This window comes from Trachinotus anak, unplaced genomic scaffold (assembly GCF_046630095.1).
Source record: "Trachinotus anak isolate AG129_WGS33_773 ecotype Australia unplaced genomic scaffold, CSIRO_AGI_Tana_v1 ptg000019l, whole genome shotgun sequence".
Taxonomy (NCBI): Eukaryota; Metazoa; Chordata; class Actinopteri; order Carangiformes; family Carangidae; genus Trachinotus; species Trachinotus anak.
In genome coordinates, this window is record NW_027273870.1 from 7,060,648 (window position 1) to 7,349,005 (window position 288,358).

Below are 288,358 nucleotides of genomic sequence, written 5' to 3' on the forward strand. Positions count from 1 at the left end.
ACAGAAAGATTACCTACTGTTACTCCTGCTCTGGTACACTCACACTGGTTACCAGTGAAATAGAGTATTAATTAAAAAATCTTACTATTTGTTTATAAAGCCCGTAATGGTTTAGCTCCACATTACTGATTCCATATTTTACCCCCAGGTCATTTAGGTCATCCTCAAAACAACTATTTCAGTCCCCCATTCATACCTTAAAAGCAAATGTGACCATGCTATTTCTGTTCCTGCACAAGTCTCCCACCTCACTTCAAATCCCGTCCCACCACTGACAAACTTAAATCAAAATTAAAGACCTCCTCTTTAAAAAAAATCTTGCTTTAAGTTCTCATTTATCTTTGCATTAATTTTGTTAATGTCTTTGTACTATTTACTCTTTTATTCATGTATACTTGTAATACTAATCCATCTGCTGTGATTGTAGAGCCCTTTGGTTCACCTCCTTTTGTTTTTAAATATGCTACACAGAACAAAGTAACTTTATTTTCTAAACTTGGTTATTTCACTTGTATTACAGTTGTTGAGTATAAAGACTCCTGCTAACAGACATTTACAGTGTCCCCCCTCAAACTTTGCCTCTACTGACCAACAGAGTCACTAATGCAGAGACAATGACATGATCCCTCACCACCTTCCCAATCACAAACACACCAGTTGTGTTCAGTTGTGTTGGAGGTGCAGTTCCTGTCACAACTTACTGACTTTTGGCATTAATCTAATGTCTGGCTCTCACTGTGCCCCATGTTAGGTATTGTACTTAAATAAAAGGTTAGGGTACTTGTCCTGTAGTTGAGTGCTTACATTACACTTCTGAACCACATGGACATGAGGGACATTACTTTCACTGGATAGCAACGTACTTTTTACAATATAATCAATTTACAGATTCAGATTTTACAAAACATGTTTTGAGCTTACAAATACTGTACATACTATACTGTGAAATACTGTGCTTCATACAAGTACCAAATTATAACCATATATGAGACATCTTAAAATAGGCTTAATAATCAAAGGAAATTATTGATAAATAATAGTACTTTTTAAACATAATTATTTTATTATTATTTTTTTTTTTACCAAATGGTGACTAATGTTGCCTAAATCCAGAAGTGATGGAACATTTTCAGATCTATCATGCTTCAAGAACATTACCCAGTAAATTAATTACCAACCTACTATTAGACTTTGATCGCCTTGACATTTGGCTGTAAATGGTTATTGCTGAGTTTTGGCATGACACTCTATTGCAACTGATTTTAGTTTTTGATACTTGATAACAGGCTTGTACTGTAAATGCATTTGCAGGTCCAGTGGCTGTATGGTCCAAAGGTAGAGGGAGGTGTAAGGTAACTGACTCTTCAGTCAAAAAACTGATGGAGAAGGAGGACGATGCAAAGTAAGAGTTTATTATTTCCTCATGACATTTAAGCATCTCAGTACTATTCATAACTGATATATTTCTATTAATCTTTTCAATTGGTTACACACACCTTGTTCGTCTTTAAGTCAGCTGAATTTCGCTCAACAGATTACTCTGTACTTTGTGCATACAATGAGACTGACAACTGGATATCAGATGATAAATGCACTGTCAGATCAGCAAAGTAATTTCACTCCTTTAATATTTGTCAGGATGAATGTGAAGAATTCTGTGTCTAAACTCCATGACGAAAAGATATCAGGAATGCCTGCTCACTCAAAGGACAAGGGCAAAAGGTAGGAAGATATTTCAAACACTGAAAAGTTGATCATTTGTGACTTGAACTGAGGCATTTTTTTAAAGAAAGGGGGATTACATAAATCATTATATTAGAAATTAAAGTTGCTTTTCCTGGGGACTATTGTTTACCACAATGACATATGGGTGTACCACAAAAAAGGCTGATTCCCACCTTCCATTTTCTGCTCGTGGATATGATTCAGGTTGAATTAAAGTTTTTTTTTTTTTCTGAGGAATAGTTGAAGGAAGGAATAGTTTCACACTTTACCAAGAGTTAAATTAGAGGATTGATAGCAATTTTATATTTATTTGCTACATGTGAAGCTATCGTCAACAGCCAGTAATCAGAGCTTAGTGCAAAGACTGGATTTCTACTTGTCATTCTCTGCTTGTGGATATGATTCAAGTTGTATTTTTTTTTTTAATTTAGTAAGTTGTATTTGGATGGTTTAAAAGTCGTAAAATAAATGAATTTCAGATCGAAGCCACCATGGTCAACGTCCAGTGAATGTGTGAGCTTGAAGTCCGACCAGTCCATCGAACCTCCTCTTGTTTTCAAGGACAAACAGTAAGATGACACTGTGATCTGTAAACTTTCTGTCAAAGTTATTTAAAACTGAAAAGTTGTATTAACATTTATTTTTCTATTATTTATTTTTTTTAAAGATGGTTTAAAAGCTGTCACTGTGTAAATAAATATTCATATTAATTAGAAGGAAAAGTAGGCTACTTTTATTAAAACACGCCATAAATTGTAAAATGAATGAATTTCAGATCAAAGACCCCACAGTCAACGCCCAGTGAATGTGTGAGCTTGAAGTCCAACCAGTCCATCGAACGTCCTCTTGTTTTCAAGGACAAACAGTAAGATGACATCAGTATGGGACACACTGTGATCTGTAAACGTTCTGTCAAAGTTATTTAAAACTGAAATGATTTAGTTTTGCTTAAATGAGAGCATTGGTGGCAACTTTATGTCTGAATGCTAAATATGAAGCATACAACATCAATGGCCAGTCATCATAGCTTAGCACAAAGACTGGATTTCTATATGTCATTCTCTGCTTGTAGATATGATTCAAGTTGTATTTTGTTTTGTTTTTTCTTAATTTATTTAGTTATATTCAAGATGGTTTAAAAGTTTTCACTCTGTGACTAAATATTCATATCAATTATAAGGAAAATAATTGGTATTAAAACACTCCTTAAATTGTAAAATGAATGAATTTCAGATCGAAGACCCCACAGTCAACGCCCAGTGAATGTGTGAGCTTGAAGTCCGACCAGTCCATCGAACGTCCTCTTGTTTTCAAGGACAAACAGTAAGATGACACTGTGCTCTGTAAACTTTCTGTCAAAGTTATTTAAACTGAAAAGTTGTATTAACATTTATTTTTCTATTATTTTGTTTTTTTTAAGATGGTTTAAAAGCTGTCACTGTGTGAATAAATATTCATATCAATTAGAAGGAAAAGTACTTTTATTAAAACACTCCATAAATTGTAAAATGAATGAATTTCAGATCAAAGACCCCACAGTCAACGCCCAGTGAATGTGTGAGCTTGAAGTCCGACCAGTCCATCGAACGTCCTCTTGTTTTCAAGGACAAACAGTAAGATGACATCAGTATGGGACACACTGTGATCTGTAAACGTTCTGTCAAAGTTATTTAAAACTGAAATGATTTAGTTTTGCTTAAATGAGAGCATTGGTGGCAACTTTATGTCTGAATGCTAAATATGAAGCATACAACATCAACGGCCAGTCATCATAGCTTAGCACAAAGACTGGATTTCTATATGTCATTCTCTGCTTGTAAATATGATTCAAGTTGTATTTTGTTTTGTTTTTTCTTAATTTATTTAGTTATATTCAAGATGGTTTAAAAGTTTTCACTCTGTGACTAAATATTCATATCAATTATAAGGAAAATAATTGGTATTAAAACACTCCTTAAATTGTAAAATGAATGAATTTCAGATCAAAGACCCCACAGTCAACGCCCAGTGAATGTGTGAGCTTGAAGTCCGACCAGTCCATCGAACGTCCTCTTGTTTTCAAGGACAAACAGTAAGATGACACTGTGATCTATAAACTTTCTGTCAAAGTTACTTTAAACTAAAATGATTTACTTTTACTTACAGGATTGATTGCGGCTTCATGTCTGTATGCTTAATATGAAGCTATCTTCAGCAGCCAGTCATCTTATCTTAGCACAAAGACTGTAAACTGTCTGTCTGAAGGAAACAAAATGCACCAGCATATACCAGTAAATCTACAGCTCACAAATTCACAGCTGCATGGTTGATGTTGTCATTCTTTCAGATTGGAGACTGTCCTGCCTGTAAGATATACTCGTCTTCAATGGACAGCTCTCCTCATTTTGACAACAAAAAGTTACTAAAGAAGGAACCAATGTGTAGGATTTAGTGGTATCTAGTGGTAAAGTTGCTCACTGTAACTAACTGAATACTACCCCCTCACCCCTCCATTTCCAAGTGTGTAGGAGAACCTATATGGTAGCCTTTGGGTAATGTAAAACCATGAAAGGCCCTCTCTAGAGCCAATGTTTGGTTTGTCTATTCTGGGCTACTGTAGAAACATGGTGGTGCAACATAGTGGGCTCCATGGAAGATGACCTGCTCCCTGTATAGGCTTAAAAAAGTAAAAAGGAGCTGGTTAACTGGGAACTGGCCCATTGCAGGGTGTCCAGGAGGAAGTTAACCTCTGATGCCTGACTTTAACATCTGGGAGGCTTTATTCAGGTACCAGATACATGACAAGTGCAATATGAAGTTGTATGTGGTGCTTTGGGCTACACACATAACTTGGAGAAGTCCACAGTAAAAAGTCTGTTCACAGCTGTTCAGCTGCCTGAACACAAGTGAGCAAGAAGCCAAAGTGCCGTTCCTCGACACTGATTGGTCAGATAGTGTTGGCCTTTTCTTTATACACGAATGAAAACTGAAAGACTTTGTGTTTCCCAGTTAATTATATTCAAATGTATGAATGAAAATACATAATACACATAGCACTTTTGCATCTGAGGACGGAAGACTGTGTGATACTTTTAGAAACAGGTCCATCAGTGTCTGTTATGAGACAAATGAAATGTCTCTACTGTAACCTTAATCTCTAAAGTATAGATTCTATTCTGTACATTTGTCACCGCAGTGGACTTCTTGATGATAACTGATTGATGATGATGACTCAATATTCTTTTAGAAGTCTAGTGTCTCTATAAAATATTTAAGTGATTTTTTTTTTCTTTCAGAAAATTACCATATGGGATGCCCCACCATTGGGGTGGATATATGACCTATAAGGACCCATCCAGGTCTTGTTCCCTCCATATAAATATCTCTGATACCATGCTGCATCTGTCTAATTAACAAGATCATCTGAAAACTGTCTTATTTGTGTGCTGAATTTCAGGTCTGCTGTGTATCCAGTCCTAAGTACTGATCACAGAGTCCTCGGTGACATCACGCAGAGCAGGTAAAAATCCCACTTAAAATACTGCAGTGACACGTGTCACATCATTTCAGTAATTCATGTGCAGCTTTGTTGACATTTTCAAGTGCTCAGGAAGGATCAGATTTAAGTCATTATTGGATGTGTTTTCATATAGTTTATTCTCACACTTTGACAAAATCACTTTGATATACTGTCAGTCCTGGTGCTTTGGTAAACAGCAGGGATGTGAAAGAAAACATATACTGTTGTAGAGTATTACAGAGAAACTAGGAGGCACTGCAGAAACAATTTCAGTCATTTTGTAATTCATTTCATAATAAGAATTGCACCTTCAGTTTCAAAAGAATTAGCTGAGCTGAGAGCAAAGAACTGTATCAGTTCAGTGAAATATATGTAATTTTTAATATCATAAACTGTTCTTGTCTAATTATCAGGATGAAGCTCAAAGGAACAGATGTTTCAAAAGACGCTCATGACTTCAGACAAGACAAACAGTAAGAAGACAGACTATATGTCATTTTGTAATATTCAGCAAGCAAAATGTTTGTTCTACACTGTAACGATATGTAATGAATATTTCAGAAATGATCAATTATTTAATGAAAATGAATGATATAATACATGACTTTTAGGGCAAAAGCGAACTGTCCCACATCCAGTTTGCAGCCACAGAGAAATAATCAGGACATGGATTTACATCCACATCCAAAGTAAGACAAAAACATTTTGAATTTGGAAAAATACACAAGACACTGAAATCCTCTCCTTATAGTGACATTACAGTAACTTCTTATTGCTCCTAATCACATATTGTTGACATGGCTGGAATAAATGATCGCAAGTCCTTTTTCTCTGTCTCAGTTTGGACTATCTAGAGACAGAATCATCATCATTCTCATCTGACATCGGGACTTCGGAATCAAGCAGTTCTCAATTTGACGAGGAGACACTTACATCTGATGACATGTGAGACATTTTTTAAATTCACTTGAACAGGTACTTCAACAATTAAGTATGATATTTGCTTAAAAACTGATCAAAATGGATTCAGCAGAGGCAGAGCTGTCCTGATTCTTATGGGGCTTTCAGAACGTGGCAACAGCACCACTGTGCTCTGAAACCCAATATTTCCAATGGCTTGCTTGCTGTTCGGTGAGCTCAAGCAAGTGCAGTGGTCAAAGTTCAACCTCACTCCAGCCAGGCCCAGAGAGTAAAAAAAGTAGTAGACCTGAAACTGATCACTGTGGAAACAGAGGTCCTTCACAATGTCCCAAGCTGCTCTCTGTACCTGCAAAACACCCACAGTCTCTTCCTTGCTGCTTTCCATCTTCTTCTTATTAGCGGAGCTTGCGCTAATGGTTGTTTCCACTGGAAGCATACATCTTTGTTGCTAGCAACAATAGACTCCAAACACAGTGGGACATTCCTGCTTCATAGTGACATGTTCCACCTGTAGTTTGGAAAACTCTGTCCATGTTTGCTCTGTCCTCTGTGACCCCCCTAACAGCAAAATTCTACAAGATCCTAAGCTTCCTACAATTTGCCACAATGCAATTTGACATTTTTTTGATAGACCCTCCGCACTAATCATTCTTATCTTTTAAACTCCATGTTCTATGTAACACATACTTTTTGTATGCCATCTCTTACCCCTTATGATAACCCCATCACCCTTCTATGAATTTCCATGATATTTTACCAACTGGATCCAATCATGATGATCCAAAAAGTCATTTCTTTCATCTATAAACACCACCTGCTCATTCAATGGCACAGAAAATGTACATTTAGCACCTTTAACTAAGAGAAAAACTTGGCTATTCCTCTAGGCTAACATTATATATTAGAGTGCGGCTATGTGCCAGCACACATAGCATACATTCCTGTTACTACTTTAAGTGGCGATTAATGGGTGCATTTTCTTTCTAGTTTTGAAAACAGAGAAGGGGTGGTATTCTGTGACATTTGCCGCAAGAAAGCAGCTTTTAAGACCTGCCTGACCTGTAATGCTTCCTACTGTGAGTTTGATGTCCGGCAGCACTACACAGTGGACACCCTGCAGAGACACACACTTAAAAATGTGTGTGCTGAAGTCGAGAGGAAACGCTGTCTGCACTACCAAAAGCCTCTAGATTTCTTCTGCAGGACCGATCAAATGCCGATCTGCAGAATTTGCACACAGGAAAATCACAAAGGACATAACATCATCTTGCAAAGGCCACAGACAAGTCAGGTGAATATCTGAAAATGTTCAAATAATGGGGAAAATATCTTGTAATATACTAATATGCTGCACAGGTTAATGCTTATTAATGCTATTATACTACAGATACCTGGTGGTGAAGATTGCGAGGACCCTGATCAATTTGATACAGGTGAGTAAAAATATCAGATGTACACAGAAGTGGTCCCTAATTACAGGCACACTGATACATGTTAAATTTGTTAGACATCTGATAAGGTGGCTGTAAATGCAATACAGAAATTCTCCACATAGTAAATGATATACTGCAACTGAAAATCAACAGTACAATTTTGTGTAGAGGGTTGAAGAAAGTTTCAACTGTTAATGTAAAGCAAAATTGGTCATTTAGTCTGCTGTTGGAGCCAATGACATGCAAAAGACATCATCAAATGATCTTTACAATTTGGCATAACAAGGCAGAGCAATAAGGAAAGAACAAAGTCGTTCTTTGATGCAGCACATTTTTATGACAAGATGACTTTGTCCTTAAGTGAGTAAGCATTTTGTTGCAAAGCTGGGGAAAGGGAAAACTATAAAACGTGTTATGTAGTGTTGTGCGGTATCAATTAATCTTATTCTTACATATGCTTATTACTACACTACATATTGTTAGTTGTTGCATTAGTTGCATTTATTCAGAATGATTTTTTTTTTCTAATGACACAATTCTAAGAAGTTAACTGATCCCACTGAATTAACTGAATTCCTTTTTTGGAAGTTTGGATTTGCCAGGGAGAGTCAAGTGTGTAGAATGAGATATGATTAAAAAAACAAAAAAACATTTCAACATCATCATGTTTGGTTATTAGGTGTAAACTGACATAACAATTGGCAGTAATTTTTTGTACTGTCATATATTTGCCAGTGGTGCCCCCTCCTGGTAAGATTGAGTTCCTGTCAGTGAAGCCAAACTCTGTGGTTCTGAGCTGGGGTTGCCCAAGAGGACTAGATGGGCCTAAGTGCTTCCAAGTGAAGTGGACGTCCTCGATGAAGGAGGAAGGTTGCTTGGTCATCAATGATTTACATAAAATTGAAATAAACAACCTTCAACTTGGACAAAAGTATAACTTCAGTGTGGCCACCAAAGATGAGGATGGTAATTTAAGTGAATGGGTCACAGCGTCTGTTTTCACAGGTAATAAAATGACATTTCACATTCCTTTCACTACAGTGTGTTCACATTGTATTGAGCGAATGAAATAATTTTTCTTTCAAATGACTTCTGTCTTGCAGAGGTGTCTCCCCCTCGACACTTAATTAAAGGACATTCAGAGGCCACGGCTCTGTCCTTGAAATGGACCAAAGGAGACAACATGGAGGGAATTCCACATCATTTCCTTATAACTGTCACAAGTCCAGGGAAAGAGTTGTTAGCAATATACACTGAGGACAGCTACAAGATGATCTCAGATTTAGAGCCAGACAGAGACTACAGTATATCTGTCTCAACTGTGCTTAACGGCAGGAGCAGTAAGCCAGTCTCCACTACTATACACACAGGTGAGAAGATATATCAATATATATATTGGGAGACACAACTGGTAGCTTTTCATATTATATGTACAAACACTGTATATATTTATGTGAAACTATATGAGTGTCAAATATATCTTATATTGTATATAAAAGGAAACTTTATGTTATAAGAAAGTATCTACCACAAGTGAACCCAGGAGAAAGAGAGAGACAGAGGGAGAAAATGTGAATTAGTACTGAACTTGTGTCGAACTTGAAAAATGCAGGATCCTACCATAAACAAGTTGAGATAGGCCCCTGACCACAAACACCTGTAAGGACCACCTCCTACCTGCCAGAGCACTTCTTTTGCTGTGTCATTTTGCAGGGTAACTGTGAAATTCTGTTGATGGCTGACACTATTGTGTTCACACTGGAAACGGAAAGAGGTTGTCTACAGCCACGGAATGTGCAGCTATTTTAGGAAACAAGACTAAAAGTCTACAGCCATGCTAGGCAGCTATGCTTTGAGCTAAATGCTACATTCAGCATGCTAAAATGCTCACAACAATGATAACATACTGATGTTAAGCAGGTCTAAGGACTGAATTATGCTGAAAAAAGAACTAGTTCATGCATGGCAGACCATGGCAGAAGTGTTTATGAAAATGGACACACTCCAACGTGAGGTGTAACCCAGCTGTTACAAGAATAATCATTTCAGTATGGACGTGAGGGTGCACATTTTGAGACAGACTCTCCTGAAAGGCATTCATGGTGTTGCACGCTGTGAACATGAAAAGTGACAGAAATAGTTACGTAAACAACAAGTTCAAACCCTGCTTGCTTTGTCACCTCCACCTTGCTACTATTCAGTGTGTTGAACTGGTAGTAATGTCAGATTGTTAGTTTCACATAGTTACAGACACTGACAGACATTAGACAAACAATGTCACCTTTATACTAAAGCCTTAACGTTTACCATAATCACACTCTTAGTTTAGTGTGTTAGCATGCTAACATTAGCAGTCATTAAGATAATAGAGGAAGCATGAATAACAGTACAAATTTGCATTAGATGTTGTAGTTTTAGCCAAAGCATCTTGTATTTAGAGTAAAACTAAAATTTCATGGCAAACTATCCAATATTTAACATGCATTTCAGCCTGGACTAAAGTGGTGTATTGACTGACACGGAGATAGACCAGCAGAAACTATATTGCCATCCATGGAGCCATGCTGCTAGCATGGAGTAGAATTGCACTCAGAAGATGCTCAATATTCAAGAATCAGGTTAAGAAAAAAACCTAAACCAAGATTATTTGGTCAGAGGGTTATTCGCTCTGACTTGACAAAGCTCCTCGGACAAATAAAAAACATTATATATTAACATTATATACTACATTATAAGTTTTTACAGGCTGAGTACTACTTCCATTGATGAGTGAGTTGATCTAGCCGAATCAGGGCATAGATACCCTGATATAGAGCAAAATGTAACATCCTGTACATTCATTGGTCTCTTGCTGATTTTACAGAGCCATGTCTGAGGGAGGTGCTGTCAAAGATTGGACTTGAAGACCAGTACGACAACAAGCTCACACTTAGCACTGTCCTAGAGATCAATCAAAATGATACATCAGAGAACAAACTTGAAACTGCAAAGTCACTTCCTGAGGCTTTTTTGAGGAGACTTATGATGTTGAACACAAATGCTAGAAGTGTCAAATGTGTGTCCTGTGATGTGGATACAGACAAGAGCAATGCCATCAACCCACTGGACCTGATAACTGCATTGTTTCTCTGTTCAGACAGCATTCTTCAGCAATGTATAGTTCTGAAAATGGTGCTCTGCCAGTTTGCCGTCCCTCTCTTGCTGCCCAACAGTGAAACAAGAGAAATCACAATGATGCTGTGGTCCATGCGCGAAATTGTGCGAACCTTCAGACCCTCCCTGCAGGCATTCAGAAAGTTAAACTGTGAAGAAAGAATTGTGCACTCTGATATTCCTCTGGTGTCATTCGTCAGGCTGGGGAGAACAGTCCTTTCCAAGTCCTTGATCTTGAACAAACTCCTCAGTAACACTCAGCAGCACCAAGACACATTTTATCATTGTAACATGGTGGGTGGTGAAGTTCCCAGGAGGATTTCAGGGGGGCTAGTGGAGATCAGCTGGTATCTCCCGTGTGGGAACAGGAGCATTGACAAATTCACTGAACCACTGGCTGTTGCTAACCTCAGAGGAGACATCAGGGCTTCTGACAAGCAGTTTTCATTCCTCTGTCAGACATCTGCAGCTGTTTACATCTTCTGCAATGAATCAGAGATTGATTACTTCAAGCATCTGGAAGGAAAGGATGTGAGAGCAAATGTCATTTTGATTAGCAGCGTACCGGGGAAAAGCTTTACACTCAAAATGATGGCGAAGGAACCACATTTCAAGATAACTAATGTTAGCCAGAAGAAAAAGACTGATACAGAGCTGGTAAAAGCCCTCCAGGAATCGATCTCCAAGATGCTAGAAAACTACCAAAATGTAGTGTCTGTGGCAAATCAGGCTGACAGAGCTCGCTGCTGTGGGATCCTGGTTGATGAGGATAGCGAAGAATGCCAGAGTGCACGGAGCAATGTGGACAAAATCACCAAACACATCACCAACACCTCTGAATTCAAAGACAAACAACTACCTTTCCAAGGACACATCTGGAAAGCACTTTCATGGGTGGAAACAGAGCAATGGAGGATGCGGAAAGCTGGCAACCAGAAACCTGAAGTCTACCTCAAGTCTTTGACAAAAAAAAAAAAAGAGCTTAAATGGAAGCAGCAAAGACTTGAGATGACTGGAATTTTAAACTTCTGTCATGGGTTAGTTACCTCAGAAGTGCAGCGCTACTATTTCCTCAAATGGCTGGAAATGGAACTGGACGATCTGTCCCGGCACCAGCTGTCATCTCTGCAGGATTGATACAAAGAGCTACTCAAGAAATCTCCCCAAGACATGGAAAAAATTGAGGAGACTGACATGCAAATTTCTGTTTGTTCTTTACGCCTAGAGCACTTTTTTCGGGAGTGTGGGCAGCTGTATGAGTGTGCGAGTTATCTGCCAGAATACAGCAGTCAGAGAAAAACCAGTGAACAACAACCTGCACTGTTTGCTCAGATGCTGCTGGATGGTTTCCCTCTTGAGCTTGTTGATGGAGATGCAGCAAACATCCCGATGAAATGGATCACTGACATTCTCACTGAGCTTCACTACATCATGCAATCCAACAGCAAGCTCAAGGTCATTACAATCATCGGAGCTGAAAACTCAGGAAAATCGACTCTGCTCAACAACATGTTTGGAGTCAGGTTTTCTGTCAGCAAAGGAAGATGCACCAGGGGGGCGTTCATCCAGCTGATCAATGTCAACACAGACATGAGGGAGGAAATGGGCTGTGACTGCATCATGATCATTGACACCGAGGGACTGAAACCATATCAGTTGGTTCAAGACGATCACAGCCATGAACGGGACAAGGAAGTAGCAAGCCTCTGTGTGGCGCTCAGTAATGCCACGATTGTTACTGTTTCCAGGGACAACTCCAGAGAAAAAGACATCCTAGAGATGGTGCTTCATGCTTTCACAAGGGTGAAAGCTGCGGGCAAGAGGCCAGTGTGTCATTTTGTACATGCGAACATGTCTGACATGACTGTTGAAGAGAGGAGGAAGAGAGATAAAGAGTTGGTGGAGCAGCTCAATAAACTCATCAGCAGGGATGCCGGGATGAAGAAGGCCAACATCACTAAGATCTCAGATATAATGAAGTTTGACCCAAGCACTTGCAGCTGGTATGTTCCTCCTCTTTGGCATGGGACTCCACCGATGGCTCCTTTCAGTGTTGACTACAGTGAGACTGTGCATGCTTTGAAAAGGCGACTGATAGGGGACCTTGCAAGGTGCAAAGAAAGAGGTGATCTGATGCATTTTATCAGAAGGGTAGAAAACTTCTGGAAGGCTGTGTGAGAAATCTATTGTGAACTAATGTGAACACCAGAAAAAAGGAATCAGAATAATTTTATAGAAGCAGGTTTTCATCAATTTCATCAACATAATGGAATACAGTTGATGTGAAACAAAAGAAATAAATAAAGGAATCTGGACAATAAAAACTAGTTTACTGTCACTCTTATTCACCTTTTTTAATTTTATTTACAATGCTGAACTGTAGAACACTGTACAAATAAAACCTTAAATGTATATAGGTTTGCATAAAATAAACATTCACTGTGATACAGTCTGTCAATTAATTTCCACCTGAATAGGAAAAAAGAGGCATGGACATAAAAGTCTATGTATACAGATATGTAGCAGACACCAGAAATCATCCTCTTAATGTCATGAGATCTGTATCAAAAAGTATTTGCAAGTATTTGGTTGATTATTTATAAAATAATAAATAATATATCAGGATAGCACAGCTGAAGATAATGCTCAAAATAATTGACATATTTCTCAATTCAGATTTTATGTGGTAGTTCGTATAATAAAGATATACATATATAATCTCATGTATTTGCTGTATTATTAGCAAAGCACTCACTTTTGCTATCTATACTACAATAATATCACAGTCACAGTCATAAGAGTTAAATTCAAGTTTGAATCAAAGATTTCAGATTTGGTATTACTTAAAGTCTGATAATAAATCCTTATTTACATTGTACTTCAGACTCAAGTCTGGTAGTGTAGTAAACTGCATATTTATTGGGTCAGTTCACCCAAATTACAGAAAAATAACATTAAAAAAAATCTCGCAATACAGATAATTTGGGTTTTATTTGACCAGGTTTTTAAACATATATTTTTTATGCTATGCTATGACCACAACAAACCAAAGTCCATCTATCTCCAGAGTTTGAGGCAAAAATTTCAGACATGGCAACCAAACCCCAAGCTAGGTTTTGGCTGAGGGCTAACTGGGAGTTACTGGGGGTATGTAAGAAATTGTGTTTTTCTCTAATTTGTGTCAACCGACACATGCATATGTATTATTTATACTGTGTTGCTGGTATGTGATTCTCAGTTAAAAAATATTCAAATTTAAATTAACCACAATTTTGGTTAAACCATCACCTTGCTGAGTCAACACTATAATCTCTCATTACATATTAAACACATATTACATTCATACAATGGTAACACATTGAAGGGATTATCTTATATTTGAGAGAAAAAAAATACAGACACTAAGAAGTCTTTGTACATCAAGAACAATTACAAGAACATTAACAGTGTGCAGTCTGGTCCATGCTGAGTTTAGTGTGTAAAGAGTCAGCGTGACATCATTCGCACAAACTCTGTGGAAAGGACAAAATAAATGATAAGTAATTATTGTGGGTTAAGGAAAAGAATAGCATTTAACTGTATTCTTTCTTTCTACAGCCTCCTCTTCCTTCTTTACTTTGCCTAAACATCCACATATCTATTTTCTATCATTTTTGGATGCTGTGTGTATCCTCAAGGAACTTCTATGATGCCTGAAATAATCAATCATTTTATTTGCATTGTTTTTCAAGAAATATTTTACTCTACTACCACTTCAAAGTCATTTCTGGTGGCTGTGTTTACAGCCATTTTCCCTTGTTCCTTTTTTTAATTTCCTATTTTCAGTTCTCAGCTTCCTTACCTAAAGTATTAATAACTCACCTTCAAAGTCCACCTGTCCATCTCCATTGAGGTCTACATCTCGCAGGATCTCGTCGATCTCTCGGTGGTTGAGCTGCTCCCCCATCAGCTTCTTCATGGCTTCTCTAAGCTCCCCAAGGCTGATCTGTCCATCGCCATCAGAGTCGAACTGGGGAACAAAGTGGATGGGTTCAAAAAAATGACAAAGAAACGCATTAAAGGTGAATATGGAGGAAAAGGAGGATATAAAGGGGACCCCAGTGACAAAAAAAGACATTGTAATATTGCAAACCTCTCTGAAGGCATCCCTCAGCTCCTTAACTCCAATCATGTCTGCAGTTTCAGCGAGCATCTTTGGACCCATCAGTTCCACAAAATCCTCAAAGTCCACTCTGCCACCACCTGGAGGGCAAGAAAATAAGAGAAATAATAAAAGAAATAATTAAAAAAAAGACTGTGTCTATAACTGTATATATATATATACACATATGGATTTTTTTTTTCACAAGAATGTTTTAAACCATTTGCTGTCCACTTCAGGTCTTCTATGGTGCAGTTGTTGATTACTGAATTACTTTCCCTCAGAGACTACCACCAAAATGCCCTTAAGCAAGACACAATGTACGGCTCTCTTTCATGAATGTTAATGTTGTGGTGTTATGCAAAATGCAGAGTGTAACATTCCACCTTTTATGTGTGTGGTCAGCAGCAGTTTTGTGCAGTTGGTGGAGGAAGGGACAAACAGAAATTTTGGGCCTTGACACAATAAATATCTCTAATTCCGGCCCCCTCTACTGTGCCTCAGGGTTTTATACAATTCTAGTCGTGTTTTGAATCTCTCTGTCTCTCTCTCTCTCTCTCTCTCTTTCTCTCGCTGTCTTTGTGTGTGTGTATTTGCTGATGTAATGTGCTCCAGCAGGACTTACAGATCTGCTGGCTGAGTTCAATCAGTTCCATCTCTGTTGGCATGTATCCCATAGTCCTCATGCACTCCCCAAGGTCCTTACAGCTGATGAAGCCGTCCTTGTCTTTGTCAAACTCCTTGAAGGCCTCACGCAGCTCTGCAGTTAGAATAAGAGTGAATGCGTGAGAGATGAGAGAGAGAGGTATTGTTGTTTCAAGTACATAGTGACAAGAATCATGTTATTTTTTTCTGAAAAAAAATCTGGGGTGTGAATTTAAAAAGAAGTGCCATGTCACTCTCAATATATCACAGTATTCACTGATAAGTTTTAAAGTCCTTTTTTTGTGTTTTTAATTAATCCTGCTAATAGGGTTTTTGCCACCTGGCAACCCCAAATTTGCTTGTATTAATGGCTTATAAATGATCTAGAAAACGTCGGTAAACAATATAACCTTTCATAAAAAACAATTTGATACAACTTAAAAGCCCTTTACTGTTGGGGTGCCTTATTTTAAAGAGGTCCCTTAATATGACAACTATGTTTAGTGTTTAGTTTGTTTTTTAGTGATTCTTTATTTTTATTTATTTATTTATTTTTTAATTATTTTTGGGGGGATTTTTATGCCTTTATTATAGACAAGTGGAGACTGACAGGAAAGGGGGTAGAGAGAGGGGAATGACATGCAGGAAAGAGTCGGACCGGTCGGGAGTCGAACCAGCAACTGCCTGCCAAAAGCATCTTACGCTCAACATGGTACGCGCCCTAACCACTCGACTACCAGGCCACCGTGATTCTTTATTTTAACAAATGTACTGCATAAATAAAAAAAATCACAGTGATAATGTCTTCCATAATCAAATACATATTTTGTTCCTGGGAATGTGGAGTGCTAAAGTGTGAGCCAGACTTGAGCCTATGCCTGAATTGCGAAGAATAATCTTTTCTATTGAACAATAATCCTTCATTTTGATCTTACACAGCTCGAGTAAAAGAGAGAAAATTCTTGCTTCACATTGCTGACACTTAAGGCGGGGACAAGTCAGGAAAATCTAAATACTGCCATATGCAGAAGAGCACAATTTTCATTCAAACAGATGGTTTGAAAGGAAGGCAGTTCAGGGAGGAGATGGGGGTGCGACGATGGAGTGAGGATTTGGATTAAGCTTTTGATATTTCTGTACCTTCCATTTCCTCTGGTCGTAGATCTCTGTCCTGCCGCGGTGCAGAGAGAAGACAGGACATACATACAGAGAAATGGACAGCCAGTCAGACAGGTTACAGACACACACATGCTTTCAATCTCACACTGTGTATTTCGCACACACACACAGACACACAGTCACAATGACAAAGAAATGCTAGAAACATTTTTCAGTGGGTCCTTCTCTGCTTTTTTTCTGTGAAGCGTTTGTTCCATGCTCATCCGCCTGAGCAGAGATTCTGTTACAGGATTATTTGGTTTTTGATCTCACTGACCCTAATAGCCTTTATAGTAGATCTGCTACCCAATCTCATGTTCAGTCTCATTCTGCTCTTACTGATGGAGAAGCTTTGAATGTCTACTGGGCATATGCTCCACAACAAGCATTCAATGTGTATTACTAAAAAACTTGCAGATGCACGATGACAAAACACAAAGACTCCCTTTAGCCTCTGTCACCCTTTCCAAAATAAGGCACACACACACACGCACACACACACACACACACACACACACATGCACACACATGCACACACACGCACATAAACGAGACAAAGCTGATGAAATGGTTTGTGTGTTGATACATTCCTGAGAAACCAGAGAAAGCCACCACAGCTTAACTTGTGCTGAGTAAAGTGGTGAAAACTAAAATCCAATGGTGCAAAGGCGAGTTTACGCACTGACACGTTCAGCATCACACATGAAAACCTATTTATATTGATGCAGAATTGGCTTCAGAGTGTGTTGGCACTGACAAAAGGTGATGCCAGGATAAGTTTGTTTCATGGCATGTTATGCGAGGCTGTGACATCAGCAGCAGAAATAATACAGACCTGGATTAGAGAACGCAGGGGAGAGAACAGTGGCAGGGAGATTACAGCGGCAAATTGCATTACAAATCACAGAGGCTCATCGGTTTTTCATTTCTCTATCTGCTGCTGATTTTTTTCATCTGCATCTGCACTGCTGTCCAGCTGGCACTTGATTAAACAAATATGAACACACCTGCACAGGCTGCACATGCAACATTCAAGCACCATTTTTGCTGGTCCACACTTTTGCAAAAATGTTTTACTGTCAGGTTGAGACAAGTTTAAACACAGGGTCAGGAGAGTAGCTTTCTGCTTTCATTTCCAAATTATTAGTACCACTGATCGCTTCAGAAAATGCGACTTAGTGAAGGAAAAACATGTTGTAACATGATAGAATTACTTTTCTATCATGTTACAACATGTTTTTCCTTCACTAAGTCGCATTTTCTGTCAAAAGACAGATGCCACCAACACCAAAGGGACAAGGGTGTAAATGCAAACTAGAACTAGAACATATATGTGCTGTGTTCCTCAAGGAGCACTTATTCCATGGTTTATTTTTGGTTTGCCATTTTAAAGAAAAAAGAGGATTGTCAAAGAATTCAATCTCTTTCCTCGATCCATGGAAGTTGTTCTACAACTACGATTGCGGTGCCTCAGAAAGAGTGCTGCTGGATTACTGGATAGATGTTAGAAAAAGTTCTAGTTTCAAGCAAGAATGCAAACACTGCTCATAATAAACATGTTAACATGCTGATGTTCAGCTCGCAGGTTTTTATGACTAAAATGTTCCCCACTTGAGTTTACTGAATTAGCATGCTAACATGTGCTAATTAGCACTAAGCGCAAAGTACAGGTGAGGCTGATTGGAATTTCATCGGTGTTGCAGGATAAACCTGAGGGGATCTTAAATGCCTGTATCACATTTCATGGTAACTAATAGTTGTAGAGACATTTCACTCACAGAACAGCAGACTGACATTGTTATCCCTCAAACCCAGCAGTCAGACTATGTGTCACTCTATAGTCAAGAAAAGTAGCTAATGTCCAAAGCTTCTAGATTTGCCACTGGAGGTGTCACACAATTCACGGAGGTGCAGTGTCTCTTGCATGCCTCTTACTGTTTGAAATGGGAATCATCAGGAAACAAAACAAACTGTGTTACCCACATGCCATATCATAGTATTTGCATGAAGTTTCTCTTGTTATCTGTCGTCCTACCACTTGTTACTGCTTTGCACTTCCGATGTTAGTGCAAATGAATAAGTTTATTATTTATTTTTTCCAAAGTTACATGAGAAGGACGTTGGTACCTTAAGTACGAAGCTACCACTGGGAGATTTTTAGGTTAGCACTAAGACAGTGTATGGGGAACAGAGCTAGCCTGGAGCTGCCCGAAGATAATTAAATCCAGCTATAAGAACCTTTAAAGCTCTGTATTTAGCAAATTATATCTTGTTTGTTTGTCCTGAACAAAAGGGGGTTATGAACTGGACCACGGATGATTTCAGCAACTTCCTGGAGTCTTCTTATCACCATGAGGTTCCCATACAGCAGGAAGTGACTGTGCCCAGCCAGTTCAGCGTCATGACTCCAGTAAAGCCAGGCTAGTTTCCCCATGTCCAGTTTAAGATAAATTAAGATAATCTGCTTTTGGATGTAGCTTCATATTTAGAAATTTAAAAAAGCGTACTCTAGTGGTCCTTTTCAAGGCCATATGCAAAAATAGCATCACAACAAAACACTGTCCATGGACCAAGATCAGATCATTTGAATTGTATTTTTTCATTTACCTAAGGTTAATTACAAAATAAAGTAAATGAATATAGTGCCTATGTAAATGATAAATATATCAGAAATGAATTATGCTTAGAAGCTCTTACGGTAATTAACCGTTGTAATATTTCTCCTCTAGTTTCAGACCAAGGTCTTCGAAAACCTCAGGAGCCTATAGCTCAATAAAGCACAGTGACTACATCTCTGTCCTAATGACTCTATTCAATTAGCCCTGCTGGCTGCACTGTCAGGAAATTACTCTGTTATTGATCTGTGACATTTCTACCGTCTCTGCATAAAGCATTAATCTGAAATAGGACGTGCAAATGATATCTCCAATACTGTTAGGTTGAATTTATGGTCTATATTACAATCTGGACAAATTGTTGGGAGTGGGGGATGGTGGGGGTGGTGAAATTCTCATTGGTGGAGATGGGAGGGGAAGCTTGTGATGATGTCACACTGAAGTGATGGATGAGACAGTCAAGGCACAATTAAAATGGATGTATGAACAAATTTCTGAAAGATTTTGGCTATGATAACTCTGTACTGTTTGTGGGCATATGTTTGTGTGTGTGTGTGTGTGTGTTTGTGTGTGTGTGTGTGTGTGTGTACGTGTATGTGTGTACGTGTGTGCATGTGTGAATGCTATACATACAAGCTGGCTTTGTACGAAGCCCTGTCTGAGGAAGATACAAGCAGGCCCCACTATGTTGTGCAGCACGTTGCAGTTCTTAACCAGAGCGCACAGGGGCTCCTCAAATTCCTGCTCATTCCCTCCTTCATCCTCGTCCTCTGTGTCCACCTCACCTGCACCACCCAGTTCCCCCAACATGGCGGCTGCCAATGGGGCGCTGCTTTGCTCTACGGGTGACACCGCCTTAGAGGAGGAGAACCAGTCGGTGTGGGAAAGAGATAAAGTTACTACTGAAATTCCACTGACTGCAATGAAACCAGCAACTTAGCAACTTCACATCTTAGTTTTTTACTGTTATGGAAGTCACATTTTAAAATATACATTTATTTTTATTCTATATTGGAAACAAAGATCAAATAGATGACTAACTTTCACAAACTATTAAGTTTAGATACATTACATCCGTAAGGCATTGTCTTCAACATCTTAATCAGTTCAACACACTTTAACCATTTTTTTTCTCAGCTAAAAGCAGTTAAATTAATCCTTACCTCCTTCCTTTTACTGTTCTTTTTAGAAGCCTTGTTGATGTTTCCCATCACCCTGCCTCTCTGTCTTCCCCTCTCCCTCTCCGCCTGGTTTGTCACCACACTTCTCTTGTTTCCCCCCTCTCTGTTTAAATGTCATACAAAAGTCCAAAATCCATACTACATCCTGTACATCCCATGGGCTTTTCACACCCAGTGAGGCGAAGGCAAGTGACTCCACTGGCACCACTACTACTGACAGCAACTCCTCTCAGTGCACGTGCTATAATCCAAGATCCTATTGGTCCAGTGAGAGACAAGGTAGGCATATGATGTCGCATTAAATCCTAAACTCCTATAGGTTGCTGGAGGCTGTCATGATGAGCTTTGAGATGTGTAGTATGATATTAGGGAACAGCAACAGGGTGCTGGAGATTGTCAGGGTGGGGTGGGAGAGCCGGGTCATATCTGGGCTGAAGCAACCTGCTGCTGCCAGACTCTGGCTCTGATTGCATGACTCGACCATTTTCTGTCTTTCTTTCTATCTCTCCCTGCCTCTCTCTCTCAAACACACACACACACACACACACACACTTTTTCTGTTTATCTGTCACCCCCTCTTGCTACGAGTGATCCCTTGAATTTGGACCAACTTAATCTAATCCATCCCACCCACCTTCCCCTCTCTGCCACTCAAACATCATGCTTATGGCCTCCAAATGACTAGTCTGGCAGAACTCTAGGGGTGTGTGTGTGTGTGAGTGAGAGAGACAGAAAGAGAGAGAGAGAAAGAGAAAGGGGGAGGGCATGGCAGAATTATGGATGGAGAGCTGGCTGCCTGTTTAATCCCTGGCATTTCAGATTAGAGGGAAAGAGTCATGTTGACAGGCTATGGGAGTACGGGCTTGAAGTGGGAGGAATAGAAAAAGAATATTTATATTAGTCATCCCCTATTAATGTACAAATCAAGGGAGAAACAGTGGTATGGTAAAAATGAAAAGAGAAGGAAATGATATTGTGTAACCTCAACAAAATAACTGTGTGCATATTGGAAACAGGTTGCAAAGAGAGGAGGACACAAAACAAATTAAATTAAAGTGAAAAACAATACTGACGTCATGAATTCAGGTTCCCAGGCCAACCTTATCCACAAACTTTTCTGTAGCCCTCAACCAAACATTTTCTGATATTACAGATTTATATTTTATCATATCTCTACATAATGATCTGGAGCTGGTGTGCAGTTTGTATTTACTCCACATTCCTCTTGACACCTGTACTTTCAAGTTACTTTGCAGATTAAGATGTCACATTTAGAGTTTGGAGGTTTTGTGTCAAGTGGGTTTATTTGATTGTTGCAGCTTTTCAATTTTTGTTTGTTTCAAAATTTGTTTTAGATCATCACATTCGTAACTTAGTACACGGTTATTAGGGTTATTGTTTCTACAGTGTTTGTAGTAGTTTACAGTTTGCTGTTGTGAGATACTACATTTTGCACTATGAGTAAAGAATTCTGTGTGGTTAGTACTGTCTAACCAGTTGGCAGATGGAGGGACAGTACAAATGGAGGGAGCAAACTACAAAGAAAGACTATAACTATAAAGAAAAAAAAAACCTTCATTTAAAACAAATGTCCTGCAGTTTTACACTGCCCAACCTCTTTGATTAAGGTAAGAACCAACCTGCTGCACTCGTCTAGACTGAGGGTACTATCAATGCCTGAATTTTTTAATAATATTTTTGCATCTCAAATTGAAATGGCTACATACCTGATGTATTCATCAAATGTTTGTTTGATGACATTAGATAATTCCGGGGCTGCTCCCTTTGGAGGCAGTATTTGAAAACTGATTGCATCACAGTGGCGCGGCTAGACTATTGCATTTTGATGGCTCCTTCAAATGTGGCCGAGAAAATCCGTCGGTTTTTACTTGGCAACAAAGGCTCCAATGGATGGATCCTTCATTGTCCGGTACAAGGGCCTTAAAACCTAAAGTTTTTGTAAAAAAATAAACAAATAAAAAAAGGTAATGTGATATCAAGGTTTCTAGGTGACAGGAGCAGTGCTTTGTGAATGTGGCCCTTGAACTGCGACACAGCTGTGCTAAAGGAACGGGTCCTAAAGGATGGAAATGAGTTAGCAATTTCTCATCTCTTGTTCCCTTGTCCCAAAGTCAATGGGATTTTTGATTAGATGTCTGAAAAGGGGTCTATTGTTATCACAAGCTCACAAGCAAGACATTTTAATGTTTTATTCTATGACATAAAATGCACTAGTAAATTCCCCAGCCGTGATATTTTAAGCTTTTACATTTCTTGAAAAAGGCAGTTGCTAACAAGGGGCTAAATGAGACTGCAGATGTTGGGAACAATCATCACGCCAGTTCCCAACAACCCCAACAACCAGTCCGCTTTTACAGTCTAACGGTCTTGCAAACTATTACTAACTTCCTAAGAGGAAGGACTTTTGTATATGAGGTAAGTGAATCAACAAGTTTGTCACACAGTTTGTTTTCTGCAATAATCCAAAAGCTAATGGAAAATCCCACTGACTTTTTGTCAAGGGAATCTGGCTAATGCTAGCTTGTGGGCTGACCTAATAAAATAGATCATCCATGCAGCACTCTATAGAGCTCATTGTTAACATTAGTTTGGTTGTTGAAGTCACCTCAAATATCTCTCTTTGGTCGCATCAGATACAATGTTTTGTTTGTATTTTTATTTTTGTGCACTGAAAATACTTGACCAAAAAAATTGTCCAGAGAAACACATTCATCAAGACCCATGCTATTACATTTACTGGGAGAATTAAAAATTACAGCAGTGATATGATGATACAATATTGAAGTAGGCAGAGCTCAGATCCAGCAGGGTGCAATTTGGCCCAATCTAACTCCCTGACTGTATTTAGGGTTGCAGCCTATAACTTCTCTTTTCAAATTTAAAACCAGTTTTCCTGACTGAATCTCAGGGCTGTTGAAGGGTAATGCTTTCCACTTCTATACACATCATGAATGGAATGAATTACAGAGAATTTTAAAAACCTGTCTCATTCAACTTACAAATTTTAACCTTTAGACTTCAAAACCTATTTAGTGATTTCAGTCATAGTCTCTGGTGTTGTATGTGCTTTTATTTGCCTGTCCTTTCCTGAAACTGCTAAGAAAGCATGATAATACTAAAAAACTAAACTCTTCTTAACAATCACTACTTTTTGTTTTATATATATATATGTGTGTGTTTGTGTGTGTGTGTGTGTGTGTGTGTGTGTGTAAATATGATATATGTGTGTTGCTACCTGTTGTATGTTGCATTTAGTGTGTGTTTGTGTGAGATGTGTGAGTGCAACATGTGTCGATGCAATGTGTGTAAGGACAATGCTACTCTATGGTCAGATTATGGGGAACTAAAACATTTTTGGTGTCTCTCTACACTCTTCCTTTTTATTGCAGGTCTCGACTCATCGCTGCTCTTATTCTGATTCCTTTCGTCTGGCACAATAAAAAACTGGGCAGTTACACACTAACATGCTAATACATACAACATAAGATGCACCTCTATAAAACCAACAGAGTGGAGCTCAGATTGTTGCTAAGGAATTATGCTTAACAGTAATACTCATGCCCAACCACCAGGTGTCATCCTAATGCTTTACTACAGAACACACTAGCTCATCATTATAATTTTAAGATACATTTGAAATGTTTGTGTTTTTTTAGACCTCACTCAAAGCATAGACAGAGAGGCAAGGAGTAGCAGATGTAACAGTGAGTATGGAGATGGGGAGATAAGAGAAATCTTAAGGAGATATGAAAAGTAGGGGAGATGTTAAGTGGGAAAACCTGATTTCAAGCACTCATGGCCCAATTACAGAATCCAGCTCCACAGACATGGCTCTCCACCTGACCCTGCAGTCTGACCTCTCTATGGATGAAAAAATTAGAGTTCCATGGAGGATCTATTAAGTAGAGAGGATAGAGACTGATGAGATGACTTGCGACAAAGGATTTGTATCCACAGTGTCTCAGTTATATAATAGCATGTGCCTTAGCCCACTGATCCAGCTGGACACCCATCAGATTAGCAAATGGAAGCCTCAGTCCTGTAATGGGCTTTTTGCCTTCATTGCTTCCTATCATATAGTTCATAAACATTAACAGAATGCTTAACATTAAATGGAGCACTGATTTCAGGTGGTATTAAGTGGAGATGTCTTGCAAAATTGAGAGTTACACATAAACTGCATTTGCATAAAAGTATGTGCAACAGAAAGAGAAAGCAAAATGGTTTCTGTCTGGTTCAGCAAAAAAAGAAACCCACCTCAATCAACAGCCTGGTGTGAACACAAAGCTTTTCAGCTATAAAACCTAAAACAGAGTGTTTGGGTGAGAATCCGTGCTCCATCCCTCAACACCAACAAGCACACCAGATGCCTGAAAGACCAGCATAGGAGACATGCCAACGGGAAATCCTGTGCCGGGGCAGTAAACAACATGATGGACACATTCCAAAAGTCAGGATTTTTGCATGCAATTCTACACCAACAGTTTTGGTCAGGTCACATCAAACATTTTGGCTGAGATGGGATGCACCCATGCATGCACAGTGACATACAAACCAAATTTAGTGCAAAGGCTGTAAATGATTTCATATGAAGAAAATAGGGTGACCCATAAATGAAACTATGCAGATATTCAACTCAACCAACCAAAATCTAAAAAATGAAAGCAGTTTATGTTATATTATGATGATACACAGGTTTAAGCTGCATTGTGTCAGTGTCCATACCATGGCACCATAATCCCAGTGCATTAATAACACTATTATGTGTAGTATCTGAAGCCTATTTGACATCATACACAAATATAAAGTGCTCATCTCTCTGTTCAGTCTTTGTACCATCCATACACAGCAAACAATGACTTCTGACCTTGGATGTGAGCTGATCTCTCCGGCAAAAGAATTTATACTGTATATCCGATAAGACATCTGTAAGATAAATTGTAGGGAGGTGGATTGTGTTGTGGTGAATCAAACTGAACCCAGCTGAGTTAAGATGGGTTTGAGTTGGGTTGCTAACATGGCACACCACACACAAATTAAGGCTGAAATCACCTCCCAGATATTGTGAGAAAGCACTTTCAACAGATCACACAATGACTGAAAAAAAGATAACCCTCAGTTCTGAATATCAACTCTTTATCCATGAGAAGAAACACTTATTTGTTCAAAATATTACATTTAAAAATAGCATGGTAGGAAAAAATGATGATGTAATGATTAATCCTGTCATGAGTCCTGTGTGTAAGGTCCTAAAGAGATCACAATAATAAATACACTTTTTCTAAGAACTGCACTTATCTTTATACCAACAATAGAAAAAAAATGATTTTATTGAGTGCTTCTCAGCCAGTTGTTTTGGTTTTTCGGCCCACAACGTAATGTTACCACCCATACACCACCTGCCCAGCCCCAAACAGCAGACAGACACAGTTAACAACTAGTTAATCAACATAGTGGAGCATTTAGCCACTAAAGAGCTCCAAATCAGTTCTCATGTTGATTCATATCATGCATTATAAGTATCTGTGTGGTAATAAGTTTGTCTTTCCAACTTAAAAATGATGATCTGTAAGTGTTGTGTTCTCAGCTTGTTTCCACTGTCCCCAAATGACCAAAAATGAGTTACTGCAAATTTACAGCTGCACTACACTTTAGGTATTTGTTAAAGCGTCTGCTTTAACAAATAATGTAGATTCATATGAAAGGTGTTGCTCATTATGACAAAGTCAGACTTGCAGACCCTGCAGTTCCTCTCAGTTATATGGAACTCTTAAGCATCTTCCGGCTTTTATTTTATCAATCTGCAACTTTACTGTTTTGGTTTAGTCTCACAGCTCTTATCTTAGCCTGTTTCCTGCAAGCAGATGTTATGCGATAAGCTGGTAAGCATAGTAATGCATTTAGGGGGTAAAGAGCTACATATGCATTCAAAGACAATCCATCCATTGACAGATAGAAGCTGATCTTCATTCAACTTCAGAACTACTCAATTTAGAACAAAATCAAACATATTTTCTATTTGAGAGGTGGACACACTGATCAGCATCACCTCAACAAACAATATTAAAAGCATCAGACCCACAAAAATATTAAGAGACAACACAGAAATAAAGAACTATAAATTGAATACTTCTGGATACCCTGATCAGACCTTAAATCAAAGTGTTGATCAAGAGTTCATATTTGGAAAAACTGCTAGGGGAAGACTGCAGTTTAACCATGGCTGCCTGGATTGTCCCACATGTCCTGCTCTCATTTTTCCCCCTTACTCTTTCCCAAAAGGAGGATAATGCTTTTTGCACCTGTCCAAATTTTGTTATGCATTTTCATGTGACCTAAAAGTTAGTTTTGAGGCCCTATGAGGTCCCAGAGGCCCTATGGATTAGAGATTCTCTGTGATAAGTAGGATGAAGGGCTAAAAAATCAGAAAGGTTGGAACTGCGTGTTCTTTATCTCCATCCATGAGTATAGGACACAACTGTTGCTGCTCCCAGTGGTAATGGCACAGTCTGAGCAGACAATCTGTCTACTAAAGCTGCTCATGTCTTTATAACATTGTTCTCATTGCTTCATGTATTGTCTACAAATACAAGACAGTGAAAATTCTGCTCATTATCAAAGTGTAATTTCTGACGACTTCAATAGATATAGATAATTGCTTAAAAGTGAAATTAATATTTTTAGATTATTTTTAAACTGTAGAGGACAATTCTTCTTTTATGTTTATGTAAAGATAAAGGTTCAGAGGATGATATACTTCTGCTTCAATAAAACCTACATATACTGCATGAAAATGTTTGATGATAATAATATGTAATAAAATTTGATGTAATCAATGACTGAATCAGAGATAATGAGACATCTTTAAGTCTGTCAACAAAATATGCCACAGAAGCAATTTCATCTACTTCTGAAACCTGAAAATGAAAAAACTAAATGTTTTTCACTGCACTGCAAAATGCCACAGCCCTGTGTAAGACTTGCAAATTGACAAATGCTGATTTGCAAAAGCATTTGATTTTGTAAAGGCAATTATTTACACAAATACAACATGAATACGTTTTAAAGCCACAAAAGGGATTAAATCAAATACACAATCAGTGCCCATAAGTGAGCTGGCACAGTGCAGTATGCAGCATTCAGGTGAAAGCGACCTTACAGAATTTCCTCCACTGAAGAAACCACTCATTTGTTAAAGAAGGCTCTGACAAAGAGACCATGAGACCAGAGCACAGGTCACCTGGCCATGGGGTTTACTGGCTCATATCTTGTTGAAGTTTTGTCAGGTTTGTCCATGTCTTAATCTACTCTCAGTGTCAGTGTTTTTACTGTGTTATGTCAGCGTGTACACTGTCAGTGTAATTTGTGAGACCACGGATAAAGTCCAAAACTGAATTTCTTTCTCAGTTCGACTGTGGAGCCAGCTTTGGCTATACCCAAGAACCTGAGTTGCTAAAGGGCTCCAGCTTGACTAAGAACTGTTTTTCCTGTCCTCCACATATAAGCAACTTCATGCTACATAATGTTACATGTCTGTTTTTATTAGTGATGGCTACAGTAGCATGATAACATTAGCTGACTTACCTATATTATGAATTTGTTCAGCAAATGTTGCCATCGCTAGCCAGCTAGCGATGGCAACATTGGAGCATATTGAAGCATATCACAGCAATGGTAGCATGGGCTAATGGTTGTAGTTAGATTGTTTTTTGTTGGCTCTTGTGTACACAGGGTAACTCACTTGTGCCTCTTCATGTGTTTAGTGGCCAGTTTCACTCAATTGTAACATCTTGCTGACTGAAAATGTGAAGGGAGGAGGGAGGGAAAAGGTGGGGGTGGAGGTTGGTCAATCGGAAGCCACAGGTGTGGCTGACGAAGCATTTGTTACTTAGCCATGTGAATGCTATATCTCGAGAAGTCAAGGGAATCCCTTCATACTTGGCAAAAATGTTCACTTGGACTCAAGGACAAACTAATTAGACTTTGGTGGTCAAAGGTCAAAAGTCAAGGTCACGGTGACCTCACAAAATGGGGTTTCGGCCTTTTGAACTTAATGTCTTGAGGGAAATTCAAGGTCAGTGTGACCTAACAAAACATTTTTTAGCCATTACTCAAGACTTCACGCAGCTATTATGACAAAATTTTACACAGATGGTTATTTTTTATATGACTCTGGATAAACAGGGATGTAATGTGAAACTAGCATGTGTCACGGTGGCAAACAACCGCGAGGCAGTAATTTGAGTTCAGATTAAACTCATCTGCAGGCTGTGTGACAAACTCTTTATGTGACATGCATGTGCCTGAGCCTCAAAGAATATCAATGATGATTTATTATGTTCATGAATCTATTACATTTGTACTGATTACTTTACATGTACAAGGACAAAAATAATTTTGAACAAAACAGTCAGCTAGCCAAGACATTTCTATACAAATCTATTCAAGGTTCCCCACAGCCTTTGATTGCCACACCTTACCTTGGACCAAGAGTATTCAGGTATAAAATATTATTAAATCTGACTTAATTATCGGCAGGATTTTTTATACTATTTTTTCTTCATGTACCTCTTTGGTGCCAACAAATTACACAAAGAATAACTAATACTAATGACCAAAATTGTGTGGACAACTGAAATTATTTAATCTACACAATTGTCAGGCAGTTATGTTGTCAAGTCAGCCTGTCAATCATCAGACAGCAAGCACCCAAACTGTTAAGGCACAGACACTGGCTAATAGAATACTTAGACCACTAAAGGAGTTTAGATAATCTCACAAGGCAAGAAGAAAGAAATATAAGCAGCAGTTTAAAGACTAGGTATAGCCAGTGGGTATGGCCATATCACAGAACAACAGATTTTCTTTCAGTTTTTTGTCACTGTTAAAATAACAACTTAATAACATGGACCAGAGAATGTCACAATCCTCTCCTTGTTTGTTACCTGTTACTTTCCTTCACTGTCAACTCTCCAGTAAAGGCAAAAATGTCCAAAAAATGAGGCTGCCTTTGGACTGATAGACACTATTCATTTGAATTTAGCCAGCCTGGCAGCAGGAGTGCCAACACAAGGGGCCTGGCAAAAAAATGGATGAACCAGGTTCAAGTTTTGCTGCAATGTAATGAGACGTCATCTGGCAAGCTGCTGAATGCATAAGGTGACTGTTCACAGAAGTTGGAAACCTTTATGAAGCCATTTAGTGATCAGGTACTGCATGATGGGGTCTGAAATGACAAGCCAAGGTGGTTACACTACTACATATTACAGATGAGAAAGAGCGACTCACAGACAGAAAAGGAGAGAAAAGAAGATGGAACAGGTGACACCACGGTTAAGACATTGAGTGAACAATAACAGTATCCAGCATCATCCAACAATAAGAAGGTCCTGCCAATGTGAGCCACTGTCAAGTTTGCAATAAAAACAATAAAAAAAAGTTTTGTTCACAATGTTGAACATGAAGTTATAATGCACAATAATGTTTATAATTAACTTACAAGCAACTAACTTGTTTCTGTGAACAAACTGACTCATGAGCCCTGTTTTGTATGTGTCAGTAAGAAATAAAGCAGGGCAATTAAACACATATAAAGCATGGATTAGCATGCAGGTCACTGTGCGACACGAGTCTTAACTTTAAAGCTGGTAAATCTCACTGATACTGACTGACTCATTCATTTACTATTTGATGTTCTTAATTTGACAAATTGTCGCACTTAGGATTTGATTAAAAAGCAATGTGTTCTCCATCTTTTTTTCTGTAGGATGGGATGTGTTGTATATCTAACCGACTTGAATCTTGTCCTTTCACTTGTTCACTAATCTCTCTGTACATCGCAATCATTCTCTGTATTTCTTGATGACATTCAGCCATCCACCACTCTTCAGCCCTCCCAACCCTCCCCTCCTTCTTTTTCTCATCTTTCACTCCATCTGTTGCTTAGTATAAAGATGACTCATCTGGTCAATGACAACTGGAACAAAAAAAAACAACAGAGGGGAAAACACAGTAGGGCCTTTTCAGTGTATGTTCAGTGATGAATGTCTTGTGATTGTGAACAAATTGTGAGTTTTGAAAAATATGACGGGAAATTATGGCACATATTGCGGTTTATATTGATAATGATGTAATTCATTCATACATCAGTAATTTTGAAAACACTGGATTTTTGATATCAGAAAGAAGACAAAAGCAGGTTTCTCATTTCAAAAATGACAAGTGTTGCTGGCATATTTGATCACATGTAGCTAGCTAGCTAATGAAGCTAATGGTGGCTCCATGGGTTGGTTGAAAACCCCGGCCGAGGAGTAAATGTTGTCACCTACGTCTGTTTTTCAGCAGGATTTTTTTAAAAGGCACTGAACCGATTTGCGCTGAACTTGCTGGAGGGATCGGAGGGATTGGTGGAGTGCACATTTTTGGTGGCCTGTACCCGACTGGAAATGTACCTGTTTTTAACTGTAAATTAAAAAGAGACCTGAGAGAAAGATCGGGCAATGTGTTTGGTTTGGCAAACAGAGGGGAGTGGCTGCTAGCTATGGCAGCCCTGTCTGAGTGATCCTTGCCATTTCAGCCATTAATGGCTGATGATTCATTGTCAAGCTGGAAAAACGCTGTGGACAAGTGGAGTGATTCCACACCACTGTGTCCTGGCTGGTTGCATGAAACTGGACTTAAGAGTCATTCTTTTGAAGTTCCTCAGAGAATCATCAGATATCCTCCTTAAGGTCAGTGATCTTTTGTTTGCTTTGTACATAGTCCTCACAATTTGTAGTTGGCATACTAGCTCAGCTTATTTCTCTAATCAATATATAATCCAAATGTCCAGTGACTAAAGTCCAATGTCCGATGCTGGTGGAAAAACTGGGCCCACTGTAAAGATCAGGCTTCAGTAGGTTTCTTGTGTCTCTTTCACAGGGGTATGGTTTCTCTCAGCCACTGCCGCTGTCAGTGTGACAATAACTCAAAGAACTTAAAACTAGGTGTCCAATTATTAAAATCCTTAGCCTGGTTAAAAGATAGTTAAAAACAACCATGATCTCATTGTAATGTAAAATGTTGCTTAAAACCAGAAAAAGTCAATGTAAGACATTGACTGCCGAATTGGGAATGTCCCCGCTTTTCAATTCAGAAATCTGGTCAACTTATTGTAAAGGGTCCATAAAAATGCACTTGATGGATATATACACGATATCATGCTAAATGATATGAGGCTAAAGCTACATGTTCCAGGCAGAAAGTTAGTATCCACACCAACAGTCCACATGCATTGCAGTGTAGTAGTTAGTCCCAGTTAGTCCCGGAATTATAAGCATGATAAGAAAATAAACATATGAGTGTAATTAACAAGCAGACCAACATAATAAAATAGTAATGATATATGTGTGCTAGCTAGCTGGACATACAAACGATTGCAGCAAACATTAAATCAGATAAACCAGACTGTATATAAAGATGAACATAGCCTCCAAAACATTACCCATAGTTTTCTGGAGATCTCAAAGTAGGCTGTTTTACTGTAACTATCTCTGCAGTGCCTGATTCTACCTAAATTCAGGCTAATTCATACATATGCAAAGGGGTGTTGGGTGTGTGGAATTGAGACTTTGGTGCATGCCTGTTTAATAACTGTGGCAACCATATGCTCCTGTTTGCATCAAAGCCAGGTATGATGAGTGCAGACAATACCTGCTAATTAGTGCTATATAAATAAGATAATACTAGAATTGCACTCACTTCAAAATACCACCACAACTTGTTTTTTTTTTTTTTTTCAATCAGTCAAACTCAAAATGTTTATTGCTTTTTTTTGGCTACAGTAAAAACCACAAACCACATTTGTGATGAATTAAGGAAAATTGCTGTTGAGCCTTTACACAATATGACTATAATCCAGACCAAACCAATGAGACTAGTGTTACAGCAGTTTCCTTCAGGCTGCTGTATGCCAAGCTGTACAGCCGATCAAGTTCCGGAGTCCATCTGAATACACACATTCAGACATTTAATACAACTACATGCCTATACAGCTGTACACATACACGCAGCCAGCAGGTGGTCATCATAACAAAATGCAAGTGTTATAAGCTGATCCTCAACTGAAAACACTGACTCTGCATCCAAATGTATAGTCTTATAGTCCCCTCTGGTTATTCCATCTGTTTCTTGCTCTGATTTGCATTTTGAGCACACTCATTATGTTCCCACAGACAAGTACGCTTTCATGTCCTATGGAAGGCCAAAAGGTCAGGGTCTGAAATCAGTCTGAGAGCCTGAAGCTCTGATGATCTACTAAGAGAGTGATTATTCTGTGCTCGTGTCTCACTGACTCTCATTTAGAATTAACTTCCCCTTTCTGCTCTTTCACTCTCTGACTTGTACACTCTGTCTGTTTTGTTTTGCTTGAGTCTACAGTTTTCCTCTGGCCTGTGGCTTGTCTCTATCAGGTGATTGCCTATTTCTAATACTGAGACCTCGTCTTGAGAAATCTAATTACGTGTTAATCTCCTTGCTCTTCACATGATCTGATCCTTCCCGCTATTTGCTTTTCTACATGATCTATATGATCACACACAGGTTCAGAGGAATATTGTCAGGACACTATGGTTACCTGGTCTCTTCTTTACTGCTGTCTTAAAATATTTGTGGCATGCAATTTTTAGCTTATTGTGCTACATATTAAAAAAAAATGTTGATGTGTTTGAGAGTGTCATATTCTTACAGTCTCATATTTTGTGGTCTCATAGAAGCTAGTTTCTTATGAAGAAATAAGAGCTAAATAAAGGAAAATCCAAAATCATTACAGCCCATATTTTACAGCTCAAGTATTCTGTTTGAAGTTTTGGTGTCCATAAGAAGATATTTGTGGTTTTAAGTACCAACATCCATCTCAATATAGCTTTACATCTCCTCTCTCGCGCTTCTTTCTGAAGATATTTCAAGAAAAGGGTGTTTAGTGCTGGTCTCTGCACTAAATCTGCACTGATCTCCCCTGATTGGCTGACTGTTTTCTATTATAGCCTACTCTGTAGCTTGGTAAAACTCACAGGTAAATGCAAATGGTGATGGTCAGGTCTTTGTATATTCGAAATGAAATGAACATTTCAGTGGGTATTGGATTGTTTTGGTGAGTGTCTTTTAAAAGTGTCTAAAACATGTTTTTCTACTGGCCATGTGCACAGTAGCACATCAGCTTCTGTGCTGGTGCTCCTGGCTGCCTGTCTAAACTGTCAGCGTGCTGATCTGAATCTACTGCAGGTAATACACACAATAGCAAACACAGATAATGTGTTTCTGGTGCCTTATCTCTCTCTCTCTCACTCGCCCACTATGCACACAACTTATGTGCTGAGCTAATCCTGAAAGGAGTGGCGCTTACTTGTGTAACTATATTCTGTCTCAAGCTGCTCTTACTGCAGAGTTGCACAGAGATGATAAATCACAGTGTAACTTGCTCATTTAATTGGTACTGTTGCTTCTTAACACTGAGGAAGAAAAGATTGTGACATTAAGTTTGTAATGCATAAGTTTATTTTCCATAGATATCTGTGCACGCGTATACTGCGTGCAATATCAGAATGGTTGCTGAGTCGAGGACAGCTTTACAAGCACACTTTGGTTTTAGCTGGTCACCTGTCAAAGATTATCCCCAGTGCGTATGCGCAAACTTCCAAAAAGTTGTGCTTCCCAGCCTTTCTCAACGATCAAGCTAGTTACACTAGTTTCCAGGGACAATAGCCTACTGCTGCCACGAGAGGGCAGTAAAAGATGGACACACACAGATAATATCAGCTTGATAGGGCAGAACCCTGTTTTGGGTTTTGAGATCGGATCACCGCTTCCACTTTGTCATTGTTCTAATTGTTCTGTATTTTTTAGCTTTAACTGGGCATCACTGCTTGTCATGCTTACACTGATGGAACGCCACTGCCAAACTAAGTAGTTTTTATGTTTAAACCTTACCTAACTCTGAATGTTGTTTATTAATGTTACCATGATGATGAAGGTCAAGAATGCCTGCCACGGGTATGTTCCTATTGATCGTATTATCGTTTGACAATGAACGCCTGCCAATATCCATCATAACCTTCGAGCAGTTGCACAAAACTAGAAAAATATAGGAGGGGCGTAGAATAAGAACGGTCAAGCAGTGGAATGCCATGTAGCATACTGAGTGTATGCATGTGCAGTTTTTTGGGAGCTAACAGATACAGGCAAAGCATGGCCCACTCATCAAAACATGTACACAGTGCAACTTTAAATCAAGGAAGAGTTTGATATCTTGTCAAGTTTTGTTCACAGGCCAACAAACAGTCTCATTTTCTTAATTGTGCTCATATTTGTTTAAACTCACTTTAACAGTGTGACCCTCTCAGACTGCGACTCAGGATGGTCATTCACTCGTTCATTCATTTACAGAGTTTGCCTAGTTGAGTTGGTTATATGTATATTTTTCAGAAGGTATCCAAAAAGTTGTCTTTTTTCAGCATTATGTACAGTGTCTGTGTCAGTGAAGCACATACTAACAATGTCACATAGACACAGACATGCCATTTTAAGAGGCGTACTAAAGACACCTAGGCTGTATAGAGTATTTCACTATCCTACCTGCCCAAAGACTGAGTCAACGATGGGACGCAGCTTCCTCCTATCTCCTTCTTGCAACCAGAGGTCATCGGGGTCGCCCACTGGGGAGCACAGACTTAGGGTCTTGGCCTTTGGCTTTGGAGGCCTCTTCATACTAGCTGAACTCCATCGCCTGAGTGACTCGATCTTCTTCTTGATAGAACCCTGGAGAATGCAGGATGAACATGAAAAAAAGTTGTCGAACATAAAATAATGGAGGGATGGAAAAATAAAAGAACAGCAACAGGCAGAGAACTAAGTAACAGATGACTATTCTTCCAGCAGATTTTATGAATAAACTGATATCAATGGATGAATTAACTGAAACGTATTTAATTCATTGGATGCATCAAAATTCCTTGAAAGAAAGGTATTGGAAAAAGGCTGAGGGTCAAGAAGCTGCTGCAGCACAGGTAGGATTTAAAGCACAGACACTCACACACTTGCAGTAGGTGAAAAAACATTCACACAACTAGAACTTAGCTTTTAATAAAACCTTTATAAGTTACCAGCTCAGAGAGGTCCCTACATGGTATAAAGTGGAAAAGCTGACACCCTCAGAAAAGTGTTGTAATTGATGGAATACTTTCTGGCAGATAATAATATTCCTCTAAATTGGTAATGTTTAAAACATTTTTTCAATTAAACAGTAATTTAGTGTGACAGTATGTCCACACCAGCCAAGCCTGAGATGAACCGTGTTGCTATAGAATATCATGTTGAGTTTGTAAGTTGGACAGTGGCAGGGTTTAAGTCATATTTTGGTGGTACATCCACTGACCTTCTTCATTAACTTCCCTTCCGGCACCTCCACGGACGATACGCTTTTCACATCAGTCATCTTTGCAGCCCAACTTGCATGCACGTCCTCTTTCTCTGTCTCTCTCTCCTGTCACGCTCTTGTCCAGTCCTCCTCTTTATCTGTCTCTAGAGCATCTGACAGTGGATGATAATCTGAGGCATATCTCCGACCGTTGTTGCTCCTCCTTCTCTCATCCGACTCTCTCTACCTCTTTCATCCCTCCTCCTGTGCCTACATCCATCATTCACTTTTTCATCTGTGAGCTTGTAACCACCTCTTCTCTTGGTTTCTCATCATGTAAATATCTCTGCCACACAGATGCTAATTCACACAGACACACACATCTAGGGACATCAAGGAGATGTGTTTAGCTTCTGATTTTTTAAACTCTTGTATAAATTAATAGAGACATTCATTGTGTGTGTGTTTTTCCAGGGTTTCCTGTGGAAGAACATTTTTAATTGATAAATAATAAAGTTGAGTACAAGAAAATCTAATATTCTGTCAGTGTCACTGACATTTGTGCACAGACTTTTGAGTCTGACACTATTTTCTGTCCATGTATGTGACATCTCCAGTAATCCTGTATTTATTTCCTCTCTCTCTCTCTCTCTCTCTCTCTCTGATCTCGCCTGTTCAAATGCTGATGTAGGCTTATCCTCAATCCTCTGCACTTTCTAGTGCTTCCCATTGTTTATTACATTCACCATATGGCCCTGTACAGTGCATGTACAAACACACACATAAGACACTTCGAACAGTGTGATGACCAGTGGTATGTGATACTCCTACTCAGGGCCAAGAACGCCCCTCTGAGACATTTTTCCTAGATGAGATTTAGAGTAGATTTGATTCATTCTTTGTAAAATAACTGGGGCAGGAACTTTCTTCAGAAAGTTCTGAAGAATATGGATAAACTTTGTCTTTGTTAGATGTGGTGTGTATGCCAAAGTTCAGAATACTCTGGAATAGGATAAAACTATCTTCCTCCTACAACGATCCCTCTCTCACCTGAAAAGGCTGGGAGCACTGTGAGAATCATGTTCTTTGATTTCTTCAGTGCTTTCAACACCATCCAACCCACAATCCTGAGGGACAAGTTGGAGTGCACGGGAGTGGATCACCACCTCACCACTTGGATCCTCGACTACCTCACCAACCGGCCACAGTATGTGAGGATCCAGGACTGTGTGTCTGACAGGCTCGTCTGCAGTACAGGGGCCCCACAGGGAACGGTTCTGGCTCCGTTCCTCTTCACCCTCTACACTGCAGACTTCTCCTACAACTCCACCAACTGCTACCTGCAAAAGTTCTCTGATGACTCTGCAATTGTCGGATGACAGGGAGTACAGAGAACTGACCCAGGACTTTGTGAACTGCTGCCTGCAGAACCACCTCCAGATCAACGCGGGGAAAACCAAGGAACTCGTGGTGGGTTTCTGCAGGCACAAACACTCTCAAACCGCCCCAGTGAACATCCAGGGAATGGACATTGAGATTGTGGACTCATACAAGTACCTGGGTGTTCACCTGAACAATAAACTGGACTGGACTGACAACACACATGCTCTTTACAAAAAAGGACAGAGCAGGCTGTACCTGCTACGGAGACTGAGGTCTTTTGGGGTGCAGGGGGGCACTCCTGAAGACCTTTTACGACTCTGTGGTGGCATCAGCCATCTTTTAAGGTGTGGTCTGCTGGGCCAGCAGCATCTCCACTGCTGACAGGAGGAGACTGAACAGGCTGATCAGGAAGGCCAGCTCTGTCCTGGGATGCCCCTTGGACTCAGTGGAGGTAGTGGGCGACAGGAGAATGGTGGCGAAGCTATCATCCCTGTTGGAGAACACCTCCCACCCCATGCAGGACACTCTGACAGCACTGAGCAGCTCCTTCAGTGACAGGCTACTGCACCCATGGTGTGTGAAGGAGAGATACCACAAGTCTTTCCTTCCAGCTGCTGTCAGACTTTACAACAAACACTGTGCTCAGTAACCACACACACACCAGAAACGGACAACCTCATGCATTAGCTACTGTTGTTGTAAATATGTAACTTTTTGTATCTATATAATTAGTACATTATTATATTGTTATTATTTATTGTTCTAAATATTTGTAATTGCAGTTTCTGCAGCTTTCCTGTTCTCTGCACTGCCACTTTGCTGCTGTAACACTGTGAATTTCCCCACTGTGGGACTAATAAAGGCGATCTTATCTTATCTTTTATATCAATGCTGTGAAAGCAAAAGAATAGACTTATTAAAATATATAACTAGCAGGGATGTCTGATAACAATGCTATACACCAGTAAAGACAGTAAAATTCAAATAAAAATTAAAATTAAAAGACAGTAAAATTAAAAGAAGGTAAAAATCAAAAACAAAAAATAACAAATAAGTCTACCAGGGAAAATACATGACAACAATAAAAAATGTTAATGGGAAAATATTGACTGAAGACAATCAATAACCATTTCTGCAAGTCAGCCAAAGCTGTTCCTGCTTTGGCTGCATCAACCATATCATCAAGCATAAACTTAAAATGACACAAACCTGTCTAATTTAAATATGTCTTGTTCCATTTGTTTGGTGCAAAAAAACAAAAAAACAAACAAACAATAAAACCAAAACCCCGAAACTTAGAACTAATATTTGCCAAGTTTAGTATTTATCTGAGAAGTTTCAAGAGATTTTATGAACTTGTTTGATGACAATTGGTCTTTAAAAGAGAAGTGAACTTGCCCAAAAATGCTTTTAAAACAAAAAGCAGGCAGTGTCTTTCCCTTCTACCAGCAAGAGAAGACCACCTCAAATGCTGGTAGTTCACAAATTATAAAGAACTATGATAAACTGTATCTAGAATTTTAAATGTGGCTTGGGCTGCATATATCCTTCACAATATCACCATGATCTAAGACTGGCATAGCTGACTAGTTAACTGTCGTTCTGAAGCATGACTGGATCCTGAGTAGTGCACCCAGTTTAATTCTAATTTTCTTTGTGAGCTCAAGCACATGTGTTTTATATAAAAGCTTCTCATCCACCCATACACCCAGATATTTGTTATCTTTGCCCTGTTCAATGCAGGATGATCTCGAAATAAGCCATTGTTAATGTTATCAGTAACACCAGCTTTTTTATTATGAATTGTAAAATTTGTCCATTGTGAAAAGGCTCTGTTGCTAAAACAAACAGTAATAATGACAACCTGCAGTTTGGCAATACAAATGTTTTACACTTGCACTTCTCACCTTACATCTGTATTTATAAGTCATTTAGCTGCATCCTCTTCCAGTGTTTCCCCCATTCCAGTAAATTGTCTATAGTTTTTTAAAGGTTTGAATTAACTTGTTTGGTATTCAAACTTGGATTCAATGTGTTTACTTTTAAGATATTTTTTTTTGTGTGTGCAGGTAAAGTGTGGGGTGGGTAATTGCATAGTGAATGTTAGCAAACTTGAGAAATTGCTGTGTTAGGGACATTACATTACAGATATCAACATACACTATATTGCCAAAAGTATTCGCTCACCTGCCTTGACTTGCATATGAACTTAAGTGACATCCCAGTCTTAATCCATAGGGTTTATTATGATGTCGGTCCACCCTTTGCAGCTGTAACAGCTTCAATTCTTCTGGGAAAGCTGTCCACAAAGTTCAGGAGTGTGTTTATGGGAATTTTTGACCATTCTTCCATTTGTGAGGTCACACACTGATGTTGGACGAGAAGGCCTGGCTCTCAGTCTCCGCTCTAATTCATCCCAAAGGTGTTCCATCGGGTTGAGGTCAGGACTCTGTGCAGGCCAGTCAAGTTAATTCACACCAAACTCTCTCATCCATGTCTTTATCGACCTTGCTTTGTGCACACTGGTGCACAGTCATGTTGGAAGAGGAATAGTGTATATCTGTGTACTTTACCTGCATACTCTCCACTTTTATTAATCAGTATACATGTCATTAAATACGTTAGTCACTAAAAGGGGTGCATCATTCCATCCAACCTCTAGTTCACTGTATGTAAGTGTGGTTGTGTGCTGTCCCAGACATTGCCCTTTAAGATGCAGTCCTCAGTGTCCACACCAATATTCTGTAGATAAAGTTGTCAGAGGTCAGTTCTCAATGATCAGAAGGTGAAATCTACCCATCTACTGATTCTTGGGAAATTCACAAATAAATCTGTGGAACTCTACAATTGTACAACACTGTTGGAAGGTTTGCTAATATCCTCAACATTTATTTACCACACCCTGTTCTGTGGAAGTGTAGCACATGCCTTCCTGAGTTCCTGAGTTCAGAATACCCTGGAACAGGATAAAACAATGTTGTTATAATGTCAGACACACCAAGAGGAGGTTTCACAAACACAACATTTCTGTTGGCTCCAGAAATGGTTCACACAAGTTACACATTGTTTCACATTGTTTACTCCGGGAGGAACGACTGAATATAAAGCTCTTTTATATCAATGCTGTGAAAGCAGAAGAATAGACTACCGTAATTTCCGGACTACAAACCGCTACTTTTTTCACACGCTTTGAACCTTGCGGCGTAAACAACGATGCGGCCAATCTATAGATTTTTACGGGCTAACAGCCTCCAGGAGGCGAAAGTGACATTGAGAGTGACAACGAAAGAGAGACTGAGAAAGTGTGTGACGAAGTCATTCTGAGGCTGTTCAGTTCCGACACTGAAGACGACGACTTCGGTGGTTTTAGTGCGCAGGAGGAAGATGAAGATAGGGATCAGTGACTTTTCTGGTAGGCTAACGGCCTACGGCTGGTAGGCTGGTTATTTTTTTTTAACCAGTCGTGTTACTGCTGTGACTGCTTGTTACTGCCGTGTTACAGGCACTGTTCGGAAAAAAGCACTTATTAAAATAAAAATAAAAAAAATCTTTCTGTGTAAATAGGCTATCTGATGTTACAACGTGGACACCTGCGGCTTATAAAGAGGTGCAGCCTATATATGTACAAATTCTTTTTTCTTTTTCAATTTAGTTGTTGCGGCTTATATTCAGGTGCGCTCAATAGTCCGGAAATTACGGTAATTAAAATAAATAACTAGCAGGTGTAACCCACTTGAGAAATGGGTTAAGACAAATCTAAAAAAAAAGGAATTAATAAAGTTACAAATGTTTGAATTTGTGAGTGTGTGAATGAGAGAGGGGAGGGGTTGTGATGAGACGAGGGAGACAAATCACTCCGAGTCGTCTGAGTCACTCTAAGCACATCCGAGTACCTCTTCGAAGCTTCCCACTTTCTTCAAGTTGTCACGTTGAGCTGGACACTGCTCCGTGTCCCCACGTTGAAGTTTGAAACAAGTGAGAACTAAGTCGTAAGTGATACAAAAGTCGGTTACTATCAGAACACAGTTGAAGCGGTTGTACTGCGGGAGCCACGGACCACGAGGAGCATTTGTTCACATTCCTTGTGTCTCGGTCAGGTTTTTGTGTGTGGGTGAGGAACCACAGAGGAGAAGTCCAGCGGTTCAGTGGATGGTGAGCCACCAACGACACCAGACACCCAGATCATCACTTTCCACTGGATCAGCGGAGTTACCTTATTTTGGGCGGTAGGACTGTGTCAGTTCCTGAGACTGGCATAGCTCAATTCACACAAGACATAGAGTCCAATCTGACTTTAAAGACTCTGATAAATCAGACTTTTATCTGATTTAGACCATCACTTGACTCTGAGAAAACTGGCATTGACTGAGAGCTGATCTCACAGCAAGGACAATTTATTTTATTTTATTTCAAAAAAGAAAGAAGGGCCCAGTTTGTTATTTTTTAGTCCCTAAAAGGGGTGCATCATTCCATCCAACCTCTAGTTCACTGTATGTAAGTGTGATTGTGTGATTGTGTGTGCAGTCCTCAGTGTCCACACCAATATTCTGTAGATAAAGTTGTCAGAGGTCAGTCCTCAATGATCAGAAGGTGAAATCTACCCATCTACTGATTCTTGGGAAATTCACAAATAAATCTGTGGAACTCTACAATTTGTAAAACTCTACAATTTGTACAACACTGTTGGAAGGTTTGCTAATATCCTCAACATTTATTTATCACACCCTGTTCTGTGGGAGTGTTGCACATGTCTTCCTGAGTTCCGTGGAAGTAGAAATAGGAAATTTACCACCCACACTCCCCCTTCCTTTATAATCACCAGTAACAGCAGCAAACACGTTCACTAGGGGCTGAATGTGCTGTAATAAGGCAGTGTATCAATCTTCCCAGCACTAACAAATTTACAGCAGCAGAGTAAATCATGCCCTTGACTTGACATGAAAAGGAACAACAACATTTTATCCATCTGAATTTCTTGACCAATAGAAACCTGAACAAGTCCTGGTCCTACCTGGGAACTCTTAGGTAAGTATAATCCTGATATTTACAACAAGATGATTTATTTCTTCCTCCAGCCTTGAGTGATATTGTATCAGTGCAATTAATATGACACACACATTTGCCTCCATTTAACATATTCAGAAAATCATGTGAAAAAATGGTGTGATGGCAATTCTAAGTAACTTCATATGAAAAACCACAGTATCAACCTGTTTGTTAAAGATTTATATTTTGGGATCTATTAAACCCTTATTCACAGATAAAGTCCAAGGAAATAGTGACATTCACAAGTGAGAGAGCGAATTATCACAATAATAGATGGTCTAAACTTTATTAGACCCTGAAAGTGCCAATACAACAGTCTTAAAATACTCCATTACAGGTAAACGTTTTGTATATTAAAACAAAAATTCAGCCTCAGTAAAAGTACAGTATCAGGAAAAATATGAAGTACCAAAAATATAAGTACTGTCTCTGCAGTAAGATGGCCTTGTGACTGATATCTTATTATACTGGAGGCAAGTGTGGAGAGAATCAATGTATAAAGTGCCCTTTGGGTCTTGCAGCAGGGATGGTAAGGTTTCTCTTTTTCTTGCTTTAACTGCCAGATTCCCTGATTTGCCTTGAATTTCTTGTCTTACCCATTATAAATGTTTTGTGCAAAGGGCAAACGTTGAAGCAGCATTACATTGAAGCATAGAAGTATACATGTCAATTTATAAGGTAAAATGTAAATGAAAAATAAACCTCAGTCCTCAGTGTTGTTTAAAAGGTCTGATGAAGAAATGGGTTCTCTCAAAATTTTGTGTCCCTAGCTGCTTTCTGCACAGACAGATACACAGACACACATACAAACTGCTCTCCAATTATAGTAGTCGGACATAACATTATTAGATTATCAATACTGATGCATCAGTGTGGAGGCAGAATTTTACTGCTGTAGCTGCTCAAGGTGCTTAACATACTTTATACACGGTTCGGCAGAGGTGGAAGTAAGTTACACTGGCAAGTCTCAAACAAGTGCCAAGTTACTGTGGTGAGAATGAAGCAAGTTGATTCCTGCTGTAAGTCAAGCAACATATGTCAAGTCACTACTTAGATTAAACAAGTCACAAGTCAGGTTTTGCAAAATTCTGATGATCAACCCCTGTTTTCACATTTAAATCAGTTAAAAGACAGGAAAGTTATGCTTTCACCAGTGCTAATTGTTTTTCAGCAGGATTGCCCAAAAAGTACTGAACTGATCTGCACCAAATTTAGGGGACAGATGAGGCATGGGCAGGGAAGAACCCTGGTAAATCTTGGTGCAGACGTGGTAAAAGGGGCAGATTTATTATCACTTTCTTTAATGTGTGGGAACATTTGGCCCTGGTGAAGCCAAAGTATGCTCTCTACTGAGTGCCATTCTAGTTATTACTATCACTATAATACTCTGTGTGGAAGCTGCATTGCTATGTTCTCTTTTCTCCTGCAATACAAATTTTAGTATTTGTGGTCTGAGCCCCTCCCTATCACAGCTGCTTTGGTCTATGTTGGTCTACTGCATCCTAGTAGGTTGCCAGATTTGTGCATTGCACTAGAAATCATGCAATCATGTTTCAAAAAGAAAATGTAACTTCTCAGTATCTACGAAAATGCAGATATTTAGTAAAATAAAGATAAGTCATCTGTCCCAAGTCAAGTCTCAAGTCGTGAACAATAAGTCAAAGTCAAGTCGAGTCTTTGACTAAAGCTGATGTAAGTCATGTGACTTAAGTCCCCGACCTCTGCACTTAGGTTGCTTGTTCCAGTGGTTCTCAAGCTAGGGGCTGGGCCCCTCCTAAGGGTCACAACACAAATAAATTGGGTAAAAAATAAGACAACACATAGTTCTTTAACTGTGCTGTTCTCTGAGAAGTATTGGATACTTTAACTCCTGGGACCAATTACTGAAATGAAACCGTTAAATGATTAATCAGAACTAATAACAATTCATAGGAGGTTGACAACGGGATTCAACCGCACACTGCTTTTTTCAAGGGGTCACAGGCCCAAAAGGCAGGAAACTACAGTTTAAATCTTCGACAATTAAATTGTGATTACTTTATGTTTTTAAATGTAAAATGTAAAAAAATGGCAAAGTAGCAAATAACTGAATTTATCAATGAAATATAAGAATACAGAAGAATAAAGTAGCAGAAATGTAAACACTAAATTAAAGTAGAACTTTGCAGTAATGGAGTAAATGTACTGAATTGCTCTCCACCTCTCATATGCAGAATACAATATTTTTTGTTTATAACGAATGCATGTTCTTCTATGTATGTGTGTATGCATGAGTGTATATTTCAGTACATGATGGTCAAAAGAAAATCATTGACGTGTGGCTCGGCTTTAATTCTCTTGCTAACATCTGTCAGCTGTAAGTACTGTAGCAGTGCCTTAAATCCCTTTAAAGCAATACTTACCACCCCTCCCTCCACCTACTCTCTCTTTCATTCTTTCCTTATCTCTCATCTGTACCAGCTGTTTTTCACAGCGCTTCCTCTGGCCATATCATTTTCAATAACCTATGTTGTCTATACTCTCACTCTTCTCCTGCTTTGTGATTGTCTTTTATCTTATCCATGTGTTTCTGACTTTTCTGCCGTTAAGCATCAATAACCTATGATCTTTAAATCTACATTACATTATGTCTTCTTGAGAGATTTTCTGAATTACGCCATGTTGTTCAGTTAACTTGCATAGGTTTGTTGGCTTTGTCTCTTCTAACCTTCTCCATGCACACGCTGTACAGTGTTGAACCTTATCTTTCACTTTTCTAAAAAAGCAAGACCCTGTCCAGGGTTATAAGTGCTTTCTTTAGATCCTCCCCTTGATATAGAAAAAACTAAAAACTCCAACAAAAGGGGAGAGTAAGACAACCTACTGGAACTGAATGGTTGAAAGCAAAAGTGAAACTTTGTATGTCAGTCTGACCTGTTAGGTTTAATCCTGCACTGTCTGTATATTCTGGATCTTCACTATCTAATATTCTCTCCAAATTACAGCTACCTCCATAGTAATCCCACATTGCTGTGGCCTACATTACACCTCAGCCTGTGTGTGCGTGTGTGTGCGTGTCCAATTGAGTGGGATGAAACCAGGCGATTGCAGTGGTGGTGATGAGACAGTCAATCAAAATGGATATCAGATATGACCAAATTCAATCTCTCAGACATTCAGCAGTTCAGATTTAAACTGCTCCTGGATTACAGGACCTAAAAGGCACAATCCTACCATATAATTTCATGTCTGCTCATGCTATACTGCTCTCTGGTGGCCAGAATTTGCAATGCACAAACTTTCAATCTATGCAGCATGGCGCTTGCTGTTTCTAGCTTGTGATTCTTCAACAAAAGCAATGTGTGTTTGTGTCCCCTTGTCACAATTTGCATAGGACTTTCCTCTCTAATGTTTCATTTGAATACATTTTTTATGAAAAGGTCTTTAATGAAATGGATTAATCACTTGATTTCTTTTCTTCTGAATGTTACCTACTGACTGATATTCCTATGCTTAGAGCCATACTGCTAGCAAAGCATATACTACTGACTCCTCTGCCAAATACTTTTTGTGGTAGCCCCAGCTTTTATGCAATAAGTCCAAGGCCTTCAATTAAATTAAAGCTACATGTACACTAAGACATGTTGACACAATCGAAGACAAACCAAGCATTCCGCTAAGTCAAACATGAAGCTAAAAACTCAGTATTACCTGATTATTTGATTCATGTCCTGTATTCTCCATGTGACTGTCTTCAAGGCCTTCAGAGGCCAAAGGCAATGGGAATTGGGGCTGGCTGTCAAGTGATTTACTGGGTGGCAATGAACCCTTTGCTGAACCCAGTATTCCAGGGCTCACATCTTGACTGCTTTTCCGTCTAATATGACTTCTTACACTCTTTCCTGGGGCCATCAGCAACCCCCCATCCTCTTCTACCAGTGCGGCAAATACTGCTCCAAGACTCTGCCTTATTCTTACACAGAAGTGTGGGCAACTGAAGGCATACAGAATGGGGTTCAACACTGGATTCAAAAATGCAAAGGTTGTAGCTAAGGGCAGGCCCACCTCCACTGTTCTGAGGTCCTTCTCCCAGTACATGACTATCAGTTCAATCATGCAGAAGATGTGGTAGGGAGCCCAGCATAATGCAAATGCTGCAATCACAAATGTCACCATTTTGATGAAGCTCTGGGAGAGCTGGCCCTGATTGGTCTGATTCAAGGTGGTGAGGGCTGAAGTAGTAGGTGTCAAGGTTAAAGATGGACGGGAAGCCAGAGACTTGAGAGGGATATTAGTTATTTTGGTGGTATTTGTAGTTCCTGGTGCTTTGTCTTTGGGTGACACAATCAGTGCATCAGTTAGTCTGGTGGTGCTGTGCTTCCTCCTCTTACTCCTGTTCCTCAGGATGAGACCTATTTGGATATAGCTCCCAACAATCACCACCAAGGGAATGAGGAACGCTAGCAGGAACTTGGAGATGGCTGTTCCTGCATGCCTTACTTTGCAATCTCTCTCCAGAGTGGCTTTAGTGGATAAAATCAAGGCAAAATTATGATAACACAAATTCCCTCCATTTTCTTTCTTAGTAACTGAACGGAACAAGGTGTAAGGTAAGGTATTAATTGCTGCCCATAGCCAACCCAATGCACACACCTTCCATGCTCCTGCCACTGACCGATGATTCTGGCTCCACACTGGCTTGACCACCAAAAGTAAGCGGTCCAGTGAAATGGCTGCCAGCAGGAAAGCTGACACAAACATGTTTAAGAAGAAGATGGAAGCCTGTATTTTGCAGAGTGGGTTGCCAAGCTCCCAGCTATGGGAGTGGTGAAGGTATGTGGTGAAAAGGGGAAGTGTCAGGGTGGCTAGAAAGTCAGACATGGCTAGGTTGAGCACCCAGACAGCGGCAACGGTGCGCTGCTGCAGGCGAAAGCCAACCACCCAGAGGATCAGGGCGTTCTCAAATATCCCCAGACAGGAGAGCAGACCGTGGACGCAAACCACTGCCCAGTGGGTCTCGCTGATGTTATGGCTCTGCATGTCCTTCAGCAGGGGGCAGAGGAGCTCTCCCATGGTCGTGTTTGACATTGGTGCCCTGAAAAAAAAAACAAAAAAAAAAACAGTGACAGGACACCTCACAAGTTTCTTCTTGATTTAAAGCTAAATGCTTTATATGTTACCTACTGCAATAGCTGATGTTTTTTAATGCATGCTCATGGTTGTCTACAGAAGAAATAAATTACAAAAACAATATCTTACAATAATTTTGCTGATGACTGGTAGACATGCCCTTTCCTGTAGACAGCTGATAAATCCCCACTTCCTTTCCTCATATACTCATAGACAAAATGAAAGCACCATCATCTCTCATCATCTCTCTTGATAATCTTTGTTGATCAATTATAAAACTACTTTGCTGCCAAGGAGACCATAAAGAAAACCTTGTTACAGTCAATTATGAACTAAAACAACAGCATGACTGACATGATTAGAGACAATGAAACCTCTTGAACAGCATTATTCTTGGCAGTAGAAGCTTATTGTACTCTTGTTTTTAGCACAACATCCTCTGTTTAAATCTGGGGATTTTCAACCACACAGCCATTACCTGCTCTAAAGGAGGTTGCATAATTACACAATAACTCATGTAACAACTGTCCTTGGCTTATACATGCAGCAGATATTTATTTTATTAATTCTTATATATTGGTGCACAGTTTTCTTTTGCTCCTTATTCTCTAGAAAACCAAATGAAAAAAAAATCTTTTGACAGTCTTTTGATAAAAACATGTCAAAGCCTGTTGCTATGGTCTAACCACCAGCCCTCGAGCAACCACGTGTTTAGTTAAGCAATACTCTCTGGGAATGTATTACTTAGATGCAGGTATGTTGTTGTGAGGAGAAAAGTGTTTATCTATGTGTTTATCAATTTATCAATCTCAGAAATGAACTGATGAGAGTATTGGTTTTTAGCATTAGCTTTATATAAATTTGCTTCGGAGCTGGCAGCAATGGCTGGCTGGTAAGCCACCAGAATTATGAAGACTGACCTGCTGGGCTACATACTTGGGCGTGACAGCATTTGACACTTTTCAGCAAACCTCAGCACTCTTGTTCTGAGACACATTACAATAAGGAACAAAACAGGAATGATAATAATCTGTACTATGCTGGTATAATAATGCTTATCTTATCTTAGCTTACCAAGAGGATGCAGAGAACCAGGAACTTTTTGTTATATTCTGGTACCAGTGCTAGTGGAGTGCAACATGTGATATGATAGTGTAAAATAGTGTTTAGTTTGTCACTTATGGTTATATAAGGTATGCTTCAGAATTATTTGCAAGATATAGTGGACATATGGAATGTATAGTTATAACTAGATACTAAAGAATAAAGATTTGACTCCTAAAATGTACTCCTTACTTAAATTCAGCCATGGTCACTTAGTCACATCTCCTTACACTGACTGCCTAGATGAGGTAAATACAGCACAGTGACTTCATATGAATACAGAGTATATATATCCATGACACAATGCTGAGAGGACTGCTTCCACCTCAGGTGTAAACATTATTTATTATGATTAATTGTATTTTTTTTGCTTAAAAGAAATAGTTGTGAATGTCTTGGTACGACAGTTGCCTTTAAAATTAGACACTGAGAACTTGAATAACCAAATATGGGAAACATGGTTGTGGGAAACAGTGACCATAGAGTACAGAGGAATAAAGGTCAAAGTGGCAAGGCAAAGGCACTTAGCACTTGAATCTGCAAATTAATACTTCCTTTTTAGGATTAAATTTCATAAGCATAGAGTTGTTTGTTACTACTCAGTGGATTGACTTAAGTGACTGGCCAACTGTATGTTTACTGCATGTTTACATTTGTAGCAGTGCACTTAATGGAGGAATTCACATTAAAATCGCTCTTTATCTCAGCTTCTGTTTAACTAATACACTACTAACTAATTTAATACAGTAGATGCAGTGGCCAGATTATTTGGTACACCTTGTGGATATTTAGCCTCATTAATATAAATGGGGTGGACAAGATATTAGAAACCCTTTCACTACATAGTATTTAACAGCACCATAAAATATAACCTCTACAAGGACTATAAAACTGAATCAACATCTCTATGAAGCAGTTTCAAGATAAAATGAACAGTAAAACCTTCATGAAGGTAGACTTTATTTCAAGACTCCATTATTAGACTGCATAGATTTTGTCCAGATAAATATCATAAAGTCGCAACTGATTGTATACACAATAAAAATGTAGATGATATTAGAAAAGTTCCTTTGTCACAGCAAATTTGATTGTGAATTCCTAATATTGAAATCAAAAGTATGATGCTGCAGTGGTATTGGATGATAGGGGCTGATAAGAATCGTTTCTTTCCACGTGAAAAAAACAGAGATGAAATACATAACTAATCCCGCTTGTACCTTTTAAAAGTATGTAAGCCATACTGCCTGACGGGGTCCAATATCACCGTGTTTGAATATAAAAACTGAATTGTCATTAAGATATAATAGAAAAAGACATACCAGTGCTGCTCGGAAAAATGTAGGCCTACAACAATAACAGCAAAATATTTAGAACAATAAGATAACATGCACTGATGTCTGTAATGACAGTTACAGATGGTGTGATCACAACCATGTTCAGTCATCATGAGGCTGTGAACTGAATTCATTTAGAAGTTTAGGTAACACTCACCTAACCGTCATGTTACACTCACAGAGGAGAGAGAAAAGTCAAAATTCTTTCATGGATTCCTGTTCCTGTTTTGTGCTCTTTGTCTTACTGCCACAGACACTCATCCCTCCAGTTCTGCCACTCTCTACAGCTGATATGTAGACACCCACTGAATCCCTGCCACAACCCCGCCCCGACACAGACACACGTACATACCTCCCTTTGCTCCACCTTAGATGCTGATAAGAGTTGTGAATAGTGAGTGACTGTGTGAAGATGGATGCAAATTTTACTGATATTCCTATTCAAATGAGTTTTCGAAAACAGAGAGTCAGAGGAAGATATTCAGGAGCATTTTATATGAAACAAAGAGAGAGAACAGAACATCACAGAGTCTGAAATGTGATCTGTGTGTAACGTGACTTTATCTGTCCTACATCATTACGTCAAGGCTGGACTTGTGTGAACTAGTTCCCCTGACACTTAAGGCTATGCTGTAATTTTCATGACAATACAATGCATCAACAGGGCACAGTCTATATATGGATATATTTCCACACAGACATCCTCTTTGTTTGCTTATGCTGGAGAGGCCAAAGATTTGAGAGGTAACAAAACATACTGTTAAGTTGAAAATGAAAGAATAACACAAATGCCATTTTATTGATTTAACACACTATACAGTCCTTAGTACTCAGTTATAATGTCATTGTGGATGTATACTAACTGATGTGTGTCATTTCAGGTTGTATGGTGAAAGTTAGAATTTAAAAACACACTGTGTAGTCTGTACATCCATGATTTCCTGTCATGAGGTGTAACTTCAACAGTCTTGCCATGTATTTGTAGGGTACTGCCAAAGGTGGACAAAATACACAGCTTGATCACTTGAGTCTAAATATAGATACTCCTGGTCAAAAATGAATACAATACAAGTGAAAGTTGTTCAGTCAAATTTAAATGTGAAAGTACTGGAGTACTTGCTTTTAAAAATGTTTAAGTGAAGAATCTTCTGCCTCATCTTTATCTAACATATCCATCATTTGGCCACTGCCAAGTTCAAACTGAGCTTTTCAAAAATGCAGCACAAGTACAACATGACTGAAAGCATAGGAACTTACTGTGACTGTCACATTTTTATAAAATAAAATAAATTCCACTGACTAAAGGCTCTGCTTCAAAGTGACAAGTACTCCATAAATGTAATGGAATCAAAAGTACAATATTAATCATCTTATTAGTTATAAGTTTAATAAATAAATAAATAGTAGTATATACAAATAACTGAAAAACATACTTAAGTACAACATTTTAGGGTTCACTGATTTCAAGACGAAGATGAACAGTTTTGGCGGAAGTATTCAAATTATTACTTATGAGTATTAGTAATATGAACTCCATAGGAAACACACGTAAAAATCCCTCAGAGAAAATTTAATTCACAGAAAATTACATGAATATTTTTTTAGCAAAAGTAACAAAAATAAAATTACTCATAATGCAAAACATTGTGTGTTTCTATTGTATATTAGATTATTGATTTATTATTACTGATCTGTTCATGTGTGGGTAGCATTGAACTGTTCTAGCTGATTGAGACAGAGCTAGTTTTAAGTATGTTACATTCTGCTGGATAGTTTAATCTGTAACAGTACATCATGGCTTGCAAGTTCATTCCTTGGTTTAAATGTGAAGTTTTAATTTGTAAAGTGACTACACCTTCCAGATAAGTGTGGTGCTGTAAAAGGTATAATATTGCCCTGACAAGTTCAAATAGCTCAAATTTGGACTTAACAACCTGTAGTTACATTCCACCATTGGTAAAGAGGGATGGACTATTGTCATGATACTGTGACTATTCTCCCTTATTGCATCTGTTGACCTATTAAAATTATAATTTTAGTTTTTGACCTAATTTAGCTATAAACATGATGGCTTCATCTCCAGTTACCTCATATTTGTTTGAAAACTTTTGCTACATGGCAGTTTAATGATCCATCTTTGGAGTTCATGATTGTGATTAAAGCTGCACTTGTCAATATATTATGAAACTATGTGTATGTGAGGAATATGACTTGTGACGAACCCACTCTAGTTACTGTACATATCTAATGATCTTTAAGGTCAGTTATTGGGATGTGGTTGGCTGCAATAAAACACAACTTAATGAGTAAGACTGGGAAATAAGCTAGTGTGACTTAAAGAAAGTGAGTGAAAAAATAGCAACTTGCCAAGGCATGGAAATGAGAAACTGAAGTAAATTTGATTCATGTTCTTATGATGCTTAATATGTTTGATAATAAGTTTTATGGGGTATTTATGATGGAAAGATAAGAAAAAAACAAAAAAACAAACACATAAATCTGAATATGTACTGTATGTTATGTGTCAAGAAATATGGACTTTGGAAATGAAGAAAAGGACAAAACAATCCAGAGAAAATGTCAAATGCTGACCTCAGAACAGTTAAGACTATAATCCATCCCAGCTTTGACTACGTCACGTATATCCTGGATACAGGTCATGGCAACAGGAATGAACTGGTTGGTTCATCTGAGCGATTTTCTTTGAGCAAGTCAGAACATGGGTCAATTCAAACTAGATGCATTAATGGTCCTTTTCCAGTATTTGTTGGTGAACCAACCTGATAACTAATAATGAGTCATTTCTTCTCCCTGTCTTCCTAGCTCTCTATGACTTCAATGTTGGGAATAGCCCTGCTGGGCTTGGCCCTGATGGCAGGGCCAACTGTGGCCTTTTTCCCTAATGGGGGCAGGATGTCCACTCATATCAGGATTACTAGAAAAGCTATACGGCAAAAAGTGATGGAGACATGTCGGGCGGTGGCTGATGCAGCTGGTCATGAATTCAAACCCACAGTAAGTTGGAAGATAATAATGGGCAAGACAGCACAAAAATAGTCACAACATGAAGAAAGAAATACACACATATTCACTCACGTTTTAATTCAACATAAGTGTCAGCTTGGACATATAAACCACAACAAAAACAAGAGAGGCATACAGATACACAGTGGATATATGTTCAGATTGTGGTTTATTCCATGCCATATTTTTAAGGGAATAATTCCTCATTTTGGGAAATTTGCTTATTCTCTTTCTTACCTTTAATAAAAAAGTGTCACCCAGAGAGTTGCCCCATTTTGAAGGGGACTTTCACTGTCCTAAATGAGACTCACCCTCTTGGCAGAGCTCTAAGGATGTCAGGCTTTGACAGTGCAGCGGGCCCAATTCCAAAGGTTCCAAACAAAAAGTGTAAGTAACATTTGAAGTAAACCTACTATGGGGTTAACCCTCCCTCCGTTGTTTGAACCTGAGGTAGGCACTCAATCGAACAACTGAGACTTTCCTCCGGTATCTATTTTCTAGATACACCACAGAACGGCCTCACTGATAGGGAAAACCCCAATAGTTAGCCACACTATTATAAATTAACTGTGACAGTTCCTTGCATATCCCGTCCTTTTCCTAACAGAAACTCAAAGAATTGTTTTGGCTTCTTGCATCTATTTTATACATAATTGGAGTTAACTTCAAGCCAACATGTGGAGGAGTCTTATCTTAAAGAGGCAGTCTCTGAGTGGTACAGTTTCTAAAATCTAATCTAAAAACCCTGTTGTTCACAAACATGTACGTACATGGACAAAAGTTACGAAGAAATACAGAGTGCACAGACATGCACTTATTTGTTAGCTAATGCCAGTGGATAAGATCTGAGGTGTAAGGTGGAGTCTGACCATTAAGAGCCTTAAAGGTAATGAACAGGGTCTTAAATTGAATTATGAAGTGAACAGGAAGTCAGTGAAGGGGGGCTAAGACTGGGGTGATGTGCTCGTGCTTTTTTGTTCCAGTCAACATCCTTGCAGCTGTAAGCGAGATAGTGAAGATTGAGAAAGGCCAGAGGATTGCAAAAGTCAAGATGAGTTCATGTTATGTCTTCTGATGATGTTTCCAAGGGGGAACATGTATAGGCTGAATAGAACTAGCCCAATGATGGGACCCTACAGGTCACAGATCACAGGAGGAGGAGAACTGGTCTTTGACCACTGAAATGTCCTGTTTTTCAGATAGGATCTGAACCAGTTTAATGTGTTACCCTTAACACTGACCCACTTTTCAAGATGTGTTTAGAGATGTGCTTGTGACACTAGGTACTATGTGAGTCAATGTAGTGTCTAGTCTTCCCTCAGTCCCTCAGTCCTACATAAAAGTCTTGAGAAAAACAGCTTCCTGCAGAGCTTGAAGTAATGCTGCAGCTCCAACCAGCATCATGGCTTTCCATGTTCTGGCTGGTGACAGTTTTGGCAAGTAAAGAGATGGGTTTTGATGCCGAGCTCAGAACTTGTTATAAATACCCCTTTTCCACCAAAATTAGTGATTATAAACAGCCTGTATGAATGCAGTTAAATCCACTAATGAAAGCGGATCTCAGTCTGAACAGAAAGTTTGGCGATACAGAACACAGATGGTAATATAGAACACACACACAGAGACAGTGGAGAGAGAGTGAGCAGCTACCTGCTGTGCAAACTGATAAAATGTATCTGTCATGTCTCTCATCTCCAGGTTGTTACTTCTGTAAAATAGTCGGAGCCTTCATATAAGACGTTTCAATCTATGATTGTATCTTTTTAAAACTTATTTTGAGCCTCCAGCTCACTCAAACATCCCAGAGCTCAGCAGAACCACAGTCTTTCTGGTTTAACAGCACCGTGCTGGACAGTTGACATCCTATGTCTGTGTGCCCTGACAGGTGTAACAGCAACAGAAGGGAGAAAATTAGCAGGTTTGCCTGGGTGTTGTGTTTACATCAATGCCGATCTGAGCCGGAGAGGAATTTTGCCTATTCCTGCCCGGTTGTTGCCCAGCAAGTTATGTCAGTACCTTATTTTATAACTGATGACTGTCCATTGAGGTTTTTTGGATCCAGAGGGCTGAGCGAATACACATCGATTGGTTCACCATATTGTAACAGCTTTACATTACTCTTGTGAGATTAGGCTAGATTGAGTAGGGAAGCAGGTGGGCGAAGAGGTGAAAGGCTACCACCTATGGATGTACAGCAAGTAGCATGATCTTACACATTATACCTTTAAGTACACCAATGAATGAATCTGCAAACACAAGGAAAAGGTGACTTAACCTAAACTAACAGTACATAGTTATTTAAACCATATTTACACCTAAATCAGTAAAGCATTGACTGGGAACGGTTGGGCTGGTGGAGAGAGCAAAAAGTTCACACTTTTTTTTCTTTTTGCTGTCTTCTACACCTTCAACCACCAACTGTCTACTTAGCTCAGTATGAGGATTTTGTTATCGAAGGACTCAGCCAAGATAGCTGTTCCCCTCTCCGCTCTCAGGCTTTATGCTAAGTTAAGCTAAATGGCTGCTGGAGGTAGCTTTATATTTTTGGCATGCAGAAGTTTTTAACAACATTTTACCAGCTTTTTGTGACACAGTCTTTTCTTTGCCCAGGACTCCTCTCCTGAGGAGTTGGTTCAGGCCTGTCTGGGACCCACAGCAACAGGAGAGGTGTCAGGTGCCAAGTTTCACTCTGCTCTTCGAGAAATCTACAGACAGAATGGTCTGGTAGACCGCTACTTTGTCAATAGGTAGGAGAAAGATCAAAATAAATGAACAGTTGTAAAAGCAATAATAAAATTTAAAATAAAGGAATAAAATAAGATTTAATGATTTTATGATTTTCCCTTACCAAGTTACTTCTTGTGAAAATTTTTTTTAGTGCTCCACATCACTTCAACTCAGAGGCCTTCCTGCAGGGGCGTGCCCTAATCACAGAGGGGATGGTTGCTATTAAGGCTAACATTCGTGAGGAGAACTTCCAGGCTGCTAGAGAAACACTGGGCCGAGTCCTTCATACACTACAGGTGAGAGAGCAACTAGACATAGAGAAGATGAAAAATGAGAAATTAACTGGAATAACCATCAGACACAGAGTGGAGGACAGAATGATAAAGCCTAAAGGAGGCAGAACAAGTGAAGAAAGAAACTAAACAGATGAAAAGATTTAAACCTCCACTTTACGGTGTGTACAAATACTGATTTATGAAATCTGCTGATGTGTATGTATGACGGTGTTGATGTGTGTATTTCCATGTGTTGTCAGGACTTCTACAGCCACAGTAACTGGGTGGAGCTGGGATACACAGAGCCATACATCAACCTCATACGCCCAGATCTGCCACTGGAAAACCTGGCAGGTGTGTGTGTATGAACATTTGTGTCATACAGAAGATGATATTCATACCATTGTAGTCATCATCTGGGAGCATGTAAAGACCAAAGAGCAGAGTGTGTTGTTGTGTCTTTGGCCATGGAGAGAGCTGATTGGCTGGTGGATGTGCATTATTTTCAAATAACCAAACAGCTGTGAAACAGCAGTCCAATCACTGTTATGAACTGATAATAATTAAATTAAATTATTGACTGGGAAACTGCGATGTTGTTACCTGGATTCTCTAGTTTTAGTAGCACAAATGATTCCAAAGTTAATAAACAAACAAAAAAAACCATTACACATATTTTACTGTTGACAAGAGACTGTGGTATACATGGAATTATCCACTCCAACCCAAGTAGTTTTGAAAAATGAAGCACTCCCAACCACCCAGGTTTTTGTTGACTATCCTAGATGTACTCAGAAACAGCAGCTGTAAAGTTAGGAAATATATAGTTACACCTACTTACCTTGGTCTGGAGTCAAATACATTGTTTGTCCTGTATCTTGTTCTCACATTGCTTGCATAGATGTCAACACTGCCACCTGCAGGAACTTTGCCAGTGGAACATGCCCCAATCCCATCCTCCCCAACATCCAGAAAAAGAAGAAGCTCACATCAGGCTACATGGGAATCTTCTCTTCTAGCAAGCCAAAAGGTATCAGTGATAAATATATCTCCAAGCCATATTCAGATACTTAGAGTCATAGTGTTTAAGATACATCTTCTTGATGTGCTGGGACTAAGTGAGGGGCCTACAGTCACTGACAATAGTTGCCACTACAGTGTGTGCAGATGCTGCCTCAACATGCACTACATTTAAATAAAACTGTAATTGACCTCAATCTAGTCAACATTTTAATGAGAGCATTATTACTTGAAAAAATGCTAGAAGAAAGCAGATAAAAACATAAGGTAACTAATATATTGTTGGAATGCTGATATGCATAAAATACCACATTTAGAATCAACTCAGTATTTTAGACCAGTGCCACTCTAATATCTGGGCTTTTAATCTGTAGCAGCCACTTCTTAGAATCACTTCCTGTGGTCATCATCATATTTATGAATTATTTGTTTGCCATCTAAAAAATGTAACTATAATTTAGATTACAAAAATATATATATATGTGTTGGACACATGTATAACCAGTGAGCTTTGTTACCCTTGGACAAAAGCCAGGCTAGCAGTTTCCCTGTTTGAAGCCTTTATGCTAATTCAAGGTAACTGACTGCTCTCTGTGGCTTAATATTTATTGTATAAATTTGAGACTGGTATCAGTCTTCATATCTAATGCTTGTTGGAATATGTGTATTTTCCAACTAGTCCTTTTACACCCTATAGGGAATCTAGATAATAACTAACCAATAACTAATGTGCATCACCTCTGTTAGACATTTAAGTTGCCTCAGTATTTATTGAGTTGTAATTAAACATTAAATTTACATGCAACACTCATTAACCAGGTATTTCAAATCAAACAGACAAACATAATTCAATTGTACCAGGTTCAATCTACCCATAAGAGCATTATATATCATTTTGAATCATGACCCAGTTCAACCTGTCTCTTCTGTCCTGTGCCAGGTAAATGTAGCCATGGAGGTGCAGCTGACCTGACCAGCACAGCAGTTCCTCGTGGTGGCCTCAACAAAGATGAGCGTCGCTCTGACAACGTGGCCCTCCACAATGCTGCTGTGAATGCAGCCACAGCTGCAAGTCTCCAGCTCCTGGATGACATCCGCTTAGCTGCTGGGGACAATGACTTTTTGAGGTAAGACAGTCATACATAAATGAACGTTAGGATTCTGAAAATTGTACTGTAGAGTAAAAATGAACATTCTGTTTTTCTTCCTCACAGAATGATGGGGATTGCTCGCTCATCTGTCGTGTGCTTTGTTATTGACACCACTGGCAGCATGTCTGATGACATTGATGAAGCCAGGGAGGTTGTTTACGAAATCATTGACAGCAAAAAAGGAACACAGGATGAGCCCTCTGAGTACATCCTGGTGCCCTTCAATGACCCCAGTATGAACTCTTCTACCCTACCGGTCATGTTTAGGAAACCATTAGTAGTGTTAGAGCCCTGACAGTGTGTGATAGCATGTTACACATGTAGTTCTAGTAATATTTTAGTGTATGATCTCTTTTAAAATAGATAAAGCAAATTGCGGTGCATACTGTAAATCTGCATACAGTAACAGTTTGTATTTTTATGTAGGTTTTGGACCTATAATCAGGACAACAGACCCCGATAAGATGAAAAGAGAAGTCTCTAAAATCAAGGAGAATGGAGGGGGAGATATCCCTGAGATGTGTCTGTCAGGACTTCAGGTACTAAAGCTATTATATTTTCATATTGTAACTAAAACTGTAAATAACTAGAATGGTAAAATTTACAGATATTTTTATAGTTCCTTGAAAGACCATGGTGATCCAGGAACTGACCAGGTTTTGTTTCCCCAGTTGGCTCTCACTAGTGCCCCAGCCTCCTCCCATATCTATGTTTTCACTGATGCCCCACCCAAAGACATCGTCCTGAAGGACACGATTAATGCTCTCATCAGGAGCACCAAGTCAACGGTAAACACAGACTGGCACCACTGATGAATGATGTTCACTCAGTCTATTTATGCTATTTATGCGAATTTAACTTGAAACGCTGAAACTAATCTCCACAGGTGTCATTCTATAAGACTGTAAAGAGTACGAGGCGTCGTCGTTCACCTGGTGCTGATTCCTTTAAAGACTACGAGGATCTGGCTCTGGCCTCTGGAGGCCTAGCCATCCATGTGTCCAAGAGACAGCTGCATAAGGCAACAGACATCATCCTTGACACCTCTACTGCAGCTCTGGTAGGACTCTGCAGTTCTACTTGTTCATCCTTTGCAATCTAAAGCATTTAGCAGGCCTCAAATGGTTGGATCAGTTTGAAGAACCAAGATAATTCATTTTTCTCCTCTTGCTCTCCCTACTGTTTTAGGTGACAGTTCTTCAGTGGGCAAGGAACCCTGGGAAGCAGGAGACATTCCCCTTCGTATTGGATGAATCTCTTCAAAACATCACCATCTACATCACAGGAACATCCATTACTTTCACACTGACCAACCCTGCAGGTAGGTTTCAATAAATGTGTTTAAGACTTGTTGGATGTCCATCTTTCTTACTGAGAACATTGTAATGATAGACTTAGAGTTAGTCTTTTCAACGAGTAATACAAGGTAAACATTTCCAGGTGTGAGCCAGAGCAACACTGAGGCCAGTGGTAAACTAGGGACCATTCAGACAGTGGGTAACCTGAGAAGAGTTCGTCTCAATGCTGACAAGCAGACAGGAACCTGGCAGATCAACATCAACTCCAACCAACCATACACATTCAAAGTCACAGGTCAGATACTGTATATTTGATAATTACTATGCCTTCCTGTTCAGAAATGCTGTGAAATTGTGTGCTTTTGCCCACATCTTGAGCTGCAGATTAAAGTGTAAAATATTTATTTCTCTCTCATTTTGGTCCATGCAAAGTTTGAAGACTCACTCTTTCTAGAGTCAGAATTTCACAGTTGTTGTGTTCACTGAGTTCTTAGGATGTATCTGTATTTCCTGTGTGTGCTTGTGTTTCTAGGCCAGAGTACTATCACCTTTATCTATGACTTTGTGGAAAGCTTCAAGGGACCTCACCCAGGTTTTGCAGTACTCAGTGGGCGTCCACAAGCAGGTAACATGTAATAAATCAATGTCACTGTTTCACGACAGGAGTAAATATGTACATATTGTACATTTTTTTAACCATAGAATAAATGAATTATCATGTGATGGCTAGACATAAAAAAAGTTGTTAGTCAGCATGTAGTTAATTGTTGTGCATGTGTTATCTGAGGCAAGTGCCCACAATGTGTGTTCTCTGTGCTACAACAGCATCATCTAGAGGTGAAAAGTAATTAGGCCACCAAAGGGTACCTGCAGACTGCTGCCCATGATCACCTTTGCAGTTCCCCTCTATCTGACAGAGCATTTCAGCATCTTTTAGCTCATTGTTTTGGATTGGAGGACTGCAAATGTCTTATTGGTTTTGGTTCACTGTCAGCACTTTTTCAAGATGCAGCAGTCAGCTGTTGTTCTGCTAAAAACCTCTGATAAAGATCCAGATATTTCTCTCAAAATCAGAGTGGATCTTGGACTTGCCAGGTGGCCAGAAACACAACACAGTTCAATTAATGCTAATATTTCCGTCTTCTTGCTGGATGTGTAAGAAAAACTGTTTGCTAACAAGTTCACTGTTTTGTAACGTAATAATAGAACAATGTTGTCAATACACCAAAAATTTGTTCATGCCATTTCAACTAAACTGCAAATTTCTTAACCATCCAACATTTTGTAAATGTGATTATCGGCAACACATTCGTGTAGCTAATTAGTAATTTATTTTAAATCATTAAGGCTAATGACAGGGGTAAAGGTAAGTGTTTGTTCTTGCAATGGATTGTGCGGCCTAATCACACATTTCAGCCCGTCATGAGTTTGTGAAAATTGAGGCTTCATTCCACCAACTATTGCATTATCTAGGGGTTTCCTCTCCAAACAATCAACCATTTAAATGGATTTTCCTGTCATTCTTCTCATGACTTTGCTTCTCTGCTTCTCTCCTCTGGATATCCAGGCCAGCCAGTCACCTTGATGATCTCAGTAATGGGAAGAAAAGGTCCGCCCTCGTTAACTGTTAGCAACATTGGCCTGGTAACTGCGTCTGGTCCTGAGGCTGTGATCAATGGCACAATGACTGACATGGGTGACGGAGACATCCTGGTGACTGTTGATGAGGTCCCTGAGGGGGAGTTTGTGGTCATTCTGAAAGGAACAGACAAAGTGTCAAACACTGAATTTCAGAGGCAGTCTACCACCCAGATGTCCGTCTCTAAAGTGAACATCCAGGTCTGTCTCTATATGTCCTCCTCTTAACCTGTATACTCATTCATGCAGCTTTTGTTTGATGATCAATGACAGAGGCCATAGGAGTAGCTAAGGAATAGGCCTACTGAATTTATTTTTATTTGTTATTTTAGAGTTATATATGCGAAAATATCAAAAATTTTCAAGAATGTTTTTGGAATAATAAGAATGATATCATTATTCTTCACCTGTTCCTTTTCATGGTTCTTTTCATCCATTTTCTCTCCAGGCTGTGATGGGCAGCACTGTGGAGGCAGGAAAAGCCTTCAAGCTTCCCTTCAGTGTAATGACTCAGGGCTTTAGTGGTCAGTACAACATCATAGCCAGAAATGACAGAAACTTCTCCATGTCCTACCCAAGCAGGTGAGGGGAAGCAACGAAGAAGATTTCCTTTGTGAAATATCTTTATCCACACTGATAGGAATAGTTCAGCTTTTTGGTAAAATACTATGTTGCCTTCTCACAGAAGGTATAGGTTGTGGAGAAGAGAAAAATAACACTAGCTTCCATCCAACAGTAAAAAAAAATCCACTGACCAGCATCTCTAAAGCTATACCCGATTTGTTTAACGGGCACAAAAACCAAAGCGTAAATACAGGGTAAAGTAACAGGCTATTTCTTGGCTCTGAGCATTTGCCAGATAGTCAACAAAGATTTCAGTAAATAACTGGTCCTAGCTAAGAAATTACCTATATTATAGATAACAGTGATTACAGCAACCCATTGGTACTAGAACCCAGTATTATGTGTGTGCTATGTTTTAACCCTATGATTTCTAGTGTGTTGGGGCAATAGTGTGTTGGTGTCTATCCCCACTCACCAATTGCAGTAAAGGTTGGGGTGACTCACGCAGACAGATTACTTATGGTTATAAGCTGCCCATCACTAACACCTCTCACCCTCTACATCTTTAAATTTCAATCAAAATCAAGTGTGTAGATAGCACACAATTACAGTCCCTGTAACCAAGAAGGATATTTCTCTCTCTTCTGTTGACAGCCTCACCTTGACAACCGGAAACAATACAAATGATACGTTGACCATTATGCCACCTGCCAACACACCATCAGGCACTGATGTCACTCTGACTGTGGAAGCCAAGTCGTCCAGTGGTGCTGACTCCAATTACATTGTTCTGAGATTGTCTGTTGTTACCAAGGTAACCACACACATCCTGGATCTCACATAGTTGGAAGGACACACATGCACACATTGAACACAAGCACTTTTCAAAAGTTATGCAAGTATGAAACAGATCTAAATTTCCATTTGCTGTGATGCATGCATACATCTCTCACCTTGCTTTTTCTCTGTCCAGATTACAGATTTTGTTCAGCCTTTGTGTGAAGTGGTTAGTGTGCTGGCTGATGATTGCCCTCAAGATGTGTCTCAGTGTGGACCTTTCCAGTGGGAGCTCTCGGCCAACCTCACTGATGGAAACGGCACTGGGATAGAGAGAATCTCCCTGCAACAGGGTGATGGAACCCTCTCATACACCTCTCTGAGTGCTCCCATTATCCAGGCAAACTACAACGCTTCCTGCTGCTCGCAGATTGTTGAGTTTGTAGCTGTGGATAAAGTTGGCAATGTGGGAAAATGCTATCAATCAATTGTTCGTTCAGGTGGTCCTCCGGCTTTAACTCTGTCATTGCCACTGTGGTTGTGCCTGCTGGTGTCTGCCTTTGTAATGAAGCCTTGAAGCATAATTTAGGTTGTGTCTTTTGTCTGTATACTGCATCAGCTATTGGACACACATTGATGATTCAAAACTATTCAAAACAATGTGAAACATTCTACTGGTGAAGGTCATCTTATGCCTTGATATCGTGTTAACACAAAGTGTGAGCCCTGAATGACTGTGGATAATGAATGTATTTAATAAATATTATATTATAAATATTCAAATATTTACAATAAAAAATATTTCAATTGCATTAATGTTTTAACATTAAGTGCAATTAAAATTAATTTGAAAGGAAACCTCTTCCTCTTATTTATCATAGGGTAACATGTGTTGGTAATCCTGTATAATGTTAAAATGTTAAAATTTGTTGACTTCAACTCCCAGATTGCCACTGTTTTCTTACTGATCAAGGAAGAATCAAGTGTTGCACAATCCCATCAGCTGCTAGATGCAACCATGCTTTACAATAGTGTATTAATAGATTTCATTTCAAATGGTGGTATTCACGCTGTTAGAGACTGTATTTACCTGATACATTTGATGATAATTGATACCAGTGACCAGCAAGCTATGCCCCAATTCAGTAGCCGCATCTTTTGGAGGGTGCATTTGAAATGCGACCAAGAAATGCAGCCTTCTATCCCTTGGCAACGAATGCTCCAACAGGTGAATCATTCATGGTCCAACCTATCTGATGAATCATTGCATGCTATCTTAATCAAGTAGTGGGTTTCCAGCTCAGTTGGAAAGCTGACAATACAACTGTTAAAAATCAAAGGCCTTAATATCTCAGGTTCTGTAATAGAAAAAGTTACATGCTGTCGAGGTCACTAGGGCAATGGGAGAGACAGCATAGCTGAAAATCAAAAAATGAAAATTCAATCAAAAATGGTCTTTGTTTGATTTTTCAATTCATTATCATGTTATGAGCACCTCAGTGTATGGTTGGCTTTGGAAATGAGTGTAGAAAAATAAAGACTAACTTCATTTAAGTTAGAATACTGAAAATCCACAAACCAAAAGCATTACAGAGCCTGAATTTTATCTTAGTCACAGACAAACACAATTATACCACACAAACAATTACAATCTTTTGTGTCTTTATTGAACACAACTGTCAAACATTCATAGTGCAAGTGGAAAAAGTAAGTGAACCCTTGGATTTACAGGTTTTTTTCAATTGCTAATGCTATAATCGTTACAGTAAATGAAAGTTGTAATGGATGGAGTTTGGTGTTATTATAATAACTGTTGATTTAATTATATTTAAATTCGATAGGAAAAACGTGTGTGTGTGTGTTTGTGAGTGTGTGTCAGAATTCACTGACTTAATGATGACATAAGATTCAGTATCAAAGCCCCCATTAGAATGTACTGATCCGGACTGATCCAACCAGGGGCAGACACAAAGTGGACCTTGTTGGATTTGTAATAGCTTGGCTACATTACAGTTTAACTTGTTAGTGAAATTTTTAATCAAATTTAATCACTGTCATGATAAAGCTTTGTTAGTTGGTTAAGTCTTGCATTGGGTAGAAGTAGAACTTCTTTGACACAGGCAACTGTCATTTTGTCATATCATACAAAATGTAAGTAAGGAGCGGCATGCTGAATATGCCTATTTTATTTGGACCTAAGGGCCTATACTGCTGACTTAAACGTTGAAGGATAGCATTTGTCCTAAAGGTCACTAGTGAGGATTTTGTGTTGCTGCAGTGGTTTGACACAATGACATATCATTAGATCACATTTAAGAAATGTACATTTAATCTTTTATGTGTTATCTGTTATAATTGGCTTTACATTGGGTGTGAGATGACGAAGTCGTGCTGGCTGATGGTTGTAGTAAAACTACTGTGTTTCTGAACAACCTTCTGTGTCTCCATGACATACAGTAACTGTTATAACTGATGAAACAAGCTGCAGCTTCAAGCCCTGTGTAACTTTATGATACTTTCAAGACTAATGTTACCACCACCACCACTAAGGTGCAGTTACAGTACAGCCAACATGTCCATATTGATAACATTCTATCAACCACAACTCTAGCACAAGACTCAAAGCTCCAGTTCCCCAGCCCTGGGTGCTTGGGCATCGAAGGGTCTCATACCTGGTCCTTGAACAAAGCTCTGGTTCTTAAGCCTTGACACTGTTTTTTCTTTTTCTTTTTTTCTCAATAGATGGTAGTGTAAAAATTGTTTCTCATTTTATCTCATTAATGCATCACCTGTTCAAAATGTGCCTGTCAATACTTCAGGTAGTATCCAGGGAGGGGTACCTAGGTGTGGATACAAGGGGTGGTGTAAAGCCCAGAACCAGGAAACCAGGGATGGAACCCCTGGACTAGTGAGAACAAGAGTCTGGTTCTGTTTTCCTTCACTTTCTTTTTTTTTTCGTTTATTTTCACTCACTTCAGGGTGGTGTTGAAACAGTTTCTAGCCATGGCCAGGGGTCTGGAGCCAGTGCTAGACGTTGAGAATCAGAGCCCAGTTCAGAAACCAGGTAATGAGGCCTTCTAAGAACAAAGCAGGTAGAGCTAGGTGTCAGGTGCCAGTGCCCTGGGTGGTTGGGTTAGGGGGCCCAGTGTGGAACCCTCCTGGGCCCAGGGTTGGTCCCCTGGAGCCAGTGCAAAATCACAGACTAACAGCACAAATGAGTGAGAATGAAAAACTGTCTTGTGTCTGGTTTTTGTTATTTTTGCTCATTTTAGGGTAGTTTTGAAACAGTTTCCAGCTGAAGCAGACATGGTTGGGCATGTGGAGCCGGTGCCATATGTTGAGAACCAGAGCCCAGTTTAGGGACCAGGTCGGAGGCCTTCCCAGAACCAAGCAGGCAGGGCTGTGGGCCTTGAGCCAGTGCCAGGCTTTGGGTTGGGGGGCCAGTTTATGTGTGAGGTGTGGGGCCCTGAACTGGGCTCTGCATCTCAACCCCTACCACTGGCCTCAGTCCCCAAACCCTGGCCGCTTTGGCCTGGGAGGTCTCACACCAGTTCCTTCAACCAGGTTCTGGTTTACAAATCCCTGGCACTGTTTTTTCTTACTTGACAGTGGTGTGGAAACAGTTTCTCATTTTCCCCTTTTTCTTCTTCTTTTGACATCAGCATGGCATCCACTAGAGAAAGCCATCATTACAGGCTGCACAATATCAGTGACCCATCCAGATCTGCAAACCCGAGAACATCCAATCAGAACATTCGTGGATGAGAAATGAAATGAGAAATTTCCAAATGTGCAGAGTTTGGGAAATCCAACTTGAACCAATTGTGCGAATAAACCAGAAAAATGCAGTAGAGGCACAGAATAAGAAGGTGAAAATGTTCTTGCATGAGGCCCATTCTGTTTATTCTTATTGCCTAACAAACATGTTTAGTGCATTTCCTTTCTCATGCAAATCATCTTTTTCTGAATACTACGAAACATGCTTTGTTTCCATCCTTGCTTGCTAGCTCACAGTCTTTTTCCCATCCTTTCCAGGCACGCTGCCAACTGTCTCCAGGTGTCATGCAGTGAAATAGCATAAAATATGTTTGTGCATCTTGTGTGAGGCACGGACACAGACAAAGCACGACCCAATCATCAAAGCATCACTCCATATCAACACTAGTAGTCAACAACTCACAGGGCAGCTTCAGACCAATTCAGAGTTTGATACCTTGCCAAGTTTTCTTTATATACCAACAAACAGTCTTATTTCTTCAATGTTTAAACTCACTGCAATAGTGAAATGATCTATGACAGAGAACCAGGACGGCCATTCACTCATTCATTCATTCACTGACATGCAGTTTGTTTAGTTATGCTGTTGGCTGCATCTTCCTCCTGTCTCCTTTGTTGGGCATTGGTAGTTATCAATTATTGGCTATCAAACAATAACAAAATATCAATATTAACAAAATATTGATATTAAATAATAAAATTAATTGGAGTTATCCACAGGGGCACCACCATGAAGGAACAAGAAAGGACAGGCAATATTGTACAGTCTCAAATGTTACCATTAATTTGGAACTTTGATTAATAATAAACTAAATAACTGCAACAAAAATCACCAAGTTAACAGTAAGTAACAGTATTGGCAACCACTTCTACTGTGAAAAGGTTAGTCCTGGAAAGTTCTAGTCCTGCTTTTGGAGGGATGAGCTCAGGTAAAACTGTCATGTGTCAGTGGCTGAGAGGGACAATGAAGATCCTCTAGAGGATAAACTACTTTTCTCTTCAGTGTCTATTTCAGAAAGATGGAAAGTCTACTGGCTGTTACCTCAGTCCCTCAGCTGAGGTTGAGGAGCTGACTTCATTTCCATGGACTTAGGGTCAGTTGGGAATTGGTCCCATCTTCGAAGAAGGAATCAACCTGCCATAAAGAGAGGAGTGTGAATCAGAGTAACCAGAATCACACACACTTAATGACTGTGGTGAGGCAAATATTCTGACCTAAGCCTGAACAATTCCCCATGTGATTTTACCTCCTCCTCTAGGGCTGCTTTGCTCTGGGAAACAAGGCTGGTTTGCCTGTAGATGTTTAAGAGCAAGAACCTTAACTTTGGATGCAGTCTGAGCATCTCACCTGTTACTGAGTGGCAAGTGTATTTCTTTACTGCGCTTGCTGGAATTCATCAAAGCAGAATCCTATCATATAATTTTATGGCTGCTAATGCAATCAGTGCTATACTGCTCTCTGGTGGCCAGAACTTGCAAGTCAAACCCTCTAGCAGTGGTCCTTACTGTTTTTAGCTTGTGACCCTGAATGTGGACCTTGAATACATACATATATGTATATATATATATATATATATACATATATATATACACACACACACACACACACACACACACACAAACACATATACAAATATAAGTTTCAACAGCTCAAATTTGAACTACTTCAGTAGTTACATTCCACCATTGGTCATGATGGAACATTGTCATGACACTGCTTCTGCTCTCCTTGACTGCATCTGTTCACTTATTGAAATTATTACAGTCTTTTGACCTAATTTGGCTTCAACGTTAGCCTTATTTGGGCTCCACCAGTTACCTCATATTTGAACATTCATATCCAGTCTGATATGATCCACCATTGTAGTTTATGATTGTGATTAAAGCTGCTCTTGATTATTTATTTTATATTATTTTTTAAAAACTGAAACTGCATGTCTGTCAGAAATATGACTTGTGTTGAACCCACAGAGAATTATCACCCAGTTCCCCTCAGCTGTATATGGATCATTTTAGCAACTTTCACTTCATTTTTTTAGTTTTAAGGCCCTAAACGTTACTGTCTGAATCTCAGTGCGCTTATCAACCTCATTTCCCAGAAGAGAGCTGAATACTATCTGCTCAGCACCAAACAGCTGACAGATGAAGTTATAGTTACATAGCTGAGAATTTAGAAGCTAAAGATATTTCCCTCAGGAGCTCGTAGAGACCAAAACAAAGCTTAAAGAAGAGCATATATTGGACTGATCATCAGGTGGACACAAACACAACTCAAAATGAATGATAATGTTGGTCTGTGTTTGCACAATAGCACCCTGATAGGGTGGTAATGTCTTTACAGCAGCTTGTTGTACTGGCCTTAAGTGGCAACATAGGCACTGTTTTCTCTCCCTGATGCTCTTTGGACCTATACATCTGGGCGTAGATGGGATGAGGTTCAGCTGGTGCTGTAGTTATTGTACATACAGTATCTAAGGTTCTTTAAGGTCAGGTATCAGGATGTGATTGGCTGCAATAAAACACTTTCTGCCCAATTAGCATTACCTCATTTTATATTTGCAACTTAATTGGTAACACTGGGAAATAATAGCCTTATACTTCTTCCAGAAAGAGTCAGTATCACATGAGTGTACCTTTATGATATGAACTTTGAGCAAGATACTAAAGCTGTGGAGGCAATTTACTCATTTTTTTTTTCTTAAGTAATTTTTTTTTATTATTAACTAAGATTCTAACATTTTTTGATAATACATTTTATGGGAATTTATCACTTATCACTCAAAATCCAGTCCTCCTCCCTCTAGTCCTCCACGTAAACTTGAGAGGTGGGAGGAATGCGTTTAGGTGACTTGCCCCACCTTTGTTTGAACCTCTTTATGCAGTAAAAACCTTTTTTACTCACAGTGTAGTCACTTACTTAATACATTACTTATCACAGTGTGTAGAATTGCACAGTATGTTCATTAAGGTGTGACTACAGTTATGACAATGTTTACACCACAGTGAATGGTTCAGAATTATGTTATCTAGCTCTTTATGAGGGAAACCTTTGCAAATCTGATTGCAGCTGAGTGTGACTGGGAAGATAGCATGCATGCACACACAAACAGATAAACACACAGTTGGTCCTTTTTAAATGTTGAAGTCTCCACCCTCCATTATATGAAGAACTAGTACTGTATATATTCAGTTGCTGGTGGCTGCATGTCACACTTCTTTAAGTCACTGAAGTCATCACAGCTGAGAAACGTCAAGGTATGATTGTATTTCAGTCTTTAATTTAATTGACAAGGTACTTACATTGCTTATAACATTTTGTGTTTCCTCTCTTTTACATATTCAATATTTTTCTAGACTCTAGAAAAATTCATAAATAATAGTTATGTTAGGGAATCTAACATAAAATGTAAATGTATAAAGATATACATTTCATGTATACAATATACAGTAAATATATTACAAATGAAGTTTTCCTTTAAATTGCTTTTTGTACTTTTTTGACTGTACACACCCTTGCATTTTTTTTCTTTTTCTTTTTGCAGTTAACACTTTTTGAATTTGATTAAATTCAGCACTTGTTGCAAATGCTACAGTTGGAGTCCATTGTCCATTGTTCACTAGTTTGCTACATAATCAGGCTTATTGAGAAATCTGTGAAAAGAACAAAGCAAAGAGTACCATAGTACATTTGGTTGGGAGTGACACATTCTTCTGTTGTGTACCTAATGTAAAAGTGTCTGGACCTATGGACCCACATTAAACAATCTGACTGGGCTTAAAACAGAAAATCTCATTTCCTCTAAATAGCACCAGGATATTTGAAAGAATGCAACAGACAAACCTCCTAAAAATCAGCATATGCTGGGTGTAATGAATTGGTTTTCTGTCACCTTCTTGTTTCCATATGTTACAGTATATTGTGGCTGATCATAAAAAATTCTCGTATATTAATTTGTGTCTGAGCGATTTCCTTTTCCCTTATCATTTCCCTCCAAAGCAGACTGTCACAGGATTTAAACTCTTTGATTCTTGTCTGTGCTTTACATTTGGCAATATGAGCATCCAAAGTCAGAACATGGGTCAACTGAACCACATGCATTAACAATCCTTTTCCTTTTGTCAGTTAACCAACCTGATAACTAATAATGAGTCATTTTTTCTCCCTGTCCTCCCAGCACTCCATGACTTCAATGTTGGGAATAGCCCTGTTCGGCTGGGCCCTGATTGCAGGGCCCACTGTGGCCTTTGTCCCTATTGGGGGTGGGGTCTCTACTCATGTCAGCATTACTGGAACAGCTCTATTGCAAAAAGTGACAGAGACATGTCGGGCGGTGGCTGAGGCAGCTGGTCATGAGTTCAAATCCACGGTAGGTTGGAAGATAAGGACAGACGATAATTAGCCACCCTAATAAAAATTAACTCTCTTACTCCATTGCATACGCCAGCCTTTTCATAACAGAAACTCAAAGAATGGACTCCCTGCGTATGTTTCAAACTTAATTGGAGCCTCAAGCCATTCTGAGGAGGAGGCTTACCTTAAAGAGGGAGTCTCTGAGTGGTTCAGTTTCTAAAATCTAATCTAATAAAATAATGCAGTAATTAGAGGAACTGATTCATCCTATTGTTCACAAACATACATACATGGACTAACGTTATGGTTGCTGCTATAAGAAAGAAATACAGTGTGCACAGACATGCACTCATATGGTAAAAGGGCACAGCACTCCTATAGGAAAAACCATACTTTGCACAAATTACCATGGTAAGAAGTTGTAACTGAGACTGGACAGTACCTTCTTGCTCTTACAGCAAAAGCAAAATACACACTCCCATTGCACTTTTAATTTTGATTTTATGAGTTACAGAAGGCCTAAGAAGTAATTAACAAGTAATAACCAATTCATGTAATGAGTATTAATACTGAGAAATATGAATGCAAATCAAAAAATTGCAACACATGAAAATTAGTACATATGGATAATAATGAGTATAACTTGAGCATAACTTGCTAAATACATCAATTGACATCGTACTCTGCATTATTTAGGTATTTAGTAAGACTTGACTTAATCTAAAGTAAGTACATGACTTATATATATATATATATATATATATATATATATATATATGAGTTTATCAAGAAGAAAACAAAGTAAAAGTACTTAAACCACCAACACTTAAATCAGTAAAGCCATGACTGGGATTGGTTGGGCTGGTGGAGAGAGGTAAAGGTTCACGCTCTGCTCTTTTGGCTTTCTTCTACACCTTCAACCAGCAGCTATTTACTTAGCTCAGCATGAGGATTATTTTGTTATCACTGATAACTGTTTTTTTTTTTTTTTGCATTTTCCCAACTTTTTATTACAAAATTAGCTCAATTCGTGAGGTAAACAGTCATTTCTGTCCCCAGGGCTCCTCTCCTGAGGAGTTGGTTCAGGCCTGTCTGGGACCCACAGCAACAGGAGAGGTGTCAGGTGCCAAGTTTCACTCTGCTCTTCAAGAAATCTACAGACAGAATGGACTGGTAGACCGTGACTTTGTCAACAGGTAGGAGAAAGATCGAAATAAATCAACAGTTATAAAAGCAATAAACCAGTGAGACAGAGCGTGTTGCAAAGATTGAATGATTTAATTATTTCCCCATACACAAATTACTATTTCTTTCAGTGCTCCACATCACTTCAACTCAGAGGCCTTCCTGCAGGGGCGTGCCCTAATCACAGAGGGAATGGTTGCTATTAAGGCTAACATTCGTGAGGAGAACTTCCAGGCTGCTAGAGAAACACTGGGAAGAGTCCTTCATACACTACAGGTAAGAGAGCAACTAGACATAGAGAAGATAAAAAATGAGAAATTAACTGGAATAACCATCAGACACAGACTGGAGGACAGAATGATAAGGCTAAAGGAGGCAGAACAAGTGAAAACAGAAACTAATTGAAAGAAAAGATTTAAACTTTCACTTTATGGTGTGTACAAATACTGATTTATGAAATCTGCTGATGTGTATGTATGACGGTGTTAATGTGTGTGTTTCCATGTGTCAGGACTTTTATAGCCACAGTAACTGGGTGGAGCTGGGATACACAGAGCCATACATCAACCTCATACGCCGAGATCTGCCACTGGAAAACCTGACAGGTGTGTGTGTATAAGAATTTGTGTGGGCTGAGGATAGTGACATATAGGAGATAATATTCATATAATTGTAGTCATCATCTGGGAGCATGTAAAGACCAAAGAGCAGAGTGTGTTGTTTTGTCTTTATGCCATGGCCATGGAGAGAGCTCGCTTGGCTGGTGGGTGTGCATTATTTTCAAATAACCACACAGCTGTGAAACAGTAATCCAATCACTGTTCTGAATTAATAATGATTAAAAATAATAATTGACTGGAAAACTACTATGTTGTTACCTGGATTCTCTAGCTATTTTAGTAGTAAAAAAAAGTTTCAAGGTTTACAAACAAAAAAAATTACACATATTTTACTGTTGACAAGAGACTGTGGTATACATGGAATTATCCACTCCAACCCAAGTAGTTTTGAAAAATGAAGCACTCCCAACCACACAGTTTTTGTTGACTATCCTAGATGTACTCAGAAACAGCAGCTGTAAAGTTAGAACATATATAGTTATACCTGCTTACCTTGGTCTGGAGTCAAATGCAACGTTTATCCTGTATATTGTTCACACTTTGTTTGCATAGATGTCAACACTGCCACCTGCAGTGACTGCGCCAGTGGAACATGCCCCAATCCCATCCTCCCCAACATCCAGAAAAAGAAGAAGCTCACATCAGGCTACATGGGAATCTTCTCTTCTAGCAAGCCAAAAGGTATCAGTGACAAATATATGTCCAAACCATATTCGGACACATACTGCCATATTAATTTAGAATCATAAGGAACACAAGGCTAAATGAGGGGCCTGTAGTTACTGACAATAGTTGCCACTACAATGTGTGCAGATGCTGCCTCAAAGTAAAGTTGGTCAGCATTTTAATGAGAGCATTATTACTTGAAAAAACACTAGAAGAAAGCAGATAAAAACATAAGGTAATTGACTTAGTGTAGTTTAAAACAGTTTTAACTGATATATTGTTAGAATGTTGATATGCATAAAATACCACATTTAGAATTAAGTAAATGTTTTAGACCAATGCCACTCTTATATCTGGGCTTTTAATCTGTAGCAGCCACTTCTTAGAATCACTTCCTGTGGTCGTTATCATATTCATGGTTTCTTTGTGTGCCATATAAAAAAATGTAACTATAATACAGATTCCAAAAATGTACATAAGTGTTGGACACATATATAAACAGTGAGCTTTGTTACCCTTGGACAAAAGCCTTTATGCTGATTCAAGGTAACTGACTGCTCTCTGTGGCTTAACATTTATTGTATAAATTTGAGACTGGTATCAGTCTTCATATCTAATGCTTGTGGAATATGTGTATTTTCCAACTAGTCCTTTTACACCCTATAGGGAATCTAGATAATAAATAACCAATAACTAATGTGCATCACCTCTGTTAGACATTCAAGTTGCCTCAGTATTTATTGAGTTGTAATTAAACATTAAATTTACATGCAACACTCATTAACCAGGTATTTCAAATCAAATGGACAAACACAATTCAATTGTACCAGGCAGTTCAATCTACCCATAAGAGCATTATATATCATTTTGAATCATGACCCAGTTCAACCTGTCTCTTCTGTCCTGTGCCAGGTAAATGTAGCCATGGAGGTGCAGCTGACCTGACCAGCACAGCAGTTCCTCGTGGTGGCCTCAACAAAGATGAGCGTCGCTCTGACAACGTGGCCCTCCACAATGCTGCTGTGAATGCAGCCACAGCTGCAAGTCTCCAGCTCCTGGATGACATCCGCTTAGCTGCTGGGGACAATGACTTTTTGAGGTAAGACAGTCATACATAAATGAACGTTAGGATTCTGAAAATTGTACTGTAGAGTAAAAATGAACATTCTGTTTTTCTTCCTCACAGAATGATGGGGATTGCTCGCTCATCTGTCGTGTGCTTTGTTATTGACACCACTGGCAGCATGTCTGATGACATTGATGAAGCCAGGGAGGTTGTTTACGAAATCATTGACAGCAAAAAAGGAACACAGGATGAGCCCTCTGAGTACATCCTGGTGCCCTTCAATGACCCCAGTATGAACTCTTCTACCCTACCGGTCATGTTTAGGAAACCATTAGTAGTGTTAGAGCCCTGACAGTGTGACATTGCCACAGCATGTTACACATGTAGTTCTAGTAATATTCTAGTGTATGATCTATTTTAAAATAGATAAAGCAAATTACAGTGTATACTGTAAATCTGCATACAGTAACAGTGGTTCCATAAGATGAAAAGTTAAAAAAATCTTTTTGTATTTTTATGTAGGTTTTGGACCTATGATCAGGACAACAGACCCCAATAAGATGAAAAGAGAAATCTCTAAACTTAAAGCTGATGGAGGGGGAGATATCCCTGAGATGTGTCTGTCAGGACTTCAGGTATTATAAGCTATTATATTATATCATATTGTAACTAGGATGGTAAAATTTACAGATATTTTTATAGTTCCTTGAAAGACCATGGTGATCCAGGAACTGACCAGGTTTTGTTTCTCCAGTTGGCTCTCACTGGTGCCCCAGCCTCCTCCCACATTTATGTTTTCACTGATGCCACAGCCAAAGACATCGCCCTGAAGGACACGATTGTTGCTCTTATCAGGAGCACCAAGTCAACGGTAAACACAGACTGGCACCACTGATGAATGATGTTCACTCAGTCTATTTATGTCAATTCAATTTGAAAAGCTGGATTTAATCTCCATAGGTGTCATTCTTCATGACCGGGGCCAGTAGGAGGCGTCGTCGTTCACTCAGAGCTGATCCCTTTAATGACTACAAGGATCTGGCTCTGGCCTCTGGAGGCCAAGCCATCCAGGTCTCCAAGAAACAGCTGCCTCAGGCAACAGACGTCATCCTTGACACCTCTACTTCAGCTCTGGTACAACTCTGCAGTTCTACTGGTTCATGCTTTGCAATCTAAAGCATTTAGCAGGCCTTAAGTTGTTGGATCAGTTTGAAGAATCAAAATAATGAATTTTTAGGTGACAGTTCTTCAGCGGGCAAGGAACCCTGGGAAGCAGGAGACTTTCCCCTTCATATTGGATGAATCTCTTCAAAACATCACCATCTACATCACAGGAACATCCATTACTTTCACATTGACCAACCCTGCAAGTAGGTTTCAATAAATGTGTTTAAGACTTGTTGGATGTCCATCTTTCTTACTGAGAACACTGTAATGATAGACTTAGAGTTAGTCTTTACAATGAGTAATACAAGGTAAACATTTCCAGGTGTGAGCCAGAGCAACACTGAGGCCAGTGGTAAACTAGGGACCATTCAGACAGTGGGTAACCTGAGAAGAGTTCGTCTCAATGCTGACAAGCAGACAGGAACCTGGCAGATCAACATCAACTCCAACCAACCATACACACTCAAAGTCACAGGTCAGATACTGTATATTTGATAATTACTATGCCTTCCTGTTCAGAAATGCTGTGAAATTGTGTCCTTTTGCCCACATCTTGATCTGCAGATTGAAATATTTTTTCATCATTAGTATATCTACTTCCCTCTGCTTTCGGTCCATGAAAAGCTTGAAGACTGATGCTCCTTTTAGAATTTCACAGTTGTTATGTTCACTGAGTTCTTGGTGTGTATCTGTATTTCCTGTGTGTGCTTGTGTTTCTAGGCCAGAGTACTATCACCTTTATCTATGACTTTGTGGAAAGCTTCAAGGGACCTCACCCAGGTTTTGCAGTACTCAGTGGGCGTCCACAAGCAGGTAACATGTAATAAATCAATGTGGAGTACATTTTGTACATTTTGTACATCTTTTTTAACCATAGAATAAATGAATTATCATGTGATGGCAAGACATAAAAGAAAGTTGTTAGTCAGCATGTAGTTAATTGTTGTGCATGTGTTATCTGAGGCAAGTGCCCACAATGTGTGTTCTCTGTGCTACAACAGCATCATCTAGTGGTGAAAAGTAATTAGGCCACCAAAGGGTACCTGCAGACTGCTGCCCATGATCACAGTTGCAGTTCCCCTCTACCTGACAGAGCAGGTTTTAGCTCATTGTTTTGGATTGGAGGTCACAAATGTCTTATTGGTTTTGGTTCACTCTCACACTTCAGCATTGTTTCAAGATGCAGCAGTCAGCTGTTGTTCTGCTAAAAACCTCTGATAGAGATCCAGATATTTCTCTCAAAATCAGTTTGTGAAAATTGAGGCTTCATGCCTAAAAACTATTGCGTTCTCGTGGTTTTTACTTTTACCCATAAAAATTAATTTTGCTCTCATTCTTCTTTCTGCTTTGCTTTTCTGCTTCTTTACTCTGAAAACCCAGGCCAGCCAGCCACCTTGATGCTTTCAGTAATGGGTAGGAAAGGTCCATCCTCGTTAACTGTTAGCAACATTGGCCTAGTAACTTCTGGTCCTGGGACTGTGACCAGTGGTACAATGACTGACATGGGTGGCGGAGACATCCTGGTGACTGTTGATGAGGTCCCTGAGGGGGAGTTTGTGGTCATTCTGAAAGGAACAGACAAAGTGTCAAACACTGAATTTCAGAGGCAGTCTACCACCCAGATGTCCGTCTCCAAAGTAAACATCCAGGTCTGCCTCTACATGTTTTCCTCTTAATCAGTGTATCCATTCATGCAACTTTTGTCCTCCTGAGTCCCGGGAATGCTTTTTTCTGATAATGCTATTTATTTCCCTTGTTCTTTTCATCCATTTTCTCTCCAGGCGGTGGTGGACAGCAATGCTGAGCCAGGAAAAGCCTTCAAGCTTCCCTTCAGTGTAATCACCCAGGGCCCTGGTGGTCAGTACCACATCAGTGCCAGAAATGACAGAAACTTCCCTATGTCCTACCCAAGCAGGTGAGGGGAAGCAACTAAAAAGAATTCCTTTTTCAAATGTCATTATCAACACTGACAGGAATAGTCAACATTTTGGGTAAATACTGGGACTTCTCACTGAAGGTATAGATTGTGGAGAAGAGAAAGATAATACTCTCATGTCTGTGTGTAATTAATTTAAATATATGTATCTAGACCTGGCAGGAGGTTGGGTTAGCTTAGCACAAAGACTGGAAAATGAGGAATAAACTAGCCTGGCCTAGCTTCTGTCAAAGGGTAACAAAATCCATCTATCAGGCACCTCTAAAGCTATATATGATTTCTTTAATGGGCACAAAAACCAAAGTATAAACACAGGGTAAAGACATAGTCTTGCACAAAATCCTGAATCATCTGTTTTACACTCACATTTTTGTGCAGATTAAACAAACAATATAGAATTTGTTCATAAGTGAGCTTTAGAGGTGCTGGTAAGTGTATTTTTCTTTCCTAATGGATTATTACCATTGGGTTGTTATGATCCAGTGATCCAGCATCACTATATAAATAACACCAACACTGAGTCACAGCAACCCATTGTTATGCAAACCCAGTTTTGTGTAGGTGCTACGCTGACCACGCACTGGGTCAAATTTTAAACCAGTCATTTCAGGGCCCTATCTTACACCTGGTGCAAAGCGGTGCAAAGCTAAATTCAAGTGTCTTTGCGAGTTTCAGACCAAAGCAATTGCGATTTTCCTGTTCAGCAGTCTCAAAATAAAGTGTGGTCAGGCACATTGCTGGTGCATAGCTATCTTATGGCAGCAGAAAGTGATTGCGCATTGGATCCACAAAACCTTGTTGAAAGTTAACTTTTATTTAGACGGGTGCACAACGTGCATATAAGCAGAGTGTGCTGAAAATGTACTTCAGATGTCAGGTGGAACATTACAATACAGCCCTCAAGTGGTTGGAGCACTCTTTGTGGCATATTGTGCGTTGAATAACATTGCCATGCATCATGGATGTCTCTTTGACATAAATGAGGCTGCAGTTTCATAATCAACCAAAAGATTATTTCCACTTCTCATAGTATAACATAAAAGATGTCTGTGGTTGTGATTTATGCTATTGCATCTTTGTAGCGTCACATGTTATGACTCCACCCACAGAGATTACTCAACCACAAGCTGCCCACCACAAAAACCTCTCACCCTCTACATCTTTAAATTTCAATCAAAATCAAGTGTGTAGATAGCACACAATTACAGTTCCTGTAACCAAGACGGATATTTCTCTCTCTTCTGTTGACAGCCTCACCTTGACAACCGGAAAATATACAAATGATACGTTGACCATTACACCACCTGCCAGCACACCATCAGGCACTGATGTCACTCTGACTGTTGAAGCCAAGTCGTCCAGTGGTGCTGACTCCAATTACATCGTTCTGAGATTGTCTGTTGTTACCAAGGTAACCACACACATCCTGGAATACATAGTTGGAACGAATGAAATAAATAAATAGAAAAGCTTTAGCACATAGCCCTACAACACATTCACTTCTTCCAGAGTTATCAAAGTATCATCTAAATTTTCCATTTGCTGTGATGCATGCATACATCTCTCACCTTGCTTTTTCTCTGTCCAGATTACAGATTTTGTTCAGCCTTTGTGTGAAGTGGTTAGTGTGCTGGCTGATGATTGCCCTCAAGATGTGTCTCAGTGTGGACCTTTCCAGTGGGAGCTCTCGGCCAACCTTACTGATGGAAACGGCACTGGGATAGAGAGAATCTCCCTGCAACAGGGTGATGGAACCCTCTCATACACCTCTCTGAGTGCTCCCATTATCCAGGCGAACTACAACGCTTCCTGCTGCTCGCAGATTGTTGAGTTTGTAGCTGTGGATAAAGTTGGCAATGTGGGAAAATGCTATCAATCAATTGTTCGTTCGGGTGGCCCTCCTGCTTTAACTCTGTCATTGCCACTGTGGTTGTGCCTGCTGGTGTCTGCCTTTGTAATGAGGCCTTGAAGGGCATAATTTAGGTTGTGTCTTTTGTCTGTATACTGCATCAGCTATTGGACACACATTGATGATTCAAAATTATTCAAAACAATGTGCTGCCATGACAGAGTGAAACATTCTACTGGTGAAGGTCATCTTATGTCCTGATATCCTGTTCACACAAAGTGTGAGCTCTGAATGACAGTGGATAATGAATATATATTAATAAATATTCTATTATAAATATTAAAATGTTTATAATTAAAAAAAAATTGCACTTAATGTTTTAACATTTTTCTCGTGTTTGTAATATGTTTCAGTTTTAACAGCAGAAATCTTGCTTGGGACAAAGATGAATGTATTTTAAGAAAAAGGAAGGATAGGTTTTAATTTGATTTGAGATAGAGTAGCATGCATTGGTAATCCTGTATAATGTTGACCAAAAATGTAAAATTATAGTTGTAGTAAGTGTGTTTAATGTCTTATCACTATAATTTGTGTTGTATACATACTTGTACATTACACTAATATTTTGTTATACATATATATAATATATATTGTTCTGGAGACTGCTGCTCCCTGTTCATGGTGGTACAATAAAGCCTATTTGTTGACTTCAACTCCTGGATTGCCACTGTTTTCTTTCTGATCAAGGAAGAATCAAGTGTTGCACAATCCCACCAGCTACTAGATGCAACCATGCTTTACAATAGTGTATTGTGTCTGTATTTGATTGATTTTTCATTTCATTATCATGTTATGAGCAACTCAGTGTATGGTTGGCTTTGGAAATGAGTGTAGAAAAATAAAGCCTAACTTCATTTAAGTTAGAACACTGAAAACCCACAAAGCAAAAGCATTACAGAGCCTGATTTTTATCTTAGTCACAGACAAACACAATTATGCCTCATTTGACACAATGAGAGATCATTAGATCACATTTAAGAAATTTACATTTAATCTGTTATGTGTTATGAGCCTGGAGTAGCTCTCTACTGTAACTGGTGCACGGGAATTAAGCGCAGGAGTGACGTCACCGGGGATCCCTGCTGAGAATGCCTGGCCTCGACCAATGCTGATGTTGAGTTTCCCTTCAAACTCTGATTCACACATAGGTGTGAATTGTGGGGGTGGTTTTGGCTCCGTTGCTTGGAGGGAAATGTAGTCCTCTCCTTTGTTCTTTTCAGGATGCATGGTTTGAGGCTCAGGCTTTTGGAGGGGCATGCAGGCCTCTCCTTTGTTCCCTTCAGGATGCCTGGCTTGAGACTCATGCTTTTGGAGGGACATGTAGGCCTCTCCATTGTTCTTCTCAGAACCCATGGCTTGAGATCCCAACACACATGGAGGGATATAAGGAGGGCCCAGACATGGGAGGAAGGGCTGGTGTAAAGCCCAGAACCAGGAAACCAGGGATGGAACCCCTGGACTAGTGAGAACAGGTTCTGTTTTCCTTCACTTTATTTTTTATTTTTTCCTCACTTCAGGGTGGTGTTGAAACAGCTTCTAGCTATGGCCAGGGGCCTGGAGCCAGTGCTAGAGGTTGAGAATCAGAGCCCAGTTCAGAAACCAGGTAATGAGGCCTTCTAAGAACAAAGCAGGTAGAGCAGGTGCCAGTGCCCTGGGTGGTTGGGGGGGCCCAGTGTGGAACCCTCCTGGGCCCAGGGCTGGTCCCCTGGAGCAAGTGCAAAATCACAGACTAACAGCACAAACGAGTGAGAATGAAAAACTGAACCACCCTGAATTGAGCAAAAAAAAAAAAAAAGGCAAGGGTTGCTTCAGTATAAATACACTTGGAGGTGGACCACGTAAAGAATACATCAGGAAGGTGGTTTGGGATAAAGCCCAGAGCCAGGCAGCCAAGGATGGAGGCCCTGGGCCATTACAAGCAGCTGAACAAGTGTCTGTTTTTTGTTTTTTCCTTTGCTTTCTTTCTTTTCTTTATTTTTGTTCATTTTAGGGTAGTTTCCAGGTGAAGCAGACATGGTTGGGCATGTGGAGCCAGTGCCAGGTGTTGAGAACCAGAGTCCAGTTTAGGGACCAGGTCAGAGGCACTCGAAGGCACAAGGAGCCAGTTCTAGGGGTTGAGAACCAGAGCTAGGTTCAGGGACCAGGTTTGAGGCCTTCCCAGAACCAAGCAAGCAGGGCTGTGGGCCTTGGAGCCAGTGCCAGGGTTTGGGTTGGGGGCCAGTTTATGTGTGAAGTGTGGGGCCCTGAACTGGGCTCTGCATCTCAACCCCTACCACTGGCCTCAGTCCCCAAACCCTGGCTGCTTTGGCCTGGGAGGTCTCACACCAGCTCCCTCAACCAGGTTCTGGTTTACAAATCCCTGGCACTGTTTTTTTTTCTCACTTGACAGTGGTGTGGAAACAGTTTCTCATTTTCCCCCTTTTCTTCTTCTTTTGACATCAGCATGGCACTCACTAGAAAAAGCCATCATTACTGGCTGGACAATATCAGTGACCCATTCAGATCAGCAACGCAAGAACATCCAATCAGAACATTCGTGGATGACCCAAAAAGCACAACATCATCTGTTCCCAGGTGGCTTCTCCAGGGTCTTGAACGACTCATTACATGTACAAGAAAGAGCTCCATCCCATAAAACCAAAATCACAATCCTTTCCGAAACCTAATCAAACTGAACATTCCATAACCTCAACTGCATATTTATTATTGTTACCATGACAGTGAAGGTCTGGAAAGTATGCCACTGGTATGCTCCTATTTATCATATTATTGTTTGACAACGAAGGTGCAGTAGGCCTGTCAATGTATCAGGCTGAAATGAGAAATTTCCAAATGTGCAGAGTTTGGGAAATCCAACTTGGACCAATTGTGCGAATAAACCAGAAAAATGCAGTAGAGGCACAGAATAAGAAGGTGAAAATGTTCTTGCATGAGGCCCATTGTGTTTATTCTTGTTGTCTAACAAACATGTTTAGTGCATTTCCTTTCTCATGCAAAACATCTTTTTCTGAATACTACGAAACATGCTTTGTTTCCATCCTTGCTTGCTAGCTCACAGTCTTTTTCCCATCCTTTCCAGGCACGCTGCCAACTGTCTCCAGGTGTCATGCAGTGAAATAGCATAAAATGTGTTTGTGCATCTTGTGTGAGGCACAGACACAGACAAAGCATGACCCAATCATCAAAGCATCACTCCATATCAACACTAGTAGTCAACAACTCACAGGGCAGCTTCAAACCAAAGAGTTTGATATCTTGCCAAGTTTTCTTTATATACCAACAAACAGTCTTATTTCTTCAATGTTTAAACTCACTGCAATAGTGAAACACTCTATGACAGAGAACCAGGACGGCCATTCACTCATTCATTCATTTAGGGCTACATAATCATAATGACTGCATTTCACTAAATGATGCCAAAAAGGATCAGAAGACATATTTAGTAGGTTCAGCCACACACCTCATGATTGGCCAAGTCTAGTATTAAGATGCTGTAAAATGGTCAAAGTGAAGTTGAAAACATATTTATGTTTATTTAAATGTGAAAAAGAAATTTAATGATAGTTTGTCTCTTGATTTTCTGTTAGTTTTTTAGGTAATTTAGCCACAATGTGCCAGTTTTTGTGGTCGATGTGCCAATGTATGTGTTTGTGTTTTGCGCTGGACTATTTCTAGGCTGCATGCCATCACACACCACAACCAGCTAAGAGAGTGGTATCAATCTGACCATCTAACTCAAAGCAAGAAAGAGATTTCACAAACTGTGAAACTATTCCATTAAACTTGTACAATCAAGAAATGACAATCAACCCTTTAAAAAAACAGTTTTTGATCCAATATGTTTTGTATTGTTGCTAGACATTACATTTTGTCCAAGATGTAATCAATCCAACTGCGCTTCAGATGTTACATTTGAGAAAATCTCCTTTTACAGCATAACTATAAATCTAGGATTTTTTTGTGTGTGTTCCTTTGACAAAGATGTGCTGTTGAAACTTACAAGATATTCCTTGATCAGGTGATCTGCCTCTTCGCCCAGGAAGATGATGAGAGCTTTTAGTATCCTCTGTCTTGGGCAAAATTATGTTGATTAATTTAATTTTTTCACATATCTGAAGACAGACATTCTTACTTTTAAACTCTTACATTTGCTTTATTTAAAAACAGAAATCTATGATGTTAGAGTCCATAAAAAAAGACAGTGTGTGAGCTCAACAGGTAACTCTCTGCTCCAGTGGCCAGCAACACCGCTCTCTCTCTCGTCCACACACAACCTGTGTAGTGATCTATTCCTGAAAGGAGCTGCTCTCCTCCTGTAACAATATTCTGTCTCAAACTTACTGAAGATTTTACAGAGATAGTAAATCCGTGTAATTAGTTTCTTTAGTTTCCATACATGTCTGTGGATTCATGTAATCCTGCAATATGATAAATTATCCCAGAAAGGCTGTTGTCCTCTCCACTTGACAAGCTCCAGACTTTAACTGGACACAGTCACATCCATGATAATGACAGAAACATGTTAATTATAATCACGTTAACAAAAAAAAATATTTGATGACCTTGGGTGGAATATCCTTTCCCTTGATTTTGGTGATATAATCAGATGAATATTCTCCCCAGATTATTATATCTTTTCCTATCACTTTCCATCAAAATTTCTTAAAAACAATTTTGAGAATGGAATAAACATATCTCACGATTCATTTGGAATACTAAAAGACCTAAGGTAAAACTCTCTGCCCCTCAGTTACCTAGGGAGAAGGGGGGCCTAACCCTCCCATCATTGAAGGATTATTATATATCAGCTCAACTGAGGCCTCTAGTATGCTGGTGTAATCCATTTTACAAAGCTAAGTGGAAGACAATAGAGTTGTCTTTCTTAGACATACCAGCCCAGTCATTAATAGGCTGTGTTGATAGGGAGAAGCAAATACAGCAGACGGAAAGTCAGTGGGTACATTTTTCATTGAAAATATGGATAGAAGCTGTTCAATACTTTCAACTCCAGAGAGAGGTTAAACTGGTTAGATGGCCAGCATATGACCCTGATCACATGCCGGCATTGTATGATCATAGATATAGACAATAGGCTTATTTTGGCATCACTAGTTTACGCAACATAGAGAAAATTGGGAACTTTATAGTTTTGATCATCTATGTCAAACATATGGGTTAAGCAAGCAGGACTTTTTCAGGTACCTACAACTTCGTGATTATTTTCACAAAAAGTTCAAGGCCATAATCCAAAAGAGTAACCAACTGTTATTTATTTGTTTATGCTTATAACTCTAGAAGTGATAAAGGACTAATAAGCCAGTTGTACTATGGCATCACATCACTGAAAAATGATTCCACAGACTATGTGAAACAATGATAGGAAAAAGAACTGGACATTTCTGCTGGAAAAGCTTGATTTGTTTATTTATTACCCCTAAACAAAAAGCTAAACAAACTGGAACCCAGTTAGACTGCTGGAGAGAATGTGGAGAAATCATGGTTGATCATGCCCATGTCTTTTGGTTTTGTCCCTCAATTCAGTTTTTTTGGAAGAATGTGGCTATAATTATCACAAATGTTTTGGGTTTAAGTATTGATATAACATTCATTTTGCTGTTTCTCTCTCACATCCCTGATGGGTTAAGTAAAGATGATAAATACCTCTTAAAGATCTTGCCGGCTGCAGGGAAAAAAGCTATTACAAAGCATTGCCTTCAGAGGAATGGACCTCCTGTAGCCCTGTTTGTTTGTATAGTTAAACACTTGCACCTTCTTGAACAGTTGACTTATACTATATGTCTCCAAAAAGATCTGGGAGGAAAAAAAGGTGGAGAAAATGGTGTATTGACTGACTCTGAATATATTAAACCCTTTCTTCTGTTTTGATGACTATTATTATTTCATGTACATGTTGTCCACCCCAAGACATCAGGTTGGTTCTTTCTCAATTTCTTTCTAGTTTATCTCTCCTTTTTGCTTTAAGTTGTACAATGTGAAAATGTTTTTTTTTAAAAAGTAAAAAAAAAAAAAAAAAAAAAAAAAAAAAAGAAAATGACAGAAACAAGAGGTACAATGGCTGGAAGTCAAGCTAGTTTCCAGAGACAATACCCTGCTGCCATCACAAGAGGGCGGTAAATTACATGATGAATGCAAACAGGCATCCTTTCTGGAACAAAAGTTGTTCTGACATCAGATGTAAGGAGACATATCACTTCAACTTCAGTATCGTTGTAACTGATGTCTATGTGTATGTCTCTTTAGCGTTAACTGGTCCAGCACTGCTTGCCTTGCTTGAATATTTGAACTTTACTGTGCAAAATGATTAATGTGAGTTTGACAGAGACTGTTACTTACATTCATCTGCTAAAGATGAAAATATTTTTAGAGTCGGGTAAATTGATACATGGTAACTTGATGCATCTTACATCATGTCTTTTTTTATTTATATAAAAACGTGAATAATCTATGACTTTCATGTCATTTGTGTAGGTGTCTGGTTTTCTTTCGTATCATAAAGTCTAGTTAATTATTTGTAGGCATCAAATTACTCAATGGCCTTTGTGCCCTCATGGTTTTTGTAACCCAAAAGACCCTTGTCCTTAAAATGACGAAATTCCTGGCCTGGTCTGCCCATGGTAATGTATAAGGATACAGATAAACTGTGACACCTCTCTAAGCCACCAAGGTGTCCAAAGTGTCCATGATGTCAGCAGTCTTTTGGCATGTTGCTCCTCCTTTGGCACGAATGACTCTGGTCAGCTGACTTGAGTGCATGTCTAACTGGGCCATGAACTTCTCCTCAAGAGGAACAGACAAGAGTCTCTGGCATTGATCTAGAACAAACAAACCAAAAAACTGACAGTGGATATGGTATCCTGAATCAAAAGACATGCAACTGGCCCTGGCCTGTATACAATCTCAGTTTTAACGAAGTAACCACTAAAGCATGCCTGTACAGTGGCCAAACTGTCACTACAACAGTAAGTACAATGGCTATGGAAACTGAAAATATGAATTCTGTCAATAAGAACAGTGTCATAGTTAATCTTATCCACACCGAATTATGACCATCTCATAAAAGCTTGCTGTAATAAAACCTAGATGCAAACTTTGATCACTTCATTTCCATTATACTATCTTCTGTTGGAACAGTGCAGGCCATCTGTCCGTGAAGTCCTGAATGCTAGGTTCTTGGTTTACCACCTCCTGTTGTCTGTAGGCAAATGTGAGAGTCATTTTGTCAGCGATGACCTTTTCATTGTTCCTTATTCCGATCTCTGTCAGAAGCTCATGTCTCGTTTTTTCAAGGCTTTCCAGAGTCTCACCAATAGGAAAGGACGGATAAATGTTAGTTTCAGCTCGTTTTGGTCTCTTCACTTTTATAGCAGGGAAAACATCTGTTGGAGCTTTGGATTTTACCGACAGCTCTGGACACCCCTGCAATTTGAGCTGAGTCCTGTAGTTTCCCACTTTGTACTTCAGTCACTGTTTCCAACCGTAGCATCCATTGAATGAGTCAGGTTCTTTCAAACAAGGGTGCTTCTTGATTAAGACCTCTGCAACCATGCAGAAATGTGCATCCTCTGGGTAGGCTTTGTATTGGTAAATTTCTTCTGCTAATCTACTCAGGATATGAGACTTGATTCGTGAGCTAAGAGTCAATATTTTGTGGCTCACTTGGTACTCAGAATTTTCTTTCTCAAGTTGCAGCTCTGTGTCATATGAAAATCGAGGAACTGTAAATTCCTCTGGCCAATGTTCTTTTCGAGATGACACAGACTCAGGGGATGAGAGGATTGATGAGTCATTTGATGCCAATGAAACACAGTCATCAGACTCAAATGAAAGAGAATGAAATGATGTGGTCTCAGCAGCACTGATCAAAGGTGGATTTGTTTGCTTGTGGATTACCTTGACTGTCCCCAAATTCTGAAGTTCAGTGGTAGAATTCAGATTGAATTGAATTCTATGTATTGCAGTCTGATGTTGCCCTTTAACCCAAAGGTAGTCTTTATCTTGCTGAGAAGGTGACCTAGTGATTCTGGTATGCCATTTGTAAGAGTCAATTTTTCAGTGTTGTTCTTCCCCAAAATCACCTTCAGTCTTGCAGGCGTTGAACCAACCATGGCAGTCTGAGAAAAGAGCACAAGTACAGTTACTAAGGTTTGATGTGAGGCAAATCCCCAATAGGAGTATTAATGACTCTGATTTGGTTGCCTGGTTCCGTGAAGTAGGATAATAAGACGGAGAATTCATTGTAGGACTGTTGGATAAGACTGCATTAATTTTAGCTAGGTGGACCTAATAAACTGGCAACTGAGTGCAGATAAGCAGGTGTATTATTCACGTGGTTAATTTAACATTTTACAGGTGCATTATTCCACTAAAGTGAAATGACTTAATAAAAATGGCAACTTAGTGTACATCCCTGTTCAATTAGCCTTTGCTGACTGCAGCCTATATAAAACTGACATCATGACTTACTCTAACCTAAACCTCAATGTTGGTTTTAATGAGTTCAGATCTTCTTGTAAATGTCCTGCAGTCTTTGCATCTCCGCAGGCAGCATAATGCTAGAAAAACAAAGAGACAGGCTTTACTAGGCATATGTTGGCAAGTCAAAAAATGTGTCACCTAATTTTTGAAAAATGATTACAACATTAACAAAAAAACATCCCCTGCATGTCACTTCACATTTACTGTAACTTGTGAAATAAATTTCAGTTCAATTATTTTGTTCATTTCAGAACACAATGTCCTGTACATACCGTAACAATACATCCTTGTTAATAGAACTGTAGCAGTGTATTCTACAAGTATAACTTACCTTAGGTAGTGCAATGAGTCCTGTGTCCAAGGTAGTAACCGCCATCAGTCCAGGAAAGTATCACGAGAAGAAAATTTAAAGTCCATTAATATTGCAGGGAGGGGAAATTTCTATGCAGTGTTAACCTTGAGTTATGTATATTAAGCAATATTACACGTGGCTGTCATTGCCTCACTTGGTACCTGTTGACGGACCCAGAAAGAAGATAGGAGTTTGCAGCAGTAGTTGACACAAACCTACCCTCTGCCGCAGAGCTCATTAGCAAACTGGCACAGCAGTACTGAGCTAGGTCATGCTTAACTTCACGATAACTACTGACTAAGTCATAACTGTGGTAATTTCACACAGTCAGTATTTCTGGCTGTGGCCTCTCTACTTTCCACCGTGGACACGAAGTGAGCCCTGCCATCGAGGCTGGCCCGCGCAACAACATGCTTTCACAGATAGGTTTGGTGCTCTTGGTCCGCAGCGTTCACGACAATGGCGTGCAAACTCTCTCTCAGGACGATGATATTAATTATTTAACGGCAATGAGGGCAGTGGCAGTAAATTGAAGCTTTTAGAAAGCAACACAGTTATGACAAAATTGCATCTACCCTATCACCGTGGCCATGATGCCCTGAGTGTAGCTCAACAGTTCTGACCGTGCGCGCCAACATGTAAACGGTAACTCTGAAGACACCCAAGAACCGTGTGTGGGAGTGCCGAAACAGCCTTGGCGGCAGGGGAACCACGGTTATAACAAAGTCACATATTCTAAGCTGAGGTTAGCATTGCCCAGCTCAGTATTGCTGTTAATGTGAGCACAATCAGCTACATCTGTACACATCATAAATATACAACTTTCAGTCAAACCATGAGAGTCCCACCTGTAAAAACCAACCAGTTCTCTAGCGAACTACAATAGCTGGTTCAGTTCACTGAGTTTACAAAAACTTAAACAACAAAATTTAAATAAGCGATTAATGTGGATCATTTTATATATAACAAATATATTATTTGATAACAAAATTTAATTTTGTCTTGCATTCAGGAGAAAGAGGACGGCTTCACAGCCACTGTGCATTCTGGGGGAGGATGTGGAGGAGGTGGAGGACTACAAGTACCTGGGCATCAACATCAACAGCAGACTGGACTGAAAATCCAACACTGATGCTGTGTACAAGAAGGGGATGAGCAGACTCTACTTCCTGAGGAAACTGAGATCCTTCAACGTGTGCAGCAAGATTTGGAGATGTTCTACCAGTCTGTTGTTGCCAGTGTACTTTTCTTCGCCGTGGTTTGTTGGGGGAGCAGCATCGGAGCCAGCGACACCAACAGACTCAATTAACTGATCAGGAAGGCTGGCTCCATTATTGGCTGTACACAGGACACTGTGGAGGCCGTGGTGGAGAGGAGGATACTGAACAAACTGTTATCCATCATGGATAACCCTGACCACCCTCTCAACCAAACACTGGACAGACAGCAGAGTTCTTTCTCCAACAGACTGCTACAGCTCCGCTGTCGAAGGGACAGATACAGGAAATTATTCCTGCCACAAGCCATCACCCTATACAATAAATCCGTTTAAATAAATAATATTAAATTGTACATATTGTAAGTTATGCTGCTGCTGCAACGCAACAATTTCCCAGTTTGGGATCATTAAAGTACTTTGATTGATTGATTGATTGATTACACTTACCTTAATTCGGAGTTACTGATGCACGACAAAATGGCGTCTCAACTGCAGGTGTAAAAATGTGGAAAGGTGATGAACGTAATGACGTCAGAAGCACAACAAGAAGCAAAACCATGAGAGAAACTTAACTCAAGTGCTTTTACTGAAATGAGAATAGCAAGTTAAGAGAACAAGGTGTAATTTCAAGTTGATATACTCCAGAAAAGTAGACAAACGTCACTGAAGCAGAAAAATGATTGTGACTCTTTCAAAACATTACATTATTGCAACTACTGCTCAAATACACTTTTTGCATAGTGAGACGCTAAAGCTGTGGAGACAATTTACTCATTTTTAATTTCTGAAGTAAATTTTATTTCATGATTAACTATGATGCTAACATTTTTTGATAATACATTTTATGGGAATTTATCACTTTTCAAAATCCTGTCCTCCTCCCTCTAGTCCTCCACATAAACTTGAAAGGTCGGAGGAATGTATCAAGTTGACTTGCCCCACCTTTGTTTGAACCTCTTTATGCAGTAAAAACCTTTTATACTTACAGTGTAGTCACTTGTGGGAAAATACATTGCTTATCTCAGTGTGACTACAGTTATGACAATGTTTACACCACAATGAATGGTTCAGAATTATGATATCTAGCTTTTTATGAGGGAAACCTTTGCAAATCTGATTACAGCTGAGTGTGACTGGGAAGATAGCATGCATGCACACACAGACAGATACACACACAGTTGGTCCTTTTTAAATGTTGAAGTCTCCACCCTCCATTACATGAAGAACTAGTACTGTATATATTCAGTTGCTGGTGGCTGCATGTCACACTTCTTTAAGTCACTGAAGTCATCACAGCTGAGAAACGTCAAGGTATGATTGTATTTCAGTCTTTAATTTAATTGACAAGGTACTTACATTGCTTATAACATTTTGTGTTTCCTCTCAAAAAAGTATTTTACATATTCAATATTTTTCTAGACTCTTAGAAATTCATAAATAATAAAAAGAAAGAAAGGGAATCTAACATAAAATGTAAATGTATAAAGATATACATTTCATGTATACAATATACAGTAAATATATTACAAATGAAGTTTTCCTTTAAATTGCTTTTTGTACTTTTTTGACTGTACACACCCTTGCGTTTTTTTTTTCTTTTTGCAGTTAACACTTTTTGAATTTGATTAAATTCAGCACTGCTACAGTTGGAGTCCATTGTCCAGATGGTTTTCAGTTTAGTTTTTAGTTCACTAGTTTGCTACATAATCAGGCTTATTGAGAAATCTGTGAAAAGAACAAAGCAAAGAGTACCATAGTACATTTGGTTGGGAGTGACACATTCTTCTGTTGTGTACCTAATGTAAAAGTGTCTGGACCTATGGACCCACATTAAACAATCTGACTGGGCTTAAAACAGAAAATCTCATTTCCTCTAAATAGCACCAGGATATTTGAAAGAATGCAACAGACAAACCTCCTAAAAATCAGCATATGCTGGGTGTAATGAATTGGTTTTCTGTCACCTTCTTGTTTCCATATGTTACAGTATATTGTGGCTGATCATAAAAAATTCTCATATATTAATTTGTCTCTGAGCGATTTCCTTTTCCCTTATTATTTCCCTCCAAAGCAGACTGTCACAGGATTTAAACTCTTTGATTCTTGTCTGTGCTTTACATTTGGCAATATGAGCATCCAAAGTCAGAACATGGGTCAACTGAACCACATGCATTAACAATCCTTTTCCTTTTGTCAGTTAACCAACCTGATAACTAATAATGAGTCATTTTTTCTCCCTGTCTTCCCAGCACTCCATGACTTCAATGTTGGGAATAGCCCTGTTCGGCTGGGCCCTGATTGCAGGGCCCACTGTGGCCTTTGTCCCTATTGGGGGTGGGGTCTCTACTCATGTCAGCATTACTGGAACAGCTCTATTGCAAAAAGTGACAGAGACATGTCGGGCGGTGGCTGAGGCAGCTGGTCATGAGTTCAAACCCACGGTAGGTTGGAGGATGAGGACAGACGATAGTTAAAGAGGGAGTCTCTGAGTGGTTCAGTTTCTAAAATCTAATCTAAAAAAATAAAATGAAAAAGAAGAATGTCTTAGATTTTCCTGCCTTATATGCATTAAATAGAGGAACTGATTCATCCTGTTGTTCACAAACATACATCCATGGACTAAAGTTATGATTGCTGCTATAAGGAAGAAATACAGTGTGCACAGACATGCACGCATATGGTAAAAGGGCACAGCACTCCTATAAGAAAAAGCATACTTTGCACAAATTGTCACTGTAAGAAGTTGTAACTGAGACTGGTGGACAGTACCTTCAGTTATAGAGTTATATAGAGTTACAGAAGGCCTAAGAAGTAATTACCAATCCATGTAATGAGTATTAATACTGAGAAATATGAATGTGAATCAAAAATTGAAACACATCAAAATGAGTACATATGGATAATGATAAGTATAACTTGAGCATAACTTGCTAAATACATCAATTGACATCGTACTCTGCATGATTTAAGTATACCAATGAATAAATATATGATTATGTATAAACACAAAGTAAGACTTGACCTAATCTAAAGTAATTACATGACTTATATATATATATATATATATATATATATATATATATATATATATATATATATATATATATATATATATATATGAGTATATCAAGAAGAACACAAAGTAGAAGTACTTAAACCACCAACACTTAAATCAGTAAAGCCATGACTGGGATTGGTTGGGCTGGTGGAAAGAGGTAAAGGTTCACACTCTGCTCTTTTGGCTTTCTTCTACACCTTCAACCAGCAGCTATTTACTTAGCTCAGCATGAGGATTATTTTGTTTCTTGTTTTTTTTTTTGCATTTTCCCAACTTTTTATTACAAAATTAGCTCAATTCGTGAGGTAAACAGTCATTTCTGTCCCCAGGGCTCCTCTCCTGAGGAGTTGGTTCAGGCCTGTCTGGGACCCACAGCAACAGGAGAGGTGTCAGGTGCCAAGTTTCACTCTGCTCTTCAAGAAATCTACAGACAGAATGGACTGGTAGACCGTGACTTTGTCAACAGGTAGGAGAAAGATCAAAATAAATGAACAGTTATAAAAGCAATAAACCAGTGAGACAGAGCGTGTTGCAAAGATTGAATGATTTAATTATTTCCCCATACACAAATTACTATTTCTTTCAGTGCTCCACATCACTTCAACTCAGAGGCCTTCCTGCAGGGGCGTGCCCTAATCACAGAGGGAATGGTTGCTATTAAGGCTAACATTCGTGAGGAGAACTTCCAGGCTGCTTGAGAAACACTGGGCAGAGTCCTTCATACACTACAGGTGAGAGAGCAACTAGACATAGAGAAGATGAAAAATGAGAAATTAACTGGAATAACCATAAGACACAGAGTGGAAGACAGAATGATAAAGCCTAAAGGAGGCAGAACAAGTGAAAACAGAAACTAATTGAAAGAAAAGATTTAAACTTCCACTTTAAAGTGTGCACAAATACTGATTTATGAAATCTGCCGATGTGTATGTATGAAGGTGTTGATGTGTGTGTTTCCATGTGTTGTCAGGACTTCTACAGCCACAGTAACTGGGTGGAGCTGGGATACACAGAGCCATACATCAACCTCATACGCCCAGATCTGCCACTGGAAAACCTGGCAGGTGTGTGTGTATAAGAATTTGTGTGGGCTGAGGATAGTGACATATAGGAGATAATATTCATAATTGTCAATTGTAGTCATCATCTGGGAGCATGTAAAGACCAAAGAGCAGAGTGTGTTGTTTTGTCTTTATGCCATGGCCATGGAGAGAGCTCGCTTGGCTGGTGGGTGTGCATTATTTTCAAATAACCACACAGCTGTGAAACAGTAATCCAATCACTGTTCTGAATTAATAATGATTAAAAATAATGATTGACAGGGAAACTACTATGTTGTTACCTGGATTCTCTAGCTATTTTATTAGTAAAAAAAAGTTTCAAGGTTAACAAACAAAAAAATATCACACATATTTTACTGTTGACAAGAGACTGTGGTATACATGGAATTATCCACTCCAGCTGCAGCCCCCACATCAATTACCCACCACATCCAATGACAAATCGCCACACACTTGCATACACACATGAACACATACACATAAACACACGCATACCTACCTACCCCTTCCCTCATACACACACACACAGACAGATTCACACACACACACACACACACACACACACACACACACATATACACATATACACAAATACACATACGGAGCATCTAATGGTTAAGAACTATAGAGTGACCATAAATGTGGATATTGTTAGCTATTGTTGTTGTTACTGTGGTTGTTTTTCTGTTGTTGTTGTTTTTCCCCGTCTCCCCACTCCCATTTTCCTTTTCCCCATATATTCTCTCGGTTTTCCTCTTCCTGTCCACTCTCATTCCTGATGTGGTCCAGTTGTCTTAATAAAGTTAAAATATGCGATAGGAGGAGTATCCCACACTCCTCCTTCGCACAGTAAATTTGCCCCAACAACACAAGGCATCCAGACCACTCATACTGCTTGCCAATGATATTGGGACAGGACAAAAAAAAAAAAAAAAAGGAATTATCCACTCCAACCCAAGTAGTTTTGAAAAATGAAGCACTCCCAACCACACAGGTTTTTGTTGACTATCCTAGATGTACTCAGAAACAGCAGCTGTAAAGTTAGGAAATATATAGTTATACCTACTTACCTTGGTCTGGAGTCAAATGCAACGTTTATCCTGTATCTTGTTCACACTTTGTTTGCATAGATGTCAACACTGCCACCTGCAGTGACTGCGCCAGTGGAACATGCCCCAATCCCATCCTCCCCAACATCCTGAATGAGAAGAAGCTCACATCAGGCTACATGGGAATCTTCTCTTCTAGCAAGCCAAAAGGTATCAGTGACAAATATATGTCCAAACCATATTCAGACACATACAGCCATATTAATTTAGAATCATAAGGAACACAAGGCTAAGTGAGGGGCCTGTAGTTACTGACACTAGTTACCACTACAATGTGTGCAGATGCTGCCTCAAAGTCCACATATTCATGGTTTCTTTGTGTGCCATCTAAAAAAAATGTCACTATAATACAGATTTCAAAAATTTATATAAGTGTTGGACACATATATAAACAGTGAGCTTTGTTACCCTTGGACAAAAGCCAGGCTAGCTGTTTCCCCGTTTGAAGCCTTTATGCTAATTCTGACTGACTGACTGCTCTCTGTGGCTTGATATTTATTGTACAGATTTGAGAGTGGTATCAGTCTTCATATATAATGCTTGTGGAATATGTGTATCTTCCAACTAGTCCTTTTACACCCTATAGGGAATCTAGATAATAGTTAACCAATAACTAATGTGCATCACATCTGTTAGACATTCAAGTTGCCTCAGTATTTATTGAGTTGTAATTAACATTAAATTTACATGCAACACTCATTAACCAGGTATTTAAAATCAAACAGACAAACACAATTCAATTGTACCAAGCAGTTCAATCTACCTATAAAAGCATTATATATCATTTTGAATCATGACCCAGTTCAACCTGTCTCTTCTGTCCTGTGCCAGGTAAATGTAGCCATGGAGGTGCAGCTGACCTGACCAGCACAGCAGTTCCTCGTGGTGGCCTCAACAAAGATGAGCGTCGCTCTGACAACGTGGCCCTCCACAATGCTGCTGTGAATGCAGCCACAGCTGCAAGTCTCCAGCTCCTGGATGACATCTGCTTAGCTGCTGGGGACAATGACTTTCTGAGGTAAGACAGTCATACATGAAAAAAAAATCTTTTTGTGTATAAATGAACGTAAGGATTCTGAAAATTGTACTGTAGAGTAAAAATGAACATTCTGCTTTTCTTTCTCGCAGAATGATGGGGATTGCTCGCTCATCTGTCGTGTGCTTTGTTATTGACACCACTGGCAGCATGTCTGATGACATTGATGAAGCCAGGGAGGTTGTTTACAAAATCATTGACAGCAAAAAAGGAACACAGGATGAGCCCTCTGAATACATCCTGGTGCCCTTCAATGACCCCAGTATGAACTCTTCTACCCTACCGGTCATGTTTAGGAAACCATTAGTAGTGTTAGAGCCCTGACAGTGTGACATTGCCATAGCATGTTACACATGTAGTTCTAGTAATATTCTAGTGTATGATCTATTTTAAAATAGATAAAGCAAATTGCAGTGCATACTGTAAATCTGCATACAGTAACAGTGGTTCTGTAAGATGAAAAGTAAAAAAAAAATCTTTTTGTATTTTTATGTAGGTTTTGGACCTATGATCAGGACAACAGACCCCGATAAGATGAAAAGAGAAATCTCTAAACTTAAAGCTGATGGAGGGGGAGATATCCCTGAGATGTGTCTGTCAGGACTTCAGGTATTAAAGCTATTATATTGTCATATTGTAACTAGGATGGTAAAATTTACAGATATTTTTATAGTTCCTTGAAAGACCATGGTGATCCAGGAACTGACCAGGTTTTGTTTCTCCAGTTGGCTCTCACTGGTGCCCCAGCCTCCTCCCACATCTATGTTTTCACTGATGCCCCAGCCAAAGACATCGCCCTGAAGGACACGATTGTTGCTCTTATCAGGAGAACCAAGTCAACAGTAAACACAGACTGGCACCACTGATGAATGATGTTCACTCAGTCTATTTATGTCAATTCAATTTGAAAAGCTGGATTTAATCTCCATAGGTGTCATTCTTCATGACCGGGGCCAGTAGGAGGCGTCGTCGTTCACTCAGAGCTGATCCCTTTAATGACTACAAGGATCTGGCTCTGGCCTCTGGAGGCCAAGCCATCCAGGTCTCCAAGAAACAGCTGCCTCAGGCAACGGAAGTCATCCTTGACACCTCTACTGCAGCTCTGGTAGGACTCTGCAGTTCTACTTGTTCATCCTTTGCAATCTAAAGCATGTAGCAGGCCTTAAGTGGTTGGATCAGTTTGAAGAATCAAAATAATTCATTTTAAGGTGACAGTTCTTCAGCGGGCAAGGAACCCTGGGAAGCAGGAGACTTTCCCCTTTGTATTGGACGAATCTCTTCAAAACATCACCATCTACATCACAGGAACATCCATTACTTTCACACTGACCAACCCTACAGGTAGGTTTCAATAAATGTGTTTAAGACTTGTTGGATGTCCATCTTTCTTACTGAGAACACTGTAATGATAGACTTAGAGTTAGTCTTTACAATGAGTAATACAAGGTAAACATTTCCAGGTGAGCCAGAGCAACACTGAGGCCAGTGGTAAACTAGGGACCATTCAGACAGTGGGTAACCTGAGAAGAGTTCGTCTCAATGCTGACAAGCAGACAGGAACCTGGCAGATCAACATCAACTCCAACCAACCATACACACTCAAAGTCACAGGTCAGATACTGTATATTTGATAATTACTATGCCTTCCTGTTCAGAAATGCTGTGAAATTGTGTCCTTTTGCCCACATCTTGATCTGCAGATGTTTTTTCATCATTAGTATATCTACTTCCCTCTGCTTTCAGTCCATGCAAAATTTGAAGATTGATGCTCCTTCTAAAATTTCACAGTTGTTGTGTTCACTGAGTTTTTGGTGTGTATCTGTATTTACTATGTATGCTTATGTTTCTAGGCCAGAGTACTATCACCTTTATCTATGACTTTGTGGAAAGCTTCAAGGGACCTCACCCAGGTTTTGCAGCACTCAGTGGGCGTCCACAAGCAGGTAACGTAATAAATCAATGTCGCTGTTTCACAACAGGAGTACATTTTGGACATTTTTTTCCAACCATAGAATACATTTTGATGTGAACACAATATTTCACACCTATAATATCAAATATTAAAATCAGTATGGAGTTAATTGTTATGTATGTGTTATCTGAGGCAAGTGCCGACAATGTGTGTTCTCTGTGCTACAACAGCATCATCTAGTGGTGAAAAGTAATCAGGCTACCAAAAGGTACCTGCGGACTACTGCCCATGATCACCTCTGCAGTTCCCCTCTATCTGACAGAGCATTTCATCATTTTTTAGCTCATTGTTTTGGATTGGAGCTCACAAATGTCTTATTGGTTTTGGTTCACTCTCACCTCCCTCAGCATTGTTTCAAGATGCAGCAGTCAGCTGTTGTTCTGCTAAAAAACTCTGATAGAGATGCAGATATTTCTCTCAAAATCATAGTGGACTAACATTTGCCAGGCAGCCAGAAACACAACACGGTTCAATTAATGCTCATATTTCCATCTCCTTGCTGGATGTGTAAGAACAGTGCAACTGTTTGCTAACTGGTTCACTGTTTTGTAAGGTGATAATACCACAATGTTGGGATTACAGCCTGTGACCAAAAATGTGTTGATGTCATTTCAACTTAACTACAAATTACTCAATCATACTAATATTTCCCCATCCAGGACTTGTAAACATGTTTCAATGTAATTATTGTTAACACATTTGTGTAGCTAAACAGTAAGTTCCTTTAAAATCAATGAGGGTAATGACATGGGTAAAAGATGGGCATTTTAGCCCATGAGGAGTTTCAGTTTGTGAAAATTGAGGCTTCATGCCACCAACTATTGTATTATCGTGGTTTTCCTCTAGAAAGAATCAACCCCTTTTACCCATAAAAATAAATTTTGCTGTCATTCTTCTCCCTACTTTGCTTTTCTGCTTCTTTACTTTGAAAACCCAGGCCAGCCAGCCACCTTGATGCTCTCAGTAATGGGTAGGAAAGGTCCATCCTCGTTAACTGTTGGAAACATTGGCCTAGTAACTTCTGGTGCTGGGACTGTGACCAATGGTACAATGACTGACATGGGTGGCGGAGACATCCTGGTGACTGTTGATGAGGTCCCTGAGGGGGAGTTTGTGGTCAATCTGAAAGGAACAGACAAAGTGTCAAACACTGAATTTCAGAGGCAGTCTACTACCCAGATGTCCGTCTCCAAAGTGAACATCCAGGTCTGCCTCTACATGTTTTCCTCTTAACCAGTGTATCCATTCATGCAACTTTTGTCCTCCTAAATCCCGAGAATGCTTTTTCTGATAATGCTGTTTATTTCCCTTGTTCTTTTCATCCATTTTCTCTCCAGGCTGTGGTGGACAGCAGTGCTGAGCCAGGAAAAGCCTTCAAGCTTCCCTTCAGTGTAATCACCCAGGGCCCTGGTGGTCAGTACCACATCAGTGCCAGAAATGACAGAAACTTCCCTATGTCCTACCCAAGCAGGTGAGGGGAAGCAACTAAAAAGAATTCCTTTATCAAATGTCATTATCAACACTGACAGGAATAGTCAACATTTTGGGTAAATACTGGGCCTTCTCACGGAAGGTATAGATTGTGGAGAAGAGAAAGATAATACTCTCATGTCTGTGTGTAATTAATTTAAATATATGTATCTAGACCTGGCAGGAGGTTGGGTTAGCTTAGCACAAAGACTGGAAAATGAGGAATAAACTATCCTGGCCTAGCTTCTGTCAAAGGGTAACAAAATCCATCTATCAGGCACCTCTAAAGCTATATATGATTTCTTTAATGGGCACAAAAACCAAAGTATAAACACAGGGTAAAGACATAGTCTTGCACAAAATCCTGAATCATCTGTTTTACACTCACATTTTTGTGCAGATTAAACAAACAATATAGAATTTGTTCATAAGTGAGCTTTAGAGGTGCTGGTAAGTGTATTTTTCTTTCCTAATGGATTATTACCATTGGGTTGTTTTGATCCAGTGATCCAGCATCACTATATAAATAACACCAACACTGAGTCACAGCAACCCATTGTTATGCAAACTCAGTTTTGTGTAGGTGCTACGCTGACCACGCACTGGGTCAAATTTTAAACCAGTCATTTCAGGGCCCTATCTTACACCTGGTGCAAAGCGGTGCAAAGCTAAATTCAAGTGTCTTTGCGAGTTTCAGACCAAAGCAATTGCGATTTTCCTGTTCAGCAGTCTCAAAATAAAGTGTGGTCAGGCACATTGCTGGTGCATAGCTATCTTATGGCAGCAGAAAGTGATTGCGCATTGGATCCACAAAACCTTGTTGAAAGTTAACTTTTATTTAGACGGGTGCACAACGTGCATATAAGCAGAGTGTGCTGAAAATGTACTTCAGATGTCAGGTGGAACATTACAATACAGCCCTCAAGTGGTTGGAGCACTCTTTGTGGCATATTGTGCGTTGAATAACATTGCCATGCATCATGGATGTCTCTTTGACATAAATGAGGCTGCAGTTTCATAATCAACCAAAAGATTATTTCCACTTCTCATAGTATAACATAAAAGATGTCTGTGGTTGTGATTTATGCTATTGCATCTTTGTAGCGTCACATGTTATGACTCCACCCACAGAGATTACTCAACCACAAGCTGCCCACCACAAAAACCTCTCACCCTCTACATCTTTAAATTTCAATCAAAATCAAGTGTGTAGATAGCACACAATTACAGTTCCTGTAACCAAGACGGATATTTCTCTCTCTTCTGTTGACAGCCTCACCTTGACAACCGGAAAATATACAAATGATACGTTGACCATTACACCACCTGCCAGCACACCATCAGGCACTGATGTCACTCTGACTGTTGAAGCCAAGTCGTCCAGTGGTGCTGACTCCAATTACATCGTTCTGAGATTGTCTGTTGTTACCAAGGTAACCACACACATCCTGGAATACATAGTTGGAACGAATGAAATAAATAAATAGAAAAGCTTTAGCACATAGCCCTACAACACATTCACTTCTTCAAAAGTTATCAAAGTATCATATGGATCTAAATTTTCCTTTGCTGTGATGCATGCATACATCTCTCACCTTGCTTTTTCTCTGTCCAGATTACAGATTTTGTTCAGCCTTTGTGTGAAGTGGTTAGTGTGCTGGCTGATGATTGCCCTCAAGATGTGTCTCAGTGTGGACCTTTCCAGTGGGAGCTCTCGGCCAACCTTACTGATGGCAACGGCACTGGGATAGAGAGAATCTCCCTGCAACAGGGTGATGGAACCCTCTCATACACCTCTCTGAGTGCTCCCATTATCCAGGCGAACTACAACGCTTCCTGCTGCTCGCAGATTGTTGAGTTTGTAGCTGTGGATAAAGTTGGCAATGTGGGGAAATGCTATCAATCAATTGTTCGTTCAGGTGGCCCTCCTGCTTTAACTCTGTCATTGCCACTGTGGTTGTGCCTGCTGGTGTCTGCCTTTGTAATGAGGCCTTGAAGGGCATAATTTAGGTTGTGTCTTTTGTCTGTATACTGCATCAGTTATCGGACACATATTGATGAATCAAAATTAGTCAAAACAATGTGCTGCCATGACAGAGGGAAACATTCTACTGGTGAAGGTCATCTTATGCCCAGATGTCCTGTTTACACAAAGTGTGAGCACTGAATAACAGTGGATAATTAATGTGTATTTAAATGTTTACAATAAAAAGATTTTAATTGTACTTAATGTTTGAACATTTGTCTGGTGTTTGTAATGCGTTTCAGTTTTAGCAGCAGAAATCTTGTTTGGGACAAAGATTAACATATTTTAAGAAAAAGGAAGGATAGGTTTTAATTTGAAAGGAAACCTCTTCATCTTGTTTGGTGTGAGATTTGAGAGATTGATTTGAGAGAGAGTATCATGTTTTGGGAACCCTGTATAATGTAACATTATAGTGCATTACTAGATTTCATTTCAAATGGTGACTCATAAGCTGTATCCCAATTACGGTGCCACATCTTTCTGAGGGTGCATTTAAAGACACATTTCAAAGGTTCCTTCAAATGTAGCCAAGAAAGCCTTCTATTCTTGGCAATGAGGCTTCAACAGGTGGATCACTCGTGGCCCAGCCTGTCATTGCATGCTATCTTAATTAAGTGTTAGGTTTTCAGTTCAGTTGAAAAGCGAACGGTGTCATGCCTCAGCTGGATAGCTGAGTTCCTTTTTTGTTTCCCCCAGTGTTCTTTGTCTTGTACTTCCTGTTTCATTCTGATACTCACCTCTTTTCTCGTTTCAGGTTCCTCACTTCCTGCCCTCATGTGTCTTCCCCTTGTGTGATTACCTGCCCTGCCCTAATGTGTTGCACCTGTGTCTCATTGTCTTCCCTCTCCCAGAGTATTTAGTCTCAGTGTTCCCTTCCTTCTGTGCCAGTTCGTCTTGTTCTTTATGACTACGTTCCAGCCTTTATTCCCCGTGTGCCTTATTCGTGTCGTGTCGTGTCGTGTCGTGTCGTGTCGTGTCTTGTCTTGTTTTTGGTTTTTGACCCTGCCTTTGCCTTCCGATTTTGATACCTTTGCTCCGCGGACTGATCTCCTGTGTACCGACTTTTGCCTTATTAAAGGACATTGTGAACTCGCTTACTGTGTCAGTCTGCATCTGAGTCCGAGCCATTGTTCAGCCTTGACAAACGGTACAACTGTTAAAAAACCAAGGGCCTTAAAACCTCATGTTTTGTACAAGAAAAAATTAAGTATTGTCAAGAGTTGATTGATTGACTGAATTTGATTGATATTTCAGTTTATGTAAGTTAGAACACTTAAACCCCACAAACCAAAGGCATTACACAGCTTGATTTTATGTAAGTCACAAGTACAACAAACAGTAAAAGTAAACAAACACAAACTAATATTTCACAATCAATTATAATCTTTTGTGTCTTTATTGAACACAGCTGTCAAACATTCACAGTGCAAGTGGAAAAAGTAAGCGCACCCTTAGATTTACAGGTTTTTTCAATTACTAATGCTATAACTATTACAGTAAATGAAAGCTGTAGTGGATGGAGATCAGTATTATAGTAACTGTTATTATAATTGTTATAATATAAGAATTATATTTTAATTTAATGGATAAAACGTGCGAAATAAGCCTATTTCATTATGACCATTATTGTATTACAGGCTCTTGTGTTGATTTTGTGTTGCTGCAGTGTGTTGACATAGCATGAGATCCTTTGCTCACATGTACAGTACCAGTAAAAAGTTTGGACACATTTTCTCATACACTTCAATGGGAAAGTGCATCCAAACTTTTGACTGGTACTGTACATTTAATCTGTTATTTGTTATCTGTTACAATCAGTTTTATATTGGGTGTGACATATGGAGGAGTTGTTTTGCAGTGACTTGACAAAGTTGTGCCGGCTGATGGTTGTAGTGAAATTACTGTGTTTCTGAACAGCTGTGATGTCTCATACAACATACCATACCGTAACATACAGTAACTCTATCCCTATCTATCTAACTCTATCTGAAGAAACAAGCCTGCAGCTTCAAAGCCTGTGTGACTTTATGATGCTTTCTTGACTAATGTTAATAGGACCAGTAAAGTGCAGTCACAGTACTGCTAATGTTGCCATATTCATAGCATTCTAGGTTCATCCACAACTGTGGCATAAGCTCCGGTCTCATACCTGGTCCCTGAACCAAGTTCTGGTTTTCAACCACTGGCACTGTTTTTTTCTTCTTCTTTTTTCTCAATAGATGGTGGTTTGGAAAAGATTATTATCTCAGTTATGCATCACCTGTTCAAAATGTGCATGTTGATACTTTAGTTAAGTATCCAGGAAGGGGTACCTAGGTGCAGGTGCATATGGAGGGATATAAGGAAGGCCACACCTGCTCCTTTCTCCAGATTCAGTTTTTCAGCCCTTGATTCTGGCTCCAGTCCCCCAGCCTTCTCTGCTTAGGCATTGTAAGGCCTCATACTTCGTTCCTTAACTGGGTTCCGTTTCTCAACCCCCTGCACTGCTTGTTTTCCTTTTTTTCTCTCAGGCCAAGACATGGGAGGGAGGGTAGTGGTAAAACACAGAACCAGGCAGCCAGAGATGGTGCGAGGGGTTGAGAACAGGAGTCTGGTTCTTTTGTTGTTTCTTCTTTAGTTGATTTTTTTCTTTATTTTTGCTCACTTCAGGGTGGTGTAGGATGACCTTGCTTTAGTAAAGCCCTTGGAAAGGAGAGGTGGAAGCTAATCCAGGAGGAGGTACGGACAGAGGTAGAAGAAGCTTGCTTCTCCAGGATGGTGAGCATGGGGAAGCAGGGGGCCTGTACCAGTACCATTGGCGCCATGACCTATAGCAGTAGCAGACTTCATCTTCACCAGCATAACCAACAGCAAGCAGCAGCACCCAATAAGGTGCAACCCAATAAATGACTTTTGTGCATGTAGGGGAGAGGCCCCAACCAAAGGGGTGGGCTGCTAACAACAGCAAGAGACTGGCAGCTCCTGGTCAACTTAGGGAAGCAGCTGGAATTCATCATTGCTGGTACCACACTTAGGCCAGACATGGTCCTGCTGTCCAGGTTAACCAAGCAAGTGGCACTGATAGTTAAATGCCTCCTGGCAAGATTGAATGGAGGAAGCCCAGGAAAGAAAGCAAACCAGTTTTGCTGACCTAGTGGAAGGAATGGGTGGCTTGCTGTGAGCCAGTAGAAGTGGGATGTAGGGGCTTCACGGGGCCATCCTCTACATCAGGTCATGGGGGTCCTTGTTATCTGTGGGCTGCACAGGAATAGAGCCATCAAGAAAATTTTAGAAGTTGCTGAGAAGTCTTTGTGTTACCTGGACACAAATTGAAGGCCTGATGATCCTCGGCTAGGTCACCCAGGCAAGGTTGTCTCATGTTAAGATCCGAAACACCTTGTGACCCTGGGCTCATCACTGATAATGTGTCCAGGTTGCACCTTGAGTTGTATTATAGAACTAAGAAGAAACTGGCATAAGAACTAGGCAGCCTGGATCCAGTTCCAGGGATAGAGAACCATTTCAGGAACCAAGTATGAGGCCTTCCAAGAACCAAGGAGGCATGGCTAGGTGGGTTAGGTGTGCTTGTGCATAGTAATATGGTAGTTCAACGGTTGAGAAAATGTTGCAAATGAAAGTGCTGTTTGATGGCAAGATAGAAGTGAGAATACTCAAAATATAGTGTGCACTTAAACTGGCAACAGTGCATTGCTCATTTTAGGTACACAAGTCTATTCGAGGTTTCCCAGAACATTTGAATGCCACACCTTCCCTTGGATCAAGTGATTTCACAATATTTTGGACAGGATTTTTTGAAACTAAACTTAATTATTGGCAGGATTATTTATACTGTTATTCTTCATGTACCCTTTTGGCACCAACAAGTCACACTGTGAATGACAAATACTAACAACCACAACTGTGTGGATAACAGTAATTATTTAAGTAGTCTACACAGTTTTCCTTGTCCATCTTTGACATTTTTAGGCTACATCAGGTTAGACAATTACTTAGATAATAATAAGTAATACTACTGATCAGACAGTTTTGCAACTGTCAAACCAGCCGGTCCAAACTTGTCAAAGGGCAGGCAGCCAAACAATTTAGGCACAGACACTGGTTCCCAGAATACAAAGACTGTTAAAGGATCTTTGATAATCTCACAAGGCAATAAGAAGGCCACCAGTGCTGGCTTCTTTGTTGTCAACTGTCAAATAATGGCAAAAATATCCCAAAAATAATATAGGGAAACAAATAATTAGGCTGCATTCAGATTGACTTTGGCTCAACAACAAGACAGCCATCATTCATTTGAATTTAGCCAACCCAGCAGTGGGAGTACCAACACAGGGGGTGCAGAAAAACAGATCAACCAGGTTGAAGTTTTGCTGCAATGCAATGTGACATCATCTGACAAGGTGCTGAATGCATAAGATGACTGTTCACAGAAGTTGCAAATCCTTATCAAGACATTTAGTTATCAGGTATGGCATGAAGGGGTAAAATTATAAAATGAGGTGGTTACACTAATGCACACTACAGATGAGAAAGAGAATCAAAGACAGAAGAGGAGAAAAAGAAAAGAAGATATAAGATATTTAGTCAACACTGACAACCAGTCCTGCAACCTTAAGTCACTGTCAATTTTTTGTTTGCAATAAAAACAAAGTCTTTTGTTAACAGTGTTAAACAGCAAGTTATAATGCACAATGATGTTCAATTTTCCAACTTACAAGCAACTAACTTGTTTCTGTAAACAAACTGACTCATGAGCCATGTTTTGTATGCAACAGTAAGAAATAAAGCAGAGTAATCAAACACATATTAAGCATGGCTTAGCATGCAGGTAACTGTGCAACATGAGTCTTAACCTTAAAAGTGAAAAATCTCATTGACACTGACTGACTTGGTAATTTACAGTTTAATGTTCTTTATATGACAAAAAAAATATTTGTCACAGTTAGGATTTGACCTGATCTGTGCTCCATCCTTTTTTTGGTAGGATGAATGATGTGCATCTAATTGACTTCAGTCTTGTCCTTTCACGAAGATCTAATCTTGCAGTCATTCTTTTTATTTCTTAATGACATCTAGCAATCCACCGCTCAGTTTCTCATCTTTCAAGCCATCTGTTGCTGAGTATATGGATGACTCATCTGGACTATGAGAACTGGGGGATAGAAAAAGACAAACAGGCTTGAAATTTTTGATTTCAGAAGGAAGAAAAAAAAGCAGCTTTCTCATTTCTAAAGTTCTCTGTGTTAAAAGTGTTGCAGATTTACATGTACCTAGCTAGCTAATAAAGCTCAATGCATCAGTTGAAAACAATGTCCCTGGGGTGACAGGAAGGCTAAGCAGTGATATGTTGGCTTCCTGACATCCTGATGTTGTGCAGCATTTCCTTTACATGTACATCATGTTGCTTGCTAGCTCAGAGACTGAACGACATCTTGGTGCTATGTTGTTAATAAACTTATAACAACAACAATAAAGTTGGACATTGGCCATATGCTGGGGGGCATGGCTGGGTAGAGTTGCCCCCATCATCAAAACATTGCTCCATATCACTACAAATGGGCAACTGCACAGGGTAACTTTAAATCAAGTAACAGTCTGATATCTTGCCAAGTTTTCTTCATACAAACTCTCAGACAGCCACTCAGGATGGCCATTCACTCATTCACTCATTTACTGACGAGCTGTTTCCTCAGTAGCAGTCCTTTTTGCAACCACAAGTCATCGTTGTCGCAGACAGGGGAGCACAGACTTAGGGTCTTGACCTTTGGCTTTGGAGGCCCCTTCACTCTAGCTGAACTCCATCGCCTGAATGATTTGATCTTCCTCTTCTTTCTGGCAGATAATAGTATTCCTCTAAATTAGTAATGTTCAAATAAATTAAAATTAAACAGTAATTTAGTGTGACAGTATGTCCACACCAACCAGGCTTGAGATGAACCATGTTGCTGCAGAATATCATGTTGAACAATGGCAGAGTTTAAAGTTTTGGCATGTACATCCACTGACCTTCATTAACATCCCCTCCAGCTCAACAGACAATACTCATTTGACATCATGAACAAACACATACATAACACAATTCCTACAGTACATGTACAGTGTGATGGACAGGGGTGTATGATTCTCATACTCGGGGCCAAGGATGCCCCTCTGAAATGTTTTTCCTAGATAAATGATTTAGAATTTGGATTTAGATTTCCATTACTCTAAATAAAATTGATGGGGCAGGAACCGTAAAATAATAAAATTAGAGGATAAAGTGAGGAGGGATGGGTTTAGTAAAACAAGAGCCAACAAGAAAACTGAGGAATGTAGATAAACTAGTGTCTTGTGTCTCTGTGAGATGTAGTCTGTATGCCAAAGTAAAAGTGAAAACAAACTCATCCCTACTGCAAAATCCATGGAGATCCCACATTCAGGACAATATCAGCTTTGGGTTTGTATACAATAACTGCTTAAGTATGGCCATAGTGATTGTTCCTCAGGCTGAGATTTGGGAGATTTATCCACGATGGTGTTGTCACTGTGTGAATACTGTGTGATCACTGTGTGACATACATGTACTTGACTACTCCACAACACTTAACTAGAATATGCTCACTTGTGGCCACAGCTTCTGTTCTGTAAAAGTTACATAGGGTCACTTCTCCTAAAACCTCCGCACCGTAAACTCAGCTCATCATTGTCTTTGCTGAACCTTTATCAAGTTTTTTTGTGTATTGTCCCAGACCTTTAAGCTTCAGTCCTCAGTGTAGGGGGAGCAATGGAAGGCCTCAACTGCCCAGAGATAATAAATAGCCCCAAAGCAGTAAGCATGGGGGTTTCTCATTGGAAAGGAGAAAATAGTTTTGACTTAATTTGTAGTGAGTTGCTCAGTGAAGTATCTGGTGTGTGCTCAGACAATTTTTATTTATGTTTTTTTTTTTGTAGAAATCTATTTGGAAATTATGGAGCATGTTGAGATAGACACTGGAAATCGAACACATCAAAACAGCAAAGCATTGTTATGAACTTGATATGGTTTGTTTGAGTACACGTCTAAACAACCAGATACTTCAGTGAGCAACAGAGCAACTGAGGACTCAGTCACCACAGATAAAGTTGTCAGTCCTCAATGATCAGAAGATGAAATCTACCCATCTACTGATTCTTGGAAGACTCATGAATCAGTCTGTTGAACTCTACAAGTTATACAACAGTTGTAGAAGGTTTGCCTGTGAAAAATAGTCTGGTATAAATGTTTGACCCAGAGTTCAGTGTTACCCAACAGGAAATTACATTCACTCCCACTTCTCTTACAACCATCAGTCACAGAAGCAAACAAATTCACACACAGCTGAATGTGCTGTAGCAAGGCGGTGTGGCAATCTTCCCAGCACTGATAAATATACAGTGGTACACAAAGAGTAAATGTGCCCCCAGGTATTTTATATGAAAAGATAGAATCAACTAGTTGAAGGCGTGTCAGCTCCTGAGACCGTCCTCAACCTCTTGGATCATCTGACAGAAAACAACATTTTCTCTTTCTGAATTTCTTCACCAATTGAAGCTAGAACAACTCCTGGTCCTATCTGAGAATCCTTGAGTAAGTATAATACTGACTTTTACAAGTTGATTTATTACTTTTTCCAGCTTTAAGTGAGCTTTAATCAGAACATTTAATATGACAATTACTTTCTTCACACATATTTGCCTGCACTTAACATATTCAAAAATCATGTGAAAAAAAAAGGTGTGATGTTAATTCTAAATAGCTTCATATGAAAAACCACAGTATCGACCTGTTTGCTAAAGATTTACATTTTGGGATCAATTAAACTCTTATTCACAGATCAGGATCAAGGAAACTGTGACATTCATAAGTGAGAGAATAAACTAACACAATAATGTGTGGCCTAAACTGCATTAGAGTCTTTTTCTCTACTCAAGTAAAAGTGCCAATACCACAGTCTTAAAATACTCCATTACAAGTAAAAGTGTAAGATATTTCTGCTTTAGTAAATGTACAGCATCAGAAAAAATTACTTAACATACCAGAAATAGAAGTACTTGTGACTAATATATTATTATACATGATATTATTAGATAACATTATTAGATTGTTACTTTTTTTTCAATCACTTTGATGCAAATAACACATAAGAAACATCATTCTCACCACAGTTCTCAAAACAGTTCCTCATTTCTCCACACAAATCAACATTTCTCACTGTGTTTGTACAAACTGTCATTGTTACTGCCATTGCTGACAAAATACATTTTTTTCACTGTGTTGATGTGCTTCTCAACTGACTCTGACAAACCATGAAAACAGTTCATATGTTTGTCAGTCATAGAGTTACAGACCTCTCACTGACCTTAATACAGTCCTGCATCGCATCAGTGTTTTCAATCAAATCACTTTAAACTCTCTTCAAATATGTATCCAGGAGCGTTGCACATTGTCAGTGGTGGTAAGTAAAATTGCCCTTCAACTGAAAACAAATGTAATCACATGCTCTAGGAACAGGATCAGTTGAAACAAAGAGAAACACATGTTCTCAATCTTGTATCCTACCCTGACACTGCAGTAATTACACACTAAGCATACGGAAGCTCAGGTTTCAACCAGTGCATGGTGTTGACGGTGGAGCAGGAAGCAGGTGTCATGCAGGTGCAAGAACCAGGTTTTGTGAGAGGATGTGGTGTCTGAATGTGTGGTGGCAAGATGGAGAGGACACATAGAGGACAAGGAAGAAGCAGGGGTAAGAGAGAGAAGAGTGAATAGGGAGTCGAGGGTGTCTACTGAAATACGGGCAATATTTGTGGACTATGCTATCAACCATGGCCTAAGATTGACTGAAGCTGGTCGACTGGCGCAGCCTCAGGTGACATGGCCTACTAGGACATCTGTAATACAGACATTCGGGAGCTAGAATGGGTATCTGTTGCTGGCTCTTGGGACGCCCCATCTGAGGCTTCTCAGGTCTGGCCAAAGATTGCCAAAGATGCCAAAAGATTTTTCCCTGTGTCTCAGAAAGGGAAGACATCAGGTGTAATTTTGTTTTATTTAGTTTAATCACATAGGTGTGTTGCCCCTGTCTCAGATGCTTGCCATCTGGAAAAGTAGGATTCATCCCCTTGGGAGCACAATTGTCTGTATGAAATTTCAGGGAAAATCATACTGTCATTCTGTTGTCGAGATATGTTAAGCCTGGACCAAAATGGTGGCCCAACAGACTGATATTGCTATCCTTACAGCCACACCACTAGAAAGGCTAGAAATATTGGATCAAAGAATACTACTAATTATTGTCCCAAATACTTTCCATGGTGGCCACAGCTTTTATGCATTAAGTCCAAGGCCTTCTATTGAAGTAAGGCTACATGTACAGGAAGACGTGTGACATGACTAAAGATAAACCAAGCATTCCACTAACTCAAACATAAAGCTAAAAATTCAGCACTACCTCATATGCTTCACCTAATTTTTGATTCATGTCCTGTATCCTGTCGCCAGCGTAGACACATAACAACATGACATGATTACAGATTAATATTCATCTTGGGTGAAAGTACTAGGATACATATGCCTGCTTGTCACCAAGAAAGTGAAGAAAGTCAGGAGTGAACTAATAAGACTATTGGTGGTTGACATGAGCTTAATTGGCATTAGCTGTGAAGCTGGCAGCACTGGTGAGCTGCTAAGTCACCAGAATTATGAAGAATGACCTGCTGCGCTGCATGCTTAGTAGTGACTGCATGTTTCACTGCTTTTATTGCTGTAAGAAAAAAGCTTTCAACTGTAAATGTTTACATTTGTAGAAGTGCATTGCATTGCAGTTGGCTATTTATCACTCTGTCTTAACTGGTCTGCTGGACAATGTGGACAAAATGTTAGAAACCCCTGTCATTAAAATGTAATGTGATTCAACAGCACCATAAATTACAGCCTCCACAAGGATCATACAAATAAATCAACAACATCAATCTCTATAAAGCAGTATCAAGAAGAACAGTAAAACCTACATGAAGGTAGAACTTGCAGGACTCTGTTAAAAGACTGTATTTTGTCCACATTTATATTATAAAGTGGCAACTGATTGTATACACAATGAAAATGTAGATAATATTAGGAAAGTTCCTTTGTCACAGAAAATCTGATTGTGAATTCCTTATATTGAAATCAATAGTATAATGCTGTAGTGGTATTGTGTGATAGGGGCTAATAAGAGACAGTATCTTGCATCAGAATCCTTTCTTTCTACATTAAAGAAAAACAGAGATGAAATACATAACTAATTCTGTTTTGCTTCATGGTTACAAACGTCCCTGTCCCCATCTGCTGGTGAATGTCACTCAAAACAATTACACCCCTCAATGTGCCTGTTTTGTTTGCTTTTACAGGGGAGGCCACGGATTTTATGAGATCACAAACAATACTGTTAATGTGAATATGAAACAATAATACAAATATAGCTCTATTGAATTAACATAGTATAGAATTATGCAAACAGTTCTTAGTACTCAGTTGTTCAGTCATTGTGGATGTAAACTAACCGATGTGTGTCATCGGTTGCATGATAAACATCGGAATTTAATAACCCATGGTGTAGCCTGTGCAGCTATGATTTCCTTAAGTAGAAGTATCAATATGTACTCAAGAGATAACACTCCTGTACAAGTGAAAATCCCTCACTGTATCAAATTTATAAGGTGTTAATAACAATGTTGTGTTTAGTTTGCTGCACTGCCTCCAAGTGGCAAAATCAATAAATGCAAGTTTCACTTAATTCCGTGGTCAAATACTCTGCAAACGGTCTTTAAAAATATTCTGATAAAAATGTGTAGATAAGGTCAAGAACACACATTCCAAGAAACTCACAGGTTCTATCATTTTAATTTGCCTGTGCAGAACAGTGGTAGCTCCACGTCACGTTTAGCCTAACTAAGCACAAAGACTGTCAAACCTTTCAGTGACAACAAACTTGCCTTACATTAAAATTTTAGATTATATCCAGGTGTATCTATTCAACCATATATCAAAAAGCCAGCTGGATTTCCACAGATTTCGTTCAGTCTTAGGAATATGTTCGAAGCTGATAAATTCACTGTCAGAACCTCTAAGATGCTGTGATAAGCCAAAGGTTCAGCAGTGATTGGAATGATCCTTTAATTATTTCTATCATTACATATGCAGTTTTACAGTGCGCAAATAAGACAGCTTTGAAGTCTTTGAAATGCATCTTTGACATCGTAAGGCTAATGCTAGTTGCCACGCTTCCATTGTTTGTGTTAAACTAGGCTATACATGTCATAGAGATACAGTACCTCTAAATGATCAGAGATTTAATTGGAAGCTATTTTTCTCTTGGTAAGAGAAAAGAAAATAAACATAAACGAATACAGATTTCATATTCTGTATTTATTTCAGTATCTAAAAAAACATCTCCTAAAATGCAAGCTTTAATTGTTTCCTCGACTATGCCAAATTGGGCAAACTCCACCTTGTAAAATCATTCCGGTTTCATACAATACAAAGGTGGCATGGGTGGAGGAGTTGATTTTGTCCTTTCCAAATATTTGTCAATAATGAGTGAATGAGATAATAAATCATTTTTTCCTCCCTGTAGATTAATCATGACTTCAGTGTTGGGAATATCCCTGCTGGGCTTGGCCCTAATGGCAGGGCCCACGATGGCCTTTCTCTCTATCCGGGATGGGGTGTCCACCCATGTCAGCATTACCAGAACAGCTGTACTGCAGAAGGTGGCGGAGGCATGTCGGGTGGTGGCTAAGAAAGATGGTCATGAGTTCCAGCCTACGGTAGGTTGGAAACTAATAATTGTGCAAGACAGCACAAACTTAGTCACACAACATGCAGAAACATGCACACTCAAAAATACACATTCACACATATTTGAGTGTTTTAAATCAGCAAGAAATGAATACAAATACACACTGGATAAATGTTCACTTTGTGGTTTGTTCCATGCCATATTTTCAAAGGAATAGCTAAACATTTTGGGAAATTTGCTTATTTCCTTTCTTGCCTTCAAGCAGTATGAGGATTTTGTTAGGTGGAGCCAGGATAACTGTTCTCCACTGTTTCCAGGCTTTATGCTAAGCTAAGCTTAATGGCTGCTTGTGCTAGCATCATATCTAGCATACAGAAGTCAGAGCAGTATCAGTCTTCTCATCGGAGGAAAGTAGTGGAGGCTTACAGGATTCATTTATGTAAAACAGTAGTGATAGGCTCAATATGCTAATTCTTTAACAACATTTTTATACTATTTGTGACATAATTACATTAATTCCTAAGGTAAACGGTCATTTCTGTCCCCAGGGCTCCTCTCCTGAGGAGTTGGTTCAGGCCTGTCTTGGACCCACAGCAACAGGAGAGGTGTCAGGTGTCAATTTTCTCTCTGCTCTTCAAAAAATCTACAAACAGAATGGACTGGTAGACCACTACTTCGTCAACAGGTGGGAGAAAGGTTGAAACAAAACAACAGTTATTAAAATCAATAAAATAATGGGACAGAGTGTGTTGCAAAGATTGAATGATTTAATTATTTCCCCATACACAGCAAATTACTGTTTCTTTCAGTGCTCCACATCACTTCAACTCAGAGGCCTTCCTGCAGGGGCGTGCCCTAATCACAGAGGGAATGGTTGCTATTAAGGCCAACATTCGTGAGCAGAACTTCCAGGCTGCCAGAGAAACACTGGGAAGAGTCCTTCATACACTACAGGTGAGAGAGCAACTAGACATAGAGAAGTTAGGATAAAAAATGAGTAAGGAATTCGAATAACCATCAGAAACAGAGTGGAGGACAGAATTATAAAGCCTAAAGGAGGCAGAACAAGTGAAAACAGACTAAAAGGAGGAAAAATGTAACAACTTGATGTGAGAATCAATAATACAGACAAGCTCAAATAATTTGTGAAGACTGGGAACTGAACTCAACAAGACTGTTATACCACCAATGTCCAAATCGTGGCAGTATAACCACACATCATACTCCTCCCCTTTATACTTTGACCTCAAAACTCAAAATCTTGTGAATTAAAAACAATTTTGTAAATAAAATATTTACTCCCAAGAATTTAAAATTTCTTTTATAAAAGTCTCTTGTAGGGATAAGCCCTATAATCTCAAATGTCCCTGACTGACTGACTGACTCGCTGACTGACCGAGTGATCATATTTCCACCACACACACCAAATGCCCCAGCACTGAGTTGGAGTTTTTGGTGCAAGTAGGTTCTATTAGTGGGGTGTTTGTGACCTGCAGTGTTGCTAACTTAGCATATTGTTGCAAGAGACTTTCTTTCAAACAAGACGGGGTATAAACCTAGTACAGGCTGGACCGCTGATGAATGTCAACCACAGGTTCTGGCACTCTGGTTCTGATCACCTTGCTTTTTCCATTTATCTCTCTTTCTACCTTGTTCACAGTTACACTTTCTTTTGTTTTACCACAAAATTCCAAAGTGTTGGGTGATGCCATCTCCATGAATATTGCAGGGACTTATGCACTCTTGAATGTTACCTTTGTCTCTGCCATTAATTTCCTCTGTATTGCCTTAGCTCAACCAAACGGTCCCATAGAGCTTCATTAACATGTTGACCAAAATCACAGTGAGAAGACAGTTGTTGTATTGCAACTATATAGTCTGATACAGATTTGCCCTCTTGTCGTCTTCTGAAATCTGAATCTCTTCACAATGTCAAATGGTTTCAGCTTGTGGTTGCCTTGGTCTGCTATTTCAGCACTTTTCTCACTCGGTTTACCTGGCATGACCATATATGTCAAAAGTCTGTGACTTTTGACTCTTGATAAAATTAACAAAATCTTGCTTACCCTTACCCCTGTATACAGATATGCGTCTGATCTGTTACACCATTGTTGCCTTTAGTTATTGCTAGAGGTCGCTTTAGCTCATCTTGTTAGCCACTTTTGTAGTGTTCCTTCCTTGTGTTCTGCAAGTTAAAAACTTTATGTCTCACATATACAGGCACTTGTTGTCCTTATTTCTTCCCTTGAATTCCATTCTCATCATCAAATTGTAATATCTCAATGTGGGAATTAACTGAGAGTGGAGACTGCAAACTTTACTCAACAACAGTATGTTATGCCACAAACATCCATCTAGTAGCAGTATAGCCACACAGCTTATTCTAAATAATATCCTAATACATTACAAAAAGATTTTAAACATGCACTTTACTGTGTGTACAAACACTGAATATGAAATCTATCTATGTGTATATACTGTATAAAAGTGTTGATGTGTGTGTTTTCATGTGTTGTCAGGACTTCTACAGCCACAGTAACTGGGTGGAACTGGGATATACAGAGCCATACACCAACCTCATACACCCAGATATGCTACTGGAAAACCTGGCAGGTGTGTGTGTGTGTGTGTGTGAGAGCATTTGTGTATTTGTCATACTCATTGGAGGACGATTCTGTGGGTTGAGTATAGTGTCATAAAGTAGATAATATTCATGTAACTGTAGTTTGGTAAAACATTATCTGGGAACATTCCTAATTCTGATTGGCTGCTGGATGGGAATTATTTTAGTAGTGAAAATAGTTTCAAGGTTAACAGAAAAAAAAAAAAACATTACACATATTTTACTGTTAACAAGAGACTGTGGTATTCATTGAATAATCCACTCCAACAGAATTGGGACGGATGCCCCAATCATTTACCAGAGTCTAAGTTTTGATTCTTCTCAGTTGTTCAAAAGTATCTTCTAAGTCTTCAAAAATCACCGGGAGGCAGAATTCAGTGTAGCAGAGCTTTATTGCTGGCAACAGAGCCCGAGAACAACAAAATGTTGATCTGAAAACACAATACATGACACCTTTTATAACCCAAAAATTGCTGAATCCTTTTTGTGTAACACTCTTATCTACTAAAACTGGTGCTGAATCCTTTTTGTGTTGCATGCTTATCTACTAAAACTGGTGCATTCACCAAAACTGGTTCATCACACCTGTGCGTTAGTCACATAATTCTCCATGCTCAGGTCACAGTGACCCAGAGCACAGTGACCTGCCCTACAATGCCTGGGCATGTCTATTTTATTAGTCAAGACACCATTATATTCAGATTCCCTTTTGCTGTATTTTTTTAAAACCATGTTCTTGTCCAGGAATACACCATTATGTTCTGACTTTCTCATACTGCATTTAAAAAATATATATATTTACTTAAGTTTAACCCACGTGCACATCTTATAATCAGTGTCTCACACAGACTACATATATTGTGATATTATTACATATATTGTGACATTATTCTTCATACTTCAATCATTACTGTGATGAACATAATAATCATTATTGTAGACATAGTACATTAGCCCTTAATATTTTACCACACTTAATATTATACCACACAACCCAAGTGATTGTTAAAAATAAAGCACTCCCAACCACACAGGTTTTTGTGGACTATCCTAAGATGTATTCAAAAAAAGCAGCTGTAAAATTATGAAATATATAGTTATACCTACTTACCTTTGTCTGGAGTCAGATGCATCGTTTATCCTGTATCTTGTTCACACTTTGTTTGCATAGATGTCAACACTGCCACCTGCAGTGACTGTGCCAGCGGAACATGCCCCAATCCCATCCTCCCCAACATCCTGAAAGAGAAGAAACTCACCTCAGGCTACATGGAAACCTCTTCTACCAAGCCTAAAGGTATGAGTGACAAATATATCTCCAAGCCATATTCAGATACATAGGGCCATATTAATTCAGAGTCATAAGGAACACAAAGCTAAATGAGGGGGCTGTAGTTACTGACAATAAGTACTAGTCCTGAGTGTGTAGATGCCGCCTTAAAGTCCACCATATTAAATGGCTTGAACTGTCACCTCTGTCCTGTGCCAGGTAAATGTAGCCATGGAGGTACAGCTAATCTGGATAGTACAGTTCCGCATGGTGGCATCAATAAAGATGTGCCTCGCTCTGACAACGTGGCCCTCCACAATGCTGCTGTGAATGCAGCCACAGCTGCAAGTCGTGAGCTACTGGAGGACATCCGCTCAGCTGCTGGGGACAATGACTTTCTGAGGTATGACAGTCATACATGAAAAACATCTACTTGTTGTACATTAATGAATGTAAGGATTCTGAAAATTGTACTATAGAATAAAAATTAACTGTTGTAGTTCTGTTTTTCTTCCTCACAGAATGATGGGGATTGCTCGCTCATCTGTCGTGTGCTTTGTTATTGACACCACTGGCAGCATGTCTGATGAAATTGATGAAGCCAGGGAGCTTGTTTACAGAATCATTGACAGCAGAAAAGGAACACAGGATGAGCCCTCTGAGTACATCCTGGTGCCCTTCAATGACCCCAGTATGAACTCTTCTACCCTGCTGGTTACGTTTAGGAAACCAGTGTGATAATACCAAAGCATGTTATATATATAATGCTTAACTGCATAGTTGTAATACTTGTGATATTGTAGTGTATGATCTTTTTTAAAGTAGATAAAGCAAATTGTGGTGCGTATTGTAAATCTGCATGCAGTACCAATGGTTCTGTAAGATTAAAAGTGAAGTTGTGTTTTTATGTAGGTTTTGGGCCTATGATCAGAACAACAGACCCTGATAAGATGAAAAAAGAAATCTCTGAACTCAAGGTGAATGGAGGGGGAGATATCCCTGAGATGTGTCTGTCAGGACTTCAGGTACTAAAGCTATATTGCCAAATTGTGACTAGGTTGGTAAAATTTACAGATATTTTTATAGTTTTCTAAAAGACCATGGTGATCCAGGAACTGACCAGGTCTTGTTTCTCCAGTTGGCTCTCACTGGTGCCCCAGACTACTCTGAAATCTATGTTTTCACTGATGCCCCACCCAAAGACATCATCCTCAAGGACACGATTGTTGCTCTCGTCGGGAACACCAAATCAAGCGTAAATACTGACTGACACCTCTGATGACCAATGTCTATTTATGTGAATTTAACTTGAAAACCTGGGGGTGTAATCTCCACATGAACAAATCTCCACAGGTGTCATACTTACTTACCAGAAAAAGTAGGAGACGTCGTCGTTCCCTTGGAGCTTCTCCTTTTGAAGACTACAAGGATCTGGCTCTGGCTTCTGGAGGTCTAGCCATCCAGGTATTGAAGACAGAGCTGCCTGACGCCACAGATGTCATCCTTGACACCTCTACTTCAGCTCTGGTATGACTCTGCAGTTCTACTGGTTCATGTTCATTCTGAGCAATCAAGCATGTGACAGGCCTTAAGTTGTTTGACCAATTTGAAGAATCAATATTATCCAGTTTTCTCCTCTTGCTGTCCCTACTGCTTTAGGTGACAGTTCTTCAGCGAACAAGGAACCCTGGGAAGCAGGAGACATTCCCCTTCTTATTGGATGAATCTCTTCAAAATGTCACCATCTACATCACAGGAACATCCATTACTTTCACACTGACCAACCCTGCAGGTAGGTTTCAATAAATGTGTTTAAGACTTGTTGGATGTCCATCTTTCTTACTGAGAACACTGTAACGATAGACTTAGAGTTAGTCTTTACAACGAGTAATACAAGGTAAACATTTCCAGGTGTGAGCCAGAGCAACACTGAGGCCAGTGGTAAACTGGGGACCATTCAGACAGTGGGTAACCTGAGAAGAGTTCGTCTCAATGCTGACAAGCAGACAGGAACCTGGCAGATCAACATCAACTCCAACCAACCATACACATTCAAAGTCACAGGTCAGATACTGTATATTTGATAATTACCATGCCTTTCCTGTTCAGAAATGCTGTGAAATTGTGTGCTTTTGCCCACATCTTGATCTGCAGATTAAAGTGTTTTTTCATCATTAGTATATTTGTCCCTCTGCTTTCGGTCCATGCAAAGTTTGAGGACTGATGCTCCTTCTAGAGTTAGAATTTCACAGTTGTTGGGTTCACTAAGTTCTTGGTATGTATCTGTATTTACTGTGTATGCTTATGTTTCTAGGCCAGAGTACTATCACCTTTATCTATGACTTTGTGGAAAGCTTCAAGGGACCTCACCCAGGTTTTGCAGTACTCAGTGGGCGTCCACAAGCAGGTAACATGTAATATCACTGTGTCACTAGTACATTTGTACATTCTGACATTTTTTCCAACCACTGAGCATCTTTTGATGTTTACAAATATTTAAGACCTATAACATCAAACACTGAAATTATTGTCTATGCATGATCATGTGACGGCTAGACATTATTAGTCAGTAATTAATTGCTGTACATGTGTTATCTGAGCAGGTACCCACAACGTGTAGTCTTAATAGGCTACAACAGCATCATCTAATGGTGAAAACACTACTACAGAGCATTTTAGCATCTTTTAGCTACTTGTTTTGGTTTTGAGGTCTGCAAAATTCTTTTTTGGTTCATCCTCACTTCTCTCTGCATTATTTCCAAATGCTGGTTAATGCTAATATTTCTCTATTTTTTCTGGATGTGTCAATGTTGTGATTACACCCAGGGACAAAAAATGTGTTCAACTGCAAATTACTTAACCATACTAATATTTCACCATCCAGGACCAGTAAACATTTTGTAAATGTAATTATTGGCAACATATTCCTGTAGCAAAACAGTATGTTCCTTTATATCAATGAGGGTAATGACAGGGGTAAAAAATTATCAGTTTTTTCCTACAGTGGATTGAGTGGCCCAATCATTTTAGCCAATGATAAGGTTGTGAAAATTGAAGTTTCTTTCCCCCACTCATGCCAAAAATTATCTTGAAACAATCAACCACTTTTACCCATTAAAATGAATTTCCTTCTCATTCTTCTCCCTCCTTTGCTTCTCTGCTTCTCTCCTCTGCAAACCCAGGCCAGCCAGCCACCTTGATGATCTCAGTAATGGGAAGGAAAGGTCCATCCTTCATGACTCTTGGTTACATTGGCCTAGTAACTGTGTCTGGACCTGAGGCTGTTACCAAGGGTACAATGACTGACATGGGTGTTGGTAACATCCTGGTGACTGTTGATGAGGTCCCTGAGGGGGAGTTTGTGGTCATTCTGAGAGGAACAGACAAAGTGTCAAACACTGAATTTCAGAGGCAGTCTACCACCCAGATGTCCGTCTCTAAAGTAAACATCCAGGTCTGTCTCTACATGTCCTTCTCATAACCTGTATACTCATTCATGCAGCTTTTGTTTGATGATCAATCACAGAAACCATGGGGGTAACAAAGGAATAGACCTACTGACAACTCAAAGAAATCCTGTTTTTTTTAGATTTACATAGGGACACTATTATCACTTTTTGAGAATGTTTTTTGGAAATACCATGAAAGAATGACATTGCTCTTCTTCAGCTTTTTCTGTCTATTGTTCTTTTTTTTCATTTTCTCTCCAGGCTGTGGTGGACAGCAGTGCTGAGCCAGGAAAAGCCTTCAAGCTTCCCTTCAGTGTAATGACTCAGGGCTCTGGTGGTCAGTTCCACATCAGTGCCAGAAATGACAGAAACTTCTCCATGTCCTACCCAAGCAGGTGAGGGGAAGCAACTAAAAAGATTTCCTTTGTTAGGTGTCATTGTAAACACTGACAGGAATTGTTCAATATTTTGGGGAAATACTAGGCATAGGTTGTGGAGAAGAGAAAGATAACACTCTCATGTCTGTGTGTAATTAACCTAACGTACACCTGGCAGCAGGCTGGGTTAGCTTAGCACAAAGACTGGAAACTGAGGAATAAACTAGCCTGGCCTAGCTTCTATCCAAGGTAACAAAATCGACCTACCAGCTCCTCTAACGCTATATCTGATTTGTTTAATGGGCACAAAAACCAAAGTATAAACACTGGATTAAATTCTATACTATTTCTTAGCTCTGGGCATTTGCCAGATTGTCGGTAAAGACTTCAGTTACTGGTCCTGACCAAGAAATGGTCTTACACAAAATGAGTGTAAGGTGAATTGTCTTTTTTACACTTACACTGTTTTTGGGCAGATGAAACAATGTATAATGTGTTAATAAGTGAACCATAGAGGTGATGGTTGGTGGATTTTTTCTTTACCAATGGATTGCTACAATTGGGTTGATTGGATCCATTGATCCGGCACCGATATATAAATAACACAACCACTGAGTCACAACAACCCATTGGTATGGGAACCCAATATTGTGTAGGTGCTATGTTGACCCCGCACTGGGTCAAATTTTAACCCAGTCATTTCAGGTCGCCCTTACATGCAGTCCAAAGCGAAATTCAAGTTTCAAGTTTTGTTAGTTTCAGACCGAAACTATTGTGATTTTCCTGTTCAGCAGTCTCAAAATAAAGTGTGGTCAGGCACATTGTTGGTGCATGGCTATCTTATGGCAGCAGAAAGTGATTGTGCATTGGATCCACAAAACCTGGTCTAAAGTTAACTTTTATTTAGGCGGGTGCACAATGTGCGTACAAATGTGTACGAGTGTGCTGAGTGTGAAGTCAGGTGGAACAAGACAGCCCTCAAGTGGATGGAACATTCTTTGTGGCATATTGTGTGTGCCTCATGGATGTCCTTTGGACATAAATGAGGCCTTGTAGAGAAGCATTCTTACTTACTACCTGGCGTATCCAGTGTTTCCCTTTCATCAGCTATACTAAATTTGTCCCACCACAGTTTCATGCTACACCAAAAATGTATTTACACTTCTCGAAATATAACATTAAAAATGTTAGGGTGAGTCACATGTTATGAATCCACCCAAAGAGATTACTCAACCACAAGCTGCCCACCACAAAAACCTCTCACCCTCTACACCTTAAAATTTCAATCAAAACCAAGGATATTTCTCTCTCTTCTGTTGACAGCCTCACCTTGACAACCGGAAAATATACAAATGATACGTTGACCATTACGCCACCTGCCAGCACACCATCAGGCACTGATGTCACTCTGACTGTGGAAGCCAAGTCGTCCAGTGGTGCTGACTCCAATTACATCGTTCTGAGATTGTCTGTTGTTACCAAGGTAACCACACACATCCTGGAATCCACATAGTTGGAACGAGTGAAAAAATAAATAGAAAAGCTTTAGCACATAGCCCTACAACGCATTCACTTCTTCAAAAGTTATCAAAGTATCATATGGATCTAAATTTTCCTTTGCTGTGATGCATGCATACATCTCTCACCTTGCTTTTTCTCTGTCCAGATTACAGATTTTGTTCAGCCTTTGTGTGAAGTGGTTAGTGTGCTGGCTGATGATTGCCCTCAAGATGTGTCTCAGTGTGGTCCTTTCCAGTGGGAGCTCTCGGCCAACCTCACTGATGGAAACGGCACTGGGATAGAGAGAATCTCCCTGCAACAGGGTGATGGAACCCTCTCATACACCTCTCTGAGTGCTCCCATTATCCAGGCGAACTACAACGCTTCCTGCTGCTCGCAGATTGTTGAGTTTGTAGCTGTGGATAAAGTTGGCAATGTGGGAAAATGCTATCAATCAATTGTTCATTTGGGTGGCCCTCCTGCTTTAACTCTGTCATTGCCACTGTGGTTGTGCCTGCTGGTGTCTGCCTTTGTAATGAGGCCTTGAAGCATAATTTAGGTTGTGTCTTTTGTCTGTATACTGCATCAGCTACTGGACACACATTGATGATTCAAAATTATTCAAAACAATGTGCTTCCATGACAGAGTGAAACATTCCCCTGGTTATGGTCATCTTATGCCCAGATATCCTGTTTACACAAAGTTTTAGCAGCAGAAATCTTAATTGGGACACACTGTTGATAATTCTAAATTACTAAAAACAATGTGTTACCATGATGGAATCAAATATTCTACTGGCGATGGTCATTTTATGCCCAGATACCCTGCTTACACAAAGTATGTGCACAGATTAAAAAATAGTTAATTAATGTATACTTAGATTGTCTGAAATAAAATTTGCACAATGATAAAGATTGAGTTGTACTTCATGTTTTGTGTACTAACATGTTTCAGAAATCTTTTTTACTACAAGGATGAACATACAGTAAGAAAAAGGAGGGTTTTTATTCTGAAAGAATGAAGGAAACTAATAATTTGTCTGATTTATTATTATTCTACCTTTTTAATCACATTTTATCACATTTGCCATGGAATAATAGAGATGTAAAGTAAATTATCTTTTTTTTTTTACATTTTCATCTAACAAAAATATCATTCACTGCCAAAAGTCAACTAAGTGTTGTATATGCTACAGTTAGGGTGCTGTAGTGGGTTTTGTGGTCCCAGAAGCAATGATTGCAGACATAATACTTATTACAGTGGCCCAGAAAACGCAATGCATTGCACCTTAAGATAAGACATGCAACTAGACAAAACACCCAGAAAACATCTTTATCATTTTGATAACACTTATTTGTGTCCACTGGAAACACTTAAATTGTCATCTGTTCAACTTGCTGTGCATTTCTGTATTTGGTTGTGTATATTTACAGCTCATATGTTGTCAAATTGATTGTTTTCCGAATTTGCTTGTATTTATTCCTATTACATCGTTTTCTTAAGGTGCAATATGTTGAGCTCTCTGGGCTACTGTAACTTATTCACTCTATAAGTTTTTGTAATAATAAAATGCTCAAAAATTACACTAACCTTATTTAAGAAAGACAACCAGTATTTTCAAGATGAAAAGAGTACACAGATGGGGATTAGTTGGACATCTCTACATTTATTACCTGTTTTTCAAATAACAGGACCAAGAAAATATAGATATTTTTTTAATTAAGATCAGATCAACATTATTCAGAATATTTACAATCTCTTAACTGGGATTCTTAATTATAAAAGAGGGATGGGTCAGTGTTGTCCAACCTTTGTTTGAATTTAATTAGCAGTTTAGGAAAATGGGAAACAAGCTTTTAACATCTTTCAGACCAAAAAGAGGATTAAAAAGTATTTAAACAAAGACAAACATCCTGTCTTTTTACAATTTGATACAACTATTAATTAATTCCTACTTGAGTCAGACTTTGAATTTGCTCCATGTCAATACAGCTGTCTGCTGAAGCTGTGACTAACGCTACTTACCGGACAGTGACCCATCGTTTTAAGGTGTGTTTAGACCAAACATCAAGCCAAAATTAAAGGCATGTAAACATAATCAGATGCAAATTTGTTCAAGGTGACATGAACTAAGACCACTGTGTGGCCACTCAAAATGAAATCAACTTGTATGATGTAAACTATAAGTCTCCACTCCATGATTGTATCGAAGGTGAAGAGAAAAATGAGTCTGGGGCTCAAAACTGGAGTCTGGTGTGAGGTACAACCATACACAGCTGAACACATAGTGACTGTACACACACATTCATTGGCATTACAGAAATTAAACACAGACTGCAAATACATTCCAATGGTCATATTCTTGCGAGGTGAAAGATTTCTTCATGTTCATTGTGAACACACATTTATAATCCTTGCTTTAGGTGGTAAATTATTGCACAAGCATTACAATTAACAAGTGTTGCCAATTTTAACAACAAAACAGAAAAGCAATATAAATAATTTAAATTGTAAAAACTATTGAAACTATTGACATTTTTTACAGTTAAATAACTACTTACAATTCAATAATTCAATAATTTTTTCATTTCCTATACGCTCCAAAAATCACACTGTAAATATTAGGCATATTCTACCATTTTAGACAATAAATTAGGCCTCAAATTACTGAGTCAATTTTTCTTAAGTGATATTGCAAGATATCTGATGACAATATTGTGATGAACCAATTAGAAAACATCAGTGTGGTGCTCTTATATGCAGATGATAGCACTAAAGCCCATGTCTAAAACAGATGTTTCATGAACATTATAAAGGGTACTTTGGAGTTGGTCAGATTAATCTTTTTTCTTTTTCTGTAACAGGCCGAACAGACCATCTAGTAAGAGATACAGTGTTTTTAAAACTGGGTTTTGGTCGATCTCACAAGTCTTGTGATATCACCTGTTCAATAAAAAAAAATCAGGACTATTAGTTCAAATAAATTATTAATATCACTCTTTCATTAGCCAAGAGGAAAAAATGCTGTCTTTCACACATATGCTCTTGGCAATCAACCTTGGTTTAAGAAATGATTTCTTCAGATATCGCCGTCATTCGCTTTACTCTTGAAGGAGATAGTGACTTCCCAGTATGTCTTGACTGTGAGGTTGCCAGGCAACCAGTGGAGGCATGAACCCGTCTACCACCACATATTGTTTTTTTTTTTTTTTTTTTATTGAAACATGTTATTGCATGTTAATGCACGTTAACGCATTAGCTTTAGATATGCTACTTTCAGTCTTTATGCTAAGCCAATTGTATCCGATCCAGCTCCATACTTCACACACAGACATGACAGTCATATTGGTCCTCTTATCTAACTCCTGGCAAGAAAGCAAACTAAGTTTTACCCAAAATGTTGAACTATGGCTGTATGAATTTCTAAAACTACAATAAAAAGACAACATCCTCTGACAAACAATAATAAAGTGGGACCCCAACTCTCCATTTGCATTTGTTTTAGAATTCAACTGGGTCAAGGAAAAAAACAAAAAATATGTTCTCCCGTTTTAAGACTTAATATCTGTCATTATAAAAATCATTACAATTCCCAGTGGAACATGGTGGAATCTATGTCCCTTTCTCACTGGATTTTATGTACATTTTTAACATGCTTTTTCAGGTGGCCTGACTGTGTGAAGTGCTTGGGGCAGTGTGGGCAGGAATGTGGTTTCTCCCCTGTATGGATGTACTTATGCCTTTTCAGGTTATTTAAATCTAAAAATCCTTTTCCGCAGAATGGACACCAGTGTCGCTTCTCCCCATTATGCCACCTCAAATGTACATTTAGTTCTACTCTCCTTGTGAATTTTTTTTCACAGAGGTTGCAGTGGAATGGTTTCTCTCCTGTGTGGATCCTTATGTGGGCTTCAACGTCTCGTTTTGTGAAGAATCCTTTGTTGCAGATCTGGCAGACAAAAGGTTTAATTCTGCTGTGCACCATCTGTAGGTGTTTGGTGAGGCCAAAACGGTAGACAAAGCCCTTGCCGCACTGCTGGCAGATATGGATCCTACCATTGCGGTGCACCCGGCCATGCCGTTTGAGACCCTTGGAGTCTGGGAAGCTCTTCCCACAGAGCGTGCACGAAAAAGGTCGGCTTCCTGTATGAAGACTTACATGGCTCTCAAGAGCAGCACTGCTGCTGAGGATACGGCCGCACTCCCCACACTGATTTTTTAGCAGACGCCCACCAATGACTGACAAAGGCTGTAATGGTGATATAATAGGTGGTGCTTTGACAGGTATGGGGTGGAGAGAAACACTAGGGGGGTAAACTACTGCAAGATTCTGGGATTTTGGGGATCTTGTCTCTTTCTTTACTGGTAACAGCGATGGCCTCCTTCCACCTGCTGATGGTGTTTTACTGGCTGGAATTCTAGGAGGAATCCACACAGCTTTAGTTGTATATTTTTTCACAGCCTGACAGCTGGCCTGGTTCTCTGCTAACTGGCCTGTTTTAGCTGCATTCTGCAGTTTGGCCTGATTGGAATTTTTCATTTTAGCTATTGTTTTGGCTTTTGCTGCTTTAGCTAACTTTTTAGCATTCAAAACTCTTGCACTCTTTTTGGGAGTGGTACCATCTTGAATTAATCTGGGTTTTTTAGCAGTAGTCGATTCCACAGTCTTTCTAGAACTGACACCATCTTTAGCTAACTTAGGCAACCTAATACTTGGGGAACAAGTTTCACTCCCTGTTATAGCAATAGCAGTTATGGTTGTCCTCCTAGGACTGAAAGAACTGGATTCCCTTTTAATCCGTTTAGTGCTACAACTGTCTCGAGTGAAAGTGGACCTCCTACGGTTGATAGAAATCACTTCACAGGCAGACATTTTAGGGCTTGTACCATTTTTACTCAAACTAGATGTCCCAGGACCAACAGCAGAGGATTCAGTCTTTTTAAAACTACCACCTCCTCTAGTTGAACTCAACCTTTTTGGACTCACTGGGGTGGATTTAGTCTGTTTAGGGCCAGCACCATCTCTAGTCAAACCAGTCCTCTTAGGGCTCACAGGTGTGGATTTGGTATTTTTAGGGTTAATGCAAATTTTAGTATTTTTGGGGCTACCCTCATTTTTAGATGAACTAGACCTTAGAGGACTGACAGAAGTGGATTTAGTATTGTTTGAGCCTAAATCATCTCTAACTGAACTAGACCTCCTTGGTGTGGATTTACTAATAGCCTTTGACCTCCTAATTGGTTCACTCACACTCCTCTTGGGTCTAAAAGCATCTTTACATAGTCCACTTCTCCTTGGACTACCAGGAGAGGGGTCATTAGTAGTCTTATTTAGAGATGTAACATCTTCAACCACACCTGGCATTTTAGGGCTAGTGGGAATAGGTTCACTGGTTGTGTTTTTATCATTTAGACTATCATTCTCCAATTTAAGTTTTTTAGGGCTTACAGTGGTGGTATCTGTTTCTGTGCATGGTTCTGGATTTGTTTTAGTTCTTCTAGGTTGCAAGTGAGTTTTGAGGTGACTTCGGAGTCGGGCCACAAGGGAGTCTTTCTGTAACAGGTTCTTGCCACTGGTGCAGGTTTCTGCACTAGAAGCTCTGGTATCTGCATAGTCATTAGAAGAGGCCTATAAAAAGGCAAAAAAATAAATAAATTAAGCAACAAATATATTACAGAGCAACAAAAATATTTTTTTGCAAGAGTTCCAGTAAAATAGGAACAACAGCAATTCACATGATGATTATTAATGATTTACAAAATTAATGCTGCCAATATGATCTACAAATTTTAATATTACATATCTCTAAATCTCTGTCTCTGTCAGTTTACAACATAATATTGAGTATTTACGACTTACTTTGTGTAAAACATTTGTTAACAGCCTAACTGCTGGGGTATAGATTCCTGTCACAAAGGTGAGTATTCTATTAAATGTTTCAGTCATTTATCGAGTGAAACAGTGAAAAATACAGAGAGAGACACACACACACACACACACACGATGAAAACAATACCTGCCCCACTGTAGCAGCTAGTAAAAATAATCATTAACTGGAGCCCTATTCATTATATTCAATACGTCCACTACAAGCTGCCTCAATCCGTGGTAACTAGGGATGCCCCGATTGATCAGTCCCAGATTATTATCGGCCGATATGCATTAAAAATACGTGATCGGTAGATCGGAATTAATGCTCCTAGCCACTGAGCACCTGTGGTTAATTCTCTGATGTCTGTGGCTGAAAGAAGCACTGTGTGCTGTGTAGTGTAGTCCAGTCTCCCAACTTGTTCAATGCACATGTGCGCAATAGACCACCAAATCAAAACACGTCAGTGTGGAACTTTTACAAAGAGTGTGAGACTGCGTACGCCATCTGCAATACATGCCACGATAAAATAACTTGTGGGGAAAAGATCAAATACACGTTTTGAGGCATATTTTTACATTTTTTACTGTTGGAGGTCCCTGTACACTACAAAGACTGACCAACCAGCTGCTATAACGAAATTTAAAAAATGATCGTTATTGGCTGTGGATCGGCTGATCTCACTCATAGATAATTGGTATTGGCAGCAATAAAAACATGATTGGGCATCCCTAGTGGAAACCAGTACAAATATCGTTTTATCACTGTGTTAATTATATTCCTAAACAGACTGATGAGTGTTTACTACTACATTACCTTTTTGGGGGCTTGAATTATAGGTAACACTGCCAGCTGCGCCAGGAACTGGTTTTGGGTGATCTGTGAATCAGGGTCAGATGTGTCCTTGGATGTGATGGCGGTTAGCTGTGCAAGGGCAGCTGATTGTTTGTCTACTATAGGGGGGTCATTAGGTAGCGCACAATCTTGTGCTGCATTACTGATTATATCCTCTACAAAATTAGAAGCTGAAGGCTCAGTTGTGCTGATGGTTGCTGCTGACTTCTCCAAGACTGGGGCAGTCATCTTGGGTGATGTAGATGGGTGCACATACCCACTGACGTGTGACTCTCCCAAACTGGTGCATGTTTCAGAAGATAACAATGCCATCTCTTGAATGTTATTTTGCTCTTCTGATATCTGAGAGGTATTTACAGATACAGAAGTTTCCTTTAAACTGGGACAAATGTGAATGGATACCGCTGGCATCTGTGATGGCTGTGTTGATATGACCACAGATGACAATTTCTCTTGTGTGGTACCCTCTTTCAAAAGGGGCTGGGTTTCATAACATCTATGTGGAAGCACCCTTGGGATCTGCACTGATTCTTTGATTAATACTGAAAATGGCAGCTTGGTTAACTTGACCATTGGAGACAGCCCAGTAGGAACTGACATTTTTAAACTGGAACACGTTTCTGTAGGTGCATTTGTTGTTTGTTTGGGAGATTCCAAGTGGTCAGTCCTATTATCCCTCTTTTGAGATATCGAAGCCACGTCATCTGAAGACATTAACTGTGACGATGACACCATCACAGCAGCAGCTGGTTCTGCTAACACCTGCTCTCTTGTAAGAACAATTGTCTGTGGCTGATGTGCCCTTGATGCCACAGCTGCCATATGTCCTGGAATTGTGATTTTTGGGTGTGGCAGAATCCCTGAATGCTGGTCTGTTGAGGTGGCAGTCGACTGTGACAGGACAACAGGAAGCAATTTTCTGGAGGTAACATATATTGTTTTCTGGACAGGGGGAAGGGAAAGTGTTCCAGGGTGTAAGCTCGTACCTGAAGAAGGTGGAAGTAAACTTTTATTCTGTGCAGCAACAACTGGTGACACAAAAGTAGGAAGCTTGGCTGGGGACAATGCTGCAATTTTATGACGTATTAATGAGGGTACTGATCTTGGCACGATAATTATTTTATGAGAAGCAGCGTTACCTGATTCACTTGGTGCTGCAGATTGGTTCAGAGGATGGGGAAGGTGCTGCTGTGACTGTGGACTTGTTTGAGTGGCAGCAGTTGATGGCTTTGGTGGTGTAGCAGTAATGACAGGATGAGTGACCACACGTTGTCGTTTTGGCATGACAGCCTTAATGTGCACCGGATCTTCACTGGTTGGAGTGGAATTTGTAACCTGAGGACTGGCACTAAGTGTCTTTATTGTTGATTGTGCTGCAGACTCTGGTAGACTGCCTGCAACTTCAAGAGGAAGTGGTTGTGTCTCAGGCTCAGCTGGGACCTCATCCAAAGTTTGTAAGGTGCACACACGGGGAGCATGCTGGCTTTGGAGTGGTGCTGTCATTCTCTTCTGAGAGGAGAATGTATTTTCCTCTGTTGACCGATTCATTGCTTCAACTAGTAGCATTGCATCCTGAAGAGTTACAGAGGTGCGGCGTGCTCTCAGGTTTACTGATGGTGCTTGTGGTGACTCTGCTGGTGTAGAGTTTAATGTTTCAGTTGCAGATGAAACTTCAGTGGAGGGGGTTTCCATTTTCATGGCAAGCTGTTGAGATTCTTTTTTTTTTTCTTTTTCAGAGGAACATCCTCCAGTCAAAGATGCAACTGAAACAGGTAAAGAACCAACCATACTGTTCTCCACATCTCCTGAAGCAGTGTTCAGTCTCTCCTGGACTGATGGAGTGATAATTGATGAAATGTTTCTGGGCTTAACTGGAAATGCTTGTGGAGACTCAGATGCAGCAGTATTCATTGTATCAACTGTAAAAGAGACCTCAACCTCTTCCACCCTTACTGAAGGGGAATCTGCCACCTCTTGCTCAGTTGTGACATCAGTAGATAGTGATTCAATTATTACATTAACCGGCTGCTGTAGATGTTTTGTTTTCTTTGGTGGGCGTCCTCTTCTACGGCGTACTGGCTGGGAACTAGTCTTAGCTTCTGCCCTTCCATTTTTTAGTTCCTCATATGCTGCTTCTTTGTTTTGTGGTGTCGGTTCTGCTAACTGTTTCTCTGGACAATTCATATCTGTATAATGTCGAAGAGTAACATCATTTTGTTCATTTACTGATGTTTCTCCCTCTCTTCGACATTGTTGGGGGAATACTGATGGCTGCTGTTTTTCACATGCTTCAACCACTGATTGTTGCTGAGCAGTCATCACTGGTTGTTCTTCAGATGATGCAAGTCCTCCCTCTGTCTTGTCTTCCCTGTCATCTTTTATTGCAGTGAATGAAATGACTAATGAATCCTCAGGCTCAGACGATTGGTTCTGGACTTCTAGTAAACCTCTATGCATTCTTGAACAGGGTAGTTCTACAACTGGGGTCTCTTCATCTTTTTCAGGAATTTCTCCAGTGAAATAGTCCTGGTTAATTAGAGCTCCTTCATTTTTAGTTCCACAAGCAGTGGCCTGCGGTAAACCTAGGCACAGCCATGACAGAGATATCATGGAGGAAATATGAGAAGTAATAAAAAGGCAAGAACTGTGAGTGGTAAACCATACCAGACTGTAGGATTTATTAAATTTTACAAATGATCAAACTTTGATTGAAAAATTAAAGTTAGGTTTTAATTTCTCACCTGCATTTGAGAATTGCCCATAGACAATAGTGGGCTCATCTGCCTCCTGCTTCAAGATAGTATGCAAAGAAGAATCATCATATGATTCCTGTATAGGAGTGAAACATATTTCAATGTCAAGAAACAAGATAATTTATTTGACTACTACTAAGAAGATATACACACACCTCCTGTTTGACAAGTATAAATGCCATTTGAGAATTTCCCTCCCCATGGGTCTCAAAGTTGTGCTCCTGCAAACCGTACTCCATCTCTTCATAACTGCATTGTTGCTGTCGGTTTTGCAGTGATGAATTTCTCAGTGGCAGACACTGCTCCACCAGCATGGTGCGAAAAGGAACTAGGTCTGTAAATTTAAACAAACAAAAATCATGATAAATGATTATTTAAACTAATGTCCTGAATCATTAAAATTTAGACATAACTGAGGCTGCACACAGTGTTTCCCCTACAGACATTTTGCAGCAGTGGCAGATTAAAGGACTTTGCAAATATAATGTCTCAAGTCACTGTTAATCTTTACATTAAAACTAGGTTGTAATGAGGCATTCTAATGTAAGAATAACCTAAATTGAAACCAAGTAATTTTAATTACCTGGGTGGAACAACCATATAGAACCTATGTTTGAGTAATGCTGGATATGAATCATTTTGTCTTTATCACCAGCATCCACACTACTACGTTTTCGTTTTAAAATGCATCTCTTTTGCTACGTGTTGTTTGCTACGTCCTCACTACTCCAGAGTTTTCAGCCCTGAAAATGAAGAGTTTTGAAAATGCTGCTGGCCCCGTTTTAGATTGAAAACTCTGGAGTTGTGCCGTAGTCTGGATAGGCAAAAACAGAGATGTTTGGAAAGGATGACATAGACACACCCAGTCGCTTCCTGATTGGGTCTCAGCCTCGACTCCCAGTGGTGAAAGCAAGATGAGTAATGAATTACAAGCGTTACTGACCTTGTTGTCTTTGCTAGCGGCTGTTGTGCAGTGAAATTCTGCATGTTAACGCAACAACTCCCTTTGCTTTCCTTGTCGGTAGTATTTTTTTTGCAACTAATCAGCTGAATACAACTGTGAGTAGACAATCGGCTCCCTGTTTACACCTGCTTGTGCATGATCAGTGTACATGAAAAGTTGTATGTCTGAGTTTTCAGGTGTGTTAGTATGGTCGCAGACTGTTTCTGATACAGAGCTGAAACGGTTGTCTGGACAGAGATCGTTCTCGTTTTAAAACAGCGTTTGAAAATGAAAACATAAGTAGTGTAGACATACTCCAGGTCAGATTGCTGCAGGGATGATGTATTTTTTTTAGGCCATTCTGAATTTCAGCATTACCATGGTTGCCTTGACAAAAAGCAAATGGGATTTTTAGATGGGCTCTTGGATTACTGCAGAAAGTAAACTGTGTGACAAACAAATGTTTATGATTCTTTGACATTTTGTTCAGCAGGACAAACTTCATAATTTAACACCACTTTTACGATTTTGAAGCCTTACTATAATCACCAGAAGTAAAAAGATAATTTACTACACAACTGTCGCATGACTTCATCGTCACCATGACTAAACTTCCAACTTGTAGTTTGATTTAGCCCTTACTATTTCTATAAAAGCCTTTCTTCTCGCAAAATTAGTAATAGTTTGCAAATGCATGATTATAAACACAATGTGGCTGTATATGTGAACTGGTAAGTAGAACGGTTTTTGTGTTCGCTATGAGTCTTTGATGTATGATAAATAGTTTGAAAAATAAATATTTTTAAGAAAATCTACCTCTCTTCCTCATTGAATGCTATGGAGGGCTGAAATGTAATGATTTGTAACGATTCATCAGACTTAAAAGAAACAGCTAAATTGTATGATCTAGCTTCACTACTGTGTGACAGTTTTTTTGACATAGCATTCTTTACTAACTAATAAAGGCAATCTTATCTTTAAAATATCTCATGGTTATTTCATTAAGAATTTTCATAGTCACTTGTTTCTAGTGTATATCTTCTATTCCAAGTCATTTAGATTGAGATTGAGATAGAAGACAGTTACTTTATTAGCTCCACAGAGGGGAAATATGCAGTGTTACAGCAGCAGAGTGGACAGTGCAAAACTGCGAAGGTGAGTCTCAAATGCTGAAGGAAAAGATAAGTTATTGCACATGGTGAGCTGTCAGTCTTTGGTGTGTGTGCCATCGACATAGATCTGAAATTACAGTAGTAAGTAAACAGCATAATATCAAAGTAAGTCAAAAAGGTCATAAAAGTACCATGTATTTTTTTAAAGTGGGCATGTTAAGAAATATAAATTGCTAACGGTTTGGTGCTGTGTAACCATATGACCACATCCTGACCTCTTCCGCTAACATAGTATGGTTTCCCTCCTATTTTAGATCCCACGCTTCAGATTTGCCTAGGCTAGGCTACGATACTGATACATCGATAGACAGGAGCTGCTTTATTTATTTCATATAACAAGGACACATTCATAATATTGTCTAACAATAGCAGCATCGACAGACGACAACATTGGTATCTGGTACCATTATTTATAACCGGCATCACAACTCACCACACTGGACAGCTGTGTCACGTTTCTCGGAGCAGTCGCTCGGCCGTGGAAAAGGCTCACTTTCTTTGGTGTAAACAGTCGTTTGGCTTTTCCCAATCTCAAACTGCCTGCATCTTGTTTTGAGATCCTCGTTCTCCTTCTTAATTCTGGATATTTCTGCTTTCAGGTCGTCGACCATAGTTTCGAAAAGTTTGGTGGTCTCTGCGACAGCACTCTTGAGCATACTCTCCATGACAGAAGCGTACTTGGTCTGGAAATCGTCCGCTGACATTTTCGGTATGATTTACCGTTCGTCCGAGGGTTTCGCTGTGAGTCCACTCCTGGCTGCAGATTTACTGTAGCGGTCTTAAAATCATGGTATTAGGAGCAGCTTCAACATGGCTCCTTCCCATGGACAGACGCGGTCTCTGCTTTGTGTGACGCACATTGACTGAAAAGAAGGAGGGGGTTGGACAAAATTTCCGGTGAACCACAAAATTCTACATGTGTGTTTTTGGATGTATGTTACGTTGGCAAGAAAACAACAATGTGGTACTTATGTCAGTGACTAATGACAATTAATACACCATGCATCATCCCTGACTAAAAAGCGTAATTCTTTATCAGACAGCCATATGCTGGAATGATTAAGATTGTCCCAACTCACGACCCGTACTTTAAATCTCGGAAGTGCTGTTGTTTACGGAATCAGGAGGAAATGCGATAGCTTAACGGAAGCAAATTGTGATGTTAGGTTATAGCTAAACCGTTATCTTACTTGTGATTCAAAACTCATCTTGCACTACACATAAACTATATACATGCTGGAGATGGCAATTTTATGTTTCCGATAATTGCTTATCAGATGGTGGTCGTAATCACAACTAGTGCAGCAGGCTAGTTAGCTAACGCTGACGCTACAAACGACTCTTCAGTTTGTTTAACATTAGTTTCGGTGTGATGGAAATAGCCATGCGGTAAATTTGGACCAGCCAATGCATGTCTACAACCTGTTTAATACTGAGAGCCGAGTTTAAGAAACTGCCACATCCAGTGAAGGGGGACCCACGTTGGCTGTGGCCAACAAATCGTACTCCACAGCTTTAAAGTGCCGGTCGAAAGTTGCCTTCTCTTCAAATTACTGGAAACAAACAACTGTCCAGAGTTGTTGCACATTGTTGTCATCATGGCCGAGGCTATAGTAACGTTTCAGTCCCAACTTTCTGGTGTAATGGAGACGGTCTTTAAAGCTGCTATGTATGAGATCACCCGCTTGGTGGAGGACAGCTTTTTGGAAGAGGTGACACGGTGCAGGGAGCAGGTCGAGTCCCTGAAGAGGCGACTGAAGTGGTCCGAGAGTCGACGCAAGGAAAGAGAGGGAGACAGACGGGGGAGGTGCACTGACTGCGGGAGAGTCGCGGAGTCTGGTGAGGAGAAATCCAGAGCTACAGGTGAGTCTGTCTGGTGGTGCTCATCCATATTCGGCTCCCATCCATCATGTTACATGGGTGATTAAATGCACATCCGCTTTCTTATGAATGGTATTATCAAATTCACTTGATTACCTTAACCTTGCTGAGCTTCTTTTGAGTGGGAACATTTGGAAATCTTAGGTGACGGGGTAGGCTACATGAAAGTCAACAAAGGTGCTCCGCAAAGGATTAAAAGTTGCACCAATCAATATTTTTATATAAACAAAGGATCAAATTCCTATGCTAATGTGAGAGGTGTTGGTTACACTTACAAACCCACAGGCAATAATCACGGGTTCTGGACTCTACAGGTCCCCTCAGCTCTACAGTGTGTAAAATGTCTTTCAGCACTTTGTTTTGGTTTTATGGTTTCATTGTTTGGTTGAGTCACACCAAGCTCAGATAAACCAACTGTACACTACTTGCCCAGCAGCAGTGAACAAAGGAGTGCATTTAAGCAGGTGCTGAGCCAGAGATTTTCATCAGGAGTTGTTGGAGATGAAAAGAGCGTGGCCAAGAACATGACTCCAAATTAATGATAATGTTAGCCTGTGTCTGTTAGATTGTACATGTGTAATTGATTACTAACACATTGGCTAAAAAATAAGCAAAACAGTTGTGTTTATAGTTCTTCCTGCTCGTCTGAAGTGAAAATAATCAATGCAGCTTTAACTATCTTTAAATGATACTCCACCAAAATCTCTCTGATGAAATAAGCCTGTGAATATTCTCATTTGAAACCAACTCTCCACCAAGACAGTCACTCTAACGACTGTCGTTGGCACATGGAGCACAAAGGGAACCAATGACATCATCAGCCTTGTGAAAGCCCCTCCCTGAGGTTAAATACCTGGGTCTCCACACCAGATAGTTGGACCAGTCCCAGCCTGGTCAGGTGCGAGAAGGAACTGATGAAGCCTCTTGGATGAGAGGTGAAACGTCTTCCTCGACAAATAACCAAGTCCAGTTGCTTTCGATTTAAAACTCCTTTGAGATCTCTGATGAAATACAAGCAGGTGTTCTAACATTCACAAACCAGATACAAGCAGTGTATTAAATTAGTCATGTGTTGGCATAAATGTAACAGTTTGGAACATTCCATGTGCCTCTCTGAGTCCCTAAAATGCAAAATAGATCAGTCATATTTTCCCTATTTAAAAATATCCTTCTTTTCTGTCACAGAGAAAAGCTTGAAACAAGAGAGTATGCTGCAAGAAGAAATAAATAACTCCCGTGGCACTGATGTAGAGACACCTGAGCATGAAGTGGAAGAGGCGAAACCAGAGGCCCACAGTGCCATGAGGGCAGCACAGGTAGAGGGCATTTTATTACATTAATTGAGCTAAATTTAAGTAAGTAATTTAAGTTACAATGTTTAAAATATTTAGTAACCATGATCAAAGGCCGTTATGTTGTTCTCTTTTTAACTTTATATCTGTAAATTTCTTCTTGTAAAAGCTATTGTTTTAAATTTAAACTGCCTGTTGATCAAGTGCCAAGCTAATGGTTTCTCTTGGGGTGTGTAGAGTTGAACCTCCTGTATTAATGCTGCCATTCTTCTTGTCTGTCAGTCTCCAGGTGCACAAGGTGAAAAGCTGGATGTACTGCACAAGGGGGAGGCCCTCTGCATCACACCAGAAACCAATGAGTCCCAAGAGAGATGGGGAGTCAGTTTGGATGGTCAGTTTGCTTGCAAATGCGAAAAGAGTATGAAAAGCTACATTTCAAAAGGAATTTTAATAATCTTAATAGCTTAATTTCAGTCACATGGAAGTGCAGTTGATCTAACTCTACATTATGTTGTATAGTGACAATTACCACACTTCTTGGGATAATCTTACTGCACTTTATTGCAAAGCACCACAATTGGCACCAGCAGTTCTTCTCTGCTATTGTATAGAAACACAGCATTAACCACGGAAAAATAAAGAATGAAAAAACACAAGAAAAAAAGTGCAATATGCACACTAACATTACAAAAATGAAATCAAGCTCCCAAGGTCTCTCTTGTGTAAATACTCTGTGTCTGTGTAATACTCAAAGAAAAGTCACAACATGCTTCACTTAAACCAACATGGTCTTAATATGCCAGTGTTACAAGCCACACTGCAGTCCTGCCGCACATTTGCCTTGAAAGATTTCTATTCTAATGAGAAGACTTGAAATGAAAATTGAAAAGACAATTTTTAGTTTCAAAAAACTTTGTGTCAAACATATGGCAAAAGCACAGAATGTGAATAGAGCCCATAAAATGCATGTCTTCCTTGGGAGAAATCCAGAATGAAAAGAAGTTAGGAGAATTGCAACTTTTACATTTTGTAAAACAAAATGTTTGCTACAATGTTTTAGCGATTTCAAGTGCAACAACATGCACACCACTTCATAAGTATAGAAAGAGATCATTACCACAGATTTACTGGTTAATTGTAGTATAAACAGGATGATTCACATTTTCAACATGGGCTTTAAAATAGTTTTCAGTGTGCATTTGATAAATATGTCATTGTTGTCCCTGTACCCATATACCCATAACTCTTCTCCTTTCATTGGTCAGAAACAGACACATCAGTTCTGCCAGGGACCAGTAAACGTGACCAGAAGATCTCAAAGTGCAATGTGAACTGGGAAACCTGCTTTGACCAGCGGCCAGAATCAGGCCATCATGGACACTCAGGTGACCCATCTGAGCCACTTTTCCAAAACAGATATGGTATGGAAGACTTGAGTGGCTTTGATAAGACTGGCTATGGCGATGCCAGCATGATAGAAATGGATAACTTAGATGGGTTGCGAGGATCACCATCCCACCTGGGTGAGGATCTGAGTTACATGGGGCACTATGAGGGGAATTTGGAAGCACCTGAAGGATCTGAGCATCAAGCATACCAAACTGATGCCACACGGAATAGAAGAGGTCTGGTCAGTTCTCCTGCAGGCTCACCCTCAGGGACTAACATTGATGTAAGTGGAGAGTTCAGCTGTTTATTGATCAACGAGGAAGGGTATCTACAGGACCCGGGTATCTTGTACCCAGGACATGTGTCTGGTGATTCAAGTGGCAGATTGAGCTACCGCGGCCAGGGCACTCGAATTGACCCTTCTTTAGACAGCGCAGAGGATATGTATAGTGCCTCAGATACATACAGTGACACCTTAAACTTGGGAGAGAGGTTGCAGCATCAGGCAGCAGGAAGAGGAGGGAGGAGACACACTTGTAACCAGTGCTCCATGTCATTCCCTGATTCTGCCTCTCTCAAGGCTCACAAGCAGACACATAAAGGCACTGGACAAGGACCACCATACTCCTGCACCCAGTGTGGAAAGACTTTCACTCAAGCCTGTAACCTTAAAGTCCACCAGAGGATTCACTCAGGGCAGGGGCTTCACCTCTGCAGCCATTGCGGAAAAGGTTTCCCTTCTTTCTCTGATCTAAAGACACATAAATGTGGCCAAACAGGGGACAAACCGTACTGCTGCACTGTCTGTGGGAATAAGTTCAGCCGTCTCTGGAATCTGAAGTTGCACCGGAGAATTCACACACAGGAAAAACCTCATCAGTGCACCATGTGTGACAAGAGCTTCACACGAGCAGACATATTGAAGGTTCACCAGCGTACCCACACAGGGGAAAGACCATACTGCTGTGCTGTCTGCGGCCTTAGCTTCAAACGCCTGGATCATCTGAAATCACATCAGCGCAAACACATGACAGACCTATAAAACCAGGGAAGTGTGGGGAAAAATAATCAGATAAATTAAGATTCTTTGTGGTATTAGGAGGTCAAAAAAATGAAAGTTTATATTTGTAAGACATGGTTGTTTTTCATCAACATTGCAACAACCCAAAGTCATATTTTCTGGTCAGGTCCATTTTTTATTCTTCTCTTCAAGTCCATGTCCTCTGGTTTTCATTCAAGAACTTTATATAGGTATTAAAAATGTACAACAAAAATAACATCACATACCCTTTTATTGCTGCATATTTTGTTACTGAAAAAATTACTCACCTTAAGTGAATTGGCTTAAAAGTACATCACCAAACTAAAAATGCATTACTGCTGGATTTTTTTTTTTTTTTCATGCTTTTGTCATTGCCTACTTTACCATGTCTGTAAATTCTTTCTGTAAATAAAACAAATGAGCCAAAGTTATGAGTTTTAATCCCATTTCTAGCATGTGGTTGTTCTAGCTGCATTTTTTTAAATCATCACAATTTAAACAATAAATAATGTCTACCATGCTTGTCTAGAGCCTTTAAAGGGAAAAATTAAATTCTTTAAAGTAAATTTCCATGTGGCAAAAGCACATACTGTGCTTTTATAGACATCTTGAAACCCGTAAAAGAAGTCATACAAGTCCAGAAATTATTGATACAACTATATTTAATGCCTTAAGCTTGAATATTGTTAGACCAAACACATATGATGCATATGATTATTTTGAACAGAACATCAGGGAAATTATAAAGGAGCATAAGCCTAAGATCAGAGGGACAAGTCATCTTCTGCTAAATACAAAGTGAAGCCAACCCAGTACTGAGCCCTGTTGTTGCAGATGAGGAGTGACAGTGAAGTTACAACAGGGTAGCATGATGAAGAGTTTGGAAGATAAAACTGAAAATCCTTGCAGATTTCTTCAAAAATAATGAGTTCTTGAGGTCACATATCAGTAGATTTTTCAGTAGAGGTTTGATTCACCTTTTGCTGGAAGAAGGATTTATGTGGTTGAAGGAAGACAATGTAGTAAAAGGTTGTTCTCTAAGGGAGGACCTTCATATGTAATCAACACTCATCTCAGAAAAAGAAATTGATTAGATGTCAAAACTTTTTTTTTGACAGTGAGATTTAGTGATTAAAAGGAACATTTCTGTAGTTGGAAACATACTGGAATTCAGAATGATAAAAGGTTGATTAATCAATAAACATGCATAAAAAAGCAACAACATCCACTGAAGGAACGTAAGTGTTGTCTGTTGTTGCTTCACAGCAAAAGGGTCCTGGGTATGAACCTCTGTAGAACCAGCAGGCATTTATCTCTGAGGAGTCTGAATGTTCCTTCCACAGTTTTATGAGGTTTTTCTTTTTCTGGGGGTTCTGGATTCCTAAAAAATATATAAAATGTATTTTCTTATTAGTGTTATGGCCACATAACCTTAGTTTGTCCCCTGACTGTCATCTGTGATTGTACACTGCTACTAAATGCAGTAGTTAGCATAGGTCAAAACCCCATTAATTGTTATTTGGTACACCAGGCTGGATATAAAAATTACCTTCACAGGAAGGTAATTTTCTCATCTAGAGATGTTCTAAAAAAAACTACTCAACTGTTAATGTAAATGCATCTGATAAATTTTCCCATAGGGGATAAGTTAACATACCTATGTTGGTAACCTGGCATTAAAATATAGGGGGGCAGTTTTAATGCGGAAAGTATCACATACTTTTATAAGGGACCTTGGAGGAAATGATGAAGAATAATATATGATTTCTAAATCACTCATAGTCATGGATTTAAAAAAGAAATACAAAATCTCTTTTTTGTCTCCTTCCAGTAAATTACATTACAGGACAGATTGGTCGTATGGGACCACAATGCCTTACACAATAGCTAAAATGCATTTTTGTGCTGAAAATTAATTCAAATCCTGCTTGGCGCAGCCTATGGGTTTCACTTTATTGAAACGCGTTTTGCTATTCACTGGCCTCAGATCAGGCCACCGTACTGCGTGGTATATGACGTCACGAGCAAAAACAAGAACCACAAGCGGTTGTAAAACAACTAGCTAGCTCGGTGAAATGATATGTACACATGAATTTGCGTTGCTAAGCAGTCTGCACTTGTGAAGACCATAAAACCACGATAAAATAGAACGACACGTTAGGTTCGACTATGGTTTATATAATTCGTGGTTGTGTACGATTTGTTGAAGGTTTGATGCCGTTAACTAGCAAACGAATTTACCGTTAAGATCAAGCTAAAGAGCCACATTAGCTGGCTACCAGAGAGTTGGAGTTGTTTCATGTCAGTAAACATCAGGCGAGGTTCAGTTAGGTGAGCCTTTTAACGTTTATAATTTCATGAATCTCTTGTTATTTCTCATTATGAAATACAAACAACAACAACAACATGTAAACTTGCATAGAGACTGCTCTGCAATAATGGTGTACAGCCCAAACAACATGTGGTAGAATTTCCAAGAAGAAAACTCTGTGTCTCTCTTTGTTATTTTCCTACTCAAACGCGCGGAATTCCGCTGTATAACAGTTATTAGACGCGGGACACTGGTAGAGTCTGCCATGTCGGACCTGGATACACTCATAGTGACCTTTCAGACCCAGCTCTCGGATGTGATGGAGACTGTGGTAAAGACAGCCATGTATGAGGTTACCAGACTGGTGGAGGACGGCTTCTTGGAGGAGGTGAAGCGCAGGAGCCAGGAGGTGGAGTCTCTGAGGATACAGTTGCAGTGGGCTGAGAGGAAATTGAGTGAACAAGGGGGGAAAGATGGAGGAAAGACAGGAAGGTGTGTTGACTGTGCTAAGAAGGATGTGGAGCTGTCCACTGACGCTGCAGAAGAAAGGTGTAAAGACCAGCTCAATAGTAAGAACAAAAACGCATAACATGGGTGTTGAGATAGCTCAGGGGATTTCCTATGTTATTACACTACAGTGTTTACTCTTTTTAGATGTGTTGAGGAGTTGTGGTGTGAAGAAAGAGGGCGATTCTGCTGAAAGATGGACAAGAAGCCACAGACAAGAAGTCATATCAGAGTTACCACAGGAGGCAGACAATCCTGCAGCCAATCACAGCCCTGAAAGGGAATCACAGGTGGGTCACAGCATGAGACTATATTAGAGCAGAAATATGGAGTGCAGACATAGTATCAGGATTGCTCTCACATATTCATGAATTCAATTTTCATATTAAGTGATGCAAGATCAGTTTTGTAGTAAAAGAGATTGTGCATGTGGTATCAGCTCTGAAAACTAATTGGACTGAAAATACTGTATATGCTCAGTATTCTATGATATGCTCTACACCCTGTTCAGGCCACAGAAGAAGAGGATTTGATGGAGATGGAAGAGAAGGATAAGGTCAATAAGCTGCCTTGTTCATCCTCACATTTGGGAGGGTGGAGCAGTACTGTTGATGGTGAGTGTTGTGAACACACGCGCGCACACACACACACACACACACACACACACACACATATATATATATATATATATGTGTAAGTCAATAGGAATTTCTCATAACATAAACAATCTTGCTATTGAATCAAGACACATACTGAGTGGGACTTTTTACAATGTCAAAATAAACTTCTCAGTTTCTGTGCTCTTGTCACATATCGGCCAACATATACACACAGATTAGTGTAGATCATATTTAACCACAATAAGAACTTTGACAGGTTAATATTTTCAGTTAAAACATCCTGGGATGTCAAAACCATTCGAGCTGGTATTTTCCACTGTGGGTCCACAGTTAACAGACTGTGTACCGGACTTACCCCACAGCATGTTGACATGTTGCTACTTCTGAATAGAAGACAGTAGACAAGCTGTTATGCTGAGGACTGAGGTAGGCCTGCCTTGTTTAATTTATTTTGAGGTCTGAAAAATGCAACTGCAAATTTCCATTTTGTCAACCTGTCGGCTGTCTCTGATCATTAATCAGGTGAGAGTGGAGGAGGAACAGTAGGAGGTTTTCATTACAGTGTTCTTGGCGCTGGAGGATTCAGTGTGTGTTTTCGTTGGCTATTTATTTTCATAAGTTTTCCTTATCCTCATATTTTCCTTCAAGGGAGAGGCTATTGTACTAGTTATACACAGCACATTCAGTGCTGGAAGATTCAATATTTGTTTTCATATATTTGTTTGTTGGTCAATTTTACTTTGTTTGACTCTGTTCACAGCAGCGTTGCAGGTGTGTGATGATTTTAATGGGTTACAGTCACTCGTCTATTCTACATAGCACATTTTAATCTTGTTTGTTAATGACCATCGGCTATCGGTTGGAAAAAAAATGTCAAAATGGGCATCTCTAACATGGATATGATATGTCTGCAGTAAGCCAGTGTCAGCCAATTAGGCAGATAGGCCAATCGTTCTAGCTCTGTTACACATAGATTGTGGACATGGAGAATGTATCGTCTGGCCCAATATATGGAACAAAGTTTTAATATAGAAAAATCACTTGATATGTTGGAGGTGGGTAAGTGGCTTTATTTGACCTCCCTTGAACGTCAGTTTCTTACGATTCTGACTACCTTCCTGCCTACAGTACCTACCCACCCACCTATTCATCTCTTTAGCTATATATTTGTCTTTGTATCTGTGGTGAAGGGACATGAAACATAATAGGTTCCACATTTGATCCTACTACTACACCTAATAATAATATAATTATTATAATGGGACTTAGCAATTGTGTAAAGGAAATGGTTCCATTTACCAATTTCATAAATTTAATACCAGAACATAAGAACATAAATACCAGAACAAAATCAAAACAAGCACAAAACCCTATTCAAAACAGGATTAATGAGATTTAATGAACTATGAATTTAACAAGCCCTTCAGGTAGCATTAGGTAACACACCATCTTAAGGTAAATAATTGAAATAATGAAAACCATTTTTTCCAGTATCTTGTCTAGTATTAGTACCTATTTACTACAATCCAGCCTCATAGCATAAATATGATTTTTTTTTCAGTTCGTTCAAAAAGAACTGAACCAGATTAACTCCCCAGCTTGCACTGTGACTATTTCCCAATAATACCTACTACATTGAACTATTGTGCTAGTGTCCCATTGTGCCTATTGTCCCCTGCATGTTGAAATATTTTCACTTTATTCCCTGTAGCTAGTAGACCTTTGAATGCATTTACTACTGTGGCTTGTGGGTGGAAAGGTCAATATCTTCTCATGCAGGCAATTTCTCAAACTTATGTTAGAACAATACATTTACACTTAGCTTCAGTAATAAACCGAGTTAGTTCATCAATCCTCTTACGTAGGAAAGCTTATTTAGCTCAAAAACAATGTCAGTGGATGGATTATTATGTATTCATTTGTTTATTGGGCTAATCTCATTAGCCATGACAGCAACCAACTTTCCTTTTTGTTAACAATCTACCTTTTTCAAAAGGCTGTTGAAGTCATTAATATAATCCCCATTTCCACTCATTTTCCAGGTGAAGCAGGTTGTGAATCACACAGCGCTACTGAGATGACTGAGACACAAATAAAACAGACTCAAGAAAGCAGTGAGGAATTACTGCGGAATATCATTAAACAAGGCCCACAGATATCATCTGCATATGGCTTTCCTGAAGAACAGGAGGAAGCACAAATGGCTACGGATCCATGTCATGTCTCATCTTTGGAAATGGACACCAGTTGGCCTGGACTTCTGCAGAATCACAGACTTGGGCCTGTAAAGGATCACGATTCGGCCAAAACTAGAGGTTCCCTAAAGTGTACAGAACACGAGCTGTCCGACTCCATCGCAGCAGATGTTCACACTCAGGTTACCCTGGGCAGAGATCAGATTTCAACCTCAGGATCCCCTCAGGCAAGACTGCAAAACAGCGAAGCGTTGGGTGTGACAATAAAGCAGGAGGTTATTGTTGATTCTGATGGGTGTGACGAAAGTGAGCATATGGAAAAGAAAGAAATGACAAAGTCGGGGATGGCATCTTTCTCATGCTCAGTAAAACAGCACAGGCTGAGTTCAGAGGCACGCAAGCAGAACCACATTTCCCATAAAGCCACTGTGCAGGAGGTTATGAAGCTGCATTCCAAAGTTGGTACAGGTCTTAGATTGCAAGCGGCTATACAGCACCTTAATCGACCCATGAAAAAAACCCCTCACATGCTCTCGAACAGTACTGCGGCAGCACTGTCTATCGCTCATACTCAGGTTGTAAACTTAAATCCCCTCAGCAGAATTCCCTCCACATCCAAAGCCGCTCCACCCTCTCCACTCTCAGTACAGCGAGTCACACTTAGTGACAGACAAGCTGCAGCACTTAACCGAACTGGTGCCCCGTGGGTGAGCATCAGATCCCAACATCAATCAGCAAACTCCCATCATGCCAGCCCCGCACCCCATTCGGACGCTCACACTGGCCCCAGGCACCTCCTGCGCTGTGGCCAGTGCGGAAAGTGCTTTCCTCACCCCAGCAACCTGAAGGCGCACCTGCAGACTCACACAGGTGAGCGGCCTTTCTGCTGTTCCCTCTGTGGTCGCAGCTTCACTAAGCTGAGCAACCTGAAAGCTCACAGACGGGTCCACACTGGAGAGAGACCGTATTGCTGCTTGGCTTGTGGCAAACGCTTCACCCAGAAATGCAACCTGAAACGCCACCAGAGGATCCACCTTGATGTATGATGATGGACAGCGGCTGACAAAAAGACACATCTGGTGTATTTATTTCTTTTAGATTAAGATGCTACAGTGTTTGTTTTGCAATGCAATACAGTTGCTGTGATGCATTGCAAAAATGCTTCTTGTGTACATGTCTGTTGAAGTGATTGTCCCATGTTCTTCTGTGCATTCCAGAGAAGTTCATCTCGTAACTTCTGAAGGTGTTTTAATGTTATTAAAGGACAACAAGCATCGTGTTGTGAAATGTATAATGCGTAAAGATAGATAGTCACTTTCGGTTAATAAAAGACTATTTATTCTGTGAACACTAATATTCTTTCATTATATCATGTGCACCATGCCTGTGAGCACAAAGGTGCTTACTGACCATACATCAAGCCCTGTGTTTATTCATATGCTGAAATGAAACTTTGGATTTATGTGAAAAAATGAAAGAAGCTATTAAACAGATAGAAATACTTAAGTTGGTTAAGGATTGATCTCACATGGCTGAAGTACAGGACCACAGGTGAGCACACACCTTCTGAGACATATTCATTATTGGTCGTGATGAATAATGGAAGCATATTAATTATTACTTTACTTTTAACCTAATTGCATTTCATTTGAGCTTTTTTTTTGTTTTAATACCTGACAACTCTTATATTATTTTATTGCTAGTTATGTATTTATATATATGAATATATGAGATTTTTTTTTTTTTTAATTTCACATTATAATATCAATTGGAGGCATGGAGGGTAAAAAAAAACCCAAAAGACATTTGAAATGAACTTTGAAAAATGAAAATGCAGATAACTTATAGTCTGACTGGTAAACATATTAACATGTCATTAAATAAGGCTATTTAGCAAAAGGAAAAAAAGCCCCACTGTCAAATTTTACAATATTGTAATATCTTAACTGACCACTTGGTGTCAGCCCCTCACCTAACTTTGTGCAAATCTCTAGACTTTAGCAGAGATTTTCAGATGATTTGTAGTCCTCTTGTCAGGCTACTAATGTATTAATGGAATAGAGGAGTACTTTTAAAGACAACCACTCCATTAAAGTAACAGTTCCATTTTCATAGTGCCCATAGACACTGTTTCAGCCGATGTGTGTGCCTGAGCCTGTGTTTGTTTCATATCTTACATTCAGGATTAAGCTTGACGTGTTGTATTTGTAGTTAGAGTCAGAGCTGCACTGTGCAGGTGGTACAACTGATAACATTTTAATCTTATTTTCAAGGTAGCAGAGAAAAAGCTAGCAGACGCTCTCTCTCTCTCTCTCCCCTTCCTTCTGTCTCTGTCTGAACCTGAAGATGTTTAATCACTGTCAAAAACTGATTACCCACAAAGCATTTTTATTTCCTATTCCTCTCTCTGTAGACCTCTCATTTGGTCACATTTTCTGCTCTATGTACAAAGAACAGTAAGCCACTCTGAGATGGGTCGAACAAGACACTGTTTTGTTTTGGCCGTATCTAAAAGGTACATCGCGCTGAGTTGCTGTTAAAATGGATTTGGTTAAAAAGAGACTACAGATGTTATACACAGAAAGTGTCTAATGGATATGGGCAGTCATGGAGCACAGCTATTGTTACAAGCTTGTACAAATTGGCAACTCCAATGAAATGATCCCTAAGAGGATACTGAATTTATGCCTGCTTCCTGAGTGTCATGCTGCACATTATATCAACTAAACTCCTCAACTGGGATGAGGAGGGGTGCAGAATGTAATTTGTTACATTAAAAAAAACAACAAAAAACAAGCCCTTAAATGGATTTACAGTGCACTATATATGGCAAACATGAAAAATGGTAAGAAGAAGGACAGAACAAGTTGTTATAGTGACAATGTCCACCAGTGGCTAGAATAGAATGAGGTTCTAGATGTAGAAGTTTGCATAGGGAGGAGGTTGAGGTGGATGGACGGGCCAACAAAACAGTGGACTTTAACAAGGAGGACTACTGTTCGTTTACCATTTCCAACCATGAGTCATGTCATTTTTTAAATTTTCAACAGTGATTTGTAATGGTTTTGAAGGCACTGACATCATTCTGCTGGTAGGGGCGTCAGATGAGAAAATGCATCTGTCTGACGTTCTGGAATGTATGAATGGCATGGACAAACAGGGTATTTTGCCATTTAATTGGGAGGACTTACGGGAGATTCCAGTCACTCTTTTTTCAGCTGCTGAATAAACAGTCATGACAGCCCTCAAATGAGCAAACCAGGAACACGCAACAGCTCTGGGTTGAAGGCTTGTGCACTGTAGTATTTTTACCCCAGCCTAGATCCTCTGCATGTGGCAAAACACACCCCCATGGTGCACATGAAAACCATCTTTTTGATGTAACTATTCAGTCTAATTTTATACATAAAAATCAAAATATAAATTATGAAATGAGAAAAGAAAACTATGCTTTTGTGTTCTCCCAAAAAAGTTAGACTACTGTCTTTTCCTTTACCATCCACTTTGTTTTGTGTTTTTTAGCCACTGCTGCCTTTCATTACAGAGACTGTGAATGTCTCCCTGAGTTGGGAGAGACTGAGGAAAATGAGAAAACAGGAAGACAAAAAAGAAAGCAGACAAAAGGTATCAAAGGATAATGCTGCTTTGAATAAAAAGACAAAGAATTACAGTTTCTTCACAGTTTTTATCTCAAATTCCTCTTATGACATGGACTTTTCACCCTCTTTACCTCTTGTATTTTAAAATTTCCATGCAATCAGTAGTATTAGCAGTGCCTGACTGGACTTGGAAAATAATGTTTCCTCCTTCTTGAATTGATAGCTATTCTTTCAAAGAAACTTCTTTTCTCTTCGGAGTCAAACCATTCCAATTTTAAATTCAGTGCTTAACAGGCTATGGAGTGCACCGTGGAAGATTTATGCCAAGTGTTGCCAGGGTAGTCTGCCTTATTCATAACACCTTCATATTTCATAAATGCAGCTCAGGCAGAAGATTGAACTTTGATGTGTTCTTCATTCTAACTTTTATTCCCATTTGTTGTATGTCCACTAAATCCATTAAGAGGGGGATTTTAAGTCCTTGAGCTTCACTTTCTTCTTATTGTGTATTAGGGAATAAGTGTGGCTATGAAGGCCGCTACTTTTCTTTTTTCTCCTAAGATAATGTGCATGGGGCCTGTATTCACAAACGTTTGGAGAACTCCTCACTTAGGCTTTCTGCTTTATGAAACTTTTCATAGGGATTTGTATCTTGGAGCTGATGCTGTTGCCAGGTATGATGCTGTCTTTTAGATGTTGTGATTGGTCAGTTGAGAAAAAATTCAGCACTCTTTCAGAGTGCACACTGAAATTGATGTCTACAATTTTCAGTCTGATGTTAAAATTATATTGGCCAGTTATGACTGCAGATGAACTTTTAAAGAAAGTCTTATCTAAATAGGATTGTATTCACACTGACCTGCAAGGCGCACACGTAGAGCGTTTCATTATTACTTTATTATTATTTTATTATTACATTATTAATGATGTAATAATGACACACACACACACACACACACACACACAATACATATATATATATATATATATATATATATATATATATATATGTGTGTGTGTGTGTGTATACATACACTTTTTGCCTTTATATTTATTTTATCATTATTGCCATGTCGGTGTTACAAAGTTCTTGGCTCTCTTTCATTTTCAGCACTAGCACCAACCAGGGACTGCATACACAAAAGCTTGGTTGAGTTCTTCACCAAGGAGGAAAAAGGTAAACTGCACGATGACCTGCTTTATTGTTCTCTTCATTATTTGTAAGCGTTGCTCTCAGTAGCTTCTTAAATGGGTTTCAAGAGAATAATCTTAGCGCCATTAAGAGAGCTCCCGTTGGTAAGATAAAATAAATTGTCCTGGACACAAATAAGCACTTCTAAACTCAGAGAACAGGACTGACACCACCCACTTGAAAGTGGGACTTATTAAAAAAAAAAAAACATGTATCTCTCTTTGCACAAAGGTGTGTGTATTGAGAAAAACAGAAAAGGAGAATCAAGCATACCAGTGGGGTTCACACTGTCATCGTCAATAGACAGCCATGCAAATCTTTCATCACGGTATGTGTGTGTGTAATAATAGCTGCACGGGACTTTTTCCCCTGCCAGTCTCACAGTTTGGTGCTTGTTTGTCCTTCAAAGTCTGGCAGAAGCTTCTGAAAACACATAACCTGTCTTGCTGTGTGTGTAAGTGGATGGACAAAGTAAAAAATCTGCTTTTCATACAAGAAGGGAGGTTAAACCCTAAATATTCCTACTCTGCTCACATTCTCATTAAAAGTGTCTTGTTTTAGTCATTTTAAATGCCTTACATGTCTGATTTATAATACACTTTTCCACCAAGAACCTTTTGGCATGGACCACGGCAGCAAAGGTCAGGCCAGATTCTTGTTAATGAGGCCTTTGAAAGAGTCTACAGTGTTTTCTCTGTGTAATAATGTGATTTAATTTTGTCCTTGAATATGTTATGAAGTATTAAGTAAAAATTTTTATTTAAACAATTGTATGAATGTTAAGATGTTATTGGGTAAATGGCCAATTTGTGTTATTGGGGCCCTGGGGCAAAAAACTCACTGTCCAATCACCTTTCTGCGTTATGTATATACCCTGTTTTCTTCACACAGCGGCCTGTACATGGCAGCTGAAATAATTTGACCAGACACCCAGAAACAGCCAGGAACTAATCAGTACTGACTTTAAATATATACTAAATAGAATACTGTAGAATAGAATATTAAATTTCAATTAAATGCAACTTTCTATTTTGAAATTTAGAAAAAAGAGGCTTGCTATTTTTTGGGTTGTAATGAAACATCTATTGATGCTCAGCTAAGGCACATTGTCAGTGATGTATCGTGAGTTCAGTGGGTGTTTCGGGTCTTTCGAACATCAGACACCCTCACTCATCTTACTTTCAAAGGCAACCATGTTCTGCGGCAGTCACTGTTTAGGACCTAATATCTCACTCTCTTCTGCTCCTCCACACGGTCCTCCCATGGCACAGTCAGCTCCAGCATAACAATGTTCTTAGTTGTTTCTGATACTGGAACAATGTCAGGTCTGAGTGTTGGCTTAATGATATACTGTGGGAACCTGAGCTGCCTTCCCAAGTCCTCTGTCAGTTGTCAGTCCTGTGAATTATTGAGAAGCCGTGATGTCGCCTTTGATGTTGCTCTTGGTTTCTCTCCAGCTCTGATGAAGTTGATAGGTCTGCTTTGGGGGGTTTAACCTTCTGCAGCTGGTGATGGCACTGCAGGTGGTCTCTGCAATGGTCTTGAGAACTTGGTCATGCCACCAGCGATATGAGTCTTCCACCAGAGCCTGCAGACAGCAGCTCAAGATGTGTTCAAAGTTCCCCTTCTTCTGGCTAAGGGAACATGCTGGTGTATCTACCAAGCACCAACAATACAGGTTGGATAAGCTAGCGAGGACATTATAGACAGCCTTGACCAAGAACCTGATGCAGTGTGGTTCTGACCTCCAGGGGTAAGTCCATGAGATCTTCCTCTCTGCAACAGTTGCGCAGCAACTCCCACTTTTTTTCTAGATCAGCTGCTGCCGGTCTTTTCTCTGGGCCATGTCATACCAAGGGGTTGCAATCATTCTTAGCCCTGCCCTTCCTCTAGCTGTTCCCACCAGTACTGCACGGCATAGCCATGACTCTGCCTGCTCAAATGCAGCCTCTCCTCTCCACTTCCTGTCGGTCTTGACTGCTACCCCTGCCCCCATGACTTTAGGATCGCTGGACTCTCAGCGTTGCAGCATTCATACAGGAGAAATGGCCACACGATCTTCAGCAGAATCCCGTGTTGGTAGATCCATGCTTTGAATTTTTCTGGAGGGCCCATCATGTCGACCTCTTTCAACCACCCCTCCAACTCCTTGCAGGTGTTTTTGATGGATGCTGTATCCCAGAGACTGCTGTTGAAGATCTTCCCCGGGCTTTTTACAGGCTTCTCTGAGATGGTAGGGATTAGTGTTTCTGAGTTAGTTTCTGGCTAGTTCCTAGCCATGGAGCCTCTTATAGCTCTGAAGAACCCACTTCACACTACCTGTCCATCACCAAACAATGAACCCACAACTTAGCAACTAGCTAGTGAACACAGTGGCTTACATTTGTAAGGTTGCCAGAAACATGATTACAAATTAATCCACGTGCACATATCATAAGCAATTGTTTACTAACACATATAACAACATATAACTATAAGTTGATAACATGTTGATGGCTCCTATCAAGTGTTATAGTTTTAAGTTCTTAAACCTAGAGTTTAACAGAGAGCAACACAGAGCTATTACCAAGACTTGGTAATAAATAATTAGTTGATGTTGATACAAACAATAAAACATTTTTGGAGCTAATCAAATTATGTACAGCCAGTTGATATACAGTGAATATCTGGGGGGTTTAAGAGTCTGGCATTGCACAAGTTTCCAACTTGTGCAGGATTGGTAACTGAGCCTTGATTGGGTAATGCTTAGGTAATGTTTTACCACTGATGTAATTTAGAAGCAATACTGTAACCACTGAATACTATTACTTGCTAATAACAAAACAGTTTCAATCCAACTTTGATTTTAAACAAAGTGTTGTGGGATATTATTCTTTGACCATGAAGATCATGCAAAAGATTTTGTTTATCTTTATTTATTTATGGAGTGTTATATGTGTGGTTTAAAAAAAAAAATTTCCCAGTACTTGGTTTTATTCTTTAATCAATGTGTCTATGTGCATCGGGCTTGCATACAAATCCAGTACAGTTTGACACACACAGGTTGTGGATCAATTCTGTGGTCACAAGACTGTAATTTTCTGACTGACCTTTGTTGCTCTTTGCTGATGCAATTTCCTTACATTTTCATGGATACAGTATTTGTGCATTTGGAAAGTCAAGACACTTCTTCCCACACACTGAATAATTATGCACTTTCACTAATCAATCAGTGGCATTTGGGCATTGACTACTTTTGTTCTTTGGAACTCTGTTAATTGTCGGATGTTGCTCCTGAAAACCTTCTCTTTCCAAACTGTTATTGTTGGTTTTTCAATGCTCATTGGCATCCAAGCTAATGTAACCTGACTGTGTCAGTACCGTTGCAATTGTGAATCTGTTTTTTCAAAGTCCCTTTTTATATTGTGTTTTCATCATATTTGTCGATTATATTTCATCTCTAGATTTCTCTTATTTTTTGTCTTCATTTGTTCAGCCCCCCATCTCCCTTGGTTCATACAACCTGTTTTCTTGGTCTGTTTTCACTTTGACCTCCTGCTCCCCTCTCATCTGCCAATCCACATGTTTGACCTCCACCCATATCACATCATTGCTCTGGAAATCCCTTGTGTGAACAATTGGGGGTGTTGATCAATGCCTTTATTGTCATTGAGCTGCAACACACCAGTGCACCCTGTTCCTGTGGTGCCTATATTCACCATAGCATAGGATTACTCATGTTGAGTTAGTAGCAGCGGCACTACAAGGATCCAGAACATTGAAAAGTGCCATTTTGACTCGTTATTTCCCCTCGTTTAGCTGTAGGCACATACCCACCCACGCTCCCAAAACACAGTGGCTCCTGTCGCCACTGTCATAAGGCAGCTGTTTTATTATTCTGTTTAACTACTTTATCTGTCTTCTTGTCAAGAAACTGAGATGACACTTCTGTCTCTGCATTTACAGAACACTTAGGGATTTTAAAATATATTTACACTTATCGAGTTGATTTAAGCCCTGTCCTTTCTGTCCTTTGTTTGTGGACTAATTGAGTGCGTGTGTGGTAACGGTAAAATTTCCTTTTAGCACAAACAACTTTTTTTTTTCTTTTACTGACCATCATTGCAAGCCTCAAAGCACTTGAGATGTCCACCCACGACAGAAGTGCACGTTCAACATTCTACATGAATTTGTCTCCATCAAAGTGCATTTTCATTTAAAATGTAAAAAAGGAAAAAAAAGATTCTTATGTAATAATTCCACCTGGATAATATCATCTCTACAGTGAAGCACAGTGGTGGCAGCATAATTCTTTGGGGGGGACGGGGGCTTCTCAGCAGCAAGGACAAGGGAGACTTGTCCAGAGTGCATGCGACCTGAGACTGGGGCAGTGGTTCACCTTTTAGCACAACGATGACCTGTCGCAAAAATCCAAGACAACGCTGGAGTAGCTTCAGGACAAATCTCTGACTGTCCTTGAACGGCCCAGCTGAAGCCCAGGCTTAAACCCCACAGAACATCTGTGGAGAGACCTGAAGATGGCAGCTCACAGACATTTCTCATCCAGTCTGACAGAGCTTGAGAGGATCTGCCTGGATCATTGGGATAAACTGCCCAAATCCAAAGTGTGCAAAGCTTGTAACCAAAATCTATCCAAGATGACTTAAAATTGTAATTTTTAGGCTGCCAAAGAGCCTGAAGTACTGAATTATAGGTCTGAATACTTCTGTAAATGAGAGATTCTGAGTCTTGATTTGATAAAAAAGTGTATATTGATGGGCCAAATAGCAATTTTACTCATTTAAAACTGAAGGGGGCTGAATACTTTGTGAAGCGACTTCTTTTCACAGAATAAGTGAAAACTCTGATCCATTTGGGCAAATTTGTGAAATTGGTCTATATAAATAAAATTTGACTTGGCTTAATTTGACTGTTGGTGGCTGTAAAAGTCAGGAGATCAATAAAGTCATTAGGTTCCTCCTCTGGACACCATGAACATCTGTACCAAATTTCATTGCAATCCATCCAACAATTTTCATGACATTTCACTAAAAATTGAAAAAATGTAAACGTGTTGGTGGCACTAGATGAAAAGTCATGGCATAATCAAATCACTTCATCTCATCAAGATTCATCTTCATCACAAATATCTATACAAATTTTAAAAGCAGTCCATCCAGTAGTCGATGAGATATTTCAGTCTGAGACAATTGTGGTGGATTGACTGACCAACATTGCTATCCCTAGAGCCCCAACACTAGCATGGCTAACAATTATGATGAAAGAAATCAGACTTTTAGGGAGGATTCTGTTCAGTCAGAACTTTGAAATTAAATTAATGAAAGAAATGTAATTATTTATTAAAACTTCACCACAAACAAGACACATATAACACATATTTCTCTGCTGCTAAATTCCTGTAAGGACACCACTTGGAAAAGTCTGGTTCTGAAAACCGCAGTGAGTGAACCCTGGGATTTATTTTGATAAACATGTTTCAACCGAGTGCTAGAAATGGTTCAATCAGGTTCAATCAAGTATGACAAATTATCAACATGTCTTAACTTATTATTTTGCACTCAGAGCAATACAGTAACAGAGCAATAAGTAAAGAAATCAATAAAGTAGCTGAGTGATTTTCAGACAGTTCGCCCCTGGTTTTTGACTTTCAGGCTACACACAGACGGCCCCTTTATCTTAGTAGGGCTTTATACAACTTGAGAAGAGGACTGAATCCACTACTCGGGGACAAATAGGCATCGGATTGTCAGCACTTGTTTTGAAAAAAAAAAAAAAAAATTGTAGTCATATTTTTATCTACAATTAATATTCTCCTAAAACACTCAATAACACAGTGGTACGGTGGTTTCTGTGGTAAAGATGAAAAAGATGAAACATTATCAGCCCTTTATTAATAAACTGAAAGATTTTAAGCAGACATGGCCCCATACACTGTTCATTTTTATTGGTATTTTAGCAAACCAGTCTTCCTGTCCGAGTCGGGCTCATGCACACATGGCACCACAAATCAAAAACAGACTGACATTAGAGGTTCAATCAGCAAAGAGGGGCTGCAGAATTCTCAAACTGCCATTTGCAAATGTCGTCAGTGCTCCTCAAGCACAGCGCGAGAAATACACCCCAGCTCACACTCCTGAACAATCATTGCTTTTGAAGAGGGAGAGGACGGAGGTCATTAAAAGTTTATACCAGTGAGACCAAACATGATAAACGTGGCCTTTAACAGGTTTGGTGAGAGGACAGAGAGAACAAAGGAGAAAAGACAGGGGCAATCTTCAAAGACAATCATTCCCTGTAGTTGTTCATTAAAACCCACTCTAATCAGTATTGTGGAGTCACACTGATGCATTTGTAAGAATATAGCATCAACTGTCAATGTGATTATGCTTGATTGTTCAGTGAGGAACTGAGGATTTTTGTACATGAAAATACTGTACATCACACCTCTGCTTCACACAACCAAACCTGTCTCTCACATTGGTCTCTATTTCTAGCAGCACTCAATGCTTTGTTCTTCAAAACCTATTATTCCTTGAGTCTGGGCTTTCACAGGCTTGGTATGAAATGCTGTGATTATGAGCGTCACACTGATACTGATACAGTGCATTTGGAAAATGGCTTCCTTCAGTAGGGGTCAGTATTGCTCCGTGAAAACGCTGGAGACCACCTGCTTTTTCTACTGTGTGTTGATTGAGCTGTGTGTGTGTGTGTGTGTGTGTCATTTGGTACACACCTTGTCAACATAAATTGACACCACACACACACACACACACACACACACACAAAGTAAAACGTACTCATTATCTCGACTGTGGCTCTGATTTCAACAAATATCAAGTAGACGACACAGTTTTCTTTACTGTGACTGCTTCCTCTCACTTTCCTCTTTTCCAACTTATTGGTCTTTTTCTGCTTTGTGAAGTGTTCTACCCTCTGGCTGAACACACACACAAACTGTGACACACACACAAGGGATAGCAAAGCAAAGCGGGGGAGAAGAGGCAGAAGGAGTGGAGAAGGATGATAGCTATGGTTTGTGTTTTCCCCCTTTTTTCTCTTGGTAAAGTGAGCCACCCAGAGCAAAAAGACACACACACACACACACACACACACACACACACACACACACACACACACACACATACACCTAGACACACGCCTCAGCTTTTTTCTCTCCTGCTCATGAGGGAATAGAGCAGATGGAATGAAGGGGCAACAAGCAGGAAGAGTGGCTGAAAAAATGTCAAACACACGATTCCATGTGAGCTTTTGTCTATGTGGACTGAAAGTGGGGTCATTTTGATGTGAATTTGTCACTCCCTGTTTTGCAGAGTGTAGGTATATGTGTGTCTGTGTGTGTGTGTTTGTACAAGTGGCAATTTGTAGGAGACACAAGTACGATGAACTGTGTGTTATCAGTGTCAGCCAGGATGATTTAGACAGCTTTAGCTGTGTAATGTTCATCAGGTTAAACCTACTCTCTCTCTCCCCCCCCCTACCAAAACCTATTAGGTGGTTTGTTGTGGAAGCCAAGAAGGAAAAAATAGGAAAAAATCCAAGGCTACATTTCCTCTCACTGGCTAAGCCTGCTGCCACTATCTGGACAAACTATTGACGGTCTCTGCGCCAGCAGACAGCGGTCTGTCTCTCCATGTACTGAGAGAGTGTGATAGAGAGAGCAAGACAGGGGCTGGAGATGGAGAAAGAGAGACAGATCGGATTAGCTGCAGTTGAGTCACAGTTATTCCATTACCCCTCAGCCATACATACACGTGTGTCTGTGTACACACACACACACACACACACACACACACACACACACACACACGATAGTGTGCAAATTTTCCTTGCTGAACACAAATGAAAAAGAGGAGGACAAAAGTGAAATGGTGCGAGAACTGATTGAGCAGCCTTTGCTTTAATTGCATTGAGAACGCTTTTTCTGGAAGCTCTGTGAGTTATGTGAGCGCTGGAATTAAAAGTATCTCGGGATGTCCTCTGACGATTCTGTCTTTTGAGTAGCTTAGCAGCATAATATTTAATAACCCCTGAGTAAACACTGGGAGGAATTGCTCAATAAATAATTGAAGGGGAATTTATAAATAATTTTCCCTCTTAATCTACTCCAGTGCACTGCCACCAGGTCCCCGAAGTGATGCTCATCCCTCTGGACAGTCGGCGGTTCCTGCTTGCTGCCTCATGGGGGCGCTCTTGTCATATTGGAGAAAGCATCACCTCAACACTAACAAATGGGGAAAAAAAATAAATAAATAAATAGGTTATTCAGAAAAAAATACTACATGTTTCTAAGAAACAGGCCCTAACCCTCTATTAAAATCCTGTTTTTGAGAAGACTACTTTTGTTACCGGTGCTGTCTCAGATTTCTGGGCGTTTTCAGGAAATGAGAGAGGTTTTGCACTCCCCGAGCAGCTGCAGAGTTCTGCAACCTGCTCCTGGGTCTATACAAAATGTCAGGAAGTATATTGAGGCAGGCCTGTTTCACTTTGGACTTTGGATTGAGGTGTCTATCATGTGTGCTAATCCAAAAATCACAATTAAGTAGTAGCGCTGCAGCCATTGTGCTTTCCCTTCCTCCAGTCCCTCACTTTTCTTCTTGCTTGATCTCTCTTTCCTTTTTTGCAATTTCCCTTCCTCTGTTCTTTTGCTCATTCCCTCCCTACTTCAGTTGCTAGTAGCGGCCTATACAATTAAGAACTGTTTGCTAATGAGAAGTGGGGGCTCATTATTCATTATATCATTAACATTTAATTGCTCTCTGCTAATCCTAATAACCATCTCACACAGTTTAATTGGCTGTCACTTTCTAGTGTGACTACAGCGTCAGTGTTGTTTGACATCAAGTCTCCCATGTGGTCAATGTTAGGGTTATGCTCACGATGAAAGTTTTGATGTTGAACTTATGGCTTTAGAGATCATTAACTTGGAGAATCCTGGGTAGAAGTTGTATCTTCGTCTGATAAACTGATACGGTCAAAGTGGAGCTGTAAAGTCTCATCATTTCAGCTGTCTCTGGATTCCTCTTCAGATAGAGTGTTTCATGCCTCTCTATCTGTCCCATCATCTCTCGCTCGTTTTCCATCTCCTTCCCTCTTTATTCATCTGACCGCATGTCTGTATGCGCCTCTGTCTCCTCCTCCCTCGCCCTCACCTGTCCCACAGTGGTTCTATAAATTGTACGGGGTCCAAACATTGGAGGATGCAGAAGATGCTGACACCCTGAGTGGCAGGGAGGAAGAGGGGAGGCAGGGCAGATCCTCCCTCCATCACTCATCAGCATAGAAAAAGGAGGAAGACCTGGATGTGTAGGAAGGAAGGGACACAGACAGAGAGAGAGAGAGAGGGAGAGATAGGAAGAGAGACAAAGAGAGAGAGGGACACTGCATGGGGAGGGGTGAGAGGGGAAAAGAAAGGGAGTGAGCAGCCACCCAACACAGTCATCAACTCCCTTCCATCCATCATCTGTCTCAGCCCAAAGGCTGCCACTGCTTCATCAGCATCACCTCCTTGCACATTAGGTGCGTGTGTGCGTGCATGTGCACATACACAGGGAGGTTTAGGAATATTTATTTGTAAAAGTGAGCGCAAGATTGATTGTGTAGATGCTTGTTGTGTGTATGTGTGCTTGACTTTTTGTATATATACTCCAATTTCTGTTCAGTACAAATTATATGAGTAGTGCAAGACTGTAGTCCATCAGTCCACAGCCCATATTCATCTCAGCAGACTATAGTTTTGTTCTGTTGTAAATACCCGTCATTATGCAAATATAAAAGACCATGAAATAAAATATACAGAAATTATACACAGTTTCACGCACATCAAGGTCTTCTCTGGTTTCTGATTTTTAACAGAATTAATCTTTTTGGAGCTTGTTTTACCTCCACACACACACACACACACACACACAGAGTTTTATATCCATGACTTACTACTACTTGTCTAACCCTAACCCCACCTCAAACCCCAACCTCACTCTAACCTTAGCACATGTCCTCAATTTTAAAATTGCATGATTTACGTTGTGAGGACTTGCTTTTTGTCCCCACAAGGAAGATAGGTCCCCATAATGTGACTGTGTAAATAGATTTAGGTCCCCACAACATCAGTAATGCCTGGACCACAAACAATGGATGCATAGTGTATAGATTAGTGTGTAATTACTTCTCTCAGTTGATCACCAAACCTTCAACAAGGAGCCAGCAACGATGACAGATCAACTCCTAAGATACCCAGGATGCAGTATTGTGGCACCCTAATCCTGCTCCCTTTAATAAACGTGTGTTTGGACAGTCTTTTAGTTTTAGCTGCTCCTCTTCCAAACTCGCATTGTGAGGTTTGTTTTAATTAAAAGTGTGTTGTAATTAAGGTTAAGTATTTTTTTTCTTTCCATCATCACCATAATTAAGCTGCTCTAAACAACTAATTTTAAAGGTAGAACGACATTAGGATAAAGCTCTTGCAGCTTGGAAAGCAACACCCACCCAGGCACAATAAATGTTTTAAAAACATCCTGACATTTTGTGCTCCACTCAACTTAACCTTTCTGTTTCTTTTTATTGCATCCCCCCCAGCTCTCCTTCCTCTCTCCCATTGCCTTTGGCACCGTATTGCTAATTGTGCTTTAAGAGCAAAATCTAATTGTGCAGAAAGAAATCTGTGCTGGAGGAATTATCCCAAGCTTTTAGTACTTGTTTATTATTCAGCCAAATGCCAAAACCAGTGGCTAATGCTTTCATTCACACCTTTATGTAGGTGGCAGTCATTGTAAGAGTTGATAAATATGAGACTACGTATGTTTGCAGGAAGTGACCTCTGATGATTTTCAGTTGGCGTATTAAAACCTCTCAGTTTTAACAGTGAGAAATCTTAATTTTCTTCACAGGCCTCGTGGTTAATATTTATTTCAAATGTCCTTTTGCAAGTCTCCCCTCTACTTCATTACTTGCTGCCTGCTCCAACATCTCATCCACCCTTCTCAGACAGTCAACAAAGCCACACAGCCAAACATCCCAGAACACTCTCCCTGCTCCATCTCGTCCGTCCTCCCTCCTCCTCTTCTGAAGAAAGGGCAAATGAATGTTGCTCACTGTATCGACATTAAAACTTTTGCCTCAGTTCCCCCCCTTTGCTAATGAGCAATGCTAGCTCTATTGACCTACTTGTGGACTTAAAGGAAATCCAATCACAAATGCCTCAGGTCGCTTTCTTCCCACTTTGGGAGATTAAAAGATGCAATTCTCCCTGCCTATCCACACTCATCATCATCATTTCTCCTTCCTCTCCTTTCGTCTCTCTGCTCCACCGTCTGCCCCTCCCCTGAACCCCACCACCACCACCCCACCCCCCAACCCTCCCCCATTGCACCCCACTGTCGCTCTCTTTTTCCCCCCGCCTTACTCCTTAACCAAATTTTCAGTCTCTTTTACAAACTTGCTCTTTGTCTTTCCAATTCTGATGCAGAGTAAGAGCAGAGTGGAGGAGTGCAGCCGTGCAGATAATTATCAGTGGGAGACAAGGGTGTTATTGGGACACAATGGAGCTGGCGGACAGAGTCTGATCTAGTCAGCTGCAGAAGGACAATGAATCATTGACCGCAGCACATCTGCAGTGTGTACAAATATGCACAGAAACAGAAACACTCATCTACGCACGTAACATCACAAATGCTCATGAAGTCACAATTTTTATGCATATTCACACGCTCACCTGTGGTACACAAAGACACACACACTTCTCAATTTCATCAAGCTCTTGGAAAAATTGTGTGCTAACCTTGATTATCCTGCTCCCTCCACACATACACACACAGCACAGACCTCATACTGTGTCTTAAATGGCAGCAGGGTGCTGAGCTACTGTTTGTTTTTCCTATTGATATGGTGTTGATATGGTATTTGTCCGACTTCATGCATACTGTGCGGTAATAGAACACAGTGACCCAGGACACCAAAGGAGGTCGGCTAACAAACAGACTACAATGTGAGAACACAGGCTCTCTGTGGGGTACATGTGAGTTTCAGATAATATACTGTCCAAGCAGCTTATGTGTTTTTGTAAGTAGTGTGTGTGTGTGTGTGTGTGTGTGTGTGTGTGTGTGTGTGTGTACAGACAAGATGAAAGCGTTCTTGATGTCATCAAGTTGCCAATTAGATATTTCAGCTTGTTGAATTAGTTTAGACACCTGTGAGGAACACCCACAGTTTAACCGCTGTTTGTGTACACAGTATATAAAGAGTAGGTAACCATAGCAATGGTACTTCTTCCTCAAGCCACATTACCAGTTAACTCTCACTGGAGAAACTGAGCTAACAAACTTCATGAATATATCAGCAGTCGGACCACACTTCTCTTTTTTCTTTGCTAATTAAACCTGATATAATTGTGATAATGCACCTCAAGGTTAAATGACAGGGTCAGCAGAATGAAACCCTGAATATTTATCCACTGTTTTCAAATCAGGAGACCTCATTCACTTTCTTGCAGAGGCTTGCATTGTATATCGAGACTGCTAGAGTTAGTTAGCTTAGCATAGCATAGGAAATTGGAAGCTGTCCAAGGTTTAAGAACTATGCTAACCAGCACCTCTAATGCACACACATTTACAGGTTGTAACTTGTTTGTTTAATCTGTTCAGAAGTGTAAGAGTAAAACATTTTTACAGGGGGGTTACATGCTGGACATCATGCAACCATAATATGACCACAACTTGTTGCTATTGCACTTTCTGCACAGATCAAACACACTAGATATAATATAATGATTGATTTTAAATTTGGACAGAGGCAGGCTAGCTGTTTCCCCCCACTTCCATATTTACTGCTAAGCTAGGCCAACTACCTCTTGGCCATGGCTTCCTATTTAACAAAGTGAATAATCCCCAAAATGTTCAACTTTTCTTTTGAAAGGGAAATTCTGGTAGTTGCACCTCTGATGTACAGATCTGAGAAAACAAAGCCAGGCTACAAAAGGAGCACGTCTCCTACAGCTTTCCTCAAAACTTTCACCTCACAGAAAACATTTCAGACTACCAAAAGAAAACACAGAAAGCAGTCCCATGAAGTTGCTATAACTAACAAACTATAACAGACTATATAATAAGGTGGATCCATCTCTGCAAAGCGTGTACTTTGTCATTTCAGAAACCCTCAGACACAACCCATCTTCTTACCTATACTACTATTTCTTCAGCATACACACAAACTAACTTTTGCTAGATTCTGCATTTCCCAAATCTCTACAGCAGAGGTAATGAGTAGAACATCATCATGGCTGATTGTCATTACTAAAAAGAAATATTTATTTATTTATTTATTTATTGAATTAGATCCAGATTGAAAAATACTCTAATTTTCCTTTAATGCCTGAGTTTAATGTCTAATGGTTTAGCAGTGCTGATTCATGTAGTTATGTTTTTATTTAATTAACATATATAACCATAAAAAGTAAACGAAGGAGAGACAAATCTTGCAAATAAACTCAGGCTACAAATGCAATGTGGCATTCATCTTTAAAGTGAACATTCAATGTGTATGCACTGTATCCGTCTCCACAAAAATAAGCAAAAATAACATTATCGATTTATTAAAGGCTTTATGTAAGAGAAAGGGGGGAAAAAATCCCATGATATTCTTGTTTTTGACATGGGCACTGTAGAAAGCAGCCTTAATGTCTAAGATTTTGATGAGTCAGAGTTGGATGCGAAAGAAAGAGAAAGAGACAGACATGAGCAATGAAAGAAGAAGGGCAAAGCTTTTCTGACTTTTTCATTTGATGCTGCTGTTTTGTTTTTCTCCTCCACATTTGTCTGTCTTCTCATGCAAGACAGTTGCAATAGTGAATGAAGTGTTAAACACGAGACAAATCAAACTAACCCTTTAGCAAGATGAGTAAGACAAAAATAATGGGAGGGGGAGATGGATAAACACAAAGAAAACTAAGGGAATTTGGGATTTTCAGAAGAGTGAAGTGTTTATCTACAGACTGCAAGTCTGAGCCTGAAACAAAGAACGTCTGGAGATGACTGTGCAACAGACACACTCCTGATTATTCAGAATAATGATGCAACTACAAGTTATCTGTATAAAAAACAATCAATCAAAACTTTGTCAACAGGTAACAAACTGTCAAATGGCAGAGAAGACACAAACATACATTGTTATTTTCACTTCACCTAACCCATCTTAATTTACCCAGACTTGCACTGGACCCACTTATTTTTATAACTGGACTCAAAAAGTGAATAGCATCAATTGCCCATGTCAGAGCGAGAACCTCCCGTCTCACCCTTTTGACAAGAATCCTTCCCTCGGCAAATTAGTGACAGGAGACAGCAAAATAAATTAAATTTATGTGGAACAGCCCACCATGTCTTTGCTCTCTGCTGTGCTCTCTGAGTGGAAGAAAGAAAAAAAACAAGACCAACTAAGACACTCCTACCCTGCGCTGTCTTTTAAACCATCTTTTTTTTTTCCCACTGCTGGACTAAAACTTTGTACATCCTAAGTACATTTGTAGTACAATTGCCTGTTTGCAAATGTTGTGTCCTTTAATTTTTTTTCCTTCCCCTAACTTGCTTTTGTCGTCTGTTTTGTTATGTGATTGATCCCTGATTGACCTTTGCACTCCTCATCTATAAAAAAATCTTGACCAGCAAATGCCCTAAATGTATTTTTGTTGTAATGGCCTGTGTGTGTCTAGCTTTTCTTGGATGTGTTGTAAGGATGTTGTGACTTGAACATCATGGTCAGCAGCAACATCAGCATAGATTCATGTGCACTCCATGTCCTCTTCAGAAGGGACACCATGCTGCTGCCCACAACTTCTTTTTCCCCTAAGAACAGCCTGAATCCTTCAAAGAAAAGATGCTGACAACAGCAACGCTGGCCACACAGTTCCTCATTTTGATGATTTTTAAACATGCTGTGAACATACCATTCCACCTCATTCCAAAAATCATGCACATTTTGGTTTAAAGTTGAAAACTGCACGTAAGTAGATGAAAATGAGGTAATTGTCATGTTCCTGGAACCGTGTCGAGATGATGTGTGCTTCATGATACATTATCTTGCAGGACATGTCTCCTGTAGTCCTGATGTGCCCATTCACCTTAATTTTCATGCACTTATCTGACAGTAAGAGAACCCAGGTTGATTTGCAAATGATCTGGTTCATTCAACTGAAAGTCTGTGCTTTGTCATGGATTCTTTTTGTGATTTTCATGAACAGAGTCTCAAAGTGCTGTCCAGCTGTACTGAGTGTTAAATTTGGTGGCTTGAGGATTGTATCTGTGTTCTTTGTTGATGATGTACCCCTGTTGGTGTCATCAGGCTGCGATCTCGTGAGGGAAGTTTAACCAAAATAATGACAGAGGATGTCTTCTTTAACTTTTTGAATGAAACCATAAACTTGTCTTACTTTAACCAAAATGCTTTTCTTTTTCAAACCTAACCACATGTCGGCCTCAGGATTCATAGGATTCAGTATCAAAATCTAGTGTTTTGTGTGCCCAACATCCATCCACAAATGAATGGAGCAGACTTATACAGTTGACCATGGCAATGCTGAAGTCTCACAAATATGGACCTCCTCATGAACATGTTCCAGTTATGAGGCTGAAATAAAAGGTGAATCAGAATTGGAACACTCAAACTAGAGTCACAGAAAAGAGTAAGAAAAAAATTGATTGTGAGGATATGAAAATGTCCTTGTGTGGGCCCCATTGAAATTGTGGATAGAATTCACTGGGCTTTTGACAAGGAACTCCGGAAGAGGGTTGGTCCAAAATCAAGAATTAAATAAAATTGTATAAAAATGACAGGAATGAGAAAAAAACTGTTAATAAATGTTTTGTTGTTGGTGTTTAAGGCTGAGAAAAAGACAGCAGCAGCCCGTCTGTCATTCTATCCTCTGTGGTTTCTGCCTCATGAGAACAGCCAACAGGTGGCATTTAGTGAGCAATGTAAAATGGTAATTTCCTTTCAATCCTAAACATCATAAATGGACAGAATGGATAAAAATTACTCTCTAAGCAATGTATCTTTTACAAACCCCACCTGTGTTAACTGCAATCACAGTTGGCTCAATAAATCGAGGTTAGGAATTAAAAGCACCACTCACAGGCACAGCGAATTAAGTAAAAACAGCAACAGGTAAGCAGTCAGATCAGGCAACCAGGTCCAACGGGACATATACAAGAAGGCAAAGTAAAGGTTGGCAAGGGGGAAAAAACAGGCAGCAGCTGAGACGTTATGGAGACGGAGAAGATGGAAATGGGCAGGTTTATGAACAACTGCCGGTGATACCAGGAACGACAGGATCTGGTGGCTTAGTGACTGGCAGGCAAAAATGGACACACCGAGACGTGCTCATGCAACCAGATAACTATATGATACCACTATAATACCTGTGATACCAAGCTGTGATCATGTGCTCATTGTAACAGGACTGCTGTCATTAATTAGGTTAAAATTAAAGCATCCTAACTACTTGTTGTGTATGAAGCAAATACAGTGGAATGTGTAGTTGTATAACTGCATGAACTATAAGGTATTTTCTTAACACCCATGTACCATTCTTGGTCAACAAAATGATTCAAGGACTTATCTTGCAAGGATTTTATTTTTAACATTGTGAAAAAATACAGTAGTTAAAATTTACAATTGCTCCATAGCTTTTATCATTTCCCCCCTATCTATTCCCTTTGAACATTCAGAACAAGTTTATATAGAACTGTGAGACCTTGGATGGCTGTAATCATCTTCCCTTCATTGCAGATGAGGCTGTGAGGTGTAAGAGTTTCTCCAAATTATAACATTTCCATTTTTGCTTTGCTGAGAGAAATGCAGGCAAGTGTGCTTGTCTTTTGATGGACAGGGTCTCTGTCCATTAGCTGAGCTGAACATTTCTCCAGCTGCACCCTTATCAACTGCACCATGTCAACAGAGTTTCTTAAAATTATTAACTTCATAGCAAAAGAGTCCATATCCAGGGATAAGTTGATAGTGTGTACTGTCCCACTTGGTCTCATGCATGTCTGTCTCTCCAAAGTATGCTGCTTGCCATTATTTTAATTGCCTCCCATGTGATGAAGAACTGAACTGAACTGAAGATGAATTGACAGTTAAAGCATTTTTTTTTCAAATGTAATATTGGGAAACTCAAAAGAATCTTATTAGTGAGTTTGCCAATGTCCCATTTGAATCCTTGATCCTGTAATTGCAGCATGGCCCCCAATGCTGATGCAAGGTTGCCTCAGAGTTTAAAGTATTGATTCTGTGGGCTGGATATTCTTTCCCTCTCAGTCTAATATACTGAACTGATTGCAAAAATATTTACTAAAGAATATCATACAAAACAGAGGATGAGCCTCAAAAGGTTATGAATACTATAATTAAATTAAACTGAACTGGCTATGTTCCACTTGCCAAGGGGGGATTATAATTAACATTTATGAGAAATAAGGGAAAATGGAAAGACATTCCAAACTCAGTCTTGCACTGGAATTGGAGAATACATACTTTTTTAACCACACTAGCCTCTAGGGCTGGAAGTGTTGGTCTGTTGGCTGGTCCAGTCGGCTCTTGTCCTTGTAAGTGGCAGCAGCATACCAGGTGGTGATGGAGGAGGTGAGGATGGTGTAGAAGTTCACCCTCTTCTTCAACTGCTGAAGGAAATACACCTTCTGCTGGGCTTTCTTGATGAGGGAGCTGATGTTCAGGGCCTGTGTGACAATGAAGTGGAAGTGCTCCACAATGTCCACGGGGGAGTCACACAGGGTGATGGGGATTGGTGGGACTGCGCTCTTCCTGAAGTCCACTATCGTCTCCACTGTCTCCAAAGCATTGAGATCCAAGTTGTTCTGCCTGCACCAGGTCACCAGATGGTCAATCTCCCACCTGAAGGCAGACTTATCCCCATCAGAGGGTGGTGTTGTCTGGGACTTGAAAATCATCTGTGGAAACACATTTCCTGGGAAATGAATTCACTGTACAGTGCAGCACAGTATAGCAACAATGACAGTAAAAACTGTCCAATCAGAGCTGAGCATGTAAATTCCATGCTCAACTAAACACATTCTCAAGCTTCAGGCACGTGAGGGTGAGGAGGGAAAGAGTCAATGTGTGTTAAGACATATTCACAATTAATAGCAAAGAAATGACAAATTTACAGACTAACTTTATTCAAGAACAACTGGATATCCACTGTATGATCACACTGTTCTTAGGACCATTCATTTGCAGTCAACTGTAGAAACATAGCAGTGACATTTAGCATTGCCTCTTAAAGCCACTCAATTATATGTAATTGTGAGAGAACAATCAATTTTACAGGAGACGGAGCTCTCCTTGTGTGAGAAAACCATACATTTCACTCTGAAGGCAGGTATTGAATAAAAACAGCAAATGGTGACACAAGGCTTTTCCCTGTATCCTGTGGCACTGAATTTTGCTGTCATGCCAGGTGCAATTTAGATGGAAGTCAGGAGATATTTCTAATGGTAGATGAATCACTGTGGGCTGCAACAGACAAAGAGGTGGAGAGGAAAGAAAGGGAGAGACAGAGGAAAACAGCGAGAGAACAGGGGATTCTCAGATGCAGGTGTATTTATAGCTGGAAAAGGAGAGTCATGCACACACACACACACACACACACACTAGAGGCTATCCTAGATATGCTGTTAAATAATGCAACTGCTTTGAGATCTGAGGGACTCTATTAAGTTTATGTGTGTAAGGGGAAGCTTACACATGTGCACGTGTCATTGAAAGACACAGACCCTCCATGTCCCTGCTTCTCTTTGTTATGGGGCATGTGGGCATGTGTATGTGTGTTTATGACAGAATTCATTACATCCAAGTTTATGACTCCATCATCTCTTTTTCTACTTTGTAAGTGTGGGTATGTGTGTGTTTGCAATTGTGTGTAATTATCTGTGTCCCTATATGTGCCTCTCTTCGATGTGTTTATATTAGGAAAGTGTTTTTGAAGTGTTCCGTCGCCAAACTTGTGAGGCCTCTTGTGTCCAATTAGTCAGCCTGTTTGAGCCGCCGTCGTCACATGGTTCACCGTCTTGGCATCTCTCTTCTCCTTCATCACTCCATCCCACCGTCCCTTCATCTGTCCACCCTGCAGTCTGAGAGTGAGGAAGGAAAATAAATGGATGTCAGTCTTGTGGAGTCACAGTAAATGTACGTTGTGGTCCCTTTGAAGATGTGCCTCACGTTGCAGGCGTGCAAACTGTTGGAGTTCATGTATGAAATGGCAGATTGCACCAAATGCAGAGCCGAATGCCTACGCATGCACACTTTTCACTCTTGTTTCTCTTTGCCCTGACATTTTAGAGAATGACAGAAAGACGAGAGGAGTGAGGGATGAAGACAAAACAGACAGAGAGGAGGAGGAGGAGGAGAGGCAAGAGTGAGAGAGGGAGTCAGATTCTCTGCTCACCTTCTTAACTAGTCAGTGGATCTGTCTCCAGGAGAAGGGGTGACACCGATAGCAGGCTGGGTCCCTGCCAGCTGGCGAGGGTACACACACACACACACACACACACACACACACACACACACACACACACACACACACACATAGGCCTGCTCTTTCTCCCAGGGTGCGCTGAGACATTCTGTGACCTTGGTAGGGGCAGCAAACTGTACAGTCCTAACAAGGATACACGCACACATGCAGACACGCGCACACAGAAACACACACACTTGTCACACACACACACTGACAAGCCACCTGCTCTCATCTAAATGGTACTCCATGTTGTCATTGACCTGTTAAGAATTCAGCAGGTTGGTTTGTCTGTGTATGTGTGTGTTAAAAGAGAAAAGGAACAGTGTACAACTCTGCCAGTTACACTTTTCTTATTCACTGCAGAGATAAACAACTGGAAGAATTCTATCCCATGTCCCCACAGTATGTGTGTATGCGATTTTCTCTTTGGGATCCTTTCTTGTACAAGCACCTACATTGTAGGGACCAGTAGTCCTTATGGGGACCAAGGCCCTGACCTAATGAGGCAAAACGTCAATTCTGACCTCCTAGTTAGGGTTAGGGGCCGTGGCGCCGGCAGCTGTAATCCTGTACGCACTGTGCGTACATTTTCTTTTTTTTAGGATTTTGTTTGTTAGCTAAATGAGGGAATCTGTTGCCTGCTTAATGCCGACTTCTGCAAACATTTTTGATTTCAAAACGCCGATACAAACTCTTTCATGTGCTCATAACTCAGAAATAGCAAAGGTAACAGAAATAGCAGTGTACTACTGCTTTATAGTTTGTATCAGAGAGGAAAGCAGATGACATGCCGTTGACCGCTACGGTTAAATATAAGCCTTTAAGACCTGCCCTCTACCAGGTGAGCCACCGGTCCACCACACTGTATTGCCACTTTTTTGTTTAAAAGGCAATCATACATGTATTTTCTCACAGCTTGTCAGTCTACTGCTCATTGATAAACTTTTCCAATCCACTTGTAGGCTAGAACATTTTACATTCAAATATATGGGATGGGTGACACCTCTAGTGGGAAACCTAAAGGTGGCCTACAAGTGGACGGGCGGTTGCTGTGCGTACAAGGCTGTCCACAGTGAATGGGAGTCATTGTAATGTCCTAACAAGGATAACTGCGTGTGTGTGTGTGTGTGTGTGTGTGTGTGTGTGTGTGTGTGTCTAAGCCACAGAACAGTCTCAAATGCTAATTACGTCTGCTATGTGAAGCTAAATGTTATGCAGAGACATTCTTGTAATTACAGACGTTTAGGGTTTTTTTTTTTTTTTTGCTGAATTCATTTTTTGAGGTGCATAACATTTACATTCTTTACAAAGACTCAAACACACACACTGTTGATTGGACGTCACACTGCACGAAGGGTGTTGTTCTGTCAGGGTATCAGAGAGGGAGAGAGAGAGAGAGAGAGAGAGAGAGAGAGGCAGAGACACAGTGTATGTGCTGAGTTTTCTGCCAAACAGATGTTCATCAGCATTTCAGAGTGTTCCTGTGAAGCCATTAGACTACATTACTGAGAACACACTAATTACGTAGGTGCATGGGGGACCGAAGGGAGGCAGGCCACACACACACACACACACACACACACAGGAAAAAAACAAAAATTCACATTAAAAACAAACATTGCAGTTTTTGAATCTGACTGAACAAAAACACCATTTACTCACTACATGTAAAATAGGAGTTAACTAACCAATTTTAAGGTGAGTAAATAAAAAATGTGGGTTTGAGACAACTCCACAGCATATAGTGACTGCCAGCTGAGGTCCAAGACTACGGATGCGTTGACAAAAACAAACAAATTTATTTAACTTTTAAACAGACCTGGTTTGCTTCACTCAGTCACTCAATTACTGTTCACACAAATATCACACAGAAAAGACAGTTTAACAATGAATCGTGCTTCCAGGGTCATTCTCTGCGTGAAAATAAGGCACGCAGCCAGTTAGTCACATTCTTTTACATAAAAAAAGGAAGCAGAGATCATAGCAAATGCAGCAGTGAGAGCTGAATGTGAGATGGGAATATGTATGGAGGTGCAGCAGCTGTACACCTTGTTACAGAATCATGTTGGTCTGTCTTTCAACACAGACTTTACTTATACTCAACTTCCCTTAAACCTCCAGTAACTGATTTCTGACCATACAGCCCACAACATAGATAAGACAGACATAACAGGAGTACTTGTCAGGTTCAGAAAAAAAAAAAAAAAACCTTCTTGACATTCCCTTCTGAAAACAACAATCTGACATTTACATCCAATTCATGCAGTGACTGCCCAGGTGTGGCTATGAAAAAGCAGCCAGGTTTTCAATTTCTCTCCCTTGATTCATTGCACAAATATTTCTTTCACTTTCCATGTGAGCAACTAAGTGCAACACTATGAATGTCCTTCAGAAGAGACCGTGTGACAGTCATATTTATAATTATCATGCCTTGTTCCTCTACATGAAGCCGTCTACTAGCTTTTCACCTCTCCTTTAAGAGTGGCTGTAAAAACTTGTGCCTTCTGTCATGGTTGGATGTCATGTCATACAAGCTGTTTCTTTTAGAGCAGCCTTGAGGTTGATATAACAAACTTGTTATTAAAAGATATGTAGTTACAGATGCAGCAAACAAGGAGTCCTATTGATTTACAGTTGTGTTTCTGGCTGCTGAATGTACATCCAATAAGCACTTTTCTTTTTGCTCTGTTTTTGGTCTTCACTAACTCCTGAGCGAAATATCTTGACTCTGACTTTTGTTGCTCCACACCAGCTCGTCACTTACTTTGTCTGTCTGCCATTTGGTGCTGAGCAGATACAATAGAGTGGGCTCCTGGAGCTTTTTCAGTGAAAACAGTTGCCTAACCAAAACAGAAAGTCGTGGTCCATAAAACCAAAATAATGAGCTGAAAGACACAATCAGCTGTGGAGCTGTGGGAAACTGAAGAGTTGGGTGAAAAAGGTTCACTAGGAGCGAACATTGTTACAGTAAGAGAAACTTATTGATTATGTCTGAGTGCAACTTTTTTGTGTCTTTCTTTTTTGGTGTGAGCATAGAAAGTTCCCGTGTCCTAGTCATTCTCAACAAGGTCATGGACTTGACTTGTGAAGATATTACTTCAGTCATGACAAGACGGTATCTGACAAAAGAATCTTAACTGATGGTCCACTTACTAGCTTGGTCTTTAATACTTGAGCTTGAAAGTGGACCTCGCGTTAGGATTTCTTTTGTCAAACTACTACAGTATTTCCATAGTTAAGAATGAACTTCCAAGGTGCAGAACACCAGTGCACTTTTGTTGCAAACTAATTAACTGAAACACTACAGGTTTAACTTTATCTCCAGAGTGCACTACTTGCAGTAGATGTGCTTTGGATGAAAACCTATCGTCTGGTGTAAGTGAAAGGCAAGATATGGGCCACAAAACAGAGTGCCTAAAGATTTTGTTAATTTTATTGTCAGTTTTGTTTTTCTCCACTAATTGACTACAGGTGTGAACTTCAAATTGGATGAATGTGTTGACAACAAAGGCTGTTTTTCTTTTTGTTGCCTCGAGTGAGGAACATCTTTGTACAACATCGTCTATAGTTCAACATCATTATGTGATTTTGTTGATTGCATGAAGAGATTTTAGAGGCCAACTAGGCTAGGCCTGTTATTTCTAACAATAGGTCTCAACAGTGGAGATATTTTTAGTTTCAGTGTGACTTATGCTTTCTGGAAATATCTTAATTGTCATTATTTCCAATATCCATTGCAAACAACCTAAACCATAAATGTGTTTAGAAATCACAGAAAAAAGACGCTGCTCATGAATCCAGAACCTGAAAATTGTCGTGTTTTGTTTTCTTCCTTATCAAAGTAATTACTTTCCTGTCCATGGTTACATTGTGAACAGGAAAAACAAATAGCTATTTCATAAATAATTTGTGATGATGCCAATTTTCAAAAATGTCATCCATATTTATATATATAGAGGCCAAAAAATGGGGTGCACGCTGTAGATCACATCACAACAGGACTCAGCACAACAGCTACCCTGTCTCTGTCCCAGGATAACAACACCTGCTCGTCAGCACCTGTAGAAGTCACAGATTAACACGTTATATATTTGTTTGTTTAATCTGTATAGAAACTGAAGTGTAAAGATGCAGTTAGCTAAGCTAAGATGACACTGCTGTAGCCTTGTATTTACTGGACAAATATGAAAATTGTATTGATCTAATCATGCAACTCTTGGTGAGAAACCAAAAAACTATAAGACTTGTAGAACTTGTATGGAACTTGGCTATGTCTGCTCATGTGCTTGATCTGTTAAACCGTCATTCTCAAGTGGATGATGGCTATTGTGCAAAACTTTTGGTTTGCAATAAGAAAAAGCAGCAACAAAACAAAACAGCAAAACAATTTTGCAGTATTCAGGTTTCGGTGTTTAAATGTCACAAAATGACTTTCAAAAGTTGACAGAGTGATAGTGTGAACGGAGCCCAGTTTGACACAAAAACTGTTTTCAAATTTATCTGCATTATCATCCACTGCTTTATTATTCACGCATGTGAACGCGCTCACACAGACACACACACACACACACACACACACACACACACAGACATACAGTTTAGCAAACAAGGCACAGAATTTCCCAGAGGGCTTAGCCTGACCTTAACCATAACCCCAATTAAAAACATAAACCGCTTTATATCGTTCTGAGTAAAAGTGCAGTGAAATCATATTTGGGACACAGATCATGTCTCTGGTTTGACAAGCCCTCCCCGGTCGACTGGTGTGAAGTCCAGATTTAGTCCCCAGATGTGGCCTATGACAGAAAAGCATGCACAAGTGCCCACGAGATGGCCAGTAGCCAGCAAAAGAGAAATTAGGAGCGGCGAGGGGAGTGTAGAGGTCTGCTGTCCCTCTCTGTGATCTGCCTGATCAGAAAGAGAGACAGCTGTGGATCCTATTATACCTCACTCTGTCTCACCCACGCTCTCTTTTCTCCCCTGTTTTCCTCTCGATCCTTGCTCACCTATTCCCTTGTGTCTCAGCTTTTTCTCCCCTCCTCCTTCTCTCCCCCTCCACCTCTCCAGCTCCTCTCGCCTCTCCATTGTCTCCTCTTTATTCGTCACCCTGCACACACACATGCACACCCACCCACCCACACACACACACACTGCATCAACCTCCTCCTTTCCTCTTTTTTCTTCACTCCCTGTCTCACCCAGCATCTGTCTAATTCAGTGGTTGGGCCTGTGGTTAGCAGCAGTATGGTTTTTATGATCACCCTCTGAGTACACAGTGACCTTGGACATTATTCACACACAATGGATGGAGCTGTCCACACTCACAACTGCTGTGGGCCATTGCGTGTGTGTGTGTGTAAGGCAAGAGTGTGGGAGGAAGGGAGAAGGAGTGAGTGTACCAATTTAAAATGTGAGCAAAGGAGAGAGCATATGAAAAACAGAGAGCACTGTTCCACTTGTGGTGGACTGATGAATAAAAAAAGTGTGCGTCCTTTTCGCTTCTTGAAAAGATTGCAACAATAGCCAGTCAAACTACAGCATATACTGTATGTAGCTCAATGTAAAAAAAATACTACTTTTGTTCTTAGGCTGTTTTTCATGGTTTTCACAACCAGTCATCCCTTTTTGCAGACAAAACATATAATACCAAAGTGGTTTCATTTTTGTTGAAGTTGTAGTTTTCCATTATTAAAAGGTTGGTTTGATGGATAGCAGCTGGCAGGCTGAGAAACAAATTAATCAAATTTGCACTATTGCTTGTTTTGTAATCGGTGGTATTAAATAATGAGCAACCCACCAGCATTTAAACTGACTTTTAGGTGCACTTAAAATAGTCCGTGTGCATTCTAACTTCCACACCAAGTGCTCAAGTTGTAAAGAATGATAGTTGCATATTGAGTTGGATGGGCAGCCCATCCAAAGTAGACAGTGTCACAGCTCTGATTCATTTCCCTTGGTCTCTTGTTCAACAGGCTTAGGTGCAGGGCAAGTGGTCATGTTTGTAAGTTAATTAGGACATTTCAGCATGACAGCTAATTTGGGTAGTGTTTAAAGTCTGTGGTTTTTACATTCTGTAGCACGCTGCTCTCTGGCTGTCAGGCTGCTTTTGGACTACGTTAAGCCCAGTCCAGCGGAAACAGGTTTCACTTTTGCTGCAGCACAAAGCAGTGTCATCTGGGATAGTGTTGTGTTGGCCAATCAAATACATGCAAGCATAAATTCCCAGTTGATTCTTCTGCTGTTTACCTCTCAATCATAATGATGAAAGATAAAATAATTGCCACTTAGAGAACTTTTCAGAGCTGGAAAATCCTGTCTGTGAGCATTACAGTGCTTTGGCTTCTAATAAACATTTACATAAACACATTAGTCTGTTTTTGGTCTGAATCCCTATATAGTCAGTTTGACCTTCTGCCTGTTATATCGCGCTTAATGTGACAGTTTGTTTGCTGTTGTCTTTGAGTGTTAATGGATTTTTTTAGCCCCAAACACTGCCCACAGTGTCTTATGTGATGAGTGCTATTTTTTTTATTTAACACTTGTGGCAATAACAGTGTTCAGGTTTACCAGTTATGCACTTCCATGTTCACTAAACCCAGCCTTACCATTCCATGGTCTTTGCTGTGGGAAGACTTTTGGACTCCACTGAAGGTGTAACAGATTTTTAACAGTTTAAAACATTCATAATTCATGAAAATACTATGTCACTATTACCTTCCTCCACAACTGTAGTTTTTTATCATTATGTTTTCAGGGTGGTCCGTCTGTCCGTCCCATTCTCATTAATGAGATATCTCAGTAATGCTTGAGGGAACTTCTTCAAATTTACTGTAACACAAAGGTTAAAGTTCAAGGTCACTGTGCCCTCATAAAACATGTTTTTGGCCATAACAAAAAAATTAATACACTAATTATGACACAATATAAACAAATGTGTATTGATAAAGTGATGGCAATTTATATCCAAATGGTCAAAGATCAACTTCACTGTGACATCATAAAGTTCTGCAAAAACACTTTGTGACGGTGGTAATTCTAATTTATATTTGATTTTTTAAAACATCTTTCCAGTGTTGTAAATGGTTGAGATTAGTGCAGCTTTTATGTGCAGTATTTATGAAATTCTTGCCCTACGTTTGTTGGTTTTTATGGTGTATATCTGGTATGAACTTTAAGATACAAGAACACATTAATGGAGATTTTGCCCGAATTTGTAATTAAATTACAAGGCTATTTCTATTTCTATTAAATGTCGCTGCCCTTGTGAATTGACCATGAAGGATCAAAAGACAGATATCAGAGTTTGGTTTTCCTGTGTCTTATGTATTTATCAATTCGACACTGGAAATACTAATTCAAAGTGTCCCATTAGATTCATTATGAGGCAAATGATAAATTTGGGAAAACCAGCATTCTGTAGTCAATGTAAAATTCACCCAGGAGAATTTAATAATGGTAGGCTGTAGTTATGAATAAAATGTTGATGAGCTGTGGTACACTGACAACTGCTGCAATTTTAACTGTCAAATCTTCAGTACACACTAAAGAGTTTGTAACAGCAGTACACATCTTTTACAGGAGACAGATTTTGCTGCTGGGTGCACCTCTGGTTGATCAGTTCCAGCTGTCTCCTTTTGAACACCTTTTTGATGTTAAATTGGCAAATACTATCACCTGTGGAGGTGACGACTGTGCTAGAGCTGATCCATCACTTAATCACAGCTTCATATTTCAAAATTCTCTTTTTTAAAATGTTACTACCAACAACAATAGAAAAAGTCAAAGACAAAAAACTGAACCCTTTAATACCAATGACAGAAAATATTAAACAAATGTCTGTCCTCTCATCAGAGGAAGCTGAACTGAAAGTGGTTTTCTGGCATCATCATCACAACTCATTTGAGAACTAAGGATGTTGTCGTTGTCCTGTTGGCACCGGTTGTTCAGTTTTTACAGTGTGGATACCTTTTGAATTATAGAAAAGGACAAGCACTTATTAAGACAGGGTGGATCACACATGTACCAGCTGTCAGGATAGCTGCATGAATGTCTGCTTCAGGTGAGGACTGATAAACAGCATTTCGAAATAGAGAGTCTGTGTGTGTCTTTAAACAGTCCTCTGCGGTAACACAAGGTCCTCAGACTGAATATCAGACACACCAAACTTGAAGAAAGACATCAGTATAACAGTGGTTTATTTCAAAGCCACATATTGGAAAGATTTCCTGTTTTGATTTTTCCATGTGCTTTAAAAAAAAAAAAAGGTTGGAGTCACTTCACATTAAGATGAGGGATTTTTTTTTCTTCCAGCTTATCGGCATGGCAATTTAAATTTAACATTTAACTGTAGCCTCAGTCACTACTTTGATAATATTCTTGGTGTTTAATCTTCCAATGAGTCTTATAACCTGTGAATTTGTTTTAGCTCTACACCAAACTTAAGGCTCAGTGCCTAGGATTTGTAGAAATAATGGCGTATCCCATTCATTTATTTAGCATCCTCATTTCCTCTGGTCTTGTCTCTCCAGCATGAGATACCAGCTGAGGAGGAAAGGATGCGAGGAGCAAAGAGACTGAAATTAGTAAATGTGATAAAACAAAATGTTTGCTTCATGTAGGCAAACTCTATCTACAATCTATGGTATTGAGTTAACTGTTCAACAATATTTTTAAGTCCTGCAAAGGTTTGCATTTTAGGTGCATAACAGTGATAAATAATGTAGTTAATAAAAATATGGGTACAGATCTTACATAGTGAAGCTCAAACATGGAACCTGATGCTTCATACAGGACATATGCTGAGCATATTGCAAACATTTATTTAAAGCCAGTCTTAGTTTTCATTTAAGTAATTAAAGTATTCACATTATACAGGATCACTGAAATCATAATGACATTAACACTACCAATCTTTGGCACTTGCAATAACACTGTGTTGATGTTGGTAAAAATGAAATGAGTGGCATCATGATCACAGATACAACTTTTTAACTGTTTAACTTAAGGTTTAGCAGGTACTGAAAACTACCCAATAACAGTTTTGGTAACTTACATTAATGTGGTGCATTGCACTAGCCCATCATACTTAAACTGGATCACTTGCCAGAAACACAAACAATGTTAGTTTAGCATTGGTTAAAATGACCTTTCTATTGGGCTTTGACTGAATACCAGTCTATGCTGAACACAGCTAGCTTGGTGAGCAAGGTGTATCTGTAATCGGAATCAGAACTTTATTAATCCCTCACGGGAAATTGTCATGTTGCATTGTCCCATTTCACATTTACAGAATATAATAAAAATTATAATAATGATGTAACCCCCCATATTCAAAATAAGAAATAATTAATCTAATATTAATTGAGATGCTAATTTTGGCTAGCAAAAAACTGTTACCTTCTGGTAAAATTGCTGTACAGACCCCAGAACAGATTCAGACACAGACACAGGCAGTAAGGTATAAATAGCTTCTTTAACGGCAAACTCTCCAGTGCATGAGGAAGACTTTATGGGAAATTGTGGGTTTGGCACTTTTGATTTCACTTTTTTTATTTCCTCCCCTTGCTCCCTGTTTGTAAACATGGTAATGTTGGGTAAGGTCCGATGAAGGCAGATTTGGAATTTATCATCATGCCATCATAGGAGAAATGACTACACACAGTTCTGGCCATGAATCACCACTGAGCTCTGTGTTGAAACCTAAACTTATTTTTTTCTTGTAAAGTTAAAGTTTGGGTTGGTTCCTGTCATGTTTGTTTGTTTTCCTCTACCTTATTACTTTTTCTGTTTAATTCCAGTTGTCAATGTTTTTTTTTTGTTGTTTTTTTTTTTAATGCAGTACCTCCTCTGGTAACCAAGGTAACCCTTGATTTAATGTCGCAATGCTATGAACTTTGGGTAATTCCCTCAGGCAAAGTCTGCAGAAATGTGAACCTATGAAAAGTGTGCATAAAGGGCTCAAGATGTCTGTGAAAGAGCCCTGATGGTTTTACAGTGGGACAGCCCGAAGCCCTCATGGACTTACTGGGAACGCTCCTCAAAGTCTGTGAGTCTGTGACAGTCGACTTTGGGATTGGGCCACAGACAGGGAAACAAACACAGGAAACATGGGGAACTTCTGTGGTCACAGAGGGGCTGTGACAAAAACCAGCTTAAAACAAGATGTACTTACCAGAAAAAATTGAACAGCCGACTCCTTGGAAAGTCTTTTAGTACGGTTTGGTTCAACATTTTTACGCAAACAAAATATTACCACAAACTTTTGTGAACTGAAAACACAAAATAATGTCAAAGCTCCAACACATTACTCCATCATCTATCCTGATTGATTGGCAGGTCACTGTATGTAATACGATCTGTCAATCACACAGTAACCACACCCTGAAGCACACAATGCTGTTTTACACTAAATTGGCCCATAGTTTAAAAAAATAGAAAGAATTGAAACCATAAACTCATTAGGAAAACAATAGAAGGCTGGTTTAAGGTACTTCTGTATTGACTTCATTTTTTAGACCCAGCAGTTCTATATACAGTCTATGTAGGACACTCAGTCATATATCAAAGAAAGACAAAGATGTACAACAATATATTTTTTTAAATAAATGCTATTATAAATTAAGTTTTTTGTTTGAAAGAACTGCACTGGCCTTGGAGCCATGACCTCAACCCCATCCATCATCTTTGGGATGAACGCCAACTGATAGAATGCCAACTGAGAGCCAGGCCTTATCTTCCAAAATCAGTTTGTGACCTCAATATCCTCAATATTCTCTTGTGGCTATATGGGAGCAAATCTCTGCAGCCAGGTTCTAGCATCTCAGTATATAATACTAATAATAACTTTATTTATATAGCCCCTTTAAAAACAGAATTTACAAAGTGCTTTGACAATCGAAGCAAAAGCAATACAGTAATGGTCAAGAGGCTCAAAAGGCAATATAAAAACAGAATATATATATATATATATATATATATATATATATATATATATATATATATATACCTGGACTGAGCAAATGCATATTTATCATGGATGAAGGTGGATGAAGGTGAAGAAAGCAACGCTTTGTCTGCAGAGACAGAAATAGAGACTTTGCAGCCTTATCGCCCTCTGAAAAGGATGTGGTCTGAAGTGTGGACATTTTGATTAGCGTGGGGACAAATATCTTTGCAACATATTTCACGAGGGTGACACTCAAAGCCAGCAACACAACAATCTTAATGACATATACCCATGACCCACCTGTCATTATCTATGGCTCCCTAGAGGTAAAAATGTTGATCTTAGTTCAATAATTATGAAGATAATACTGCTTACTGGTAGGAGTAGTCCAAGATAACTGTGCTATGAAACTTTCACATGGATACTTTTCTATTTCTTTATCCACTGTTGGCAGTGTGAGTCGTTTGTTCACCTCAGTGCATTTACACACACACAAGCCACCATATCCACACACATACCTGCCTTGTTATAACACCAATCAGTCAGCTGTCAGAGGTGGAGAAGGTTTATGGCAGCTTTATGGGAGGTGAAGCAGCGCTCGGTAGTCCATTTCGCTGCCCATATAAATGACTCATCTTTGTGTGTGTGTGTGTGTGTGTGTGTGTGTGTGTGTCTGTGTGTGGTGAACGCATGCATGTGTGTGACATGCTGAGTGACTATGTCACTTATCACTGGGCACTTGTGTGTGTAAAATGCTTTTCACATAGCCATGCACGGCTCAGTGTTTGTCAGAGTGTGTGCTTGTGAGTGCATGTGTGGGGTGGAGTTACACATAAGGACGCTTCCATAACTGTGTGTTGTGAGGGCACATAACTGTCTGTTCTGCCGGGAAGTGGAGTAGATGAAGTGAACTGTGGGTCTGTCTCTGGACCATTTGAGGTGTAAGATACCAAGTAAGAGTTAGAGACACAGAGAGCTGAACAGAGGGGAAGAATGGGAGGAGGACAGCGGTATTAAGTAGAGATAAGGATGAAGAAAGAAAGAAAGATTCTTTCTTTCCTTCTTTTACATCATGTTAATGCTAACTTTTGCTCTAAAACAACTGTTGCTGTGTCTCCCTGGTTTTCCATTAAACTTTTTGTTGTTTGGCTTAACACCCACAACCATCACAAATAACCATCCATCCGGTCTTATTTGCCAACTGTAGTTGTGTTTTTCTGCAGTTTCAAAGTGGATTACAACCATTGTCCAATAGGCTTTCTGCAGTGGGAGACAACTGGTGTAGGAAACCATCAGTCGCTGATTGTCCCAACTTCTCATTGGCGTTTCTGAGGCAACACTCAACAAATCTGGATAAATTGCAAAGCACTGAGTTGTGGGATTTTTTTCAAAGAGTAGAAAAATGCTTTTGACACTGCATTTCTCATCCCATTTCTGGGTATTTCTGCGTGTTCCCCAGAGGGCATGAATTTTCCATTTAGAATTCAGAAGATCAAATTACAGTTAATGGCACAAAGTGAATGGAGTGAACAGAGTGATATCAGACAGAGCCAATCAGAAAGAGAAACTTGGCTTTATACTTTAAAATCACAGTGAATCAGTAGTTAGAGCATTTTTAGCTCCATATTTTATACAGAAACAGACACATTGAAGACTTCAAGTTCACTTTTCTGTTCAATTTCAGCAAGAGAATATTGGGAAGACATTTCTTCTAAAAGGGAGTTTATGTTCTTCGGTGTTGACAAGAAACATAACAAAGACTGGTCTTGATTCCAAGAGAAACAGGGGTCCACAATTAGCTTTAGCCATGGGCCATTTTGTTGCGCTCTGTTAACTGGGGAAAGGGTGTAGTTTTACAGCTGCAGAACAGCAGAGTTATAGTGTCACGTATATGCAGGTATACAGTGCATATCCACCTCTGGGCAGGGGGATTTTATACCAACCTAAAAATAGCTACAGATATATATCAGTATGTTTTCCAGACTACGGACAGGCATGTTACAGTCTTTCATGCACAGTAATCTGTGGTGTTTGCTGAAAACAGGAGACTTTTGTTCCCTTACATTAGTCTTGGAGGGCAGTGCCTCCCTACAGGCAATACAGGCACCAAGCCGGGGAAGAAGCGCTGCCTGACAGAGAAACTCTGGGAACAAACCACTTGATGGGGCTCAAGAGGTTATGTCCACTGAAGCTACAGTATACCCACCTAACAAGACACCACAGCACTGAAGAAACACACACTGAATTCTTTCATTTGTCTGGACATCAAGTTTTCTCTCTTCTTCTTGTCCACTGTCTGACCTATTAACAAACCCAAATATCTTAAACTCTGCTAGCAACCCCTAGAGGAAGGGGTTGTGGTTGAACACTGGCACAAAGGCATTTCTAGAGGTCATTATATATTGAGTCTTCAACAAAATTATTTTGGCCCATAAAACAACCTATGAGCTTCTTTTAGCTTATATCAAAACTTTTGTTCCATATTTTAATACTTCTGTAGATAGAACAGTATAAATATAAGGCCCATCTAAAACCCAATGGAATTATCATAAAATTGTAATCCTTATAAGATTTCATTCCAGGTTGCATCTTCTCCCTTAGAAATACAGCAAACAAGTCCAACTGGTGATTGTGTTTACAACATAGCCAGACAAACTCACAATGTTTTAATGAATAAATCAGTAAATAACGCAGCAGCTCTTTATCAGCTCACAGGGGCTGCCCCTTCTTGTTCCATTACTCCCTGTAACATTTCAAACTGATCCCTTGCCAAAAACAGACCATGGTTGTGGTCCAATAGTCTTTTTTTTTTTTTTTTTTTTGCTAAGGAAGGTTCCTAACTGAGCGAAATGATAAGGACTGGTCGAATTCTCTAAATGCTGAGGAAAGGAGCTTCAGTGCTTCCTTTCTTATCTCCTTTAGCATAGGATACACTGGACCATCCTTTATGAAAGGAGAAGAGATAATGCCATCCCACAGTTCCTTATCCACATCATTCTAGTTTCTCCATGGCAAACCCACATAAATGTAGAAACAACAGAGCACCTGTTTTATGCTTGTGACACTATCCAAAATGTATGGAACTCCTTGCATTGTTGCCCGAGCGCCAAATCCATAAATCCAAATCCATAGTTTTCAGATAAATGTCATTTCCATAGATTCCCCCTATACTGTGGAATCCATGCCAGGAAACTTTATATACTTGTATTTGATCAAGGGTCCTTATGTTTTAATTAATTGTTATTGTAATGGCTCAATGTTCTCTCCTTGTTACTTTGTCTACTTTCAAGTCATTATGTTATTTCACATTTCAATCCTTTTAGTTTTTCTTTTCTTTTTTTTTTTCTTCAACAATATCTATTTTGTTGTTAGTTCCTGTCAGTAAGTGATGGTTAAATGTACCCTATTGTATGTATAAACTGGAGGTGTGACTCTGCCTTGGACAGAAACCTGAATTGTAGGCCTAAAACAGTGTCTCAAATTAGATGCTTCAGTCAGTACACTCAAATGTAGTGCACTGTACACAATATACTCAATGGCATATTGTGTGAATTTCAGCAGGGTAGTGTCGTCCCAAACTCACCGGATGATGATGTTTGCCAATGGCACCGATAACGTGTCCTCCTGCCTACGTGTCCTCCTCCCTACGAGTTTGAAAATATGTTGGTGGTCCCTTCCCTTCTGCCACGTAGCCAATATGGTGGCCTATGGGGGTGAGAAGTGACCATCGTTTTACACTCAGTCTTTTGACCATTTTGAATACACCATCCAGGTACTTCTAGTGTACTGCATGTCACCATACTTGTCAAAGAGAATGCATTTATGCACTAAAAATAGCAAATGTGAGTGTGGAATCACGTGAATTGAGTCACAGAAAGTGAGTTTGTCACTGAACTTATATTTCATGTGCTATAAATAAGGTTGGCTTGAATTTCAAAAGCTCTCGTCTTTTCCTAAGTCCTTATTGGTTCGCCTTCACATCTTTCCTTGACTTTGTGACATTTGCCATTGAGGTCAAGGCAAAGTGGTTAGGAAAGGAGATTTTCGTGACTTTGGCCGCAGCCCATATCATGTTTTGTCGACGTATGTTTGATGTTCTGTCAGCAATTCAACCGAGTATGAGCAACTTGTGAGCCTGTTTGCATTACATCATTGCAATAAAGAAAATTAAAGGAGACTGTCAACAACATTGTCCGACACAGTAATACTGAACTCAGAATCCCTTGTGCATGTGTATGTAATTTAAATCCCATGCTAGAGAGGAAAACTCTGGCAGCAATAATGAAAATTATTTTATATAGTGGCAACAACGGAGTGCAAAACATTATATGTGTGTAACTGAAAAAATGCTGGTCATAAGAAGTATCAAAAATGAGCTAAACAATACCTTCCATATGGAGAGAGATAGGCAAACAGATACTGGACCTTCCTCTATACACGTTAGTTGTAGAGGAATTATAATCAAAGTTAAAAAATCTCAATTTGTGCTTAATCTCAGTTTTTTCTCCTGTGTCACAATATGTAATGCATGCACAGACAGCAGAAGCTCTGTTTGAAGACACTGTCCCCACTGAATTGTATTTGCATATGGTGGGTGAGTCAGGAGAGGGACTAGGGGGAGGAGGGGGGCGGGCACTGCAGCATAAGCCTGAGATCAAACAGGAATATTTGGTAAAATTTGAGACACAAGGCTATGAATGTCTTTCCTTCAGTTTGCAACAAGAAGGAGTACACAAGGTAAGAAAACAGACAACAAACTTTCACTCAGATGACTCCCTGCAATCACTGCGAAAGTGTTTCTGATACCACCTAATTGTACACAGTAGTGTCCTTGCCTTCATTTCATGGCCCCCAATTAAAACCGCAAACACCCTTTTGGGCTAAGTCAGAGTGAAGAACCGTCCACACTGAGAACAATAAGTATAAAGATAATGATAGAGATATTGTTTTAAAGTAGTTTTTAACTCAAGTGGATGGCACAGTCCACACCACAACTAAAGATAACAACAGAGGTGAATGATATCACTGGGATAATTTTCCAAATGATGAATTGATTAACAGTACAAACATTGACAGCAAATCAAAACATATGAATTTACACAGCATCACCTTCAACACCTCACGTTCAGAAAATAGAATAATAACTAACTGATGTATGAACCGAAGCACTCAGGAATACAAAAGCATATTTGTTCCACACATGGGGGTGGATTAGTAATATGGTAATATTTTCTAATGAAGCTTTTGAAATAAACAGCACCTCTCCCTTTATCCTTGCCTCCATGGTGCTGAAAGACACACAGCTTCACATCTGTGGAACAGCAGCAGCTACTTTTCAACTGTTTTCTAATTTATTCATATTCTTATTAATAAGAATAGATCAGAAATCAAAGTTAAATCAAATACTTTATCAATGTTATATCTACTGTTTCTATCTGTTTCTTTTCTGTAAGCTAATAGACCTTTTTAGGTGCAGCTTAAAAGGTCATCAACATCCATTTTGGAGCTCTGACGCCGTTTCTTTCTTGATTTTGTCTCAGCTGCTAGGTCTTTCTAACTTTTTTTGAGTATTCCAAACTTTAACTTTAAAAAGGAGTAAAAAGTCACTTATCTTACATTTGTAAAAGTACAAATGTATTTTTATGTTTTTTTTTTTTTTGTCAGTTCTCAACACAGACTTAAACTCTGTGGACAATGGTTTACCCTTTGCTGGCTGCTGGCTACTGCTGGCTGTGTGTCTCATTAGAAAGAAATGGTGTAAAGTTGTGTCAACTGATCAGTGATCTTGTTGCCCAATTAGAAGTGTAGAACAAGAAGCCCAAGCCAAAGTTGACCCCTGAGAAGTGGAGAAACCGGAGGCACAGAGAGATTTGCTTTTTACCTTTTTGAGCTGCGAGAGTAAATAAGATACACTATGAGGTTACTTTTGTTGATTGGTCAGAGGGAATCTCCAGGACAACTGGGTAGAGCAGTGAACTTAAATAGCCTGCAGTGTTTGCTTTTGCAAAGCATTGTGTTAGCTGATAGGCAGGGAGATACGAAGGGAATGGAAAGACAGACAGAAGGCCCCTGTGGAGACTTTGAAGAGATAGAAATAAAGGCATTTTCTTTGTCTTTCTTTTCCTCTCTGGCTCGTAAATGGTTCCCTGGGTGGGCTCAGGAGTGTTGAAGTCAGAACTAAAAGTAGACCAAAGAAAGGCCCCACTTATCCAGACGAGAGGTAAGGTAATAGGTGGGTAGTTGAACCCCCTATGCTTACGGCAGGTTCCAATCAAGAAAAGAAACTTTGCAGAGGGAAACAACAGAGACACACAACACACATACACATTCATTTGTAGCCTCTCACACACTCACTATGGCACACTCTGGTGTGTCTTTATTTAGCAGGGTGCTTATATTTTCTATAAGCTATCTGCCTGGCTCTGACTCACTGAAAGAGCATTTGTGATACACTTATGATCTTGATTGTGAAAGGGAACACACCAGCATTATAACAGGGCTAAATGTGAACTGAATTTGCTCTGATCCACTCCTGACCCCTCTGTAGCCATGGAGAGTTAAATCAAAAAAGATGGAGATGTGGAATGGAGAAAAATGTCAAATTGGAACAATTTGTAGTTGTTCCTACCTGAAGCATTTTACCACCTGTGGCCCAGTACTTCTTTGCCAGTCTCTGCTTGGCTACAGAGGAGAAAACTAATTTTTTTGTTCTTTTTCTCGCTTGTGTTCCAGAGTGGGATTTCTACCACATCTCTATCTATCAGCCTATGGATATGTTTTTCAGTATGTCCATGAAGTTTTAAAAGTTAAGATTTTCATGAAATCAAATCCTATTTCTGATACTATTTATTTAGTGTATGTAGTATGTAGTTTCATTTTGTGTTTTTCTTATTTTTACCTTTCTCTTTGTTTTTTTTTCTTTATGACTGGCAGAGTCTACTATTACTGTGCTAGATTCACATTGCAGTAATGCAATGAAATCCAATCATGCACCCATACATAAGGGAATCTGAGTTTTGTAATTCTATGTTGGACAACACTGTTGATGGGCTTTTATTTTCTGTGGTACAAATGTGATGAATGGCTAAGTTGATCACATGTGATGCAATGAATCCTCTCTGCACAGTCTACTTTTGCAGCAGTCACTCAAGGCTTGTCTTCTGCACGTATTTTACCTGAAGCTACAATCTTTAAGCTTTTCATGAAATCCAACCTCATTCCTTCAGCAATAGCCATTTAAAGGGACTATTTGCAAGTTTTTCTATTGCTACATAGCCAACGTTAGCATTAACAGCTGTTTAGTCATCAGTCCAGAAATGTTGTGAGTTCAGCATCAAACTTTGTTCTTTTCCTCTCCAAGATCTGTCTGCAGTGGTGAAAAGGGACCCTCTTGTTTTGCCTCTATTTCTATCACGTTTTCTTCTACTTAAGTTAGCATGCTAATCAGTTAGCCCTGGTCTGGCTGGACTGTCCTGTCCTTTTCCGATACCAAGTCACTATAGCATCCAGTGCCCTGAATAGATAGGGCTGCTTACTGTTGCGTTTACAAGACAAGAGGTTATAATATGGCATATATTATAACTTACAAACAACTCCTTCAGTGTAATTACTTTAAGAGGTTACTTCTCTGTGTAGTAGTCTTCAGTATTTACTGTGCTATATTCAAACTGCTTTCAAACACACTTGGGATTTACAGAAAACAAGGCATGTGTGTACTCTTACCTCATAAAACCCAATGATTATAACGATTTGAAATTCTTTAATTTATTCATAGTCCAGGATTATCCACATGTACATGTGCAAACATCCAAAAAATGCTGTTCCCCTTCTGCAGAACATGTCCTAGCCTTTGTCAACAGGACACGGTCACACCCAAGGAAATGACAGAAATGATAGAGGTGACGGCTGGCAGTAATCCTAGCTTCCAGAGACAATAGCATACACTGGCCATGCCCCTGGTTCAACTGCTGAAACGTGACTTCTTCATTTAAAAATTAATCTTTCTGGCTGCTGTTAATAGATTTATCAGTTGCACTTCTGTTGTATTTCTGACAAAATAGCTACTTAAAGTCATGTTCACTGTAGTATTAAACCACACATGCTGTTGCTTGGTAACCAATGGTGTTGCCAGTGTAATCAGGGCTGAAATGTAAGGATTACATTCCTCTATAATGTCAGATAAATGAGCGCTATGAGGAGTAAAATGAATGACATCTGGACTAAAACTTGTAACTGAACTAATTGTTATAGAAATTCACTTTCAGTTACATAATAACGCTAAGTGTATCTAAATGATTATGTAGGCTAAATGCCAAAAATCATATTTACAAAAAGAATTTAATTAGTGAACCTTTTTAAACAGGAAAATTTTTTTACTTAATAAAGCTGCAGGCGCTCATGAAAAATGACTCACTGAACATCTAGCCTATGCTTTATTTATACATCATGACATCTGCTCCATCTCTTCCTCGCCAGCTTATCTATCTTCTTCTTGTTCTTAGTAAACAGTCTTGCCTGTTTTTCTTTTATTCTTGTGTCTTTTATTGTATTCATTTATTCACTTGGATCCATCATCCCTGGCAGGCTCAGAGGAGCTCAGCTGGGGAGGAGCAGCAGCCATTTTCTCCAACGAGTCATCGCCATGCCAACGGTGAGGTAATTTAGCCTGTCTTCATGGGTGCTGCAGCTAGTGCTCCACCTGGACCATGTCCGTTGTGTGTCGGTGTATGTGTGTGTGTGTACGTGCGTGTGTGTGTGTCTTTGTGAATTATTAAATCCTGCAAGAGATGATTGTAATTTGACAAATATTAACATCTGCTCATAAACAGAGACCAGGTCACACCATCTTATGACACACTTTGTTATCTCTGATGGAGGTTTGCGTGTGTGTGGCCTAATATTTAGATTAGGAATTATGAGCAAGACACAGCAGCCAGTCTGTGTGGGGAGATGTGATTACACGGTGAGATATGAATTCAGTGCATCCATCCCTTACATGAACAGATGAACTGCTAGCCTCCTGCAGAGACAAGCCTCCAGCACTGAGCTTTGGGTTGTCTGCCTTTGTTTTCTATGTTGTTCTTTTTTTCTGGGAAGTAATTTCACCCTTCTCTTACAACAATATACACATAATCAGAAATCCCCTCATGGCTTCAGTAAAAGGGAAGAAAAAAAAAAACACATCGCATACTTTATGCCTAGCCTCCTGGTTTTTGAAGAAGACATGAGAATATTCTGTCTGATGTATATAACAACATATCCATCATGCAGGAGGAAGTGGGAGGTGGTAATGCAGTGGAAAGGCTGAAGTTGCCATATTGTCATATGTAATCAGGAAGCAAAACACATGCACCTCTTTCCTATCCAAGAGTCCAAAACCTGTACTGTGATTTTTGCTTCCTAAGAATTACAAAACTGTTGAATACCCTCTTTATTTTATATATATATATATATATTTATATTTTTTTTAACTTTATCATATTATGTTTTGAGCCCAAATTGTGTCTTCATTGTATACAGAAGTATGAGAAGTTGACAGTATTGAGAAGTTCAATACTGTTTGGACATGAAATGTACAATTAAAAATTTGTTATTCCAATGTCTTGTAAGCTGAAATCACATTTGTATGTGAACATTAGACTTTTGAGTGTACAATATTTGTAATGAATAGTTACCTGCATTTGGCAGGTCTAAAATTTTTGAAAGCATCACTTTAAGACATTTTATCTCTGGTGGCCTCAGCCTTAAAATAGAATCCGCTAATGATGGCTATGTTGATGGGCCTGCAGGCAGCCCATGGAGCGAGTTCAAGCAGATAGTTAGTGAACGGGGCATGTGTGAGTGTGAATGCGTTCATGAATGTGTGTCTATCTGGGTGTGCAGGTGTTCTTGCGTACAGATGGTGCACCTATTTTTTGATCCTGTCATCCCTCTCCAAAACCACCCACAAGCTTCCCCAAAGGGTGTCGGTTTAAACACACAGTGAGCAACACACTCTGAAGCACCGAGAGCACAGACACACTGAAGATCTTCCTCCAAAGGAGCAAACAGTTTAACTCTCCTCAAATCCCAAATCCCTTCATCTTTGTGTGTGTGTATATGTGTACACACATGTACGTGCGTGTGATCTCTACTGTATAACGGTAGCAAACAGCCAACCGCCAACACTCCCCACTGTTTACGCTGTGTTGTCAGAAAAATCAGCCATACAGTGACTGAACTGTCTGAAACCCAACAGAGATGCAGTTAGGGCATGTGCATGTCTCTCACTCTGTCTGTCTCTCCCTATTTTGAACCAAGTCTGCTGCATCCAGCTCATACTGTACCTACAGATTTTGACCCCTGTGATTTCTTAGTTCTCTAATAGAGGGAAACAAAAATGAGGAATGACAAGAAACTTCTTGTTTTTTCTTTTGTACACTAAGGAATGTTAGACAACCCCCATGTAAACCAAACAAACCTTGTTTGTTCTCTGAACTCTCAAAGACCAAACCACATACCTTTCTTCCCCTCTCATTCCCATCTCATCTTTGTTCATTCTGTCTGCTAGATTGATTCCCAAAGTTTTTGTACACAGTGTCAGCCTTCATTTCTGCTGATGTCAACACACTGACACATGCCAGACCAGAAATATTTCCAGGTATCATTTATGTGGCTTGTGTGTGAATGTCAACAACCTAAAAGAAAAACTCAAACGGCAGAATGGAGAATGGTTAAAGCAGACCTTCCTGTGCGCTCGACTGGCTTTCGATCCTTAACAGGCAAGCAGTCAGTCAGAACTGGTAAACTGATCCGGAGGTGCAGGCCACACAGATAATCAAAGACACGAGGATGGTCAAAGCGGGAGCTGCCAGTAAAGCAAGAACAAAGGCTAGAGGACAAAAGCAACACAAACAGAGTGAACTCTCCTCTAATGGCTGATTGGAAAGCAGCAGGGGAGGAAGGCGACAAATGTCAGGTGGTCACTGGAAACAGGAAACACGACAGAAACAACTAACAAACAGATTAGACATGGCACAGATGAACAGGAGATATTAAGTAAACATAACACTGAGACTAACAAGCAGGTGAGACAGAGAAAGCATGGGATGTGGAAGAGGGGTCAGGAGTTTCCATGACAGAACCCTTCCCCTCTCTAGACATCCCTGCTGGGGTGATCAGCAGTGTAAATCAGGGAGGACAGGAGCACATTGTCAGAACCAAAGCACTTTATTTTTTTTTCTTCAGATGTATATACTTCAAAGATGGCATCAGATACTGAAAGCACATTCTTAAACAGAAAGCTAGCTGCCCTGGTGGAGGGATGTTCAGGATCTGCAGGTGGGAGAATGAAGAAAAGGGTTGAACACACATAGAACATGGAAGGCAAAACTGCAGAACAGCAGAGTTGACTATCATGGCAAAGAGAAAAGGGTGCTACAAACTGGGGATCTAGCTTGCAAAACACAACACTAGAGAGCAGGTTGAGGGTTGACAGAGTGTCAGTCGGCCTGCTACAGGTACCTTACAGGGGTACAACACAGGGGCACTGCAGAGGGCTTCATGTGATAGGTCAGGGAATTTAACATGCGGTGTGGGGTTGGCATGGAACTAGAGAAACAGGCACTGCTTTGGACGGGGCCAGCCACAAAAACCTGTTTCATACACTGTAAAAAATGCACACCGAAAAAAGCCAATATCAGTTGAAACAGCTGTGGCTTGGAATATAGATATCAACACTCCACCCGCAACATTAAGACTTCGTGTTTACAGTGCTTTGCTTTTCTGGATTATGTAATAACACCTTCAAATAGGAAAAATCGACACTTGCTGAAGAGCACTGCAGCACCCAACCATCAGGTAAGAGCCCACAAATAACATACCTACAAATAAATGAAACAACTTGAGAAAAGAAATGCTTCTGATTATTTTTTTGTCTCTTATAGAATATACCATTGCAGTACAAATTTCTAACACATATCCACTAGGCCTGGGCGATTAAATTTAATAATAAAATTTAATCTCGATATAGTCAAGCCCAAATATCACAATATACAAATGATATAACATATAACACAATTATATTATTGCATATTATGTTTCAGGTACAAGTAAAAAAAAAAGGTATAAGCAAAAAAAAAAAAAAAAAATTTGTTTGTGTTTATGGTGGATTTCTATGTGCAGTGCTACTTACACACGCATGTACTTCATAGTATCAAACAAAATAATTGTTCTGGGGCCTCACAATCAATCCCAAACAAGGTTCCAGGAAAAAGGCCTCCACATTAGCATCAGCGGCCCTGAACAGCCCCTCTCCAGAGAAAGACCATCAACCTCTGGAGCTTACTTTGCCTTTCCTGCTGTTGCGTCAGAGGTCAGCAAGTTGGTGCTGTCTGCAATTCATTCACAAAATGTTCAAGTGTGATACATAATGTAAATTCTGACTGTGATTAAACATACTGGTGAAAATGACGTCTTTCAGCTTTTCCACAAAGTTATCTAATAAGTATTCTGAGTGTGAATGAATTTGCGGCATCTGGCATCTATTCAAACAATTAGGACTCGCAATAATAATAGCTACAGTTAAATTACTGTTTTATTTTGATGACACTTAATTTTAGTTTCAGTTGTCTGTCAAGAGGTGGAACATGAATGAGCCCCATCCTCTGGAACTGTTGAAAAATGGAGGAAAATCCCCAGGGTCCAAGATAAAGATAAAGATGGGGTGGAAGTGTCTGGCCGGGCACAGCGGAGTGTGGCAGTCTTGTCCTTGTGTCAGAGGAATGCCAGAAAACAATCTTTTGTCTTCGTTGTGCAAGTGAAAAGAATGACCGCCGGAGACATGAATTTCAGAGTGGGTTGAAATTTTAAACTTACAGTTATCAAAGAAGACACCTTATTACCCAGTGCAGTGTGCCTACCTCATACCTGTGGCTCATGAAGCCTGTAGAACTGATGACAGATATGAGGGTAATGTCAAGAGAGTGTAAAGTTTGATGTCTGTGGTCATGCAAGGTGGGTGATAACTACTAATGCTTCCAAACATCATCTTGTGTATATTTAATTTATTGTAGAATAACTACAGTGTTTTTTTTTTTTTAACCAGAAGATTAGATTGCCCTGGTTACAGTGCTAAATATTTATGCTGCAGCTTCATGGATGACTCATCAAAGAAAATAAGTATGTCTGATTTGGTTCAGGTAAGGGTCTAATCATTTATTTATATTAGTTTTTATTTCATATGTGTGGATTCACACATGAAATATGTAACTGTCTTCATGAGTGCATTATTAATGTGTTTTGGCACTGAGATTTTGTTTTTTTTGTTTCTTTGTACAGGTTTACGAGCTCTCCTATGATGGAGTCAGTGGGCTTCCGCAGAGGGTTTCTTGCCTCTGCAGCGTCTGTTGATGTTGTCACTACAGACCGTGCTCCTTCAATGAGGAAGATCAGGAGGGACAATATTCAATTCATGATGTTGGTATCATACAAGAGGAATTTTCATGAAATGGTCTGTCATTACATTGCATTTTATTTGTTTAACTAAAAGTCCAATGTGCAAGTAAAGTAATGTAATAGCATGAACAATGGTTGAAAGTCACATTTCTTACTTTATGGAAATGAGCATGTATTAATTTTGAATTATTTGAAATCTATGCTGAAATATCTGCCTGAGGACTCTTGAACTTTTCTTGAACTTTTATTTGGATTGAAAAAAAAAAATTAAGAGCAGCAGTGAGAAAACAGTAAACATGGAATTGGAAGCATGGATTAAGTCTATTGGAAATCACTTCTGGTGATCTAGCAGTTTCTCTGGCGGTGATGAATCAGTGATGCCTGTTTTATTACTTTTCACATTTCCAAAGTAACATCACAGGGTTCTTCATGTATGATAATATTAACAAAATAAATGTAAATGTAAATGTAAATGTAAATGTTGATGGATAGTGAATTTGGTGTTCTGGTGTTGGATAGTATGTTGATAAATTGCCCAGTTACATACTAGAGCTATGAAGAAATGTCATTTCCGATGCTGCTCCATGTTGCATAGGATGTCACTGTCCAGACAATCTGACCAATAAGCAGAGTAAATGTTGTCATGTGGTTTGTAGTGATGCATTTTTGGTTAACTTGAATTTTTCTCAGTGTGAAAACAAACTGAACCAAGGGGAAAATGCAAAAAGTTTGCAAACTTGTCAACTGAACCTGACCGTAGCAAACAAACTTCAGGTGTGAAAAGGAACAGAAGTGGTCCAGTAGCTATAGATGCACCAAAAGGGAAGGAAACCAGTGGAGGAACTGGGGAGCAGATTCCTGCAGGCGTGTCTTTTGATGGCCAAGGGCCAAGGTGTGACTCCTTTTGTTCTCCTACCCACACACCTACCTCCCAACATCCCACCAACCCCTCAGTATATATTTTACAATATTTACCTGCTCACTTCTGCTTCACTTTTGACAGATCATCTATTGTTTTCCCACCCTCGCCTTCTAGCCCTTTACTCTGCTTTTCCGTCTGCCTATTTCTGGCCCTTTGCCTCTACCCAGTTTGTGTCTTGTGCCTGCTCCCATTGGATGTGTCTGCCTCTGTGTCCTGCTCTTAAGTCCTCATCACTAAACCAGAAAGAAAGATCCACAGGGACGAAGCAGCCTGCCAGGTACAAAAACAGATTGTCAGCAGGTACAAGTCAGCACAAACTGATCACACTGTGAAGGCAACTAGACAACACAATCCACTTAACAAATAACAGTGGGAAACTGCCACCTTCATATACAGTTGTATGCACAAACTTGGGCCACCCAGGGCAAATTACATATTTTGTTGATTTTTGAAAAGAAACCAAATAAATCCAACCCTTGCAGCAAAGAAATATAAAAAATTTGTCATTATTCAAATAATAATTCCCTTTCCCTTTTATTTCATGGGTTTAAAAAGATGATCAGTAATTGTGGCATGTGCATAAATTTGGTTGCCCTACTAAGGCAGATATTATAGGTAGCAAATGCTTTTTTTAGTGTCCTAATTTAGGGATTTTCAGTAGAATACTTTCACCTTGCAGATCACTTCAAGCTCTGAGATGTTTTCAGGCTGTCGTCCACAGCATGGTGTTTTTCAGATTTTCAGCGGTTGTTGAAGTGCTAGTACGCAGCCTCTTTTCACTTTCACTTCCTCGACTCACTGCAGGACTTTTGCATCGAGAATTTATTTGTTGAATCCATTTATCGTTCTATCCCTACAATCTTTCCTGTGCCACGAATGTCTGATTGCTGTGTGGAGCTCTATTTATTTCTTTTCACTCCAAAAATCACCATAATGTATAATCTGCCCAAACTTGTGCCTACAGATATACCGGGGGGGGGGGGGGGGGGGGGGGTGAACAAATTACCTGGGAAAAAGAGGTGATAGCAGGAGTCGCTATGATTTCATGTACTTTATTTTTAGATGCGCTGTTGGTTTGTACTAATTTATTTGCAGCTGTTTTGTTTGCTAGATTTGAACCAGCCCAATGTCTTTGCTTGTCAGTTCTTGGTAATATCTTGTTTAAACATGCACATCAGAAGTTCGGGTTTGAAATTGTCTTCCGTGCCAACCTTCAAATTTTCCTTTTTCTCTTTGTTTTGTTTTTTGGAAACTATGCCAGACTGCATGAATTATCCAAGCTCATTATCCGAACCTCTATTTAAATGTTGTGCATAATTTATTTTAGATCTTATTTGTTGAGCTGTTTTTGCAAATGCTTTCTCTCCAGCGTGCACCTCCTCAACTCCAGATCTTTCTCCCACCCCCCTTGCTCCCCTCGGACTTACCTGTCTGCTCCCCCATAATTCCTGTCACCCTTGCCACAGTAACTGCATGGATCAGGGGGACAGCAGCTGTCACATGTAATTGAAAAGAGAGTTACACCCTGTGTGTGTGTTTGTGTGTGTGTGTATACATGTGTGTGTTGTGTGCGTACGGTCGTGTGAGTTTGTGAAAGCACCACCAAGCAAATCTTCTCTGATTTTAATGCCACCCCCCCCATCTTTTCCTTTCCCTGCCCTCCCCTGCCATCGTAGCCTTCCTTCTTTCATCCCTCCGTCCGCCTTCAGTCATATCTGCAGTATCTGCTCTTTTACCTCTCCTCCTACCTCCCTCTGTTTCTACCTCAGTCCAATACTGCTCTCACTCAGTCTCTCCCTCTACCTGTAATGTCCTCGTCTTGCTCTATTGCTCGACCCCTCTTGGTTTTAATCTCTCCTTCATTTCTGAATCCCTTTATTTCTCCATTCTTCTCATTCTTCTTATTTTACAGCTACAGTTACTCCTCCTTTCCTCCCTCCCTCCCTCCCTCCCTCCTTTCCTAGCTGCTGTGATATGATAACCCCTTGTCATGGACTCCCAGTCTCTGTGTCATCTGGCATGACAGATAGCACCTTTAGCCTTGGGCTGGGGGCCCTCTGACAGATGGACTAAGCTCACCAGCTATAGCCAATCCCTGCTGTCAAAACACACACACACACACACACACACACACTCACATAAAGGTGGAGTACAGCAGTGTAGTATATATCACCTTTGCCATTACTCCCATTCCCCTCCCACCCTGTAGCTGCGACCACAGTGCCAATTTGGGTGATTTAATTGGTGGATTTAGTGTCCCGATCAAGGTGAAAGGCTGTCTGGGAAACAATTTAAAGGCCCGTCAGAAGAGAGTGAAGCATGGGTGGAGGGGGAGCCAGCCAGAGTTTTCATAATGACAATTACTTCTGCCTTCATTTGGAGAGGAAAATGGCAGAGGAGATGAAAAGTTGGAGGACAAGAGTTAGGCAGAGTGAAAAAAAAAAAAAATTAAATTAAACTGGGAGACAAACAGTAAGCAACAACAAGAAAGAGAGGGAGAGACAACTGAGAAAAAAGAACATCAGATTTGTATTACCCACCCCCCCTTCCTTCCTTGTCTCGCGCTTTGCCTTTTTTGCAGCAACCAAATAAAATAAAATCAGGCACTAGTCCTGTCTGACAGGGAAGAGACTAGATGACTAGATGAGGGACCGAGCTCAACGCCGACAGGATTACATGCCGAAACTGAAAGATTTGTGCACAAAAACAACTTGTCAATCGCTTTAAAGTCAAAATATTGACTTGCACAGAGGCAGTGAGAGCGCTTTCACCTGATTTCCAGACTTTGAGAGACAACAGCTTCTCAGCATCTATCAATAACAATAACGCAATTGGCGCTTTTAAATGCACATCCTCAGATGGACCTGAGACAAAAATACACCTTGTTTTTTGTCAGGCTTTTCAAACAGGAAGTCAGGGAGGTTCAGCCTTTAGAGCAGTGAGCAGAAACCTGAGGTTGGACTCAAACTGTTGATGGGACATGGATGTCCTGTGTAATTTCATCACTGTAGTTAGACGGCTTAATGTAGGAGCCAATGTGGCAGCTGAGTGACAGCTGTCATTTACACACACACACATACACACACACACACACACACACACACACACACGGAGCTCTTTGTGTTGAAGTCAAAGGCATTTTCTCATATGAACTGAGCTGTGGCACACAACAGGTGATTGTCCGTCTCTTTCTTTAGGTGAGGGGTGGTGCCTGGGTAGAGTGTGTCCAAGTCTCTTGCCTTACCTTGAATTTGTCAGAGGATTTCAGGATCATTTACCTCCATTAGTTCGCAAATCTCACTGACTCTCCAATTAGACATTTTCACTGCTGGCTCTGTGTAGACCTTCGTCTTCATCCTTGGATGTCTTCATCCTTGGATGAAGACGAAGGGTCTTCCAATTTCATAACAAAAATGTAATCAACAGAACTGCTGTGAATTCTCTGGACAATGACCTGCTCTATTCACACGCAGGTTAAATCATTGCACTGCACAAGGGAGCTGGTAGGATGAAATCGGTTTAATGTCTGGTCCAACTGATTCGGACATTGGTGTTCTCCGGGTAATGTCTGGATATGTTCAGGATTGCAGTGCACATAAAGCATCTTAATTAACCTCTATCTGGTTTCAACTTGGTTGATGGAAGTTAAACTGGAATTTCAATTCTCACATGTTTTGTGTGAGGAAATCTAAACTTTGATGATACAGGAGATCAAACATTTTATTTTCATTTTTCAAAAGAAAATAAAATGTTTCTTCAGGCGAATATGTGTGGAAACTCAATTCCAACCTTTGTGTGTATTTTCTATGATGGTCACTGGTTGTGTTTGTCCCCACTCTGTATTCCCATTTCATTTTTTTCTTTTAAACAATGACCTCTGTTGCACAACACAGAAACATGATCTACAGATTTATGTTATGGCTTCCAGTTTGGAAGTATTTCAATTTAGTTTCTTCGAAATCACGTGTTGTCCATCATTTTGACATTGCCTACTGCTCAGAGCACTACATTACCCATGTGCCTTTGCTGTCGTTGCTTATGGCGAACCAGAGCAGTAGCTCAAAAGTGAATTTATTTTAGTGGCTGATTGTGTTTTCAGTATTCTCAACAGCACAAATGTTTCACCCTATGTTAGCAGCTAACTTGTACGCTTGAATCACAAGGTAGTGATAGGAGTTATGTAAGCATCTCAAATCACACATGGGGCTACTGTTAAAAAATGTAGAAGTGATATAGCAAGTCATTTTCGGTTCACTCAGTGTGCTCACACTCATATTTAACCAATGAAAATTACCAGTGCAGATATTATAAGTCGGCACCAAAGGTTCACGCCACCTGGAGAAGAGAGGCTGTCGCCAAAGAGAAATAAATAAAACTTCATTTAGATGATTACAATTTTGAGCACAAAAGCACACATCAGAAGAAACATTGTGGATATATACAGATTTATTCGCTCATTTCAGTGTAACTATAAATGTACAGCTGACAGATCATTCTTTCTTCCTTCATTCAACATTTTCGGTTCACCACCTGTGTCATTTTCTCCCCTGTCCTTGTTTTTTTTTTTTTTTTGTCTGACTTCCTCTTCTGATCATTTACATTTGCTCTTCACATCTAGTTTCACCTCCATCAGCACGTTCACATTCTCTCTGAACCTTTGCTTTCTCGCGCACCTTCTCTTGCTGCTTGTCTCTGTTCTCTGTGCAGGTTCATTCACTGTGTTTCTTCTAAGCTATGTCCCGAAGACAAGTGGCTGTTTATCAAATACCCTGGCAAAACTAGGGAATTAATCTTAGCCCCTTATCCTTCTTGCCAAGAGAAAGTGAGTGAGAGAGGGAGAGAGAGGGAGGAGGAGGGAGGGTGGTTAGGGGGGTAAAGAAGCGAAACATCCTTCAGCTTTTAATTCTATGAATTGGATTAATGCAGAACTGTGTGGGAGGCAGCAGATGTGCATGTGCCTGTGAGCATGTCTGTGCACGTGCGTGTGTGTGTTTGTGTGTGTGCGTTAGTGTGTGATTGTGTGTGTGTGTGTGTGTGTGTGTGTGTGTGTGTGTGTGTGTGTGTGAATGAACGTTGTTGCATCATGTCAGACCAGCCGCTGTTTAATATCAACAACCCATTCGGAGTTTCACCTCTCCCCTTTTCTACTCCTCCTCCTCCTCCTCCTCCCTCTTCCTCTCTTCATCTCTCATCGAGTATTTGGCCGGTTTTCAAACGGCTGCAGGCTCCAATGAAATTAGACTGAGTGCACTGTAATGAAGACCATGCCAGGGAGAGCTATGATATTAAATGTCACACAAACACACCCATGCACGCACGCACACACACTCACCACGCACACGTCCACAGTCAACGCACTCACAGAGAGCTACATAATAACACCAACAGGACTCATGAAAGTTTTGGGAGGATGACAAAAGCTTGTTTGTGCGTTCACTGTGTTCCCCAAATGGAAACACACTGATTGTACAAGAGAGGCTGTGCTCCTGAGTACTCGCTCCATTAAACTGATTGACTAAGAGTATCCAGGTGAAAGCCCTGATCCAGTATTGAATTCCCCTCTTAAATCCATATCAAATCCAAATCACTGGGCAAATTAAAGTCACGGTTGATGAAGATGAACTGGGGGCGGGTTAGTAGTGAATATTGAAGCACTAAAACAACTGCAACATGATCTGCGCCAGAAGTGTGTGAGTCGCACTAAAAGTTTCTAATGTAAAGTTTTCTCCTAAATCCTCGTAGGATTTTTTTTTACGTAGGAAAAGCAAAAACTCCTAAGCTAAGAGTGAGACTCTGTTGCTATGGCTGATGATGGACGAGCTTGCTTGCAAGAACCACAGTGATTGGTTCATGAAAGACCAGTCTGAGAAACCAAGTGAAAAACACTGAGAAATAAATGAATACAGTGAAATTATGACGGATCAGGTGCTGTTTACAAAAGTAGTGCATTCTCCAAAATATATAAGGTTTGTGTAGACTTTTAAAAAAATTAAAACTCCACTAAAACTTACTGACAGCCTATTAACCACCCATTGTACCTGTTTTCAGAGCTGTGATCCTGGATGTGGGTTGAGGTAGGGTTTGATATTCACTGTCCCTTATCAAGTCACGTCCATGTGATGAATTTGGTGCCTTTCAAACAGCCCTCAGACCACTCTCCATTAAGATCCATGAATCGTGTGTAGATCCTCACCACTTTGCAACAATGCTTAGAATTGTAGTAGAATCTAATACAACCTGTGTGTTGACTGTGTGTTTTTTTTTTTTTTGGTCGGTTGGAGATGGCATTACATCCCTCACAAGCTCCACAACAATGACTATTACTGCGCAATTGAGTCATATCTTTGCGACAACATTGTATCTTTGCGATAACAACATTTGCGACAATGTAGAATGACTGCAGCCCTTTTATGATTCTTTGTGATTTGGTCTTAGTGAGTTAGGTGTCTTCTCCACTACTTCCAACTTCTCCCAGTCTTAGATGCTACTTTTAGTGCTGAGTGGCTCTGTGAAATACTCTTAGTCAAAAAAATTAGGAGTCCTAGTGTCAGGACTGACATGCCCATTATTTTTAGGATTTTCCCCTAAATCAGTAAATTAGGGGCTACTTTTAGCTTTAAAATGCTTTGTGAATACACACCCTGATTTCTGGCTGGACTGTATCTCTTAAAATGAATTAAAAGTAAACATGAATGATACAGGTCTGATATCCAGGATGTGATCGTATCACAAAACAAGAGTGGCTGTAAGAGGGAGGGACAGATACAGAAAAAAAAGCTGACACAGGCGAAGGAGAAAGAAGTAATAAGATTCAAAGGAAAAGGGTAGAGAGTGTTCAATGAGGGAGAAACTCTGCGATGGAAGATGAGAAGCAGGCTTAGAGAAAGATAAATGGGCAGGACAGTGAAGCAAGCAAACGGACACGCAGAAGGAAATTTTAGGTAGAGGGAGAAGATTGGGCGGGAAAACAGAGGGGAGAGATGCAGCAAAGATGGATAGAGAGCACAGCGCTCAAAGGCAGAGGTTGGCTTAAAGGTTAGAGGGAAAGGGACAAGTGAGAGCATGAAAGAGAGAGGTGGAGGAGATGACAGAAGGGGAGAGGGAAGGGGAGGAAGCCGGTGAGGGGGTGAGGCCCAGAAAGAGAGAGAGAGAGGGAGGGAGAGAATGATGGATGGATAGATGATGGCGAAATAGAAAGGTGGGCTTAGTGGTGATGGATGAACCTGGAGCCTGCAGACCCTGTACGTCTTCCTGGGTCCCCTTGGAGCTTGCTGTGTGTGTGTGTGTGTGTGTGAGAGTGTGTGTGGTCAATTCAAATGCATGTGTATATACAGTATAAAGTGTGTATATGGCTGGCGATTGAAAGATGAATAATAGCAAAGAGGGACCTGTGTGCGTGGGTGGGGTTTTTTTTATGTTGTGTGAGATGGTCAGTGGATAATAAAGGTCACCTGGTCTAAGTGGTCTCTCTGCAACCATGGGACTTCCTGTCTCTCATTGACAGGTCCATGAAGTGTTGAGGTCAAATGCCACTGAGGTCACTGCTGAGGGATCTTAATGGAGTCCTACATTTACACTTACAACATGTGCACTGACTATATGTGGTACAGACTATAGGAGCCAGGAGGACGTCAATGGGACTATGGGGAAGGAGGAAATGCTACAACCTGCAAGGAGAGGGTGCTAACATGCCAACATGCTGCTGTAAGAAGGTATAATCTCACGGTTAATAATGTACTGTAATTGTAAGATGTGCATGATGTTCACCAACTTAGTATGAGAGAGGTTGATCAGATTGTCAGTAGTTTTTGCAGGTGTTTTGTCATAAACCAAAGTAATGGACAAATGGTGGTAGATGAAAAGTCAGAGGATCATCAGCTCAAGTTCTTCTGTGGACACATGAATGTTTGTATCAATCCATCAACAGCTGTCTACACATTTCATCCAAAACCACAAATGTGAACCTCAAGGCGACACTAGAGGAAAAGTCAAGGGATCATCAAAGTCATTAGGATCCGTCCTCTGGGCACTGTGGATATCTGTACAAAAGTTCACCACAATCCATTCAGTAGTTGAAACATTGCAGCCTGGAGTGAAGTGCCGAACCAACTGTCATTTACAGAGCCCTTCCACTAACGTGGAGCCTCTTAAAGGCTCTAAAACAACCTGCAGCATTAATGTGCTTTTATCTCTATTTGGTTTGGAGCAAGTAGGACATAACTTTATCTTTGTTCCTACATTTGAGGATTTTACATTTTATTCTCAACGATTATGAAAGCAACAAACCAAATAAAGTCAGTGTCCCTCTAAAATATATGACATTGTGTGGTACACCTAAATCACTTATGTTTTTCTTTAATGAGCAGAATGGTATATAATTTTTAAATTTTATTTTATTTTCAGACCCTTATATTATGCCCAGTAATATAAAATACTGCACACTATATTCTTTTTCATATGTGTGATGAAGGGAAATGGTAAAAGTAAACAGCACTTTTGAAACGGGAACAGTCGCGCCCCAGGTTGTTTCAGTGGGAACACCTGCCCTCACCTCAGATGCAACCTGGATGACAAAAGATAAACACTGTGTTTTTGTTGCTACTCAGCATTGTCTTTACTTTACAGGTCAGTGGTTGATAACAGTTATCAATGTCAACTTCTTAAAGCTTAACATTATTTAAGTAAGTGTGGTAAAGATACTTTATTATCATTTTGGGCATTTCTGTGAACTTAAGAAATGTAAGACTCCACCATTTTCTCGGCGGCAGGTTGCTAGGTTTTATGTTTGTTTATCTTGCACTGAGTTTTATTTGGGCTCCTACATATGCAATAATTGAGAGGAAAGTTTAATATTAGGAATAGACTAGTTGAATGGTACAGAACTGCATTTATTTCCAGTTTAATTGTGAAATGTTATTGTGATATTCAGATACAGCCTAAGGTTTTTGCACTGAAATGAAAATGACAAATATGTTGCCATGAGTATTATATTTAGATTCCAGAGTCATTGCGGATTAGAAGTTATTTGCTCTAAAGACAGTTGAGTATTGTTTTAATTTATACTATATCATTATAGTAGCCGTGATTCATGTATAAATATGTGATGGAGTGTATGTTGCTTGACATAAGAAACTGTAAGAAGTACACCAGAAATGTGAGATAGCTACAGTGGAGGAAAGAATTATTTGATCCCTCACTGATTTTGTAAGTTTGCCTACTGACAAAGAAACAAACAGTCTATAATTTTAATGGTAGGTTTATTCAAATAGTGAGAGAAAATCCAGGAAATCACTTTAAATAAAAGACAAACAGACTTGCATTTTATCAAGTGAAATAAGTATTTGATCCCCTGGCAAAACATGGCTTAGTACTTGGTGGCAAAACCCTTGTTGGCAAGCACAGAGGTCAGACGTTTCTTGTAGTTAATTACCAGGTTTGTGCACATATCAGGAGGAATCTTGGTCCACTCCTCTTTGCAAATCATCTCCAAATCCTTAAGGTTTCGAGGCTGTTGCTTCGCAACTCGAAGCTTCAGCTCCCTCCACAGATTTTCTATGGGATTAAGGTCCGGAGACTGGCTAGGCCACTCCATTACCTTAATATGCTTCTTTTTGAGCCACTCCTTTGTTGCCTTGGCCGTATGTTTGGGTCATTGTCGTGCTGGAAGACTCATCCACGACCCATTTTCAGTGGCCTGGTGGAGGGAGAAGGTTGTCACTCAGGATTTTACGGTACATGGCCCCGTCCATCTTTGCATCAATGTGGTGAAGTCGTCCTGTCCCCTTAGCAGACAAACACCCCCAAAGCATAATGTTTCCACCTCCATGCTTGACAGTGGGGATGGTGTTCTTGGGGTCATAGTCAGTATTTTTCTTCCTCCAAACACGGCGAGTCGAGTTGATGCCAAAAGAGCTTGATTTTAGTTTCATCTGACCACAGTACTTTCTCCCAAGACTTCTCTGAATCATTCAGGTGATCATTGGCAAACTTCGGACGGGCCTGTACATGTGCCTTCTTGAGCAGGGGGACCTTGCGGGCACTGCAGGATTTTAATTCATTGCGGTGTAGTGTGTTACTAATGGTTTTCTTGGTGACTGTGGTCCCAGCTGCCTTGAGATCATTAGTAAGCTCCTCCCGTGTAGTTCTAGCTGATTTCTCACCTTCCTCATGATCAGCGATACGCCACGAGGTGAGATCTTGCATGGAGCCCCAGAACGAGATCGATTGATGGTCATTTTGTGTTTCTTCCATTTTCGAATAATTGCACCAACAGTTGTCTCTTTCTCACCCAGCTTCTTGCCTATGGTCTTATAGCCCAATCCAGCCTTGTGCAGGTCTACAATCTTGTCCCTGATGTCCTTAGACAGCGCTTTGGTCTTGCCCATGGTGGAGAGGTTGGAGTCTGATTAATTGCATGGACAGGTGTCTTTTATACAGGTGACTGATTGACACAGGTGTCTTTGCTGCAGGTAACAAGTTTTTTTTCGGTGTGTCTAGGAGTATTTAACCAGTCTGTGGGAGCCAGAATTGTTAATGGTTGGCAGGGGATCAAATACTTATTTCACTCAATGCAATGCAAATCAATTTATATCTTTTATATAATGTGGTTTTCTTAATTTTCTTTTTGATATTCTGTCTCTCGTTGTAAAAAGGAACCTACTTTTAAAATTATAGACTGTTTGTTTCTATGTCGGTGGGCAAACTTACAAAATTAGTGAGGGATCAAATAATTATTTCCTCCACTGTACATCTTGTGGAATAATTGAATTTATGGACTTTAAATGCAATTGAGCCACAAAGATGGATGTTTATTGTACAGCTGTGGACTGGAACATAAACAGACAGTCAGGGAAATTATGTTGGATTAGTTATTGTGAATAAAAGATGCAACCTGGATGATGAAAGATAAACACTCTGTCTTCATTGCTGCTCAGTTTTGTCTGTATTTTACAGATTTCAATTTTGTTACTTTGGTAAAATATTCATACAAACATAATTTGTCATCGACCAGATTGTGAAAACCACATATAGAAGAACTGCTCTGTCGTGGTTCAAGTGCGCAGCACAGGATGGAGGAGCCAAACAGGCACTCTGTGACTTTTCATGAAATGTGAAAGTGGTAAAGCTCACAATTAGTTTAGGCAACATACTCCACAGGGCAGGACTGGAAGTCAGGTCAAAGTGCAGATACAGGTGACTTATAGAGGAAAAACAAACAGGAACAGGTCACAGGCAGGATGGCAAGAGCATTACAACAAGCTTGAAGCATAAACATGTAGATGATAACACAGATGACAGGTGGATATACTGGTAGGGCAAATAAGTAAATGGGAACAGGTGTGCAAGGGTGGGGAAGATGACTGGACAGATAGGAAACTGCATTCGTCGTCATGTGGTGCACATTAGAAATGTCCAACTTTTGCTTACATTGCATGACATCATTATGTCACATGACATGAAACCTCACGGGAGCAAGGCGCATACAGTTAAGGCTTCACACATGATGTGCTCTATGTTTTTTATTCTAATTCATTCTAATTTCTTATCTTTTATGGTTCTCTCTCCCAAAGTGGATGCAATTTATTTGATTTCCTCCTTCTGCCAGGTCATTGTTCACATATTGGCACCAACTGTATAGTTTTCACTTCCAGCAAGAAAGCTTTAAAAAGAGTTTAGTTCAGGAGTTTGTAATTCTAAAAGAAGTAATGCCCTTTAGGTCAAATTTCTTTTATTCTTTAGATTTCAATCCCATTCACTGTCGTGGCAACATGGTGGCCCTTGTTTTTTTAAGAATACTCTCAAGTCCATGGTTCTCAACAAAACAGAAATAAATAAAAAGTGTGATCTCTCTTTGACTGTTGCTCTAGCAGGTATTTCAAGTGTGACCTTTCCTCCTTTAACCTATGACTCTTCATGTTTTCATAAAACATCACTTGGATTCAATTTCATGTGTCAAAAGGCTGATCTAAACTCGTGTCTGGCCTGAACATGTTTTAGGACAATGCATGTTTGGGCGAATAAACAGTGTGTATACGTTTTTCAAAACAATCTGACATTGAGGGTCAGATTGACCACACACAATTTTTTTAATTTAAAAGAAAAAAATAGCTGAAGAATTCTGCAGATTTGCCTTCATTCATCTGTTTATCTTATGATATCATTACCAATTGATATCACATTGGTTTACCGAGGACATGTCATATTTTCATGTATTTGTTTTGCCTCTGCTGTGGGCTTCTGACCTCATGTGTTTGGTATCCAGAGATGAGCAGAGCATTATTGCTAATTAAATTATCACTTAATACTAAGATGCTGATGAACAGAATGGAAGCAGTAATAAGTGAAGGGCAACTGGAGAGCAAGAGCACATCTGGAGTTATGGCCTGAGCATGTGGTTGTTTGTGTAGTGTGTGTGACTGAGAACATGCAGTCCCAGATCACAGTATAATTGACAGCCTAACATTTTGGGAGAGTACAAGCTGGGGAACACATATGAAGCAGACAGCAGACACAGGGCAGCCAGAGAGAGAGAGAGAGGCAGGACTGCAGGGAGGTGTTCAAAGGAGAAAGGAGATTCAGAGGAGGAGGGAAGAGAGGATGAAGACCATGATGGTACAAAGTAAATGCATTTTCTAATTCATGCTGTATTATGTTTTCCATTTCTTTCTAATATTTAATCATGGTTGTATTGCTGTTTAATGTTTTTTTTCTTTATTATGAGGGGTGTATATAGGTTGAACCATTATTGTGTTGCATCAACTGTAAATTCATAATGAATAAGTACATTTATGTGAATCTTAGTAAAAGACGCTTTTTAACCATCTCCGTTTCAGTCAGCTCACTGTGGGTGTTTTCCTTTTCAGCTTTAGGCCCTCTGATAATTTTCATTTTTTAATTAATCTAACAATTGTTATTTTAAACTGTCCCTCAATTGTTTGGCCTATAAAATTACATAAAATAGTGTAAGATGCTTGTCAGAATTTTCATTTGGCATTTGTGCTTAATGACTTAAACAGTTAAATGATTATGGTTAGAATCAGAAATAATTTCAGATTAATTATCTGTTGACCGACTCCTTGATTAATCTGAATTTCCCCAAGGAATTAATAAAGTATTTAATCTATCTATCTATCTATCTATCTATCTATCTATCTATCTATCTATCTATCTATCTATCTATCTATCTATCTAATTGAGTGATCGTTTCAGCTCTTGTATAATTGCTGACCATGTACCTCCACAAGGCATAATTTAAACATGTGCCTGACAGTGTCAGAAGGATATGTAAAGCTTCAGTTCCAATGTAGATTTCCCAAAGCCTGAGAAATCAATGCAGTAGTCAGAACACAAAGTATTAGATGGAAGAAAATAACAGAGGGGACAGGATCAGAGGGGTAGGTAGAAAAGAAGAGGGGAAAAGGTTACAAATAGTAGAGTAAAAGGATGTAAAATTAGAGGGAGCACAGGTAGGTGGTTCCATCAAATGAATACCATTACATAGGTGGAGCAGGCGCTGAATTATGGGGTCAGCTTGCAAAGTAAGAAAAGAGAGAAGGAGAGGGGAGACAGAAAACACTAAGGACAGAGACACAGAGCAAAGAGAGTAGCTTTCCTCTTGTCTAACTTACTCAGTGTGGACAGCTGATAGAGATTAATGTCTTGAGTGGGTGGGCAGAGGGGAGAGAGAGGTCCAGACTGGCAGTGTGTGAGATGGATGCATGATTGATGGAGGGAGCAACTCAGGGCATGGGACGATAGCGGAGGCCGAGAGAAGGGGTAGTTAAGGGTGAAAGGAAGAGTTGAGAAGTTCAGACACGAGTGAGACGGCGGGATCAGCAAATGAGCGCTGCATTCAAATTGAAATGTTCAGGCTTCGCACGACAAATCCAGGTTTCCATTCTCATGCAAAGTGTGCAAATAACTCTCTGCTAAGTGCATGCTGGGATATGAATTTATTCCGCGTAGTTCGGATGCAGTCTTCACACCACTCCCACTTCATCAAATGCTTACGATTCGTCTCATATTATGGTTAATGAAATGTAAATTTTTGTGTGTGTGTGAGGGTGTGATCGACACACACCTACACATGCACAGACACACACATATACTATTTCCCCCACCATGGAGATAAGCAGTAATGAGCTCTGCCAGCACCTTCTACACACCTTTCAGAGTCCTGCAGCTGTGTATCTCTCCACTGCCACACTCTGTCCATTCTCTTATCTTCTCGCCTTTCACCTCTATTACTCTCAACTATTTCTTTCCTCCTCATTTTTCCTTCCCCTCCCTTCCTCCACCTTTGCCCCTTCCAACTTCTCATCAACTCTTGCTCTCCTTTCCTTCATCTGCACTTTCTCCCTTCATATGTATTCATTTAATCACACAGTCCTTCATAAGACTCAGTGAAGAAGACATTGCTCCATTCTGTATACAGTCATCACTAAAATGTGTGAGTTCTGATTTCAAAGTGGAAGGTACAGTTCTCTAAACACATATCTGTTATTCTTGGCGAATCTCATGTACTGTCTCAGGTGTTATTTAACAAAAGTAAGGTGAAGACGCAGGCAAGCTTTCAATTTTGAATAATGTGGTAAAATATCTGTAGAGATCCAGTCTTTGTCTTGGCACCCATGACACAAATAATACCACAAGTAGTATGTCAACCCACACTGTTAACAGAATGCAGAGTTAATAGGTTGTGTTAAAACTTTATTATAACTATTTTTTAAATAATCTGACAGTACTTCAGCCTAGGATTATAATTATTATGTATATTATGACATTTTGGGAAATATGTTTGTTAACTTTATTTGCAAGCGTTAGGTGATAAGACAGTTTATGTTTGTGTGTATGCTAAATGTGAAGCTACAACTTGGATACAATTAGCTTAGCATACCACAAAGACTGGAAGCAGGGGGAAACTGCTAGCCTGACCTTGTCCGACAGAAACGAAATCCATGGCTGTAAAGATCACTATAGTTGGTATTTAAAATGGAAAAACTTTGATGAACTTTGAGCCAGGCTAGGTGTTTCCCTGTTTCCAGCCTTTGTCCTAAGCTAAGCTAACCATCTCTTACAGAGATGTAGCTGTAGCGTCACATTTATTGCACAGACATGAGAGTGGTATTGATCTTCTCACTTGGCAAGAATGTGAACACACACAACTCAAAGTGCAGTTCAGGTGTTTACTACCCACATCAAAAATATGGACCAGACTGAAATGTACCCGTTCATGACAGTAGTGAAGGGCCTATCCTGGCATGATTTTGTGCTACCTGTTTTTCCTGAGATGAAAGTTTCTCTCCTGCATCTTCTGCTCTCTGCCTAGACATCTTCACCTTTCTCCTTCCTGTCTGAAGAAGTTTTAAGATTGAGAGTAAACATATCAAAGGTGCAGTATAAAGGAAAAATACCTAAAACTCCTATCTAAAATATTTACCATGAACTGATAATGACACACTCAGCCTCAGTGCTGTTAACCTTTCCTGGCTCATCATTAGTTCGGAAGCACAGGGGAGACGTGGGAACTCCGGTCTTGTGGAGTTGTAGATTTAGTTGTACTTGCACAAACAGCCTGAAGTGCACATGCATCGCAGTGCATGTTCAGAGCTATACTGCTACTGCTAACTAATGAGCTAACTCTCTGCTTTGGTCGCCAACATCACTGCTCTCTCTCTGTCTTTCTCTCTCTCGCCCACTATGCACACAAGAACTTACTGATGTATTCCTGAAAGGAGCTGCTCTACTCAACATTCTGCCTCGAACTTCTCAGACTTGCAGCAGATCTGGTACAAAGATGATAAATCAGTGTAATTTGCTCATTTACTTGCTGCTGCTGCCTTTTAATGCTGAATGCACAAGTTTAGTCTCCACACACATCAGTGTATGCATTTAATATCGTAACTGATCTAAGAACGATGGAAGCTGAGTCAAGGACAGCTTGACAAGCACACTTTGGCTATAGCTAGTCACCGGTTGACACTAGCACTGCCATGATGGGCTGACAGACCGTTTGGGTTTTTATGATGTGAAAATTTTGTTGAAATAAAAACAACAAGCCTCTCAGTCCACAACTTTTCCTAAATATATGTTTTTGATGTTTTTTGAAGCCTAGCAGGTATTAAAATAAAACACACAAGATTTCTGAGCTGTGGTCAAGTGTGGTCATATAAGGAATTATTACAATTTTGACGTTTTGCTGTTTCTTTCCTTTTCATTGGCTATTGTTTTCATTTATTATTACATTTTTATCTGCGGATCTGGGGAGCACCAGATTTAGCCTATTAGAAAAACATTGGGAAGAAACAGAAAGAAATGCAGCGAGGAAAAACATGAAGAATATACAATCTAATAATCCAGTTTCCAAGTACAACAGAAATGATTAGTTATGATTAGTCAATACTTAACCCCCCATCCTGCTTATTTTTAGTTTTAACTGAGGTTGCCCTGACACCACGCCACTGCTGTGAACATGCTGCTTATAACAACATGACCAATCATCAAATATTTGTGGAAATAACTGAGTGAACTGCTGAGCCTGTCACTTATTAGCACAAACATTTGTGGATGGTTTGTTACACAGGAACCATCTGGCAAGGCTTCGCTGGAAACTGTTTGGAAAAGGGCAGGTGCTTTAAAAATACTTGGCAGGTGACTGATCCGTCTATCACCATCTACCAAGGTTTACTTCAACCATTCACATTCTGCATCCCTCCCATTTTTTTCCACTACCGGTGGAGCATCTGCAAAGCCAGTTGGGAGAAGAGCATAAACATCTTCCATCAAGAGAAGCCTTTTAATGCTATTCTTTGCCTTTCTTTTAAATAAAGGAATACTCGGTTTTGATATAACTGATGCTGTAGCAGCATCTAACCTCTTTAGGAGTTCCCATTACTGTTGTGACACCTAAGACACACCTGTCATTGCCAGTAATTCTTCCCTCACAGGACAGGATGAAAAGCAAGTGAAGCCTGGTAAGATGCAGCTATCTGGCAAGGTTAACAATAAACAAGCTCAGGCTCAAACAGGCTGAAGAGAAAAATGGGGATAAAATGAAAAGGGTCGGCTGTTTATTCTACATACTGTGAAACTACAGTACATCTGTGTTTTTGCATGATCTATTTACATAAATGAAGTTCAGTTAATTAGGAAGATGAAGTTCTCAGGGTCTAAATGTGTGTGTCGGCAGTGATGGCTAAGCTGTCAATAAGAGCACAGCAGTTCGGCTTTCTCTGACATTTACTGATGTTAATGTTAGTTAACACTGGTCCCATAACATACTGTTTGAGTAAAGTCTGCCATTTGATATTTAGACTTATTCGGTGTTCAAGCTAAAGTATTGTGTTCATATTGTACACCTTAGAAAGGGAAAAGGAGAAGGACAACTGAAGGATTGCCTTACATCTGCATGGTGAGAGGAATCATGAAGGGTAAAATGACAATAATGAGATTATGTATGTCGCTTTTAAGTACACTAATGATATTAAGGGACAAGATGTTGTTCCAAAAAGAGGGGAGCAGCTTCAACGCTTTCAGAAATGTAACTATGCATTTAGGTGTATGTGACTTTTGAATGTGTTTTTTTTTTTTGTTTGTTTTTTTTTTGTTTTTTTGCTATGGGTGAAATGCTGTTAAAATTCAGGTGCTGTCAGGATTTTTTTTCGCCTGGGACAGTGTTGTATGTGTGAAACTTAGATTTGTTTGAAAGGATTGCAAGAACAGATACCATGCAAAACTAAAATGTGTGTTATTGTGATAAATGGTTAAAACCTTGATGGGAATGTTGTGACTGAAATTTAATTTGTGCAGCTCACATCATTAAAAAATTATATTTAGAAAATTCTACGCCAAATTGGTTTTCAGAAACAATTTCGTGGTTTTGGTTACCCTGGATAATTCAAGGCTGTGAAACAGTTTTCATCTAGGCATATGACTTAATGAAAAATTGGCTTTTAATGTACATATTGATAAACTATTGAAAAACCTTAAACCAAAACTGGGCTGTTTTTGTCTATTGAAAAGATGATTTCCATTTGAGCCCAAAAAAGACAGTTCCTATCTGAGTATGGTGATGTGATTTACATGATTGCAACTTCTTTCAACCAGTCCAGGGTTAATTAGCCTGATAATTCTTGAGTTGAGGTCATGGTGACCTAGACCTTTGACCTTTGATCACCAAAATCCAATAATTTAATCCTCAAGTCTGAGTGAAGGATTGTGCCAAATTTTAAGACATTCCCTCAAGGTGTTCCTGAGCGGTTGTGTTCACGATGCCAAAAGCGTGTTATGAGAGGTCATAGTGACACATTGACCTTTGGCCTTTTACCTCCAAATTCTAATCAGCTCATCCTTGAATCAAAGTGAATGTTTGTGCCGGATGTAATGAAATTCCCTTCATATGTTACTGAAATATCGCGTTCACAAGAACAGGACGAACAGACGGACAGTCCAGCCACAGCAATTGTTGGCAGAGAGGCATTAAAACTGGCCTCTGTATATCATGCCACGTTATGCTCCGTAGCAGGTGCAGGACCACACACTCACTATTATAGGTTATATGAATCTTTAGGATTGTCCTCTCTATACCAAGGGAGAAAAATACACTTGTTGCTGTTCATTGTTTATTGACATTGTTAGGTAAACCTCCTACTTATATCTCTAGCCTTCTAAGTTATCATACCATCAACCATAACACCAGATCTTCATCATGATTGCTTTTAAATATCCCCAAGGTGTGTTGAGCCTAAAGAACTGCCTCCTTCTATGCACCCTGGGCATAGAATGAGCTGTTAAATAACATCATCTTAAAAGCACTTCCTTCTTTGAATACTTTTAAAGGTCTTTTATAAGCCACCCTGAAGAAAACATATTTCTAAATGATACCTCACTTACATCACTGGTAAAACTTATATTCCCTTTTTCTTTGCTTTTATGTATTGTACTGTTTTAATGTGATTTTTTTTCTGGGAAACTGCTTGTGCTGCTGTCTTAACCATGACTCCCTGGAAGAAGAGATCTTGTATCTCATTAGAACGTTCCTGGATAAGGAATAGGATAAATAGATGAAAAAACAGATTAAAGAAAAAACTACTTTCTACCAAAAAAGAGTTCCTTAAATAGTCTGGACAAATAAAATCAAATAACAATATTGAATAGTAGTAAAATATAATATTATTAGTGTCCTGGTAAAATAGTTTTACAATTATTCTAAAATAATAAATTTTCCTCTGTCATTCTTGCTAATATTTATTTGTTCTATGCTTTAACACTGAGATTTTACAATATTTTATTATAATATTTTCTGTCTCTCTTATTTCAGTAATAACTGGAAAAAGTGGTGTTGTAAAACTTTTGACTGTTAGTGTATGTTCTACTTCAAAGTGTCTTTTTCTTACTATACTTGCTGAAACTGAAAATGTAATTTTTTAACACTGTGAGATTCCATGATATATCAGTACATTTGTTTTTAAATCTTACATTTTTCAACCTTGAGAGTTTTGAGGTTACATGAATGTTGCTTAAGATTGAATGGTACTGTTATAGTGAGTCATTGTGAGTCTTTGTAATCCCTTTATCGGGTGTTTGGATATTTGAGGTAGCTCCTGTATGGAAGTGTTGTGAAGCTGCCCATATACCTGATGATCAACCTAACCCATTGTAATCAATAAATCATTCAGCAGTAAGCAAGACAGCGTGCAGGGGATTTTCTCATTGTTTACTCGCTCAAATCGAAAGCAGCAACAGTAACTTCAGTCCCTGAGTCTCCACCTCTGCTGACGTCAACATGGTGGTTCAGGGCCATTTGCAATTTGAAAATCAAGTTAGCTTGCTTAACAGGACATAGCATTGTGTTTCAGGGGTGGAGTGTACTGGGGTATTTTTCACAGTCTTTTTGGAGTTCTGGTGAATTGTTCTGGTGAATTGAAGTTTAAAGACTAAAGCAGACACAAGAAAAACAGAGGCAGCTGTAGTTGCCACTCTATTTGCAGGTGTCAAAAATAAATACTGTAGCTAGTTTTCTGTTGACAAAACACTTATTGTTCCATGAACATTGTGTCCACAGCCTGCCCTGAGACTGGTCACTATGACCTGCCCTATCTTCACCACCTCACTTTACATTTTGCAGTTGCCCACATTTCTATGAACAGGTAGAAAAAGTCCTCAGTCCCTTCTACAGAGTGTCAATTACAGAGTAGGAATCAGTTAATTTCTTTAGATAACTTAGACTTAAATCAATGGTTCCCATAGAAATTGATAGCTGGTGAGCAACAGGAAGAATTAAAAGGAAAGAATTAGTGAATCAAAAAATGATCTCTCCTCCGTCAAACAAAAAAGTCAAACAAAAAAGAAAAATTGAGCTTCCCCTGCTTTCAGTTCAGTCTTTAATGTTCAATTGTTATCATTAAAATCAAAAGTGCTCTGAGAAAACATTTGTGGACACGAGCTGCAAACATTTTTGAGATTTTCAAGTGGACCCTGAGTTGGAAAAGGTTGGGAACCACTGACTTACACAGTTACTTTGAGAGCCAGAATGTAACTTTATTTATCAGTGTCTGTGTTGTTCATGCTGTTTTTGCCGTCCTGTTCTCCAGGTCTACCTTGTAAGAGATTTGCAGCCTAAATGAGACCATACCTAGATACATAAAATAAAATAAATAATGAAAACATCTAAGTCACTTGCTGCAGCAACAATATTTTGAAAGACGGTGCTGTACTGCAGAGTGAGGTTGGGCCTTTAAATCCGAGTAATCCTCCTTTTGTGTTGGTTCTCTGCTCTGCCCCTTTTATTCTTTTCTATCATTATTTTTCCATCTGCTACTTCCACAAAGCCTGCTATCACACTCACACTTCAACTGCTCTTTATGCTCTCATCAATCCCGCTTACAGTTCTACTCTCGTTTCACTTCAAACTTTTCTGCATACATCCATATCCTCCTTTCATTTCCATTGCCTCCTACTTTTTCTCTTTCGTTTGGCTCCTCATTTCTCCACATTCCACTTTGTCCCCATCTCCCTCTGCTTGTGTTTCTGTGTGTATGTTTGTGTGTATGGCAGCAGGGTGCTTGTGGTTATTTTTCAGGCAGCAGCCCAGAAGATTGGACTGTCATAATCTATGGTCCTGAGTTATAAGTGTTTCTAACCCAAACCTGGGGACAGGACCATTTTTCCTCTCTTCCTCCTCTTCTCCACCACCTCCTACTCTTCCCTCTCTCTCTTTCCCTCCCTCCCTTTCGTCCCTCCCCCCACATCATCTCTCACTCTTCCCTCCCATTCCTTGTCACAATGTCTTGTCATCCACTTGCTGCAGTGACCGCATTTCAAACTCTTGCTATTGATCACCACTGATGGGTTCATATCATCTCTGCCGCACTAAATTTGGACTTTGCCATTAAGGATGTTTCAGTATTTGATTGGATGGCACATTCACATTGTTGTAATCAACAACAATGGTCTTTAATGGTCTTCTCAACTGTTTGGTTGAGCACAATTTGAGCAAATTTCCAGGGCATGCTGTAGGTGGTTTCATTGACAGTGTCATTTTTGTGTTGAAGTGTTCACAGGTAATTTCTCCATTTTTTTTTATTAAAACATGCTCTAGCAATTGGTTGTGTCAGAATCAGAGGCTGGACCCAAATGCAGACACTGGAGAGGCAGGTAAGGATTAAGTAAAGGTCTATATTTTCCACAGATAACAGTTGAGTGGTAGTGAGCTGGCAGCTGGTAGACAGGTTGGAGGAGGCTGGTAGCTGACAGTGATTCCTGCAGACAGGGAAAAGGTGTAAGGTTTCTGGTGGCAGGCTGACAGGCAAAACGGAGAGACTGGCAAGATACTTTGACCAGAGCTGGAAGCGTGGCACAGTAACAACACTGTGTGGGACACGACGATCCGGCGGTGGCTGGATGTTGTAACAGGGTTTCTAAAGTGTTGGTGATTATTTGAAAGCGGACCAGGCACTTGATTGTACATTCTCTACAGGTTAACAGCGAGAGAGAGAGAACCAAAGACTCATACCAAATGCAGAAAAACATACTCACAGCAGCAAGACAAGTGTCAGGAAGGAGGGGACATGACAGTACCCTGCCTCTGACAGGTGCCGCTGGACACATGCCCAGCCTTGTCTGTGTACTGGTTGTGGAATTTGCGGGTGAGGTCTGGGTTTAAGATGTGATGCAGAGAAAATCCAACACCTCTCCTTCGAGCCATACTCCTCCCAGTCAACCAGATATTGCACGTTGCTGCCATGACAGTGAATGTCCAAGAGACTGTGGACAGTTAAGGCGGAGTGGTCATCATTGGTGTGAGGGGTGGTGGAGGGGGCGCAGGAGGAACCAGTTGACTGTAGATTACCGGTTTCAGTGAGACAACTGCAAGGTTAATGATTTTCTCCACAATAAAAGGTCCAATGAATCTATGAGATATTTTCTTGGCATCAGTATTTAGGGATAAATCTTTGGTTGAGAGCCATAACTTGTCTCCAGGGTTGTCGTTGGGAGCAAGGGTGCAATGACGGTTGGCCTGCTACTGTTTCTGGCCCAAGGCTCTCAACAAGGACGCATGAGCTCAGTCCCAGGTCTTGTGGCTGTTGAGAGAATGAAAAGTAGAGTTGATGAGAGGCAAAGTATATTTGTTCTTTACAGTTACATTATTCAGTCTTTTGAAGTCAAAGCATGGGCAGAGAGCCTTGTCCTTCTTCTCTACAAAAAGAACCCAGCACCAAGGGGTGAGGCAGGCAGATGGGCAATTTCTGCAGCCAAGGCACCCTTTATGTATCTGGCCTACCACTCTGGCTTGGACAAGTTATACAGGCAACTGCTGAGAGGAGGTGTGCCAGGCAGCAGGTCAATAGCGTAGTCATAAGGGTAATGGGGAGGAAGAGCCAGAGATTGCTGTTTAACTTTCCAGATGAGTGTTGTGTGCAGTTGAGTCCTAGGGCAAGGAGACAGGCAGGCAGCATGGCCCTGTGGACCAAGGTGGAAGCGGGTTAGCTGCATTGTTATCATCTTTAAAACTCCTCATTTAAGACTCCTCATTCAGGGTCTGCTGCTTAAACAAGAGGTCTAACTGCATCAGAAATTGCATTTGGCCATAATGCCAAATCCCCATTGTAACTCTGTGGAGCAGGTACCCAAGGCTGTTTTACTGGTAGGGACACAGAAGGTGACGCTGAAGCAGCTGAGCTGGGAAAGTGGAGGCAGGAGTTGTCGACTGACTTAGTTGGTTCTAAAGGCTGGACACACTAACGGATAAAGCCTGGAGACCATCCACAACTTCACGAGGAGTCTGGTTGTGCTGCACCAGGAGTGATCCCTATGTGACTATCATTTTACAAACTAGATCTGGGTCTGGAACACTAACAATACCATGTAGGACACAAAAATACACCAGTGGCTGAATGTGCATTGCCCAAAAATGTTATGCTGGTGTCCACACAGAAGAACTGTGTATTAACAATATTTTTATTTATTTATTATTTTATTTTTAAAAATGCGTCATGTTTATCTTGAAGTTTCACATTAGAAAAGTTACAAATGTCAATAGAATTTTGAAAGAGGTTTCCCTCCTGCTGTGTGGTGGTTGCACCACATGTTAGCACCAAGCATTAGTATTTTCTTCTGTTTCAGTATGCACACATTTCAACTAACACATTTTATTAGCTTGCCCATTTGTTTTCTAAATTGATGACACGCATTTCTGTTAACATTCTGTCCTTAACTTGTTTTAATTATGGTTTACCCCACCCCCCGTGTCAATTGTTAGGTCAGTTTTGATGAGTTTGCTACTAGTTTAGATCTACTTTTATTTTTCTTTAGTTTACCTATTTTTGTATTTGAAAAGTTATTTTGGTTAAATAGAAATTATTTGTAAAAAATTTTTTTTTTTTTTTTTTGATTCACACATCTGGTTTCTTGAGCTTCTCTGGTCCCTGACATGCTGTGACAGAACCTGGACGTTAAGCTTTCATTATGGCTCTGCATTCTGCAGCATCATTTAGAGTATATAACTGTGGAGCTACTACCATTAGAAGTAGGAGAACAGGAGTCCTGGAGCACACTTGTGTTTGAGTATGGGAAAGAAAAAGACAGGGTGAGGGAGCAAATCAATCAGAAAGAGTCCAAACCTGATGATGTTAAGTACTTCACTCTCACAGTCTTTTTTTACTCCTTTATTCCAGTGAATTCCTGCATTCCCATTTTGTCCCCTAAATCCCCTTCATCACTACCTGCCACCTCCTCCCCACCCCACATTCACAACCCCCTCCTTCACCCCCCCTACACACACATGAGCAAAGCCAGAGAGCTTTCAACTCATTTAATGTGATCAGTTCATTAGAAAGATGAAGCGCGTTCCCTCTAATGGGCACTTGAGCAGCAGCAACGGGGGAACAGATTGCCTCCCTCGCTTGCTAAATAATTAGACTTGGGGGAAAAAGGGAAGGGACACACAGAGTGGGAGAGCGAAGGGGGAGAGGTGTGTGTGTGTGTGTGCGTGTGTGTGTGTGTGTGTGTGTGTGTGTGTGAGGGGGTGGGGAGTAGAAGAAAGAGAAAACATGAGAAAACAATTTCTTCAGTCCAGTGGGATGTGATGAAGACATAGAGATGGCATGGAGACAGCTGGTATGTGTGTGTGTCAGAGTGTGTATGCAGCCCTGAAATTGCCCAAACACCGGGTAAGTGCATCTTTTCAAACTCCACCATTCACTGGAGTAAGTCAAGGTCATTCTCCACTAAAAAAAGAGAAGGCAAAAAAATAAAAAAGGCACTTGTTGGATGTAGCAGGAGAAATAGAGGAGAAAGAAGCTGAGTTTAAAAGCATGTACCTCCCCTTTTTCTTCTATTCTGCTTTTCTATCAAGGGCCTTTTCTCTATCTCCATTATTGAGTGGTGAATTTAAAGCTCTTTTACCTCTTTGTCATTATTTACAAAACTGAGAGCTTGCTGTCTCTATGCCAGGAGATATTGACAAAGCCGACATTCTTCAGACCTAAGGCAGAAGGGAGAAAAAAGAATATCAAAATTCCTTAGGATTCAATTTTTAGAGTTTATTCTGGCTCCTCATCTTGAGGGAGATAGCCATGAGGAGCAATACTCAGGGAACAAAACTGTTTTTCTCAGAAAACTTGGAGGCAAAACAAGAATAAGAAAATAGGAGGTATCATGAAATCATGTGGTCTGGAGAACACTCCACAAACACACAAACATACAGCTTCATTCACTTTTTCTCGCTGTCTCTTTGTCTCCTTCTCTCTGTCAGTCTCTCTTCTATCAAACCCAGATTGATAGTGACAATGACAAGAGGGACACCATAAGGCCAGAGACACACTGCATGCGTCACGTGTGCGGAACATCTTATTTTTCATATCCGCGCCCATGTTAACGTATTAGAGCAAACAAACTCCCTGTGTGAGGCGCACGTCTCTAAAACTGTGAGATCTAGCTAATCGACAGAGAAAAGGCCTGTTGACAGTCATTTTGACATCATACCAGCAATATTATACAAAACTGACACCCTCAACTATAGTCTCTGTCTAGGCTGAATCTAAACATGCTGTAGACATGAAAAAATATAAATATATATTTTAACCATTTAAGCTGCTGCATGTGGAGACATTTAAATTTAAAAATGAGGAGAAATCCAACATTCAAGTATCCTGAGCTGGCAGTAGCAGAGATGGAGCAGACAGAGAGCCGGTGTGAACACATATGCGTGTTTTTCCACAGCAGATCAGCAATGACAGCCACAGCGGACAAGCCACACGTCCAGTGTGTCTCCAGTGTAACTCCGCTGCACTTGGACATTTACAGCCCATGCTCCCTATTAAACCCTGTCAAAGTGACATGAATCCTGCCCAACACCATCCGAAACACAAACTGTTATCTTCCACAAATCAGAACAAGGAGTAGATTGGATTTAACTGTGATTCTGAGCTCTACTCACTACTGTTTTGAAGTCTTCTTGTGACATGCAAATGGATTCAAATAAACTCTATTCAGTCTTAGTAGTCACCCGTAGAAGTGTCAACAGCTGCAGAAGAAGGAGCTGAGAGACAGTGTTTCTCAAAACCTCAAGTCTGAAAACAACAAGTCCCTGAAAGCTAGGAAAGTTTGTTTTTTTGTTTGTTTTCTTTTTTCCAAGCCCTTACATACTCTGTCAGGTAAGAGTTAGAGATGGTATCAGCTAATCTCAAGCACTAATCCCTCCACCTTCATAACAAAAGTGCATTGTGCTTGAAAAAAATCCTGCTGGCCAAGACTTATCTAGACAATAAAGAGGTGCCGCCGATCCAAAAGGGAGGGAGGGGGTCACAAAGACATAAAGCAAAGAATGAAAGGATAATAGAGAAGAAAAAAAAACAGATTTATGAAAGGTTAAGGGAGGTTTATGAGATTTGGGAGCCACATTTGTTGGGAGAGAGAATATGATTTGCTTTATCAGTGGCAAACAAGATGTTATTTATAAAATAAGGTGTTGTTTTGCTTTGTTATGAGGGTAAGGAGAAACATACAGATGAGTGCTTCTTGCAATGGTCTTGTGCTCTTTTTTCCCATCTTTCCCTTGCTCTTATTTTGGTACCTCTGTTTCGACACAGTCCAAGGACAATGCTAAGTCCTGCTTTTAATTTTAAAAACAGAGATGTTAAAAATGTTTCTAGTCATGTGAAGTGTGTTTGCAAGTTTGTCTTCTGGCGCACCTTTGTGAATGTATGTGTGTGAATGCACAGGGTGCTTGTTTGTGCATTGTATCTTTGCATTTATGAAACCTAAGCTAATTTTTTGTGTTTCTGTGAAAGTCATTCGGGGAGTGTGGGGGTTTATTTGAAATGTATTTGCCAGAAATGCTGTGAAGCCTGTGAGTTAGATCAGGCAGTCATCTGAAGTCCTCTGCCACTCCTCTTCACATTGCAACTCATATCAATGTAACTAGACTCAACCCTCACAGACATATGTACTATGGTGTGTTCACTGTCATCATATTGCAAGGGTGCTCGGAAATGGCTTGGGACTTAAGACTGAAGACATTTTTGTCAGTGTTGATGAATCAGATTTCCATGACCGATCTCAAGGAGCTTGTCACACACACATGTAGATATGATCACATCCATATCCATATTTGTGGATTATGGACAGACACCTTCAGCAAATGTGCCCCCAAATACAGGAAATTCTGGAAATATGGATTGTGCATTTTCCCAAAGGGAAAGTTATTATTACTTATCAGTCCTGAGCTTGGTGGTTTCTCAGGAGAGTGATGAGGTCAGCTGGGTTGTTTTTCACGGTTTGAACTAGGCCTTTCACGCCACTTTCACACAGGAAAATCTTAATGCTACAGCATACAATGATATTTCAGAAAACAGTTTGGGTGAGGATCTTTCCCGTTTCACCATGACAGAGTGTCCTTGCACAAAATAAAGTCCATAAAGGAATGGTTTTCTTAGAGTGGTGTAGAGCCTTGACCTCAACCCCATCCAATGGTGACTGTGAGCCAGACCTTATCACACAACAACTTCTACTTCACTAATGCTCTTGTGGCTGATGCAGCCAGTCTTGTGGAAAGCCTTCCCAGAGGGGTTGAAGCTGTCATGACATAACATTAATTCTAATTATTGTTATTGTATTGATGTCTGTGCACTGTGGTGGTGTATGTGTTTTCCTGTTGACTTGTGTGTGTTAGCATGCAGGCCCATCTCTAGAGGTGTGTGCTGCAAACCAGCTAAGGCTGTAAATGTTGTGGTATGTGGCACCTTACTTGTCCTCAAAAACCAATACATAAATAAAGAATGCCGATAGATTCTGAATGAGAAGTTCAGCAATTGTGTATGAGATTTATACTTTGAACATTTATCTTGAAAATGGTTCAAATTCCAAATCCCCTGTCCCCCCAATTTATGATGAAACAACCGTGTCCACAAAGAATTATGAATTTGAAAGACATCTACCCCGTCTCTAGGAGTCAAAAATATAATTCTCACTTTGAACTACATTATGTAACTCCATGAAACCAGTCAGAGCTTTCTGGTACCAAACAATACGTTTTCAGTCACATTTCAGAGCAATCCATGCTTAAAGCTATACTATCAAAACATCCTAATAACATTGAAAAAAAAATCATTCAAAAGTCACAGGCCTAAAGTGTTTGTGTTCAATGAATTATTGCTGCATTGCTGAATATGGTATTTAGATTTGAGAGCATCCTTGTGTGCACCCAAGTAAGAGAGATGTGATCCTTCCTCTCACATTACCGGCATCAGCGTCTACTCTCTCTTTCATTCTCTCTCTCTCTCTCTTCCACAATCCCTTTCTCTTCTGATGTCTCTTGTCTCACAAACAAAACCAGTCCTGCTGGTGTAAGAGACATGTCCGCTGTCTCCCTGATTACTCCACTCTGCCAGGCAGCCTCACCAGGCAGGCTGTCAGTCAGAGTCTCAATGAGAAAAAAACAAAAAGCTGCCAACGCTGATGGTAGCATAATATTGAAACTGGCAGAAAATAAAGTGGAACAAAACTCCAGTTTGAAAAAGGGCCTGAGGAACAGAGGTGTTTGTCATTTTGCCTGTGTGTATATGTGAGGGGATGTGTGGAGTGTTTGAAGTCACACAAATAGAAAATGCTGACCTCTGTGCTCATTACTGTGCTTTGTCTCCTACCAGTAGGATCAGACCACACTGACACAGAGTTTCCACACATCTCTCTGTTTTGGTCTTACATTCTCCTGAAAAACATGCTGACAGACAGGAAAGTATGGGAACTTTTCGATAAAAGAAATAAAATATCACTGCAAAAAAGTTAACAGCAGCATGACAGTGCAAATAAAATAATAAGCATTTTTGCAAGAGACACAAATGAAGCTTGTTTGAACTGCATTTAAAGCTGCACTTATTACTATCATCATGTTAACAATAGGTAAATGCTCTCTTTCATCTTGGTGTGTACCCAGTTATATAACATTTTTGTTGTTCAATCTCTGTTAAAGAAACCAAAACTGGACCCCTGCTTGCCAGAGAATTACAGGCCTATTTCTAAACAAATTTTCTTCTCCAAAACTTTAGAAAAGACTAGATTTCTGAAATGAAAACTGGGGATATTCACAGTTCCCTGGTCAATATATCATCAAGATACCCAATGTTTTTATCTATGAAAAAAAGAAGGAGGACAGTCTTAGTTTCATGTGTTTTGACCATGGTAACATGTACTTATAAACTAAGGTGAAGGCCAACTGTCCTGCAAAATACACGTAATTCCCGTATTTGTGAGACTCCATTAATGGCAAATCTATGAAAGATGAATATTAAAACTGGGAGATTTGTATGAAATAGAAGGAAACCCTGCTGTTCTGCTGTCCTGACTGTCCCATTAGGTTCCCCTACCCAAACTGAGAATGCACTTCTCATTGGTCCTGACTGATCATATCAGTATCGATATGCCACGCATTGTTAGTTCAGTTAGATTCTCACCATTTCAGCTGTTCAGTTTATTTTACAGTAGGCTTAAAATGAGTCCAAAAGTATAATTAATTCAGGTTACCGGCATCATAAACCAGCAAAACTGCGAAAAAGTGGTGACTCCCTACCTTTGAAGTAGCCATTTAGTCCAATTGTCTGTTCCTGAGTTCTTATATTCCTTAAGGTCTTTAGGGTCCACAGATCAAAAGAATCAAAAGGGTTTTTCAAGTATTCCGATTTGTGCATAAGTAATAAGTCCAAATAAGTCCATTGGAGACAATCAGACAACTACTTCTTCTTTACTCATAATCATAATGAACTCATAATCAGTGTGAGCCAGCTAACCTTTTATCTGCAAGAGCCAAGAAAAAAGAAATGAAAAATCTGATTGGATAAGTCTATTTTGATGGTTTTAGGATAGTAACAGTTCAATTTGTTTAAGCTGCTATAGCTAGCAGCCATCTCCCTCTCTTGGCCAAAACAAGCACAGTGCTAGACATTTGCTGCCTGTCTTTCTCTCCAGCCTATTTTTGCTTCATGGTTAAGATGGGGAGTTTGAGGGAAAAACTCCAGCTGGGGACAGGCCACCAAAAATAGGAACTGTCTATGGAAAGCAGGGATCTGGTCATCCTCTTTGAAAGGCAACTTGTCACCATACAGTAACAGGCAGATATTACTTTTAAAAGGTAAGAAAAACCATTGTGAGTATATGTTTTATGTTGATAAGCTGTGAGTTTGACTTAGGTGGAGCCTAACACTGCAGCTGTTGGTTCGTGGTTTTACCCTTTCTTAATGATTTCTTGTGATCATCAGTCACTCACAGATATTTTAAAAGACTGATCGGATGATTCAACTTGTGTTGTTTCAAGTTTGATACTGATGTGGCTGTTTATTCAGACCTGACGGTGAGATTCTTTTCCGTTGGAATCTACACTGATTTGTTCATAAAATTCATCAAATGTTCATATGAACAGACGTCAGCAGGACTAGTAGCTGGGCTGTTTGTGTTGACAGCACATACACCGCACCGGACACAGGACAGATGCTGTAAACCCTTATGTGCTGCCATAAACAGCACAATATGAACTAGGCAAAAACTGCACTTTGTTGTGACACAGTTTAAAGACAGAAAACAACATTGTACAGGTAGCAGATCATGACTCAGATCATGGATTGCGATTTTTCATTAAAAACCTACAAGCTCCATAGACTCTCTTTACTGATCGACTGTTTAAATGCAATTAGGAACTGGATGTCAAGAAACAGTCGTCCATTAAGTTTGAGGTCCTTGGACACTGTGGACTCTTTTACAAAGCAGCTACTAACCCATCTGTTCAGATAGGCATTTAGGTAGCGTGTGGTATTTTATGTTTTTAATGGGTGTCCAATATCTGCTTTTTCCCTTGTATATTTTATCTGGTGTCTTACCATTACTTTTATTTGATGTATTTAGATTTAAATTCTTTCATTTGATTGTGAATCACTTTGTGACTGGTTTCTGTGAAAAGTGCTATATAAATAAACTTTGCCTTCTTTTGTGTACTGTGAAAGGGATGGCTCATAGTGACAAACCGACAGAGAATTATCACCTTGGTATTATAACCAATAATTTTACAGTTTTTTTCAGTCTTATCATTCTCAACCTTATTTCTAGCTTCAGCAGGGTGCTATTTTCAATGGATAAGCTACTGAATGTACATTACCTGCCCACCACCAAACAGCAGGTAGATAAAGTTACAACTAGCTTGTGAACAAAGCTAAAGAGCCAAATATTTCCCTCAGGAGTTGGAGCTAAAAGGAGAGTGTATATTGGACTTAAACATTGCCTGATGGTCAGAAACACACCTCCAGATGAATGCTAGTTGCTCAATGTCTGTACGTGTAAATAGGTAACTGTTTGGAAATATCTTCCCCAGAACAACTTGATAAAATCATAATATAGTATGCCAATCTTGTGTTTATGGCTTCATACTCATACTACTCATACTTCATGCACATAGATTACACATAAAAGCCCCACCTTTGAATAAAGACATCGTTTGGATTTTGCTTGTTGAAAACATTGTGTTATCTTTAACAGCCCTTAAGCATTATGTTAAAATAGTAACAAATACTGTTTAACTCTTTTTTTGTGAAGAAATTATTAATTTGTGGGCAAATTATTAATGCAAGCATACCAGTTAATTAATCCAATAGCATGTGTGTGTTACACACAACTGTCTCCGGAATTGTTGATTCTCTGTAAATAATTTTATACAGAGTACAGTCTAGAACTTCTGTCTATGAAAGGTGTCCAGATCACTATAATTAAAAGCTGACTTGACAACTTAACACTGAAATTTGCCTTTGACACCTGCCATGTCTTGAAAAGGCCCTATGTGTAGGATTTGACACTGAGTGGTCGTAACAAAAAAGACAATGTGGCAGACAGAAATGCTGTGGTGTTGTCTTATTTTTCTACAAATAAAAAGTCCATACCATCAGAATAAAATGAAACCATAATCACACCACAGTTCTACACCTCAAGGACTTTAATCAGAGCTTATATCACTGTTAATATATTAATAATAAAGAGCCTAAGAAAGTTGAATTTTGATTAAGCCTTTATATTTTGCATTTAGGAAAGTTTCAAGTTTATTGTTGTACAAAGTACAATTTAGCTGCACACACATTCAAGAAATCACAGGTCCTTTTCTCATTTTCCTGCTATCTTTTGTTCTGTTTCAGTAAAATGGCTTAATCACATACCATATACAGCTGGACAAGGTAGAGAGACTTCAGCTTCAGATAGATTATGTGTGGCGGAAAGCTCCAGTGTTGATTTTGCACAAATCTCAACGCAGCTGTTGAGGATGGCACGCATTCACATATGTGTGTGTCGTCTTAGTGCGCAAGTGTGCATGTGTGTGTTTAAAAGGCATGGAAACCAGCCAATTGAGTCACAGTGTTAAAAGCTTGTACACATTTGGCAGGTGGCGCTGGCAGGTAATCCAGTCGAGTGGAGCATGGACTATGTGCCAGAAACAGATTTGCTTAGAATAAAAAGGTGAATAGGGAAGGAGAAAGAGAGACAAAAGGTGAATGACACAAGTGTTTGTCTAGGCTTGAGGAGCCATTATGTTAATCTGCATACAATGTTGTAACATGCTGCATGATACACGATATTGTCCAGTTTTTTATGGTCAAAAACAGAGGCATTGCAATGCTGAAACACAATATCATGGACACAATATCATGGTAAACACAAGGAAAAGTGACAGTTCTCAGGATGGGACTGGACCAGTATTTTTCTCTTATTTGTGAGAGGACCACAAATTCGTAGTCACTGTAAGGCAATTCTATTGTGTTTGAATTTTCTGGAATTACAAAATGATAAAATGCAGCGTACTCAGTGTGCAAGGTTTCTGTGCGTAACAATATTTATTCGATGACGGATTTTAAAGGTGTACAAAGGCCTTAAGGCTCTGCAGCCATGCTAGTGGCTCTGTGAAATTATACCATAATGATCTCCTGGATAATTACAATGAAATTAAACTGTGAATGTTAATGATGTAATTGCACCTGTTAAGAAAATTAACTTCTGTCAAGCTAAAAGCACCATGAATTAACACTACATCTGTAAAAATCCAGAAAAAGATTGCTGAAACAGTAAGGTGCACATTCATGACATCTACAAAGAAACACTCTCATAACCTGTTACTGAAAAGTGCCAGACAATCTTTCTTCTCGGACATCATCAACAAAAACATTAACAATACACACACTTACAGTTGATAGGCTAACCAACCATGGTTCATGTCCTATCAGGGAATGTTGATTCCATTGGCAACCATATGTATTAGCAAGCCAGCATGATGTGTGGAGTTCCTCAAGGTTCAAGTCTGGGAGTTTTATTTAAACTATATGCTCCCAGTAGGCTGAATTATGCATAAGAGCAGTATCACTGACAACAGTAACTAACTCATTTCCATTAGGTTAGACTACTGTAATAATCTTTCCTCAGGTCTTCCTAAAAAAAGCACTTAGGCTCATTTAGAGCGCTGCTGCAAGAGATCTAACAAAGACCGAGAGAGCTGAACATATTACACCAGTTCTCAGATCTCTGCACTGACTACCATTGTCTCAAATAATTGACTTTAAACTGTTGTTACTTGTCTACAAATCACTGAATGGTTTTAGGGCTTATGTACATCTCTGACTTCTTTCTACACTATGAACTTTATAACTTGGGACCAGTCTGCCTGGTGTTCCTAAAACAAAACAGGGTGAGGCAGCATTCACTTATTACCCTCCACAAAGCTGGGATAAACTTCTAGAGGATATATGTGCCCCACTCTTGCAAATGGATACTCAAAATAGGTTTTATTGTTTCATTCTTGTTATACATCTATACTTCTTAATCTTGTGACAACCAGTAATGCTCATAATGGTTATTAACAAAATAAATTACTGGAGAAATATGATTCTCCTTTAAGTTATTATTGATGTGTTCTTTTTAAATTGTGTCTACACAGAAGACAACAAACAAGGATGCTCTAAGAATGCTGTTGGTTAAAAATCTATTTCAGTTATTTTTTGTTTTTTGGTCTGAAAACAAACATACATGCAAGATTCCAAATCAAATCACTCTGCCCAAAAGCCCTGCAGGAGCCTCTTAATAATCCAACATTGTAAAAAAAAAAAAAAAAAAAACCTACTGTGTATGAATTGTGCTACATTAATAAACTTACCTTACCTTGCCTTACCATGAATGTATTCAGAGAGTGGAGGCGCTGCCACTCAGCCATGCTGCTAATTTGTCCCAGGGGATAGTCGCAGTACTGCAACAAAGCAGTCCTCTGTGGCCCAAAAAGCCTTTCGCTATTATAAAAGAAACATCTGCAAAACTTTTCACAGGAAACTTTCATCTGCAAACATGGTCATTTATTACTGCTTGTGTTGTGATTTTTCTTTATTTATTTTATTCATGAAGTTTTTATAACCTTCCCAGAGTCTAGATGTTTATTTGCGTGCCATCATCCAAATGGAAAGTGTATAGGCCAAGTGGGAACATGTAGGTGGAGCCAGCAGGAGAACTGATAATGTGTGTGTGAAGTGAGCTGCAGAAGATGAAAATAAACCTGGAAGCTAGAAACTTTCTTGTCTTGTGCCTTTGGCGAGCAATATACATTAAAGTGAATGGAGGTGAGTTTGGGTTGTACTTAAGCACAGTAGAGCTTTGGACTGGATGTTAACATAAGAAAACTTCTCACTCTCCCCTGAACATGAATTTATTTTGATCACAGATTGCCATTATACTTAAACACAGGGTTGAACGACACAGGAATGCATTAAGTCAAGTGCTCTCTTGATGGACAATAGTTAATAGCTATTTGGTGTTAACAATGGTGGGTCACATTTCTTTTACATGCTGATACATAATGTGGCAGAATGGAGACAGAACTACTGAATAAAACCTCCATTACTTTACCGCTCAGTTGTCAGCACTTCAGTCTCTCATTCTCTCTGTCAGTGCTCAGGTGCTGCTTCTTTCACATTTGCTTTTAGCTGTTTCTTTCTTTTTCTTTTTTTTTTCCTTTGTAGCCCACAGCAGTTAGTCTCTTGCTTTCAAGTTTTATGTTGAAATTTTGTGCGTCCATGTGTATTCATCCCAGCCTATGTATGTGGGTGTGTGTGTGAGAGAGAGAGAGAAAGATAGAGGGAAAAGCAAAGATAGTAGACTGGTTTGAAAAGTACTTTATTTTTCTTTTGCATCATGTAAGTCTTGATGTCTACAGTGTCCCTTGGAGAAAATAGAGGTATTTATGTTGCGGCCCTCTCAGCTTCAGAGACTTTTGTGACTGAACACGAATTGAAAGTCTTCAGTCCAAGTTGCAGAGGCAAACTTTTTTGATTTGAATTTTTCAGTTTTTTTCTTTTTTTTTTTTACAGAGAAAGTTGGAGTAATCACACTGAGGTCAAATATGCTCTTTTAAGTTTTAAATCTTAAAATGAGTTGTGATAAACAGCATTTTCTTCCTTCTTTTTTTGTTATAAGCCTCCTTCACTTCTTCCCAATAATGTGTAATCTGGCAATGCAGTCATGTCATTTCACTTTTTTTCTTAATTTAGTGTAGTGGTGTTCTGAGACTATAATAGATAGGCAAGCAGAGCTGAAGAAATAACACCCCTGTGTGCTATGATCAGCGTTAACATTTCAGTAAGGCTTTCCAATTTCTCATGATTTTGTGCTGCGTGTCTTTCCTGTGCTGAAAGTCTCTCTCCTGCATCTACTTTCACCTTTCTGCACTCCTTCCTGGCCGAAGAAGTGTTAGGTTTATCCCTCTGAAATGACAGTGCACATATCAGATATGCAGCATAGAGGAAAAAATACAGAAATAATCACTTCTATGGTAATTTTCAAAATATTTACCATAAACTGACAATGACACACTTCAGAGATAATGAACAATTCCTGTATTTCCCTGCCTTAATTTGCCATATCAATCTTTTTAAACATACTGCAGATTTTGCACAGAGAACCCTTTACCTTGATTAACAGAAAGAAATGACATTAATGTCATAACCAAAAAGCGGAGCAGAGTTAAGTGTCTTGGGTTTTGTGTTACATGGTTAACTGGTCGTATGTAAATTGAATGAATACAGTATGTGTATGAAAGTCTTCCTTGCAAAAAGAGTTAGGGAGAAAAAAACAACTACATAACTGGTCGTATGTAAATTGAATGAATACAGTATGTGTATGAAAGTCTTCCTTGCAAAAAGAGTTAGGGAGAAAAAAACAAAAGCTGCTCCACGTCGTTACAGTGTAATTTACTCCTTATGTTTCATTTACTACTGCCACCTCTTAACGCTTAGGAAGAAAAGACAGTCAAAGTAATTTTTCAATGTGAAAATGCAATGTGCTGCAGCCTTTGTCAAGGGACATGGCCATGTCTATGGAAATGATGCAACATCTGGTCAGCATAGCCTGACTACCAGACGATAGAGACGATAGCCTACAGTGGCCACAAATAATATAAATTAAAATATGAAAACAGGCAATGTCACATCCTGTCTGGGACATAATGTTGTTCTGAGATGTAAGGAGAGATAACGCTTCCACTTTGGTGTCATTCTAATTGATGTCTGTTTTTAGCACTAACTGCATGCCTTGCTCATCCTGATGGCATGCCACTGTTTTAGTGTACACATCTTGTTTTCAGGAACTAATTTGTGTCTCTCACTACCATAAACTGTAAATAAAGATGGACTTATCCTCCATTACCCATAGGTTTCTGGGGAGCAGTTTTGAAGCTCAGAGTGGGCTGCTCAGCCATCGCCATGTTGGCAATGCCTGACTCCCCCTAACTCCTGGCTAATCTCAAAATGGGTTAAGAGGGGGTGTATGTGACTTTGGTGCATGCCAGTTTGTGACAAGCATATGCTCACCCACCTGTTATTCAAAGCGGCCACACCCTCCATTAAGCAAAACTTTAAACCTTAATAAATTTGAACTTGTGCGTTGTATCAAAATTCTTCCCCCATACAGTTGTCATGAAGGGAAAATCAGCTACAGGTCGTAAACAGGCTGTACCACGCTGTAAACATGTTTATTTCTGCTATAAAGTCGAACACTTTAACATGGGAGTCTTTGGGGATTGATTCACTTTTGGAGCCACTCTCTATTCATCATTTGAGAAACTGCAGTTTTTGGCACTTCTCTGTTGGCTTCATCTTTCAGCCCCGGACATTGCCACTTGCCATGACTGGAAAGCATCTTTATGTGACAAGAACCCAATGAGGGGCTTAAGGTCTTTCGCCTTCTGCATAAGATTCTGCTCCCCTGTCTTCTTCTTCTTCTTTTTCCCTTGTAACTGTGGATACATGTTGAATTTGGACCCCTACAAATTAAGCAGAAATTACACACATCATTCAGACTGTGTTGCCATAGCAACATTTTAACCAATTTCTCCTGAAACACAAGGATTAGAAAAGCATTTTCTGATGTTTTTCTTTTAGCACGATTTTTTCAGAGATTCTCCCATACTGTTGATCAAACAATGGCAACCAATTCATCAAGGCGCTTCCTAGTGCTATTTTTGAAAGAGAAAGGAATACATCTTTAAAGAAAAACAAAGTCAAAATTTGATGCTGACACATAATTCAACACAAGAATCTCAAATTAACAACAAAGATTACATGAGATGGATTGCAAATTTACTGTATCTTAAGTGGATGATGCCACCATGATAAATTTCAATATATACAAAGTTGCCAGCAGCAGCAGACTCACTTTAAATTGATGCATGAAATTAAATTATTAACATTGTTTTCTTCATTATTTTTTGGGCCATGACAATGCCTCTCCTCTTTGAAATAAAACTGTCTTAAATGCCCGCTTGTTTGTTTAGAAAAGCGGGGAGACTAAGCTTGTTGTGTTAGGCATTCTGATCTGTATTTTTTCACATTCAAAATGAGATAAGATAATCCTTTTTTAATCCCACAGTGGGGAAATCTGCACTGTTACAGAAGCAAAGGGGATAGCGCACTAGCAAGAAACATCAGTAAGAGCAAGATATAATAAAGTAAAATACATAAGTAAACAGACTCATTGGTTGAATTCACATTATTTGGCACAGGAAATCTTGATATTGTTTAGTGTACACTGATTTTCCACATGAGTGAATTTTGAGTGTTGCTGTGAGTGGTCTATTGGGAGCATTGTTGATTGTCTGACAGCAGCAGGAGGGAAGGACCTGTGGTATCTCTCCTTCACACACCAGGGGTGAAGCAGCCTGTCACTGAAGGAGCTGCCCAGCGCTGTCAGAGCGAAACTGATGAAACCCTTTTGTTCACTTACTGTAAGCAGATAAAAATCCAAAAAGAAAGAGCGGTGTGTACTTCCAATATGCTTGTTACATGCCCATTGAAGAAAATCCTCTGCTTTTTCTCCTTTAGTTATCACAGTATCCACAAGTTGTACGGGTCATGGTGTAAATAAGGTCAAGCATTTGCAACACAGCAATCATGACGAGTTCCCACTTCTGGCTTAGACAGGAAATTGGGAGCCAAAACATCACATCAGAGCACTTCAGACATTTTTAGCTAATCCAGCAGCAGCAGGGATGACAATGTCGGTCAGTCCACAATTTTGCTTCAGGCTGAAAAAGTAAACAACTGTTGATGGATTACTGTAAAATTGTGTATGGACATATAGTGACAAGAGGATGAATCCTATAATGACTTTGATGATCCCCTATCACTATCACCAAAATTCAAACTTCAGGTTCAGGATACTACTCTGTTGACCTCTTATACATCCACATTGTTTTCCCATTGTCATTTTATTTGTTGATATTCTAAAAATGTTATTCATAGCAGCTTTAACAATCCTGTGGTGTTACATTTTTCTACAAGATGTATTGTGCAAATGTAAAATGGTTCCACCTTTCTGCAATCTGTAAACAGTGTGGTGTAGGTTTGTATGCGTGATAGTGTGGGACAGGATTCAAAGAGTTACTTCTTTGCCTGGTATTAAAGCAATCTGACATGATGCCATCTGACACAGATTAGAACTCTATCTGCGAGATCAACTCTACTATCCAGAGAGAAACACTGTCTCTGGTACATATTGCTTTTGTAATAGCCTATCATCAGTTAAGTTTTTTATTTATCTGGAGGCTGATTGTGATCTCACAGAAATAGGATATATTCACTACAACATCCGATTTTTTTTTTTTTTTTTTGTTTTGGTCCAGGTATATAGAAAAATGAAAATCATGATAATAAAGTACATTTTTCATTTCAGTCCAACCTGAAACAACCCCATCGTCATGTTTTTCCTCTTCTTCTCTATGTGTCTCTATCACACACACACACAAACACACACACACACACATACACACACACCTCTTCTCTTCTTGATTTGTATTACATGAGATCAGAAAGACATAAATATGGGAGAAGCAAGAGTCCTAAAAGTTCCCCAGACAGCCAAATGATAAATGCGCGTTACTGTGGCTTTCTTTCTGCTGTATCTCACGTACAGAAAGGCGCCTTAACTCAGTGGCTAGAATCATTACTGTCAAACTGTACTGCTGTGTGTCAAACTGCATTGTATTACACTTCTGTTAATTTACTTGTTTGTAAGGCAATCAATTGGATTATCCTCATCTGGCAGAAATAGATCACTTAGATCAACGTCAGTGTGATAATCACTGCCAGAACACAGCTTTCTTATTTTATATCTGCCAGTATCACCCAATGCTCAAACTTCAGTTAATCTTCTTGGGTTTCAGTAAATGTTCAGCTTGGCCCTGCTTGACTTTGTAAGACAAACCATTTAAAATTCTGTTGAAACTTTCTGCCTCAATCAGGTGCCACTATACAACTGATTCTTAATACTATAGTATCTTAATACTATAGTGATTCATTATACAGGAATCAAGCATCGAATTTAAACCTGGCCCTGTGCCATAGGCCTTCTAAATTTGTACTTCACTGAACCAATAAATCTCTTCATACAGAGGCTGATGTCTGTTTTCAACTTCCAACTACCTTTTTGGAATAACTTGTCCTGCACTGTCATTATTACAGGGATTTCTACACAAGCTAGCTATATAAATTAACTACCGAAGTAAGGATAAGTGAATTGATCAGAATTTAAAAGCACCGCATCAAAGTCAAACACCTGTCGAAGTGAACAAAAACAGGTTCAAATGAAATAATGCAACAAAGCCAATAGCAGGCATCGTATGGCTTCAGTGCAACGAGGGGAAAAAGAAACAGTGATCAAGACTTTCTCTAATGAGAGTCTCAAGCCATCTAAGCTGCTATGACACATTCTAGCAGCAAATGACCATCCCTGAGCGAGTACTCAAAGTGTCCTTTTAGCCTCTTGTCACACTGTCTGTTCAAAGAAACCACACACACTGAGTGAATGTCTCCTGCTGCCAAAGCTATTGTTCGGTAAATGCTCCTTGATGAGGCTGCTAGTCAAGCTGATAAAATACAGGTCTCTGATAACAGCAGTTTCAGCATTAAAAAGCCGAATGGTCGAGGATGAGTCATTTAACATTTTGGAACAGGTGAGAGCCAGACCATGTGTTGCCAATCACGTGGAACTGGTTGCTTATACTGTTATAATGGGAGGTGATAAACCAATGAGGAACAGGTCAGGCAGGTAGCTGGGAAAGTGAGATGACTTGCAGGAGTGACTTTGAAACAGCTATTTCATATTTGGACCTATTAATGCTATTTGCTATAGATAAGTACCATTGTAAAAGAAAAGTGAAATAGAAAAAAAAATATTAATATTATATATGTTATATGTTATACCTGCTGTCAGGTATAACATGTAGAATAATGTCACAACCAAGACAGTTATGACTGACTCATGTGGAGAAGTTAAGTTTTTTTTGTTTTGGTTGTGACAAACAAGAACATTTAGCAAAATTAACAAGAAAAATAATCACAATTTTAGCACAGTTTTGCAAATTAAAAGTATTTTTGTATAAACTCCATGTCAATCCAAATTCTGTAATGTGATGTGGTTTGAATACCGGCTGAAATGGAGGACAGCCTAAAATTCTAGCTAGGGTTGTTGATTTGAGCTAAATTGCCAGTCAAATTACTTCCCTCCATGCTCCTAAGGCAATGTTGATTGGCTGCAATAGTGTATGGTTTGGTCCAGGCCACTTTGTTTCCCATTTCCAGAGCCAGCACTGTGTAGGAACACCAAAGTGGTTTTGAGCACACACACACAACAGTCAGCTGGAGGACCACGGAGAGATGAATGTGACAAAAAGTATTTGGACCTTTTTTGTGTTTGTAAACAGCAATTATGTATTTTGTGGGTGGAGCCATACTGGAAAGTTGCAGTTAGCGTTAGTATCAGTTGTCACTTTACTCTACAACATAAGCATATGTATCAAATGGACGCCATGTCCAATAGCCAGGTCAAATTAGTGAAAGTCTGGGCTTTGCCTCCCCAATAAGACATCCTTAATCATTATGTTGTGATGCCAATGATCCCAAGGCTTAGCTAAATTTGTGCTTAGACATGTTAAGTTAATGTCATATCACAGGTATAATATTACTGTATGCCTCATTCAATCATTAAATTCTTGCATAAATACTGAGTAAGGTTATAGCTAAACTGTCTATGAGCAGTTTGGTTTGTTTACATGTTGGTCAATGGTGTTTATCAATTCTGTACAACAGCAGCACCATAAAGTACAACCTCAGCAATGGCAACAGAATTAAATCTTCACCTCTTTATCACAGCAATTAAATACAACAACATACATAAATATAATATTTAGTGAATGAGCATTGTATTGGATTACAAAAGACGATTGTTCTGGTCACTCCAGAGTCACTGCTTCTGTGGCTGCTGTCCTTGGTGTTGTTTACTGCTACTCTGTTGCTGAGATGCTGGTAGAGTTGCTGTCCATGGTGCTGATTCTGACTGGCCTATTATTAAAATAGGATAAGATATGTAAGATAGTCCTTTATTCTATTCTATTCAATTCAATTTTATTTGTATAGCGCCAAATCATAATATACATTATCTCAAGGCACTTTACAGGGTAAGGTCAAGACCTTACTTTGTTAAAGAGAAAAACCCAACAGTTCCCACAAAGAGCAAGCACTTGGCGACAGGGGGGAGGAAAAACTCCCTTTTAACAGGAAGAAACCTCCAACAGAACCGGGCTCAGGGTGGGCGGCCGTCTGCCTCGACCGGTTGGGTTTAGGAGAAGATAAAAAGAGAGGGTGGGGGGAGGAGAGAGGAGAGAAGAGAGAGAGAGAGAGACCGGGAACAGCTGTGTAGGTAATGGTGTTATCAATAATAATGACAGGTAACAGTGGTTAATAGTAAAGGTGAGTAGTGGTGGATCTGGATCCTGCTGCTCCTGAGGCAGAGATACCTGCAGAATGAGGACAGAGAGAGGGAGAGAGAGGAGAAGCACAAACTATGGGAGAGAAAAAAAATACATAGTTAATGGCATGAAGTCATCGAGAGAGAGAGAGGGAGAGAGACAGAAATAGGGAGAGAGCGCCCAGTGAATCATGGGAATCCCCCAGCAGTCTAGCTCTATAGCAGCATAACTAAGGGATGGGCCAGGACATACCCGAGCCAGCCCTAACTATAAGCTTTACTAAACAGGACAGTTTTAAGCCTGATCTTAAAGGTAGAGAGGGTGTCTGCCTCCCGAACCCACACTGGGAGCTGGTTCCACAGGAGAGGAGCCTGATAGCTGAAGGCTCTGCCCCCCATTCTACTCTTACAAACTCTGGGAACCACAAGTTGACCTGCATTTAGAGAGCGAAGTGTCCTATTGGGAAAATAGGGAACTACAAGCTCTCCAAGGTACAATGGTGCCTGACCATTAATGGCTTTGTAGGTGAGGAGGAGGATTTTAAATTCTATCCTGGATTTTACAGGGAGCCAGTGCAGAGAAGCTAACACAGGAGAGATGTGATCTCGTTTCCTAGTTCCTGTCAGTACTCGTGCTGCCGCATTTTGGATCAATTGGAGGCTTTTTACTGAATTTTTGGGACATCCTGACAATAAAGAATTACAGTAGTCCAGTCTTGAGGTAACAAATGCATGAACTAGCTTTTCAGCATCCTTTAGACACAGAATGGGTCTGATTTTTGCAATATTGCGCAGGTGGAAGAAGGCTGTCCTAGAGACTTGCTTTATATGTGAAGTAAAGGACAAGTCCTGGTCAAAAATGACACCAAGGTTTCTGACTGTAGCACTGGAGGCCAAGGTGATGTCATCCAGGGTCAGTATATTATTTATTATATTATATCACATAGTGTATCTCTGAGGTGTTTTGGGCCAATTACAATAACTTCAGTTTTGTCTGAATTGAAGAGTAAGAAATTACTGGTCATCCAGGTTTTTATGTCCTTAAGACAGACCTGAAGCTTGGCTACCTGGTTAGTCTCACCTGGCTTCATGGATAAGTACAACTGGGTGTCATCTGCGTAACAATGGAAATTTATCTGGTGCCTCCTAATAATGTTTCCTAGAGGAAGCATATATAGACTGAAGAGTATTGGTCCTAGCACCGAACTTTGTGGAACTCCATGACTGACTTTTGTGATGATAGAGGAGTCATTATTGAACAAACTGGAGTCTATCTGACAAATATGACTTAAACCAGCTTAGTGTGGTTCCTTTGATGCCGACCATATGTTCTAGTCTCTGTAATAAAATCTTATGATCGATGGTGTCAAATGCAGCACTTAGATCTAGTAGGACAAGTATAGAGACGAGTCCATTGTCTGAGGCTATGAGGAGATCATTGGTAACCTTAACCAGAGCTGTTTCTGTGCTATGATGGACTCTAAAACCTGACTGAAAATCTTCAAACAAACCATTTCTGTGCAAATAATCACATAACTGGTTTGCAACAACCTTCTCAAGGATTTTGGTAATAAAGGGGAGATTGGATATAGGTCTATAATTGGCTAAAACATCAGGATCAAGAGTAGGCTTTTTAAGTAGAGGTTTAATTACTGCAACTTTAAAAGCCTGCGGTACATAACCAGTTGATACAGATAAGTTAATCAGACTTAATATAGAGTTGTCGATTAAAGGAAAAACTTCTTTGAACAGCCTTGTTGGAATGGGGTCTAGAAGACAAGTCGATGGTTTAGATGACGAAACTGTTGAAGCGAGCTCAGAGAGATGTACAGGAGTAAAACAGTCAAAATATAAACCAGTTACAGTGGACTCTGAGGCTGCTTGAATTTTGCTTTAAAGCTCGTGTTTCTGAGTTGTACCATGGAGCTAGCCTTCTCTGACTCACTACCTTCTTCCTCAGAGGGGCCACAGTATCTAGAGTTGCACGCAGTGAGGCTACAGTACTGTCAACAAGATCATTTATTAGTCCCACAGTGGGGGAATTTTGTACGTGTACAATATACAATTATATATCTATTTAAATATAAGAAAATAGCTGCAGATAAGGGATGTTGCACAGTTGGTGTGTGTTAATTATTACATATATTGCATATATATGACTTTTTGGTGTGTGTGATCTACTGAGTAAAGTGTGATTTAACAATGTGATTCACATGAGAGAGGAACCTCCTAATTATTCAATGATATATTTTCGTATATGTGCGCTCAGCAGCAGGCTCTGCATGAGTCTGTGTGATCTGTATTCATAGTGCTTGCCTTCTGTCAGTGTATGTCTAATGTGTTGTATAGTACAAATATTGCATAGTTTTCTCTGCTTGTTAGTCACCAACTGTTGAATCCTGTAAGTCAGTTATGCAGGCCACACATCAGAGGATAAGTGGGCAGATTTTGGATCCAGTTTGCTGCAGACAGAATCTACAAATAACAAATGAGAGCGAGCTGACCTGGACAATGGTGTGGGCTCTTAGCCCACTTTCCAATAGGATCCCATTGACATGGGTGATCCCCTGACTTTCCTCTAGTGCCACTACAAGGTTGACAGTTTTTGGTTTTTAGTGACATGTCTGGAAAACTATTGAATGGATTGCCATAAAATGTAGTACAGATGTTCATTCGTAGTACGCAGGTAATACATTTTAATGACTTTGGTGATCCTCTTTAGTGATTTTGAACAGCAGGCTCTTTTCACTTATTCTGTGAAATATCTCAACGTCTACTTCTTCTTCTTCTTCTTACTGACATTCATTGTTCCCAGAGGATGAATTTGAATGACTTTGGTGATCCCTGACATCCTCATCAGGTCAAAACTTTTTTTCATCCAGTACTTTGTTTAATGAGGAAATGTAGTGCTAATTATTAAATGTAAGCACACTAAAGCTAACACACTAAACTATGATGGTGAACATGGTGAATGTCATATCTGCTAAAAATTAGCCTTATGCCTGTGATCATGCTTTAAAGCTGACTTTAGCATTTAGCTCAAAGCACAAAGTACTGCCTCACAGAGCTGCTAGCATTGTTACGGACTGTTAGTATTGTATGGACCTAAATATTTGGTGAATTTGAATTTGAATTAAAATTTGAAAGTTTGTAATGAGAACAAAACTATTCAGCACTTAATATCTACATGGAAAAGAATAGGGACAGGGACATGATATTCCCGTAAAAAATTTAATCTATCAATCTATTTTTTTCGATTTCAACTTCCATTTAAATTAATTTGTGAATTATTCTGCTCTATACCCCATGTTCTGAAGTCCTAATTATATTCTAGAGGTAAAATTGAGTTTGATCATGACTGAAAAATGTTGATTTCCTTTCTAGCCCACTTTTACAGCTTTGCTTGCTGTCTCTTATGCTGACAAACAGATCCAGGTGCACACATATAAGCTTGAATCCGAGCTCACAATCACATAAACAAAACAGAAGAATGGTCATAGAAAAACACACACACACACACACACACACACACACACACACACACACACACACACACACCCAAACACTGATCAGATTCACTTTTTTAATTAGAGGCAGAGCTGCCTCTCCCCGACTCCTTCTCTTTGTTTTGTTTCGTGCGACCTCCACTTGCGACTCATGGCAATCTGTTCATTGTGCCATGATATTAGGTGATTAAAAATCACCATATTGGAAGATGAGGAGAGCAGAATGAAAAGGCATAAAGGAGAAAGAAACGCTGTGGTTGTTTCACAGGCACCTGAGGAGAATATGGAATGTGCCAGATGCATCTGGCCTGCTATTGATATTCTAAGCAGCGTGCATGTGGTGAAAAACCCTCCATAAAATAAAGAGAACAAATAGATAAACAAAAATAACAATAACAACCCCCAAGACAAACAAACCCTGTGCTACATGTTCTAATCTATGTTGCTGATAGCTACTTAGACGACTGGTGAATGGGCATTTCTCCAGTGTGTGGTAGCAATAACAAAACCCTTTCCTATTCACAATTCACAAATAACAATGGTGATTCGTGGGATATCAAGAGTCAGACTTTCATGCTAAAGTAAGGGAGGCGAAGTGTGTAAATTGATAGGATTCAGCAGGTGTTACCTCAAAATTGGCAAAAGAAGAAATAAATTATTTCCTGTTGTCGAAGGATAATGAATTCGCTATCATCCGTGGCAGCAACGTGAAGCCTAATGGACAAATAGGAAGCAAGTCACAGCGGTGCGCCTGCATCTGTATAAGACAACAAATACACCAGACAGTAAGTGCTTGTTAGCTTTCACATAAACACACTGCTCTTTATACATGATGATAATGATGGTAATTCTAATCACAGTGAGTCAGTAATCCCAAATTTGTTTTGTCAGGATGGCAGGTAGGAATTTGATGAAAGCCCAAACTCAACCTTATTCCCCTAATTCCTCCATTGCCTTGATAATCACAAGTAATGTGTTCAGCCATAGGGGAGAACATTCACCCTGAATTATGAGACTGTCAGTTGATATACATACAATTTCCAGTGTGAGATTGCTGATTTATTGCATACCAACAGAGTCATTAAGGTTTGTTGAAAACAATGAAAAGCAGTAGACTGAAACACAAATAGCTTTGCATATCAGTTTCCAATTTGTGACACTAAATCTAAATTGTACATATAATTGCATAATTTCACAATTATATGTTCTATAATGTAAAATAAATGTAGCAAATTGTCACACATCACCACACAAAGTAGAAAGAACATTGTGGTCTGATCCACTAACATAATATGTAACCCTGAACTAAGATATTTTTTTTTCTTTTGTTGACATTGATTTTGTGAATTAAATGATTGACATTTGTTTTAAACATGCACATAATTTGATGGAAGGATGGTGACTCTGATTGATGTACACATTGGCTGCTGTAAGTTTAGCCTGGTGGAGTGGATAGCATTTATTCTGAGTCATATTTATTTTTTTTTGTGGCTAAACGCTCTGCTGTGTTCCCCTGCTAGGCACTAACTGTGTCTGCTTGCTGTTTGGTGCTGGGTAGTTAGTGCACAGTGGGTTTATGCCTTTCATGTTTCGGTGAAAACAACTCCCTGCTTTAGGTGGAGATGAGATTGAGGTTGAGCGCTGAGACTAAACCAAAACAGTAAAGTTGTGGGTTCTTAAATCAGAACAATGAATTGAAAGACACTAAAAGGGGGCACTCAGCCCTCTGTAGTTTCTCGCTGTAGGTTTGTTACTATAAGCACACTGCATACAGTATCCATTAATATTCATTAATGCAGCTTTAAGAAAAATAAGTCAGGTGATCTATTACAGCTGCCGTTAGAGTTATGTTATCCAAGTTTTGTGGCAAGCTGTCCGTGTATTTTACTTTACCCGCAACCTGAAAATATTGTTGTTGTAATGCACAAAGTAGTTATTTGTAAATTACTTTTCAATATTGCAAATAAATAGTTTCATATATCAAGTTTGTACAAGAAAGCTCAAACAGAATACTCCCTTTTAAGAGCAGACAGGAGACGGACGAAGATGTAGCAGTAAAACAATTATAATATGGGGAAACACAGTCATAATATTAAATAAATTAATATGTGCAAAGTTAAGTGTACTCCATTAAGTTTTTATTAAATAAACATTAAAGCTGCACTAACTAATGTTTTTCTATTAATGATGGGTCAAATGACTGTAATGTGAACAATGTTGCTCCTACTGACAAATACACAGAGAAATATCACTCAAGTGTTTTAGCCTCTTTCAGCTCGTTGTTTTGGTTTTCTGGCCCAAATTTTACTGTTATGGCTCAGTCTCACTCTTTCAGTCTGTGCCCAGCATCAAACAGTTAGGCTAGACGTTAGATGACGAGAAGAGAGGAAGAGGAGAAGTGGTGAAACAAGCGAGGACAGAAAAAAATGAAACTAAATCAAAATAGAAACAAAAGTAAACTTGTCTATTTGTGTGTGTGTGTGTGTGTGGTGGGGGGTATTGTATTACATTAACAAGAACAAAGAACAAAGACAGTGTGTAAATATGTCTGTTCCTCTGACAGCCATGTTCCCATGACAACTGTTGTTCAGGGTGACATAGGCGGAGACATACTCAAAAGTCATACCGGAGTTGCAAGGATGCATACAAACACACACATGCACACACATACAATCCCTCTCTGCTTGACTCTCCACTTTTTTGCACCAAAAAGTATTTCAGTCCTCCCCTGCAGCCCATCTCACCCCTCCTCTTGTGTTTGTTCTTTCTCTTTCAACTTGGGGGTGGGGGGGTAAGGAGGAGGGGACGTCATTTCTAAAATTCCCACAAGTCAAATGACAACTAACATCTAGGCCTTTGTGATGTTTCAAAAAGCTTTTGTCTCATAGGCGGCCTCCTTCTGTCTCCCACTTTGCTCTTTCATGCCCTTTTTTGTTAGTTGTTCACTTTCTTTCTTTCCTTTCTTTTCTCCTTTTTCTTGTTGTTTTTCAGCACAGCAAACACTGAAAGGGATTTAATCGACAAGCGGTGCTCAATCAGCCAACAAATCAGCTCATTTGTTGTTTGTGACTTTGCCCTGAGTCTTTTTCCGCAGCTGCCTCTAGCTCAATGTGGTGCTTTTCTGAAGCCCATTTCTGAGACCCCCCTGACACAAACACACACATGCACACACACATTTCATAAACACCTTGCAGGCAGATGAGACAGACAGTTTATAAAGTCAGTGATCTGCTACTTTTTTATCAAAAGGATTATGATAGCTTTCAAATCTGTGCCCATTAGCACTGTAAGCATATGAACTACCATTAGGGGATTCACAAAAGACTGGAGAAGGTTCTTTTTTCAAAGAATTCATCAGGTTGAAAAAAGGGTTGCTGGCACATCTGAAACTGGCTCATTGCAGGTGCAAGGGTGAATATGTGAATATATATCTTGCTATAAGATGAAGAGACCACAGCTTGTAGACCAGCTTGTAGAAAACTTTGTTTTCCTCAGCAGTTGTGGTGATGCCAATTTAAAAACTAAATGATGTTCACAATCTAGCATGTTAGCATGCTAACAGCTTTCTGACAAGCAAACACAAAGTACATCTGAGGCTCATTGGTTTTCCAGGTATTTGGTCATAAAAAAGTATTGGACATTTTATGTGTTATTATTATGCATTATTCATTAAAGAATAAAATGGATTTTTAAAACGATTTCAGACTGCTATTTTGCATCATTTATGGCTGACTGAAGCTATTGGCTTGGCCTGTATTGGCAATGATATTATTAACCTGTGTAATTGATCTTGTAAGTTTATTAAACTTCATTTCAGCACCCTGCACTTTTCAAATAACCTGTCTGTCTTCATTTAGGGCCATTGATTATTATTAGCTATTACAAGGTCATATTTACTGGCATTTACAAAAGCTTAGTATTTACATTACATCACATTAATACTTATTTTTACTGTTAGGAACTATTATTAATACAATTCTTATATCATTAGCAGTATTATTGTCAACATTAACATTATTGTTGCGCTGTTACTGCTCATTACTGTTATTACTATTGTGTTACTATAGTGTATCATTCTCTATCTCTCTCCCTCTCTCACTCTCACTCTCACCCACCCTGAGCCCAGTTCTGCCTTAGGTTTCTGCCTCTTAAAGGAAGTCTTTCCTTGCCGCTGTCCCCAAGTGCTTGGTCTCAGAGGGAATTGTTGGGTCTCTGTCCTATACTTTATAGAGAAGGTCTAGAGCTCCTCCATTTCAAAGGTGCCTTGAGATAACTTCTGTTGTGATTTGGCGCTATATAAATAAATTTGACTTTGACATCAGTCAATCAGTCAAATATTTGTCAAGACACTTCATTGTGAACCAAAAATGTCAACCTGCTGGTAGTGCTACAAAGTCATCATGAGACTACACTGTTGAGGAACCATATATGGTGCATCCGGAAAATAATCACAGCGCTTCACTTTTTCCACATTTTGCTATGTTACAGCCTTATTCCAAAATTAATTAAATTCATTTTTTACCTCAAAATTCTACACACAATACCCCATAATGACAAAGTGAAAAAAGTTTGCTTGAAATTTTTGCAAATTTATCGAAAATAAAAACAAAAATAGAACATGTACATAAGTATCCACAGCCTTTACTCAATACTTTGTTGAAGCACCTTTGGCAGCAATTACAGCCTCAAGTCTTTTTGAGTATGATGTTACAAGCTTGGCACACCTATTTTTGGGCAGTTTCTCCCATTCTTCTTTGCAGAGCCTCTCAAGCTCCATCAGGTTGGATGGGAAGCGTCATTGCACAGCCATTTTCTGATCTCTCCAGAGATGTTCAGTCAGGTTCAAGTCTGGGCTCTGGCTGGGCCACTCAAGGACATTCACAGAGTTGTCCTGAAGCCAGTCCTTTGTTATCTTGGCTGTGTGCTTAGGGTTGTTGTCCTGTTGGAAGATGAACCTTTGCCCCAGTCCGAGGTCCAGAGCACTCTGGAGCAGGTTATCATCAAGGATGTCTCTGTACATTGCTGCATTCATCTTTCCCTCAACCCTGACTAATCTCCCAGTTCCTGCTGCCGAAATACATCCCCACAGCATGATGCTGCCACCACCATGCTTCACTGTAGGGATGATATTAGCCAGGTGATGAGTGGTGCCTGGCTTCCTCCAGACATAGCACTTGACATTCAGGCCAAATAGTTCAATCTTTGTTTCATCAGACCAGAGAATTTTATTTCTCATGGTCTGAGAGTCCTTCAGGTGCCTTTTGGCAAACTTCAGGCGGGCTGTCATGTGCCTTTTACTGAGGAGTGGCTTCCGTTTGGCCACTTTACTATACAGCCCTGATTGGTGGAGTGCTGGCAGAAATGGTTTTCCTTCTGGAAGGTTCTCCTCTCTCCACAGAGCAACGCTGTAGCACTGTCAGAGTGACCATCTTGTTCTTGGTCACCTCCCTGACAAAGGCCCTTCTGCCCCGATCACTCAGATTGGCCGGGCAGCCAGCTCTAGGAAGAGTCCTGGTGGTTCAAAACTTCTTCCATTTACCGATGATGGAGGCCACTGTGCTCAGTGGGACCTTCAATCCTGCAGAAATTTTTCTGCACCCATCCCCAGATCTGTGCCTCGATACAATCCTGTCTCGGAGGTCGACAGACAATTCCTTGGGCTTCATGGCTTGGTTTGTGCTCTAACATGCACTGTCAACTATGGGACCTTATATGGACAGGTGTGTGCCTTTCTAAATCATGTCCAATCAACTGAATGTACCACAGGTGGACTCCAATCAAGTTGTAGAAACATCGGAAGGATGATCAGTGGAAACAGGATGCAACTGAGCTCAATTTTGAGTGTCACGGCAAAGGCTGTGAATACTTATGTACATGTGATGTTTTTTGTTTTTTATTTTTAATATATTTGCAAAAATTTCAAGCCAACTTTTTTCACTTTGTCATTATGGGGTATTGTGAGTAGAATTTTGAGGTAAAAAATGAATTTAATCCATTTTGGAATAAGGCTGTAACATAACAAAATGCGGACAAAGTGAAGCGCTGTGAATACTCTCCAGATGCACTGTATATGTGTGCACCAAATTTTGTGCCAAACCATTGCGTACTGTTGAATTATTTCACTGGCTAAATGAAAACTTGTGGCGCCAGATGAAAAGCGGAGACACCAAAGTGCCCAGGATTCATTCTCAGAGCTTTATCAATCTCTGTGAAAAATGCAGAGGCGCACCCTCCAATAGTTGTTGCCATATTTCACTGTGAGCCAAAGTGGTGGACTGACTGACCACCAAAACCATCCACAGCTGCCTGTGCAGCTATAAACAGAGCACAGGGCTGTCCAGGACCTCCATTTGACTCTGCCCTTCTGGCTGACGTGTTTAGGGTGAAATTAAGCATCTGTTCTCTTTTCTCAGATTTTTACGGCTCTGTCTCTCATGTGCTGATACACGCAAAAACAAATCTGGTTGATGATCCAGTTTGTTTTAGCTCTGTGCGTGATTCCTACCCAGGACCAGGAAGTCACTCTAATGGATAATCCAATAAGCTGGTGCCATCCTGTTCCTGGCAGCGCTGCATGGCAGTGTGGCCCGGTGAGTGAGAATAGTAGCTGGGGGGTGACAGGAAGAGTGTCTCTTCACCTCTCCAAGCCCTACCGGCTCCCCCACAGCCACAGCTACCGCCTCCTGCCAAGTCATTCATTAACCCCAGCGGAGGAACTGCGGGAAGAGAGAGGAAGATGGGGAGCGGAAGATGAGGAGAGCAGTGTCTCTGTGGGAGGGAATGAATAAACAGATAGAGGAGGTAAAGAGAGAGAGAAAGACAGAGGTAGCTTGTGAAGGTGCGTAAGCAATTGTGTGCAAACATAGTTTCCCAAATGCTTCTCAAATTTATATATCTTGTTGCCACTATCATCAATCACCTTTTCAGTGGTCTTCAAATCATCTAATATTTGAATCACATCACCAACACACCAGTGAGCAATGTCAGGCCAGAAAAGCACTGACAGCACCGCAGTGAACAGACTTCAAATGATTGGTTAGAAAATATTCAAGGTTACTTAAGCCTAACCCATGGAAGAGCTGTATTTATGTTGGTGAGTCTGCGAGGAAGCTGCATCTTATGATTCAGGCAAACAGACCATATAAGATAAGAGCTGGAGCAAAGTGAGAGCACAATTCAGAAAGAGAGAGAGAGAGAGAGAGACAGAGAGAGAGAGTGGAGAAGAGGAGTGTCATTCTTAAGTGAAGAAGCTCAGGATGATGTTAAAGTACAAGAGGGGAACAACACAACTTTTGGACCGACAGTGAATGTAGGAGTAAGGGTGAGGGGGTGGGGGGGTGGGGGTCATGAAAAGATGTAGAAAGAGGGGAAAATAAAAGGCCACGTCTGTGAGACGAGAGCAGTGTGGTATTTTATTTGTCAGCCAGAGAAGTGAATGGCCACATGTACACACATGCATGCAAACACACAAACACAAGGCTATTTCCTCCCCCCCGCTTCCTCTCACCTTTATGGTGTGCCTGTTGTGTTCGCTGAGTGTATGGACACACACACACACACACACACACACACACACACACACACTCTACACCGCTCAGAGGAAACGCTCTCTGATCCCATGGTGAGAGTGAATGGAAGGCCACTGCTCACTGCTCGCGTATGGCCACCGGCTCTGTGCTGCTCTGTTCCCGAGCAGAAGCCGGCTGTAGATGGCACTGTAGCACTGCAGAAAAAACACCACATTCTCATACAAACACATATATACAGCCATACATACTATGCATGGAAATGTGCACACATGGTCCTACATACATGTGATAAAAGGTGCAGACAAAATATATTCCAGTACTGAAGAAACAGAGGTGTGTGCAATCATACCTAGTAAGTGTGTGTCTTTGTGTGTGTGTACAACATGTTTCATGTGTCATGTCTGCACTGTTCCGTGGAGATATAGAAAATGTACTTCATACATGCTCCTTGACAGTTTTGCAATGTCAATGGATAATTATGCGGGGTGATTTTCTTTCTTTCTCTCTGTGTGTATGTGCATAAATCTCAGTGTGTGCCATCCCCTGCTGGATGGCACACACTGAGATTTATGCACATACATACATGCATGCAAACACAAGTCCACCCACATGCATGAGAAACACATGCTTGTCGTGCAAGATTCATTTTCTGATTGTTATCATGAGTCTTGTGTCAATTAACTGTCCGCAGTGTTACTGTCTGCAAAGTCATGTTGTTGAATGCAGACACACAGTCAGCACCAACACTTGCAATGATACAATGTTACAATATTGAGATTAACAAAAAAAAAAAAAAAAAAACCCAGAGGGAAAGACAGACAGACAGATTCCGAGAACGAGTGTAAGAAAGTGTGAAATGCAGATAATGAGAGAGCGTAATCGACACCAAGGCGTGTTGAACTACAGGGCCTGTCCCTCGCAAGCTTGGAGAGTTGTGTTCAGAGGCGCTGAGTGTTCTGTTGCGTTGACTAGAGGAGAGGCGAAGGTTGCTGAAATAGATGACTCGCTCAGGGCTGTACACACACTCAGAACAGATGCAACCACAGCACTTCCTTAATAGTGTTCCTCACACAGTAATAGTGGAAATACATCTGCAGGGTGATCGTGTGTGTGAGTGTGTGTGTGTGTGTTTGGGTGAGTGACTGCATATGTGGATTTCAATCTCTTTGAACTCTTAACTTCTAAGCTCAAAATGAAGTTTGAATTCTCTGATGTGCAGGTTAAAGGAGTAAGGAAATTTGGGCAAAATGTGCACACAGTGTACATTACTGCATGTGCAATGTGTGCGTGTGTGTGTCTGTGCGTGCGTGTGTGTGTATGCTTGAATGTGTGCACACTCATATTAAAAGAAGGACTAGCATTGAAGAGGCATAATTGAAAATCCCCCCTCTATCTGACGAGGGATAAAATACCGCAAAGCATGTTGGGTAGTTCCTCTCTACAACAGAACCTTAATACCTGACTGAGTATATCACATTTATACACATATATGAATTCACACAAACAAATTTTTTGTAATGTTTGGTTGAGCATGAATCACAATTCAAAGGCTGGCTGGCTGGCGTTAGTATAGGTGATAAACCCCGGCCCCTCCATACTGGCAAATGGGACAAACTAAAAAGTCATAGTTCACATCAAATAGATTTTTCTCAAAAGATGTTATGATTGACAGCTGCAACTGAGTCAGACGGGTATAAGGGTGGGACCTTGACACTGCAGCTCCACTCCCTGATCACTGCAGACTCTGACTCCAAATCACATCATCAGCTAGTTACCAATAACTAACTATCACCATTTAACAGTACAGTTAAATGTCAGGGGATCACCAAAGTCATTAGGATTCATCCTTTAGGGATGATTAATGCCTGGATAAAAATTCATGACAGTCCGTTCAATAGTCGCTGAGCTATTTCAGTCTGGATCAAAGTGCTGGACCAAGTGACTGACACTGCCATCCCTGAAACACAATACACACACTATTCCTGCCTACAACACTAGACTTAAAACACAGACAATATGTGCTTTAATAAGCAAATAAGCACATTTTCCAAAATGTTGAACTATTCCTTTAAATGCAGCCAGTTTTAAGTCTATGAAGAATATATAGATTACCTTCAGAGTTTTGGCTGTGAATTATTTTTGTAGGATCCTATTTTTCTTTGTCAAGGCCACCATATGCTTTTGAAATAATCATATACTATAGCACAGTGCCAAATGAGGGTCCTTTCTTCACAATGACCCATTAGTTAAAGTCTCTGACTCGAAAAAGGATGCATGATTCATGAGCGAGCTAGAGAGCCAATCCTATTTTTAAGTCCACACTGGACCAGTCATTTCCATAAATTTCCCTGGTTTGCATTTGAGGGCAGACAGTTGTGAGCCTCAGCCAAAGGGCCAGGGGTGGAAGTGGTCCACTTGTGTTGAAAGACTCTTGATGTGAAATGGCTCTTCTTTTCTTTTTTTCTATTTCTCCATCACATCCATTTCTTCCATTCCAATCCTTGGCCCCGCTTTGCCCTTCCACCTGCACATTCTCCACCCGCCCCTCTTACCTACCTCACGCTGTTATACGTCTATCAAACACCACTCTCCTATTTAACCTCTCTCCACCCTTCAGTCTGTCCATCCTCATTCTGCTGCATTTTCTCTCACTGTCTTGCTCTCTATCCTAGCAGTTCTTCTTCCTCATCTCCTCTTCCTCACTCAATCCTTCCATCTATCTCTCATTCCCCTCCATCCCATTTTTCTTTTTAATCCATATTCATGTAATTTCTATATGGCAGCCTGGGGCTGCTGTAAGGGACTGTTACTTTGTGTTAAAGGCCTTGAAAGCCCGCCTGATTTACAGTAATAACTTGGGATATATCCAGAAATACCATTATCGAAGCATGAGCGCACACACAGACACAAACACACAGCGCACACAGCTATTTCCTACCTCCTATAACTACCTTCTGTCCTCTGTCTTGCTTGCAATCTCTGACGTACTTCTTGGGCTGAGGTGCTGTAACAATCAAGCATACAATACAGCAAAAAATATGACTTTTAATATGTCTGTCTCTTTCTGTATGTTCATGACTTTGTGTATTTTTTTTTTCTTGTGTGGATCCATTTCCTTCACAGTCGCATGTTTGAAGCTGTGAGGTAAATAGGAAATGTGGATATTAAAGAGCCATCAATTCACGCAGCATCAAGGGAGAATTGATTGAATTTGCTCAGAGTTACAGCAACAAAACAGGCACTGAGAAAAATCAAAGCTCGTCTGATGCACGAGGTGTCATTGCCTAAGTTATGTAGTATGCCAGTGGGATTTGATACAGATGAAGACATTTGCTCTGAACAGCACAATTAGCTGTTGTCATCAGGGATCTCATGATTTCATCATTGCCAGTAGCAATCTTGGTGTGATAAGCGAGGCCAAACAGCTGTCACACGAAAACATGTCATCAACAATGGAACTATATGTACAAATATTTTACATATTGTTGAGTGTGCGTGAGAATGAGACTCAGATAAAGAATGTGACAACGAGGACATAAATTAGCCGGTCACATATGCACTTTAATTTGAAATTTCAATTGCATTTTGCTAATCCACAACCTATTCTTTTTGACAGAAACATTGCACCCTGTCTCTACTTTGTGACTCCATCAGTGATGTGCAGTCACCCAGCACCAACCATAAACACAGAGATGACCCAGGTCATCAGTGAACTGAGAACAACAGTATGTTTGCTCTTGAACAAGTCAGTACTTTTTGGCTGGACTGTGACAGCGGGGCCAGCCCTATAATCTGGAATGTCCCTGACTAAATGACTGACTGACTGAGTGATCGTATTTCCACCACTGGTCACCCGAATGCCACTTCATTGAGTTGGGAGTTTCTGGCACAAACAGGTTCTATTAGGGGGGTGTTTACAGCCTGCAGTGTTGCCAGCTTTTTTCAGGCAAGACTGGGTATAAACCTGGTACATGGCTGGACCTTGTATGGATTCCCACTGGGAGTATAGGGCTACACCTCTTTTGACCTTAGGTGACGCAGCCATATACTAGATTTTAACTTAGTCTTGTTACGTGTTAAATACAGTGTATAAATAATACTGGAATGTACACAAAACACAAATTTTTCAAATATCTTCCAACAAATTAGATATGTATATGGATTACCCCGTTGCAGAAGTGTAACTGCATCCAAGCATTACAGACAGACTGAATCCAGTTGCTCAAACAAGACAAATACATTTCTGACTGGATGTGAAAAAGTATAAATATGCTCATCTTTCTAACACGTGTTTAATCTTTACTCCTCCCTATGTCAGCAAGGGCTCTGTGGAACCATAGCCACTACTGAGTCTGTCCCCACTGATCATGGTTGAAGTTACACTGAAAAGACATACTATCATGAAGAAGATGAATGTGCTGTTGTAGCCATAAATATAAAACTGTAGATACCAATATGTAAGATAACGTAATATAATCATACAATACTATAATATAGCTATTAAATTTCCCCCAGAAACTGAATGGAATTCCAACCAGTAACCGGTATGATGTTCACTATCTCACGATAATAACAAACCAAATTTGATGAAAATAAGTTCAGAATTAAATGAGTTACAGTCGATCTTGTAGTGAAGTCGGCATCTCTTTATTGTTTACCAGTAGATCTTGATGGCTCAAACATGGCCGACACACAGGCACATAGCAGCAACACACAGCAGCAGCCACTGAGGTTTCTTCGTTTCTATATCGATGGCTGTAGCTTTTATGCTGATCAGTGCAACCACAGAATCATCATCTGTAGGTTTCCATCCAGCTGCATGTATTCACTTCTTTTGAATTTCCCCTTTTTTTTTAGCTGGAACCGCAATTGAGAGAAAAGTGAAAAAGTTGCTTTATCAATAACAACAAAATGCAACAAAATGTGATGGGAACAAACTTAGCAAATAAATCATGACGTACATGAAGCATGTGACCTACTGTATTTGTTATTTAAGTCCACTGAAGGCACAATAATAGATAAAACATGAGATGGATGTTGACCAATTAGGAGAATGTAATGGTCCTTAAATCAATCAAATTAAATTAATTTTTTGTTGTTTTCTAAAAGTTTGGAAGTACCAAAGAATTTGCTTTTTTTAATTTATTTATTAGGAAATTCTGTTAAATTGTCTGATACATTTAGAAAACATGAATAAATCATGAACATTGCCTGGAAGATGCATGTAGCCTGGGAAAACCAAGATGAAATGGAACTACATTTGTGATCTGGGACATACAGTTGTTTGCAAAAGTTTGAACATCTATATTTTCTGGATTTATGAAATGAAAATAAATAAATGAAGCAGGGGAGGCTCTTCCAGCTTGAAATTTGCACTGTGCAAAATGTCATTAAGACAGTGTTTCTCAAACTTGTTCACTTAACCATTAAAACTAAAACACCTAACTCCCCAAATATCTATCCATCATCCAATGCACTACGAGTCTCAGTCTAGGTGACGTTTTTACTAATAAAACTTGACACTTAACACTTCTGCTGTTGTGTACATTATGCCGGATGTTACATTTGATTTTCTTTTTAAGCCACCAGCACAAACTGTAAATTGGTGTAGCTACATTGGCAGTGTTGCAAAATGCTCAGTTACGTAGCTGAAGTCCAACAACACTGCAGAGCAATCAGTTGAAATAATAATGTTTGAATTTACACATGAGTTGGTTTCATATTGAAAAAAACACAAATATTTTTATACTTTGACTTTGTGGTCACTCGTGAACAGTTTGACAAAGACTTCATTTAAAACATGATATTTTAACAAATGTACTCACTTACTGACCACTGTGGCTTTTACAGGGGATTCATGAGGTCAAGAGCCAAGATCTCGAAAACCAAGAAAACTTTCAGATAAAACTACAACTCTGCTGGACAGAAAGTAAAAGTAAAACCTCCTGAGGATTGCATAGGCGCTGCAGGAAGGTTTATCTGATACAGGAGTGGTAGTGCTGTGTCCCACTGTGCAGTGTTGCTGCACAAACAGGGTCTACATGGAAGAGTCATCAGAAGGAAACTTCACCTGTGACCCCATCAGAGAAGTCAACTTCTGAGGTCTGCAAAGCAACATGTGGATGAACCAGAGCAGTTTTGGAAATGAGTTCTGTTGACAGATGAAGTTAAAAGTGAGGTATTTAGCCACAATCACCAAAGGTTAGGAGAATTTTTTTTTTTTAAAGATTTTAATGAACCTGCTAAACATGGTGGTAAAAATATTCTGATTTGTGGCACAGGAAACATTGTACAACTAGAGGCAAGAATGGATTCCACTAAATATCAACAGATTCTTGATTCAAATGTCCTGCACTGACTCAGAAAAGTGAAACTGAAAAGAGGCTACAACAGGACAATGATCCAAGGCAAACCTCAAAATCCTCCATGAACCATTTCAACGAACGCAAGCTGAAGCTTTTAGAGCAGTCCTCACAGTCTCCTCACCTGAACATCACTTAAACATGCTGTGTGTGGAAGACAGCCTAAAAATATCTCAGAACTTGAAGTGAACTGCAGGAAGAGTGGGTGAAAATCAAGAAAGATTCTTGGCTGCAAAGATACTGAAGTTTTAATATTTCTGAAATAAAAAGTAAGGTGAATTAACATTTGAAGAAAGCTGCAGGGGTCACATTTACTTCTTTTCACTTTAAAAGTCAACTAAACATTTTACATATCCCAAACCTTTGCATATGACTGTATATGTGGCTAAGTGTAAATTCAGTTGTATTAAAGTGTATCTGTACTTTCTGAGGGCCAGTTGCAGCTTTGTAATCTTTGGAAGGCACATTTTATCTGTTTTTAAGGGGCTAGACTAACAACCTCTTGCTGGTCCCAGCCTTCATGCTAAGCTAGGCTAAACACATCCTATACATACAGAGATAAAGTGGATATTGATCTTACCCTGTGACTGTGGTTTTGGGGGAACACAACAGCCCTGAAGCCCACATACAACTTCAGTGGGTGGTGGGAAAGAGTTAACTGCTTGTTGTTTTTTCATAATCAAGCCAATGGTCCTCCAGGGATATATCTTACCAATGGCAACTGTGCTTTGTTTCCTCACCAGCCGCTAAGGAAAAGTTTCACCAAGCTCCAGCAAATATCCTGACCTGATGACATTTCTCACTGACAGAGAGTTTTACTGCAGAGGGCTTTTCAATTCACGAAGACTACAAATGCTACAAATGGCAGCGTGGAAGCACATACTGGGGTCTCACAATGAATATTTTAGAAAAAAAAAACAAACTGATGGGCTGTTTCCATGTCCATTATGAGCATCATTACCAAAGACTGAAAGTAACTTAGTAGATTTGCACACCACGGTTGCCATTTTCCTCTTCGTGGACATCTGCACTACAGACTTGAAAGGCAGGTGAGCGATGCTCCTCATGTTTATCTGTATGTTTATCTGCAGAAAACTAGTGAGAATCTCAACCATACGTCCTCCTGTGGCCTGAGTCGGGAGCACTTTATTTCCATACTTGTATATTATCATGTAGTCTCGTGATGTACTCACAGTATTTATCGAGGCTTTTAACATCCTCTACTGCAAAACAGTGGGACAGCATTACAGGCAAATGCTAAGAGGTTATAGAGCAGCATGAGTATGTGCAGAGACAGTATGTTGTGTATCTCTTTCAGTTCTGTAGTTGAACATCAGCTACTCAGTGTGTTTTAGATACATCACAGCAGCTACATGAATTACTATAGATTTATTTATTGTTTTTCTTATTCTTTCTCTTTTGTTTTTGGTTATTGTATTTTTAACATTGTTGATGTTCAACAATGTAGAAACTTGACTGGCTTCAAATAAAAACATAACATACTTTCACACCGGCTACAGATTTTGTGTGGACCCAAGACGTCTTATATTTTCTTGACTGACACTGGTTCCTTACTGCTTTAGCACTGTGCTACAGCATAGCACCACCACATACTAACAGACTTCAAGAACAAGACAGCCAGAATTTACAAAATATTACAAAAATAAGTGACCAAGTTAATTATGGGTTTAATTATAGGTTGACTGTATGTATGTTATAATGCAAGGCTTAGTTCTGCCTATTCAACCTCGGCCCACTGACATGTGGAAAAGCTGCTGCCGTCACTGATCTATCATGGGACTGTGCTCATATTTAAGACTTAGTTATTCACACAACAAACAAAGGAAAACTCAAAAGGAAATCTCTCTCTGGAGGCTGATTTGAGCTCTTGTTTGAGCCCTTAACTTGTACTCAGTGATTTCTTACAGAGGATAATAAGTGAGGATGATAAATGATTATTTATCTCACATATATATAACTGTTTCGTTGGACACAATGCATTTTCACACGTCTTTTTTCCATGAGGTACCCGGGCTCCGGTTCAGAACTGCGACTGACAGTAAATTACTTCTGCTCAGATGGCTTTAAACAGTAAATGTTTTATGCCATTCTCCACCACACTCAGCCCCCCTGAGCAGCCACCGCACTATGTGAATTTTTAATGACTGTTGCTTAATTAAAAATGTGTTGAATATACATAAATACAGTGCTCTGACCTTTCTGTGAATCTCCGCAATTCACCTTGAGATTGAGCTTTAATGGTGAAATTAATTGGAGAGGTCATAGCAGGACAAGCAGCCAGAGATTCACCCAGACCTGCAACTCTGAATACAAGTACGCACAAATAGACTCACACACTTTTCAATATTACACACACACACACACACACACATATACACACAATATGAAAAAAGAAAAAAAAAACACAAAACAAAGGTTATTCTTTACACTTAAAACAAAAGCAAAGCAAACAAAAACAGGCCACATGAGATGAGGAAGGAGTTGTCATCTGCTCCCAAACAGTTGAGACTCAATTAAAAGTTTCTTCGTTCTGCTAATGACAAATTACATCAGTGATGGAGGGCGTGATTGAAAGACAGAGAGGAAGCCGCAGAGTCCCTGATTGCTTTCTGAATGAGGGGAGCTATCAGGGCCAGTTTGGGGAGATGGCTCCCCCCCTGCACACATGTGACAGACATTATTAAGTCCATGCACATTTTTTCTCTTTTTGCCTGACACACATACACGTTCAACTGCACAAAGATGCATCCACTTGTCACTATAACACAAAGCCTGTCCTGCTAATAAGAAGCTGGGGTGGGCGGGGGGCAAGCACGAGGGATGGGTTGGAGAGAGACAGATAGAAAGACAGCAATCCCCTAAGATGTAATGAGCCACCCCATCGTTTTCTGTTTTTTTCTTTCGTTCCTTGTTTCCCTCACTTCTTTCCCTCTGATGAAAAGGGGAAAGGTAGACAATGGAGGCTAACAAGGAAACACAATGGGAAATCGTTAAAGTGGTGTCATAAAACTCCTGTTGGCTGAGCTGATATTTGAGTGGCAGCAGAGAAAGGCAAAACTTTAATCTATGATTGCTTAAAGGAAAATTACACTCCTCAAAAGTCTTAGGCTTTTCAAAAGAGAGAGTAAAAAAAAAGACTGTTAGCAATGGTAACACAAAGAAAGAGGAAAACTTCCTATAACTGAACACTAATATTGTTTCTCAACTACTGTAACTATTACAGAAGGTGACAAGAAGTAGATGTTGAGCTGTCACCTGATTATTTGCTATATGTGAGATGTAAACCCAAGTGTCAAATCAGACTGTCATCTGTCCTAATCACAGGGGGAGACTGGTGCAGGGCTTTACTTATCAGGAATTATAAACAGCTTAAAGATAAAATCATAGGCCTCCTGAACTGCTGGTTGACCCTTCACCTATTTGATGTATTTGAGATCTCCATAAGCCAAGAGGGATAAAAAGAGAAGATTTGAATGGTCACTATGTAGCTACTGTAGTCTACAGCTGAATGGAGAAGGTCTTGTGGAAATGTGGCTCAAGGGTTATCTGAGGCTGCATGCAGACTGTCAGTAGCCCTGTGTTGTCCTGTGTTTTGGCGTCTGATAAGTCTTCAGATACACAGAACGGTCAAAATACAGTTCTGTGATAGTTCTGTACATGCCTGAGGCAACACACCCTCACCAACATCGCCCCTTGTGTTGTTTTAAGTCAGGGCTGACTTCAGTCTGAATGCCCTTTAAGACACTGGTTTCCAACTTTTCAGGACTTGTTCCCTCTTAATATGAAGCCGTGTTTAATGTGTCTATGTGAGGAATAAAAAAAATCCCCTCTATAATTCTTTCATTTTACTGTACTGTTTAGTATTAAAATATTTACTTATAATTCTTTTCGGTCCTGTTAATCACCTTGTGACCCCTCAGATTCATGTTGTGTCACCTTTAGGGGTGCTCCCAGACGCCCAGTTGGGAAACCACTGATCTAAGACATACCATATGCATCGTGTATGTGTGTGTGTGTGTGTGTGTGTGTGTGTGTGTGTGTGTCTGAGAGAGAGAGAGAGAGAGAGAGAGAGAGAGAGAGAAATTCCACTCAGGAGATTCTGGATATAGAAACCAAGTAGTCAACAACATGGGTTATCCACTGTCAACACAAATGGTAAAATCAATTTATTATGAATTATATATGAATACACATTAATAGTATCTAATCTAATAGGATCTGATCTTCGGCAAAATTGTTTAACCTTGATGCCAACAGAACAGACTAATCTAAATGAACAGAGATAGGGAGAGCTAAAGGTAACATGCAATTATATTATACAGTATGTTTCCAGTACAACCAGATTTTACATTATTTAATAATGTACATGAGCATTGGAATATTCTAAAAACTGATTAACATTTCTAAACATCAGGTTTCATATTCAGGCCCTTTAAATAAAAGCAAAAATGCTTCTATATAGACTCCTCACATTAAGGGATCATACCAGATAACCTAATGTATGTTTCTTACAGTACATATTTCATGTGGCATGCAGTGAAGAAAAAGTGGGTTCAAATAGGGTCACACAAGAAAAAAATATTGAAAAGATATTTGGAAGCCCCATTGTGACAAAAAGAAAATATATAACGAAGCTTCTGATGTGCACAAGTTAGTGAAGCACACAGACTGCCAGAAAACATTTTTCTAAAGTTTCAAGGTAAGGTGTTTGGGAGAGTGTGATTGCCAACAACATCTGTTTGACGGGAAGATAAACACTAAATCATGAAATAACTCCTGGAGTGTGCTGAACATCTCAGATTGTTAATAACAATGTACACAATCTTAACATTTTACTTGTCTATTTAACATCGCTGCAGAGTCTCTAAAACATGTTGATATCTTTGTTTTAGAAACAGAAAGAGAGCAAGATGAGACTTTAGAGGTTGTCCATCCAAGGAGAGAGCATCAGCATGACGTCTTCCATCCATAAAAGAACAAAGAGACAACAAAAGTATAGTTGCAGTGCAATGTATTATTTCATTCATGTGTCTATATACATTTTTGCATGTATGTTTTTGTGTTTACAAGATCCTTGGGACCCATGTTAAATCTTCTATAAAGGGGAGTTTCATAGGTATTCGGAACGCATTTCTGCACACAACTGTACACACACACATGCACACACTAACAGTTGCAGATACTACACAAGGATGACCCTCTCAGTGTCAATCTGTCTGATTTCAGCACCAAGTGACAGTGGGAGGGCTGGAGTTATCCTGGCTTCCAATCAGAACCTCAGCACGCCGCAAAGAGAAAACCCTCAGGTCAAACTCCAACCATGAGGGAGTGAGAGATATACACACAGAGGGAGAGAGAGGGGGCGAAAGATAGAGGAAGGAGAAGAATTATTGTGTATCAGCAGTTATACAACCTCCAGAGTAAAAGGAACAAATACTTTTGTTCGCAGCATATGTAAAGTTCAGGCTCTCGCGGAGCAGGAAGCAGTGCTACAGCGATAGCAACAAGATAGAAGAGAAGGCCTCTGAGCTCATATTAGGGTTGTTCAGGGTTCACTCCTGGGGCAGATTGTATTCAAAGATATTTATATCATCTGATTATTGCATATGTGAGGTTACCTCTCACTTCAGCTAATTCAAAAGCCCTCATGCACGGAGCTAATGCTGCTGGGACCTATATACAGTATATTATGTACAGTTTGTTGTCACAGCACTTTCAAATGAAGACACTGAATAGAAATAAATGAACTCTCAAAGACTTTGTGAAAAGTTCTTGAGTGTTTCAAAATGATGTTTTATGGCACTGTGCTGTTCCTGGTATTCACAACCTCAGCTAAAAACCCAAGAACACATTTAATACTGATAATGTACATATGATGTGATGCTACATGTTATATCAATTAAATTCTGATCATGTTGTCTAAGGACTGAACTTATTTCTATTTTTTCACTTCAGAGTTTCGAGTCATAAATTTGTCGAGTCAAGCCTTGTAACAGTACAGTACCTGCTGTACATTGATTTCTGCAGAAAAGAACAGAACAGTCAATGATCAGGGACATCTCAGGGACACCTGCCTTTATGACAGACCAAACATCCGATCTCACTTGAAATAAGAACAGGTAGCTGAAGACGACAATATATTCTAGAGAGGTAAAGAGACATGAATGATATCTGAAGAGTTCAAAGAGAGATTTAGAGAAACCTTCAGGTGGGCTTAAACTGGGCACATCTATGTTGATATGTCCAGTGTAAGACTGTCTAAAGCAGGTGTATCTGAGGTCCCAAGATATGATTCATCTCTCTGCTGTTGAAGTTTGGACAGAAATGACCCAAGAAAAAAGCTGCGATGATCTGTGCCCCCTGAGTGTGGAAAAGGCAGCAGCAAGCTTTGAAACTCTCGGAGAGCCAGTCCCTCTCACTGAGTTCAAAGCCGTGGTTATTGTCACGGAAAAAAGGAAGGGGGACTATTGATCCGCTCAAGTTGCTGTTGGATTTTGTATTGTATAACTGATCATTTTTCTACTTTGTGTCTCTTTGTACATGCCATTGTAGAGTAAATTAGAGCCTTCGAGTAATATCACTGGACACAAAGCAGTATTTATTAAATATTTCAGCAATTTTACAGTACTCACTCCTGAATCAAAACTTCCACATCAATGCAACAAGACTCAAAGTGTAACGAAACTGAGAAATAGAGGACTTGTATTTCTTTGAGTGGATTGGCTTTGAATTGAATGTAGAGCTCCGCTGATCCAGTGCTAGCTAAAGTTCATTGCACCCAAAACTACAGATGTCATCTCAGCTTAGACAGCACACAAATATTTTATCTCTGTTTCCCCAACCCTAACCCTCTTAGTCAGTACTGTGGAAATAGTTTACCGAACAGTTTTTCTTAACCACTTTAGAGGTGCTTATGGAGGCAGTTTGCAGCTTCAAAGGTTGACTTCTATCTCAAGGGCAACTATAATTCCAAGCAGACACACTTGCACACATGTAGAGAACACACACACACACACACACACACACACAGTTCAGAGTACTATAATCGAACTCTGCGATGGTTTCTTTTGCCAGATGCATCCTGTTGTTATTGTTCTCACTCATCTCACTTTTCTGCGAGCCTGGGTTGTGGGGCATCAAACCAAGGACATTACAAGTGAGAAAAAGAGTTTAAAAAAATAATAGAAAAAAAGAAAAGAAGCAGCAATGAGAAAAAAAAGGAATAGAAAAATATCAAAACCCTGTTGGGTGAAAAGGTAAGGCTGTGATAGAGCTGAGAGGAAAAAGAGCAGAGAGGTGAGAAGTGATATAAAGGACCAAAGAGAAGGAGGAGGAGGAAGGAGCTGAGAAGTGTAAAGTAACATAAGTGAAGGAGAAGTTTCATCCAGCAGGTGACAGATTATAGGCAGAGAGACAAGAAGTTACTGAAAGTAAGGGAAGAAGTTTCTCTGTGAGCAGCATTTTTTGGGACAGATGAATGTGTCGGAATTGAGAGACACCAGGGGTGAGTAATTGAAATAAAGGTTGGTGTTGTAGGATGGTACATATATAGTTTATACAGTTTATACAGTTTACAGTGGTAACAGTGGCAGATTTTCTATTTACATTTCTTCAGAGATTGCATTTCTCAAATGACATCTATCATTGTCAGATGTCATCAACTGTAACTAGGTAAATAAATTAACTTTTATCTAACAGATTGAAAACACATTCTCCGACAGATGTTTTACTGTTTCCAGCAACCATAAAGGCCTGATTGATGGAGTACTGCAGGTTCTCTCATCTCTCTAAGAGGGGCCTTTTGGTTCCTGGTCACCTCCCTGACCAAGACTCTTCTTGCTTGATACTCAGTTGGCCAACTCTAGGAAGAGTCTTGGTGGTTCTTAATATTTCACAATTCACTAACAAAACCAGTACAGTAAAAATTACTTTGATTTGGAATGGTTGGAACCTGCTTCCCAATGGCAAATTGCGAAGCAGATTCCAGAACTGCTGAACTAAGTGGAATGCTCTTGTTGTTCTGGCCAAGTTGATCTTTAATGATTGCTCCTGCACACTGGTTTCAAGATTCCCAAATATTTTCTCATCCAGCAGATTTTGGGCATACTTGAAGAGGTCCTGGAAGAAGATTATTTGTGCCATCTCTTTCCTGTTGTCTGGAGTTTAGCTGGTCCCAGACATGCCTTCAGACCCTGTTTCTTCTGCACTTCGAATTCCCTTCATGCTTTCTGGGGCAGCTTTCTTTCCTTCACCTTCCTTAACCAACTTGTGGATGTCTGTCTCTCAGCTTTCTTTCTCCTTGGAGTAGTTCCGAGTTCTGGAGCATTAGGTGTAAGCTCTGGTCAAATCTTGGCCATTTGTCCTTTTGACTTTTGGCCACCTGAGTTTGGCCTGGCAGATTGGTATCTCCTTCTCTTGTGGGTTTGCAACTTGGAGGCTCCTCTCTCTCACTGTCTGCAATGGTGGACTTAGCAGTGCCCTCCCGTCACTCAGTGCAAATATGCAAGTGGTTCCTAGCACTGCACTTTGCTTTCTCCTGATGAATTTGCTGGCCCTGATGGGTCGTCACTTTGGATCATCCGCAGCTGCCATTCCTGAGGATCTTTTGCTTGTTAGTTGTTGCCACAGTTGATTCAGTATTGTCCATTCTGATTGGTCAATCTTGCATCCTGCCTCTTGCTGTTTCCTTTGTATCTTACTTGTAATTTATTTGGGGGTCCATGTAGTGAGAGCTGGTGGAATGGGTAACTAGCCTGTGCATTCCCAGTGGAGTCTTTCCTGCCATCAGTGAGTCTTCCCTGAATGCCCTCCAGACTTCTCTGGAAGCCAACTGCACGTTTTCAGTATTCACTGGTATCCCAGATGAACTTAGATCAAAGCACAGGTATTCTCCACCTGCTGGGTGTTGCTGCCTGCACCTGTGCTGGTGCCATTAGGTCAGCTGCAGGGTCATCAACTAGAAGCAACCTTTTACAGATGTTGATATACGTATGTATGTAAGACTAGTTGTTCATATTTTCAAACAAGATCTTTTCACTATTAATGTAAAAGCAGAGCATGGCTTCCAGGATAAGGACTAACTGATGTGTTTGGTGAAAAATAATGCTAGGTTGGGTAACACTGGCTGATGATGATGTGCTCTTTGGTTTTAGAAATAACAATTGGTTGCAACTGCAGGCAGTTAGCTAATTACAGCTAGTTGCAACTTATTTTAGTGAAAATACACAAAGGTTTTTTCATCTAAGGTATGACTGGACAATCACTGTTTGTAGGAGGATTTTAGCAAACTGTCAATTGTTCTTTAACTTGCAGTGTGTTGTGTGAATGCTGCAAGTTGTGCTGATACAAAAAGCCAATTACTGCTTCAACCTCAAATGATATGGGTCCTGGCCTGAGCAGCATTTCCCCAACGGGACAAATAAAGTACTTATCTATCTACTTATCTATCAGTCTGTCTATTGTTGTGTAGTTGTCCCAAGTGCTCTTGAAATTTAGCCTTTCATTTCACAAGAAAGGGTGTAGATCAGGCCATCTCTATCACATCTGTTTTCCACAGGCAGTGTACCCTACATTATTCAGCCATGTCAAGTGAGGATGGAGTAAATCTCAGATGGCCGCTTCACGGGGAAATGTTGTAACTGACCTCTGAATGTGGAGGGCGAGTTTTCTCCCATTGGCCCTCCATGTGGTGCATGAAGGGGTGGGGTCAGAGGTCACAGCTAAACTCTCAGGCTGGCAGAGGGAATGAGGCTATGATTGATGTGGGGAAGCAGAGGGGTCAGGCCCTACCCTTTCCATCATGAGCTTAGACAGAAAGTGTGATGCAGTATAATGTACATACACACAATGCATCCAGGGATGTATAACCTCGATACATATCTGCGAGGTAAGTACATCTGTGTTAGCGAAGGCCTTCCACCACCCTTCAACTCACACACCTTCTGCCTAAAGTGTCCATCAATCTTCCTGTCATCTGCTGACGGTAATCAACTCTGACAGCCAAAACTCACAGCTCTCTATTCCCTTTCTGTCTGTTCACCCTTCGATCTTACTTAACCTCTACACTCACTTTTTTCTCTATTCATGTGCCTTTCTTCCTCCTGTCCTTGTTCCTCCTTGACAGCCATGCCATGTCAACGGGTGACATTGAACAGATTACTGTATTTCTATTTCACTGTTTCAGGACAGCAGGGAGTAGCTGTCTCAATGACTCAATTAAAACGGAATTACGAGCTGGCTTACAATCAAAGATCTGATACAATAGCTTTCATGTTTTATGTAAACTAACGTGTTAGCTCTCCTCTGTTTCACTCTTTTCATCCTGTTGTCTTATTCTTTACTGTGGGTGTGGGAGCCAGTGGGAGGCAAAATCCCTCTGATGATCCAAAATGAAGTACAATTGCCACAAACTGCCTGCATATGAATGCTCGCGGTGGTGGGCCGCCATCCAGTGAGATATGCTACAGCACAGTATTATGCAAATATTTCAGATCAGCCACAGCAGCAGCTGCAGAGCAAATTACTCTAAATGGTTAAAAAATATTTGTATATTTGATACAAATGTTAAAATCTTGTCATGTTTTTTGAAGTCTTATGACTTTTGCTTTTATTTATTCACTGCTTCGTGTTTTTCTCTTTCATTTCTCTTTCACCTTCTTCTTCCTTTTACTTATTTCTCTCCCCTTTGAAATCATTTCTAGATTGCATTCCATAACCACTCATTAGGTATTACAGCTCAGGTTGTATTGCTGTAAGGGGTTAATGGCCAGATAGACCTTGACCACGAAGGCCTTAATGGAATCAGGAGCGGGGTCAGCAGGGGTGATGGGGCTTAGAAGAAGTGTTGATACCACTTATGGAAGCCCACACAGGGGGAGAAGTGCATGTACAATTAAGACCCATTTTCATTTGCAGACCCTCAGTTCACTCAGCCAATAATACTTCATTTGAAAAACCCAATTCGTATGAAGCTCCCTGCATATGAAGCGCTGGGAGGAAATAAATGAATTTAAATCTTTTTTTTTCTTCTTATTCATCTTTTCCCTCCTTCCATTGCTCTCCCTGCCTCTCCCCTCGCTCCACCAAGCTTCAGAACTCCTCTCTAAGTCAATCCGTAATGACAAATTTATTTTTCTTATGCCAGTCAATGTAAATGTGCACAGAAGCATCTTTGCATGTATGTGATCGTGCATGTGCATCAGATGCACATGCACACACAAACACAACAAGATAGGACTTCTCTGACTTTCAATCCCCTTTTTCTCCTCCTTCACTTCCCTCTGTGTAATAAAAATGTTAATTGAAACAAAGTCTGCCAAGAGATATGTGATTACGTGTGTGTATGAGTGTGGATGAGAGTGTGAACTCTGTGTGTGCTTATGGATTTAAGAGCATTTCCCATCATTCTCCCACACATACTTGCGTCTATCTGTGGATGATTCACGTTGTCTGTGCGTGTGTGTGTGTGTGTGACTGCTGCAGCTCTCTGTGATGCTGAGGTTTTGAGCTCAGGCTCGGCAAGGAAAGTCATTAATTTTTATCTGCTCTGACGATTCAACTGTAACTTCACAAATAAAAGAGCCCATGCTAACCCACACACACACAACCCATATAAAGACACACAGAGAGCACACACACTCACACACACATACAGATGCTTTTCAAAGAAAGGGTCATAATTCATCACCATCTCAAAAGAGGTTGTAAAATTTGATACAGTGGGTCTGCATATGGGGAATGCCTGGGGTGCTCCTCCTCTACTCCTACTGTATACATTTAAACTGGCTTTACAACCACCCATTACATGTAGGATTTTAAAAAAAACAAATGTATTCATTTGTTTTGAAACCAGTTTAAAAAAAAAATCTGTGCCACAAAATTCAGTGTGAAGCAAATCAGCTAACCCTAACGCTAGGGTTGGACACAGCTGGTTTCATCTCTCTTCACGCTTTTTTACTAGCAATGATCAACAGAAAAGACTGGTGGTAGGTTTTTAGCCAACTGTTGGCAGCTAAATGTGTCTCTTAATAGACTCTGTATTCTGAAAAGACACACCACTTTGTTTCACTTTTCGCAACTGCAAACAGTGTTTTTGTAGTTCAGCAGGAACCAACAGAATGGCAAAGAAATTATTAGCTGATCACCTCATGACAATTTTTTTCTCATATAATAAATATTTACTATTGCTTTATTTTAAGGGGCCCATATTTTGCAGTAAACTTATCTCATCATTTTCTAAAAAGTAGCAGGTATTTATTTGTAAATTACTAGGATAGTACCAAGAAAGGGCTACGCCATTTGGCTCTAATCATAAGGGAAATGGAGAAAGCAAGACAGTAAGTAGAAAGTTTCTGCAGTTACTGAGTAGCCACGTGTTATATTTGAGTTTATAAGAAGAACTAGGAAACAATGTTGTAGGTAAGAGAAAAATAGTTCATAAACAGATGTCAATATTCATCATGTCTTAGAAAGACTAACAATAATTCTTAATTTGGATTCTTAATGACTCTGAGCTGTCATACATTATGGGTCCACTTGGTAATTGGTACATTTTCTGATCCTGGAAATATAGCTTAACCATCTAATTTAAAAAAAAATTGAGAAGGTTTGTAGAATATTAGCTGGAAAACACAGGACCTGTAAAATAAAGCATTTCAATCTGATCATCTTCAAGGTTTAGAGTGCCTCCTGAAGCACAGTAGCCGATAATACTGTTGCTAATATCATCTTCAAGCTGTAGCTACAGCTTGTGAGCATTAAATAGGCTGCTACTCAAAACTGTGGTGTTTCTTCCTTCTCAGCCAACATTAACATGATTACACATAATTTGAGTTTTAGATATTTTGTAGAAATGTTTTAACCCTGTAATGCCAAATGCATCAAATTTGATACAAGCATTTCTGAGACTTATTGCATCACCTTATGGTAAAAACTTCACTCAAAACCCTCTTGTATCCAATCTGATACTTGTCTTCTAACCCCTGGTGGATACCTTTATCACTACAACAATTCAAACACAGTACATGGGACAATCCAAGTTGGCCACCTTCAGATAGTTCCCAACTCACTGGATCAAGGTAAAGAAAATTGTGATTTTTACGATTTTCCAGTGACATTTTCTTTGAAATTTTTAGTAATATTCTAACATGAACACTTAATCTGTTGAAGCAAGTTATAATTACATAATTATTTGCATTTTAGTATGTAGTAAAATCGTGTATAAAATTAGGAAAAACCTATATGCAAATAATTTTTTGTAATTTTTTTTTCAAATTTTGTGAAAGGGCCAAATAAAGGTTCCAGATTCAAGAAATCAGAATTTTCTGTCCATTATTTCTGGGGTCAGGCATTACAGGGTTAATCAAGGTGGCATCAGGGCAAGCAAGGAAGCAGTGCTTGCCCAGTTAAAGCTAAAAATAGACATCAGTTCAAATGATACTGGAAGTGATATCTCTCCTTATGTCTGATCTCAGAATAGCTTCCTGTCCCAGAGATGATTTGTTGCCAGTTTTTATTCATCATTCATCATCAACTGGTATCACACTCCACCATTCTGGAACCATGATGAAGAACAGTCTGGACTGTTATTGCCTTGTGTGAGGGAAGGAACACAGTGGCCCAGAAGGAGCATGAGCTTGTATGATTGAGTTCAAGTATGGATGCAAACTCAGAAGTCAGTTAAAACAAACACATAAATACAGTTAATAAATAATGTGCAGGAAATAAATTAAAACAGGTACAAACAGAAGTTAAAAAGTTAGAAATTATGGATTTAAAATGACCAAAAGCAACCAATGCATACATACAGTTCAATATGAACTCGAGGGACATGGAGAGTAAGCCAGTCATTGGTCCTAGTGTAATGTGGTCCAGTGGACCAAGTTAGCATGGATGTAATATATGAAGGGAGATTTCCAATAAGGGCCTTGTAAATTAACAAATGCATATGCAAGTCACGTCTCTGAGAGAGAGGGGACCACCCAACCCTTTTGTACAGGACGCAATGGTGAGTGTTGTAAGCATCATCAGTAATGAATCTGCGTGCAGAATGGTAGACAGCATCTAGGGGCTTTAGAGTCACAGCAGAAGCATGCCTGTACAAGATATCATCATAATCCAAGACTGATAAAAAAGTTGCCTTAACAAGGGTTTTTCTACAATGTGAAGTTTCCTCATCAACCCAAATGCCAAGATATTTGTATACCAAGACTCTTTCAATTTTGGTAACATTTCTTCCGGTGATTATGAAGTAATCCAAATGAATGCTTTCAGCTCTGGAGAAGATCATAAGTTTATTTTTATCAGCGTTTAGAACTAACCTATGATTACTGAGTGCAACCTCTAAAAAAAATTAAAAGCAACACTGAGATCTAAATGATCAGATATTGAGGATCCATCAGCTGAAATGAGAGGAGGAATTCCAGTCTTCCAGTTAAGAGAGTTCACTGCCTTCCAGAATTTTGATGGGTTTGAATGTGAATTGGGAATTAAAAGCGAGGGATAGCTGGTCATCAAACATGACACCCAGGTTTCTTGTGACCTTGGATGGGGTGAGAGATGAAGAGGTGTTTTTGATCTTGATATCGTGATAGAATGACTGATTGGCTGGGATTACTAGGATTTCAGTCTTACAGAAGTTTAGTTGAAGGTGGTGTTTCTTCAATCATGTGGCTATGTCTGAGAGACAAGCAGGGATCTGTGAGATCTGCACAGAGATGATGGGGGTCATCATGGCATGAACAACAGGTATAGTTGTGTAGCAGTGGTATGAGAAGCCATGCAAGTGGGTAATCTGACCCAAGGAGGTGGTGTATATTGCAAAGAGAAAAGGGCCCCATACGAATCCTTGGAGCACGCCTGTGGGGAGGGGATGGGATAAGAACATTTGTCCTTGCTGTCATGCATTAAATGGGCACCTGGTGATATAGGATTCAAATAAAGAAAGCACTGCATGAGGATGATTGAGTAACATTTTAAAGGTGTTTAAAGTGTCTCTGGTGCAGCTTATTTTATTGTACAAAGCAGTTTTAGCAGCACTGCTGCTAGATTAGTATCGAGATAGGAGTGAATGATAACCCTTCAATTAGTGGGGTCACTGGTTTTAAACCATTTTCTCTCAGCAGCTCTGAGATCCATGTGTAACTTCTGGATGGTGTCAGTCAGCCATGGGTGAGGCAGTTTAGAGTGAGTGTGTTTGGTGGATAGGGGACACAGGCTATCCAGACTGAGGTTAGTGGCATCACTGACGAGAAGAATGTGCTAAAAGGAGGTACAGTAGAGGCACCCATGGTGGAAAAGTGGATGGGAGACAAGCTGTGGAACAAGACTAGAGATGGTGGAATGGATGGCAATTCCAGGAGGCATACACTGAAGCAAATTAAATAGTGGTCAGAAGTGCAGAGGCATGACCGTTAAGAAGTCAATGGCACAATTTTGGAGTAGAATGACAGCAACCTCTCTCCTGGCTTTATGGGTCGAAGGGCTGCAATCAGGACAGGGATGGATTGTCTAAATGGATGTTGATATTATCTAGGATGATAGCCACATTCTGGAATAGAAGACAGTAGTGTATCTAGCTCAACAACAAAATCAAACATTAGATCTTGTGGAAGATAAATGACAACCACAAAAGACCATTACTGTCCCCGGACGGGAAGTATGGGAGAATGTGTAGTTAGTGGAGAGGGCAGAGGGGGTAGCACTGTTTTCCTGTTTGATCCAAGTCTCAGTGAGTGCCAGAAGCTCAAGGAATAGCTGGTTAGCATAGGCAGGAATGAAATCAGCTTTGTTAAATGCAGACTGGCAGTTTCACAACCCAAAAGAGAAGAGGGCACATGTGGGTGAGGATTGTTGCAACGGCCGAAGGTTATGCCTTTCGGCAAAGTGATACTTTTTGTATTTACTGGAGACAACAGGAACGGACTGGATGCACATAGCTAGTGTGCAAAGTTTGGACAGAGTTTAAGTGCTGAGGGAAAATAGGACCGTTTACATTGTTGGTGGCTTTATATCCCGATGGCTTTGTGAAGGTAGGTCTTCATATGAGTAGGGCACATGTGGGGACATGTGGGTGTTTTGTCACACATGGAGGGCTACACTCAACAGCTGATGTTTCAGCTACAGTCTCCATTAAAAGAGCATGAGCTTAACTGAACACAGCTGTTCAATTTTAGATTGATTGCATCTACCTGAGTATGCCATTAGAATTAGCTATTCAAAAAGGTTTGTTTTTGGGGTGTTACGACCTGGCTTAAGTGGCCACAACAAAAGGGAGAAACACCATGGTTAACAGCTGATAAAGAATACTTTCATTAAACCAAATTAAACCAAATTAAGATGCCAAATGAGGTTTACAACATGACAACATGAGGTGTGGAAATCAGTAAAGTCAGCAGTGCATGAGTGAGGAATGTGAGTGTGGGTGTTTTAAGTTGCAGAACTAAACATAAAGATTGAGCTAAGGCAACATAAGCAAGTCCAAAATGTGGTGTGCCTGTGGAAAGGAGCAGAGAGAGAGTGGTTAGTTTTCAGCCAATACTTGTATATCCTGGAACATACTGGGTGTCACAGGTGTTCCAGATATACCAATCTACCTGACAGACAGAGACAGATAAATATCAACCATACCCTAAGAGAACCCCTGGGGCCGTCACAGGGGATGTGAGCTAGTTCACACCTCCCTTGCAATACACAATTAACAGTACGCAGCAATATCTGTGAATGATATTAAGGAGTAGAAGCACTTTTGTTACAACATTTGTTACAACTGCAGCTCCCACAAGCCCTATGAGCTTCTAGCATTTAGCCCTATAGCATAAACTTAACTTTAAGTTTTGTATTCATTCAGGTGGCCTAATGACAAAGTGAGTTTGTGTTTCCAGACCTAGTATACAAAGTAAATAGCAAACTATCTACTAAATATATATTACCATTTACTGAATCTTTTTGTCCAACACTCTCATAGTATCGCTACACCTTCACATCTGTATGATGCCTCAATGACGACAGCACTCTGTTGTCCAACTCCAGAATCAGAATCAGAATCAGTTTTATTGCCAAGTATGTTTCCACATACAAGGAATTTGTTTTGGTGATTGGTGCAATTGGAGGTTCTTGGAGGTTCTTGTAAACAACAGGTTTACACAGTTTTAGTTTCAAAGGGATACTTTTTGTGTTTACTGGAGACAACAGGAACGGACTGGATGCACATAGCTAGAGTGCAAAGTTTGGACAGAGTTTAAGTGCAGAGGGAAAATAGGACCTGCCTAGTTTCTGCCTGTATGTGGGAATCAGGTGGACCATGACATGGTCAGAGTGGCCCAGTGCAGCCCGGGCGACGGCCTGATAAGCACCACTGATTGTGGTGTAACAGTGGTCCAGAGTGTTCCCCCTCTCTGGTTGGGCAATTAACAAACTGTCTGTATTTGGGCAGTTCGTGGCTGAGGTTACGTTTGTTAAAGTCACCAAGGACAATAACTAAGGAGTCCGGGTTGGTCCGCTCCACACACAGTATCTGCTGTGGCCTGTGGTGGGATGTAAACACCGACCAGGATGAATGAAGTGAACTCACGGGGGGAGTAGAAGGGCCTGCAGTTTATGATGAAAGTTTCCAGGTCAGGAGAACAGTGCTGCAGGATCACCAGCCACTCTTGGCATAAAAACAGATTCCTCCACCTTTCGTTTTGCCGGACAGTTCTGTGTCGCGAACCGCTCTGAAGAGTTGGAAGCCGGCCAGCTCCAGCGCAGAGTTCGGAATCGATCCACACAGCCACGTCTCCATGAAGCACAGAATGGAAGATGAAGAAAAGTCTCTGTTCTTCTGCACCAGTAGCTGAAGTTCATCCAGCTTGTTGGGCAGTGAACGCACCTTGGAGAGAAAGATACCTGGGAGAGGTGTGCGAAGTCCGCGCCGGCGGAGACGCGCTAGCGCACCGGCACGTTTTCCTCTCCTCCGGCTTTTCACTGCGAGAGCAACGGTCAGTGCACCTTTGACCAAAATGTCCAATAATTCCGCAGGTGAGTCGAGAAAGGTGGAAAAAATCCTCTGGAGTTGTTTCTCTGATGTTAATGAGCTCTTCTCTGGTGAAAGAGCTCCGGAAACCAAGGCAGAAAACTGGATTTATAAAGAAAATAAGGCAAAAAAGTGTGCACCAACGCACCGAGGCAGCCATCCGTGGCGCCATGGCAACTGGAACCAAGCAATAGTGGTCATGTTTAACGGTGACAGCAACACAGTGACATCTGGTAAAAACAAGTGAAGGTATTATTTGTTTCTTATCTTCATCTTCTTGGTCAGCCAAGGGATTCAAATATATTCTAGGTGCAGGTCAGTAACAGCATGGAGTATATCTCTGAGACATAATTCTCCTTTTCTCTAGCGTTCCTGGTAAACAACGCAGCTACAGCTCAGCAACTCTCACAAAACTCGAACTTGGCCAACTAGTGGAGTCTCCCCTCACAAACACACTTCACCCTGTTCTGCAAAGCTTTACTCTAACTTTTCGAAACATTACATACACATTCTCTCGACACTTGAACCCGACAACTTTGGCAGCATTAAATACGACAACATACCCCAGAAAAAGGGAGAAATAATCACAAGAGTGATAGGGCGATGTTTGTTGTTCAGTGATAGCATTTATTCAAATGAGGAAAATAACTTGATTTCCCCTAGGACTGGGTGGAGACTAAAGCAATCGATTTCAGACTAGCAGATTAAGACTACTTTGTAGATCACTGATAAAACTGTTGTAGCCTAACTTTTAACAGTAAGAATGGAATTTACAATGAATGCATTTTTTAACATTTTGAACAGAATATTAGCCTTACGAATTTATCACCCATGACCACACACATCCATTTAACCTCATCACAGAGTTTTAATGTTATTGCAGACCACAAATTCACTTCAAACTTGTAACAGTAGTGTATTACTCTTTTAATTCCCATTCAAAAGCTTCTCCTGTCATAATTTCCAACCTTACTTCTGCCACGTGTAGCCATTATGGAGGCCTCAGTGCCGCTATCTTCTGCTGCTCTTCATGAGAAAGCAAATTAATAACAAATTAGACCCCATTCTCTGTCAGTGGTTAGAGGTCTATGACTTATTTGATTAAGAGGTAGTTGTTCTGTAACCATGTATTGATTAAATTTGACTTCCAATCAATCAAGACAGCTTTGGCCACAGTGACCACTGCAGTAGGACTCAAAAGAAATGGGGAGGGGGGTGTGTTTGGCATTGCTGAAATGAAATGATAATGCCTCCAAATTGCAACCCTTGCAGGGGTTGTAGACTTCTGGCACTGGTGGTGTGTTTCACACACATACAGAAAACTTTATGCAGAACTGCTTTTTCTGTCTTTTTCTTTTTCTGTCTTTTTTAAAAATGTGTTTGTTTGTTTTTGTGTGACAATGGAGTTCAATATCACAGAAAAAGGTACTGTCAAGCATATCAGCCTTTAGCTGCAGATTTACAGCTTCATCCTTTGTGCTTCAACTCTTTCACAGCATGTGATTTTCCACTTTTGGTGTCAAAGTTGTCCAGTACATTTTAGGGCTGCAGTTACTGATTATTTTCATTATCAATAATGAATAAAATGTCAGAAAGTAGTATAAAAAGCTTGTTATAATTTCCCATATTCCAAGGTATTTTTTTAAATGGCATGTTAATGTCTAATCATAACTCCAAAAACAAAAACACGAACATTTGTACTATAAATGACAAAGAGAAGCATCAAATCATCATATTTAGAAAGTTGAAACTAGCTAATATTTTGCATTTTTTGGAAAAAAAACTTTCTCAAGACAAATGGTGTAAACGGTTAACAGAGGCAATGTGAAGGTGCAGATGTAGGAAAACGGATTTAATTTGATCATCAAACAAACTTTGAACTTTAAAGTGGCATGTATACAGGCACAGTAGCCCATGTATTGAGTGTATCTGTTATACGGTGCATCTGTACTGTCACGTCCATTGCCTGTTAGCAGCCAGTAAACATGGTGCTACGTGCCGTAGTGTTGTGTTGTTTGTGTGTGTGTGTGTGTGTGTGTAAGAGTGCTGGTTTGCCCTCTGCCCTCCCCTTTTCTTTGGCACGGCTGTCCTTGGTTCACAATCAGGGTCTGGAGTACAAAGGAGGAGTGAGGTGGGCTGGCCGGTGCTAGAATGGGCCATTTGGCAGGTGATGAGCAGCGTGAGTGTGTTTTCCGTGATAGCTGCTCAGTGATAGCAGAGCTAGTGTAAAGCTTGTTCACTGATTCTCTTACCAGTCACTTGTTGATGTTCAGCCTTGGTTTCTTTCTTTTGTCCAAGTGCTCCAGTGTCAATTCTTCATTGTAGTTTAGTAATTATTAATTCTTTTTCCTTCTGAATCTGTTTTCCAGATTTTTTTTGTTTTGTCCCGTTCACTTATTTAATTTATTGTTACTTCCCCCATCCCTGGACTGATACAGTTATCTACATAACCACACCAAGAAGGACACAACATGAGGGAAACAGAAAGCTCAAAAAGATGGTGGACTTTGCAACTAGAGAAAAGTGCAATGACAATATACATATATATAACAGTTTCCAGCTATTTGAATTTTCCAAACATTGACTGTGGATGGATAAAGGGGTGGACAATGTGTTTTAAGTAACCAGGATAAAACAGGCTGACTTCTTTCAGCTTTAATGGCAGGCGAGGTTGCAGCTTCACATCTCTCCATCCTTCAAAAACCAGGAGGAAAAATCTGGCCTGCTTTAGGTGGAGAATCTTTAAAGTTCAGATTCAGGGAAATGTCTGACTTTCTTTTTTTTTTTTCTTCTTCTTTTTTCAGATGTAGAGTCAGGACGTGTTTTACATGTTCAGTGCTGATAAAAATGAGTGATGGGATGATTTCAAAGGCAAAGGGAGGCTCGCAGCCCTTTAAAACTCTTTTTAAAAGTCCCTCCCTCCGTCTCTCTGATCTAAGGGGAGATGAAAGCAGTAGCCTAATGCTTGCTAAGTGACATTTCTCCATCTCTGATCTCTGTCCCTCATGTAGACAGACAAGGGAATAAAAAAAACAGAGTTAGCATCAAGGATTTTCACTCCCTCCTTCTTCCTTGTATGTTTTGGTCTCCTTTTCTGTCTCACTGCCTGTCTCTCCTGTGCTCTATCGCTTCACTTTTGACATTTGACTGCATGCAAATCCTCCTCTTCCAAATCTGTTACTTCCCCCAAATCAGATTTTTTTGAGGGTAAACACCAGAAAAGTGCCGGGTAATTTATAAAGCATTTGTTTGCGCTGCCTGCTTATCTTCTTTGGTTCATCACTCTGTAACCTTGAGATAAAGATGAGAATGACACTGGATGCTGTCGCTGTGCAATTAATCACACGAGTGCGCTCTCACACACATACAGAGATGTTAACTGTGTGCATGCGTTTGTGTGTTCACGTGTACATGCATTTGCGCAAATGCACAACCCTGATATGAAATCTCACAGAGACATTTCATTCGCATCAACAGATTATGGCACGCCATCGCTGCATGTCTGGAAAGCTTGTGGTGAAATGTTTGTTCATAAACTTGACCGTAAAGGCATACGTACGCACACATGCACACAAACACACCCTTTTTCTACACCTCATCACCATCTGCATCACATATCACAACGCTGCCACCTAATCACCAGGAGTCAGCTCCCACAGAGGAAATAATTATATTGTCAGCTCTCTGTCACTGTAACAGATCTACCAACAACAAAACACCGGAATACTAACCAGGACACATCAGATTCCTCCTCTGCTCATAACAAGAGTGGTGTAACAGCTCCAGTGTCATCGCTCTCACCATTAATATTATCCAAGGAGCGATGGATCCAGGAATGTGGAGGTGTCTCTGTGTGTATGTGTGTGTGTGCGTGTGTCGGCTCAGGGTGTCTATTAATTTCTGTTTATTTCAATAGAAGGTGCGGGTCAATTTTTAAGGACGCAACTTGTAAGCATCAGTGTAAATTAATGATGTATTTTAATGACAGATGGTGTAATTTGTAGTTATGTTAGCAGTGCATTGCATCGATGCTCAGGCTCATTTAATAATGTGGCCTCGGTGTCTGTGATGGTTTTTGAGGAGGAATAGTTGGCTGTAGCGGCAAAATAAATGCATTTTGGGTAATTGCTAGGAGAGAACAGAGTCAGTATGTGTTGATTGAGCTAGCCAGGGCATGCAGCCTCTCTGCCTCTCCACCTCCACCCACTCTCCCATTAAAACAGCACTCACCCGCTTTCACTCAACAACTGAACTCTACCTAAAGCTAATTTGGCTATCTCAGGCCTCTTTCTTATTACACCATAGGATTTCCCCTCTACCTTTACCTTGCCTGCTTTTTTATTAAAATTCTGTAGCCTGTTTTTATTTTTATTTGTGCCAATTACTGTGTGAACGTGTGTGTGTGTGTGTTTGCGTGTGGGAGGTGGCGCTGAGTGTGGGGAGGAGGCGATGTTCAAATTTAAACCATAGACAATTGAGGGTTGTCAGTGATTTGGGAAAATACTGTAGCAGTGCTCCCACACAGGTGGAATTGGCTCAGTTTTTAATAGTGTGTTAAAAATTGCTCTTAGGCATATTTGTTATCTGGCTGACACTGCTATCTAGATCTGGTACACACCAAATATGTCGGTATTTAAAGGTATCATGCTGAGTTTTTACTGTAAACAAACACCTCATAAAAGTTGCCAAATTTGTGTTGCTTATACTAGTTCTGGGTCTTTCTTTCATCATTTTTTTTAGTGCATTACGGTGCATTACCTCCTACACTATGACATCCCTGTCCCAGTGGCATCATGTCAGTGTGTGCTTATAGAGCATGTGATAAAAGCGATCAACCTCATAAAAACTCACTTTGCTCTATAGTGCAAACAGTGGAAAAACTTTGCGTGGTATTGTTAAAGTGGCTATAATTGATATTTTTATAATAATAATAATTCATAGGACCATGTGAAAGCGATGTGATGAAACCACAGAGAATTATTACCTGAATCAGTGGCTCCCTTTGCATTTGTAGGAATTCCATTTTGTTTTGCTGCTCTCAAGTCAGGTTTAAGTGTGCTGATTGATGGTAGATCAAAACCAGTGTAATTCACTGACTCTGACAGTTGTGGGCTTTTATATGTTTGATTATGATTATGTTTTATATGTTTTATAATGTCACAGTAACATATATCTGCCAAGTTGCAAAATGTCGCTACTGAACTTATCAACACAACAGTCATTTATTTACAGTGTTCACTGATTACATCTGCTCTCGCAGCACAGTTTCCCCCTCATAGCATCTAAATCACAGAGGTTTTCAGTACATACACTGATCAGCCACAGCATTATATGAAATGTCAAATATTGACTTATTATGTTTTTAAACACACATTCACAATTTATTGAATTGTCATTTTTTCTTAGGCTCTACAGTTCCTCTCACATTTTCCTTGCCTCCCTTTCTATCCCGCCCTTTTATATTCCGCCTTCCTTTTTTTCCTCCCTCTGTCTTTCTGTTTCACTACCCCTTCCCTCCTGTGAAATGGTTAATCAGGGGGCTCATATCCAAGAATATTACTACCATGTTCAATATGCTTCAGCTCACATAACTTTATGTCCAACAGGGACCAAATGAGCGAACGGAGTGAATCTAGCGAACAATTTATCCTTTTGGTGCAGCACGTATAATCTTTATTAGATTGAGCCGTAACATGGTATTGGCAGCAATTAGGCCCTAGAAGGAGGCACTACTGCAGAGGTTAATAACTGCAGCGTGTCTGTGTGTAGCTCTGTTATGATAGAAAGGTTAGCTGTATTAGTGATGGTGGCAGTGGGCCAAGCTAGAGAGAGAGAGGTGGTATTCACACTGGAAACTCAGGGTGTGAAAATGTTCTCTTCCCACTGAGGCAAATCACTGCTGGTGTCTGACCTATGTTCTGTCCATAACAGGTTTGTCTGCAAAACTCATAGAACAAACTATGTGGCAAAGAGAGACAAGAGATAACTGAACAAGAATTTTTTTTTTTATAAAAGTTTTTCTTTATTGTAATTAGTTTTGTGTTTTTGTTTTCTGTTCTTGCTGTGTTTCTGGTGTTTATTAGGCAGAGAGAGTAGAGAATGACAGAAAAGGCGGGGGAGAGAGATGGGATGGATTCTAACCCCTGAGCTGCCATCGTAGGGATTCAAGGACCCATGTTTGTGCATGATTAACCTCGGATGGATAGCAACTTTTTGTGCTGGAAAGGCTTTGCTGGTTGTACCGGGTATACAAGGTATTGCAATAATTAAGAAGCAAAAACAGAAATTACACAAAATGATACAAAATTTTTAACGCCCACAAGATGTAAACCAACAACCTTATGAAAACGTTTACAGACTGTTCTAAGCTGAGTCTCTCTCCTTCCAGATCCAGACTAACAAACTGGTGATGGCTAACCAACCAGACATCGTGTTGTCGGCAAAACTGCAGGAGAAGGCAGGGGTGACAGATGTAGCAATACCAAGCAACAGCGACATCAAGAAGGAACACAAGAAGCTTGAGAAATATCAAGGGCTGAAAGAGGAGCTAGAAAAGATGTGGAGAGTAAAGGCAACAGTGGTACCAGTGGTAATTGGAGCACTGGGGGCTGTGACCCCCAAACTGGGAGAATGGCTGCAGCAGATTCCACGTACAACGTCTGAGGTCTCTGTCCAGAAGAGCGCAGTTATAGGAACAGCTAAGATACTGTGCAGAACCCTCAGACTCCCCGGCCTCTGGTAGAGGACCCGAGCTTGAGGAAGACACACCACCCCAGGAAGGGTGAGAGGGAGATTGCAGAGATGAAATGCAGGCAACAGTAAAGACCAAAATTCACTTTAACAGAAAAGTATAAATATAAAATATATAAAGATAAAAATGTAGTCTGAACTGATTTTCCACATTGTTCTGAAAAAGAACCAATGGTGTTGTAATTGTTTCTTGCTTCCTCCGTGTTGAACTTTGCAATTAAAACTTTTTGTCTTTGCTTAATATTTAATTTACATAGATCATTGTGGGTCTTAGTTTATAACCTGTTGTCCAACACAAGTTTGCAGAGCCCTCTGACAGCCTCTGTGCTTTGTATTTGAAAAGCATATTGGACACATGCAATGTGCATAAGTCTTGTTACATCTTACCATGAATTACTTGCTGAATCAAAAATTCAAGTTGGTGTTAAATTCAAGATAGTAACACTGCGGATGAGATCACACTTCTCAGCTGTAGCATATTCTCCTCGCGTGTTCATCAGCTGTTTTAGAAAATGCCTTCAGTTATCAGCGCAGGGATTCTAGCAGGCAAAATTCATTTCGGTGAGACAGTCTCCGTATTTCTGTCTGTTCACCCCTCTGACCCTCAGATGGAACAGTGTGGATCTAAAGTATTTTCATCCTGTATTTGTGCAATGTTGGTAAGAAATGATTAAGTTTGAGTAGAACTGATTACCCCTGCCAAGGTGGTTATGTTGTGTCTGCCTGTCTGTCTGTCTGTTTGTTTGTTAGTCTGCAGGATCACGCAAAAAGTACAACACTGATTTTCATCAAACTTAGTGGAGGGATGGGACATAGGCCAGGAAAGAACCCATTAAAGTTTGCTGCAGATGTTGTCAAAGGGGAAGATTTTTTAAATCATTTTTCTGAACTTTTGACAGGAAATAATATATGGATCTTGATGTAAAAAAAAGTAATGTAAAAAATCAGACATATTAATGTTGTTGAGATTTATGAGTTTGTACAGAACTAAATATTGATTCGCATTACAGACATAGTTAGACTTACTATTAATAGTAATTAACAGTGCATATGGCACCAGCAGCATTTAGGAAAATTACATCAGTATTTCATTTGACATTCAACTGTTAAAATGACAGAATAACAATTGCAGTTGCAACTTAGGTCTTACAGCTGTAGCGCTGTATGAATTGTATAACATTCTCCTCATCATTGTGCACAACAGGTAATAAAACCATAAAGATGTCTTGAATAAGGACTAAAGACAATAAATAAACAAAGCCACATGAGGACAAAAGACAGGCTTGTTTGGCCTTGGCGGGGGAATGCGCTCTCCTGTTGTTGGGGATTTAATATCACTGTGATAACTAAAATGGTACTCAGTAGAGAGCGTACCTCTGCCCGGGCCAAACAGTCTTGCACACCTGTCAAATCCAGATTATTATCTGGATCTGCACCAAAGTCATTGATGCTAACACCATAAGTGTGTCTGATTTTTTTACACCAAGATCCAAACATTGTTTCCTGAGACATATTGACAAAAAAAATGTTACATTGGTAAGGAAAGTGATTTAAAAAAAGTCCAGGATCCGCCCCTTTAACTATATCATCACCAAAATGTCATCCAAATCGTAATAAACCATGCCTCAACCTTCCACTAAGTTTGTGAAGTTCAGTACTTTTTGTGTAATCCTGCTGTCAAACAAACAAACCAACCAACAAACAAACAAACAGACACAGGTGAAAACATAATGTCCTTGGCGGAGGTAACAAATAAACCAACCAGAATGGCACTCAGGAGAACGCAGGGGGAGAACCTCTGCCAATGCCAAACAATCCCACACGTCAGTCAGATCTGAATTATTATCTGGATCTGCACCAAATTGCACAAACTAATAGATCTCAACATTATAAATAGGTCTACAAAAATTCCACTGAAAAACAAACAAACAAACAAACACAGGTGAAAACTTAACCTCCTTGGTGGAGTTAATAAAATGGAAATACATCTTTTTTTTAATTCATTACTGCTGCAGTGTGTGAGAGAACAGAAAACACTTTTCTTCATTCATATCATTATGTTTCCTCTTACCGCTGCTCTCAGCAGTGCTCCGCCTCTTGTAGACTATGTCCCACACACTGAACTAGTTTTGTGGCTTTTTCCATAACTCCATCATGTCACTGAATGACAGCCATGCTTTATCTTTCCTGGACTTTGTACACAGATAACGGAATAAGTAATCTTCAGGAACGTGTCACACCGCAATTAAAAATCTCAGCATGATGGACTACAGAGGTGAAGACTCTTGGGTCTGCGACGAGTGTGGAGAGGCAGCATTTATACAGATATCAATAATGAAGGCCTCGGATGTAGTAAAAGCTTATCAATGCATCTTCACCAAGTCAGTTCCATTTAATTAACAGTCACTGTTACATCGCTTCGAGAGGTTTTGGTGTGTAAATTAACAGAGCGTGAGGATGCACAAAACAAACATGACACAATCTCACAAAACAACTCCATCAATGCGCTCTGATGCTGCGACAAAAAAAAAAAAAAAAAAAGACGAGCAACACCAATACAGAGAACACACACTCTGCTTTGGTTCAGAAACCCTTTCCCAGAGTCACGGTGAGATGAGACTTAAGTTCTGTGAGATACGGAGGCGCGCACCACGACTGTCAGTCTCGGATGCAAATAGACACTCAGGCACAGTGCCAGAGACATCTACCTGCCACGACTGGGGCCATTTGAAGTTGGAGCTTTATTGCCAAAGATGAGATCAAAGGCAAGCTGCCAGGATGGCTCTATCCCCCTCTCTCTCTCTGTGTCTCTCTCTCTTTCACACACACACAGTCCAAGATGCAAGTACATCATCTAAAAAGAATTTAAAAAAAAGGGTGAGTGTCTCTCACTCATCTGAGTGAGAGACACAGAGACAGAGGAAGAGAGAGAGGGGACCTTAAGCCTCCAGTAATTCTGTCTTTCTTCATCTGCTTGGCTGTTTGCATATTTATTTAGTCTGAGTTGAGTAAATATCTTCTTTAGCCTGCCACAAAAAAAAAAAAAAATGAAAGGAGGTGAGTGATAGGATCTTTAATCCCTCTTCCCCCCATCTACTCTGTCAATCATCTAAATTTTTTTCACTTGCTGGCCTCTAATTCTTTTAATTGAGTGCCTCTTGAATGTAAGAACCCATTTAAATCTACCCATTTCTTTCTGTCTCCCTCACCCCCTTTCCCTTCCATCCATGCATGATTTACAGCATATTGCCTTTTTTACTAGTGTTGCTAAGGAGGTAGATTTTAGAAGTATGGTTGACCAGTAACTTTTGGTGTGTATGTGCTCTTACATGCACATATTTAATTGTGGTGATAACTGCGAAAAGAGAGGGAGTGCAATCTCTACTTGCATCATCCAGCAACTGACTAAAAATGACTTGGATTCATTTTTAAAGTTGCACTAATTTATATTTTTTACATTAACAGCAAAGGGATAGTTTAAACTTAGAGGTGGTGGGTTGAGAAAAAAAAAAAATCTGGAGGAAGTAAAGTGTGTACAACAGAGACTTTGTTTACATGAAAATGAATTATCAGGATACCAGCAGGTGCATTTACATACCCTGACTAATACACCCAATGAGTGATGGAATATTGGGAGAATTACCATAGAAACACATGATTAACCACAAGTGCTGAATGGACAGCTCCAAACACACACACACCATTACACATACAGAGGTAAGTAAAAGGGTGCAAAGTGCAACTGTGCACTTAAATTAACTTGAGCACATGAGCGTAACATTACTGCCTGAAAATTAAACACAATGAGTTCTTCCCTAGTGCAACAGAAGGTGCCTCTTTTTCTGGCCAATATCTCCTCAAGTGACAGGTGTGAAGTCATATCTTCCTCAATGTCCAGCAGGGCCAGATCAGGAAATCTCTCCTGGGCCACTGTAGATTTCAGGCATTTTCTAATCCTTCTCATTGCAGAGAAACTTCTGTCTGATGTTGCTGATGCAAGTGGCATATTTAATTCCCCACATTTATTTTTGCCTACAGCTGCTAGGAGCTCCCTGAATTCCAACCCTGACAAGGCCCACGATTAACAATAGGTTAAGTGACTGTGTGTGATGTGAACTGTGTTGCTCATTCTGACAAACCTGCACAGAACTATCTCCTCACTCTGGAGTTGCCCTCAGCTCTGTGTAGCGTTTTAGCGTCATTCAGCCAATTGTTTTGGTGCAGTGGTTCCCAACCTGTGGGCTGGTGGGCCGTGAAGATATTGTAAGTGGGCCAACAAATCATTTGCAAAACAGCACAATTTGGTGAAAAGATGTGACTATATATATGTTCTTTTTTAAAACAAAATGATCTTTAAAAAAATATTAAGAATGTTTAAAAGGCATTTTTTCATCAGAGTAAAGCTTATCACTGTGATAAGTGTGATTGTAAATTGTAAACTGTGATTATAATGGGGTAAGAAATGGACCGCCGACATTTTTGAGATTTCCAAGTGGGCCATGAGTCGGAAAAGGTTAGGAGACACTGCATTAGTGTTTTGGTTCACTCTCACCAGTCTCATCAACATCTCATCCATGTTTCCGGACAGTTGTTTTCAGAAAAATAAAGCTCTGATAAAACCGCTACACACTTCCTGTCCAGCACCAAATGGAAACACAGCGAGTGACCAGCTGGTGAGCAATGTAAAGTGTTTAGCCACTGAAGAGCTAGATATTTCCCTCTAAGAAGACAGAGGTGAAGGAGAGTGAATATTGTACTTCCATTGGTCACATGGCTACAAATACAACTCCCCTGGTGAGATAACACGTTAACCACACAAATGTTATAAAGCGATAATGTGTCAATGTTGTGATTTCAGCTTGTGGGGCTGCCTCCTATATATAAATGTAGCATAGTTCACTGAAAAAGCTCTAAAACCCATTGTAAACTACCTGCTCAGATGAACTAGTGCACCTAGTGTAAAATTTAGCCGGCCAAGCCCCAACATACTTCCCTCAGCAGGTGATAGATACCAAAAACAGAGCTCAAACTCATGATGTTGACATTATTGCAGGTTTAAATTAAAATATTTTGTCAAACTAAAATGAAGTGGCACTAATTTCTTTTAATTAAAAAAAAATATTTCAGTACTTCTCTTCCTCTGGGATTGTTCCTAGCTTGTGATGCATTTTTAAGGAGACACATCTGTCTTGTCGAGTTAGTGCGGCACCCCTGTTGCCGCCAGTAACAACCTCTTCCCTCCTACAGCCCACCTCTAGGGGACTGTTGTCCATTCTGATTGGCCTGATGAGAGACTAGGCCAGTAACTCAGGTATTCGAGAACACACACACACACACACACACACACATATATATATATATATATATATATATATATATATATATATATATATATTCACACAGACAGTGGCCTGGAGGGAGGAGGACACTGAGGAGGTCAATTGCTGTGGGAAAAGATGTAAGGAGGTCAGACAGTAAATGGGCAAAGAGAAAGACTAATACAGAACATAAAGGAGCTGCACAGAAAGATGTCCAGCGGTAGAGAAGGTAGGAGAGATATTGTGGAATGACAAGACTGGTTGGAGAGGCATGTGTGGTTCAGTGTTTATGCTGCACCCATCCATCTCCCTCCCTCTGTCCCTCTCTCACCTCTCTGCCTTCCAACTCCAGACTGTCCCCAATGTGGACGTGTACCGTAATGAAAAAGGATGTCTTGTGTGTATGCGTGCGCATGTGTATGCGTGTTTGCTCGACTGCGCGCACACGCATGTGTGTGACGTGTGTGGTAATGAATAAGGATGTGCTGTGTGTGGAGCTGGTCGTTAATCACTAGCAGTGCTGGCAGCTAACAGATAAGCAGATTGATCCAAGGCCACCGAGGGAACGCTGCCTGGCACTGGCCCATTCATCACACACACACACACACACACACACACATATACTGTACACACACAAAGACTGAGAAAAGGCTGGCCAAAGAGTTTGAGCTCAGGATCATCTCTGACCATTCATGTTAACATCTGTGAGAGTTACTAGAGTACACAGTGAGTTGAAGTACAGAGGGAGAAAGAAAGACGGGGGCAGCACACATCTGCAACTGCTCCATGACTGCTCACCTGTAAATCCCAACCTGGCATTTGTTACTGTCTCAAAACACGCACACACAAATACATACAAACACACGGTTACATACACACATGGAGAGAGATATGGGTTTATGCTTTGGTCATCCAGAAATCCCACAGGGGACAGTAGAAACTTGGGAGCTGGGGGGTGGGGGCGCGGGAGGACGGATGGATGGACAGATGGCTGGTAGGGGAGAAGACAGGATGACAGGATGACAAAACAGAGTTAAGGACACGCTCCAGTACTATGTGACAGCTCGGCGGGCTCACCAGGGAGAGAGAGAGAGCCGAGAGGAAGATAGAAGGAAAACAGGGAGAAGAAAGCCGGAGTGGAAGCGAGAGGTCAAACATCTGTGGTTTCTCTTTCCTATGGCTTCCATCACATGGTCAGTGGTGGGAGGAGAGACAGTGAGAATCAGGGATGTAGAAAAGAGTCGACCAGGCAGAACCCACTTTACATATCATTTTATTTACAAGATAAAGTTACTATTACATAGTGGGGAACCCTCAGGGCCTTCTAGACCTTCAGAGAAGGCCAAACATTTCAGCATTTGAATGTTATATTTCATCTCTTTAATTTGATAAGTATTCTCCTCTAATTCTAATTTTGATTTATAGTGATTTAATCGTTGCCCTGATCCTTCCTGAAGGCTCAAGGCCGGAGCTTTCTCACGGGATTCACCTTTTTCTGTCCAGGGGTTTAATCTAGCAGATCAGCAACTTCAGTCAGTCAGTCAGACAAAAAGTCACAGCACAAATGGCACAGTCACAAGATGAAAACAAACATACCCAAAGGATCCCCAGCTGGAACTTGATAAAATAGTTTCAATGGAGTCTGCAGTGGAACATAAAAATATTCACACCTTGTAATACCTCTGTGAAAAACCCTTTTAAATCGTTTGATCTGTGGACCCTTACAGACTAAAGGAATATAAATAATCAGGACATGGACAGATAATAGGAGTTGCCACCATTTTGGTTTATTATGGCGGTAAATCTGAATGAATTATACTTTTGTAGTCATGTTTTCTGTAAAATGAACCAAACAGCTGAATCGTAAAGAATCTACTCAAGCTAACGATGTGTAGCATCTCAATAATGACAAACATTTAAACGCTTTAAATTGACCCTGATGGTTTAAAGAGATCTTGTGCAAGTAGTCACAGGGAAGTAAAGGGACACGCAATATGAGAGAGAGAAGGCCTAGCTCTAATATCTTGCCACTGCCATTTATGAACTAAACTGACCGAAACCTATAACTCTGGACCAGCTTCAGGCCACTTGGGTGCAGAAGCATAAGCTATACACACAACACTGACATCTTAAAACCTTCAAAAATCATTATTGCAAATGTTAGCTAACGTGGACACTTCCACTTCCAAGTTATTTTTGTCCATATAAAATCCTTTATCCTCTCACTATTAGCAACTTTCAGATATATGCATACCATTTATTAACTGACTGTCAAAACTGGAATGGATTTTTTCTGAATGTCAGCCTTCACTTTGAAGTGAGCTGGACAAATAAAGAGCTACAAGCTAACAACAGAAAGAGGTGGGGATTGCTTTCATGACCCAAACAGAGGCGAATTGTCAGATTTTTTTCTGGCTCTTTAATTTTTTTTACCCTCCCCTTGTCGCTCATCAAAACACTTATTAGTTAGGTCAATTGTGCCAAAAGCCTCCAGCCAGGAGTCTAATTCATTTTCAGACGTTACCACTGGGGTATGTTTGAACAAGACAGATCAACAAAATCACGTCAAAGGTCAAATGCTGAAAATATTGCTTCAACTGCAAAAAACATGACAGAGAAATCATTTGCAGCTAGTATATGATCCCAGGTGGTGGTGAGAGGGAGCACTTTTAGATGTTTTCTCACAGTGTCAGAGGGTCAAAAATGCAAAACCTACACACTATAACATGTTGAACTGTTTGTCTGGGTTTGTCCTCAGTATGAAAATATAGCAGGATTAAGGTAAACAGCCATAGCTGTAGGCTATGCACTTCTAAACAGTGCAGCCATATTGAATGCTTTCCTAATGGAAAACATATTGACATCAATGTATGATACATTATATGCTGTATTTTTTTAATTAACCTACTGGGCATGTATACTGCTAATTTCCATGTCTCACTGGAGACTTACAATTTGAATCTCAAAATGGAAGGGCTGAGGACTAAACATAGAGTCTTTGTGGGCCTGATTTGTACTATGTGAAGTTTTATATGCATATTACAGCTGTTAAATTCAAGAGTGGACTATTTGATGCGTGTTCTGAAATATGGAGAAACAACTTCTGTCCCACTCGGGAACAAAATTTGGATTCATTCCTCATCCTTTCAGTAATATACATTTGGTTGAGGTTGACTTCCCATCTTTCTTTTTCACTATAGTAAGTTCTTCAAAAATAATGATGCATGAAGGTTGTATTATTAATATGTTCTGGGGACATATATTGGACATCAGCATGATAGCTGAGCTTATTTTAATTGTAACTGACAATTGTTATGGCAAATATAAGGTTGATATTAAGCAGAAATTCTAATTCCTACTACCCTGCTGCATATAAATCACATTGTTCATTGAATTAAAATTGCATTGTGCAATGTTGTGTCACAGTCTGTTGCACCAATGACATTTTTGCAAAGTCTATAACTCAGTACAATCGACCCCTGCAACTGACTCGCACACCCGTCCTAATAACATTAATAACTGCTCCAGGCAGCAGGAAGCTGAGGACTATTATATTATATTATATTATATATTCTCAGAACTTCTACATTAGCCTACATATATCCCAGCTTTTGCAGAGGTCAGAAAGTTTCAGTTTCAATATGGGCAAAGTTTGGCTGTGTGATGTGGCCTTACAAGTTGTTCCCCCCTGTGGTTGAGCCCTGTGCCTGCTGCAGAAGACAGCAGAGCTCACAGTCCTCTTTGTTTGAGGTGCAGTGTGTCTGATTTGGATTTTCAGGGTTGTGTCCAACACAGCCAGCAAGGAGAGCTTTTAATAATAAGAAAGTGCTGGGGTAGAAATTGAAGATAATAGAGAAAATATTGCCTTTTAGGTCTCAGTGCAATTGTTTGGCAACAAACCACTTGGATTATGCTGCAGTTTAGAGAAATTTAATGCTTATTTTATGGTCTATCTACTTCAAACAAGGAGTCCCTCCACAGATAAATTGTTCTGGGAAATGGCTGAGATGGAAGTACATGGTGGAATATTTCCTGTCTGCTTGTTGATGTTATGAGTTGACTTAGTGTAGATGTGGTCTTAGGGTCAACTATTCCTATGGTTTAGCTTCTTGTAAGACAAAACAGCCTTTCCATATTTCAAAGTTGTCCAACAAAGTTTTGATAAATTGTTAATAAAAATACTTTTCATTGACTTATGTGAGAAATGTTAACTTAAAGACCCACTGTAGTCAAATACTGTGACACAAAAATAAAACATATTTACTGTGTTTTCAAGATATTGGTTTGTCTGTCCAGACTC

The 288,358-nt window shown here is 39.8% G+C and overlaps 8 protein-coding genes, 1 long non-coding RNA gene and 1 pseudogene across 16 annotated transcripts; 7 read left to right on the plus strand and 3 right to left on the minus strand.

Moving 5' to 3' along the window:
• Positions 1-3,250: 3,250 nt before the first annotated feature.
• LOC139636894 (up-regulator of cell proliferation-like) lies at positions 3,251-13,199 on the plus strand. Its single transcript, XM_071505291.1, is given in 12 exon segments — positions 3,251-3,338; positions 3,707-3,796; positions 5,001-5,063; positions 5,162-5,224; positions 5,638-5,697; positions 5,836-5,913; positions 6,065-6,169; positions 7,133-7,436; positions 7,533-7,578; positions 8,314-8,583; positions 8,682-8,948; positions 10,442-13,199. Coding segments are annotated over 10 exon segments (3,708 nt in total). The 5' UTR covers positions 3,251-3,338; positions 3,707-3,796; positions 5,001-5,016; the 3' UTR covers positions 12,910-13,199.
• cabp2a (calcium binding protein 2a) lies at positions 13,074-36,672 on the minus strand. Of its 2 annotated transcripts, XM_071505293.1 has the most exons (7): positions 35,902-36,672; positions 35,103-35,285; positions 16,658-16,688; positions 15,498-15,632; positions 14,864-14,973; positions 14,593-14,740; positions 13,074-14,243 (listed from the first exon to the last, which is right to left on the minus strand). In XM_071505293.1, the coding sequence occupies exons 1-7, from the start codon at positions 35,959-35,961 to the stop codon at positions 14,218-14,220; spliced, it is 693 nt and encodes a 230-aa protein (XP_071361394.1). In that variant the 5' UTR covers positions 35,962-36,672; the 3' UTR covers positions 13,074-14,217. The 2 variants fall into 2 exon arrangements, with proteins under 2 accessions (XP_071361394.1, XP_071361395.1); XM_071505294.1 differs by lacking the exons at positions 35,103-35,285; positions 35,902-36,672 and adding an exon at positions 19,924-20,139.
• A 5,455-nt stretch (positions 36,673-42,127) lies between these two features.
• On the plus strand, positions 42,128-64,709 carry LOC139636543 (von Willebrand factor A domain-containing protein 7-like). The gene is made up of 18 exons (XM_071504695.1): positions 42,128-42,291; positions 52,683-52,874; positions 55,494-55,630; positions 55,762-55,906; positions 56,146-56,239; positions 56,787-56,915; positions 57,846-58,032; positions 58,120-58,289; positions 58,483-58,595; positions 58,728-58,844; positions 58,943-59,116; positions 59,245-59,377; positions 59,497-59,649; positions 59,887-59,979; positions 60,922-61,193; positions 61,441-61,574; positions 62,211-62,370; positions 62,530-64,709. Exons 2-18 carry the CDS (start codon positions 52,689-52,691, stop codon positions 62,908-62,910), a joined length of 2,778 nt encoding a protein of 925 aa, XP_071360796.1. The 5' UTR covers positions 42,128-42,291; positions 52,683-52,688; the 3' UTR covers positions 62,911-64,709.
• LOC139636544 (prostaglandin D2 receptor 2) lies at positions 42,585-50,166 on the minus strand. Of its 3 annotated transcripts, none has more exons than XM_071504697.1 (3): positions 50,017-50,166; positions 46,003-47,386; positions 42,585-44,086 (listed from the first exon to the last, which is right to left on the minus strand). In XM_071504697.1, exons 1-3 carry the CDS (start codon positions 50,025-50,027, stop codon positions 44,069-44,071), a joined length of 1,413 nt encoding a protein of 470 aa, XP_071360798.1. In that variant the 5' UTR covers positions 50,028-50,166; the 3' UTR covers positions 42,585-44,068. The 3 variants fall into 3 exon arrangements, with proteins under 3 accessions (XP_071360798.1, XP_071360799.1, XP_071360800.1); XM_071504698.1 differs by adding an exon at positions 49,845-49,869 and having other exon boundaries at positions 42,585-47,386; positions 50,017-50,138; XM_071504699.1 differs by having other exon boundaries at positions 42,585-47,386; positions 50,039-50,141.
• A 4,507-nt stretch (positions 64,710-69,216) lies between the features above and the next one.
• Positions 69,217-79,261, plus strand: LOC139636545 (von Willebrand factor A domain-containing protein 7-like). Its single transcript, XM_071504700.1, has 18 exons — positions 69,217-69,365; positions 70,286-70,477; positions 71,521-71,657; positions 71,778-71,922; positions 72,158-72,251; positions 72,819-72,947; positions 73,845-74,031; positions 74,119-74,288; positions 74,521-74,633; positions 74,753-74,869; positions 74,959-75,132; positions 75,236-75,368; positions 75,488-75,640; positions 75,886-75,978; positions 76,546-76,814; positions 76,947-77,080; positions 78,353-78,512; positions 78,690-79,261. Exons 1-18 carry the CDS (start codon positions 69,315-69,317, stop codon positions 79,068-79,070), a joined length of 2,832 nt encoding a protein of 943 aa, XP_071360801.1. The 5' UTR covers positions 69,217-69,314; the 3' UTR covers positions 79,071-79,261.
• A 10,992-nt stretch (positions 79,262-90,253) lies between these two features.
• Positions 90,254-101,008, plus strand: LOC139636395 (von Willebrand factor A domain-containing protein 7-like; annotated as a pseudogene).
• A 7,125-nt stretch (positions 101,009-108,133) lies between these two features.
• Positions 108,134-122,715, plus strand: LOC139635778 (von Willebrand factor A domain-containing protein 7-like). The gene is made up of 18 exons (XM_071503210.1): positions 108,134-108,391; positions 112,419-112,611; positions 113,132-113,268; positions 113,393-113,537; positions 115,103-115,196; positions 116,378-116,503; positions 116,696-116,879; positions 116,998-117,167; positions 117,389-117,501; positions 117,615-117,731; positions 117,830-118,003; positions 118,136-118,268; positions 118,388-118,540; positions 118,791-118,883; positions 119,659-119,930; positions 120,187-120,320; positions 121,626-121,785; positions 121,969-122,715. Exons 2-18 carry the CDS (start codon positions 112,426-112,428, stop codon positions 122,347-122,349), a joined length of 2,772 nt encoding a protein of 923 aa, XP_071359311.1. The 5' UTR covers positions 108,134-108,391; positions 112,419-112,425; the 3' UTR covers positions 122,350-122,715.
• A 734-nt stretch (positions 122,716-123,449) lies between these two features.
• LOC139635776 (uncharacterized) lies at positions 123,450-134,240 on the minus strand. Of its 5 annotated transcripts, XM_071503208.1 has the most exons (6): positions 133,830-134,240; positions 131,437-131,615; positions 131,270-131,357; positions 129,668-131,110; positions 128,490-129,514; positions 123,450-127,432 (listed from the first exon to the last, which is right to left on the minus strand). In XM_071503208.1, the coding sequence occupies exons 1-6, from the start codon at positions 134,098-134,100 to the stop codon at positions 125,429-125,431; spliced, it is 5,010 nt and encodes a 1,669-aa protein (XP_071359309.1). In that variant the 5' UTR covers positions 134,101-134,240; the 3' UTR covers positions 123,450-125,428. The 5 variants fall into 5 exon arrangements, with proteins under 5 accessions (XP_071359309.1, XP_071359308.1, XP_071359307.1 ...); XM_071503207.1 differs by having other exon boundaries at positions 128,490-131,110; positions 131,270-131,315; XM_071503206.1 differs by having other exon boundaries at positions 128,490-131,110; positions 131,270-131,318.
• Positions 134,241-134,270: 30 nt separating this feature from the next.
• Positions 134,271-145,981, plus strand: LOC139635988 (zinc finger protein 62 homolog). The gene is made up of 8 exons (XM_071503609.1): positions 134,271-135,259; positions 136,463-136,593; positions 136,852-136,960; positions 137,835-138,997; positions 141,469-141,880; positions 141,966-142,108; positions 142,330-142,432; positions 144,481-145,981. The coding sequence occupies exons 1-8, from the start codon at positions 134,995-134,997 to the stop codon at positions 145,677-145,679; spliced, it is 3,525 nt and encodes a 1,174-aa protein (XP_071359710.1). The 5' UTR covers positions 134,271-134,994; the 3' UTR covers positions 145,680-145,981.
• A 125,691-nt stretch (positions 145,982-271,672) lies between these two features.
• Positions 271,673-281,114, plus strand: LOC139636890 (uncharacterized). Its single transcript, XR_011694485.1, has 3 exons — positions 271,673-271,995; positions 278,074-278,244; positions 278,379-281,114. It is a non-coding gene; the product is annotated as an uncharacterized lncRNA (long non-coding RNA).
• Positions 281,115-288,358: the final 7,244 nt, after the last annotated feature.

Excerpts from the sequence above, each read along its gene's own strand:
- LOC139635778 (XM_071503210.1), top strand. The coding sequence starts at position 112,426 with ATGACTTCAGTGTTGGGAATATCCCTGCTGGGCTTGGCCCTAATGGCA. Across the intron at positions 112,612-113,131 it reads GTCATGAGTTCCAGCCTACG|GGCTCCTCTCCTGAGGAGTT; the intron begins GTAGGTTGGAAA and ends TTCTGTCCCCAG. Across the intron at positions 120,321-121,625 it reads TCCATGTCCTACCCAAGCAG|CCTCACCTTGACAACCGGAA; the intron begins GTGAGGGGAAGC and ends TTCTGTTGACAG.
- LOC139636543 (XM_071504695.1), top strand. The coding sequence starts at position 52,689 with ATGACTTCAATGTTGGGAATAGCCCTGCTGGGCTTGGCCCTGATGGCA. Across the intron at positions 58,290-58,482 it reads GGTGCCCTTCAATGACCCCA|GTTTTGGACCTATAATCAGG; the intron begins GTATGAACTCTT and ends ATTTTTATGTAG. Across the intron at positions 61,575-62,210 it reads TCCATGTCCTACCCAAGCAG|CCTCACCTTGACAACCGGAA; the intron begins GTGAGGGGAAGC and ends TTCTGTTGACAG.
- LOC139636545 (XM_071504700.1), top strand. The coding sequence starts at position 69,315 with ATGTCACACTTCTTTAAGTCACTGAAGTCATCACAGCTGAGAAACGTC. Across the intron at positions 72,252-72,818 it reads GCCACTGGAAAACCTGACAG|ATGTCAACACTGCCACCTGC; the intron begins GTGTGTGTGTAT and ends TTGTTTGCATAG. Across the intron at positions 78,513-78,689 it reads GATTGTCTGTTGTTACCAAG|ATTACAGATTTTGTTCAGCC; the intron begins GTAACCACACAC and ends TTCTCTGTCCAG.
- cabp2a (XM_071505293.1), bottom strand. The coding sequence starts at position 35,961 with ATGACTGATGTGAAAAGCGTATCGTCCGTGGAGGTGCCGGAAGGGAAG. Across the intron at positions 35,286-35,901 it reads AAGGGAAGTTAATGAAGAAG|GGTTCTATCAAGAAGAAGAT; the intron begins GTCAGTGGATGT and ends TGCATTCTCCAG. Across the intron at positions 14,244-14,592 it reads TGGACAGGTGGACTTTGAAG|AGTTTGTGCGAATGATGTCA; the intron begins GTGAGTTATTAA and ends TCCTTTCCACAG.
- LOC139635988 (XM_071503609.1), top strand. The coding sequence starts at position 134,995 with ATGGCCGAGGCTATAGTAACGTTTCAGTCCCAACTTTCTGGTGTAATG. Across the intron at positions 136,594-136,851 it reads GTGCCATGAGGGCAGCACAG|TCTCCAGGTGCACAAGGTGA; the intron begins GTAGAGGGCATT and ends CTTGTCTGTCAG. Across the intron at positions 142,433-144,480 it reads GTGGAGCAGTACTGTTGATG|GTGAAGCAGGTTGTGAATCA; the intron begins GTGAGTGTTGTG and ends CTCATTTTCCAG.
- LOC139635776 (XM_071503205.1), bottom strand. The coding sequence starts at position 134,100 with ATGTCAGCGGACGATTTCCAGACCAAGTACGCTTCTGTCATGGAGAGT. Across the intron at positions 131,616-133,829 it reads TGACACAGCTGTCCAGTGTG|ACCTAGTTCCTTTTCGCACC; the intron begins GTGAGTTGTGAT and ends TTAAATTTACAG. Across the intron at positions 131,111-131,269 it reads TGGGCAATTCTCAAATGCAG|GTTTACCGCAGGCCACTGCT; the intron begins GTGAGAAATTAA and ends GGCTGTGCCTAG.